At 40.0% G+C, this 270,885-nt stretch overlaps 6 protein-coding genes, 1 long non-coding RNA gene and 2 pseudogenes across 13 annotated transcripts; 3 read left to right on the plus strand and 6 right to left on the minus strand.

The window, feature by feature from the left end:
- Positions 1–36,300: 36,300 nt before the first annotated feature.
- Positions 36,301–77,284, minus strand: SQOR (sulfide quinone oxidoreductase). Of its 3 annotated transcripts, XM_033109101.1 has the most exons (11): positions 77,019–77,281; positions 71,216–71,284; positions 60,195–60,445; positions 57,685–57,855; positions 53,106–53,159; positions 49,708–49,902; positions 47,860–48,069; positions 42,513–42,696; positions 38,336–38,403; positions 37,862–38,040; positions 36,301–36,619 (listed from the first exon to the last, which is right to left on the minus strand). In XM_033109101.1, exons 3-11 carry the CDS (start codon positions 60,426–60,428, stop codon positions 36,562–36,564), a joined length of 1,353 nt encoding a protein of 450 aa, XP_032964992.1. In that variant the 5' UTR covers positions 60,429–60,445; positions 71,216–71,284; positions 77,019–77,281; the 3' UTR covers positions 36,301–36,561. The 3 variants fall into 3 exon arrangements, with proteins under 3 accessions (XP_032964992.1, XP_032964993.1, XP_032964994.1); XM_033109102.1 differs by lacking the exon at positions 71,216–71,284 and having other exon boundaries at positions 77,019–77,284; XM_033109103.1 differs by lacking the exons at positions 71,216–71,284; positions 77,019–77,281 and adding an exon at positions 71,350–71,467.
- Positions 77,285–79,522: 2,238 nt separating this feature from the next.
- LOC117024081 (60S ribosomal protein L23a-like) lies at positions 79,523–79,990 on the minus strand (annotated as a pseudogene).
- A 3,592-nt stretch (positions 79,991–83,582) lies between these two features.
- BLOC1S6 (biogenesis of lysosomal organelles complex 1 subunit 6) lies at positions 83,583–101,047 on the minus strand. Its single transcript, XM_033109283.1, has 5 exons — positions 100,851–101,047; positions 95,790–95,931; positions 89,520–89,607; positions 86,762–86,848; positions 83,583–86,355 (listed from the first exon to the last, which is right to left on the minus strand). Exons 1-5 carry the CDS (start codon positions 100,930–100,932, stop codon positions 86,236–86,238), a joined length of 519 nt encoding a protein of 172 aa, XP_032965174.1. The 5' UTR covers positions 100,933–101,047; the 3' UTR covers positions 83,583–86,235.
- Positions 101,048–116,550: 15,503 nt separating this feature from the next.
- LOC117023982 (39S ribosomal protein L3, mitochondrial-like) lies at positions 116,551–118,235 on the plus strand (annotated as a pseudogene).
- Positions 118,236–119,295: 1,060 nt separating this feature from the next.
- On the minus strand, positions 119,296–132,371 carry LOC117023984 (uncharacterized). Its single transcript, XR_004423297.1, has 5 exons — positions 132,245–132,371; positions 129,491–129,691; positions 129,023–129,088; positions 128,380–128,439; positions 119,296–119,930 (listed from the first exon to the last, which is right to left on the minus strand). It is a non-coding gene; the product is annotated as an uncharacterized LOC117023984 (long non-coding RNA).
- SLC30A4 (solute carrier family 30 member 4) lies at positions 131,533–155,661 on the plus strand. Of its 2 annotated transcripts, XM_033109281.1 has the most exons (8): positions 131,534–131,755; positions 131,887–132,391; positions 135,148–135,294; positions 147,354–147,507; positions 148,923–149,124; positions 149,816–149,921; positions 150,701–150,835; positions 151,456–155,661. In XM_033109281.1, exons 2-8 carry the CDS (start codon positions 132,001–132,003, stop codon positions 151,608–151,610), a joined length of 1,290 nt encoding a protein of 429 aa, XP_032965172.1. In that variant the 5' UTR covers positions 131,534–131,755; positions 131,887–132,000; the 3' UTR covers positions 151,611–155,661. The 2 variants fall into 2 exon arrangements, with proteins under 2 accessions (XP_032965173.1, XP_032965172.1); XM_033109282.1 differs by lacking the exons at positions 147,354–147,507; positions 149,816–149,921; positions 150,701–150,835; positions 151,456–155,661 and having other exon boundaries at positions 131,533–131,755; positions 148,923–149,090.
- Positions 155,662–174,558: 18,897 nt separating this feature from the next.
- On the minus strand, positions 174,559–178,437 carry C6H15orf48 (chromosome 6 C15orf48 homolog). The gene is made up of 5 exons (XM_033107044.1): positions 178,276–178,437; positions 178,070–178,131; positions 177,813–177,898; positions 176,819–176,879; positions 174,559–175,765 (listed from the first exon to the last, which is right to left on the minus strand). The coding sequence occupies exons 2-5, from the start codon at positions 178,103–178,105 to the stop codon at positions 175,697–175,699; spliced, it is 252 nt and encodes an 83-aa protein (XP_032962935.1). The 5' UTR covers positions 178,106–178,131; positions 178,276–178,437; the 3' UTR covers positions 174,559–175,696.
- Positions 178,438–182,717: 4,280 nt separating this feature from the next.
- On the minus strand, positions 182,718–199,876 carry SPATA5L1 (spermatogenesis associated 5 like 1). Of its 4 annotated transcripts, XR_004423313.1 has the most exons (9): positions 197,775–199,864; positions 196,584–196,769; positions 191,924–192,082; positions 189,000–189,209; positions 187,573–187,797; positions 186,103–186,237; positions 185,065–185,190; positions 183,294–183,883; positions 182,718–182,836 (listed from the first exon to the last, which is right to left on the minus strand). XR_004423313.1 is itself a non-coding variant. In XM_033109589.1 (8 exons), the coding sequence occupies exons 1-8, from the start codon at positions 198,867–198,869 to the stop codon at positions 183,716–183,718; spliced, it is 2,304 nt and encodes a 767-aa protein (XP_032965480.1). In that variant the 5' UTR covers positions 198,870–199,864; the 3' UTR covers positions 182,724–183,715. The 4 variants fall into 4 exon arrangements, 2 of the variants coding, with proteins under 2 accessions (XP_032965480.1, XP_032965481.1); XM_033109589.1 differs by having other exon boundaries at positions 182,724–183,883; XM_033109590.1 differs by lacking the exon at positions 182,718–182,836 and having other exon boundaries at positions 183,540–183,883; positions 186,103–186,233; positions 187,605–187,797; positions 197,775–199,868.
- A 16,694-nt stretch (positions 199,877–216,570) lies between these two features.
- On the plus strand, positions 216,571–232,034 carry GATM (glycine amidinotransferase). Its single transcript, XM_033109164.1, has 9 exons — positions 216,571–216,918; positions 218,328–218,546; positions 223,842–224,037; positions 225,044–225,234; positions 226,205–226,342; positions 226,482–226,646; positions 228,340–228,403; positions 228,861–228,977; positions 230,983–232,034. Exons 1-9 carry the CDS (start codon positions 216,850–216,852, stop codon positions 231,093–231,095), a joined length of 1,272 nt encoding a protein of 423 aa, XP_032965055.1. The 5' UTR covers positions 216,571–216,849; the 3' UTR covers positions 231,096–232,034.
- Positions 232,035–270,885: the final 38,851 nt, after the last annotated feature.

The following is a 270,885-nucleotide window of genomic DNA, read 5'->3' on the forward strand; positions in this document are numbered from 1 at the left end:
ACAGTTGAAAATGCAAAATGTTATCAGGAAAGGCCGTAGGAAAGATACTTGTTTTTCTTGTTGTGCCTTTCTCCTAATTCATACACACACACACACACACACACACACACACACACACACACTCCAAACCCACACATTCTCTATCTTTATAATTTTTCCTCCTCAACTTCCTCTATTCCTTTTCCTTCCCATGTCTCTCCTTCCTTTATAAACAAATAATCACAGATTATTTTATAAATAATCACAGACTTTAATAAAACTGAAGTATATACATCTTTATTAAGTAATTGGTGAGACACTTAAGATAATTAGTGTGGTCACTAAGGAAAAGAAAAACATTTAACTCTATCAGGGTCCATGATAGAGTTTTGTTTTGTTTTTTCTAAACAGACCTTATTGGTTGGAGCAGTTTTAGGTTCACAGCAAAATTGAGTGAAAGGTACAGAAAGTCCCCACATGCCCCCTCCCCAAACCCCCCCAACACACACACAGAGTTCCCACATACCCCCGACCCACACACATACAACATCCCCCACCAGAGGGGTACATTTGTACCAACTGGTAAACCTACACTGACACATCATTACCACCCAAAATCCATAGCTTACATTAGGATTCACTTTTGCTGTTACACATTCTACAGGTTTGAAAAAATGTATAATGACATACATCCACTATTATAGTACCATAACAGTATATGGTGTCATAACAGTTTCACTGCCCTAAAAATCCTCAGTGTTCCACCTATTCATCCTGCCCTCCCTATTCACCCCTGGCGACCATTCATCATTTTACTGTCTCCACAGTAAAGGCAAGTTTTGCCTTTTCCAGAATATCATCAAGTTGGAATCATGAGATACATAGCCTTTTCAGACTGTTTTCTCTCAGTTAGTAATATGCATTTAAGTTTTCTCCACGTCTTTTCACAGCTTGATAGCTCATTTCCCTTAACACTGAAAAATATTCCATTGTCTAGAGGTACCACAGTTTATTTATCCATTCACCAACTGAAGGACAGCTTGGTTGTTTCCAAGTTTGGCAATTAGGAATAAAGCTGTTATAAACATCCATGTGCAGGTTTTTGTGTGGACATAAGTTTTCAGTTCCTTTGGGTAAATACCAAGGATCACAACTGCTGAACTGTATGGTGAAAGTATGTTTACTTTTGTAAGAAACTAACAAACTGTCCTCCAAAGTGACTGTACCAATTTGCATTCCTACCAGCGAGAATGAAAGTTCCTGTTGGTCCACATCCTCGCCAACATTTGGTGTTGTCATTGTTCTGGAGCTTAGTCCTTCTCATAGGTTTGTAGTCGTATCTCCTTATTGTTTTAATTTAATTTGCATTTCCCTAATGGTATATGATATGAAGCATCTTTTCAAATGCTCATTTGTCATCTAGATATCTTCTTTGGTGATGTGTCTGTTCAGATCTCTGACCCATTTTCTAACCAGGTTGTTCATTTTCTTATTGTTGAGTTTTAAGAGTTCTTTGTATAATTTGAATAATAGTCCTTTATCAGATATGTCCTTTGCCAATATTTTCTACCAGTCTGTGATTTGTCTTTTCATTCTCTTGACAGTGTCATTCATAGAGCAGAAATTTTTAATTTTAATGAAGCCCAGTTTATCAGTTCTTCCCTTAATAGCTCATACCCTTCTTTATTCCTGATAACTTTCCTTGCTCTGAAGTCTGCTCTGTCATGGATCTACTCTTTAAAAAAGAACCATGGCCTGACAAGCAAGTCCCACCTTCGGCATTGTCACTTGAGTAGTGACCTGCTGAGTCCTGTAATCACAGAGAATGACCATGCCATAGCACCCCCATGGCATAGCATGAAGAGTCAGCTCCAGCTTGTAAACCATAGAGTATTATAAATGATAATTACTCACGGACAGATCTGAGTCTGTTAACCAACCCAGTCTATTCTCATCTGGGTGACTAGAGCAAGAATTTTGTGTTCCTTCACCTCCCCGTCTTACTTTATGAAACACGAAGGCAATCCCTCACGGCGACGTCCTGTGGTTCCTGCTCATGATACAGGTTTACCTGGAGTGGGCGACGTGATCTGTCTGCGCATGAGGAGTTCTGGGTGTTTGACTGTTCCTGGGAGATACTATCTGAGTGAACAAGCATGGACTTTAGAGTCCCAGTCACATTGTATAAACTTAGACTTGCCTCAGTTTTCTCATCCATAAGATGAGAGGACAGGGAAGGGGGAATACAAAAATAAGCTTCTTCATAGTTTGTTATGAGGATTAAATGAGATATAGTATGTAAAGTATCTAATACAGCCTAGCATTTAGTAAATGCTCAGAAAATGACAGGAAACTATCTCCCTAAAATTGCTCATTAATTACAAAGGGGAAAATAGTAACTTAGTGAAAAAACCTGAGAGATGTCACCTTAACCAAGTAATTAACATTAGTATCATAAATAATGAGACAATCTGACATGAAATGCCTCCTGATATGATGCACTTCTATTATATTCCTGTCAAAAATGCATAACCAAACCTAATTTAGAAGAAACATAGACAAATCCAAATGGAGGGACATTCTACAAAACAATTGGCCTGCACTCTTCAAAAACGTCAGTGTCATAAAAGACAAAGAAAGGCTGAGGGACTGTCCCAGATTAAAGGACTAAAGAGACATGACAACTAAATGCAATGCATGATCCTGTATTGAAATCTGAACCAGAGAAAACAATAGCCATAAAAGACATTATTGGGACAATTGCTGAAATTTGAGTAAGGGATGTGTATCAGATTATAGTATTATTGCAATGTGAAATTATCTGAATTGGATTATTGTGCTGTGGTTATGTAAAAGGAAGTCCTTGTTCTTAGGAATTCCATGCTGAAATATTTAGAGGTAAAGGGGCATCATGTCTGCAGCTTACTATCAAATGGTTCCGAGAATATAATCATTTTATATAGATAGTTAGATTAACAGAGAGAAAGGAAGCCACTGTAACAAAATACCAAAAACTGGTGAATCTGGCAGAGGTAAAAACAGGAGTTCTTTGTGCACCTTTCTGTTGTGTGCATTGCCATTTTTCTGTAGGTTTGAAAAATGAAAATTGAAAAAGGTTACCATCTATTTTCAAACCAAAACAAAAAGGTTTTAAATGGCAGGGAAGATTACTTTTCAGTGCTAATTGAAAACAGAAATCACTCTCCAAAAGGAGGAGGATCCCTTGGGGAAGGGTTTTCTAAACTCAGTGTAACCCTGTTCACAGACACAAACTATATGGTCAGTCCCACCCAAAGCAGTGCTCTGAGATTTGTGCTGCTGAAGCACTTCCCTGCGAAGCAGTGGCCCTCCTGGTACACACACACACACACACACACACACAGAAACACAAACGTAAACTAATATACACACACTCACAAACACACACAGAAACACAAGCATAAACTAATATACACACACACTCACACACACACACACACACACATAAACATAAACACACAGAGACAAATGAATGTGATTGGCAGTCGAATCTTAAAATCTGTCTTTCCCTTAAATTTCAGTTTATCTTTTGTATCTCCAACCTGGGGCCTTATAATGACATCCTAACTGGTCCCCTATCTTCAGTCTTTACCTCCAATTTATCCTTTATACTATCTCCAGAGTATCAGTAAAATATAAATGTGATCATATCTTATATAAAATATATAAAACATCTTATATAAAATATAAATGTGAGCACCTTCAATGCTCCCCAAATGCTGAATAAATCCCTTCTCCTTACTTTCCTCAAACCATCTCCAACATGAGGCAGCTGCACACAGATTTTTCCTAACAGACTGTAGGTAATTGGAGGGGCATTACATTGCATCATAGAAAACCATTTCAAATTGAAAAAGGTTACCATTTATTTTTCTTGAAGAAGAATAATTCAACTCTTTTTTCCTTAACAAGAACTACCTTGGAACACCCAAATGTAATTGATTCAGTGTTTCTGTCTTTGTGCAGTGATTGTCACCCTAGCTGTGCACCTGAATGACCTGGGGAGCTGAAACCATACCTCAACACCAGATTTAGAATCAGAACGTTCAGGGCTGGGAGGGGCCCCTTCCACATCCGCACACCCGACTAGTTCCTATAAATGCAAGGAAAACAACATAAAGATGCATCCTCCCCCAGAGCAAGCACCCCTGGGTCATGGTGGTTTTATTTATTTCCCTTTTGGCCTATCAACATCTGGAGAACCTGAGTTCTGTGTTGTGAGTCTTTGTCAGACACCATTAGGTAACTTAGGAGACTTATAGTAGAGCCTCAATAGGTAATATTAAGAGTACAATTTTTCGAGTAGCATATAGAGATTAGGCATTTTATATATTTCACCTTATTAAATAAATCATAACAATCCTTCTAGTTAGGTATTATTATCCCCATTTTATAGATGATGAAACTGAGGCCCAAGACTCTAAGTGATGTGCCCCAGGTCACATGCTAGTAAGTGATGAGGCCAAAATTTGAACTCAGACCCATCAAACTCCCAAATCTTTGGTATTTTTACTATCCTCTTCCTCAATGTCTCATGTTTGTTTAGCAGATAGACTCAAAGAAGGCAAAATCTTTGACATCTCTCTGGTTACATAATTCCAAACTCTTTTGAGCAATTAACAAGTTCTGATTGCAACTTGTACATTTCCTTAGACCCAATATCAGAAACAATCCTTGGGTGTGGACATTACTATGGATAACCCTGGTCACCAAGATTGAATGTCCCAATGCGTCGTCCCTGACTAGACCTGCACTTCCCATGACTGAACAAAGGCAGGAGTCTGAGACAAACTGCTTCCAAATGTTTAAGTGAATAGATCTCAGAAAGCAGGGGAGGGTGAGTGCCCAGAACCATGTGGAAATTCACGAGATCTCACATAGAACTTATATGTGCTCCCACCCTTAACTGCAAGTTGCAAAATAAGTAGGCCATGCTTGATGGTGAAGGTAACCTGTTAATGTTGGAAGCATTGGATAAAAATCATTATTCTCGATGTGCTTCAGGTGCTTGTCTGTAAACATTTTATCACCTCAGAACTCAAGCGACACAAGGCCACGGCTGATGCCACGAAGGTTGTTGACTATCAGAATCTCATGAGTGCTAACTGTCAAACAGTAAACCTGTCCAAGGATTAATTCACACCTGTGGCAAAGTATATCACTGCACTAGGAAGTAGCTAATAGTTCTAAAAACACTAACGCGGGGAGGCAAGATGGAACACTGCACGCTACTACATCCTTCTGACAACCACTCTTCCATGAAGGTGAGTAAGTGTGTCTGCATTAGCTAACTATTGCTGCATAACGAGTTCCCCAATTATTCATCAGTTTAAAAAAACACACACTTACTTTCTTACAGTTTCTGTGGGTCAGAAATCCTGAAGTGGCTTAGCTGGGTCCCCTGGCTCAGGGTCTCCCACAGGCTACAGTCATCTCAAGGCTCAGCTGGAGGAGGACCACTGCCAGGCTCCTTCACATGGCTGGCAGCAGGATTCAGTTCCTTGAGTGCCGTTGGACCAAGGGCCACAGTTCCTCAATGACTATTGACTGGAGACCTCCCTCTGCAATTTGCCATCTGAGCCTCTTCACATGGCAGCTGGCTTCCCTCAGAGTGAGCAAGCAACAGAGCAAGAAAGGGGGAGTAGGACGGAAGCCAGTTTTCTTGTACCTGATCACAGAAGTGATACCCCATCTCCCTTGCCATATTCTATTAGTTAGAAGCAAGTCACTGGATCCAGCCCATACTAAGGGGAGGGGATTGCCCAAGGGCCTGAATGCCAGGAGTTGGAGATCACTGGGAACCAACTTAGAGGCTGTCTACCCCAGTCCCACTGGACTTGGTACAACAGAAACATTCGGGTCAGAATGCATATGTTTTCTCAGGCAAGTTAATATCATTTCATTCAGCACTTAATAATTATTTTTTTCTCTTAATCTTTATATGTAATACCTTGCAATGTATCTCCAGGCCTTAGGATGACCCCTTCCCACTCTTGCTGCATAAACAGTAGCTCCCACTCGGGTACACCAACAGGACCTACTCCAGAGGAGGTGGGTTTCTGTGGGGTTGATTCTACTTTGTAATATCCCCTGATAATCTCTGCTTCATCCTTATAGAGTAATACTGCAGAAAAGCACACACGCCTTTGGAATGAGCAGACACACACACACACACACACACACACACACACACACACAAATGACAACTTTTCTCAATTTTTTGAATGCAGACTAAGTAAAATCCCTAAAGAATGAACCTCCAAAAGTGGTTTAAAAAAGAAAGAAAGAAATGACCCTTTAAATATCAGAAAAGAGACCTGAGTTCAAGTATTGCCTTCAACAGGAACTAATTCTATGACTTTGGGCACAATACTTAACCTTTCCTCACCTACCAAAATAAAAAAAGATGATTCTAATACAACACTTTTCAAAGGTCCCCATCCAACTCCTTTCCAAGAAGAATTCTCATAACCTCTCCCTTAGGAGAGGTCAAAAGAGGTCATTTGCCCTATGTTCATATACCCCCAGGGCACCCTGGAAACCTGATCAATTGGTCACCTCTGTCGGTGTATATAAATTCCCACAGTAGCCAAAGGCTTTTGTGTGTGCGTGTGTGCGCGTGTGTATATAATTTTAATTGTATTCATAATGAAGCTGAAACACTGAGTGATTCAATCCTTTGTAGGACCATGCAATAGCAGAGGCCAGGCTACCAATAAACGCAAGATTTGTGCTGTGAAGTGTCAAGCCTCTTATAAAATGACAGGGACAACGTAATTCTAAATGTGGAATCTCGTTATTAATGAATATTCTGAAATGTTTTCTAAAGAAGCTGGTCCTATTTTTTAAATTATATATACTGGGGGTGCCAAAACAATGTATACACACTTTAAGAGATTTTATCTTAAAATGTGTATACATTTTGTTGGTACCCTCTGTGTGTGTGTATGTGTGTGTACATATATACACACACAATCAGCACCATACCATTTAGCTTAAGTGTGACTAAATGGATAAGTTACTTAACTTACTGAGCCTCAGTTTGTTCCTGGTAAAATGTGGGAAAGAAATAACTCTTTGGCAATTTATTGTGAGTTTTAAATTAGATATAGTGTCTAAGGTGCCTGTCACATGTGGTTAAAACACTGGAGCTTTAATTATCATATATTAATATTTTATAATTATATTTTTATTATAATTATTCATTCTCTTGACTGGTTCAGAAAGAAAAATTCATGTCATGTGTTTAAGGTGGTGGTATTAAAGTTTAGGGTCATAATGGACAGACTTTAAATAATTTCTCTTTTCAGATGATCATCCATCTGTTCTTCTTTCAAGGACCAAAGAGTTAATATGGAAATGTTTGAGATTGGTCCCCAGGAACTTCCAAGGACTAATGAGACTGAGATCCCATTAAGTAGAGGGTTATCTCAGAACCTACAATTTATTTCCCATAGTATGCGCCATTTTCATAACCTTTGTATTCCTCTAAATTCTATGAGTTATCGCTCTCTTTTTTTTTTTTCCCTCAACAGGCTCCAAGATGTATATGTTTTCTTAGGCAAGTTAGTATCATTTCACTCAGCACTTAACAATTAACTTTTTCTTTTAATCTTTATATGTAATACCGAAGGATGTATCTCCAGGTCTTCCATATTATTTTTATTTTATGGCAAGGAACCCTCTTGAATATATGAAATGTGTTTGTTACAGTGGTTGGCTCAAAGTTTTCAATGAATGTTGGTATTAGTGTGGCTGAACCACTGACAGCTAGCTAATAGTTATTAAGAACTAACTCTGTGCCAGGCGCTGTTAGCCAAAGGCTTGTTTGTTGGCACCAGATTATCCAGGATCCATGCATTTATCAGGACATTTTTAAACCATGTAATTGGTATTCAAATTGATGGTCCAGATTCTTTCTCCCTCACAAAAACAGATGCTGGATGATGCACAGGACGCTGAAATATTCCTGTGGAGAGTACACTTTGAAAAAACTCTTACAATCTCATCATTCCCAGCAGTCTCACACATAAAATTTTTGATAGCTGACAATTTAACACCTCCAACCAGAAACAAATCATCATCGTTAAGCATCACTGATAAGGCCATCTACTAAGCAGATGTGTGAGAATTTGTGTTGTAATTACCTACAGGAGAGTTGCCAGCAGCTATTGCCCCAGAAAATTTTTTCAAGCACACAGGAATATTTTATGTCTATTGTCTAATATGCCAGGAATCAAAGGTACTTTAGCAGCAGTATTAGCAATCCAACTATCTGTAATAACCTCTTTGATGCCCTGAGTCTCAAACCAATATTCTTCCCAATTACTCTTGAGTCCTAAAATGCCACTGTTCATCTTTGATTGTAACTGTAGTTCTGATCCATCCAAATTTGGTAGTGGATGTTAAATGTCCCATTTCCCCGCCTCTACTTGTAGCATACTCCCCATAAAAAAATAGCAATAAATGCCCTGCCCTTGTATTACCAGTGTATGTAGAATCCTTCCGATCCATGTGAAAATCCTGGCACGGAATAAACTACACTAACTTGTCCAATGGCAAATAAACAAGCTCCTCTCAGTACTCCCCACATCATTCTCCTTCCCCCGGTACTATCCAGGCCTGCCTCTCCTTGCCGCAGCAAGTCACAATTACTATCCTAGACTCAAACACTGTGTTTCCCGAAAACAAGACCCAGCCGGACCATCAGCTCTAATGCATCTTTTGGAGCAAAACTTAATATAAGACCCGGTCTTATTTTAATATAATATAAAACTGAGTATAATATAATATAATATAATATAATGTAATGTAATGTAATGTAATGTAATATAATATAATATATATAATATAATATAATAATACCGGGTCTTATATTAATTTTTGCTCCAAAAGACGCATTAGCGCTGATGGTCTGGCTAGGTCTTATTTTTGGGGAAACACGGTAACTGTACATTTCCCTTTCAGACTCCTTTCAGCCCTATCCAACTCTACTCACCCGCCGCCCCAGGCTGAATCAAGCCTTCTCTTCTCTTCCACCATGTTCAAATCAGAAGAGAAATTCTTTGAGGACTCCATCTGTCTCTCATCCTCCACATCTTTCCCCTTCTACTCCCTCTCCTTGAAATATATTCTGCTCCTTCACCATCCTCTCCAAGAAAGATCACCGCTTCTCCAACTCACTCCAATTCTAGGACCCACATATTCCTCCTTCCTTAGTTCACTTCACCAACTCCACTCATATCCTCTTGAATCAATTATCCCTCCTTGTCCCCTTTTCCCGTCACTGCTGAATACTGGCTTTCAGAACTCTTCCCTGCCTTCCTCAGGGACTTTCCAACCTTGTTCCCATCCTGGTCACCAATACCCTCTTCCATCATCCTCAGAGATGTGAATATAATCCATGGTATTTAAACACCCAGTGGTCTTCCCACTCTCCTTCAAACACCCTCCTGTACTGTGTGAACATGAGCCTGTTTTACCTCCAAAATACCAAAGTAAGTGCTGTTGCTCTGAGTGTCCCACCTGTCTGCTACCTTTCTCCCCAAAGCTCCAGTCCCCTCTCTTACTGAGCCTACTCTTTGCCCTCATGCAAATTTTCAGTCCCATTCTCTACTCAACCAGTCGCTTCTGGCCTGGCTAGTCCCTAAGCTCAACCACTTAACACCGCTTCTACTAATACCCCAGGATTTGGCTGCTTTTGACCTTCCACCCACCTGCCTACCACACACCTGGGTGACCCCACATCGTAAGAGAATCAGTACGGAAGTGTGACATCACCAGGCAACATGAGGCAAAGTCAGACTGTCCAACCATAGCTGGACCCCGAGCTGGGGTGAAGTATTGAGTTACAGGGCTCTTCGCACCCCTCAGCTGTACCCAAACATTTTTACTCTACTCATCCTTGGTCCCACCCTCTCACTCTCAGAAGGTAACTTCAACTCCTATCTCACTGAGTAGAGCTACTTTAAAAAAAAAAATTCCAGCTTTATTGAGATTGATTGTTACATGTTGATAGACATGTAACATTATATTAGTTTTTGGTGTACAAAATGATGATGTGATAAATGTATGTATTGCAAAATGATTGCCACAATAAGTTTACTTCATATTCATCACCTCATATAGAATTTTTTTCTTGTGACAAGAACTTTTAAGATCTACTCTGTTAGCAACTTTCAAATATACAATATACTGTTAATTTTAGTCACCGTGCTGTACATTACATCCCCAGAACTTATTGTATAACTAGAAATTTGTACCTTTTGACTACCTTCGCCCATCCCCCCCACCCCCCACCTCTGGCCACCACCAATCTGTCCTCTGAATCTATGAGTTTGGTTTTTCTGGATTCCACATATAAGTGAGATCATACAGTATTTATCTTTCTCTGTCTGACTTATTTCACTTAGCATAATGCCCTCAAGGTCCATCCATGTTGTCACAAATGGCAGGATTTCTTTTTTATGGCTAAAGAATATTTACATGTATATAAATATTTATGTGTAATATATATTTATGTATATACATATATCTCACATTTGTGTTATATATTCATCCGTCGATGGGCACTTAGGTTGTTTCCATGTCTTGGCTACTGTAAATAATGTTCCAGTGAATAAGGGGGTACGGGTATCTCTTCAACATAGTGTTTTCATTTCCTTTGGATAAATACCCAGAAGTGGAATTGTTGGATCAAAATCCCACTTCCCTTGGGTAGTTCTATTTTTAATTTTTTGAGTAACCTCCATACTGTTTTCCATAGTGGCTGCACCAATTTATATTCCCACCAAAGTGCACAAGAGTTCCCATTTCTCCATATCCTCACCAACCCTTGTTTGTTTTTTGTTTTTTTATGATAGCCATTCTAACAGGTGTGAGGTGGTATCTCATTGCGGTTTTGATCTACATTTCCCTGATGATTAGTGATGTTGAGCACCTTTTCATGTGTCTGTTGGTCATTTGTATGTCTAAGCAGAGCTATTTTGAATTCTTCCTGTCATCCACTTCCATCTCTCCCCACCCCACCACCTATAGAATTATGTCCTCACGTGGTTTTTGCCCAAGATGTTTGCATAGTTTGGTCTGGCCACTGCTTGTGCCCCACCCCAACCACAGCTGGCTGAGTTACAAAGCAACCGCCATGTCATTGCTGCAAAAGAAAGCGCTGGAAAAATCAAAATAAACAAACAAAAAAAAAAGAAATAGACTCATAGAGACAGAGAACAAACTGATGGTTGCTAGATGGGAGAGATTTGGGGGACTGGGCAAAAAAGGTGAAGGGATTAAGAAATATAAATTTGTAGTTACAAAATTAGTCATGAGGATATAAAGAACAGCATATAGAATATAGCCATAATATTGTGATAACTGTGTACGGTGCCAGGTGGGTACTAGACTTATCAGGGGGGATCGCTTTGTAAGTTATATGAATGTCTAACCACTATGCTGAAACTAATATAATATTGAATGTTAACAGTAACTGAAAAAAAATTAAAATTAAAAAAAAAATTGTTGAAGGCAGAGAGTACAGGCTTCTAAGCAAAAAGGCATCTCATACCCGCCCTGCCTTTGCCATAAATGCTGCTGCTACCACAGGGAATTCTCCAGTGCAGGGACCCAGGCCCACCCTGGGAATCTGCAATAGATTTGTTTTTCTGGTTGTTGGATATTATCAGGGAAACATTCTGGGTTTATTACATAGAGTTATAGCTTTCTTTTTTTTTTAATTAGTTTCAGATGTATGGATTTTGTAGGGTGTCAGATGGGCACTTGTCTTATTAGGGAGACCACTTCATAGACTGTGTAGATGCCTGACCACTGCGCTGTACACCTGAAGCTGAGTTATAGCTTTTTTTCTTTGTTATTATTGCTGATAATTTTGTCTTGATTTATGCTAATTTAAATTTTCCTTTCCTTTACTCTTTATTATCTGTCTCTTTCAGTTCAAGCATTTATTTTTTTTTTTTTTGCTTTTTAAACTATTTTTCTCTTAATCCTCTTTGTTAAAGTATTAGCACTCAAAAGAGCATTCTTAATTCCTTAATCTTGTACTTAAGCTTCAAACCCATCTACTTTTATGTTTTTAACATTTTTTTATAGGTTTTAGTCTGTTATCCTCTTAATCTTTTATCTCTTTTACTTTGATGTGTTTAACCTTTTATCTTGTTGATTTATTATTGTCTCTTTTATCTTAAATCTTATTTATTTATCTTGAAATTACTTTTTGTTCTTAATTTTTACTTTTTTATTTTATTCATACAGTGCTTTAACTTTAATATGCTTTTAGCTTTATTTTTTTTACTCCTCTCACTTTCAATAATTCCGTTCTTCTTTTTCCTTTATCTTAAAACTTACTTATCTCTCACAATTATTTTAAGTCAGACTTTTACCTGTATTGGGCTGTTATTCTATTGCAATATTTATTCAACTCTTTTTCTTTCAAATTTCTCTTACCAAATCTCAATATTTTTATTTTAATATTCTCTTAGCCTTCTATCCTGCTTTTATTATTTTAACTTAAGTTTTCTCTTCTTTCTTCTCCCACATTTTTATTGATTTTATGACATAGTTTAAACTCACCTGCAGGAGTAATCATGTGAGAATAATCCCACCTCCCTTGGGCAGAGATTGGAAAGCTTCTCCCCTTGGAGTTCTTCTTGCAGTGGTCCCCTGTTACCCCACCTCCTGGATCCTCCAGCCCTTTAAGATTTGAGAGACCTTCACGGAACTTTCCAAGGCTAACATTCTCTGAGTGGTTGGGGGTGGGGCGGTGGGCACGATGGCTTTATTAAAGGGCATTACTTCCTGACAACTCATATATATTAATCCATGTTTGGATTTGGGCTGCTCCAAGCCGCAGCATATGTTGAAGCATTTTAAACAGGTCCTATGTAACCAAACAATGGGGGTTGATGAAGATGAGGCATATTAAATTTTTGAGGACCCATAAGAGGAACATTTTCCAAACTTGGCATCAGGAATAGAAATAGTGACATCAGTTCCTCTCTCTTATATGAATTGCTCATGTTTGCCTCGTTGCATTGGCCACTAGATGAATCAATGCCAAATGTGTGGCCTACCCCCCGCAAGTTCCAGAACCTGAGGGCAGACCCTGTGCACTAACCTCCAACCCCACTTCATCCTACCTATCTCTCAGCTCCAATTTCCTAACCTTCTTATTTTTTTCTATTTTATGGTATTATTTGTGTTTTTAAGCATTATGAATCCTTTCTGAAATAAGGCCAGTTAGAGTTACTACCTGAGTGTTCTCTGCATACAAAGGTCTGACAATCAAGTTCACGAACTTATTGCAATGATGTTACTAACCTTTTTTTGATATCAAAGGGATTATTAATTATGATATGAGTTTGTTCCAACTAGACAGTTAACCAAGTTTACTATTTGGAAATGCTGAAAAAGCTGCGTGAAAAAGTTAGACGACCTAAACTTTTCGCCAACAATTCATGGCTCTTGCATCACGACAACGCACCAGCTCAAACGGCACTGTCTGTGAGGGAGTTTTCACCCAGTAAACAAAAAACTGTGTTGGAACACCCTCCCTCACCTGATCTGGCCCACAATGACTTCTTTCTTTACCTAAAGATAAAGGAAATATTGAAAGGAAGACATTTGGATGACATTCAGGACATCAAGGGTAATATGACAACAGCTCTATGGCCATTCCAGAAAAAGAGTTCCAAAATGGCTTTGAAGGGCGGACTAGATGCTGGCATCTGGTTCCCTCAACCCTGTGCTGACCTCTGTCAATAGCCCCTTTAGTAAATTCTCCGCTGTTTCACCACTTCGGGTGTATCGTCTGTTACCAGCCAGAATCATGACTGATCCAGTTTCGTTTCAAACATTCAACCTCACTAGAACCTTTATATGAAACATATCCCTCAGTTAAGTCTAAAAAAATGTGGTCAGCATGGCCATGGTGGGCTTCCAGAAGAACTGACCACTGAGTTACCAACTTTACCACAGCTCTAAAACCCAGCATTCAAAGATAGATAAATGACCCCACTCATTACTGATCATGCATACAGATGATAAAAGAGGCTTCATTTTATTTATGTAACCCCAATTAGTTGGAAGAGGTTGCCTAGCGCCCTGTATTGAAAAGAATTGTAGGTCTACATCTGGACTCTGTAGGAATGAGTTCTCTGATCAATTAGTAATGTCTGATGTGAGCACAGGATTGGGAGCATCAGCCTGTGAAACACATATACGCCACTACAGGCCATGGTTTTAGTATCACTGCTACAGCACTGCATGCCATTGGTGTCTTCCCTAAATACCTTCTTTAAACATAAATTAATATATGAAAGCCCACTATAAGTAAATCTTGTACTTTGCACAAATCTATTTCCTTGAGTCAGAGATTTTTTTAAAGTCACCTAGAGGATCAAGGAACTGAGCTGAACTGAGGTCTATGATCTTGAACCCACTAATACAGAGCTCTGGCTGAATCAAACTATATTCAACAAATCTGCATTCCTTTGACGGTGAAACTATCACAGTAATTTTTAAAATATCTTAGCAAAGAACTCCTCATTTAAATTAAATTCCACACAGAACCCTAAACAGATTACAAATAGAGTTGCTTTGATTAAAGAGAAAAAAGCCAGAGTCCCTCCTTGCCTTTGACCCCCACCTCAGACCTGGAGGGCACAACTGAACACTAAGAGGAAACTGCTTAGGCCTCTTGGGGCTCTACATAATTGCAGCAGTATAATATTTTGATGTATTAACCAATTCTTTTCACCTCCATAGTCCTAGTAACCCTGTGAGTCAGCCGCATTCATGCATCCAGACATGAGGTATCCATACCCTCAAGGAGGATTCATCCATGGAACTGCAGAACCAAAGGGTTAGATGCTTAGCTTTTATTTTTCAAAAGGCAAAGTCCAGGTTGAATTAGCCTGCCTAGTTAATGTTAGGTTATCCTACAGCAAAAATTGAACCAGGAACACCAGTGGCTTGGCACAAGATCATTTGGGTTGGGCCTTCCTCCTCTATCTTTTAGCAACATCATCTGGCACACGTGGCCTTGAAGGTCAGTGCAGCACAGGAAGAGAGAGAACAGAGAGCTCACACTCAAATTTAAATTCCTCAGCCTGTGTATTAGTCTTCTCAGGCTGCCATAACAAAATATTACAGGCTGAGTGGCTCAAACAACAGAAATGTCTCACAGTTCTTGAGTCTAGAAGTCCAAAATCAAGGTGTTGTTAGGTTTGGTTGCTCCTGAGGCCTCTCTTGTTGGCTGACAGGTAGGTGCCTTCCATGTCCTCACATGGCCTTTCCTCTGTGCACACATCCTTGGTGTCTCTTCCTCTTCTTATAAGGACACCAATCATATTAGATTAGGGCCCCATAATTTTCAACATCATCTAACCTTAATTACCTGCTTAAAGGCCCTCTCTCCAAATACACACTGGGAATTAGGGCTTCAACATATGAATTTGGGGAGGTACACAATTTAGTCCATAACTGCCTAGAACCAGTAAGTGCCACTTCCATTCACATTTTATTGGTTAGAACAAATCACTTGGCCCCACCTAACTGCAAGAAGGGCTGGAAAGTTTCATCATCTTGGGCATGTGTCCAAGAAAGAAAGAAGAACCAGATATGAGTGAGCGCTAGCAATCGTACCTCACAAGGGTAAAACAAAAAGATTCAGAAGATATGTGATTGGACACAGTCTTCCCCATCCCCAGAATAAGTGATGAGGGGAAGGGGTGGAAAGGATGATGAAAAGGAAGTGATAAAGCGACTGGAGAGACCAGGTGGCCAGAAGTACAGACAGCATCCAGAGATATGCCCCACACCTGCCTGCATTCAAGCAACAACTCCAGTACTGGGAAGATAAACGGAAGTGAGTTCATGCTCACAGGTAGCCCTGCCTCCATTCCATTGGGGTCAGCACTCTATACCCCCAGAGCTGAGGAGCCACGCTAATCATCCTTTCCTCCGCCAGCGTACTCCTTACTGATCATCTGACTGCTGCCTACGTGCCCCAGACTTAGTCAGTATCTCACTGCTTCATCATCTGACGACGCCCACGGACAAGCCCCTTCCACGTACACTCACACACAACCTGAGGCTCTCGAAGATCCACATGCAGCAGATGGGGACACTGATGGGAGGGGAGGGGTTAGCGGGAAGAACCTTCATCCACCATTCTCTTCACCTGTGGGGCCGAACAAAACAGCTCAAAATTACCCACGGGCCAAAGCAAAAGTGAATTAACCTCCCACATTAAACAGCACCAAACTAATGGGTGTGAAATCAAGGAAAGCCACAGAGCCATCTACTGGTCCCAAGTAAAAAGAGAAGTCATCTGAAAACAATAAAAAGGAAAAAATTAAAATAATCAAATTCAACTTTAATAGCTTCATTATAGAAATGCAGTGGGAAGTGTTATCTCATTCCCTGCAATGCAAGAAAATATAAGAGACACCTGAAGTTAGACATGCCATTAGTAAATGTGTTTAGGAAATCAGAATTGTAATATACTAGAGGGTCATCTAGCTTACAGTTCTAAGGTATTGGACAATCTTCTCAGTTCTACATGTTCAAATTCTGTAAAAATAAGACATGGATTCATTTTATGAAACCTGAAACCTCCACATTTAATTGAGGAATTTGCGGTCCTGCAGCTTGGCTGACAAATGACACACTCGGCACACTGCTCTTAGGTGCTCTGCAGGACACAATCACAGAGCCCCCATAACGTCGTGAGACGGATCTCCTGAAGGATCATGAAGGTTTTTAACAAAAAAGACTTCCAAAGACTTGGCGACAGGGTGGGGTCAATAAAGGCCTCATTCAAGTAGGTGCCCACTTTAAAAGGCAATATGGGATTTAGAAATTGAGCTATGTCAGCTAAAACACCAAGCACTTTGCTGCTTACAAGAAAGCTGAAGAGTTATATTCAACCCAACTCTTCCACCCTCACACGCTTAGCGTGTGACTCTAATGTAGCCTTTGTGTCTAAGTACAAAGCCCACAAAAGACTCCCCAGGTAAAGGCTCGGAAGAAACACCGTAGGGTCATTTGCACAGCCTATGGACATAATTCCAAAGCCCAGCTCGGGACATGATCCAGCCTATAGTGAATGCTCCATTTGAGCACAGAACGGCTGACCTTCCGTTTAGGGTCGGAAATCGGCTAATCTGTTTCTCAGATTTGCACGACAGAAGCTGAGCAGATAGATCAAGTTTAACTGAAAAGATGCCAGACGCCATCTCTTTAAACCGAAATCTAGGCGACACGCTGACCTCCGTGTACTGAGTACACAGCGCCACCTACAGCACTGTTGGTGCAATTCGTGATAGCCCTCTTCAAAGCCAGCATTGGAACAGCAACAACAATTTCGGGGAACACTTCAGGTATCTGTGCAGGGCAGAAAGTATCGAACCTAAACTTTAAACTTAGCAGATATTATGTTTATCCGGATGTAGAAAAAAAGGAATGTTTTATAACAGGGAGGAGGTTGGGATGATTACTTATAGGCTTATCTATTTGTTTTCTTGCCTGCTTTAGGATAAGAGCATTGAATTCTGACATGGTGATTTTTTTTCCCCTAAGATCTGTTGCAAGAATTCTCCAGGGAGTGATATAAAACAGAAATAACCGTCAAGAGCAGTTGACATTGAAACCTGATATGAAACAGTCAGTCAGTCATCTGCCATCTCGAAATTTAGAAAATAAAACTCTCGCAGAAGGGCTTTAGACTACTTAAACTTACAGAAGCTGGAATGGGGTGTGATCATAGCTGAGGGCTATGGAAAGGGTTGCTACAGGCATCTCCCTACTAACTCCTGAAAGTCCACCATCTTTTCCCTCTCTCGAGTCCATCTTCACCGGTTCTTTATGTTTTCATTCAAACTGATCAGGCATCTCCTATTGTGGCACAGGAAGAGAGAGGATGGTAGAGGGAAAAACAAATATGAAGATGAGATTAGCACTTAATCTCAAAATCTTGTGCCATTTATACTGGCTAGCATAATTTTATTACTTTGATACAATGTACTCTAATATAATCAAGGAAGATTTCATGAAGAGGGGAAAAACCTTTCTCAGATTCAAGCTGAAATGTCAACAGGGAACTGCATGTCAAATAGAAGGAATGACATGAGCAAAGGCATGGAGGTCCTAGATGTGCCCTACGTAAAACAGTGCACACAGACAGGAAAAGAGACAGACACACCCTCACTCACACAAAACCCCACTCTTTCTCCTTATCTTGCTTTGTTCTTCCTCACAACAGTTATTATCACCTGATTTATATGTGTTCATGTCTCTCTCCATGACAAGCTACAAGATAGCAGGAACTTGGTTTCATTCACTGCTGTATTCTCAGTGCCTAGTTCAGTGTCTGGTACATTGTAGCTTCTAAATAAGTATGAAGGGAAGGAGGGAAATAAAAAAGGAAGAAAAGAAGGAAGGAAAGGAAGGAGGGAAGAAAGGAGGAAAGGAGAATGGGAGGGGGGAAGTGCTCAGGACATCCACTGAGAAACATATGAGGGAATCATGAGAAATTCTACGGCTGAGGAGGATGAGGACAGAGCGTGAGGTATCCTGAATGCCAGGTGAGAAGCTTGGATTTTTTTCTACCACTTCAAAGCTGCCAGCTTGATCAAAAGATAATGATAGCAGCTAAGCTAACATTTTAGAAGATGAATCTGGTGAAAGTATAGGATGAATTTGAGAGGAGTGAGATTGGAGTTGAAAGGAACATTTACTTCAAATAACGATCATGATGGGTCACCAGCATTAAATAAAATGAGAATCTATGATACATTAAAGATAAAAATAAGTAAATGATTATTACAGTGTTTCCCCGAAAATAAGACCTAGCCGGACAATCAGCTCTAATGTGTCTTTTGGAGCAAAAATTAATATAAGACCCGGTCTTATTTTACTATAATATAAAACTTGGTATAATATAATATAATATAAAATACCCGGTCTTATATAATATAAGACCGAGTAATATAATATAATATAATACCGTGTCTTATATTAATTTTTGCTCCAAAAGATGCATTAGAGCTAATTGTCTGGCTAGGTCTTATTTTCAGGGAAACAGGGTAGTACAAGATGAGTCTGGAATATCTTCTTGTGTCAGAAAGTAAGTGCTCAAAGGTTAGTGAGAACATGTCAAAAGGACTCAGGAGTCAACTTGAAGGGGGTCCCCCATTAGCCAAATTTGGAAATTTCAACTTTAAAATAACTGATAGTGATGGTTACAACCCACTGAATAAAATGAGAATCCATGAAACCTTAAAGATAGAAATAAACAAATATATAAATAAGTGAGGAAGAAGGGAAAGCTCTTCCTTACACTGGAATGACAACTAATAAATGTAGATGGAATGATAGAAATAGAAAAATCACCTCTTGACAGCCATCAGGGAGACATTCATCAATAATTGCTAAGGCTGGTGAGCAGAGGTTTGATGAGGAACAGGATATTGGTGTAATTTCAGAATATCTCCCCAAAGATGCTTACTAATCATAATGGGGGGAAATGGTGGCTTTATGATGGAGAAATGTGACAGAAACCAACTTGACAAGGTGGTCAAGGTTAACATCACCAGTGGTGGGAGGAGTTATCACCAGGTGCCTCCTAGTGTGATGCACCACGGACACAGCACCATTTCCGTGGAATGCCTACAAAGAATGCATGGCCGGAGTCTGGTCATGAGAACACATCAGACAGACCCAGACTGAAGGTCAGCCTTCAAAATGAAAAATCAATACTCTGCTATTCTTTCTAGGTCATGCAAGAAAAGGAAATACTGAGGACCTGTAACTATTCTAGACCGCAGGAGACTAAAGATATATTAGAACTAAATACAGTGTGATCCTGGGCTGGATCCTAGACCAGAAATGAAAAAATGGCATTGTTGGGACAGTTAAAAAAACAAATTTGAATCAGGTTTATAGATTGGATGGAAACATATCAATGTTGATTTTTTATATTTGGAAGAATGTATGGCTATTTAGCAAAGTGCCTTTTGGAGGGAAAGACCCATTGGAGTATTTAGAGGTGTAGGGATATCATCAGCTTGCTCTTAAATAGTTGAGAAAAAAGAGTAATAAAAATGACTATGAATAATAACAAGGTTTTTATTTTTAATTACACAAGATGGTATATGTAAAGCACCTGACATCTGGTCAGGCTTCTTTTACAAGTTAGTTGTCCCCCCAAAAAGGAGGGGAAAAAATGTTAAGGCTGTATCTACACACTCTGTCCCAAATAAAGACTGATATCACATAACTCTCACTTCGACATAAGAGGGTGAGGCCCACGTGCCGATAGCAGTGATCATAACAGGTTTTTAGCAACAAGCCAGTATAGACCTTTTTGATTACAAAGCAATTTGTATTCATTATCTCATTTTATCCTCACAGTACCCCAAGAAGACAGGCAATTATCATTATTGCTGTTTTTTTACATTATTATTACAGTTATTATTATAAAGAAATGGTGGTTCAGAGACCTCAGAGTAGGGCTAAGTAAATAATAAAGTGATGGTTCACCTTTTCAGGGAGAGAAGCATAACGCCGCACATACATAACCACAAGTTTAATATTCTCTGGACCCTAGAGGCATTTCTCAAGACCCAAAGGAAGATGCTATAATGTGCACTCAGCCTCAGTATGGAGCTGGTCCAGCCTGACCTTCACGTTCCTGAGCATGGGCTCTACAACCCTTGACATATATCTCCACATCTCTCTGGTTTCTACCTCTGCACCTTTGCTCACACCGTCCCTCTACAGGGACCCTTCTCCGACATAACACACTCACACAAAGCTGTTTGTTCTTGAGCAGAGGTTGGAAGAATGCATCTCCAGTGACCAAAAGGGGCACAAATTAAAGAATCAAGAAATTAAGTCAGATACTATATGATCTCATTTCGATGTGGAATCTTAAAAAGCTGAACTTGTGGAAACAGAGAATAGAATGGTGATTACCAGGGTGTGGGGGTGGGGGCAATAGGGAGATGTCGGTCAAAGGGTGCAAACTTCCTGTTAGAAGATGAATAAGTTCTGAGGACCTAATGTACAGCATTGTGATTATAGCTATTGGGTTGGTGCAAAAGTAATCGTGGTTTAAAAGGTTAAAAAATAATAGCAAAACCCTCAATTACTTTTGCACCAACCTAATAATAATATTATACTATATACTTGAAAGTTGCTAAGAGAGTAGATCTAAGTGTTCTCAGCCACACACACAAAAAAAGGTAAGTATGTGACTTGATGGAGGTGTTAGCTAATGCTACTGTAGTAATCATATTACAATATATAAGTGTATTAAATCAACATGTTCACCTTAAACTTATACAATGTTATGTCAATTATATCTCAATAAAGGTTTTTAAAAATGTCAATGTTACAAAAGACAAAGAAAGGCTTTGGAAATGTCCCAGGTTAAAGAAAGTTAAAGAGACATGACAATTAAATGTAATAATTGACCTTAGACTGGGTCTTATACTGGGGGGTGGGGAGGCAATGCTATAAAGGACATCATTAGATCAACTGATAAAATTGGAATATGAACAGTATATTAGATAAAATACTGTATCAGTGTAAACTGGTGAGGCTGTGTATACTGTGGTTGTATAAGAGACTATCGCTATTGTAGTATTTAGTACACCTAGTAGTAGTTTTGTGTTTAGTTTAAGGTAGTATTTAGGGTTAAAGGCTATGTATGATACCTATAACTTACTGTTAAATTATTCAGGGAGAAAATGTGTGTACACACATATACAGTATGTATAAATATATTTATATGAATACATGCATACAAATGTATGTAGGTGTATATAAATATGTACATACAAATATTCCATATATTTAAAGAGAGAGGAAGAAAGATAAAGAACACAAATGATAAAGTAAATGGGAGTAAAATGGTCTGATAGATAAATCTGAGTAAAGACTATAAGGTGCTACTTGAATTATTTTATGTTTGCAGCTTTTTGTAAGTTTGAAATTATTTCCAAATAAAAATGGGGGGAAAGAAAAAGAAAGAAATGGCAGTCCTGGCCCCCCACGGCTGGGTTCTGGAAGAACCAATGGACAGGAAGAATTCAAGTAAGTCTTTGGTCCTCATCAGTCCCTTTCCTGTGCCCCGACCTTGTTAACAATAACATAAAATTACAATTACATAAAATTAGCTGAAGCTTTAATAGCATTTTTGTGCTTATCAGTTACTGTTTTACATGCCTTATGTATATTAACTATTTAATACTGGTTTACCCACTGTGATCCCGTTTGATACCATGATCACAATTCTATAAATGAGAAAAGAGTCTACACAAGTAAGCCAGTAACCATCTGTGAAGAAAGGAGGTCACTTGGGGCAAGCAGTGGAGTCAGCACTCACACCTGCCTCTTACTGCGCCATGTTCCATCCTCTTCCCACCGCCATGTGGTTCCCAAACCCAGGAGAGCAACCAACTTACCTCAAAGTTTTTTAATAAACAGATTCCCAAGTCTTCCCTCAGATTCACTGGTCAGACCCGCCAGAGAGGGGATCTAGAGACCTGTTTCTGGGTTTTATTTAGGTGTTTGCATTCTCTTCTGCCCCCATAAGCTCTCCCATTGTCCCTGCTTCTAGACATCTCGTGTCCCACTGAACACACCCTCCCAGACCCATGCTCATACTCATCTGGCCTCTGTCCTGCTCTGTGGAAACATCAGTATCCAGAGCTGATTCCAGCTGAGGGGTAAAAGGCCCCATAGGCCATTGCAGCTTTCTATGAGCTCCGGGGTGATGTCGCATACGGTAGGCCCAGAGGATTCTGGGCTCACGTGCCCATTATCAAACCTTCTTCACTATAAATGAGGCCTCTGTCTGAAAAACTGTCATGGGGGATCTCGTGTCAGTAAGCAAGCACTCTGTGAACCCTTAGATGATACTAGCAGAGGCACAGGAAAGCAAATGGATCTCTGGTGGGATCAATTCCAAAAAGGATGTCCCCTGTAGGGTGAAAAGGGCCTGATGGAATCAACTTGCCAGCAAATGTCTAGGTGGACCCCTTGAGAAGTGGTAGTATATCATGGACTCATCTTTGGTCTCTGCCACCAACACTTTGGATATTCAGCAGTGACAGTAACTGGACCACCTTTGGTCAGAGGGAGCCCATGCACAGCCTCCATCCTTGCTACTATAGCTCCTCCGTCCATGGGCCCATTGTGTGAGCCCTGGGGCCACTAAGGGCAGAGGCTGACAGACACCAACCCGATGAGTCCTCTTGTCCACCTGACTGCTGAGTAATTCGCCTGCTGGGTATTGATAGCCTACACACAGATCTGTGTGCTTCGTGCACACTCCCATAGGTTCAGACACATGCCTCTTTCCCCAGACTCCTGGTCTCATAGCCTCCCCTCTTGCTCCTTCCAGACTCCTAACCAAATTATTCACCACTCCCCAGGAGTCCATGGAAACTACTTCAGGCCACCTCTCCCTCCATACAAAATGAACAAATGAGGGCACTGCTCACAGCCTTGCCCAGTGAAAGGATTTCCCTTCCACAGTCCTTAACACCACTCTTGGGAGGGGCAGTAGTGTAGTAGTAGTCCATTTTCAATTCCTGCCAACACACCCAAGCTCTTCTCCCAATGTCATAGGAAACCCTCCCGCCCCCACCCGAGGAAGCCATGATATGAGCTGTGGTAGGCATCAGCGCAACAGACGTACATGCCGTTGAAATGGGGGGCCACCAGTGCGTGTAACTCAGATTGCCAGGCTTTGGTCCAAACTGATCCAGACAAAATCCTCAGGCAAAAGCTTTTTTTTTTTTTGTCCCACCAGGTTTGGAACCACAGATATGCAGTGAGCAAGCATGGAGACCTAACACAGGTACATAATAAGGTTTCAGTGCCTGAAGTAGACAGGAACTTGGCCCTCCAGAAGCCTAACGTCTGGTGGTGGGAACCAGTGGATGCGAATGTCCCTAATAAAGATTTAAAAATGATCACTTTAAATCAATTGATAATGAGATAGAGTAATTACTTACAACCAAAAGTGGCCTGTTGAAATGGGGCAATCAGAAATGGCCTATTCTAATACTAATATTCTCCTCTGTAAAGAATAAGTAGAACCTAGACATGTGAAACCCTCAGCTGGACTAAGAGTTAGAAACAAGGGGAAACTGGGAGAGGGAAATGGAGAAAGAAGACTCGTGCCTCTAGCTTATCTTAGGCAGAGGAAAGCAGCTGCTCTAGACTTTAGAGCTAAGTGTCACCAGGCAAGGGAGAACCCAGGACTAACCTGAGAAAAAAACTCTAGGTAAGTGTGCAAGCTTGCATGCATACGCACACCATGTACCTTGCCAGCCATAACTCACGAAGGCCTCTCACAGCTTTACAGTTTCGGCCCATATGGTATTGATGACTAACATCCCAGATTGTACAAGACTCCTAAATTCAAAAATTCTGCCTACTGTCACACCAGATGTAGCACAATTTCCAGTTCCAGAAATGTGCTCATGCTACTTACAGCCCTTATTCTCAATGCTCTCCATATCCTCAAATAAATAAATACACATACACGTATGTACGTATGTACATGTATACATACATACATAAGGTGCCTATGTGAGTTTTTACATTTGTCAAAACATAATGTGTGTGTGTGGGAAGAGAGCGAGAGAGAGAGAGAGAGAGAGAGAGAGAGAGAGAGAGAGAGAGAAGGAAAGAGAAGGAAGGAGGGAAGGAAGGAAGGAAGGAAGGAAGGAAGGAAGGAAGGAAGGAAGGAAGGAAGGAAGGAAGGAAGGAAGGAAGGAAGGGAAAGAAGGAAGGAAGGAAGGAAGGAAGGAAGGAAGGAAGGAAGGAAGGAAGGAAGGAAAGGAAAGAAGGAAGGAAAGAAGGAAGGAAGGAAGGAAAAGAGAAAGAGAGAAAGGGAGAAAGGGAGAAAGGGAGAAAGATTGCCCTGCCAAGAGAAAAGTCTGAAAAGATACATGCCAGACTGTTAACACAGGTCACCTCAGGAAGGTTAGGATGGGGTAAAGGCCAACTGATAATCAACTTTGTCTTTGAGCAACTTCACTTGCTTCACTTCTGACAATAAACATTTTTTTGTAGCTTAAAAAAAAGAGCGTATGGCTCTAGAACATAAAGAAATGTTTGAAGAAGGGAAAGGGGATAACAGCATGCAAGATTCTGTATGGAGTAGTCAGTATCGCGAACCCCCCTACACTTCCTTTCCTTGAGCCCATGGTGGGAAACCAATCAAAAAGCCAACAACTTGGGTCACAGCCCTTAAATCGACATTGTTTGTATATGAATGGAACCAATTGGCTTTAAATGTTTAGTTCCCACGAAATTCCTATTTTAGGCCGATTGGTTACTATACAGGCTAGAGCTGCCTTCATTACGGATGGTCAAGAGAGGACATGCTGATGAACGGTTAGAGCAGGGTCTAAGGTCCAAGGTCCTCGTCTTTGCCCGACCGCAGACTCACGGTGAGCCCATCCAGAACTTACCCTCCTTAAACTTAATCCTGCCTTAAATAGGCAGGAGTGAAAAACATCTTTGCTGGAAACCAATGGGAAGTGACACTCATATTTTGTTATTGGGAGTGGGTGACATGGAAGGAATGGGAACGAGGGAGAGAGAGAGATTATAACATAAAGTGAATTTAAGAAAATATTGAATGTAGAAGGCTGTTGTTGATGTCAGTAATCAACTGGCAAAGGGGAAGTGACTATTTATCACTGCATCACCTCTGGGGATGGGACATGGGCAATTGTGACAACATGGATGGACCAGGGGGGTATTATACTAAGTGAAGTAAGGCAGACTGAAAAAAACAAATACCATGTAATCTCACTTATACATGGGATCTAAAGAACAAAATAAATGAACAAACAGACAGAGACTCATAGATACAGAAAAGAAACAGCTGATTACTAGATGGGAGGAGGGTTGGGCAGATGGGTGAGAAAGGTGACGGGATTAAGAAGTACAAAGTGGCACTTACAAAAGAGTCATGGGGATGGCGAGTACAGTATGGGGAATATAGTCCATAATATTGTGAAACCTATGTATAGTGTCAGATGGATACCAGACTTATTGGGAGATCACTTCATAAATTATATAAATGTCCAGCCACTACACTGTACACCTAAAACTAACATAAAATAATACTGAATGTCAACTATAATTTAAACAATAGTTGCAGGGATATAAAGTACAGCATGGGGAATATAGTCAATAATATTGTAACAACTATGTGCAGTGTCAGATTGGTAACAGACTTGTTGGGGTTATCACTTTGTGAGGTATATAAATGTCTAATCACTATTTTGTTTTGTACACCCGAAACTAATAAAAAGAAAAAATATATAATGTGGGTTTTCCCCCAGGAAAAGCGGGACCCATAGGACAATATAGAAAAAAGGAAGGCGCACCTTCTTGTGGCTGGGCCTGACTTTGTCCCTTTCTACCCCTGCAAGTTATTTCGGACTCTAAAAACACAGGCAAAATGCCCTCCCATACATGACCCTAAAGATTAAATAACAAATTGGATACAAGGCGCCTAGCCGGTGTCTGCCTCAAAGCACTCAAAATTTCAGCAATTCATATTATTTCTATTACGATTATGGCTGAGCTGACTCACCTGAGCAGAAACTGTTAAGGCAAGAGCGAGGCTCTGTCTCTTGCGGTGAGCTGGTAGGGAAGGTGGCTGGAAAGACCGGCAGGGGCTCCTCATGGGCTCCTTTACTCAGCGCTTACTGCGCTGTTGGTTAATAAGGCACAGGTGGTAACCCACAGCCTGGGTTACTTCAAACCCAGCGCTTCTAGGCCGGTTGTAACCGATCAGGAAGGGGGGAGATTCAGCAGGACCCGGCAGGTTTCCGCGGCACGCAGGCCCTCCAGTTCTCCCGCAGGGGGCGCCCGGCCAGGTGCACTAGGACCCAGCCAGGTGCGCTCTCCCCTTTCTTTCCCTGTCACTCTCTGGAGCCAATACATCACCCGTTCTGTCGGGGGAGCCCACTGAGAGGCCCTGTGAAGCTGAAAGGGCCCTTGTTGGCAGGTACTGGCAGGAATCCCTCGTGTCAACAGACATCCTGGAGGAGTTGCAGTTCCGCTTCCTAGTCAGGAGGACGCTTTGCAAGTGTCCAAAAGGACCCTCCCTGAGAACTCAGGCTTCTTTAGACTCTAAGCTCCTGCAAGGCAGGAACCCATCTTACTCACGTAAGGGCCCCCAGCAGCCAGCCAGGCCTCCTACATATATATTTGTAGAATAAATTAATAATTGCATTAACGTTGGTAATGAAGAAGATGGAATGTCTCTACCTTCTTATCCTTGTAGTTTTTAGATTTTTAACCCCAGCATCTCATTGGAGAATCACTGCCGCCCCCCATTTGCAGTCCATGTGGCTCACACAGGGGTGATCCAATCCTCTCCTCCAAGATTGAGCACATGATTGGTTCAAGAAAAGTCACAAACCCAGCTTGAACCATCAAATCTTTCCAGGTTTTTACCATTTTAACAATCAAAAAAGAGGGATTGTGGGCTCTAAGGACCCGGTAAGCCTGACCCTGCCTGGGGCCACTTTGTCAATATGTGAAGTGGTGTACCTGAGAAAGAAACCAACACAAAGAAAGGAAGAGCACAAACAAGAGAGAAAGAAATTGAGCCTCTGGATCCAGCCATACCTGATCTCCTTCCCAGACTTCTAGATTCATTAGTCTATGAATTGCTTATTTGCTACTTGGAAAATGGGAGAATTTGAACTAACACATTTCTCATTTTTCTTTTACTCCTGAACATAAATACATCACCGAACTATAAGAAGTCTTCCAAAGTAATCCTGATATCAACAATTTTCCCAAGACACTGTGAGATCGGACTGAGGTTCAAATCCCAGTTCTGCTCTTCGTGTGCTGTGTGATCTTGAAAATGTTTCAGGCCTTATGACAATGAACATATCATTCCTAGTCACAAATGACAGCCCTTTTCTAGATTTATGAATCGGATTCTAGAAAAGTTTCATCTTAACCACAACTATTCAAATTACCATATTGTTTTTACAGTTATTGATATTTAAGCACCTATAGTATTGCATTTGCACATAAAAACCATTAGAAGCCATTCCTCATTAAGAAGACAACTACTAATTAGTCTGAGATACGGCAGATTAGTAGGATGTAAGGATGGATTTACAATCTGGACTATTATAAGTTTGGAGGAAGTAAGCTAATGAAATCAACTTTGCTGGAGTGAAAATGCACACAATAGTGTTCCCTGAGTCTCACTGCATTCATTTGCTCAGATAAGGCAAAAGTAGGTTTGGGGAAATAGGGTGGCAGTAACAGCTTTCTGCCACAATCTTGTTAAATTTCAGAGCATGGCCCACAGTCAACAGTAGGGCATCTGCTCTGGGAAGAAGGGTCCTGACTGACCACTGAGATAGCAAACAAGGTAGGGGCAGAAGCCTAGAGCTGATGAGCAGTTGTCCCAATGCCCTTTTCCCACATCCTCCATTGCCCCCATATGGGGATTAGGGGACCTCTCACCTTTTTAATGAGGCCCATCCCCAGGTGCACCCCTTTCTCTCCTCTCCACCTCTGCCTCTCACCACCTCTCCCTCCAGTCGGCTCTTCTCGCTTTATTGTTCTGCCTCAGGCTTCTGTCTGCCATTCACAGGACTAAGTTGCCAACACAGCCCCTGGGCTAAAGGAATTGCCAGTGTTTTCCAATTCCTGGAAGGTCTCCTTTAAACCTACCAGAAGGAAGACTTATAACTGCTTTAGTCTGAAAGCAGAACATTCATCAGCCACAGAGAGATCTGTTCATCTCAGGCTTGGAATACCATACCAATTTTTTAATATCAAAAGTATCTTATGGTTTTACTCCATGAATATCACTGAAGTGAAGGAGTCTAGGTAAAACCCCATTCGGGCAGATGGCTGTGACTCCACAGCTGGCAGGGGTTTGGTAGTCTAAATTCCTGGCAGTGCTTCTCTTCCTGTCCAGAATCTTCCCTTCTGCTCCTCTCCCTCTCCATAGGTGGCGCTGTCACCCACCACAGTCGCCCAAGCTTGGGTGTTGTCCCCACCTCCAAAGCCCTCACCCCTTACTACTCATCCCAAAGCGCTGGGCTTGTGTATCCCTGTCCGTTCTACACCCACCTCTGTATCAAGGAAGAAAGCTGGGCAAAGACAAGTAGTTGCATTTAGGGCTTGCCAGTGAGGGAGGGACACTTGCACCAGATTGAAAGAGAAGCCCTCTCCCCTCTGGCAGTGGTGGGCACATATGTCTGTAGACCTGAGGCTTGCATGGGCTTGCAGGCAATCACCTGCTATGATATGGCAAATGACTGAGATCAATGGAGCCAGTATTCCTGAAATTTCTGCAGCCTCCTGAGCTCCTGAAAAGTGCACTTGTTTTCCATGTTTGTTCCCCAAGCCATTTCTAGAGTTCTGTATGTGCCTACTTCCCAATATTGCAGTTTGCACACTTTTTCTGCAAAGGGCCAGATAGTAAATATTTGGGGTTTTGAGGGCCACATGCAGTCTCTGTCACAACTGCTCAACTCTGCCATTGTAGTGCAAAGGCAGCCCTAAATAATATATAAATGGAGAAGCATGACTGTATTCCTCCATTATAAATAAAACTTTATTTATAAAAACAGGCAGTGGGCTGAATTTGGCTCACAGATCATAGTTTGCAGACCTCTGCAATATTTAATTCCTTTCTGCTTGAACTATTTACACAGTAGTTTCTTTCTTCCTGTCTGATACACTATCTTGAATATCCAAGAATTTTTCCCCTCCCCTCCTTCCTTAGTGACACTGTCTTAATTCAAGCCCTCATCATCTCTTACTGAAGCTAGTGGGCCCTGACCTTGGTCATTCCACCTGGAGTCTTCCCCACAATGGGTACCTCACACTGCTACAATCTCCTGTCTCTCCTGTGTAAAGTCCTTCAGTGGCTCTGCATCCCCTCTAGGTTACCTTGTGTCAGACAGGGTCTCAACTAGAAGCAGATGACACAGGCAATTTGGATCATTTAAAGTGAGTCTATTTACAAAGGTGGCCCAGGTTAGGGGAACCACAGGCACAATGTACTCACTCAGGGTCCACAGCTGTTCTCTTTCCATCCTTAGGCCCATCAAAATATGTGCAGGGAGCAGTCACCAGAACCCAAAAGGAGAGAGCTGTGAAGAGCAGAGCTTCTCCAATCAGCTGTGCTGAAGAATCAGCTTAGGGGTTTTTGCTTTTATTTTGTTTGAATTTTCTTAAATCTAATTCTTCTCAGACTAGTACTTTTGCAAAATAGAATTTAAAGTTGACTATCAGAAAAAATGAAATGAGAAAACACATAAAATACAAACTCAATTTTTTTTTTTACTATTAGATTCAACAAACATAAAATCTCCCTATCAAATTGCTATAAAAGTTTCTAAACTCTTACTCTCAATTTCTGTTCTTACCTCATCATGGGGCCAGGACAGACTGCAGGAAGGGAGCCAGAGGAATTAATGCTCCAACTTTATCTCCTCCCTCTCTCCCATCTCCTACCAACAACCCCCATTGGCCAAACCCAACCAGACACCAGACAGCAGGAAAGACCACCCACACTGCCCATGCCAGTCAGCCTCCCGGGGCAGAGAGCAGGTGCAGAAGGTGGAGGGTGGGGCTGGAGAAACAAAAAGCAACATAAGACATCCCAGCCCACTTCCCACCCTGTCTTCATGTGCTCCTATTTTCTCCCCACACTCGTCACCTACAGTTTCTGCATCCTCCTGCTTCCATCCCTTTACACATGCTCTTCCTGATGCCTCAGAAGCTCCCACTCTTTTGCTCCTGACCAAGTCTTGCTCATGTTTCAGGACCACAGAAGTGTTCATGGTTTGGGGGTGCTGAGACACTTTTCTACCAATGTCCTTCTTTGGGTAGCAAACCCTAGTTCCCTAGATATGGAGTAGGCACATGGGCAAAATTTAGCTGGTGAGTGATTGAAAACTTACTATGTGCTTGCTGTTCTAGAACATATGTGCTATTCTAGAACATACTGTTCTGGGTATGTCTAATACAGCATTGAACAAAAGACAAATTCCTGTCGTCACTCAGATAGGGGAATCACATTCATTCGTTTGTAATCATAATCCTTCCCCAGAATTGGTCTGTGGGCATTGAGAAGGCAAAGTTCCTTTCTCCCTCTAGAGAGTCCAAGCCAGGAGAACAGGCATGCAGCCCTCTTCCCTGACCTCAGTGAGAAAGCCTGTCTGCCACAGAAGACAGACTCAGAGGGAAGAACTGAGAAATCAAAATGAATAGAGAATACCTTGATTATACTGACTCCTGGATCTAACCAAGCCTGAAGGTGACACCTAAATTTCCCGGTTACATAAGCCAATAAGTTCCCCCTTTTTTGCATAGGCTTATTTGGGTTGGATTTCTGTCACGTGGAACCAAATGAGTCCTGACGAATATAGGGACTCAGCTCAAACGCTACCTTCTTCTAGGTACTGTCCAAATGCCTGGTATAAGTCAGTGACATAGTCTGAATACTATGAGCCCGTACAGGTGAGACGTCTGACTTGGCACTGCACATAGGCAAGTAAAGAGAGCTCCCTGAGAACAAGGACTCTCATCTCTGAATCCCCAGGGCCTTGTGTAGACTAGATGCCCCAAAAATATTTGTGTGAGTAATTGATAATGAATTCTTCTGGTCATTGAACCTCTATAATCAACAGTGTATCCCATAATAATGTCTATCGTATGTATTTATATATACTGAAGAGCAGGATTGATTGAAATCAAGAGAGACTGAACACAAAGGGTCTCTGTGATCTAAACTAACCAGAATCCACACACCTTGGGTTGGACCAGCTGCCCACAGGACGCCTCCAGTAAAGGAGCTCATCTTTTTCTGTGGGACACCGCCATACAAATCATAAGGAAGCAGTCTTTTGACTTGGAAGAAGAATTTTAATTGACTTGAGGCAATTAATAATGGCATATACCTAGAACAGTACCTGCTATTTGGTGAGCACTGCATCAGAATCCTCGTAATAACCCAGTAAGGTAAATGCTATATCATCTCCATTTTATAGACAAGAAAATTGGGGCCAAGAGAGTTTTAGTGACTTCCCCTAGGTCACACAGTCAGTGAGAGGCAAATCTGGGATAAAGGCAGGCTGGATCCAGACCTGTGCTCGTGGCCACTACCCCACTTTGGCTAATCTCTAACACGGGGAATTTCCCAACTCTGAAAGCCTGTTGAAATGAGGCAGGAATCCTGGTGGTGTCAGTGACAGAATCCACATGCCTTCCTGTTAGAACAAGGATGGTGGAGGCCTCTGTCGTGACCCCATTTCTCCCAAAGAATTTCCTAGGCAGGAAATTCTAGTCTAAGGGGAAGTTATATTGCTGAGTGCTTTGTCCAACTACTGAAGTTAACGACAGTAACTTAAAAGTCTATTTGCCAAACTGCTTAAGAATTATACCTGGATTCATTGAATACTTACATCAAGTCTGTGAAGTAGTTATTATTACCCACTTACAGGTGGGAAGGTGGTGGTTAAATTGTTTGAGTTGGAAGTTAGGAAGCAGTAGTCAGTGGGAAAGCCAAGACCTGAATCCAGGTCTGGGGCTCCACATCCTGTGGTGGATCGTGCTGTCCCTCAAGATCCAAACCCAGCTGTGTCAGTACAGCACCAGAGAGCCTGCCTTTCTGTACTTCGGTCCCACTGTGGACCTGGGAGTAGCCCTGAGATGTGCCTGCAGATACAATCATAGGAGTTTTACTGCATGCAAATTTCGAAAGGTTATAACTTAATTTAGGGTTGTTCATAGCATGTGCTCTACTCCTGGGAAGTTACTTTCTAAAAATCAATATTGAGGGAGGAAACTACGCAGTATTTCACCATCTGTCTTTCTCAACTGTCTCTTGTGACCTTTCTACCTATTTGTTGCAAAGTATTCACCTTGCCTTTTTTCAGCATATAGACAAGCAATCTCCATCGCTATTTTGTGGTTAACCTAGCCAGAGAGACCTGGTTTTCATTAAGCTTCATCGTATCCAAAGCATTTCTCTTGTTTCTTTCCCTCCCTGAAATGATCACAATAAGCCCATCCTGAGTAAAAGCTCCATCTATGTGGCATTAGGGCACAAAGCGGGCACACTTTGTTTTAAAATCAGCCTGGAGTTATCCAATGCTCTAAAACAATAAGAGGAGCTACTCTTAAATGTTGGATTACAAAAAGCCACCTTCCTCAACAAAAAAAATACTCCACATCTTTGATAATTCTATTCATAGGATTGTTGCAGGATCACGTGAGAAAAGTATCTAGTGCCGACTATATACCAATACCCTACTAGGCATAGGACACACATTTGTTACATTAATTAATTAATTAGTGATGGTCTCAGGCAGCTCAAATGATCTGGGCTTTGAGTAATTACTCACCAATCTCTTCCTCCCTACAACCAACCACTGGGTCTTCAATACATGTTAAAACACAAAAAATACTTACAGTGTGATCCTATTTGTTTTCAGGGACTGTATATGTAATAATATTAGGTCAATAGAGAAAGATACCAAGATATTATTAGTTGTTAAAAATGGGTGATGGATTTGGAGTGATTTTTATTCCTTTTGTTCCTCTGTTCTCTAAATTTTCTACAAAAGTTAGACATAAGAAAAAAACACTAAAAATATTTTTAATACCAGAAAAAAATCTACTAACTCTGAAACCCTGTGTACCCCTGCTGACTTAAGTCTTGCTTCCCTCCTTACATCCCAGTGGTCCCTAAGCTGCCACCACACAGTTTTAATTATACCCACAGCTCACTCAGGGCTGATGCCAAGGCAGGAATTTTCATTCCTGGAAGAAACTCCAGGGACAAGGGGCAGGAGCTAAAGAGGGATTTGCCAAGTCAGCAGTCCCGGCCAGTGTCACTTCTGGATGCTGGAGGCATTGGCCTCTGAGTCAGAGCCCTCCGCTAGGGGGGACCTTCAACCTCACCCCACCCCAAGGCACCATCTTTGGAGAAACTACCCACCCTTGTGCTTATCCTGGCCTTACTCCTCTTCCTGCTGCCGGATCCTAATAACTGGAGGCAGTGCCAAGGGAAGACCTCTCCTTTGGCCAACCCCACATTAGTGGTTAAGGAGATAATGTTTCAAAGTCCAAGCTGTTCTGATATTCAGCACATTTCTGATCTTTCCCAGATCAGAGGAATGAAAGCTGGCGACCAATGAATGTATGGCCAATAGTCACTACTGCTCCCTCCAGCCCTGGCAATAAGTTCTGCCCAGCATAATGTGAACCCGGAAGCAATCCCCAGATGCTTGGAGGTTCATTCAGAATGCACGATCATAAACAGACCCCGGAGGCTCCAGTTCACTCTCCAAAGGATTTCGAAGGGACTCAACCCAGAGCCTCAGCCATTCCCAGAATCACAGCCCATTCCATGAAAATGCAGGAACCGGCCTTGCCAGCACTTTGGTCCACATCCAGGAAGATAGTCCTGGCTGGTTATTCCTAGGACCTCTTGGACGTAGCAGAGGAAGATCACTTGAAGTGACTAGCCCCCAGCTCTCCCCGACTTGCACACCGGCTGGAGTAAGCAGCCCAACACGAGCCAGGCTGCAGCCCTCTCAGACAGGAACTCCGTAAGGGTGCCAGTTGCTTTGCCAGGATTCAAAGAACAGGACAGAATAATCTCACCCCTACTCATTTCATAAGCACTACAAAAAAAAAAAAAAAAAAAAAAAGGTGAGAAGCACCTTTTGTAGTACTGCTCTCGCACTCCAGGGCTGGATCGAAGGTGGAAGGGGGTGAATGTGATCACTAGCGTAGTCATATAATCTATTGACCAAATGGGACATTCTGGAGAATGAAAGGGGTGCTATTAATAGCTATACCAGGATAACAGGTGTTAAACAGGAATATCCCAGACAAACCAGGATGTGTGGTCACCCCAGAAAGTATCTTCCGCTCGTGTTACAGGTTAGGGGATCTGCTGCTAGGGTGGTGGTGCCCTGTCCTTTCCCAGAACATGTGCCAGTGAAGAAAGTCTACTTTCCAAATCAAATCAAGGCCTCATTCAGCAAACTCCCTGGTATCCCAGGAACAGAAGAGGAAACTAACACAGGAACCACAAAAATGTGGGCAGGGCCCTTATCTGCTGGTTCATTAGTACATCTCCCGGGCAAAGAATGTTGTTCGACAGGTAGCCGGTATTCAGTAAATGTTTGTTGAATTAATAAATGAATGCCTGAGCAGAGTTTCTAAAGTCATCAGAACTCCAGGATACCAGAGAGACTTGACAATCCTAGGTAACACATAAAAGGGTTTGAACTCTAAACTGTTGTTAAAAATCTAAGGCATTGCTTAGACTACTATGCATTTCCCTTTGGTGGAGTTCATAAATATGAAATGTACAAAGCTTTCAAACACCAGATTAAACAAACACTGTAAACTTCTACATATAAACTGATTGGAAACAAATGATTTTTAAGCCACTGCTGAATTCAAATAAACTGGAACTATTTCCTGCAATATTTCCAATGTGAACTTACTCAAAATTTTCTTGGCCAAAATTGGAACTGACACAAGCAAATGCCTACCACACACATCAGAACTCCTCTAATCCCACCCTCACTGTAAGTACTCTGGGGAGTATGTGCCTTGACAGAAGTAGATTTTCAAGAGATTTAGTGGGAGAAATACCTGTGAAGGCTAGAGGGCAAGGAACGGGAGAAGGCAGAGCAGGCTTTCAGATCATGATACAGGTGGGCCACCTGGGAAAGGAAGAGAGGGAAGGAAGGAGTGTGGGAGAAGGAGAACCTCAGACCTGACTAAGAAAGTTTCAGCCAGGCCAGTAGGGAATCATGGAGCCAAAGCTGCCAGTAGAGGAGTCCCACGTCCTCCAGGAATGGTGGGACTAGCACTAGCACACCAACTGAGTCCATCACTGGCTGAGAGAAGACATGGCCTCAGAACAAACATGGTGGTACAAGAGGGGCAGTGGCTAGGCTCTCAGGCCCCCTGCTCCCATAGTAGGAGTTCTAAGCAACACATGCTTAGGGCTTTCACACACACTATTTAAAGTAATGTTCTCCCTGGAATGACTCTTTTCTGTGAATCCAAACAGGCCCTAGTGAAATCATGGCAGCTATCAGCTGAAAACTCATAGTAGATAACAGATAATCTATCCTACCACCACCATCTTTTCCTCCCAAGTGCAATAACTTTTCATTCCAGTAGTCCAGATAAAATTTTCTCATGGAATCTCAATCAATGACAAGTTTTTAGTTAAAAAATAGACATCTATTCTTTCATTTTAATATTTCCAAAAAATCAGTGTCATCCTGGGCAGTCTGCATGGTGGCTGTGCAAAGGTTCTTGAAAAGGGAGGCATTTAGTCACCATCACCCATCATCCAGCAGTAAACTCTTTACAGGGTTAGATTTTGAGTTCTTCATGCTGCTCTTGGTCAATTATTGACTGTGCTTTGGGTCCAGAAGCCATCCAAGGAGAGCAAGGGTTGAACCATCCTTAACGCACACCCAAATGTAGCAACTTCCGCAGGAAGGCTGGTCCTCCCCAGTAACCCCTGTAAGAAATGACACGGAAAAGATATTTGCATTAGAAAAGATGGGGGTGACTTCAGCCGGAGGATATTGAAAGGAAAGCCATAGTGTTTAGCACATAAAGCAAGATTTGTGTAGTGAGGTAGAAAGATCCTATGACTAGGAGGGGACAACCTGCTTTGAGTCTTGGCTTTGCCATTGACTTGCTATGTGAGCCTGGACCTGCTGACTCCGTTCAGCACACCTGCATGAAGCCTCTACTACATGCAAACTGCAGTCCTCTCTATTGTCATTTGCTTATAAACTAAGTATACGTCAGGGGGTCTCAACCTCAGCCCTACTGACATTCTGGACCACATATTTCTTTGTTGTGGGGACTGTCCTATGCATTGTGGGGTGTTTAGCAGCATCCTTGGCCTCTGTTCACTAGATGCCACTAGCATGCCCTCCAATTTCAAAAAACAAGTATGTCTCCAGATATTGTCAAATTGTCCCCTGGGGGGGAAATGACCCTGGTTGAAAACCACTAATGTAGATATCCTGACTCACCTATCCTATAGGGGCTTGGACAGGTCAAATGAGATTGTCAGTTTTTGGAAGAAGATAAATTATTCACTTTTATTACTCTCTTTATTTATTGAATCCCTACTATGTAGCTATCTTTTAATGTGCTGTCTCATGAATCCCCATCCTGTGAGGTAGGCAATGTTATCTGCAAATGTTAAAGAAATTTAAACAGAGAGTTTAAGCAACTTGCCCTAGGACACACAGCTAGTAAATGGCAGATGCATGACTCAAACACAGGTGTGACTCTAAAACTTATGCTCTTAATCACTGTTTTATTTTTCCTATAACCTAATAAAAGCAAAAAGTAAGGCAGCAGATGAAAAAGTAATTACTGTATGAAAGTGATTTACTATGATTATTATTATTATTTGTCCAGCAGCAAGAGAGAGCCAGAACATGGAAGACAGAAGAGTTGGTCACTGCTAATAAAGAAGAGAAGAGCCTGCATCCCCTGTGAGTGGTGGATATGCTACAGCTCTCTTTCCTCACCCTGGGCAGCCTCTCTCCCTGGCTGAGGCTTCAGAATCCTTCACAGACTGCCATCATTAAACCACGAGAGATGGCACAGCAAGGTAGATCCCATTCACCAGTCCTGCTCTGGGTCATGATTTCTCCTGAAGCTGGAAGACCTTCTTGAAACAACCAAGAAGGTTGTTCCAAGTGAGTGCAATGTGCTCAAAGTCCAGCGATGCACTTACCTTAGCATCATATTCCAGTACAGGAAAGGCATCAGGTCAGCCTTCATGATGTACATGGAAAGTCTCTCTTTGCTCTGGTCAAAGGGGAAGGTTTCCAGGGGCTGAGAGTTGTAGTCAAACTCCGCAAGTATCACACGGTTGTAGCCAGTCACCAGAGGACATGACGTGTAGCCATCATACTAAAATTGTACATGAGATTGAGTTGGAAAGTGGCTTTTATCATGGTGTTATATAAACACTTTAGAATTTAGTATGTACTCTGAGCAGTTGCAATTTTTTCCTTTTTTGTGTATTCTAATTTTTGTACAGTGAAAAATGGAAATTATATAACCAAAAAATAGTACTACAGGCAAAAGCTGAAGTGCCCATATTGGAGAAACTAATTAAGAAAGTGGCAAAATTGTGGGAAAACACTGTTTTCACACAGAATGGAAGATGCTAATTGAGACACTGATTCTTGCAAAGCATACAAACCTTCTTTGTTGGTGTTTCATTCTTCATAATCAGAGAAATTGTTCTGTCAAGTATTCCTGACTGGGCAGCTATAAGAACAATGGAAAAGTCAGAAAAGTATAAGCATATAGGTTTTCCATCCTTCTAGGTTATAACTAGAACACGACTCTTACTATTTGAACTTCTGCCTACCAGAAGGGGTTGTTCAGTTCATCAAAGGCCCATACAGATGCCTCTATAAGTTTAAAACTGATGAGCCAGCAGTCTAACAGGCAATTTAAAAGGACTGCAAAGGTGACTGCACCCCAACCCCACTGCCCCTCCTCCTAGGATTCAATGGGTGTCAGCTTGGTCTGCGTGCCTTATGGGGTGTCCTTGTGTCCCAGCCTAGATTGGTGGCCCCAGGTATATTAATCAGGCAAAACAGTAAGCTTTCCTCTGTACTGGACTGCCCTCCCTGAGGTTGGACCAGATATAGACAGATAGACAGATAGAGATATGGATGTTTTTGTATTTTTAGTGGCAAGAATGGGAGACTGCATTTTTCATTACGAAAATTTTCAAACTCTGTCATTCTTCTTTCATCTATCCCATTGTATATGTTACTTTTCTTCCTATAGTATTTTTAAAGCATACATCATAACAATTCACACATAAATATTTCTGTGTATATCTCTGATAGATAAGAAATTTTTAAAATACAACACAACAGCATTTTTACACCCAAAGTACTAGCAATACTTCCTTAATATCATCTAGTCCTAGTCTGTGTTTAATTTTGAATAATTAAGACTGCCCTTTTAAAATGGTGGTAGCCAGATGGAAGGGGGTGAAAGGGGTGGGTGGGAAAGGTTAAAGGAATTAAGAAGTACAAATTATCAGTTACTAAAATAGTCACAGAGATGTGAAGTACAGCACAGGGAATATAGTCAATAATATTATAATAACTATGTATGGTGTCAGATGGGTACTAGACTTATCGGGGTGTTCACTTTGTAAGTATATAAATGTCTAATCACTATGTTGTACACCTGAAACTAATATAATATTGTACGTCAACTGTAATTGAAAAATAAATTTAAAAAATAAACTGCCTTTTAAAAAATACAAGCATTTTGTGTCTCTAGAGGTAGAAGACTAGATTTACTTTTGAGGAAAGATTTTTACCTATATATTGTAAAATTCTCATTAAAGTGATTATTTTGCAATTCTCAAAATCATGGGTCAGCAAACTTTTTTTGTAAAGAAAAATTTTAGACTTCGTGGGCCAAAAGGCAAAATCAAAGATATTATGTAATGAGAGAAAACAAAAGTTTATATTAACAAAATTCAAAATGTAATAATTTTTGTAACATGGATCTACTAATAAGAAGAATGGAATTCCTTTTTTTTAGAATAAGAAAAAGTTAGTGTTCCCTGTCAATAAATCAATTATGAACATTCATCTGTAGAAACCATTCTTAGCCAGCTGTACAAAAACAGGCTACATTGGCTACATTTGGCCAGCAAGCTGTAGTTTGCTGACGCCCAAATCAAAACAGCAATGAATTTTTTTACTGGAATGAGGGGGTTCAAAAAAATGAGAAATAAATAACTCTGTCTAAAAATATTAACTTGCTGTCTTCATTGTGGGCAAGGTATCATCTCTAAAGATCATATTTCCCTTTTGGAAAACTTTGTTCCTCTCTGAGGGCTACAAAGAGTGTAGAATCTGTACAGAGAAAACCCGAGGAGGCCCCCGCAGCAGGGTGTCAAGGCCCACAAGAAAGGAGAGAAGATGGCCGTGGGTGCCACCTGCAGAGAGGTGAGGCCTTCAGACCCAGGAAGCAGTCACACTGTCCAGGTTTAAGGTGCGCATGTGTGGAGGTATGTGCGAGTTGTGGTTTCTTTTCCTGTATTATAATCCCCTTCTGTTATACACAAGCCTTCAGTTAACTGTTAAATGCCTTGGTCTTGGCTGTGCTGTATGTAATTAAGGGAAAATCCTGGGGCAGAAAGAAGCAGAGGAAGAGGCATGAGCCGCAGGAAAGTCAAACTCAATGTGGCAAGACAGGATCTCGTTCGCGATAGCACAGTGGTCTTGATTGAGGCAAGACACCTGGCTGGTGGCAGGTAAAGCCAAGGACAGATTTGTGGAACAAGTGTAAGCATTGCTAGGAATACTCAGAGGACTTGGGGAGGGGAACCTAGTGAGAAATGCAGATCCACCCGGGAAAGTTAGGACTATTGTTATGTAGACACTAGAGAAGAGCAAATAGACTTTCACAGGTGTGAAATGACATATAAAGAAGAGCATGCACAGCAGCACTGTTTGAAATAAAAATGGGTTGGAAACAATACAACCATAAAATAGAATAAAAATTGTAAAAAAAAAATGTAAAAATAATAGGGATGTTCTCTATGTGGGGGGCGGGGTAGAGAATCTGGTAAGATGGAAGGCAGGGCTGGGAGCAAGACTTTTCACTTACAACTTTTTGTTTAATCACATTTAATAGCATATATGTGTAACATTGAATGAAATGTATGTTTGTTTGAAGGAGGCCGAAACCTGGGTCATCTGGGTCTCACATACGAGCACAGGTATTTTCAACATATAAATTCAGCAGGCTTACTTTAAGAGAAATGTAAATTCAAAGTAACGCCCCAAAGTCTACCTATAAATCACAAAAAGACACTTATACAGATGAGAGAAGCCAGTGATGAAATCCAACTTCATCAAGGACGAGACAAACTAACATGACGCCGGGCTCCCCAACTGATGCAGTGGGTGGCACACGGCCTCACACGTGGAGCGTCTTGCAAAAACATGGAACCTGAATCTAATCATAAGAAAACAACTAGCCGATTCTAAATTATGGCATACTCTACAAGATAACTGGCCTGGACTCTTCAAAAATGCCAGTCATAAAAGTAAAAAAACAAATGTCAGAAGGCCTATTCTAGATTAAAGGAAACCAGAGACATGACAACCACTGTAGTGTGTACTCGTGTATTTAAGGGGGGGGAGGGGGATTGGGGGGGCAATAAAGGACATTTTTTGGAAAACTGGAAAACTTCAAACTGGATTATTTATGACATGATTTTATAATACAATGTTCAATTTCTTGGACTATCATGATAAGAGCCTTGTGGATATAGAGGAGAAAGTCCTTTTTCTTAGGAGATGCATGTTGGAGTATTTGAGGGTGAAGGAAGTATCATGATGTCAAAACTTACTTTCAAATGACTCAGCAAAAAAAAAAATGTACGGAGAGTGATGAAGCAAACGTCACAAAATATTAATAATTGGTTGATACCTGAAGGTTATATGGGTCTTCATTGTACTTTCAAATTTGTCATAGGTTTGAGGGTTTTGCAATAAAGAGTTGAGGGGTAAATTACTATTAGTAATGAAAAAGACATTCAGTTAGTTTTCTAGAAAGTCGGCCTTAGGTTGAAGTAGCAAAAGTGACACAACATGTGCTGCAGGTGGGTAATTCACACAAACACTGCCACACCCATCGGCGGGGGGGGGGGGGGGGGGGGGGGTCTGTTTTTTAGAGCCATTAGAGAAGACAGCTCCTGTCTACAGAGGACAGAAGCTAAAAGGCAATTCTCCCCATCGCTGCTAGTGCAGAACATCGAGGTGAATTTCATTTTCCAGGCTGAAGGCCTTAATCCTGTACCAATCAGGCATGCTCCACTGTATTTGTCTTAGAACAATTTTCTGGTCTGCAAGCATTCACTGACTTGTATGTGTTTTCCTGGGAAACAAATGCTTCCCTAGCTTTACGGTGTTTCAGGCAGAAGAAAAACAGCAAACTTGCCTGGCATCATGGGCAAAGGAGGCCAGGGATGGAAGCGTGGCAGTAAGAGAAGCAACAGAATTGCAGAAAGCTGGAAAAGTGGTACCCTCTCGAATGCACCCTCCCCTAAAAACAACCCCTCTGACTTAGAAAAGGCACGTGAGGTCCTGCCACTCTGGTCCAAAGCCCTCAACAGATCCTTCCTTCTTTGCACAATACTAGGTTGTGACAACTTGCTTCTGGTTCACTGACAACTTGATTCTGTGTCAAAGAGACCGCTGTCATTTTTAGGCCACAAAAGTTTCTTCATTATTAATGGAATGCTATTTGTGCCAAAGTTTTGTTTCTGTTATGATGGTGCCTTGGGGGTGACATCATGTTGAGAGGGGAAGAAAGATAGCACGTTATCTTACCTACTGCAGCAGCAGTCTTTGATGTAGGAATGTTGGTGCAGTCCCCAATCCCAAACACATTTGGGTATTTCTTGTGCTGTAGAGTTTCTTTATCCACATCCACCCAGCCAGCAGCATCAGCCACAGGACTCGTCTTGAGGACATCTGGTGAGCTCATTGGTGGTGTAACATGAAGCATTTCATACTACAAAAAAAGGAAAGCATCCAAATCTGTGTTTTTTCCAATATTTCTATAGCCCCACACGCTGTCCCCACATCTCACTCACCCCTACACTGCTATGGATGCACAGAGCACTATACAATTAGTGCTTATACTGATCCACACCATCTCCAAGATCTTACATGTTCCCTTGGAGTCACGTGATAAAGTAACTAACCATTCCCTTGGCTGACATGGTCTCCCCATAGAGTCCACATGAACCCTTTGGCAGTAGACATAGGGGAATCCAAGATACTGGAGTGAACCTTACTAACATTCTGAAAGAACCCACTGATGTTTCTCTTATTACTAAAATTAAAACAAAGAGGTGGCATATTTCTTACTCACTCCCTGACCCTTAGCTGTTGGCTGGTAAAGTCAGTACTGCAAAGAGGTGTTCAGAGTCCCTGAAACTTGTAAAGGCCGTGTTAGGAGATGGTCTGTAAGCACCATTCCCAAATATGGGTCAATTCTCAAAATAAAGGAAGCCATAAAAATACCAATTTAAAATGAAATATAGGGTGGTAAGAATATTGCCTAGCACTTTGGAGAAAAAGAAGGGGTCTGATTCAGTATTAGGTTTACTGAACCGTGTAGAAGGCAGGATGGACTTTTTTCCCAAATACCTCTATCAAGGTTACCCTTGCCAATAGTACACTGAGCCATTCTGATGGCTCATTTAACTTTTTTGTTTGTTTATTTATCTTCCACTTTTTGTAGTTCATCCTTTTTATTCTCTTTACTTAGTTTTAATAAACTCTACCTAGCAGTTTCAAATTGACTCACATGCTCACAAAACATTTCATTAAGGGGAAAACTTTAGCATCTTAAGACAATCTCAACCTTGTGAGAGTTGATAGCCCCTAATTTCCCCAAGGAGGCCCAGGCCTTCATGGGGACTTGGAAAACACTGGTGGCACCGGGAGTTAGGAAGGTGCCTTGTATTTATTCCCACTCTTGGACAATTGTAAGCTTAATTAGCCTTCAGGAAGAAGAAGTGCTGCAAATGGTCAGTGCTCCTTTGCACGGTAATAATTTGGGGTGGCTCTTTAGGGGCACGAGTCCCTGAGCCTCGGTCTGTTATTGAACCTGAAGACTGAACACATGTCTGCAGGATAATGGATGGAACGCTCAACAGCCATCATCCACTAAATGATTCAGGCCATGTCAGTATTTCTTCAGTTAACTAGAACCACTTTTTTTTTGTAACTGTGGTCTAAATCTTACTAGAGTCATCTCTATCTGTTGGAGTTAACATGCTTGACTTTCACAAGTACATATGATTTCCAGACATCTTTTAGAAGGAAAGTTAAATATTTTCACATAATCATCATAAAGGCATGAAGTTTTACTTGAACTTATATCCTATATTAAAGAAATATTAGGATCTGTTTTATAGAATTATTAAAAATTAACATTAGTATTTAGCTGTAGCTTGTTCTTTATCCATTATTTCCATAAACTATATATGATAAATAATACCCCTCATTAACATAAATAATATATTAATATAACATAAATAATATATTAAATAATATATTAATATATCCCTCATTAACATAAATAATATATTCAGAACAGTGGTTTTCAAACTTTAGTGTTCATAATTAAGCAGCAGTCACAAGACTTGTGGAAAATGCAGGTCTCAGGTCCTACTACCCCCAAAATCCCGATTCAGTAGGTCTGAAGTGCAGGAATCTGCCCTTTAAGAAAATCCCCTTGTGATTTTAACACATGAAACCTGTGGATGACAGTCTAAGAAGCTCTTTCTTGAAGGAACCGGTTCATTTACAATGAAAAATAGAATGCTATACTCTGACAAGTCACTTCACCTTCCCTTTTCTTATCTATAAAGAAATGCATTAAATTAGATAATCTCCAGAATCCTTTCTAGTTCTAGGACTCTATGATGTAAAACAAGTTGAAATTTTTAAAATTTTAGGAAACTTGGACGAGTTCACAGGCTCTCTATTAAGAATCAGACTAGAGGCTTTTAGGTACATTGAATTCTTTACAGGAGTGGTCCTCAGTCCTGGTTGTACATTAGAATCATTCGGGCAATTTCTGAAATTCTTAATTCTCAGTCTATACCCCAGACTAATGAATCCAAATCTCTGGGGGTTAGGCCCAGGCATGAGCACATTTTAAAAGTTCCCCAGTGGTTCCAGTGGGCACCCAGGGATAAGAGCCTGTTTTAGAGCCTTTGGGTCGGGTTTTTGAAGTCCGGATTTTAAAAGTGGAATTGAGTCCAGAAAGAAAATCTGACCTAAAATCCTTCCAAAAGAACACAAATATCCTCTTTCTTTACAATCCCTTTCAAAGAACAATAACCATTTGTTTATCCAAATCCCTACCCCCAACCTCAACTATCCTTTTCCTTTGTTCCTTTAGTCTTCTCCTTTGTTCAGCTCCTCTTAGGATTTGCTCACCTGGATCTCACTATATGAAAGAACTTAGGTGGGGAAGAAGCTCCAAAGGGTGTGCAACCCGAAATTCTCATGACTTAGAGTGGCTTTTCTTAGAAACAGAAATGATGACTGAAACTGTTCCTTAATTCCCCACCCCCACAGGCTTGGTGCTGGTTTAAATGACTCGGTGAAGGCTTTCCCAGTGCCAGATTCCAAGAACATAGCTGAGAACCAAAGCAAAAAAGACCAAATAACAAAATGAAGTTCATGCACTCAAGCTCATATGCTTTACTCATAAAAATTTGTTTCAGGCCCTCATTCACAGCACATTAGTTTTTACTTTACATAAAATTTAACATTTGGCTATCATTTTTTTCCAGCCAATAAAAAATAAGAAGCAGCAATTTAAAAGAGCTGAAGCTGGAGGGACCTCCAAAGTCACTTACAACTTCTTGACAGCTAGGAAAGAAGAAAACAGGAAAGCTACAAAAAGGACACACACAAAATCAAAGAACAGAGTACTTTGAGATGCTTCTGTAAGGTGATAACTAGCCGTAAACCACCCAGAAGGTCCTAGGAGCTTAATTGTATAAGAGCTATTCAAAATTATGACCCTGAGCTGGGGCAGTTTATACTAGATCAGCCTGGGAATCCTGTGACACCAGAAAGTAAGAAAGTGCTCAAAAATACGATGGCAACAGGTCACAAGGACATAGGAATCATCTTGAAAGGGCTCCTACTGACCAAATCTGGTATGATTTGAGCACCAAAGTAATTAAGGACAGTAATGAATTATGAACCTTGGGTAAAAAATAGGTATTGATGAGTTCATACCAATAATGATTTAATTAAGAGAGAAGGGAGGGATTTTGCTGACAATGCAAGAGCCTACTGGTAAACATGGAGAAAATGCTGGAAAATCATCATTTTGCAACCACCGTAGTAGAGATTGGATTGAGCAAAAATCATCAATGGAGGGTAAATCTAGGGGGAAACTTTAATAAGGATTAAGGTGTTTGCATGATCTTAAAATGCCTCCCCATGGACTTCTCATTAGCAGCAAGGGAGAAAAAGAATAATATACAGTGGAGAAATCGGACCATATCTTGAGTGGTGATCACAATGAACATCATCAATGAACATCAATGAAAGCACTGTGTGCTTTCAGATGGGTTACCCTAGAAGAACACAACATCGCTTACACAGCATTGCAGTCTAAAAAGCATAGCCTGAAACTAATCACAAGAAAACACAGACAAACCCAAAATCAGGAACACTCTTTTAACAAATAAAAGTGGTGGGAGGGGGGTTGTATTAGTTCAAAATGCAAGTGTCACAGGAGACAAAGAAAAGCTGTGGAAATGTTCCAGATTGAAGGAGGCTAAAGAGACATCACAATTATCGGCAATACATGACTATAGATTGGGTCCTGTCCTGAAGGGCAAAGAGTGCTATAAATGCCATTGAAAACAAAACTGGAATACAAATGGTAGATGAAAATATTATATCTGTGCTAAATTTACTGAGTTGATAGCTGAACTGTGGTTATGTACAAGAATACCCCTATGTCTTAGGAAATTTACAGTGAAATATTTAGGGGTAAAGGGCTATGATATATACAACTTACCTTTAAATGCTTTGGGTAGAGGGAGATAAATGAAATGATAAAGCAAGGGGCTAAAACTCTATATTGAGTGAATCTAGGTAAAAGCTATATACAGTTTTCTGTATATATTTTTATACATGTACTATTTTTATTTTTGCAACTTTCTCAAAGTTGAGATTATTTCCAAATAAAAGTTTTTAAAAATTACGACCTTGAGTCATCAGTAATATTTTAAATGATAGTCAATTCATCCCATGTAAGAAAGGAAAAATGTCTGCAATATATTTAGAAAGAGCTTGAACTAAAAAGCTTAAAATGTGAAGTTTTGATGTTTAGAAGATTAATCTTTGGTTCACTTCAGAATTGCTTTTTATGGAACCCTTCATTCCTCTAAAAATGCTGAATGAATAAAATATGACTGTGCACTGTTTTTTCATTGCTAACAGTCCTTGCCAGAATGATACAAACAAATGATTCTTCCATGCATGCATCTCCAGATGCCTTTTCATCTTGTTCTTAATCCTCACACAGTCCTACAAAAGTACTATTCCCACTCTCAGAAGAAGAAACGGAGACACGTGGAGGCCACAGCTACGTACAAAGGCTAGATCTTTCCAAGGAGGGTGGAGCTAAGCCAGATTGCTCAAGGAATGTTAAGTGCTTCCTTTTATGCACAGGTGAAAGAAGTTTCAAGACAGCTTCTTCCAGAGGTGAAAGACTTCCCTGTCATTCTTGAACTATCCACAAGCAGAGCTGTGTCTCCTTTACCGTAAACTGAGACAATCACCAGATCCTGCAGTTAAGGAAACCCTTCCTGAACTCTAGGCAGTAACTGAAGTTGTGAAATATTTGGATGCTTGAAGTGACTCAGTGCCAAGCAAAGTAGACACACAAAACAGGTTGAAAATCCACTTGGTACCAGTAGATAAACACTCCTCACCTCCCATGGACACAGCCTCTTACCTCTTTCTCTTCCCCACCCACTTTGGTCCACCTTCTCCCCTATCACTGTCCTAATAGCTCATTGTCATCAGCTTCTCCCAGCACACAACGATGGTGGACAAGGAAGTAGAAGCTGGGGTGTCATCTGCATCTATGACACTGTTCAGCTGACAGTTTAACCTCGCCACTCACTGAAATCACTTGGGTCTCTCCAGGTTTGTCCACGTTCTCAAACACAGCCTCTTGTTTATCAGCTCGGACTTCAATGAGGTTTTGCTTGTAGTTAACAGTGAGGTTCCTCTCCTGGATGATCTCTTGCAGGGCATCAGCATACTTCTTAACCCCAAAAATCGCTCCAAGAGAAGTGTTGAAGATGATATTGGCCTTGGATCGCTTCCCTGTCTGAGAAAAGAGAAACAATAGAAACAATCAACATCAAAGCACTACTCCAGCCACCTTTTTTTTTTTAACCGAAGCCAGAATTAAAACCTTCAGAAGAGACCTCGCCAGCTTTGTCCATCGCTATACTCTGGTGGGGAGAGGTGTGGACCAATCCACTGCCTCCTTCTTATTTTCTGTCAGCAACACAACAAACTGCACACTTGACTCAGGGTGGAGGTGGGCACTGTTCAATCGAAAGCCAGAGGTGAGGTATGTTCCAGGTAGAAATGGAGCTGAATTTCTTATTCATATGTTCATCTGTTCATTCACTCAGTAACTATTCACTGAGGTCCCAGAGTTGGCCAGGTACTGTTCTAGGTGCTGAGAGGACAGCAGTGAATTAGACAAGGCTCCCGGGTCTCCTTGGCTCACACACTCTAGTCATTGTTCATGTTTCAGAGAGGCTCGGATTCATCCAAACAACTAAGATCTTATGGCACCTGAAATAGAAACTTCTCTCAGGCCATCCAAGAATTGGGAAAAAAGAGTTAAGCAAAGAGAATTTCCAGGAGGGAAGAAACAACTCGTCTCTTAACTCTTTTCCTTCGTTCAGCTGCTTTAGGATTTGCTCACCTGGATCTCACTATTTGAAAGAACTTAGGTGGGTAAGAACCTCCAAACTCTGTGCCAACCCAAAATTCTCATGCCTCAGAACGGCCTTTCTTAGAAACAGAAACGATGACTGAAACTGTTCCTTAATTCCCCACCCCACAGGCTTGGTGCTGGTTTAAATGACTCAGGTGAAGGCTTGCCCAGGGCCAGCTTCCAAGCGCACAGTCAGCATCTCTTCAGCCCCATCTTCCTCTCCCCTCCTCCCACCTGTCCCTTCACAAAATCACAGGCTGCTTTGAATCCTGACTGAAGCCAAACCTGCTTTGTTAAACCAGATGTGACATCCCACACAAAGGCAGGAGAGCAGCCGCAGCTTCCTCACAGCTTCACGCCACGTGTTCTTGAGCTGCGAACCACTGCTCTGACACAGAACGTGTCTGCGGGATGCTGAGAAAGTGTCCCCACTCAAATATCTCTTTCCACGAAGATTTGAAGTTCTACATGAACAGTTCTTTTTGCCTTTAGAACTGTCATATTGCCTATTATACTTGCTATATATCAAAAACCAGAAAATATTCATAACCTTGAACTTGAGTGGGGGCAGCTGAGGATACTATTATGTCTAAAGATGAACAACGAGCTAATTGTCTAACTATGTGGAAATATTGAAACCATCTCTATCATACCTCCCAGTGGACTTTTATACACACATGTAAAAGTATGTTACAATGACTATTTAACAACATGTAATACATTTAAATTTGTATGTACATATGATTGTAACATGTTTTGCATAGGCAAAAAGATGGAAGGTCATGTCAAATTGATGACAGCAGCTGTATTAAATCAATTGAATTATGAGTGACTTCTTCCTTTTTCTATTTTATAAACTTTGTAATATAATTACAAAAATATAACTTTGTACATATGTGATAAAATTTAGAAATAAAAAAAGGTATTTTGACGTGGATAAAAATGGAATTCCGACAATCACTGTATTAGCACCATCTGCGCCCCCTTGTCTCTGTCCCTGGAAAGGAAGCATACCTTCCTGAAATAGGCTTCCGATAAATACATGATTTTCTGTGGGGCTCCAGCACACTTTATCGGAGTATTTGGGAAGGTAAAGATGGCATTGCCTTCCTTGAAGTCCTGCAGAGCTTTCCATGTCTTCTCTACCGTGCTAACTGAATAATTAGACCCTATTTTGGGATGAGCAAAACCTTCAGGTAGACCTTTAATCTGTAACAAAACACACACAAAGAAAAAAAATTTTAACAGAAGTGCAAATGGCTTTAGAGTCCTTGTTCTTTGCCATGTCTACAACCTCAAAAGCATTTCAGTACAATTATAAACCACTAGTACTCACACACAATGGAGGAGGCAAGTGGGTGAGCGATCTGCTAAGACCAGCACTACAGCACCTGTCAAGCTGCAGACTGGGTTCAGCCCGGGGGAGCCCCTCCACCTCCCTGGCCTTAAGACCATGATTTGAATACATTTCTTCCAACCAACAGAGTGAGGACAAGAAGCCAGCCATACTTCCCTTTTGGAGAACCAGTTGTCTTACTGGGAAGAAGAGTGAGAGGCAGAACCAAGAGCTACGTTGTCAATAATAGCAAACGTAAATTACCCTTCAGCAGGTTGTACCAGATAAAACTCTGGGTAAAGACAGGTAATTAGAAACACGGACTTGGTAATCCCACAGACCTGGCTTGCGTCCTAGCTTTTCCACTTGTGAGTGTGATTACCCAGCGTCAATTACCTGATATGTCCAAGCCACTGGGTCTCCAACTGTGGTCTCCAGACACACCCAGAAACTTGCTGAAAATGCACATTCTCAGACCCCACCCCAGACCTACTGAATCAGACCTCCTGATTCCTCACAAGCCCAGAAATCTATTCTAATAGGCCTTCCAGGTGATTCTGATGCACACTTGAGAAGGCTTGAGAAGCTCATGCTGAGCATCTGTAAAATGGGGATAAAAGCACCTGCTTCTTAGGGTTGTTGGCAGAAGTAAATGAGACCATGTGTGTAAAATACATAATAAGTGTTCTGTGTTAGTGTATTCCTGCCAGTAAGATTAACCGGATACTTGTCTTAATGTTGAAAGGTTCACAGAGCGCAATGAAGATGGCACAGACTGAGTTAAGAGACTCAGGCACCAGCTCTTCCAGCAAGAGCAGGAAACTCAAAAAACAGTCACCAGAACCTCCCCAGCCTGTTCTCCAGAATGTAGGGCCACCACCTCTGGAGTCACTCGACACCTATCCCTCAGGTCTCAAGGAAACAGTTTTATGACCTCCTCCATGACACTCAATGTTATGCGCAACTATTCCTCTGATTACTGATCATATCTCCCGCTGCAGTTTAAGTGGTTGCAATATTAGCAGTTTCAACAATAATAATCATTCATTATTATCAAATTACTTTGTATTTTAATATTTCTGCAGTTTCACGTCTATGCTAACATTGTATATACACTATATTCCTCTGAGGGAAGGAGGGAAATATTATTTGATCATAAACACAGATGAGAAAACTGAAGTACAGCAAGATTGAGAGACCTAGCTAGAATCTTCCAGAACCAGACACTGAAGCCCCTGACCACTACGTAGAACTCTTACCACAGGACCTCTGTACTTCCTGGTTCCCAAAGCAAAACTCACTATCCAAGGATAAACAAATAGCTGATCGCTTATCACCTTCCTTGTTTTTCTCTAGTCTGAAGAAGTTTTTGTTAAGGGTAAAGGTGCCATAAGGTGGCAACCAACCACCTTTTAGGAAGACCTGGTCATAAAGGGTAGTTTATGATGCCTCATCTAATCCAAGTTGCTTCTCTGGGAAGCAGAGGGAGGCAGGGGGAGGCAGAGGAAGAAATGAGATCAGACCCCACTTTGGCTGCATAGTAATAGGCTATACGCTGGGAGCTGTGGAGTGTCCTATCACACTGATCAGGCCAGCGAGCAGGACTCCACACTGCAGAGACCTCATGCAGCTGGCAGGAGAAAGAGGCAGAGACAGCTGGGCAGACGGGGGCAGCCTGGGATCCAACAGAACCCAAATCAAAGATCCAGCCCTTCTGGAGGCCCAGCTACATTCCTGCCCTAGAGATCCATACACTTGGGTATGCTCATTATATAAATCCCGTTTTTGTTTACAATAATCTGAGTAGTTTTCTATTGTCTGCAATCAAAGAGTGCCAGGTAATAGAGTAGTTTCAGTTTCCTCGTCTCTTAAGTGGAAATAAAAATACTTACCTCACAAGTAGTTGTGAGGAATCAATATTAAATTCCTAGCATGGTCTCTGGTGCATAGTAGAGACTCCCTAATAATAGCTACTTTTAAATATTATTGTTTCCTGCAAGAGACTGCCAAGGACTCTCAATACTGGTTTCTTCAAACAGTCCTGCTCATACAACAATGGGACTGTCGGGGAGACGGTACCGTGGACTTAGCAAAGACGGCACATCTCAACACTTCTGGGGCTCTTCTGAGGGACGTGGACCTCCCAGAAGCTGTAATTGGCACCTCTGTCCATATTGTCTACTCCATAGCTTGTTACATGAGACTCGTGACCACGACACCATGATCAAATCCATCACAACCTTCACACCAACTCATGGCTCCTTTGAAACTTCACAGAACACATCCTAGGACATTGTCACTACCCTCACCCTGGACATGTCATGACTCTGGGTTTTTATACAAAAACACACTTCAAAGACTCTTACTGAGAAACAACTCAGATGAGGCCCTTGCCTGTATCACATTCCTGGAGTTTGTGACCTGGTTATCACGATGCTTTACGTGCTTCCACTCTTTATCCAGAGTCCCCAACAAACTTCTAGAAATCATAATTACTGACTCACTCCATGTTTTGGAAAACTAAACTTGAACCTCACAATTGTCAGACAGCATCTGGCTCCCTAGTTCACTGAACAGGGAGATCTAAGGAACTTCCAGGGTAGTATTTATATTGTGTCAGTCACTTCATACCAAAAACCCAGCTTCTACACAGCAAAACCCAGAACTCCTCCTAGCTTCTGATAAACTAATTGCTGGTATTTTACCCTTAAAGTCTGCTTAAGAATTCGTAATCTAAATCTTGCTTTCAAAGGAAAATTTCATCTGTAATGCAGTCAACTCAGTCTTATACAGAAAGGCAGTTTTCTTGTAAGTGTGGAAAAGGTTGCTCTTTTGCAAGAATTCCCATTAGAGCATGGACATGCTGAACCCTGATTAAAGCTTAGAGCTAGGTCATATTATCATTGACAGAATCTTAGATAAGACTTTTAAAACCATAAAAAGACTGCTAAGAAATAAAACTGGAAGAGGATTTCTTAGTAGTCTTTCTTGTCAAAATGAAGATAAAGCCACTAAATGCAGTGTTTAATCTTGGCATAAGTAGGTCAGTGAACACAGAAGTAGTTTAAAACTGTACCTTCTCATAGTCCAGCTGGATTCCGAGAGCAATAATAAGATATTTGTAGGAGATCTGCAACACAAAACAATGCCATTTTAGACCAGGACCCAAAAAGTGACAGTCCAAGCGATGACTCGGCCCCCAGACATGTGTGTGGCCAACACCATGTTTCCATTTCTTAATATGAATAACGTGGGTCTGTGGGTGGTGGGCAGGGCAGCAGGGAGGGACTCACGTCCCAGTGTGCTATCATGCCCACCATTCTCTGTTGCCCCACACCTCACTGCTTCACAAATATTATATAGCCTGCCTGACTTCTGAGAGCTAGAGACTCCTATATTTTTACACAGTGGAGAATGACAGCAAAGAGGCCACGTGTTTTGTGCAGTGCTTGTGTTAACACTTTTTCATGTGGAGGAGTGGGAGAATGACTTTCTTATTTTAAAAAAAATCAACTTTCTTTAAAAGCTGTGGGGTAATATGTGAATCTGAAGCAAATCTGACCTGTCATATAGATGGATCAATATCATAACAGAGGAACTGCTATTTTGAGGGTCATTGTAAAGGATGTAATATAATGTACCTGATCTTATTTAATGATCTGTTTGGAATTTAAAAGTCCCCTCTTTAAATAGAGGCATTGTGATTATTCATGCTGAGAAGAAAAGGCTCTATATTTATCATGACAGAAATGCGTGTTTAGGATCAGGAGGAAAACAAGTTGAAATAAAAAGTGTAAGCAAGAAGGACTTGCCTAGAAAACTAGTGATGGAGAATGATTGCAATGAAAGTCAGAAGCTTAGAAAAGCAACAGTTGGTGGTGACTGCCTCACTCTTGTACTAAATAGAGAAGCAAAGCACACAAGCTGAGCAGATCCCAGTTGGAGACAGGGGACTCCAAGATGCCAGAGTGCTTGGCCCAGGCTGGGAAGCCAAGAGGAGCAAGCCACTGAAGAGGTCCTGCCCTGGGATCCAGAAGATGCAACTCCATCGTCACTTCCACAGCGAGGCTTTCCTATGATTCAATCTTCCTCCTGACCCCTCCTGGGGGCTCCCTTAGCACAGTGTACCTGATGCTTTATGACACTTGTCATGTTATACAGCAGTATTGTTCTCCCCTACTACATCAAACATGCCCAGAGGATAAAGGTTATCTTATTCTTTATATTCCAAGAATCCAGCATAGTCACTAAATTAAAGTGAGAAACTCAGTAATGCTTGTTGAACGAATGATTTCAGTTGCTTGTGAAAAATACCATTTATCAAAGTGGATAGATAATATATACAGCATCATCCATATGATTTGCCTTTCCATAGACAACAGGTTCCCTGAAATTCCTTGTTCTGTAGGAAAGTGTACTGAGCCCATTAAGTGGATGACTGAATTCTGTTGAGTCTTCAGGGTATGTGAGGCCAGAGGTGGCATGGGGTCTGGGCTGATTATCTACAGGTAAAACACATGAACACTGTCAACAGGAAAAGGCTTTGGTTTGTGCGTGTCTCGATGGTTCTATTAGAGCATAATATTGATTTTTTTTACGGCTAGTGATAACAGATAAGCTTAAGATTATGAAAAAAATCATTAAGAGAGAATAAACCCTAAAGTAGCAAAGAATAAAAAGAAAGCTTCAAGCCTTTGAATGAATTCAAGTTTTGAGGCCAGATGATCTAAACTCGAAGGAATTGCAAAAACTTGTAAACAAGACTTTTGAGCAACTGCAGAGAACACTGCAGACCTCGCCAGAAGCCTAAATATGGGCAAATATTCTAATTTTATACAAGTGGTAGGGGAGGTAAATTCTGAAACTATGCATAACAACTTAATGAAAAGGATGTTTATCCATTTCATCTATTAAATAGGTATCCCTTAGTAATCTAGAAAAAGAAGAGCATCAACATGGGAGTGCAGATTGCAAACCTGCTTTCAGAGAGTCAGCAGTCAAGAACGATGCTGACACATAGTGGAGACTCAATAAATATCTCCTTTTCCTTTTTTTCATGTATCCTTTTAAAAATAATAATAGCAACATTTCTTGAGCATCCACTTGGTGCAACCAATAAGATGACATCTCCCATGACATGTATGTAATATGCAGATTTCTGATATCTGACTACGAAATACTTTTGCTTTAAAATTCTTGGAAGGAAGCCCCACCAGCTTGCACCAACTTCTTTCCCAGCCCTAAAACAAGACACTACAACTTTCATAAGGGTCTAAGCCTGGGAAGTCTAAGCAGGGCTCAGAAGTGAGAACAGCCCCCCACCCGTGCCTCTCATTCTCAAGAGATGAGATCCTAAGATGAGCACAAAGCCCACCACAAAGAGCTCTGAGCTAGTCCTGTAATGTAAAATAGTCCAGTCGAGGGGGGCAGGCACTGCTGTACCAAAAGGGCGATGTGGGTTATAAGATACAAGTCTCCTGGCCCTATGAGCAGGCAGCAAACTGGCAAGGGAAATGAGCCCCAGGGCTCAGTCTTGGGAACTGAGAACAATTTTGTGTTTAATTCAGTCTGCTCTCCTGGACTTTCGGGGGGAAAATAAGGAAGTTCATCAACAGGGGTAAAATAATATATAAAAACTTTAATTAAAATCAATATTAAATAATATATCAAATATTATTTATTTTAGGATGGGAAAGCCTGATTTGACAGTGGATCATGTGAAAAAAAGACCCAGAGATTTGAATGGACCTCAAAGCCAGCATGAATCAGCACTGTGGTAACTGTTACTAAAAAGGCAAATGCTAGCTTACGCTATATCCGACTGTGGGAGAGATGGTGCCACTCTCTTCTGGGCTGTTCTGTAGAGCCATTTACTCTTCCAGGTGCCTCTTTCATAGAGGCACAAACAAACCAGATGACGTCCAAAGCAGGGTAAGGAGGGTAGTGAAGGGACTGGAAACCATGAAATATGAGGAAGGGTCAAGGAAAATGGGAAGGAGCACAAGTCTATCAGAAGAGAAGACTGACACAGACTGTGAGAACCATCTTAGAATAGTTGAAGGGTTTCTCCACACAAAAGAGGGAAGATATCCTCTCCAACCCTACAGGAAGAACAAGGAACAAGAAAGGTATTGAGTCCAATAACACACTGGGGGCCCAAGAAAGAATAAGAAAGAGTTTACAGTTCTGACCCACTAAAGGCAGAACTTTCATATAATCTTAAAAAATGAAGAGGAATAACTCTTCATTGTTGTTAGAGAATTCCTTGACCCTGAGACATGTAAATACCAATTCATTTTCAATTCAATCCCCCACCCCGTGTCCCAATCCTAATTATGTGGCTCTATTATTTTTCATTAATAGTCATCACCTTCTAACACACTATATAATTTACTTATTATGTCTATTATTTATTGTACGTCCTCCTCCACTAGAACATAAAATCCGAGACAGTAAAGATTTTTGTCTGTTTTTGTTCACTCGTATATCCCTAAAACTGTACCTAGCTTATAGTAGATGTTTAATAAATATTTGTGGAAAGAAGGAAGGAAGGAAGGAAGGAAGGAAGGAAGGAAGGAAGGAAGGAAGGAAGGAAAGTAGGAAGGAAAGAAGAAAGGAAGGAAGAAAGGAAGGAGAGGAAGCCAGAGGCAGGCAGGTAATCTTGTTTAAGGAAAGGCTTCAAAGAATCTCTGAATTTGAAATCAAATGCAAAATTTGGTACATATGTGCATTCTTTTATCAGGTGCTCGAAAGATCTATGACCCAAGGAACGCTTAAGAATGCCTGTGGCCAATGAGTTCCTGCCTAGAGGAAGGGGTTGGACTTGAAAACGTTTCAGATTCCCACCAACTCTCAAATTCTACAATTCTCTTTAAATGCCAGTGTGCCCAATTTGGAGGGAGAGTGAGGAGGGTATTAAGGCCAATAATACCCTGGGGGCCCAAGAACCACAGAAGCCCAGAAGAGGCAGTGTGCAGCATGATGGCTGCTGCACAGTGTGCTGCTGTCATGGGCTCAGCAGCAGTGAGGGGACATGATGCTGCAAATGGCTTCTGAGCCTGTCATCCCACCATCCTGTTCTCATCCCCTCAATCAAAGGGGCAGCAATTGCTGAAAAGCTTTGATCCCTGGTAGTGGGCAGAGGGGAGAGACTTCTAAATGGTGCTGAGTAATTACGAGCCTCCAGCTCCAGCAACAGCAATTCTGGCACAAACCTTCCCTTACAACCCTGGCAGAGCTCTCCGTCGTGTAACTGGGATAGATATTTTCCAACACTCCCTTCCTCTGGGAGTCCATCCGTCAGGTAGAGAAGCTGGCTATTTCAAAGGAAAAAGGAGGAAGAACCTGCCATTTTAGCATGTAGCAGGAGTATTTGTTCAATAAACATTCAGGTGCAAAATACTGTGCCAAGCAACAGGGCAAACAGTGGGTGTTCACAAATACTTGTCTTAGTTGTTCATTTATTAATTTATCATCACTCAGTCCTTCCTTCGATCCCATCCTCCATTCACCACACAACCTCCTGTCTCATGCAGTATTCAACACACACACGCATATATACCACCCTCTGCTCATGAAGCTGACCAGTTTGCTAATGGCTGTGCATTTCATACAAGCCCTCAGATTAACAAAAGCCAAAGGACCCCAGTGGTTACCTCCTTGCCGTTGTCTGTGTGGACGCAGTTCTTGTCTGGGTTCAGCTCAACCACTCTAGCTTTGATCCATTCTACACCAGATGGAATCACACTTGCTGTGGGACGGCCAGATGAAGACAACTGTTTGGCACCAGCACCCACCAGTGTCCAGATTGGCTGGTAGAAGTGTCTCTGAGAAAGTATTCGGAGATTCATTTCAACTTGAGGCTGATAAAAAGGGTCATAACTAAAGGTACCTGAGCTAGACTCTCTCGGTTACTCCCCCCTGACCCTTGGAGTATCACATAGAAAGTCTCCAGGATATTCCCCACCCCTTCTCCCACTGGTGTCTCCTTTGATGCTAAGCTCTGAATGGCAGTCACCTACACAAGAATTCTGCCAAGATTTTGAAAAAAGCCACAAACTCTCTTTAGTGACCATTGTATTATTTACTGCTGGCAGTTGATTGGGTATTTAACATATGTATGTTGCACATACATGCATATATACACACATTATAGATACATTTATGTGCACAGATATAAAGAAAATTAAGCCCAGTAACCCAAATATGGTTCCTCAGAAGTTTGTAGGGACTATGGTAAGTCTGAAAAGTTTACAGCCACTCTGGGGATCCTCAAAACTTCATTAACTTCCAACTGTGTCCCAAGCCCGTGGAAGACACAGACATTCCCCAGCAGCTGTATTCACCCCCCTTCTCTTTTCTAAGAGGTTTTACACCCAAAGTGAGCAGGCACCAAATGCTACCCCATAATGCAACATGCCCAAACTTCCACTATTTTCTGGAGTTGTCTTGCTTCAGATGGTCCACTCTTGATCTGAGTTGGTTGTGAAAGTTCTTGACTCAGTGGCAAAGGTCAGATTGGTTTAATGGCCTCTGAAAACTCCAGTTCACTTATGGAGTGGATTGGGGGACCAAGAGCTCTCAACATTGCCAAAATGCCTCAAGCTAGTTGGACGGAATTGCCAACACCCACAGAGAAGTGAAGAGTACATGAGGAATGGCTTTGGAATCTCCTTATAGCCAATAATGGATGTGAGCCAAGAGGAGAAGAGGCAGAGATCTCCAATTGTGAGAGCTCAACAATTTCAAGTCCTTCGGTACCAGAAAAAGGAATGAAAATACAGGTTAGGACTTTTTTTAGACTATGAATAAGCATCAGTTCCAGCAATCACTAAACCAGAACCGGAAGGAAAGTGCCAACTGCCTGAGCCACTGGCAGCTCCTTGGAGAAACTCCTGTTCTGTACTTCCTCAAGGGGCAAGACAGAAGTGATTCTGGCCTCCTGAATTGTGTCCAGTGTCTCAGATTAGCCATCTTATTACAAAGAGTAGCCCCTGTTTAAGGGTTACATGCAATACACCATAAGCCACCTGACACAGCTCTCAAACCATTGTCATTTAAAATGTTGTCCCTGAATCACTTTGAAAAGGAAAGTGATAGAGAGCATCCTCTAGTCTCCTCTCAGTTCACAGCATACCAGTCAGAGATAACAACACAGCCTGTGCAGCCTCATTTGCTACTGGGGAGACTTTCTTGCCCTCCCTTCCCCACCAAACAGGTACCAAATCCATTTTGCTTTTCCCTCCCAAGGATACAGCTCCCAACTGGTACATGCCTGGTTCCTCAGGGAAAAGGCAAACCACCAAAAATTTCAAGTATTTTTCTAAAGATTTTAGACAATCTTAAAATAGTTTTCATGAAATAGTGCCTTACGAATAGTTTCTGACTTCCCTCCTGGTGCCTGCTCCCTTTTTCTGCCTTATAACATGATTATAATTCCTTGCACTTAAATTTCTGAAACCTACTGACACGTTCCCAGAGGCCTCCCTGCCCCTCAACTCATCACCCTTTCTCCAGACTGGAACAGAAGTAGGAAAGTATAATGACCATTGATTTTCCTGTGGACGTGATGTTGGAGGTGGAGGGTTTCCTGGGTAGAATTGTCTGTCCCAAAAAAGACAGATTGGAGTCCTAACCCTGGTACCTGTGAATGTGACCTTATTTGGAAATCGGGTCTTTGCAGGTGTAAGTTAAGGAAGTTAAAACGAGATTATACTGGATTAGAGTGGTCCCTATCCAGTTACGGGGGTCCTTATAAGAAGGTCAGGTGAAGACAAAGACAAGATTGGAGTGATGTAACTACAAGCCAAGGAACACCAAGGATGGGGGAGCTTGGCCCTGCTAACACCTTGGTTTAGGGCGTCTGGCCTCCAGAACTGTGAGCGAATAAATATCTACTGTTTTAAGCCCACTCGGTTTGTGGTAATTCGTTATGGCAGCCCTAAGAAATTAATACAGAGAAGAACATATAAAGCCAAGCGATCTGTCCTCTCTCTCTTCCTCTACCTTCTCCAATCCTTTTGGACTACCTGCTTTTTGTGCCCAGGAGAAGCACTCAGCCAGGGACACGACATCCAGTGCCTGACAGTCAGCCCCTCCCCACCCCTTAGTACATACGCACACACAGGCACATGTACACACACGCACTCAAAAGGGGGAGACTTACTTCACTGGGCTCAATGATGGCCACATTCTCTGCCTGCACTCTCCTCTTCATACGCGCGGCCATGGTGATCCCACCGCTGCCCCCACCCAGCACCAGCACCTCATAGTGGTTCTTGGCTGCTAGGCCGACCCCTGTGTGCAGCTGAAATGGGCTGGCCTGCTGAGCACCCAGCCTGAGGAAGCAGGCAAAGAGCCGGGCACGGGGGCTGGACACCATGGCGAACAGCGGGGTCATCTTCAGACTGGATCAGGCTAGAAAGGAACAGATGAAGCTGTGAGTAAGGAAGGAACCATTATGCAACCAAAACATTTTCTTTCTGGAGGAAGGGGAGGCTAGCACCTGGCCAGCTCCAGCTGGTGCCCACCATCTCCCTCAAGACCACCTTCCTGTCTAACTATGGTCCCAGAATCTCCTGAGAGCACCTGAATGGTAACTAACAATCGGCTCAGCTTTCCATTTCTCCCCTTCCTCTTTTCAGGACATCTCGGACTTTGAACCCAGGAAGCCTCATCTTTTAAGTTCTTTCTAATACGTAGTTTGTACCCATCCTTGTCTATCCAAAAATATCTAGGGCATCCTGTGGTTGGATCCAGCTGTCACCCATTCTCCTCTCAGCTACACATCTCAACTCTTTATTTGGCTTTTCAGTCCATCAAAGATGTAGGAGCCCACAGACAGGCACACCTGTACAATTCCTTGCCATAAAGACCTTGCTGAAACAGAAATATTCCAGCAAGAAACCCACCTTCTGAGACTCAGAGTTCAAACCAAGGTTTCAAATTCAGAGTTTAAACCTCCTGGTTCTGCTTGCCCAGGGACACACAACTTAAATCACGGGCTACAGACACACAAGCAAAGGACCTCCACACCTTTGGCAATTTCAACCGGATGATAAAAAAGCCATCAAAGGAGCCCTGCCTGGTATCATAAAGTTATGTTTTATGTAAAGCATCTACACATGTTCCCGACCAGTCTTTTATTACAGCCAATCAGTAAAGAATCTCCCCTTAATAGTTCCTCTGAGAGATGCACTTAACCTTTAGGAAAAGGTGTTTCTGCTCTGAGCAGTTAGTGCTTTGGCAGTGAGGAAATGACATCTTCTCAGAAACAGGCTTTTGGCTTCCCCCGTCCACAGAACCAGCTTTATGTCTTGGTTACCATCTACTTGTATAACTTGAAGGGCCCAGACTCAAAATGGCTCCCTCTCTGGGTATTACAGTGTCCCAAATTCCACTATCAAGTTCAGTCCTTTGAGTTCAACACTGTTCCAGGAACTCTTTTATTCAAATGGACCCATCTGCAGATAACACTTCTGACTGCACAAGTCACTAACTTCTTAATGGGAGCAATTTAATAATATCATTCACCCCCCAAGTGGAGAGGAGGAAGGCTACAACAAGGGGATTAGAGAAAGCTGACAGGGAAAAGAGCTCTGAAAGGAAGAAGAAAAGGTCCTGGAGGAGAGAGAAATGACTGGAAGTGGGAAGGAGGAAGCCTGAGGGCTGATTAATTCTATGCAATTAATCATAAGGAGCGACCCAGAGATTTGGGAACCACAGAAAGTGGGGGCAGGTTCATACATTGTTGCTGCAAGTTTAAAATCAGTATGACCCTTCTAGAAAACAACATTTATTATTTTTTGATCCTGCATTTCCATTTCTGGGACTAGGGTCTAAGGAAATAACCTCTAATACTGAAGAAGATAAACCTTTACAAAGATGTATCTCACGTACTCATTTATAATATGGTGAACACTCAGTTAACCGGGTCATAGATTGGATCTCATTAGGTCCTGTTTACAACAAAACAAAACAAAAAACTGTAGGTTCCACACTGGCCAGGGACCACTCACGTCCCAGACTGTTTCAGTGGGGGGGCAGGGATTGCAGTCTGAATATCAAAACTTTGGGGAAAGGGTAAGTAAAACATGGTTACATAAGATGTTATATAAAGACTATGTAAGTCCTTCAAAATTATGTTTAGAAAGAGCACATAAAATGCTTATGTTATGATCCATATACAAATTGGAAATACAATATGAACTCAACTATGCAAGAGAAAATGCACCAAAACCAAGATACCAAAATGTTAACACTGGGTTTTAGAATAATAGGTGATTTTGATTCTTCTGCTTTTCTGTATTTTATAAAATTTCTACTATATACATATGTTAATATACATATATTAATGTTGTAATGATAAAAATCTTTATTTTGATGATAATAACTAATATATATTAAGTCCTTTACATAAGCATGTAACTTCTGAGTTGGCTGCCATTATCATCCCCATTTTACAGATGATAAAACTGAGGTAGGGAGCAGTTAAGTGACTCTCAAGTTCATACAGCCCATAAGTGGTGGACAGTAATTTGAACCCAGGAACTCTGGTGCCAGAGTCTCTACCTTAAACCACAACACTCTCCTTTCTCTGTGATCTTTATCAACAACAAAACAATGCTAACATGACATGTTAAAAAAAGAAAAAGATATATTTTCCACACTTTCCAGAAAAGAGAAACCATTTTTCATGGTACAGACAGCTAAATATTAGCAATATTTTATATAACTATAATGATTTTTTTCTTCTGCTTTGTATGTGCTTTTCTCAAGTTTTCTTAAATGAACTCTACTGTTTTAAATTTTAAAAATCACTCAATCTGATTTTTTTTTTAAACGATTGAGGAGTGGAGGATATCACCAATTAGGATGTTGCTATTTGGTAGGGAAGGAAAATGATATTTTTTGGTGAATAGAAAGTCATCAAATCTTGCCTTTATAAATGTCTACAGAATGATAGAATCACAGCAAAACTCCTCACTACTCAGGAAAAGGGACACCATTTTTTTTCTTTTTTCTTTTTCTTTTTTGTGTGTCATACACTACATATTAACCCCATAACAAGAGTTAAAAAATAATGTTCTAGAAGGAAGCCTGGCTAAGTTTCTGGTTTCTAACCACTCTGAGATCTGAGGTTATTTAACCTCCACTTCCTTTGCAGCCTAACACCCTATGCTTCTTCCCTTGAAAGAGGAAGTGTTTATGCAACTATTTCCCTCATTTAGCCAAGAAGGTAAGTTTTATTTTATTTCAGCAGTTATCCGCAGCCTTTTTCTGGAATCAGTATTTATAAACACAAAGTCCTTCTGAACCAGTTTTGTCAACTTTATTATCATTACCAACTTCATTAGTAACAGCCATCAAGCAGAATGCCTGGCCTTTGCAGTCAAATTTCACATGTGAAGTATAAACAATTTCAAAACCACAAAATAATGTGTTAGAGGAAGTGTTTCAAATTTAATAAAACCTGAAAATCTTAGTAACACTCTAATTCTAACAGTGTAAAACCATCTAAACTTCCGGATCAGAACAATAACCTAATGCTGTTTGTGGAGAAGGTGGGGCATGATACTATGTCAAAGACTACAAACAGTACAGGGCAATAATGCATAGTCACAATTTCTTAATATCCCACTGTGGACCTGTGAGACATTTATTATAAACACACATATATATATATATATATATTATATATAGATTACAGATATAGATATAGATAGATATAGATACAGATATAGATATCTCTATATGTATGTCTATATATCTATCTATATCTATTTATCTATCTATATTTATATATATATTTGGTTTTTCTCCTTGATTCCCTACATAAAGCTCCTAAAAGCCTTGGAATTTCGGTAGTAAAAGGTTGTTATTCAATGACAAATAATAATAATAATGAGCCCCTCTTAACCATAACTGAGTTTGTGCTAACGAGATGACCTGAGGTGGGATCCCTAGGTAGCTTCAGGATGAAGGCTGATCACCAGAACGACCAAATATGTGATTAGAGGCTTCAAACTTTCAGCCCCACTCCCAGCCTCTGGAAGGAGGGGCTGGCTAGAGATTGAATACTATGAGAATTCTTGAACAACCAGATCTTGAGAGCTTCCAGGCTGATGAATATATTGATGTGCTGAGAGGGTGGCATCAAACACCCGGAGGGGACATGAAAACACTATACCACCCCATCTACCATGCCCTGCCCAGTGCATTTCTTCCATTTGACCATTCCTGAGTTGCATCCTTTATAATAAACTGGTTCATAAGTAAAGTGTTTTCCTGAGTTCTGTGTGATATTCTAGCAACTTATCAAACTTGAGGGGGCATCCTGGGAAACCCCAATTTTACAGTCAGCCAGGCAGAAGCATAGGTAGCCTGGGACCCCATTTGCAGCTGGTATCTATAGTGGGAGCAGTCTTGTGGGACGGAGCCCTTAACTTGTGGTGTCTCAGATAATTCTGGGAGTTAACATCAGAATTGAATTGAATTTTTGGACACCAAATTGGAGAACTGGTTGATGTGGAAAAAATCATACATTTGGTGTTAGACGCAGTGTCAGAAAACGTCACTCAGGAACCAACAGGCACTTCTGATATTGACCTAAACCAGGTCTACAGCAACAACCAAAAATAACAACAACAACAACAATAAATAACTGAAGGAAGCAACAGTTACACAATCTTAACCACAAATCAAAAAAAAGCTAAGAAAGGTCAAACTTGACTCTGAAGTCAGCGGAAAAGAAACAGAAAACCGCTGTCAACAAAATAACTAAGGAGCATAAATTTAATATGCCTTAGTCTCCCTGGAAGGTAGCTTGAAACATATCTACTTCTTAGGTTAAGAAATAATAATTAACTACCAATGATACAGAAGAATGTAGCCACTTTATCTCTACATTCCTACAAGGGGAAATATACATACACTTTATATCAATAAATAAGGAAAATATAATTTTCATTTAACAAGTGGCACATGCAATACAATTTATAAATAAATGTTATACTTTTAAGTTAGATTAAAAAAACATCAATTACTCCTAAATCAATTGAGTGCCCCCTTCAAAGGATTAAAATTAACATGTTGCTTTAACTGTAGTCTAACCGGAGAAGTAAAATCCCTGGTGACTGAAAAGACAGCCTGCTGGGCATCTTCTACTTACATCACTGGCCACTGGCTCCAGGCCCTGGTCTAGACAAGTCTTTTGGGGCTCCCCACCTTCCCACAGTCGGCCCTACCTGGACAAACAGCACAGATCCCTCGGGGTCAAAAGCTCCCTAATCTTACACCATGTTACATGCTACTCACCAGGTGTCAACTAGGACATCTGGCTTACTTCAAATAAAGCTGGCCTCTAAGCAAGGATTATTCAGAGCTTTCTTAATGAAAGATCCATCAGCCAGCAACACCTAAAGTCAACCTTTCAGCTATTTTTGCTTTTGAGGAAACAATGAATCTTTGTATAGTTCACAATTGTTTTATTTCAGTCCTACACCACGCTGGGCCCCCTTTGCTCTGTATTTCAATAACCATAGGCCAACCTTTAACACACAACCTTTGTAGAAAACTTCCAAAATCAAAGAGGAAAACAGACAATGAACAGTCTCCAGCTTTCCCCACCCACCCCATTCCTCCCACCCAACCTCTGGGCCACCGGCTCCTCTGGGCCAAACTTACTCTGTGCTGTTATGTCTTACTGGCCTGTATCCCTGTGGGTCTCTGTCTCTGAGACAGGAGTGAGCCTTGTCTACACAATATCGTCCAGCTTTCACCTTGTGCCCAGATGATGAGGCTCCCGGAAGTCTCCTCCTCCTCTAGTTCCTCCCCCTTGGGCTTTCCAGGCAATTTAATTAAATCATCCCTAAGGTTATAGTATCCATTACAGCTCTCAAGCAAATTACCTCCAGAAGACAGGATTTGTAGGAAAAACTAGGGAGAAACTGTCATAATAATAATAGCTAATAAGGGGATGTTAGTATCTTCATTTTACAGATTAGAAAATTAAGGTTTAGCGTAAGGTTAGAGAACTTGCCTAAGGTCACATCACTAATTTAAGCAGCAGAGTTTAACTCAAACTGACTCCTCAATTGAGATCTCATAGCGTTAGACCCCAGGGAAAATTCAGAGAAAATGCCTACCAGCTGAATTTTATTTCCATTTAAAGTAGCTTGATTAAGTCCCATGGGATGGGTGGGAGGAAGCATACAGTATTACATTTTAGCTTACTAAGTAAATCAAAAAGAAAATCTGGACTTTTTTTGTGGTGGAGAGGTACAATAATTACATTGATATAATTTTTAAGAGCCCTTATCTTTTATAAATACATGCTGGAATTCTAACAGTTGAAATGATTTGGAATTTGCTTGAAAATACAGGAGGTAGAAATAGGTTAGAGTATAGAAGACACAAAATTGGCCATGATAATAATTTGAAGCCAACTAATAGATATAGATGGGCATTTCTTTTGGTAGTCTATTTATGTATATACTGGAAAGTTTCCACAATAAAAAGTTTAAATGAATGAAACAGCAAAAAACAAAAATCAAAACAGTGAGTCAGAGTAGACACCGGCTTTGCTCTTTAGTCACTGAAATGTTAAGGTCTGGACATATTTCAAGTAATAGCAAGAAAATAGAAATACAAGTAATAGCAACACAATACAATCCGACTTCCCTCCCATGGGCATAGAGCTTTACAATTCACAGGGCCCACACCAGAGCCCACACTGGAGGTAGTGATACCACTTTACAAATGGGGAAACTAAGGCTCAGAGAGGCAAAGTGCTCTTCCAAAGGTCACACAATGAGTCAGCAACAAGGCCAGCCCTACGATGAGTCCTTTCTGTGAATAGCAACTTTTTCTGAATGCCATTTGGAGCAGCAATGCAAGCATTAGCAGGAGCTAACACTTCCAAGGTGGAGAGACTCCCAGTCTGACCTTCTCCTAGCTCCTGATCTTGGGACGGCCTTTTTGCTGGGCTGGGCACAGCAGGACAAGACAGCTGCTATCCCAAGAAGGGGGAGCCTCTAGGCAGAGGCAGATTCAGGTTTTCTGGGCATTGAAGCCTATACAATTTAGGGATTTGAAATTATAAATACGAAATTAGATACAACAGTTAATATTAATTTCGAATGAGAAAATACATCACAATAAATGTCTGAATCCTTGGAGATTCAAGACTCTTTCTTCTGAGATCTCTTTTAAAGGGCGATTTATCAGAAATAGAAGCATAGGAATGTTTCCCGGTTACAACCTGGCTACTCCTCCTCTTCTGGAACAAGTCAAACTCCCTGCACCCACAGGGGCCCTGAAGCAAACTTCATTTGCTTCTGCACAAATCCACCTCTGGTGCCTACAGCCCACCCCTCCAGGACTAACTGAACTAGCCAGTCCCTCCTTGCACCAGTCCCGAACGTTGCTAATCTGCCTTGCACCCCTTCACAGCATAGCATGGCTACTTTGAACAATCTGAAGCTAGGTCCTGATTCCTATTGTAAAACTGGCTTATCACGGCCATACGCCAGATTCCTAGGTGTCAGGCTCCATGCCAGACACTTGAGGAAGACATATCATCCCCATTTTACAACAAGAAAAATGAGGCTGCAGAGACTGGTTACATCCCTAAGGCCACACAGCCAATAAAGGACAAAACCAGGATTCAACTGGTGCAGATGGAAGAGAGGGAGGGAAGAAATCAAAGCAAACATCATCACTTTCCCTGTTACATGGGGGACACTCCTGGGAATGGACTCACACAGTTATGGAGGCTGACAAGTCTCAAGACCAGCAGTCAGCAAGCTAGAAAGTCAGGAGAGCCAGTGGTGTGGTTTCAGTCCAAAAGTCATCAGGCTCAAGTCCCAGGAAGAAGTGATATTTCAAGTACAAAGACAGGAGAAAACCAATGTCCCAGCTCAAGGCAGTCAGGCAGGAAGAATTCTCCCTTATTTGTGGGAGAATCAGTCTTTTTGTTCTATTCAGACCTTCAAATGATTGGATGAGGCTACCCACCTTGGGAAGGGCAATCTGCTTAGCTCAGGCTACAGCTTCTTCCAGAAACACTCTCATAGACATGCCCAGAATACTGTTTGACCAAATGTCTGAACACACCATGACCCAGTCAAGTTGACACAGAAAATTGACCGTCAGACCCTCTGACTTAAGCTATAGAAGGACAGATCCAAATCAGGAAAGAAACTTACTGTGACCAAATTAGTACCACTTTGGGTGCCAAGAAAATGCCAAATATTGCCCCATAAGTACTATGGTTCCTTAACATGATCGCATCTTAATCTGAAGTACATGAGAGTAACATACGCAGTTATATTCATGGCACTTATCAGTGGCACTGGATGAGACACTTCATGAAAATTTACTGGAGATACTGTGAGTCCCACCGTGTTAACCATGTTTTTAATTTTCTATGTTGTATGATTGACATTTTGGGGCTTCGTTAGTCCTAAAAGACTACACCAGGGATAGCTGACTCCTTGAAGACAGTAAACCACTTGTCTGGGAGCACATCTCTCTTAAGTAAATCAACCCACCCCAGACCCATACTTGAATCACCTCCTCCATCCGGCTTTTACATTCCGGAAGGCGTTATTCCTCTGTCCTAACCATCCCAGGTCAGATATCAGACAACCAGGGCAGCCCTTACCCTAGAGCCCACTAAAATTATTCAAAATAGCCAATCCCAAACGTGCTGAGCCTGTTCCCTGTGCCTCACAAACTTTCTCCTCAAATTTTCTGCCTCCTAACCAACCTGGTGGCTTCCCAGATGGCCCTGCGTGATACTATGCCTCCTGTTCCTAGGGAACTTCAGTAAAACCATCTTCCTTCCTGGCGTTCATCTCCCAGTGTGTTTACCTCCCCATACCTGATGTAAACAAAACCCAGGTACATTTTAATTCACCTACATTAAAATGCATTCACTGACTGTTCAGATGGAAGATTTTATATGTTTAACAAATTTTTATTCTGCTCCTTTTTACATATCCACTAAACTTTCCAGTGACATTTTAAAAGTAATTTAATTACATATTACTGTAGAATGTTATAATTATGGGTGAGTGGGCCAAATTCTTGCAACTAAATAACATAGTTACAGAATGAATTTTTAATGCAATAATTACTCTGGAAGAATATAGCATCTGGCCCTCCTTTCTTTTGTCACACTCTATCACCTGCTGTATTGAAACTTCAGATAGCTTCTCCACCAAGGAAAGTTTTCATATCTCTTTTACCCTTTAACCTAGATGAAGGGGAAGTATCATCAGCCAGAAGTGCTCAGAAAGGTGCTCAGAAAGGAATCTTCTACAGCACACAAATATATGTGCAAATTAAGATTTATACTTATACTGAACTGGTCTCAATCATACAGTGGCTAAATTTGCAGAACTAGAAATCAGGACACCAAATCGAAGCTATATTTTTATTTACATATTTCCTCTACAAATGCAAATTAAATTACATTTTGCAATGCTAAATGTTTTAAGTATATATTTACGGAAAGAATAGAGTGACATGCAATCTGCATGGTCACCATTCTGCTGTGTCTAAGAATGCTTCCCCAAGTATTCACTGAGTATCTACTACATACAAGGACCTGTGCGAATGGACAAATGTTCCCACCCCAGCCCTGGTCCCATCCCCAGTCTATCAGCTTTAGGTGCTAAGGGAAGAACAGCAGGGTTTGCCAGCTACTGATAATGTAGGCCAAGAATAAGGTGCGCCGAATTTCAGGGGCAAGTTTTTTTAACGTTAAAAGGTATAATTTAAATATTAGAATGGTAAGGATAGTTAGACGTGTACACCACTCTCTCTTTCCAGCTTGAATTGTATCTAGTGCTCTGTGTTTTCCTCCATACTCAATATAGTTTTTTTTAATGAATTAAGTTGCACCTTCATTCATGTGTATACATCTGACATGTAAAGGTAGTGCATAAATCCATCTATCTATTAATTCATTCAATGATCTGAATGATTGCATCTCCCAGATATTCATATGTTGAAATCGTAACCCCCAAAGGTGATGGTATTAGGAGGTGGGGCCTTTGGGAGGTGATTAGATCATGAGGGTGGAGCCCTCATGAATGGGATTAGTGACCTTATAAAAGAGACCCCAGAGAGATCCTGCACCCCTTCTATTGTGTGAGGATACAGGGGAAAGGCATTGACTATGAACTGGGAAGAGGGTCCTCGCCCAACCATGCTGGCACCTCGACCTTGGACTTCCCAGCCTCCAGAACTGTAAGAAATAAATTTCTACTGTTTATAAGCTACCCAGTCTGTTGTATTTTTTATAGCAGCTCAAACGGGCTACAGCGGTTATTGAGATCCTTCATTGTGCCAGGTGCTGTGCTAGGTGCTGGGGGGAAAAACAGTGAACACGTCACATCCCTGTGCTAACAGAGCTTACATCCTAATGGAATGGAGTACATGTGAGTCCCTCATCCCTCCTGAAATGCCCTTTCTTGTTTCCTGTCTTAGCCATGGCCCAAAGTCCAGCCCAAGTCACAGCTTCTCTAGTCTCTCCAGCCCAGGGTGATTCTACAAGTCCTATTACCTATCTTGCCCTTCTTGGAAATTTCTCGCGGTCACTGTTATTTGTTGGCATTTTGTTGCATCTATTTTCCCAAAGAGACTGAAACCTCTTGGTGGTTTCAGCCTCTAGTTCTAGACTCTGGTCCCATCTAGTCCCACTGACACGGCGTGGAGTATTTGGGCCCTTCTTGTCATCCCCTGGGGTGATCCAGAGAGTTGGCATAGCAGGCAGAAAACCTCTGCCATGTAGCTCTCTCTGGCCACCTCTTCAGGAACAGTAGCTTTATTTTCCAACACCTACATCATCTCTGGATTAGTGGAGGGAGAGTTGGGGTTGGCTTCCAAAAATCTGGGTTTATATTTCATCTTAAATTGAACTAGCAGGAGCAAAGCACAATGAAATTAACATCAGCTCAACACCTTAGGTGTTTTGATGAGAGAAGGAATAATCAATGAAAGCTTGGTGAAACAGACAGAGCAGGAAGTAAAGGACTGGTGGCATTTTGACAGCGGAAATGCTACGGAAGGTACACTAAGAGGAGAGAATAGCCGAAGTAAATGAATCAAAGAGATGGCGACTGCCCTCCAGATCTCTCTCCAGCCTTCTCTGCCCTGCTGTGAGCCCTGAGAGCTGACCTGTAAGGTGGGCATCCGCTGGTCCTCTGGCTTCCAGTTGGGGTCAACCAATGGGGAGGCACCAGTATACTGGAGAATGGAAAAAGAGTAAAATTAGGATATTTATTCCTCAGACACCCCCTGCTGAGCCTCACCTGTAGGCTGTATCCCAAAGGCCGTGGCTCCTGTGGGGTGGCCCTCTCTTCAGCTACAGCTCTTTCTCAGGGTTCTGGTAATCACTTCCTCTACTTGCCTCTCCAAGCCCCGAAGCAATACAATTGCTTCACCACTCTTGTTGGTTTGCCCTTTGTAAATAGTTATTTCATTAAACCTTTCTTAATAACATGTTCCAGTGTGTCAACTGTTTCCCAGAGATCCTGACTAAGGTGGGAAGGCCCAGAGTATGTTTGGGCAATGGAAGTTCAACCAGATTTGACTGATGTTGAGAAGAGTAGACAAGAAAAATACTATTATAGCCCAATTATAAAGAGCCATGCTAGGGAATTGAAAAAAATCAAGCTTTTGAGAAGATATAGAACAAAGGGGGTGGCTTTGAGACAATGAATCTAGTATCATGGAGCAAATTAAACTGGAGGAGAAACAAAAACATTTCTGGAAGTCAGTTAGGAGACGAGTGCAATGGTCCAGATGGTGCAGTGGTGATACGGGTCTGATTAGGTGCTAGCATTAGAAATACACATATTCAGATAAGACCCGAGGTAGGAGAAAGAGAATGATTGGATGAGAGATAGGAAGGGCCCCGGGAGAAAAAAAAAGTCATCCAGGCAGCTGAAGAGAGAGGAATTCCATGGGTAGAAACAGCAGTAAAGGCGAGCGCCCATCTAGAACAGTTTGGGACATTTGAGTTGTTTAAGGGTCGGAAAGTGGAATCACCTAGAATGAGCATCGCGTAACTGGTCGAGGAGGAGGGCAGCCTACAGCAGACGTCCACCGGGAAGAGCGTGCAATAAGATTGGACAGGCACGTGTAAGCAAAGTTTTGGTTTGGGAGCTTAATCCTAAACCATCATCACCCTACCTAGGGATCACAAAGCAGCCAGCGGCAGGACAAACGCAGACCAGAGCGGTGTTTTGTTTGGCTCATGCTATTTTCTTAAATTTTGAATTAGTGCCAACATGAAAACTTTGGGTGTCTCACCAAAAAAAGTCCAGATTGTTGGCCTCTTTGACAACCCTGGGCCCACCTTCTCAGAACATGTGAACACTTGGCTGGAACTAAGCAGTCACTGCCCATGTAAATCCTGCAGGAGCTTCCCGTTCCCCACAACCCCACTCGGCCTATACCACTCATTTATGTCACGTGCTGGGCCTTGGCCTGCATTTGAGCTCATGATCCCTGCTAATGGCAATGAGAGTCCTCAGAAGTTCTTCACAAAACTGATGTCTTTGAAGACCCCCCCCACCACCACCCCGGGGAAAGTTGAGAGGATGAATTGGAGCAATTCAGTTAAGTTCAGCATTTTTGAGTGTGTCCTATGTGTCGGGCCTTGTGTTAGGCACTACAGAGCCTGTGATGAATAAGAAGAAAGAGTCTGTCTATTGTGTAACAGGAACGATTAGGAATATGAAGACCCACTAAGTGGCTGTTTCAGAAATTCCGGCACCAGCGAGGGCTTAGAAGAAACAATGAGAACAGAAGTGGAGGCGTAAATGCACAACACAGGTTGAAGGAATCTCTGTGACAAATTAGCTATAGGGGATAAAGAAGGAAGACTGTGAATTGTGACCTTGTTCCAGTGGATATAAGGAAGAGAGGGTGTAACAGTACTGGATTACTCAAAGTGCAGTAAAGGTCCAAAGCAGGGTGAGAGAGAAGGAACTGAGAATAGAACGAGAGGTGTGCCATGGAGGGGTTGCGCAGGCTGCACCCTTCCTCTTGGCACACCTCCTCTTGCGTAATGGCAGTGCTGTCATTGCGGGTGTGTTCAGAAATTGGATTACTGTATCGTTAACAAATAAAGAAAATGGAACAACCTTCATTTAGTCCTGCAGGGCCCAGTTGGAACTCTTCCTCTGAACCTGTTTAAATATTATTAAATATTTGTTTAAATATTAAGCTGTGAAGCAACGCTTTGGTAGTGGACCAGGAGCAAATCATCCAGGAAACAGAAACACAATTGTACACAGCGCCTCGATGATTCAGGGTTTACAGCCACACCGGGGTTCTTTAGTTCCCTAACTGTCTGGGGCAGACTACAGGAATTTTCTTTAAAGAGTTACCGATTTAAGAGTTACTAATGAGGACTCTACAATGAAACGATGGCTCCCTTTGCTGCTGAGAAATTCCCTACCACTGTCCCGAGCCTACACTCATTTTACAATCAGAAAGCCTTACAGTAGAGAGGGTCTGACAATGTCACTAAGCCATACATTTGCTGAGCAAAAAAATAAGAATTATATTTACAGAATGAAAACTATCGTATTGTGGCTCCAGAAAAGGAAATAGTCAGTCCACTGAATTATTTCAACTGAAAGTTAAAGGTTTTGACTGAATTATATACATAGGGAAGTCCCTTGTTTTTCTGCTTGCTTTAATCAGTGGGATCTTGACCACTTATGTCCTAGCATATAAAGCATCACAATTCAGCTCCCTTTCAACTCCATGATTCACAGTTGGCCTGGAGTCAAGTATTTTGAAAGTGTCCTTTCTATGTCTGCATATGCTTATGTGTGCCGATCCCCAAGGTATAGAACACAACACACTGGAGAGGGAGGCCTGATGTGGAATTAATTTGTTCCCAGTCACACAGCAGGGATCAGCCTAGGCCTTGTCTCCTGAATCTGTTCAATGATCACAATGAAATTACTTACCAGCCTCAGGAGAGCTGGGATTCCCACTCAGAGTCTCACATGCAAAAGGACTCTGAAGGGTGGATGGGGTTTCATCATAAACAAGTACTGGCCAATTAGTCAGGCATAATGTTCCCTGAGGTCTTAATGCAATGAGAAAAGAATCTTTAATTACAAGTTATACATCTGTTGTTCGACAATAATTGAAGAGATGCCAAACTCAATCCTTTAGTGGTTAGGAACAGAATAAACAGGCAAGGTAACAGGTGTGCCAGGTTCCCTAAGGTCCTGTCTTCCCTATGTCTAACTAAATGACACAGTTCCCAGTCCTGCCGAAGCTTTGTCTGAGGGTGTGTTAGGAGTCAGAAGACCCAGGTCCACATCCCAGGTAGTGCCAGGTAGGGCTCGTCCTCAACCATTCTGAGGCATGCTTTCTTCAACAAAGGATAAAGAATTGGACCAGATGGCTTCAAAGGTCCCTTCCTTTTCTACAACTCTGTCATCCTCTAAATGAGGGGGAAAGGGAAGTGGGGGTTCACAAGCAGGTACTCAAATTGTTCTATTAACATCACAGACTGATCAGAACTAGAAATTATTGCAGTAAAGAATGACAAGTGTTTATATAACCAGGCCTCCTCCTCGTGTCTCTTCCTCTTCTTAGAAAGACACCAGTCAAATTGGATTACAGCTCCACCATTACGATCTCATTCACCCTTAATTACCTTTTAAAAGACCCTATCTCCAAATAGTCAGATTCTAAGGTACTGGGGGTTAGGGCTTCAAGATATGAATTTTGAGGGGACAAAATTTAGTTCTTAACACCAGTATTTGCCCTTCCCAAAATTAGAGGCATAGATAACCCCAGTTTGTTCTAAATTTCATGTTCTTTACAAAGTTCTCTCCCTATCTTCCTGTCTCAGTGCAGCACTTTGGGGGATCACAGAGACGGCTGGCTGAACATACTTTCCTTCTTCTTATTACCATCCACAGTTGTTGAATTACACAGACTTTTAAAGGCTGGGAATTTAAAAACCACAAATTGGCTTCAGTCCTAGCCTGGGCAGCTTCTAGCAATTTACCCCAACCACTCCTATGTACCAAATCTTCAGGGTCAAAGAGGAGTTATATCACAGTGGGTGGTAGGACAGGGAAAGCTAAAAAGAAAAGAGAAATGTGCATCTATGCCCAGACATGCTTCAACATGTGTCTGTCTCCATTCCCCCACTACATGACACTTCCTATGTTACAACTTAACAGATGAATAAGCCTGGACACAGGCAAGATGGAGAAACTGTTCAGCAAAGGAATCCTCACTTTCATTTTCTCTGGCAGAACACCAGCCACACAGACCCCAACACACAGAGCCATGGGCCATGATCAACATTTCAAGCACTCCAGCTCCAAATGTGTTTATATATTTGGCCAGCCAATTAAAAAAAAAAAAATCCCAAATTTTAAACAGAGTTATTTCTCAAAGCACCAGCTGTCTCTTTGATGACTTTTGTTTTTTTAGATGTAACCACAAGCAACCCAGTCCAATCCACTTATTCATTCAAAAAAATATTTATTGAGTCTATTCCATGCACCAGGATTGGAGGTACAACAGTGATGGCCATAAGCTTGCAGTCCAGTAAGAGAGACAAACAAGTTCTAATGAATGGTACTTATCTCACCCCTCTGTGCAAGACAGTGCTGGGGCACTTGAAATACATGGTAAAGCATAATTATCTCCTCTGTACAGTGAGGAAGCCAACACACAGAAGTTCAAAAGCCAAGCTCACACTGCTGGTCAATGGAAGTGTCAACACGGGAAGCCATGTCACCTGACTTCCTAGGCAGTGCCCTTTCCTCTCTGAGGAGATCTTAACCTGGGGCCCATGAACGGAGATGGAAAAACAGTTTTTCACATCTTTATTTTTCATTAACTTCTAACTGAAATTTAACACTTTCTTCATTGTTTATACAGACAACAAACCATGGCAGTATTTAGCAGTATCTAGTACTTTGTCACCAAGGAAATCACAGACATTTTCTTATATTACAGGTGTTGCCTATACCTTGAAATATTGTTTATGCTGTTACTACTTCAAAATTATGGCAGCTATTAGATCCACTGCTAGATCTTGTTATTTAATGCATTATTTTTAAAGGCATATATATTGCTTATAACTATACCATAAATTCTTTTAATATTTGACAAGTGTTTTGGAATTGGAATTTATAATACTGTGCCTTTTATTTTATATCTTTAAAAGTATTGTACTGAGAAGGGGTCCTTAGTCTTCCCAGAACTGCCAAAGGGGTACAAGGCACAAAAATGGGTCAGAATCCTACGTTATAGCAGCCCAGACAAATCCAAAGGTTCGGCTCAGTGTGTCTTTAAGCAAGAAGGTAGGTCGGGATTTTTAAAAAGACATAAAGAGGAAAGAAAAGGAGCCACAACTCCACCAGAGGACCCTTTCTTTCTCCCCTTTCCGCCGCTTCCTGTTTAGTACGTGCCCTAAAGGCTCTTCTCTGCTGATCGCAGCCGCAACTGACTCGAATGCACCTCTGAACCACGCGCACTGGCGGTGGATAAATGCGTCCCCGCTGTGGGCAGACAGACTGACGTCAACCTCTGACCCCGGAGGCTGAGCACCCCACCACGCCCGGGGACCGTGCTGAGTGGCACAGTCAACAAGTGAAAGGCGCCAGATATTCCCACCACCAAACCGGATACTGCGGCTTTTAACCGCCCCTCGCAGCTGGACCTCTCCGCGCCCGGGAGGCCCGACACTCGGAGAAGGAAGCAAGAATCCCAAGACCCAGGTTCCAGACAAGAGCAGCAAAGAGCTGCGGCGCGGGGTGGGGAAGGAAAGTGTGGAGCGGGATGGAAGCCGAGGCAAGGGGCCGCGGAGTCCCAGCTGCGGGAGCAGAGTTAAGCCAACTACCAACCTCAGGGGTACTCCGTGGCCGACCGGTCCTCCGCCCCCTAGCCGAGGGCCGGGGATCGGCCTCCCCCCGATGCCTCTTACCTAGCGGCGAGCGTAGCCTCCCGCCACAGCTGTGAGCCCCGCAAAACCTGCAGCTCCCAGCCGGGCTCCCGGCCTTCTCTGGGGCCCCGCCCGCCCGGCCCCCGGCGGAGGCTTGGAGGCGGGGAGAGCGAGGCTCACCCCAAGAAAGGTCCGGAAAGGTTCCGCCGCTGCCCCGCCCGGCGTCGCTGCCGGGGCACTAAAGGCCAAGTACAGGTTACACCCGGGCTTTATGAGCACACAGGGCGGAGCAGAGACGCGGGTCCAGCCGCCCCGAGCGCTGCCCACTGGTCAGACTCGCCCTGTGCTCCCAGCACACCCCGGAGAACGGCCGGCGCCCTGGGGCGCGACAGCGGAGGGCTAGGGGCCAACTGTCGCTGTCCCCTTCGCCCAGCGGGGTAGCAACAGCAATGAGTAACTGGGAGGGGCAAAGGTGGAGGCAGACCTGTGGATAGAAGCGCTACGATTAATAGTTTGTATCGGGTCCTCCAGAGCCGTCCTGTGCTTCTCACCTGGTTTCCACCACTGCCCAGGGAGATTGCTGTTCCCGTACTCATTTCACAGATAAGACAGCCAAGACTCCGAGAAGCCCAGTGACTCGCTTTGGTAAGCGCAGGGGTAAGGCCAGGGTCTGTTGGCTTTCAGCCACTGCCCTCCACACGGCCTACTTTAATGACGACATTTTTCAACTGGCTGCTCTTTCTAGGTGAGGGTAAGTAAATGGTTCTCCACAATATCAGATCCAACAGCCCCTTTCAATAATAAATACAGGCTGTCCCAAAAGTCTTACTGCAATTTTAAGCCTTATTAGTAACTTCACGTGTCACAAACTTTCCCCCAAAACAACCTTTGAAAGTATATTTACATTTCTTTTACATCTATTTTGTTTTGGTGATTTTTGAATGATTTAAAAAAATTTTTGTTACAAGCAACGTTTTCTATCTTCAATCAGAGGGACTGCCTGCACCTATGATAAAGTCACTATGAACACGGTACCTACAAATGCAGACTGTAGACTTTTGTTGGCACTCAGTTCCACCTGCAGCATTGCTTCTGTGACATGATTTTCTGAAATGGGGAACAACTCTGGTAAAAAAGCTCTGAACAAAATAATCCCTGTTTTTCCAACAGATGCATTCCTGGAAATTTCAGTATATTAAAGCCATGCAATGTTGCATATTTGTAATTATCTGAGCTAAGATCCAATTTATTTTACCAAAAAAAAAAAAGTTGTTTCATACTTAACTTGGGGCAAGAGCTGGGGAAACCAGGAATCATGCAGGACTCATGACAAGTACTTATCGTATGGAACTGTCCACACAGCACAGGATGTTGGCATCCCTGGCTCCCACCATCTCAAGGCCAATAGATTATGTTCCAATCATCCTGACAAACAAAAATGCCCCACCCCACATCCCAGTCCCATTACCCTCCCCAACCCAGTGAAGCAGCCCTGGTTTAGAAGGGAAGGCTGCAGGCAAGAAAGAATCACAGGAGACGTGCGGTTTGCTGGATGGTTTGAGGTTGGCGGGTGTGGAATCAGATTCAGTTAAGAAACGTGTCCTGAGCATATCTCACATACTGGGGACTTCTACATGTATTCATTCTATTATCTCACCTAAGACCCTTCCTTCTCCCGTGAAAAGTGGGGACTGTAACATCAGCCAGCCAGGAAGGGGGCTGAGAGTTTACTCACTCACGCAGTTGCTCTTTCACCTATCTGATGGATATTCCGAGTGCCCACCTGCTACGTGTCAAGCAAGCCCTGTGCCTGCTGCCTGGTCATACATATACTGTTGACAAAACCTACCCACCCATGTGGGGCTTGCAAAGTAGTGAAAGTGCGCACCTGGGGGGATGGGATTACTAGGAGACACATCATTAAAGAAAAGGTGGGGAAAGAAAGTGATAGGAGGGGCATTAAGGAACACACCCCAATTCACCATCCTAGGGAAGGAAAAGCAAATCAGCAGGGCTCTGGGAAGAAGGCATGCAGGCTCTGAGCAGGAAGGCCTGGCAACAGAAATGGGTGGGAATAGGGCATGGAACAGAGAAAGGGACCCTCTGAAGAACAGAGGGCAGGTGAAACCACAAGGTAAAGAGGCTGTTCCTGCAGGCATGCAACTTTCAATAGTACCCTCTGCTTTGCCCAATCCGCAAGCCCCCTCCCCCACCCCTCCCCTGTCGCGAATTCTTCCCTGGATGAGTGAGTAGGTAGAGAAGCAGTTCACCCCTGGCCACAGCAAACTATCCCTAGCTCAGAGAGCAGCCCAGCCAAGGTGACACCAGCTTCTGAGGAGCTGCAGTGAGACTTGTGGGTTGAGTTCCTACTATGCCCCTACTAAAGGGACCAAGCAGCACACACAGTGTTCAGCCTGCCAGACCACCAGGCAGTCTCAGAACCGGAGACGGGTGGGCAAATGGCATGATGATTGTGTATTATGCCAGGTTATTTTTTTCTTATAGTGAAAATTTTTTATACTTAGAATTAGCCAGCTGGACTTAGTTTAGATGATCCCAATTTTGTTGGCAACATCCAAAGCATCCTAGTCAGGAACCGGTCAAACACATGCCTTCTTCTCTCCATCAGGCCTGACCAGGGTGCTGACCTTGGCCTTGTCAATGTCACAGAGCTTCTTCCCAGCCTGTCTGATCTGGTGCGTGTTGGCCTTGACGTCCACAGTGAACACACGTGTATGTTGTCTTCTGTCTTCTTCATGGCTGAGTAAGTGGTCAGGGAGAACTTGATGATGGCAGAGTGGTCGAGCTTGTTCTCCTGGGGGTGCTCTTCCGAGGATATTTGGGCTGCCTTCCGAGCCGCAGTGTCTTGAGCCTTCGGAAGGTGGGTGACATGCGGATCTTCCTTTTTTGTGACTGTGAATGCCTTTCAGCTCTGCTTTCTTTGCCTTCAAAGCATTTGCTTTGGCTTCGGCTTTGGGAGGGACAGGGGTTTCCCTCTTCACTTTTGGCGCCATCTTCATGAAAAAGCTATGCCAGATTTTTTAAAGGCAGTCCAACACCTCCTAAATGTGCTGTTTTCCTCACAACCATCCTGCATATCAAATAATAACTAAAATCGCTATCAACCTATAGGGTAACTAGAATTTCCTCATCTGTTACATACTAGATCAAGTTGTTTTTCAGACCACAATCACTAACGTATATGGAAGGGCTTCACTACAAAGACTCTATCCCATCAGCATTCTTGGTTGCAAGCAAGAAACCGCTCTGGATAACTTACGTAGAAAAGGGATATTAAAGGCTCTCAGGGGTTCACAGAACCATCAAAATGATGGAGTAATGATGGCAGGAAAAGTGGACAGGAATCAGGACAGCTAGCTTTGCAGAATCAAAAAGCAGAAATCACACCACCATCTTTTAGCAGGAAAAGTCTGGCCAACCACAGAATACTCCCACTGCCTTCACAAATGACTTTAGAGAGCAACACAAATATAAAGGGAGTAAGAATTCAGGTCCTCAGGGGGCGTGTCCAGTGACCAAATCTATGCCAAAGGCCAGCATCATAGTGTTTATTCTTCTAGCATATCCTCGAGGTAGAAGGACAGATTTCATCTCTTTTATAGATGAGAAAATTTAGGCAAAAAGAATTGGCCAAACGGAGTTTGAAACTAAGTGTCTGAGAAAGAATTGATTCCAGATTCGGTATTTTTCCTGCACCCTAGGAGACCCCTCTGGATGGAGAGCCTGAGCCTGCCTGCGCCACACCCTTGCTCTACAGCACTAATATATACTATACCTGGCATAGAATAAGCATTCAGTAAATGGTAGGTAATAAATGGTGATTACTAAAGTACCTACAGGGTTATAGTTATTATTGTTATCCAATGTTATACTAGATCCTGAAGAGAAAAAAGTTCAATATGCCTGTCCTAAGATAAACACAACAGTATGAATATTGGAGCTGGCGTATGAATATTAGATCTAATTTCTCAAAAATAGGAGTTATTTGAGATGTAGAAAAGCTAACTATTTACTGCATAGGCAGATGTACTGCACTGCAAAGTGCCCCTTAGACATAAAAACAACCTGCGAGTGGGAGTGATATTCCCAAGAGATGAAGCAAACAGTGGGGGAGGCCCCAATATATCCTCCAGGGCAAATAAATGCTTGTCGGTGTTCCTCCTGCCTCAAAAGTACCACCAGGCTCCCCAGAAAAATGCTAAGTGCCCAGAACTTCAGCTGTGCAACTTCATCGCCTCCCAGAGCTCCCCTCTGGATGGACTTTTCCTATGTTTTCAAAACATGCATTGAAAAGAGACAGATGAATGAGTAGGAGAATTGCTACTTACTCCTTCGATCCTCATACTCTCCCCAACTCCTGAGTTTTTCATCGAATAGTAGCCCTCCAGGTGTTTATCAAATGTGAGTTATAAATTTACTGGATTTTTAAGTCTTTGAGGCAGCCTGTTCTAACTCTTTTTTGGTCTTACACCATTTTGTTGAACCATTCTGTTGAACCCAACACAATTTTATTGGGTGAAAGACATAATGCTAAGCGATAGGGACAAGAAGATGGAGAAGACACGTCCTGCCCTCATGATTTACAAAAATCCTGCCCTCAATGGGTTTGTATTTTTCTTGGAGAGACACAGTTTGTCACATTATACATCACTTTATGAAGGGGAGTAATAAGTAACCATGACATAAAGTGCCAAAGGAACGGAAACTGGGAATGATGGGGCTCGCTGCTGGTACTAAGGCAGTGTGGGGAGTATCTGAAAGGACCCCACACTGACAGCCAGCCAGCCGTCAGCTACAAAGGAGCCCCTCCCACTCACCAGCTCTTGCTCTGGATGGTGCAATACCTGACACAGCCGGGGGATCCCAGGGTCATGGCCCACTCCCTCACCTCTACTTGAAGTAGATCCCTGGTTGGATGCTCTGCTATGTGCGACTCCATACCAGTGAATCACACATTCATTAAGCCTCCAGTAGAAATGCTGGCTGAGGCTCTGTGGGCAGGAAAAATAGACAATACTCATTGTCTATGGCAGAGCATCGCAGCTGAGCCCTTGGTCAGCCGAGCCCTTGGTCCGTTGTGGTCCCTGCAGAGGTGTGGAGACATATTCTCATGGTCATGGTAGAAGTCCCAAAGATTCGGATGGGTGTGACACAGCCTGCTTTACATTGCCAGTCTGCATCTTGAATGACAGGTCTCACCTGTAATGTGGCACAAGCTGCTGCTCAGGATGACACCACTCCTGGCTAGGGCTGAGTCAGTAGAATAAGAGTCTCCAGGGCGGACTGCAAATGGGCAAGGTGACTCATGTACCTCACCTCCTTGCTCCTTGCCATTATACTTTCAATCCAGACAGGAAAGAAGCATCTGCCCTCATTCAGAAGCAATCTCTTTCCTGCTCCCTTATTCTGAAAGGATAACTTCACACAGAGTAAATTCATCTGAGGCCCAGGTTGTGAGGTAAAGGCCAGAAACATCTCATCTGAGATGAGTGGATCTGCCTGGGCACCACTGCCTCTGTGCCGGGCAGATGGACCGGTGCCATTATTAAGTGAAAACAACAGCCCATAAGCCAACGCTCCTGGAGAGGCACGGGATACAAGGTGTCTCTTAATGTTAATGCTGGAAGAGTCTTAGGGATCACCTCTTGTCTGCATGTTTACCCTGGAGGGAAACTGCATTGGGAAAATGTAGTTTCAAACCTTATCAAGTGTTCTACACATTTCAAACATCTCACTGTTTAAACAAAAGTTCAGGCCATACAGAAAATCCTGACTTACCTAAAAGACTATAGTAATTGAAAACGCTTATGCCAAACTTCAAACTAATTGAGACAATACCAGAATCTGTACAACTAGGGGAGCAAAGAGTACCACAAGATGGCAGCATTGTCCCATCTGTGCTCAGGCTATAAATCTAAGAGGCGCTCACCTGCTGAGCCTGCTCTAAAACTGCCACCTCTTCCTTTTTTTAATATGTACACAGTCGAGTTTGGAGTTTTAAAAATTAAGAGTCATTGCTTTGGAGGAATTTTATATATATACATATATAAATACGTATAAATACATATATATATATATATATATATATATATATATAGTGAATCTAATAAAATCTAGACTCAATCCTGGGAAACACAAACAAAATTCTTGAGAAATTTATGAGAGTTCATGTCTCCTCCAAAGGTCATCCACAGAAGTCCCTCTCCCAGGGGTCCCAGGACTCCTAGGTTACAAAAATAACAAACCTCACCTAAAATATTCTATTAGTTGGAAAGTTCCATTATTTATAGGCTAAACATCTAGGGATCCTGATGAAGCACTTTCTACCAAACCACTAAAAGTAGTACTACTATCTGAATTCTCAAATAGTAAACAACTTTATGTAGTTGGGTTATTTCAACTAGAATCTTTTCACATTTTCTATCACTGTTCTGAAAAAGAATTCATGAGTGGACCAGTCATTTTGTGACACAATCTACAGAGAATATTAAGAGGAAGGTGGTAGGAGAGGAAAGCAAAGGAGTAGAGTGTTTGAAATAATGTTCATAAAGGAAAGTATACAGTGCTATGTACACAATAGTGCTTGATCCACAACTTTGGATAATTCAGAGGCTTTTAATAACGTGTAAAAAGTAGTTCTCATTTTACAAGCTCAAAATCAGACAAATGTATGAGGGTGAATAACTGGTACATTTATAAACTGTACCTACCCAATAATTCACTGAGGACACAATCCATGTTACATTCCATATCTGCATATCTACATGATAACTTCTACCAAGTAAATACAAAACTCAGTTCAATACATATGTGATATAGTTTCAAAATAAAGGCAATTTTTTTCAAACAAAAAAACAAAAGCCACAGTTTTCAACCTTAGCACAAATTCATTCTTTTGTGCAAAAAATACAGTAAAACTAATTGTAAGGGTTCTGTTCAGGTTTAGTCAGTAAGATATGTTTCTATGCTACTAAAATATAGCTAAAGTTTTAGATTTTGATTACCAAAGTAACTACTTCAGATTTACAATTTACCTAAAAATAGTGAGTGCTAATATATATTCTTGACATTTTAAAAATCTTCAAAATTTAAATAATACAATTCAAAAGTATATGTTCCTTGCCATTCATTCAATAAACGTAATTTATTTTAAGATAGATCATAGAAGTTCAATTAATTAACTAGAATTCTTTGTATCTTTCCTGCCTGCCACCTATTTCAATCTTAAATCTGACTTTGTATCAAAACTGTAGTTCAGAACATATTTCATAAAATTAATCCCAAGAGTTACTGGGTGGCTTTTAAACTATTTCACTTCTGATAAATACAAACCACTAGGTAATCTAGACCAGTAGTAGTAGTTCCTTGCATCATAATTATCTGGGGAGCTCTTTAAATTCTGCATGGGCCCCACCTCAGAACTAATGAGTTAGAATCTTCCTGAATGTCTGGTTGTTGTTGTTTTTCAAGATCCCACGTGATAATGATATGCAGCCTAGTGTAGGAACCTCTGACTCAGACCACTAGACCAGTGGTTCTCAACTTTTAAGGTGCATCAGAATTACTTGGGGAAACTTTAAAAAAAAAAAAAAAGAAAAACAGACTTGCTTCAGCAGATGGAGAGAGGTATCCAAGAACCAACTTTTAAGTACTCATTGCAGTTGGTCCACAAACCACTCTAAGAAACAATGCAATGCCTTTGTCAGGTTATAAATGAGTCCATTCAGCAATTCAGGTGACATTGTCCTGCAAGCACTAATGAATCCTGCCATAGACAGTTTTAGCTGGTAACTGAAGGCAACGTGTAGCCCTTTAAAATAAAATATATTCTTAAATATAAGGTCAAAGTCAAGTGAATTGAGAGATCATAATTCATTCATTCTAAAGAAGGGAAAGGCTTTCAACAGACTAGTTCTTAGCACTCAAATCTAAAGCCTTCTCCATCATTAATTAGCGTGATATGTGATCAGAGGTAGGGATTCCAGCTTACCTAAAATGTAATGTAGATTATAAAAGATCACATTCTAATCAACATTTTTACAGGGTCTACATAGTCTCTATGTAATAGAGATTGGAGACTAGTTGGATATTAAATAATACTAAAACAGTGACTAAGATACTCTCAATCTTAAACAATGAAATTTCATAATATTTCCCTCACGTAAGTTTCTACTTAGGATATCGGGGAAGGGGGGGTCTAGTACACACTAAAGGTATCATGCTGCTTCTTTCGTGAAGAAGCTATTTACTAATTTTCCACAATTCTTGTCAATATCTATAAAATGGATAGTTGGTATATATCATTCTACTTTAAGAATTTTTTAAAAGCAAAGAAAAAGTAACCACATGTAAGGCCACGCAGCAAATCAGAGGATAGACAGAACTAGTGGTTGGATCTTCCATCTGGAAAGGTGGGCTCACTATCTTATCAACTTGACAACTCTATCTCAGTGTGTGACGAACCTTACAAAGTATTATAAATATTTAAGCATATTACAGTGTGTGAAAGCTCTATCTCCACCTCTGCCAAACTTTCGGAACAGATGTAATCTCCTTTGAACCCAGAAGCTACATAAGAGCTAAACAGCAACGACAATGCTAGGAAGAAGACAAAGTATATGGTTAGTGGAATCTATCTGGCATCTCGCTCACCCTATCCAATGTCTTAGATGCTATTATTTCCTGGGAACACATTTTTCTATCATGTTCTTCACAAAGGCTTATATACCACCGCTTTTCCAGTGGCTTATGTGATTAAACAGTTGGCATTCCTTCTTAACCAAACAATGAAAAAGCAACTGCCAGAAACCAGAATTGTACTGCCAGAAAGGCAAGTCATTTCATAAAATAAGAAACCAAAACTTTTAAATTCACACTTAAGAATCTAAAAAATTCATACTAATTTTTAAGCGCTTAGTCTAAACCGTTAAAACAATCAGACCATTTACCAGTTTATAAATGATTCAAGGCCAAAATAATGAATTTTAAAATGCAGCAAAACCGAAGTTGAAAAATTACATACAAATATCCAAACCAAGTGACATTAAGTCTTTTACTCAAAAAAATCAAAGCTTCTGGAATGGCTAAAATGAAGACAGAGACAGCATTCCTGGGGAAAGGATTTCAAACAGAACACAGTGGTGTAAGGCACAACCTTATCTTCAGTCTACACTTAGGTCATCTTAAATCCAAGAATATGCGACAGGGGAAGGAAGAACACACAAACACATTCAACTTTTCATGTCCTTTTGGCTGGTTTGGCTGTTAACTGCTTTTCTCTTTCAAATTCCTTCTCGCGTTGCTGCTCCCTTTCCAGCTCTTCTTTCTGCCTCTTCTGCTGCAGTTTAAGTGCTCTTTTCTAAGTCAAAAAATTCAAAAACCAAGAGAAAAATCAAGGCTAATGGGTTATGGCCTAATTTAAAAGTAACAGTGCTTTGATTTGAGGTAATCAATACTTATTAATAAATTTCCTATGTAATTCTTAAATTCATTCTGGGTAATTTAAGGCGCCCCGATACAAAAAATATTTGTTACTCCACACTCTTATTAAATGAGAATTGCAGCTACACATTCAGAGAATCTGAGCCAACTAGCCCAACAGTTAGTAGAAAAGCCCAGAGTGGGGCTGAAAAGAATACATTTTAAAAGAAAACAATGTACATGAACTATTTATTGTATAGGTATAAGAAGTCAGAAAATGAATACTGAAGAAAAATGGACAAACTTTCACTTTTACAAAGAGTGTGAAAGAATTTTCAACTTACTTTTAACTTTGACGTCTTTTCATGAAGCATCAGCATCTCTTTTCTTATATTCACCAACTTGGTATGATAGTGTTTGGCTTCAGTGAACTTAACATGAAAAAGTAATGGAAAGTCAAGTTAAAATACACTAAAACATCAAAATGGATAAATAAATAAATGCCCAAATTACAGTTCTTTCTTCCTAAATGGATTACATTTTTAAAGCCTTAATTATCTCCAAATTTTAATTCCAAAATTTAAATGTCTTTTAAACTATTAGTAGGATTTTGAAAACACTTCAGATCGATAAAAAGTTACTAAACATAAAATAGACATTTATATTGTGTACAGATAACATTCTGCTTTAAAAACATGCAACATAATCCTAAAATTCCAGTAAGACTATCCAACAATGCTATCAAAGCACTCCCTACTGCCTTTACAAGGGAGAGAACAAGCCAGCAGACATAGAACAGTTTCCCACCAGGAAAAGGTCAAGCTGTGTGTCTAGAGCCCTGAGAGGCTCAGACCACGCAGAACCTCTGTAAGGACACTTTTCTTCCCAAAGAGTGATAAATATAGACTTTCCATCCCAGAGATGGCAGAGAAGGGAAAAAGCACCTCCTTCTCAGGCAAGCTAACAGAAATGAGAGACGTGTCAGTAGAGGGATTAGCAATCTTCATGCTAAGTCATAGTCTGTTGAGTTCTAGAGTTTACAGACCCTCTTTCTCTCTCTCTGGACCTTCCAGTTTTCAGTTCATAAATGATAAAACCACTCTTGGGCTGAGAGAAGAAAAAAGAGGAAGACTTAGTTTCTGCCCCTTCAAACTAAAACAACTATCTTACATCTGCTTGGTTCATTCATTTATCATTCACTCATTCATCCAATATTCTTTGTGCTGCAACATGAACTCAGCGGGAAAGACAGAGCATGTCAATGTAGCTTTGTCCACCTCCTTCACAAAAAGTCAGGAACTTTGTGTTTGAGTAAAAGACTTTGTGTTTATTACCACAGGCCTCCGCCTAATGCTAGAGGAGATGGATCTTATTTTTGATTGTTATAAAAGGAAAACATTAGAATAAGCCACATTTGTCCAATGAAAAGTCCATTTATTGTGGTATGTGTCAAAGGCCACAAAACCATGCAAATCATGCTATTTGGAATGTTGAAGGTGAAGAAAGAGGTAGTAGCCCAAAGTTCCTCTTTTTTGTTAATTCCTGTTACTTGGAGTATCGGTTCCTCTCATCAAAAAGTCAAAGAACTTCTGATAAAATTCAGCTATTGTCATTTATACTGAAAGATATAACAGGTCCGTTTCAGCGTTAACTTGTTATAGCATTATGAAAATGCCACACAATTAAATAAAACGCAAATTTAAAAAAACATGTAATTCACAATATAGTCACAAAGATATGAAATACAGTATGGGGAATATAATCAATAATGTTGTAAAGTTTATGTAGGGTGCCAGATGGGTACTGGACTTATCAGGGAGATCATGTCATAGACTGTGTAGATGCCTGACCAATGAGCTATACACCTGAAGGTGAAGTAAAATAATATTGAATGTCAACTATAATTTTATACACACACATACACACGCACACACACATACACACGCACACACACACACACACAGAGGGTGCCAAAAAGATGTATACAAATTTTAAGAAAGGAAAAAACTGTATTAAATGTAATACTCAATATATACCAATAACAAAAGATGAATACAAGTCACGTTTGACTTCTGCAATTACACGAGGAGCTCAACGTGGTTACCATCAGCGTTCAGACACTTCTGATTACGGCAAACTACTACTTGAGCATAGATAACATCTCTTAAAATGTGTATACATTTTTTTTGGCACCCCCGGTATATATGGTCATGGGAATGTGGAGTACAGCATAGGGAATATAGTCAATGGTATTGTAACAGCTATATACGATGTCAGAGGGCTAGTAGATTGGGGGGGTGTATAATTTTGTGAGGTGTGTAAATGTCTAATTAGTACATTGCTTTGTACACCTGAAACTAATTAAAAAAAAAAAACCTGAAAAAAAATTATCAGGAGCAGAACTTCTTTGATTTTGGGAGATATAATTTCAAAAAATATTACATTATAATATAAATTTAAAAAAAAAAAAAACATGTAATTGATAAAAAGAGATGCACTTTCCTCGAAGGGAAAAATAATACCCCCAAAGTTCCTTACTTTTAGTTCTCTTTTATAGAAAGTTGTTAATTATGAGATCTATTCTAGACTTTCATAAATAAGTTCTATTTCCTATCATGAGTTCAACATTTGAAAGATAATGATTCCAGATGTCAACTAGACAAAATAATTCTCCAGGCAGTCCACCAAAAAAGGGTTTATTCAGGAAAAGAAAAAGAAACAAAACCACCACAGCAGAGTGAGGATGCACAACTCGGGCTGTACACCTCCGGCCGGCCGCCCACATGCAGAAAGCATCCTCTCCCGGAAGTTAGAACCGTAAGTTTTAACAGACAGTCAGGACAGAGAGTAACAGGGAGCCCAGCTCCATCCATACACCTCCCAGTTCTATGGTTAGTCATCTTAACGTGCCAGTTCACTTATATCACAGACAATGGAAATTCTAGTAAAGTACATCAAGATTTCCTGTTAAAAGACAAATTCTAAGCTTTGAAAATTAAAGGAAAAGGTCCCAAATGTACATTAAGTACAAAGTTTGGATGATAAACCTACCTATTTCCAAAGCAAGGTATCATTAAACTACGTCAACTAAATCATACTTACCAAAGCATTAATATCCAACATAGAATGACATTCTTTAAATTTTGAAATCTCTTGTTCCAGTGTGTCTAATAATACAACTTGGTTCTGTCTGAAACAGAAGCACACAGCCAAAATAAACATTACATACTGTAATGTTCATTAAAAGGAATCACATTCATCTTGGTTAATGTTAAAGGTAGAAATTAAGTTGGAAATCTATTGACTCTCCAAGGCTCATTTGATTTAGCATTAATCTTTTTCACAATAATATTCCAAAGCCACATTCTAATAACTGAATATGTCTTTTATTCTAGCTTCAATTTCAGATTCTAATTACTAAAATCACCAAATAATTTTACATTATTTTATTACTTGTTACTTCTAGCAACTGTCTGTACTATCCCCCCAAAATTTTTATACTATCTATCCAAGAAACTTGATGTTTTTGTATATATTAAAATTGCAATGTATCATAAAGGAAATGAAGAGCAGTGATTTTTCAGAGTAGAATTGGGGAAAATTTAGTAACAAGCAATAAGTCTAAAGGGATAAATAGGAAGTAAAATGAAAAAACAAAACTAGAAATCACAAGATTCTCCTACCAATAATCAGTTGTGTGATCTTAGAAATTTAGTTTACGTCTCTGGGCCTAAGTTTCTTCATTTATAAAATGAGAAGGTCAGACCAGGTAATTTCTAAGGTTCCTCACAAAAATTCTGTTTCAAAACCTTCTATTAAGAAAGAGAAGCCAACTTCCCTCACATACCTCTCCAGATCAATCAATGCTAGCATCATAGGAATAAGTGACACCGAAGGGTCACCTAATTAAATATTTTAAAGAATATCATAGTCAAAGAAAAATATGACATGATTTGCTTGCAAAACTATGCTAAACAGAGAACAATGATGAAAAAAGAAATAGCAATGAAGAGACTGAAGGGCAGTTACAATATCTCCACCATCCAAGCACTAAATTTGGCATACCCCACAGGTCATGGTTTGTCCCTTCAGCTCTGACTAGAGACCACAAAAGGTGAAATACAGAATGGATGAGAGGAGAAACCAACAAGTCAATGATCCGAAATAGGCAGAAAAGCAAAAACAGGCTGTTACAACTGGAAAATAATACAGAAAAAATCAACAAAACCAAAAGTTGGTTCTACAGAAGATCAATAAAATTGATAAACCTTTAGTCAAACTAACAAATTAAAAAATGAGAGAAGACAAACTACTGATGTAAGTCATGGAAAAGGGGTCATCACTACTGATCCCCTGGACATTAAAAGGATAATAAAGGAACACTTTCAACAACTCTGTATCTACAAATTTGATAACTTAAATGGAAATGACTAATTCCTTGATAGACACAAAAACTACCAAAACTCACACAAGGAGAAACAGATTATCTAAGTAGGCCTATATCTAATAGAGATATTCAATCAATAAGTAATAATCTTCCAGAAATGAAAGTACCAGGACCTGACGTTTTCACTGCTGACTTCTACCAAGCATTTAAGGAAGAAATTATACCAATTCTCTACAATCTCTTCCAGAAAACAGAAGTAGAGGGAGCACTTACTATGAGGCCAGCATTACCCTAAAACCAAAACCAGATACACATATTACAAAAAAGGAAATCTATAGGCCAATATCTTTCATTAACATAGATGAAAAAAATCATCAACAAGGTATTAGCAAATCAAATCCAACAATGTATAAAAAGAACTATGTACCACAACCAAGTGGGATTTATTCCAAGTATGCAAAGCTGTTTCAATATTTGAAAATCAATCAATGTAATCCATCACATCAACTGGGTAAAATAGAAAAATCATATGATCCTATTAGTTGATGCAGAACGAGCATTTGACAAAGTCCAACACCCATTCACGATTTAACATACTCTCAACAAAGTAGGAAAGGAGAGAAAAACTTCTTCAACTTGATAAAGAACGTCTTTAAAAACCTACAGCATCACACTTGTGAGAAACTAGATGTTTTCCCCGAAGATCAGGAGCAAGGAAAGGATGTCTGCTCTCACTAGTCCTATTCAACATCATACTAGAAGTCCTAGCTAAAGCAATAAGACAATAAAAGGAAATAAAAGGTATACAGACCGGAAAGAAAGAAATAAAACTGTCTTTATTCACAGATGACATGAATGCCTATGTGGAAAGTCCCAAAGAATCAATAAAAAAAAAAAAACCCTCCTGGAACTAATATGTCAGTATAACAAGGTTTCAGAATACAAGGTTAATAAACAAAAGTCAGTTGTTTTCCTATATATACCAGCAGTATACAATAAGTCCCCTCAGATGAAATACTTTGATATAAATCTAACAAAATATGTACAGGATCTATATGTAAAAACCGTAAAACCCTCAAAAAAGAAATTAAAAAAAAAGATAAAAAATGGAGAGATATTCCAAGGACGTGGAATAAAAAACCAACTTGACCTAAGATTCAATACAATCCCAATTTAATTCCCAGCAAATTGTCTTATAGATACAACATTCTAAAATTCACATGAAAAGACAAAGACCTAGAATAGCTCAACACATACTGAAGAATAATAAAGTTGGAAGACTTAACACTACTCAATTTCAAGACTATAAAACTATGGAAATCTGGACAGCATGGGAGTGGTGTCCTAAAGAACACACTGATCAATGGAACAGTACAGGAAGCTCTTAAATGGACCCACACAAATATAATCAACTGCTTTTTGACAAAACAACTAAGGCAATGCAGTGAAGAAAGGACAGTCTTTTCAACAAATGGTGAAGGAACAATTAGACGTTTATGTGCAAAGTAATTAACCTAGACATAGTTCTTATACCTTTCACAAGAAGTACGTCAAAATGGATCATATATCTAAATGTAAAACTCTAAAAACTTCTAAAAGAAAAGATAAGAGAACATCTATGGTGATGAATTTTTACATACAATACCAAAAGCATGACCCATTAAAAAATAAATTGATAACCCAGACTTTTAAAATTAAACACTTCTGCTCTGCATAAGTCACTGTTAAGATAATGAAAAGATAAGCCATGCACTTGGAGAAAATATTTGCAAAACACATAAAGACTTATATCAAAAGTATACAAAGTAGTCTTAAAACACAACAAGGAAATAAACAGCCTAATTTAGAAAATGGGCAAAATAGCTAAATAGACATCTGTTGTATAATCATGAATTTGTCTGACCTTGGTTTCAGGTTCCTGGCATATGGATTCTAAAACCCCTGGAATTTCTCAAATGATTGTTATTCATGAGCCCCTCAGATCACACCTGACTTTATGCTAATGAGGTGACCTATGGTGGGCCCCTAGAACTTCAGGATGGGGACTGGTCATGCCAGGAAGATCAACATGTGGTCTGAGGGTTGGGTCTTTGAGTCAAGTGATATCAGCCCAATCTCCCGAGAAGAGGGAGAGAGGGAGGTCTGGAGACTGAGTTCAATTATGTGGCCAATGATCCATCAATTATGCCTACATAATGAAACCCCAATAAAAACTCTGAACACCGAAACTCAATAGAGCTTCCTGCTTGGTGAACACATGTACAGGGAGAACGATGCACCCTAATTTCACTAGGAAAGGGCACAGTAGCTCTGTGTGTGGGATGCTCTCAAAACTTGCCCCATGTGACTCTTCACTTGGCTGGTCCTGATCTGTATCCTTTATAATAAAACTGTAATTATAAGTACAGTACTTTCATGATCCATAAGTCTAGACACTCTGGAAGAAGGTTCCAGAGAATATTTAGCTACAGTATAGTGGGGGCAGAAATGATTGAACTTCCTTTCCCTTGAAGTTTTGTATAATCTGTGATAAATATGCTGGGAGGAACTGTGAAGCCCTGATACAGGATCTAAGCAAAGATCCTCTGAGAAAAATGCTATTTCCATGGAAGGTCTATGCGGTATTATCTCAAAGGGAGCTCCAGTGAGGCTACTCACAATTGCACCTCTCTGGCTACTCTTACGGATCTGGATCCCAGAACCTCTTTTTTCTTTCTTTCTAATGTTCTTAAAATGACAAATACACATAAAGGAATATTAATAACCTTTCATATATACTGAGGGTGCCAAAAAAATGTATATACATTTTAAGAGACGTTAACTACTTTGGTCAGTGTTGCCCAAGCAGTAGTTCGCTGTAATCAGAAGTATCTGGACGCTGATGGTAACCACTTTGAGCACCTCGTGTAATTGCAGAAGTCAAACGTGACTTATACTCATCTTTTGTTATTGGTATACCATGTTTCCCCGAAAGTAAGACCTAGCCAGACAATCAGCTCTAATGCGTCTTTTGGAGCAAAAATTAATATAAGACCCAGTCTTATTTTACTATAATATAAGACCAGGTCTATAAATAATATAGTATAGTATAGTATAGTATAGTATGGTATAGTATAACATAACATAATACTAGGCCTTATATTAATTTTTGCTCCAAAAGACGCATTACAGATGATTGTCCAGCAAGGTCTTATTTTCAGGGAAACATGGTAAATTAATAGTTTTTTCCTTTCTTAAAATGTGTATATATTTTTTTGGCTCCCTCTGTATAAAGCTAAATTTTGTTCTTGGTCTTCCTTACCCATTGTTAGCTACAAAGTAGACTTAATTTCTGTCTACCACTATCATCTCCTTCACCTCTGTAGGCCTATTTCTATAATGGTAAAGTGGATTCATGAAGATTAAACAGTTTGATGACAGAGCCAGGACTAGGACCCAGGTGCCTCTCAGTCCAGTACTCTTTCCCCTGCATCTTTATAAATAGTGAAATTTGTCGGGAGATGGATGAAAGGGAAGATGGATGAAAGAGGCAGCTACTAGGAAACTTCTAGTTTTCCTTTCTCTGAAATTTGTTCATCTTTCCTTAACACTCAAGATGTATAATAACTGCTTATTCATCATATTCAATTGTTAATTCCACCACTACCTGTGTAATCTTTTTCAAGCTACTTACCTCTCTGAACCTCTGTTTCCTCAACTGTAAACAGGGATAATATTAGATACTTCATAAAGTAGGTGTCAGGATTAATTGAAATATGGTACATAAAGTGTCAGGCATGTAGTACATACAGTAATAAACAGTAGCTGATTTTACCATCCTCATCATCATCATAGTATGGGTGCCGAGGAAGGTAAGTGGAGATATTTAAAATACTAAATTTTAGCCAATGTCCTCATCAATTAAACTCTACAATTAAACCTTGACTCCAGCTTCCTGTAAGGTACTATCCAGATGTTTTGCTTACAGAATTTCTTAACCTTCCTTCAGTCTAGCATAATTCATCCAAACTCCCTCACAAAATCTTTAGGACTTTTATGCCACAAGGATTGACTGAGGTTAAAATACAAGACACACCACATACTAGGGATAAAAAAAAAAAAACAGCAGAAAACCAAGAATGTTGCCAACTCCCTAACTAGCACTATCCCACATGTAGTAGAAGACAATACCACTTTTATATTCATTTATCACCTTCAAATCCAAGAATCATAGCATTACTTACTAATGTTTATAAATGGACATAGTTGTTGATTATTCCTCTCCTTTTGTCCTAATAAAGTCTTGAGATAAGTGTTCAAAGGATCGGGTCTTAGAGCAGCAGCAGTACATAGCCAGTTTAAAGCTGAGCATCACAAAAAGAAACGATACGCCAGCCTGGGCAATCCAGAGGGGTCTGGACCCAAGAGGAAGCAGAAACTCAGTCGGCTGATTCTCGGTGGGAACTGATAAAGTTAAGTGTATCTTTGCATATTGACCCCACTCTCTGGGTTCCATTCTTCCTTATCCTGTTCCTCTCTTAACGTTTCTGCCAATCCTTTAGTAGAATTATCTACTAGGAGTGAAATGGGCCATCTCAAAGAAAGATACTTAAGGATTTCTGGCAACTCATGTGAACCAGTGATTGAATGCAAACGGGACTCCTATGGAGGCAATTTTGCAGCTCTACTCAGAAACAGGTGTATATTCATTCTGCAATATTCCCAACAGGCCACGCTTTCATAAAATGGTGAAACAGCAAAACTAATCAAAGAGTCTAGATAAGAGTAGGGGTACTTCTTAGAAGCCAAACACTCTACAAGTATTCATTTCATTTTTTACATTTAGATTACTATGAACTCCCCCACTCCCGTTTGTTATCACTGAAAATAAATACTCAATGGTATGAACTGTTACAAAATATTATCCTTTAATACAGTATGTATTTATCCAGTAAATGGTGACTCTGCCAGTGGAAACAGGGCCTCTGCAGTCTTTGTTAGCTCACGTGAGTTCCTGGAGGGCTTGTTTTGATCTCCGCAGGTCTGGCAGGTAGTGAGCAAGCAATCCTTCCGCCAGTTGCTCCACAGCTTTCTCTTCCACCGGGAAGTCCTCTATTAACCCTTCATCTGGAGAAGTGTCACTTAAACCTGTTCCCAAGCAAAAGTCAAATTTAAGAAGCGTTTCAATTGCCACAGGGATAAGAGAGTAGGGAGGCAGAGAAGGAGGCTAGCAGTGGGGTCAGCACGTACACAGAGGGTAGTACAGGTCCCTTTAGCTTTTATCTTCTGAGCATCCTCTAAAAAACAGATTATGAGCACTCAAAATGTGTTTTCAAGCTACCAGTATAAGGTACAATCTAGATTAAAAGAACGTTATATAAAATGCTGTATGTTTATGTATTTTTCATGGAAGAGGACTTACAGTTTTCAATGGATTATTAAAGGAGTCTGAGGCTGAAAAGTGGGAAACAATTACTGAAGGAAAGCAAGAATGTATTCTTTTCCAAAGCATACCGAAATTATATCTATTTTAAAAAACTCAATGCCTAAAAATAGTTTTTTTCATTTCTATGAAAGTAAAAATAAACGTCAATATTTATTTTACACATAGCTTGATATATTATTGACATGTAAAAGTGGGGCTGTTTTGCCATTTGCTAGGAGGAGAGATTTTCTAAGAATTTCTCCTTCCTTGAGATCAGCACCTTAATTTACCACAGAAAATAATGTATAGTAATTGTCGTGTTTGTAAATCTAGATATGATGTCAGGAACTATGCCTCATACTTTTCCTTTGAATAAGAGCAGAGTAAGCATTGTGCCAGGCATTCAAAAATGCCTAAAATGAATACCCATCAATGACTACTACTACCAACAAAAGTACAAAACAGCTTCTAAATAGGGTTCAATGATTGGTTTGTAAGATTTTAGAATCACTGATTGAGAAAAAAAATGAGATGGTCACATTACTAAAATTGTACTCTGAAAGCATTTTTAAACTAACATTAAACTCTGAAACATCTCTCTTTAATCATAATCTGGTAATAGTAACAGCAAATTAGATCATTATATAGAATACATTTATCATGATACAGTGATTTTAGCCCATTTCTAAGTATAATTTTACCACAGATTAAAACTTTGGCAAGATCAAAGAAAACAACATGTTTCATATTCAAAACATGCCTTTAGAGATCAAAATAAAACAATAGTATGGTTTTTATTCTGATCCTGAGAAACATGAACTTAGAAATTCTCAAAGTTGCAAAGCAATATTCAGAGAGGTAAGAGCTAACTAGAAACTGAAGCATTCCACAAGTGAAATAAAAATATAATGGGGAAAGTAGAACATTTACAGATACTGCCAGATGTACCATCAGGTGGGAAGTCAATAAAGCATATCTGAGAATTAATGCCACTGCTTAAGGCTTGATTACAAATATAGTGGAAACAATAGCATCTCTAAGAAAATATAGAAATCATAAGTATTATAGATAAACAAAAACACCCAAATAAGGACATTTCAACGATAAGGAATAACAATTAATACACCTCCCTTACAATATATATACATTTTAACTCACAGACCCCCTCCCTATCTTGCCCTAATTTTCTGATTATTGGAAGTGTGTTACTCATTTTTTTACATGAATTTAGTTACTAAGTTCAAGGTACTTTACAGCAGGAGATTAAAGAAAAAGGGACCTTACCCTATTCATACAAGAAACATTGGCTGCACGTCTATATTATGTACTAGTTTCTGAGTACAGCAATAAATTAGGTAAGTTCCCTTCCCTGAAAGGGCTCAATACAGGGAAATAATATGAACAGTGTCATTACAGAAACAGAAACTATTATGGTAATTCAGAGGAGAGAAGTATCACTTTCACCAGGGAAGTCTGGGAACAACTCGTAAAGAGGGTGTGCTGTGGCATTTGCACTGAAGCTTGAAGGATGTTTGGAATTCTCACTTCTTTTTCTTCTTTTAAAGTGTTGCTCTTGTAAAAACTTAAAACACAAAAGAGGGGGGCATAAAAGCTGAAAAGTACAAATATTCCTTTTCATGCCCTGAGAGTGTCACTCTGAAGTTTCTCACACAGCCTTCAAGAAATTGTCTGCATACCCGTGCATAAACCCTGTTTTTATCACAAATGAAACATTACTCGTATTGTTCTGCAACTTTTCTCTTACATATATATCTTTCCAAATTAACATATATGGATCTACTACATTTTTTTTCAGTGACTAGAATTCCACTATATTTTGTTTAACAGTTCTCTGTTGCTGTGGACTGAATGTTATGTCCCCACCAAAATTCATGTTGAAGTCCTAACTGCCAATGCAACGGTATTTGGAGGTCAGGCCTTTGGGAAATAATTAGGTTTAATCTCATCCCATGATGAGATTATTGTGCTTAAGAGAAAAAGAAGAGAGACCAGAATTCTCTCCCTCCATGTGAAGACACAGTGATAATGCAGTTGTCTGCAAGATCAGAAGAGGGTCCTTACCAGGAACCTGATCTGCCAGCACATAGATCTTGGACTTCGCAGCCTCCAGAACTGTGACGAATAAATGTCTGTTGTTTAAGACACCAGCCTATGAGTACTTTCTTATAGCAGCCCAAGTAGACTAACACTCATGGATAGCTTACTTGCTTTTCTTTGCGTACGCGTGTTCATGTCATTTTTTTTTTTTGTAGGACAAATTCTTAGAAGTAGACTAATGGGACAAAGTGTTAAACGCATTTTTTTAACAGACAGTGCAAAACTGCCTTCCTAAGGGATGGCACCAATTTACACCCACACCAACAATCTGAGGGCTACGATTTCCAAATGGTAAGAACTCTAAGACAGGAGTGGAAGGGATAGGAAAGGTGGGAATATAGGATTTCTCTGGACAGAGAAGGCAGCAGGAGCATGGGACATATGTAGTAGAGAGCTATTAAGAACCATATGGCCAGCCTATGAGGTCCCTGGAGTCCTAGCTAATGGGTTTGGCTCTTGGTTTAGTAAGTAGTTAGGAGCCATTAAAGGTTTCCAAGCAAGGAAATGACATGATTGGAGCTTTAAGTTGGGGCAGTGATATGACAGCAGTGGGATAGATGGAAGAGTAAGAGACTGGAGGTGCACTAGCATTACAACTGTTGTTGTAAAAGTGAAAATAGAAAGAGGAGTTGGAAATTGTATAGAATCCCCTAGACTAAATAGAGGTAGGAGGCAAGTGACAGCTGAGAATCAAGTGTATCAAAGTTTCAAGTGAGGCTGACTTGGAATCATTCATGGGATCAGATATCTACTTTTATTTACATACATGCTGTAAGTGAGCTTAGTGCAAAATCACCATGTCAAATTAACCAGCAAGCAGATGGAGGAGCAAGTAGAGAAGGACCCAAGCTGCACATACATACAATGAAGTTATATTTATATGATGGTGTAAAGAGAGGGAGGAAAAGTATGACCAAGAAAGGGCTGACAGCACTATTTTGAAATAACACCTCTATTTCTGAAACAGGAGGTAAAAGAAAAGGCATACCCAAAGCCCTGTAACCTTTCTTATTTAGGGTTCCTCATCTGAACTGCAGAACACAAAATTGCTTTGAGTGACTATTTTCTCAATTCTCCCAAGGATGGTACACAAATAGTACCACTCTGGGACACTTCTCCAAAGAGGACATACTTGTGGCCAATAGACATGAAAAGATACTCAATGTCACTAATCATCAGGGAAATGCAAATTGAAACCACAATCAGATATTACTCACACCTGTCGGAAAGGCTATCATCAATAAATCAACAAACAAGTGCTGGCGAGGATGTGAGGGGGAAAAGGAAACCATCATTGGTGGGATTGCAAACTGGTGCAACCACTATGGAAAACGCCTTGGAGCTTCCTCAAAAAATTATGACCCAGCAATTCCACTTCTGGGTATTTATCCAAAGAAATCTGAAAAAGCAATTTGAAAAGATATATGCACCCCTATGTTCTTTGCAGCACTATTTACAATAGCCAAGATAATGGAAGCAACCCAAGTGCCCAGCAGTAGACAACTGGATAAAGATGTGGTATATAGGCACAATGGAATATTACTCGGCCCTAAAAAAAGAATGAAATCTTACCATTTCTGACAACATGGATGGACCTAGAAGGTATCATGCCAAGTAAAACAAGTCAGACTGAGAAAGACAAACACCATATGATCTCACTTATATGTGGAATCTAAAGAACAAAATAAATGAAGAAAACAGAAACAGACTCACAGATACAGAGAACAAACTGATGGTTGCCAGAGGGGAGGAAGATTGGGGAGCAGGGTGAAAAAGCTGAAGGGATTAAGAAATACACATTGGTAGTTACAAAATAGTCATGGGGATGTAAAGTACAGCGTAGAGAATATAGCCAATAATGTTGCAACAGCTATGTATGGTGCCAAGTGGGTACTAGACTATTCAGAGTGATCACTGCATAAATTATATAAATGTCTGACCACTATGCTGTACACCTGAAATTAATATAACATAATATTGAATGTCAATTGTAATTGAAAAAAGTACTTTTTTTTTTTTTAAAGAAACAGTAATATTTCGGCTGCACAGCAAGTCAACTCATTCCATTCAACGGATGCCTTAGGGCATTAGAGCTTACATCTTCTCCTGTGACTCGGGTAGAGAAAGACTGCTGGAGGAATAGGAGTGCCAAAAAGGTAACCAGCAAGAGAGCATTTCATGAGTAAGCAATTAATAATACTGGATACAAGTATTACAAAGCCATCTGAATTACAAAGCCATCATCCTGACAGATTCATCCTCAGCCACTAACTTATAACAAACAGACAACAATGTGCTGGAGTCACGTATACGCAGAGTTACTTCACCATAAAACGCCTCCAACCGCACCCACACACCGCTCCTCCTTTCCCGCCCATTCACTGGGCAGGAGGACCTCATGATTCCCCACTTCCGCGCTGGGGTCCGAGCCCTGGGCCGCCGCCTGGAGCAGCCCACTCCCCGGAGGCGGCCGGGACGCCCCACCACTCGATCCTGGCTGCCCGCCCCGCCCCATAGCACGTACCCTGCGTCGGCTCCCCGGGCCCCAGGCCGAAGGGTGGTCCTGCCAGGACCCCATCCGGGGGCGGCGGCCCAGGGACACTCATGTCCCTGCCGCTGGGAACAGGGAAGGGGCACTTGTGTAGATGGTCAGGTGCAGGAAGGAGGGACCAAACGCTACAAGCGCCCAGTCGGACAGAATCAGCGGTGGCACCCGGAAGTGACGGAAGCTGAAGGCCAAGGGCTCGGGGCACGTGATCGTGGGTCCTCGCCAGCGGCCCCCCCCTCCCCCCCCCCCCCCCCCCCCCCCCCGCTTTCTGCCTCCACCACCCCCAGCCCTGACACTCCTGGGACTCCGCGGTGACGTAGTCGTTTGTAGGGCTCGGTGTCAGTAGTGCCAACTGGGCGGGACTGACATCCCAGCGACCCATTCTGGGGCGGTGCGGGGAGAAGAGGGTGGTGACGCGAAGGGGCTGCTGGCTGGTGAAGACGGGAAGAGCTTTGCTGAACCGGGGCGGGCAGTCAGGCTTTGTTCACGGAGGCCCGGTACTGCTTTTCAATTTTGTATTCGTGTTAAGGAAACACCTTAAGAACAATTCTCTGGAATTTGGATCATTAAAAAATTAAGTGCTGAGTTGGTAGCTTCGATCTTGCTGACTGGGGGGTTAGCCAGGATTCCAGTCTCCCCTGGTTGATTGTAGGTGAATGATTTCAGGCCTGGGTTGCAGCGTTTACTGAAAAAATTAAGCCGTATTACGTACTAGAAACTGCATTTGCTGAGATCCTGTGGGATGTCATGAATTTTGATGAAATGAAAAATACTTAGAAATAGGCAGAAGCAGCCTCAGACCAAATAAAACCATCAACTATGCCCTCCCTATCTTGGACCCTCTCACCTGAACTGTAATTGTGGCCTCCTAATGTTGCACCCCAAAATTGCCTGTCCAGATAATTTTCTGTGCTGCAGCCAAAGCTGTCTTCAAAACAATGAGAATTTATGTCAAGCCTCAGCAATGTGCACCTGCTCCCCAAAGCCCTTATCAGTGCATTCACATCCTTTCTTGTTTTGGCCTCCCTTCCTCTCAAGATTAGCTTCTCCTTACTACCTGAGGTAAGCAGAATAATGCCCTCCACCCGGAAGAAAAGGGTAATTAAGGTTGCTTGTCACCTGATCATAAAATAGGTTATCCTAGATTATTGAGTAATCAATACCCAATGTAATCACAAGGGCCTTCAAAATTAGAAGAGGAGTGTCAGAAGGGAGATACCACTATGAAGGATGATTAGAAAGTTGCAACCTTGCTGACTTTGAAAATAAAGAAGGGCCGCAGGTTAGCTCAGTTGTTTAGAGCAAGGTGCTACTAACACAAAGGTTGCCAGTTGGATCCCCACATGGGCCACTGGGACCTGCATGCGCCCTCCACAACTAGATTGAAACAACTACTTGACTTGGAGCTAATGGGTCCTGGAAAAACACACTTAAATAAATAAAAGTTAAAAAAGAAAGAAAGAAAGAAAAGAAAGTAGAGGAAGGGGGCCACCAGCTAGGATTGTAGTAACCTCTAGAAGCCGGAAAAGACAAGAAAATGGATTCACCCCTAGAATAGAACTCAGCCCTGCTGACATCTTAATTTTATCCCAGTGAAAACTGGGTTGGACTTCTGACCTACAGAACTATAAGAGAATACTTTCGTATTGCTTTAAGTTTGTGGTAATTGGTTACCACAATAGCAAAGTAATGCACTACCCTTCAAGCATCCTTTGTTCCACCCAAGCGTGGAATGTCTGCAGTGTTCTTGCTCGTGCTTCAGCCTGGGATATTCTATTCAAAGTCCTACTCATCTTTCAAGGCTTGGCCTAAAACCTTTCATTTAAAACCATTTGCAATCCCACCTCTCCTTTCAACTTTCAAAAGTTACCGTTAATAACCTTTTCTCAATTACAAAGCAACCTCCTGCTTTTTAGCACTTAATCCATTCTTATATTAGTCAGATATTTCCCTTGCCTTCCTCTATTAGATTGCAAGCTCCAAACAAACTCTTATTCACAGAGAACCATAATAGGTTCTCAATAAAAATTTGCTGAATGAAATATTGATTCTCCAGCCCCAAATTCCAAATGTCTATAATCTCCAAAGTCTGAATCACACAAGATGGCACTTGATATACTGCCTGGTAACCTTAGTTGATTGTTAGTATCACCTCCCAACTAGACACTAAGGCCCTTTAGAATAGACCCATGTCCAATGGGTTTGTCTGTAACCTCTTTATCTCTTAGCTTAGTATTAAGCGTATTACTTGGATTTTAAAATACTGGTTATTTGAATTTAATGGATGAAATTAAACTGTCACACCCTGCCTATTTTTATCATCTTTTATTCTTTTGTATTTTGCTTTAAGGAAAAATTCATGTTAGGAAGTTTGATGAATGTTCTTTTTCAGCATTTTAACTTAATGTAATAAAAATGAATCAGGTAAATAGATAAGGAGGACTTTCTACCAGATCTATCTTGTTTTTCTCTTTGTCCTTTTCCTTCTTTCCCCCACAGAATTCAGCTCAATGCATCAAGTACTTGTTAAAGACGCTCTGTGTTCCAGCCTACATTAAGTAAGTACTGTGTACCTAATACTATGTGACACAGAGTTCAAAAACAAAAGGTTGGAATTTTATGCCAAGGAATTAAACACAGTTTGTTGAGTCCTATATGTCTTTCAGTTTGCCCTTTATTTCCCCACTGGTGGTAGCCATTCTCTTTTACACACCAAAGTTATTATAATCCACTCCAAATAGCTGAGTACCTAAAGATTGGACTAGGCACTGTAGGGTGTAAAAAACGAGATAAAAATTCTGATTCCTGTCCACCAGGAATTTATATTATACCATTCATACACAGTGGGCTTAGAGAACATGACAATAAAGTGCTAAATTATGTGGAACAGACCTAGAGCGATTGTAAAGGATGTTAATAATGTCATATTAGTTTCCTATTGCTGCTATAACAAATTACCACAAACTTGGTAGCTTAAAACAACATAAATTTATTATCTTACAGTTTTGGAGTTCAGAAGTCCAAAAGCAGTTTCAGTGGGCTAAAAATCAAGGTATCAGCAGGGCTGGTTACTTCTGGAGGCTCTGAGGAAATCCGTTTCTTTGCTCTTGCCAGCTTCTAAAGGCTGCCCACATTACTTAGTTCATGCCCCCACATCTCATTGCCTTTTCTCCTTCAACTGCCATTGCTGCACTGCCTTCTCTCCTAGTCTGATCCTTTGGCCTCCCTCTTGTAGGACCCTTGTAATTACATTGAGCCCACCTGCATAACCCAGGACAATCTACCCATCCCAAGGTCCCAAATTTAACCACATCTGCAAAGTTCCTTTTGACATAGAAGGTAACATTCACAGATTCTGGAAAATTGAAAGTGGACACCTTTGTACAGGAACGTTATACAGGCAACCACAGATGTGCAGTTATGTAGTGCACAATTGGGAAGTAATGAGAAATACTTAAAACTTAATAGAGGAAATTCACTTAAGCTGTACCTTGAAAGACAGGTCAAATGTAATTAATATGCAGAGAAAAATTAGTAAAGCCTTCCAACGGGAAAACACATAAATAGCAAGAGTATACTTCAGACTCAAGGACCTCAGGTGCTAACTGTCTTTTTCTTTTTTCTTTTTTTTTTTGGTGGGGAATATTGGGGAACAGTGTGTTTTTCCACGACCCATCAGCTCCAAGTCATGTGGTTGTTTTCAATCTAGTTGTAAAAGGTGCAGCTCACTAGCCCATGTGGGAATCGAACTGGTGACGTTGGTATTATGAGCACTGAGCTCTAACCAACTGAGCCAACTGGCCACCCGCTAACTGTCTTTTGAGGTAGACAAAAGTAACAAAGATTAAGTGCTTAGTAAAAGAACCTAATAGAGAAAGATGTATAGACTTTTAGACCAAAAGAACTTAAGACAAAAGATAACACAAAATGTAGTCATATATCTCTGAAGAAGTTAGTCCAAACAAACAATATCCAGAAAGAGTTAAACACTGTGTGTGTTCATAGCAAGGTCCATTGGATTTCAAGGACCTTGAAATCTAAAAGGGAGAGCAAATATACAATAAATACACCAAAACCATTTATCCACCTTTCAATTTTACTGTTTTCCCTAAATTTTTCTATATCCTTTATTTTTGTTAACTGAAACAGAGTAGGTAGGTAGGTTGGTAGGAGATTCAAGTAAACAAACAAAAAAATGTTAATACATGAATATATTCCTGTTATTGATCAGGATGTCCTATATTTAGAATGTGCTCAGATCTGATAAAATCTACTCCCAGTTTGACGTACATCTCTTACAGGATTCACTTCCTTCCTCCCCTTTATCTCTCTCCATCCTTTTCCAAAACCAGAAGAAAGAATGGGAAGTGGGGGACAAAAATATTTGAGTGAGAAAGATGTAGGGACCAGGGGCTATAGGGAAAGGGATGGAAAAGGGGAAGATATACAGGAGAAAGATGTTATGCTTCTAGTGTATTAAAGTGTTGAAAATTTCAACACATTCATGTAGGATGATGTGTTTGCATAATAATAAAAAGGAAGAAAGGGAACTGAAGGTAGAAAATCTGAGAAGTTGGGGTACTAAAGAAAATCAGTTTACCATTTTGCCTATGGTTAACCAATCTGAAAATACTTCTCAAACAATTTTAACTACTTTTCTTATATTTACATGAGAAATATTCTTTCACATTAGCAAAGCGATAAAATACTTCCACCCAATGCAACTCTGCCACACTTCCCATCATTCCTTCCTTGTATTATGTAAGAAACACATTTTTAAGTGGAGTATTTCACCAACACATTCCCCTCAACTTTACTGCCAAAAAGTTTGTAAAAATATATGCAGAGGTCAAAAGCAATGGCTTTTGGAAACTTTTTAAAGACTTTATTTTTCAGAGCAGTTTTAGGTTCACAGCAAAATAGAGAAAGGTACATAGGTTTCCTATATATCTCTTACCCCACACATGCACAGCCTCGCCCATTATCAACATCCTTCATCAGAGGGTACATTTGTTATAATTGGTGAATCTATATTGACACATCATCATCACCCAATTACATAAGGTTCACTATTCATGTCATGTAAGCTAAGGGACTGGACAAATGTATAATCACATGTATCATAGAGTAATTTCAGCACCCTAAAAGTCCTCTGTGCACCACCTATATTCATCCCTCCCTACCCCCAATCCCTGGCAATCACTGATCTTTTTACTCCATAGTTATGCCTTTTCTAGAATGTCATTATTTGGAATCCTACAGTATGTAGCCTTTTCAGATTGGCTTCTTTCACTTAGTAATATGTATTCAAGTATCTTTCATGTTTTTCACAGCTCATTTCCTTTTGGCACAGAGTAATATTCCATTGTCTGGAGGTACCACAGTTTATCCTTTTACTACTGAAACATCTTATTTGCTTTCAAGTTTGGGAAGCTCTGAATAAAGCTGCTGAAAACATCCATATGCAAATTTTTGTGCTGAAATAATTTTTAAACTCCTTTGGGTAAATAAATACCAAGGAGCAAGATTGCTGGACCATATGGTAAGAATAGGTTTAGTTTTGTGAGAGATTGCCAAACTGTCTTCCAAAGTATCTGTACCATTTTGCATTCCCACCAGCAATGAATGAGAGTTCCGGTGGCTCCACATCCTCACCAGCATTTGGTGTTGTCAGTGTGCTGGATTTTGACCATATATTCTAATAGGAATGCAGTGGTATCTCATAGTTTCTGTAATTTGTATTTCCTGATGACGTGATGTGGCACATCTTTTCATACTCTATTTGCCATCTGTATATCTTCTGTGGTGAGATGTCTGTTCAGATCTTTTATCCATTTTTAATCAGGTTGTTTGTTTTCTTGTTGAGTTTTAAGAATTCTTTGTATATTTTGAATAATATCCCTTTATCAGATATATCTTTTGCAAACATTTTCTCCAAGTCTGTGGCTTGTCTTCTCATTCTCTCAACAAAAATTTTAAAATGAAACTTGAAGAGAACCTAGAATAGTGTCTCCATGAAAAGAGGGCAGGTTCTCAAATCTCCCACAAAGGTGCCTGATCAAGTTTTGATGTTTATACATAGGGGCACCTTTCTGAAGGATGCAGCAGTGGAAATAGCCAAGAATTTGATGTCAAAAGGCATGTTTCAATAATAGGTAAGTGTCATGCAGGGTGGCAGGCAGGGTCTCTGCTCCCGCTCCCCAAGTAAGAACGCAGGACATGGTCAGGCCAGAAAGGAACACCCACGGAGCCATAGATAGGGGAGTCATACCACTATAATCTCGCTGGCGGCTGGGTTGGAGACACAGGGAGCAGGAGCCCCACTATCCGCAATCCACTCTCCACCCTTGTTAACACCCATTTTCTGCTAGCATAGCCAAAGCAGTTAAATTAGTGGCCAATGGCTCACTGGTTACAGCTGATGGCCAACTAGCCACAGCTGATGGCCATCCAATCACAGTTGATGGCCATTTACTACCTGAGCCAGCACCTTTCCACGTGAGGCCGAGAGCTTGGAAACTGCACTCCTGGCTCTGTCCCCACAGTAAGGCACTTATTAGTTAGGATTTTTTGGTTGCAAGTAAAGAAGTCCAAACCTACCTAAGCAAAACAAGGAATTTACTGACTTACTGAACTTGAAAATCTAAGAAATAGCTATATCCATTTCCTCAAGTGAAATCAGAATGTCCTCTCTCTCTTTCTCTCGTTGTTCTCCACCAGACTTTCTTTTGTATTGGCTTTACTCTAGCAGTTCTCTCTTGAAAATAGCTCCAAGTTTTCATGGTCCTTACACCTCCCAAGTGAAGCCAACTCACTCCTAGAATTCATTTATTTCTATCTCTTTAACAAAACAAAATCAAATTACTTGGAGCACATGCCTACCTGAACACTAGTCTCTGCATCCAGGTGATATAAAAGGTTCTGATGGGCCAGTCTGGATCACATGTAAACCAGTGAGGTAGAGTCCCTTGACTGACAGTCCTGCTAGGAGATATGCAAAGGCACAGGGTAGTTCCTTAAAGGAAAATCAGAATCTTGTTACCAAAAGGAGGAAGGAAATTGCTCCAACCAAAGCAACAGATGTCAACTATATCAGTTACAAGATTTTAGTAAGGTCGCTTAACCAATCTGAGCCACTTTTTTTTTCCATCAGTAAAAGAGATAGGGATATGATAATACCAGACCCATTACCTGACATAGTTCTTGTAAGAACCAAATGCTCAACAGAACATATGAAAAGGATCTGTAAGCTGTAAAGCACTACTGCAAATAAGAGCAGCCCCTAACTTACTATGTGCCAGAAGAAATATTATTATTTCTATTATTAGTGCCGTGGTTACCTAGATTCACTAACCTCATTTGGATTTGAAGGGGTTTAAAACAGGCCTCCCCAAGACATGCCACTTTGGCATGTGAATTATTTTGAGCTGAAGGCAACTGAGATGAGGGCTCATGAAAAACTTTTGCCTCTCCCTTAACGAATTTAAATTAGAGACCTTGCACAAAATAAGAGTTATCACCAGAAATAACTTTATGACCTATCGATAGTGCAGGGAAAACTTCTAATTACTGCACATCTGCTCTCCCTATCATCCTGCAAATGAATCTTCCTCCCCTCTGAAGTCCCAAGGCATCTTACCTCATCCTTAACTCAGAATGTCATATATGCCTCATTTTCCTCTTCTGTCTCTGAACCTCTCGTGTATGTGGTATTCCCATGTGTACATATGTAGCTAAATTTGGTCATTTTCTCTTGTTAATCTGTCCCATGTCAATCTAATTATTAGAACAGTGTGTAAAACCTAAAAAAGTAAAGTTTATTCCCACCCCAGCTTCTTAAAGATGCTTTAGGTTTCTTAACTAACCTTTCAACCTTAATTTATTTCTTAAGTAGACTTTCATGGTGGGGTAAAATAGATTAAATGATTTAAATAAGTATCAGAGAGCTTGGCAATTATAAGTTTTATTACAAACTCACTTTTGTACAAATCAATGTCATACAACAGAGTTGCTTTTTAGGGGTAAATCTCCACTGTCTAAGCTGGCAACTGAAGTTCCAGACTTGTAGTTAGAAGATCAAGTCGTCCAGTATAGAGAACACCACCACCACCAAGGCTTTCTTCTTTACCATCAAGACCACTTTCAATATTTTGCTTTTAGGGGGGTGGGGGTGGGGGGGTGGAGAATGAGGTGTTTTACTTTCTTTTTTTTTTAGTATTATAAGTCTGACTCATGATGTTATCCATGAGTAAATGAACATTCATGATATTGAGTGATAATCATTTGAAATATCAGTGCTTTTGGACAATTAGTAAAACTAGTGGTGAAAATTTTATTCACTCAAAGAACTTTACATCTTAAAATTCTTTTTTCATATGCTTATAGTGGTTCAAAACAATGATTCTTCTACTTTGGGGTTTTCACAAAATTCATTTGTTAATCTCAGCGTATAGATATCAAAGAGGCCAGCAACCATTATTGCTTTATTGTCTTTCTGTGTGATGCAGAAAATGGGATTTTATTGACTATATGCAGCATAAATTATTCCAGTGCTCAGCTTTCCTTTTAGGATAAATTTATTTAAATGAGGTAGGCTATATTAACCATGCTCCATTCAAAAATGCTAAAAGTAGTACATGCATTAGCTTTCCAAAATAGTCCTTATTTCTTACTTGAAATATTCTCTTCAAAGTGTTTCTGTTGCTAAATGTGAATAATTTCCAAAGATTCTCCAGACCAGATGGTGAGATGATATATAGAAATTCAATTTCTTTGTAATGTGATGAGGTCAGTAGTACAGAGTTCAGTGTCTAATTCCTTTCTCAATTTAAAAATTCCAGTGTGTCAAGTTATTCTTAAATTATTGCCTTAGACTTTGGCTTTCCTACAAATTTCCCGTCAACATCTTTTGAATTCTTTTATGAAAGTGCTGTCTTTAAAATTATTAACGTATTAATCTTAAAGTATTTTTTATAAACTCATTTAATTTACTAGATGAAATAGCACATTTTAAAACATTAATTTTTATTAACAACTGTTAAAAACAACGCAACAGGCCCAAAAGGGAGTTGCTTATGCTAAGCTCCATGTTGCCAAACCCAGAACTTAATTACACTTTCAGCTCTCCCAGAAATGGAATCTTAAACCAGTCAATCAGGAATCACTTGATCAGCACCAGTTAGGTAATCTGTCTGATAGACCCCTGCCATCCCCTAAAGGAAAGTAACTTTGCAATTACCAACCCACTTTTTTGCTCAGTATAACTTCCTTGTTCCTGCTTTCTTCTTCCTATAAAAGTCTTTCATTTTGAACAGTTCCTCAGAGCTCATTTTCTATCTGCTAGACTGGATGCTGCCCAATTCAAATCAATTTTTGCTCAGATAAACTCTTAAAATTTTTAATATGCCTTTGAGGGAAACCAGTTTGCGATCCCATAATATGGCTTTTTTTTTAATGTTGATTATTTTAAGGTGGTTATTTTAAGAAACAAAAACCTCAGGAAAAATCTTCAACCTTCCCCCTAACTGCCTAAAACAATTGATAAAGAATATGCTCCAACAAGGGAGCTATCATCACAGATAACTACAGTTTAATATGAACTAGTGTGTGATAGATAGGGAGGAACCTAGCAAGGCCCATTTGATCAAAGTCCTCTCTGTCCCATTGTTAAAGATGGCCCAGCAAACGTTTGTTTACCAAATATTTGCTTTTCCATCCCCATGTGAATTGTTTTTCCTGCCCTTTGAAGTCCCAAACCATACCACCCCCACTTTCTCCTTAGTTCAAGATGGCATATAAACCTCCACTGCCAAATTTGTCCTAGGGTCCCCTATTCTTATGGTACCCTCATATGTACATATTTAATCAATTTGTTTCTTTTACCTTGTTAATCTGTCTCCTGTTAATTTGATTATTAAACTAGCCCAAAGAACTAGTAAGAGTATAAGGAAAATTATTTTTCCTCCCCCACACCTCAGTTTATCTTTTAACACAGCTAAAGATTTCAAAATGGCATTTTTCCTTTAAAGGTTTTAGAAAAGTCTCTATTATGTATTCCTGGGGAGGGGGGATGGAATCTAATTTAAAATACTTAAAGAGATGAATATAATCTGTCTATATTTCATCATAAATCTAGTAGAACTAATTGTTTACTGTCAGTGACTACTGCAGGCTTTTGCCAGTCCTGGTTACCCTCAAACCCATTCCTCACCTTTCCCTGTTATGCCCTGTATCACAGGGGCCTGTGTTCCCTGGTCCCTGTCAGCAGGCTGCCAGCTGGGTTTGGCTAGTGGTGAACCCTGGTAGAGATTGGAGGCTGGGAGATTGGAAGGGAAGAGTAAAAGAGGAGGAAGCCATCCATGTTACTCAGTAACTGCACTGGAATGTGGAACGTGCTGCCTCCAGAACCCAAAGAAGTCTATGAGGTGTGCTTCCTTCTTAGCAATGGAAGCTACAATTGCAATAACTTGTCCCTTACTTTAGAGGGGAATGTCCTGGTATACCCAGACCACTGGACCTCTAAAAACTTCACTGATGTCGTAGGCTGATGTTGAGCATTTTTCATTTGCTTCTTGGCTATTTGTATATCTTCTGTGAAGAAATGTCTATTTAATTCATTTGTCCATTTTTAATCGTGTTGTTGTTGTTGTTTTGTAGTTCTTTACATATTCTGATTATCAATCCCTTATCAGACAGATATGATTTGCAAATATTTTCTTCCATTCCATGGGTTTCTTTTTCACTCTGTTGATAGTGTGTTTTGATGCACAAGTTTTAAATTTTGATGAAATAGATATTACCTATTTTTATTTTTGTTGCCTGTGTTTTAGTATCATATCCAAGAAATTATTGCCAAATCCAGAATCATGAAGATTTTCCCGTATGATTTTTTCTATGAGTTTTATAGCTTTAGCTCTTATGTTTAAGTCTTTGATTCATACTGACTTAATTTTTTATATACGGTGTGTAAGGTAAGGGTCCAAATTCAGTTTTTGCACATGGATATCCGTTTTCCCAACACTACTTATTAAAAAGACTGCCCATTTCCCATTTAATAGTCGTGACACTCTTGTTGAAAATCATCTAACCATATGTGTGAAGGTTTATTTCTGGGCTCTCTATTCTATTCCATTGGTCTATGTCTGTCTTTATGCCAGAACCACGCTGTTTTGATTATTGTAGCTTTGTAGTAATTTTTGAAATGGGGAATTGTGAGACCTCCAACTTTGTTCTTTCTTTTCAAGATTGTTTTGTATATTCAGGGTCCCTTGAGGTTCCATATGCATTTTAGGATGGATTTTTCTATATCTGCAAAAATTGTTGCGAGTTTGATAGGGATCACATTGAATCTATACATCAGTGGGGTAGTGTTAAACATCTTAAAGAAGGAAACTTTTTGATGATGAACAAGTTCTATATCTTGATTGTGATGATACATGAGTGACTGCACTTTTCAAAATTCATAGAGCTATACACTTCAAATGAGTATATTTTATTGCATGTCAATTATACCTCAATAAATTGATTAAAAACTTTAAAAAGATATAGACTGGGTGCTGGAGAAGCCTGTGTCAACTGACAGGAAAAAAATGGGTGGGGGCAAGAAAAGCCTGTTTTATTTGGCCAAAAGATCTGGAAAGGAGTAGCCTAACAAGACAGAAAGCTGAACACTGGCTCACCAGCCACTAGGCCTCTCCGTACTGAACCAATATAACTTATATCATCTCTTGATTTTCTTAGATATTGTATTCTCTGAACTTCTATTAGCTTTTCAACTACCTCTTCTAAGTCTGTCCTAAACCTTATTGTCTTCTCTTAATTTTCAATAGGCTTCAGCCTCACTTAGATAATAACCTGGTGCCCCAAGTGACTATCCAACCATCTAAACCCACATCCAAACCACAAGCAAGCTGTGAAATATTCCTGCATCTTCAAGCCTCCTTGTATTTGCTCATTTAGTTCACTCAACCTGACCTTCTCCATCCATCGAAATCCTTGTTAATCTTCAAATCCAAGCTGAAGGGCTCTATTAAGCTCCCAGTCAGCATAAATGCTCCTTTCTCTGTTCTGTTTCATTCTGTCCCCTGCACTAAAGCCACGGTCCTTTGGCCTGAGAATTGAATCTTTTTCTTTTATATGTACTACCTGCCAATGCCGTAGATAAACTTGATGGGTGAATGAAATATTTGGTCTTCAAATTCTAGGAGATTCCTGTAATTTTATAAAACTCCTACAATTTTATAAAGCTCCGATAGCTTTATAGGAGACACATTAAACATGTGAGAAAAGTAGGGTCCGTAAATATGTACACAGGCCTGTGGGGGTGAGGGAAGCCCAAATGCAGTAGATATATCAGGTGTAGATCTAAATCTCCAGGTATGTTCACGGAAGGAAACCTCGAGCTGCTGGGGGGAGTGTTGGGGAGGTATGTTGGTGAGGGTGGTGGAGGATACGTGCGGATGAAAACAAAAGATTAGGAAGGGTTGGTACACCAGGAGATTGACAGGGAGATGTGGGACAATGAGAAGGAGGGACCATACCTGTGGGCAGTCCTGACCTTTTGAATAGGTGGTACTTTTCATTCCTATCCCTACCCCACCTCAACTCACACATTCCTTAGCTATTTTTATTTTATCATTGCTTCATCCCATTGGTTCTTGAAGATTTCTTCATAAAATGAAACTACCCCTGGCAAGCACTTAGCTCTAATCAGTTAACATTTTAGTTATGAATTAAGCCAGTTTGTAAAAGACAAATCCTAAAGGAAATGAGGTATAGTGGTTACTTTTATATGTCAACTTGGCCAGACTACGGTCCCCAGTACCATGTTTCTCCGAAAATACGACCGGATCCGATACCATATTTCCCCCCAAAATAAGACCAGGTCTTATATTAATTTTTGCTCCAAAAGACGCATTAGCGCGTATTTTCAGGGGATGTCTTATTTTTTCATGTACAACAAATCCAGTCATGTCATGTTCTTCTGGAACATTGTCATCATGCACTAAATATGTCCATCTGGCTGACGATCTTAAGTGGGGCTTATTTTGGGGGAACATGGTGTTCAATCGAACACTAATTCAGGTGTTATAGTGAAGGTGTCTTGTGGCTATGAATTAAGTCCATAATCAACTGACTTAAGTAAGGGAGATTATCCTAAATAATCTAGGTGGGACTGATTCAATCAGTTACAAAGTTTTAAGAGCAGAGCTGAAGATTCTCTGAAAAAGAAGAAATTCCTCTATGGATAACAGCTTCACCTGGTACCCAAGAGTCTCTATCTGCCCTTCCTGATGGCCTACCAGTCTGTCTTGCCAACTACCATAAACGTGTAAGCCTATTCTGTGCAATAAATCACCTAATATGTAACTCCTACTGGTTCTTCTTTAAGAGTTGGGGGCTAGGCAAGGAGAAGCTTGTATGAAGAAATAAAGGAAAAGGAACAGGCAGCAAAAGGAGCGCTGAAAAGGGAGTTAGTGTGGCAATTCTGTGCAAGGCTGACTTAATTTGGGAAAATAAAAGAAAGGCCAGAAAAGACAGGAGTCAGAGGACACTAAGAATTCAGACAAAGTAAGGAGAAATAGAAAAGATGGAGGCTGCACAAACTCACTCTTCAGCAGCTTTAGTTATTGGCAGCAGACAGTGTTGACTTTCTAATGGAACTGAGTATCTGCAGACTACATGGAAGTTATTCCTCAGAATAGCACAAGCTCACTTTGTGTATTTCTAGTCTTTCATGCAACCAGAGAGGCCAATGCATACCTTTGCAACTAATGCTTCCAGACTCACCTGCAAAGTCAAAGGCACCTGGAAGAAAAAAAAAGAACAGAAAGGGAAGTAGGTTCTTTCTATATCTAGCATGTTTTTCCAAATACCATGAATAATTCTGCCAGTTTTTCCAGAAACTAGTACGTATTCTAAACTGATTATTTGAATAACTCACCAGCAAGAATATGATCTGAGGTAGGAAAAAATAAGATGCTTGGATATACACTTAAATAAGCAAGTTAGTAAAAAGATGGCAATGTATATGAGCTTTGAAAGAAAGAAGGAAATGACCCTTGACAACTCTGAGAAGGTAACTACATGGGCACGATAAGAAAAAGGAATAAGCAAAAAGTTAGAGATCCAAAACTAGATAGACTGAAAACCGTACCTAAAATTAAAGTAATCATCAAGTGGATGAGAAATATAAAAAGTAAGCTAGTAGGCTAGAATTTTTCAAAGAGAAAGTACATGAAAAAGAAGTAAGTTCCATTAAATTAGAAACTCTTTGCAGTAAAAACTTCTGAAAGGAGCAAACTACTGATACACACAACGACATGGGTAAATCTCAAAAACATTATGCTGAGTAAAAGAAGCCTGCAGTAAAGAATGTATACTGTGTGATCACTTTTACATCAAGTTCTACAACAGAAAAAAACTGATCTATGGTGGAAACTAATCAAAACAGTGGTTAGTTCTAAGGGATAAGAAAAGAGACTGACTGGAATGGGCAAGATGGAACTTTCCAGGGTTTCCAATGTCAAGCACATGTTGACTGTATGAACGAATGAACTAATGAATGGTGGAAGCACTTGACTATGACCTCAGAGAACTTACTCGTATCTCTATTCTATACTAACTCTTAACTCACAGCACTATTTTTAAGACACATATTTATAATTCAAGGGGTTTTTTTTTACTTTACAGATAGACAAGTATAGAGCTTTAGTCTTGACAAGTGGGAAAACTGGACATCCACATGCAAAAGAATGAAATTGGACACTTATCTTACACCTTACAGAAAAATCAACTAAAACAAAGACTTAAAATGTAAGATCTGAAACTGTAAAACTCCTAGAAGAAAACACAGGGGAAAACCTTCATGAAATTGATCTTAGCAATGATTTCATTTGACACCAAAAATACAGGCTACAAAAACAAAAATAAACAAGTGGGAGTACATCAAACTAGAAATCTTCTGCACAGCCAAGGAAACCATCAAGAATCATAGGTTGAAAAGGCAACCTTTGGAATGGGAAAAAAAATATTTTCAAACCATAAATCTGATATGGGGTAATCACCAAAATATATGAGGAATTCCTTATAATAAAAAAGCCTAATAACACAATTTTAAAAGTGGGCTAAAGACTTGAATAAACATTTTTACAAAGAAGATATAAAAATGGCCAACAGATATATGAAAAAATGTTCAATGGCACTAATCATCACAGAAAGGCAAATCAAAACCACAATGAGATATCATCTCACACCTGTCAGGATGGCCACTGTCAAAAATATAAAAGGTAACAAGTGTTAGCAGGATTGTGGAGAAATTGGAACTCTTGCACAGTGTTGGTGGGAATGCAAAATGATACAACTGCTATGGAAAACAGTATGGAGGTTCCTCAAAAAATTAAAAATAAAACTACATGTGATCCAGAAATCCCACTTCTGGGTATTTATCTAAAAGAATTGAAATCAGGATCTCAAAGGTATTAGTATTTCTATGTTTATCGCAGCACTATCACAATAAGAAAGATGTAGAAACAATTTAAATGTCCAACAACAAATGGATGGATAAAGAAAATGTGGCATATACGTACGATGGAATGCCTTTGTAAAGAAGGAAATTCTGCAATATGCAGGATGGTTGAACCTTGAGGACATTATGTTAAGTAAAATAAGCCAGTCATAGAAAGACAAATACTGCATGATTCCACTTACATCAGGTATCTGAAACTGTCAAATTCATAGAATCAAAAAGTGGAATGGAGAGGGGAAATGGGGAGTTACTAATCAATGAGCACAAAGTTTCACTTAAGCAAGAGGACTGTTCTAATTGGCAGACAGCTGGCAGGCGGGCTCCCGGAGGCTGACACGTGGTGGTGGCATTGGAAAGCCCTGAAAGCAGAGTGGTGGGGCCCCCAGAAGTACCATAGGCCCTCCACTCCTGCCCCTGCCTGTCCATGCCAGGTGGGGGGCTGCTGGCACAGACTAACGCCCTGGTACTGGGTAGCAATGCAGACAGCCTGGGTGCTGTTCAGGGCTTGGGGAATAGGACAAACATCTGGCTTTTGGTTAGAAGTCTCCACAGCAAGAATGGTATTTAGTAGGATGACCATGCTTCTGAAGAAAATGTCCCACTTGTTAAGCAGTTAGTCTCTGATGGAAAAAAAAAAAGCCCAATTAGCAAGTAAACTATGTACTCTGAAAGACGAACCACGGCCTATACATCCTTGGGGATCAGGCTCCTCTAGAGTTGGCCTTATCGCACTGAAGCTGCTAATAATGCCTTCATGGACCAGGTCAAAAGTATATGGTCACATTACTTCAGATAAAAAACTGTCACATCCTAAAATATACTCCAAAGAAAAATAGTGGAAAAAATGACAGCTCTAACTGTAGGAGGAAAAACTGTATCATGTTTCCGTGTATCTATTAATTCTTCTATACTGGAATTTTGCTGAGAATGAATTGCCTCCGAAACAGAAAATTAAAATGGTTCATGTAACAGATAATGCTGCAATGAAGCCAGGCATTCCCTCTTTATGCTGCTTGCTTTCGACAATGGCAGTATGTGAATGTCACAGCAAAAACTATTGTAAAGGTTTTTAAGGAATCATGAAAAGATGGAATTTAAAGGCCAGCCCACTACTCATAGTCAAAAGAAAACCCACAGGAGACCTGGAACTATTTCAACCAGCGATGTTATCAGAGTCTAGCCTAAAACTAAAATGCCTGGACAAATGGGAAGCATATGGACTGAATGGATGGACACACAGGACAATATAACCTATGCAAATGGCTCTGTATTGGGACATAAAACTTGCTCCGTAACAGAGATTCTAAATTGCCTGCATAAAAGGATATCTGTGGAAATCTACTATTCTTTACACATTTTTCCTGATGGAGATGAAGCGGACCAACCAGAAGTTGTGTGATGAAAACGTATCAACCCAGCCCTCCTTCTATTACGTCTGCCTAAGCTCACTGGACTTGGCAGAACCTCCTATATTCTGTGAACTTGGATAAACCAGAACAATAAGATAACCAGGAACTCTATTCTACTTTCTTACTCACAATACCACACTTGTCATCTTTGTCAAGACCGTGACTATATCACTCATCCTCCAACTGAATTTTGTTAGTAAAATTACCACTTAAACATATCAGTTAAGTGGATTGAATATGCCAAACTTAGATGGACTGACAGTTTACATATCAGCAAAATTTCTATAATTTGTGGGATTCATTCTTTAATTTTACTACAAATTTCCCAACTTAGCTTAAGGTGTGTATAAATTTAACTTCTTTCATTTGGAAAAAAAGATGAATAAGTTCTAGAGATCTGCTGTGCAGCATTGTACCTACAGTCAACAATAATGCACACTTTAAAAATTGTCAGAGGGGTAAATCTCATGTTAAGTGTTCTTTCCACGATAAAATGAAATACAAAAATGACTGAATTGCTAAAAGGATTCTAAAAAATATGAGGGTTAGTCAGGACTCCAAAGTGTGGGATGGATAACCTTCTACAATCATCAGATACTGGATTTGGGGATTTAAATCCCACATACTCTTGGTGACATTTGCTCAAAACCAAGCAGAAGAAGGAAATCTAACAACGTTAAAAAGAAACATGAATCAGAGTTTTGGTCAGCTGTGTGGTAACATCACAAGAAAGAAGTGATTTAATTCATAAACTTCCCTTTTGTGACAATACTAGGGAGCCAAGAACCAGTGAATTTCCTCACTACAAGTCAGTGTAAGACCCTGACCCTCGTACATGACACAATACAATCACACTTGATTCTTCCATGGCAGAAAAGGACAGGGAAACACTCAGAATCACTTTAGCTTTGAACCTACAGAATATTTCATACACATTCATATTCAATGCATGCTCCTTGAAAAAAAATAAAACAGAATAGAGAAGTGTAGAAATATATAATAAATAATAAGTCTCTCTCCTCTCCACTTTGATATCACTTTGCTACGTATCCTCCCAGTTTGGTGTACACATATAACTGACCTACCTGCCTGCCTACCTAAAGACACACACACACACACACACACACACACACACACAATATTATCAAAACCATATCATTCTGCAATATGTTTTTCTTAAAATTTGTATAGATGTACCTCTTTTTTTTCTATTGGCTTCATAGTATAACATAATTATTTAAGCAATCTCTCATTGATGGATACTTTTTATTTATTTTTCTATTTTAAATTTTTTTTAATTTATAGAAGTTATACTTGCATGTTTTTAAAATTCAGACTCTACAGAAGTGTCTAAAATGACAAACAAAAATCTCCCACCACCCATCCCCATCCACCCCACCTCTCCCACGTCAATTACTCAGAGGTTTTACGTTCTACTGTTGATTGCCACTGAAACTGTATGTAATATATTTATACCTCTTTTTCTTGATTTGTCAACTGTAGATATTATATATTGACTCCTCCTGATAAAAAATTTGGAATTTCTGGTTTAAATTAATAAATTCAACATATGAATGAAAACAAAATATGGCATTTGGCTATTGAACGATCTCAATCTTCTGCTAATAATGAGTCACCTTTTGTGGTAACACAGTGTGGTTGCTACAAACAAGGTTTTAATTATAGAAATATAGTAGTTTAGTAATAACTTGGATTTAGATACAGATAAGCTCCTCCAGGAGACAGAATACCTCAGCTCATATCATGTCCTCCTGCCAATTAACTCTGACTACAAACACATTACTTACCCTCACAGTGCCCTAGTGTCTTATCTCTTCACATAGGAATAACAACTACCTTACAGATCTTTAAGAGGATCAAATTAAATCATGCCTTTGAAAAACAACTGGTAAATCATAGAGGTAGCATTAGTGCCTTTCCCTTTAGCTATCTTGGTCATTCCTGAAGCTGGTGCTAGCCAAACAGAGAGTTGAACAGACAGGTCAAACCACAGTCAGGAATCCTCTTCATGCTCTACTGCTTCTCAGGTTTCAACCCGGAAGAGATCTGACAGAATGGGGTTGCCGCAGGAGTGTTAGCTGAAGCAGCAGCTCAGAGGTCCTGAAGCAAAACTAGAAGAAGGAAGTAAAAGAAACTGACACCTGTTGCCATTGGTGGTAGCAATAGAGGCACCCACCCAGCCCCCACCCCAAGCTTGGAGCAGGATTTAAGTGCCTGACATGGGGACGAGGTGCGCGATGGGAGAAGCCCATGGGTGCAGGCATTAAATGGCTAAGTCTCTGAGACAGTGCCTGGAACTAGATCCTAGAACAGAAGAGCAGAAGGGGACAGAGGAGCTCCTAGCCACAGATGGGATCATGTCATTGCCCTGGGTGACTGCTACAGTCCCAGGGTACAGGAGTCACATGGGAGAGCTGACTGAGACCCAGGAGCCACCGGAGCCCTCACTCTGCGCTCTTGAAGTGAGCTTTCAGTCTCTAAAAACGATCTCTCAGGCACTAACTCATCAGTAGACACATGGGGAAAGTTCTTTCTGTCATTAACCTAAACATGTCGGTAAGAATACAGCTGCTAGAGGTCTCCTGTGGAGGGAGGCACCTCACAGTGCTGGAGGGTGCACCCCCTCATTGTAAGAACAGTAAGTTCTGGTGGCCTCAGGCTGATTAGGTTTTAACTGTGCTATGTACTGGATAATAGACAGCCCGTCCGAGACATGGCTGGGAAGGGGAGGGAACAAATGTGAGGTCCCCCTCAAGCTTTGCAATGAGAGAATTAGCCATCCTCTGAGAGCGATTCCAGCAAAAGTTAAATCCAAAGGAAGGAAGCAGTTATCTCTTAGAGTTAAAGCAGGAAACTGAGTAAATGAAGAGTTTGGGTGTGCTCAAAGATATTCTGGGAATATTCTTAGGGAGGTGAGAGTTTATTGGAGTCATAATTTAGTAAGCAGAGATCAAATCAATTGTTTTTGGAGAAAGACATGGTAACAGAAACAGATGTTTCACTCATTTTGTATGGTTAATAGAACAGTAATCTTTTGTATAACACATTGGTATATTAAAAATAATAATAATAAGTATAGCAATACAGAAGTGAGGTGATGCTCTGGATTTAGACACAGATAAAGTCCTACAAGAGCACTGGAAACAAAACAGAAAAACGAGCACTGGACTAGGAGCCACGATATCAAGCTTCTATCCATCCCAGGGCAGCTCAGGGAAAGCCAATGTCTCTCTAAAAAGTCTGATGGATCAGAGCCCTGCCCAGTGCCACAAGAAGTGGATCTCCTTGGTGGAAATGACCTTAGAGCATGGTACCATTAAGCTTGGATCCTAGGGCTAACTCCCCTTGTGAGTATTCTAGATGTATCCAGCAGTCTTAAATCAAATTAGCTTTCCATGTTGTATTCCTGCTTAAGGTAACATGAATATCCAGTCCACCTATTTTATTTATCTCTATAAATCTTATCATTTTCTTTATATTTTTAAATCTTATACTAAGAAAAATTTCAAACACACAGGAGTAGAGAAAGTAGTATAATGAATATCTATGACATATATTATGTATAATAAATGGTATAAAATATCCATGAACCAGATTCCATCATTATCAAGATTTTCCCAGACTTGCCTCACTAAAAACTAAAATATTTTAAAGCAAATGCTAGACCCAAGTCATTTCATCCCCACTTAACTTCAGTATGGATCTCTAAAACACGTGTGCATTTTCTTACATACCCCTAATATTTTGCTCTGTATTATTATTTTCTGGGAGCCAGGTCAATCGGAGATGAATGTATTCTCAGGATGCCAAAAAAATCAAGTTTCTGACTCTGATGCACAGTGAACTTACTGAGGTAAATGCCACTCTGAGGACGCTTCTGGTCACCAGGATCCCTCTGTCTGAACATGACTTTAATAATTGAACTACAATTCAGGTCCCCTCACTTCTCACACGAATAAGTCTATACACACTTGTGTACATATGCACACATGAACGCACATACATGCACACACAAAAAAACTAAGGGGAAAATAAAGTGAACCTCTTCTGCACCGTAAAACAGTCAGGCACTGTAGCAATTCCAGTAGGCTATCAAGATAAGTGGAGATGCTACCTATACAGAGAACACAAAAATGCAAAAGTAACATCTATGCTGACTTGGAAAAGAGTAAAATGAGAACATCAGAGAGCTAGGAAAGTACCAGCTTATTGAGAAGGGAACTGAAAACCACAAAGCACCAACAAAGGCTGTATTTCATGCCAAGGCAGAATTCTGCTGGTTCTACGTCATCACTTCTACCTCAGTATGAAAGAATCTCATGAATCTTCCCCTGCCTTCCCCAGCATACTCAGTGTCCTCCTCCTGACGATAGGGCCAGGACAGTGACTTTATGGGAAGTCCTTCTCTTTTTCTTCCTTTCTCTCCATTTTCCCTACCGCCACACCTCCTCCCCAAGGGCCTCCTCCACTAACACCCCAATGTCTTAATTTTAAAAACTAGGACACATTTCCTTGGCTTAAGGCATGCACAGTACATAGCACAGTGTCTGCTATACAGCCTTTGCTATGGTCGGAATGTTTGTCCCCTGCTCCCCAGCCCCAATTCCCATGTTGGAATCCTAACGCCCAATGTGAAGGTGTTTGAAGATGGAGTCGTTGGGAGGTGATTAGGTCATGAGGGTGCAGCCATCATAAATGGGATTAGCGCCTTATAAAGAAGACCGCAAAGAGTTTCCTAACCCCTTCTACCATGTGAGGACACAGTGAGAAGGCGCTGGCAATGAATAAGGAAGAGGGTTCTCACCAGAACATGACAATGGGGGTGCCTTGATCTTGGAACTTCTAAGCCTCCAGAACTGTGAGAAATAAATTTCTGTTATTTATGTATCATCTAGTCTGCGGTATTTTGTTATAGCAGCCCAAACAGACTAAGACAGCCTGTTAAATATTGGTAGTATGGAGAGATGGATGGTGAGTGGTTTAAATGAAAAGGTAATACTTCAAAACCTATCTCGAATTCTGATGGAACTCTACTTTGACATTGAGGGATCATTCACCAAAATGGCTATCCAGTCATAATAACTGGCTGCTTAGAAAAGTGAGAATGTGACACATCCTCTCTACCACCAACACCAACCACCAAGTATAAGAATGGAGGAAAATGCCAGAGTGGAAAAATGACAGGCTGGGACAAACCTGCACATCTTGACTCCACCATTTTCTATCTTTCCCTTCCTTCCTTCTCTCCTTCCTCTTTTCCTTCCTTTTTTTTCCTTCCTTTCTTCTTTCCTTCCTTCCTTCCTTCCTTTTTTGACTCCACATTTTCTAATTGTGTGACTTAGAACAAATTATTTTATAAATTTCATTTATCCCATGTACAAAATGGGAATAATAGTGTCTATTATGTAGGGTTGTTATAAGGATTAAATTAAATAATGTTGATAAGGATCCCAGCAAAATGCTTGACACATACTGGGCTCAAAATATTGCTATTTTTATTATACAATAATATTTATTATCATTAAGGTAAATATAAATCTGGAGGGAACCTGGGAAGTTATGGTTTACATGTGAAATAGGCAGATTAAACATTTAAACAAAATTAATTTCAGAGAAGGATGGCAGGATAGTATCTTTAAGGAGAAAACTTGACAAATTTAATTTTTGAGAAATAAATAGCACGTAGGTAAAAGGAAAATGCTTAATATTATCCACCTTGAGACCTTAATTAAACTTTTGACAGGTTTCCAAAGAGAGGCTGAAATAAAAGCTGCTTGAGATTGGAATGTTTTGTGAGGCAATAAGGAACTAGCCTAGAAGGAAACACAATAGGTGAGGCCTGTTGGATTCCAGTCGGGGGAGGGAACTAGGGCACCCAAGTGACAGTTCCTGGGAAGGCAGATGATTTATGCAGGGCATGGTAGTCACATTTCTAACTCTGGATTTCTCTGAGGAAACAGTGCAGTTCTCCTCAAGAAGGTGGAGTCCTGTGCGCTTATGGAATCTAGGCAAGGGGTAGGTAGGCGTCAGGCAACCATAGAGTTGACATCAATGACAGGAAGGGGGGAAGGGGACTAACATTAATCTAACTGACTGGAGCAAGCCATGAGCCAGGCACGTTATCACATTTAAGTCACCACAACCCAATTATAGTAGTTATTACCTCCATTCTACGGAGAAGGAAACTGAGGCTCTAGGAGATCTTGTAATTCATCCAAGGTCACACTGCTAGTAAGGGCAGGGGACTGGCATAGACAGTAATGTCCCAGCCAATAGACTGAGGTCTACTGTGGTTCTGATTCCTGTGATCAACAAATGCCTATTGAGCATCTACTATGTGCCAGGCGCAGGGCTAGGTGCAGGAGTGGCACACAAAGCCAGACAGTTCCCCACTCTCATGGAGTGTAAAGTCTAACAGGGGTGTTAGAGGCAGCCGTTAGTCCAATAATGCCACTAATGAAGATCAATTACAAAGCAAGACATGAGTGCCTATAACAAATGGACTTCTTGAGATCTGGTGCATGATGGGTGCCATGGGGATAGTGGTGCTGGCGCTACAGTTTACCTAGAATTAACTAGGTAAAGGAGTGGTGAACAAAAGTATTTCAAATGGAGCAACTGCACATACAATGGCTGTGCTCAGAGGCCCAAACAACGCAAGCTCAGTGTGGCTACAGCTCAGTTGGTGGAGAGGGTACAGACACAGTCAGATTTTCATTATGAAAATTTCAAGGTATTTTAGCAGGAGCCACTGGAAGGCTTGGGCAGCCACAAGCAGAGCCCTCTGATGCGTTGTGGGAGGCCAGCTACACCTCACCTCTCTGAGGACAGTTGGGCTAAATGTTGCTTCCTTAATGGTATGTTGGGAAGCAGAGATCCTGGAATCAAGTACAGAGCCTCAAGCATCTGTGCTAGGATGGGGCTCACTAAGACGTGTAAAGATCATCTGGAGGAGGAAGTATGTAGTAAAATCTGTAACGACACATCTAACCAGTGATGCGCCTAGATCAGGGTCGGCAAACTACAGTCCTTGAGCCAAAGCCAAATCCTATGCCTGTTTTTGTGCAGCCCGTGAGCTAAAAGTGGTTTTTACATTTTTAAATGGTTGAGGAAAAAAATGTAAAAGAGACTAACATTTTGTGACTCTTGAAAATTATATGAAATTCACACTTCAGTGTCCGTAACTGAAGTTTTATGGGAACACAGCCATCGCTATTCGTGTACTATCATCTATGGCTGCTTTCACAACACAACAGCAGAGTAACTGCGACTGACATTGGGGTATTGCGGCAAAGCTGAATTGTTTATTACCTGGTCCTTTATAGAAAAGCTTTGCCAATCCTTGGTTTAGTCAGAAGAGCCTATAAATCTGACCATGTGGTCAGACAATGGACAAACGAGCATTAGAGGAAACAAGTGTAAAGCAATGCACTTTGGGATAAAAATATCCAAATTATTTGTAAAATAAAGACAGGGCTCTGAGATGTCAGGTCACAACTTGGAACTTAGCACAACTGGGTTCAGAATTTGGGATATGTATATAGGACTACTGGAGCATGGGGTATCATCAGACTTAGTCTTATCCAACACTCTAGCTCCAGTGCCTAGTTTCATGACTGCATATGATAAGCATTCACATATTTGTTGAAGAAAGAAGGGAGAGAAGGATGGAGAGAGGGGAAAGGAGGGAAGAGAAAAGGAAAGAGGGAGACGGGGGAGGAAGGAGGCAGGAAGTGGGGAGTTGGGCAGAATCTACTGGGTTTGAAGGTTGAACAGGCAGGAGTTAGCCAGATGCCAAGGATGAGAAAGAGCCCCCCTAGCAGAGAAACAGGAGCACAGATGGCCAGGAGAGGCCATGAGGCTTGGAACAATGTCATTTAAATCTCCCAGTCACCTTTGCTCTAGTTCTAAAGTAACTTGGTTTCTCATACACTGGTCCTGTGAAGGAGGCATCCAGGGCAACAGGAAAGGTTTGTGTATCCCCCAGGATAATTAAGGATAATTAAGGTATTAACACAGTAATATACTCAGTCTCTCGGGGCAGTTTGGCAAACACTGATTTCCCCAGCCTGAACCTCAGGTGTAGTTTCCATACATGGAATGCTACAGAACTAGCTAGCCTGGGACCTCAGTGGCTCTCAACAGGGTCATGCTGCCTAGCGTGTGGCTGGCCTCCCTCTTGGACACCTCTGACCTCTTCCATTTCAGTGTAACAAAAGTCAGGTCCAGAGAACTCCCTGAGAACATCCAGTACAGTGTGCTGCAGAGCCTCAAAGGCTCAAATATAAATGTCTTTCCCAGCTAAGATTCTCTCCCTGCCCAGCAAAGACTCAGCCACTATCAAGGTTCCAGAATCTATTCCTGCTGAGAGGTAAACTCATCCCAGTAAACTGAAAGTCCCATGTCCTGGAAACCCCTCCGTCCCAAGTAAACGAGGCCAGTTGGTCAACTGCCAGACAAGTTCCTCATTTACAATGGGCCTCTTATCCTACTGTTCCCCAGGCCTCGCCTGAGTCTGCTTCAGAGTTTCTCCTCACACAGACCACTCAGAATATTCAGAGCAGCTCCTTCTGGGTCAAGGGAGGGGACAGTATGTGCTGGATGGGTCACTAGGGATAGGGTTAGGATCAAGGAGACCAGGAGACTGAGAAGGGGTTCCCACGGAACCTCAGCTATTGAAGAGCTGGATCAAAGGCTTCTGTCTTTTACCTGGTATCTGAGTGTGTTTCTGTGTATACAATGAGGATTAAACAGTAGCTGATATCAGGTAAAACTGAGAACATTTATAATGTTTGGAGATAACAGAGAACTACTAAAGAACTACTGCTTTAAACCCTATTTGCAAATGAGCAGAATGTGAGTTATTCAAATATAAATAACAAAAGCAAGTAAAACTTTGGTCAGTAAAAAGCCAGCTGTAATAATTACAGTAATTTATATCTAATTACCATGTGGCATAGTGATTATGCGGCATTATTGTGTCCTGTAAATCATACACTAAGATCTTTGTGATTAGGATACTAAGTTGTAGTCAGTCATGTGTGCTCTGTAGTCAGTTTAAAGCCATTAAAGGTAATTTAGGTTGGCCTAGTCTTGAGTTTTTTTGCTTCAGGGAAAATAGGGAGTTAAACAGGAGGTGAACTTGTTACATTTGGTTCTGAGGGGACCAATATAAAGATACTTTAAAAAAATTAATGTCATCTTTATTTATTAAGGGATTCTGAGGAAAAACTCAAAACACTGTAGATTTTAATCTAATTAAACCTCACAATAACCCCAGGAGGGCGTTCTTACACAATAGCCTTCATTGTTTAAAGCTACCAGTTGTTAGAGGCCACAAAAGAGTCACTTTGTCTGCAGTAGCTTCTCTGTCTTGGCTTAATTCGTAAGTGTTATAATATTCTTTGAAATAAGTCTGGTATAAATATAAACTATTAGTGTATTAATAAACTCCAATCATCATGAGACAGAATGATCTCACCATAAGGAATTTCTTAGAAATGACCTTACACACCAGCTTAAAGAAATAAAAAAGTTTGTTAGTGGAAAATTTAAAATTATGGATTAACTCTCTATGATAAAGATATTTTCTTATTTAATCCATGCGGACTTACAGGACTCCTGGTATGAGTATGATGTTAGGTGCTATGGACACAAAAACAGCTTAGGATAGAAATGAAGTAGTCATAACAGTAATGTGTGTGGCAATGATCAAGAGATCTAAATAAGTCAGAGCATGTCATTAATAAACCAAGGACTGGAGTTTAGCAATCCTAAGAAGGGATAGATACAAGTGGAGGAATCTTGATGACCAGCATTTTCCAGGTCCCTTGTTTTGCAGTTTGGTACAGATAGCATGGTCTTTAATAGCTCTCTCTAGAAAAGTAGGTAAGGGAATGCTTTCTTTCACATACAAAAATTTCATTGGATTCTTATAGTGTCCCTATGAAATAGGTAGGGCAAATATTATTTTCTACTTTTATGGACAAGAAAATGAGCTCAGCAATAGTACACTGCTAGGGATTGCAGTGAATGGATGGCAAAATTAGCAGCTGAACCAAGTTCTCCAAGTTCTCAGGTGGTGCTCTTATCTACAACGAAGCATTTCCAAAGTCAGGCTTCCACCCTTATCTTTAAGTTCTCCCAGCCCAGCTACCCTCTCCAGACTCCAGGGCTGGTGTGCTCAGTCCTTAAACCCCTGTCCCAGCTGGAATCTCTCATTTCTTCTCCTTTCAGCCAGACATGGTTAGAGGAATCCATAGGAATGTTTACTTTTAAAACTAAGGTAAGACAAAAACAAAGTATGAAAACAATGAATTTGATTGAGTAGGTTTCGGCTCACAGGTTTGCCTGACAGGAAAGATGGACTTTTGGCCAGAGATTCTTTCCTTTATCTCCTCCCTGTCCAAGAGGTAATTTGCCTGTCCTGGCATAATTCTCTTATCTATTTCGGGTCCTTCTTCTTCTCCTCTGGAGGAGGGGTTAAACTGAATCTCCAGCCACTCTGTTACTAGCGTTATCCATAGACGGAAGAAATGATTACACTCACCATAGTTGTGTATCACATCAGTAGCCCTTGTTCATATGCATCCAATAGCTTTCATCCGTCCTGGAAAAGATAAAAGAACACATTCCAAAAACATCCTATGAGAACCTACAGACTCCAATAGAGAGAGTTCTCAGGATGGGGAATATGCAGCATTTGAACCTGACAACTAAGCGGCACCTTTTCCCATATTTCAATTTAAAAACAAACAAACAACTTTTCCACTTTTTTTTTCATCTCCAAGAGGGATTTCACAAGAAAACTGAAGCACAAAGAGGTTAAATCATTTACCAAAGATTATATGACTGTTAATGGTAAAGCCAGGATTCAAATACAGTATGATTGCAAGACCCATGCTTTGAATCACTACGTTCTTCATAGTGATGTTCTAAGAATTAAATGAGCTAATATAAGTTAGGTCCCTTGCATAGTGCCTGGCACATAAACAAGCCTTAAGTAAATGTTGGCTGTAATATTATTTTTAGCATTGTCATTTCTTCCAAGAGATGTCTGGGCCAGAAAACAGATTTTAACATAGGATATTTTGCATCTACTGCAGTTAATTGCCCCATGGTATGTTCTGTGTCTTGCAATTGAACTGACAGGCCTCTGCTATTACCTAAACAATCTGTGTATTATGAGTTACCTGGTTAAGCGATGGGCCAAATGGTTGGCAACTTTTTCATTTTCCCATGCAAAAAAGCTCTTCATGCTGAAAGAAATATGAAGTATCTTATAAAAGAATGGTATACTGAGCAATAGCTAGCAGAACAACAGGCAGTACCCAGATTATAAATGGATTATGTTTCAAAAGTTCCTTTGTCAAGGTTGCAAATAGTGGTTACATTCCAAGACTATTCACAGAAGTCTTTTTATTTAGCACATTTTAAAGCTCAATGATAGAAATCATGCCACTAACCCAAGGGCAGACCTATGAACAAGAGCCTATATGATTAAAGAATAAGAAAAGTGTGTTTCCTGATACAAAGGAAAGTTGATATAGAGTGTATTAGTTATTTACTGCTGGGTAATAAATTACCCCAAAACTTACCATATTAAAATAATGCACATTTATTATCTCACAGTCTCTCTGGGTCATCTGGAAGTGGCTTACCTGGGTGTTTCTGCCCAGGATCTCTCATGAGGTTTCAGTGAACATGGCCAAGGCTGCTGTAATGGGAAGGCTTCACGAGGGCTGGAGGATCCACTTCCAATACGGCTCACTCACATGGCTGTTGACAGGAGGCCTCAGTTCTTCATCACTTGGGCTTTCCTCATGACCTGGTAGCTCTGGCTTCCCCCAGTACAAGTGATCCTAGAGCGAGAACAAGAAGGCAGCTGCAATGCCTTTTATGACCTAGTCTTGTAAGTCATACACTGTCACTTATGCCAGATTCTATTCATTATGGGCCACAAGCTATTCATTAAGAGCAGCCCACACTCAATTAGAGGAGGAATTAAGCTCCACCTCTTGATAGGAAGCATATCACAGAATTTTTGGACATATGTTAAAATCACCATAGTTTTTGTTGTCCTCCCAACATTTCTTCAGGTACCCAGTGATACAAAATAGTTAAAATAAATTGGGATGCAGAACTGCAATCCTTCCCAACAAAGTTTACTGTAAATACTCAAAAAAAAAAAAAAATTCATGCTCTGGCCTCAACTTTTCTTGAAAACATCTATCCCATTTCCTTAAATGGAATCTCAGTTGAAGAATTTCTACTAAAGAGATAGCTATCACACTCCTGAAATATTTGCTTTATTCATTTGTCTCTCTCATTAGAATGTCAGGCAGTATAATAAACAAATAAAAACCAAACAAATAATCTATTCCCAAACTGGGTGGATTAAGATATTTGGGGTTAGGCAAGCAACCTTCAGTAAGCTCTCTCCATTCTTCTGATAACGACCTCTGTGCCCTGATTATTGAATATTCTGGGTCTTGGGAACCATGGGATCTCTGATCCAGATATCCTAACCTGACTCCCACGGCTGCAGCTCTGTAGGAATATTGTGGGCAGTCAAAAGTGAGGGACCCTCCTTGAGTCCAAAAGTTCTTGCACCTGAGGCATGTAAGATTCTAAGTGTCATCGGAATCTTTGGAGGAAAATGATGTTTCATGTGACTTTTTATTGTACTTCTTGTTAACTTGAAATTTGGTAGTCCGTGTCAACTGTTGTCAAAAAACATTTATCGACACTGGATAAATAGGAGTGTGCACTACAATTCAGCTCCACGTAGAAGTTAGGGGCTTCATCTATAAGATTTCTCCTGGTAAGTGTTGTGTTGTTGCTGTTGTTTTAAATCTTATTTGAGTCTTAACCCCATTTGAGAATATGATGGTTAAGAAACTTACTGAAGAAAATACATATACTCACAAAATTTTGCACATAAGTTTAAGGCCTCCTAAATCCTCTAAAACCCACCCAGGGAATCACTAGGGATGGGGTAGTGATTGTGATTCATTTTGCCATTAAAATTTAGGTCTAAATTAGAAGCTACTACTTAGAACTTAATGATTTTGAATTATGTGTTCAGTTAAACAGAACCAAAGGCCAGAACAAATAACTTTTACTAGATTTTCTGTGCTTGGGTTTAGTCCATGTCGTGAATACTTGGAGGCAAAAGGAACGAGGAGTAAGCACACAGAGAACACCACATAATTTGCTGAAAAACAATATTAAATATATATTAAAACACAACTGCTTACGACCATAAGCCTTGCCCCTCTCCAAGTTGGCCTGACTGTGCAGCAAATTTTGCGAACTTGCCAGAGAGGCAGCAACTAGAGAGCGCTAAATTGGTTTTCTGCCGAGCCTCCGTAACCAAGATCTGACCGAGATTTTCCCAAGGCCCTCCTTGGGTGGAGCGACCTCCCGGCCACAACGCTCAGTCCTGGGCGGGACCGTTCGATTCTACCCACTGACCCTGCGGACCCCAGTTCCATCTGTCTCACAACAAGGAGAGTGGGAAGGGTCCGGCCGGAGACTGGGGCTTCGCCAGCGAGTGTCCCTCGGGCAGACAAGGACCAGCAGCGCCCGGCTGGGGTACGCGGAGTGCGCCCCTGCCCCGCCCTCGCGGGCGCCCCAGCCCTGCGCTAGGGCCTGCGTATCCCCGCGTCGACCCCTCTCTCGCGCGCTTCGCCTGCGGCTGCTGCGGCGCACGCGCGCGGCCTCGCTCAGGGCAGCGGGAGGCGGCGGTCACGGGCGCCGGGCTCCGAACCTGTCAGACCCGCGGAGCCGGCCTGGAGCTGCGGGCGCTGCAGGCGAGAGATCGGCCCCGCTCTCCCGCGGCTCCGGGCCGAGCTGTGCGAGCCGGCCTTACCAAGCCGGCCGAGGGCGGGGAGATGAACGGCGGCTCCGCGGCAGCGCCCCAGGTAGACGCGCCGCCCCTTCGCGGAGCCCCGGCGCCTTGGAGCCGGCCCTGTGTCCCCTGCCGCCCTGGGCTTCGGAACTTGTGAGCTCTGATGGGGCGCCTTTAATTTATAACGTGTTCCGTTTTCCACAGGATGGGGAGGAACGCGCGGCAGTGCCATCGAGAACTGGCGCTCCGGTGAAGTAGGAGCTGCCAGCCGTCCGCCAGCACCGAGCCGTTCCGCGCCGCGGCCGCACGGCCTCTGCGATGGCCGGATCCAGCGCGTGGAAGCGTCTGAAATCTCTGCTGAGGAAAGATGATGCGCCGCTGTTTTTAAATGACACCAGCGCCTTTGACTTCTCGGACGAGGTGGGGGACGAAGGGCTTTCTCGGTTTAACAAACTTCGAGTTGTGGTGGCGGATGATGGTTCCGAAACCCCGGAAAGGCCTATTAACGGGGCGCACCCGGCCCTTCAGGCCGATGATGATTCCTTACTGGATCAGGACTTACCTTTGAGCAACAGTCAGCTGAGTTTGAAGGTGGACCCCTGTGACAACTGCAACAAACGGAGAGAGTTGCTGAAGCAGAGAAAGGTGAAAACCAGATTGACCATTGCTGCCGTTCTGTACTTGCTTTTCATGATTGGAGAACTTGTAGGTGAGTTGTGTTGCCAACTCACTTGACATTTCCATTTGTCAAGCTTTAGTTACACGTGATTTGAGGTTTAAACTTTCTTTTTCAGGAAGCTCGTTATTTATTAAGATACTGATCTCTTGTGATGTGAAAAGGCCACAGTTCCAAAGTGCAGATCAACCTGAGCACAACACAAACTTATTGTATAATATCTTCATTGTATATCATGTAACTTCCTCTTTTTTAAAAAAAAAATTCTGATAAAACACCAGGTTAATTTTTGCAATGTTTAAAATAGCAAATGATGCTAAAATTACTTAGAATCATACATTTTTACAATATGAAGGGACCTTGCTGAACACCTGCTCCACCTTCTTTTTCTCATAAGGAATGTGAGGGCCCAGAGAGGTTCAGTTGTGAGGAAATTAGGTAGTAATGGAAGAGCCGCATCTGCAGTCCCAGCTGCCTGATTTTTTTTCCCTCTACATTTTACTAAAGTGGTCTCTTTATAGTATTTTCTTTTGGATTTATATCCAAGAGATTTGCAAAATTAAATACTACCAACTAACCTGAAAGCTTTTCTTTATAGGGAGGAACTGAAAGGAAGCAGAAAATGGCTCCCCCAGGGTTTATGAACTTGGTTTTATTTTTCATTTTTTAAATTGTGTTAAGTAATACATTCTCACTATAAAATACATTCTTTGTTTAGAAATTAATTTCACAGTCACATTACTGTGACTGCTAACTTCTCAGTGACTGTTTACAAAGTGACATTAAAGTAGGGAGAGCATTCTCCCATGTATGTTGTCTCTTAATGATGAACCATGATGAGAACAGAGGTGGCAGTCCAGATTTAAGGTGCTGGTTGGAGGTTAAATGTAGGAAAATTGTATATATTTCCTACCTCATTTCATACCACTCCTCCCAGTACTCACTTCAGCCAGGCTGGCTGCCTTTCTCTCTACGATTCACAAAGCTCTTTCTTGCCCATAAAGCCTTCATACTGGCTGGTCCCTCTACCTCAGTGGCTTTCAAAACAGCCTGGCATGTAATGGTCTTCCAGGGAACCACCAGACAGGTCAGATAATGACAGTTCTTTAAGAATGGGGCTTTTAAGGAGCTCCAGCCCCATTCTAACCCTTACAGGGGCTTCCAGGCTGAGATTTTCACTGTGATTGCTGCTTGTTGGTTTCAAGGCTACTGAAAAGCTGGAGAGGGGAGTTAGGTATAAGTCAAGTTAAAATGCCACAGAGCTCACTGTTCTTACCAAGATTCATCCATTTTCCTTGAATAAATGCTACTTGTAACAGCCTTTGGTTAATTTCCAGAGTTCTGAAAAATTGATTGGGACAATTTTTGCCCATGTTCATATTGCTTTTATGGAGGAGATGATTTGCAGAGGTCCTTACTCTGCTATTTTTGCTGATGATCACCAACATGTGACTCTGTAAATTTAGGTTAATTAAAATTAAATAAAAGCAATTCAGTTCCTCAGTTGCACTAGCCATATTTTAAATGCTCAACAGCCACATGTGAGCATTTCCTTCACCCCAGAAAGGTCTATTGAACAGTGTGGCTGAAAGGTGTTCTCACTTTATAGATAAATAAACTGAGGCTCAAAAATGTTAAGTAACTTGCTCAGAGTCTGTGAGATTTCAAAGCCTCATGTTCATAACCACCAAACTGTATTGTCTGTCAGTCATTTCTAGCTTTTTCACGTCAGGGAATACATAAAAAATGATATTTGTATAGAGCACACCAGAGTAAATGGATGTGACTACAAGATCACCAGCCTCAGTTCTCCTGCTATTTTTGGCTCTGCACACCCATCCCAGAAATAGGGAGATCGCAGTTCGTCACACTTAATGTTTCACAACACCCTGATCATGAAGTTCCACTATACATTCTAACAGTGATTCTCAAAGTGTGCTTCCAAGACCAGAAGTATCAGAATCACCTGGGAACATGTTAGAAATATAAACTCTCAGGCCCCATCCAAACCTACTTAATTAGAAATTCTAAGAGTGGATTCAGGCAATCTGTAGTTTAACAAACCTTCCAGATCATCCTGATACACATAAAAGTTTGAATATTCTGTATTATGTTATAAAAGCTTATTCATGAATGGTGCTAGGAAAATTAGTTGACCATATAGAATAACATGTATACATACACCGCACAAGTTTGTGTGTGTGCATATGTGTGTAGTCTGGAAAATCAATATAAAATTTTGTATTCTAAATACTACCCTATATCCCTCTATTAGGAAACATTGCTGTTTATAGAATCAATTTTTTTTTTAGAATCAATTCTTTTGTTTTAAACTAATGTACATTTTGAGTTTCTTCCATTTAATTTTGTATTCAAACCCTCCCAAGCAAGTGAATATCCTACCTTTTCTTCAGCTTTATTGTAATATTTAGATATTTTGTTTATTAAATTTACTGTCTGATAGTAGTAAAATTAGTAGGTTAAGTAAGTGCAATGCTAAAATGCAAAATTTTTCATTATGTGTTAGCCTCCAATGTAGTGGTTCTTAGCTTTTTTAAGGTTTTTGACTCCTCAGAGAATCTGTTAATAGAAATGGACATTCTCACTAGAAAAATAGATACATATTTAATGTTTTGCATAAAATTTCAGGTACCTTGATTTAATTGTATTAGGATAAAGATTTAGTTAGAAGTTCATGTTTTGTAGGATGTTATGTATTTTTGGCTTGATTAGTTATATTTATTATTTTAGTTAACTTATTCTTTCTTCCCTCTCACCCTTACTCTAAGGTGGATACATTGCAAATAGCCTAGCAATAATGACAGATGCGCTTCATATGTTAACTGACCTAAGTGCTATCATACTGACCCTGCTTGCTCTGTGGCTGTCTTCAAAATCACCAACCAAAAGATTCACCTTTGGATTTCATCGCTTAGGTAGGTAATTGGCAATTTATTTAGTTTATAAAATTTTATGGTAAAACCACAATGAACTATAACCTTTGATTAACTGATATCTTTCTGGTGATAAGCCTGTTGAAATAGATGAACAAAGCAAATGAAAATAGATGAACAGGATTTATTCAGATACATATCTTCCAGGGTATATTCAGCCCAGTCAGCTAAACAGTTTACACATATAAAATTATATGGGAATCATTAATTTTGAAAATCTGTTCCCTATGTCCTAAAGATGTTATCAGAAAAAAGTTTACCTTTAGTTTATTGAACCAAGCAAAACCACATGGGTTTAATTCATTTATGAGCATTAGCTTCTTTCTTTCACTTCAGGTATTCCAACCAAAGCTGCTATAGCCCAGAATTTAAGCCTTACTGTAATATATCCAACATATACTGTGTGGCTGACCTTCGTTGAGGCCATTGTATCAACGTAATTCTATAAATGTTGACAAAGACTCTTTGCTTGACCAAACTTTAGTCAGTCTCCTGAACCTTCTCCCAAGCCCATATGTGCACTTCCTTGTGAAATCTAGTTTTAGCAAGAACCTTGCTAAAGGGAACCCATACTCTCAATGTTTGATGGGTTATCCCCCAGGTGATGTGTCATCACCCTGGCCTGTCTTCAGCAAGAATTCTGTTAGGTCAGTTTAGCCAGAATCCTTCTTATTCCTAATGTTTCCTCTTAGTAATTTTCCATCCACTGACTCCCACCGCTTCTTGGCAGGCAAATTCCATTTGCCTATGCAGTATTCAAAGTTGAACCCAATCTCTCTACCCCACTGCAAAATTCCATTGCAGTGGTCCCTATACTTATTTTGATAGCTTCCCCCCCTTGAATAAAGTCTCCTTTACCATGTCTTAACATGTGTCATTGATTTTTTTTCTTTTTAGCAATGCACACATATTTTCCTTATTTTGAACAAATATTAATATTTAATTGAGAGGTTAAAATCATACATTATTATCCACAAAACTGTGCTTTTTGCTGTTACTGTTTTAAAATTTCTTGCTTATTTTTAATATTCATATAAAATAATTATCTGAACTATTACAAGAAATGCCATCGTGTAGGTTTTCTAAAATTTAGTCACTGCATCTTTTAGTGTGAAACTTGACATTGTAGCTGAACGATTATATTTCAAGTAGCTATCCACATCATCACGGTGGGAATTTTTCTGACATCCCCACCCTTCAGCACTCTCAACTGCTACATAAGAGAGTTCAAGTGCTGAGTGAGATTTTTCTGTTATGTTTTAAGCTACTGCATAATACGTTTGGATGTGTTCCAAAAAGAAACCCCTCTATTATCCAACATATTACACATTCATTTGTTTATTGACTGTCTTGGTGTTTTTAACAACTTTGAAATTATTTTCAAACTTTAATTTTTTTGTGATTTAAACACCTGCAATTTAAAATCTAAAACATAGCATCATAAAATGGGGATTTTCACCCTCTAGTACCATTTGAGAGTACCAGTTAAGAACCTGTGGTTCTTAACCTCTTTTAGGATTTAGCCCCCTTGGAACTCTAATGAAAACAGTGGCACTTTACCCCAGAAATACATAATGAGTTAAAAACTAATAATCATGAAAATTCCATTAAATATCAAAGAAGTACTTAGTATTTATGTAGGCAGTCATTTTGTTTCTTCATAGATAACAAGGACTACAAAAAGATGAGAGAAAATAGAACTGACTGTTCCTATTGTGTCTCTACAAATCTCTGTAGAAAGTTAGTCTTTCCCTTTTCTTAAAAGTACGGACGAAGTTCAAGATGGTGGACTAGGTATCAGCATTTGATTCCTGTCTCTCCTGAGAGTCCATTGTAATTTAAAAAAAGTACCAAAACAACAAAGAGAAGCAAACAGTTAGGTCAAGAAATTTCCAGTAAGTTATGGAAGTTGGAAAGTAGGTGGGAGTGGGTTGAAGGCAGAAACAAGTCAAGAAGCTACAGCCTAGAGTACGTACACTGAGCAAGGAACTGGATCAGTCCAACATATCTCCAAGGAAGACTCAGGACAGAGATGAAGTGAGAACTGGACCTGAAAACAGAAAAGATTAACTGAATGACTATACGTAGGAAACTGCTCCCACTAGTTGACTATGCCCCTACCTTCCATCCCATCCCCATCTCCACTCAGGCAGCCTGCATTCCCCACCCACCAACCCCCCTTTAAAACAACATAGTTCTTCAAGGAAGAAATTGAACAAAATGGGGAAAGCTGAGGCTTCTAGGCTTCTACCGTGTTTCCCCAAAAATAAAACCTAGCTGGACAGTCAGCCCTAATGCGTCTTTTGGAGCAAAAATTAACATGAGACCTGGTTTTATTTTATATTATGTTAGATAACACCCAGTCTTCTATTACAGTAAAATAAGACTGGGTCTTATATTAATTTTTGCTCCAAAAGACACATTAGAACTGATTGCCCGGCTAGGTCTTATTTTCAGGAAAACACGGTAGTTGATGCTCCAAAAGAAGTACATTTTTTAATACTCGGATTAGGGTTCTGCAGCCTCATAGCTTGGTTCCCCACCTACTCACCCTAAAGTAATACATTTGTCCTAGTCTACACTGCCCTTCCCTACACTGATTATTAGTAACCATTTTAGTTAGTTGATCACTTACCCTTCTGGCATTTCCTTCTTACAAAGGATAGTTTCCCTTTTCTTCTGTCCTAAATGTGAATGGACAACCAAGGATCTTTCTGCAAATGAGAAAAACCAGCAGCATGAAAGAAAATGAACAAAACTAAACTAACAGAAAAATTAGTTCCAGATAAAAGAGAAGTAACCTAAGGAACAAAAGAAAATGTTTTAAATTATCTTATTAACATACTCAGAATAATAAAACAGTAAAATATTTTGAAATAGAAACATAAGAAAAAGCTCTTTGAAACTGAAACATTGCTGAACTTTAAAAAATGTTTTTTTTTCAATAGAAGGATTAGAAAATATAATCAAGAAAGTCTCCCAGAATACAGAACAAAAAGATAAAAAACAGAAGGAAAAAGGTAAAAATTATAAAAGCACCATCTAGGACATCCAAAGTTGTACTATTAAGAACCTCAGGAAAAAAGAACTTGAAAAATAAAAGGGAGTGACTGCTTAAAGGATATAGGATTTATTTTGGGGTGATGAGCACATTCTGGAATTAGTGGTGATTGTTGTCCAACCTTGGGCATATAGTAAAAGTCACTGAATTATACACTTTAAAATTGTTTAAATGGTGAATTTTATGTTATGTGAATTTTATCTAAATTTTTAAGTCATTTAAAAAAATTAGATAGAGGACTCAAACCCTCACACTAGAAGGGCCTTTTGGGATCTTTGTATTCAAAAATCTTACGAAGATGTACCTAGATATGGAATTGATTTCACTTATTCTGTTCTTTGAAGTGGTGATAGTAATGGAAGAAAAACTACAGTGACTTGGGAAGGGTTAAAAAGAGAACAAAGATAGAATTGAATAAAGCTATAAACCAAAGCAGTGGCTGTCCACAAATACCACTGTTTCATGAGTAATTTAGAAGTTTTGTGGGGGAAAGTATGTTTATATTGGACACATTTAAATAGTGTGCCTCTTATGACATCTAATATCAAAACTTGGGAATTCGGGTCCTTAAGAACATTGCAGAAGGAATCCCCGTAAGAAATGTCTGCTTTGTTACTGTTGTTGAATTTTGTTTTGTTTTGATGGCATAGAGGGGTAGGACGGGTTGGTTTTTTATTTGTTGATTTATTTTGTAAATAAGTAAACCATGTTGCAAAAGTCAAAAATTATTTTTTAAAAGAAAAGATTTGTAGAGAAGTCTTCAGAGAAGACTTCAGAGAAGGCTTACTTTTATTCTGTCCCCTCCAACGCACCCTCCCACCCCACTCCTTATTAGTAGCTATTTTAATTCGTTTCTGGCCTATCCTTCCAGCATTTCCTTTTGAAAAGTATAAGCAAATACATGTATATGTTCATATCCTGCTCCCTGCCACCCTTTCTTATGAAAAAGGCAGCATACTGGATTGTCCAGTTCTAGACCTGGAGGTGTGTGTCTGAGTGATGGATAGCAGTAGTTATTTCCTAGATTTATTTTCTTTTTGTTTTCTCATAACACTTTATACATGTTTAACAGCATTTCTCACATTTTTGTAGCTGTTTTTTTATGAAACTGTGTCTCCTTCTAGACCGTGAATGAAGTAAAAACAGGAACAAATAATATTACACTCTGTCTCTGGCACTAATAAGTGCTATATGTATAAGAGATTATTAATTGAATTGTTGCATATTCAGGCTGAGTAAATAAGGATATGAAAACTGTGAAACAGATAATTTAGTGTAGTCCATGATCCTCAAATCATTTGCATTTGGGGTAAATTAAACTAATTTCCAAACCAGGAGTAGGGCTATTTTTGAAATTTTGGGATTAAAATATTTGGGACTTGAAAACATTTATTTATAATTTTGAAACTGTGGTCATGTTCACGAACTAGACAATACAAATTTATTTGACCCATAACATAGCTGGTGGCTCAGCCTGATTTATATGTCCTTTTGACTAATTAAAAAATTAGTCAGAAGGGAGTTTCTTCTTTTTTATCTCAGTCAAGGGCCCATCCTGTTTGTCTGTTTTGGTACTTAACCACTTTTAGAGTTTTGTGGTTAAACTGTCTTTGGTTCATATCTAAGATACGCAGTTTTACTAGCTATATGGAGAATGACCTTTTGGAGAATAATTGAATTTCTCTAAGTATGAGTTTCTTCTGTAAAATAGGGATGATAATACATATTTGTATTGAGAATTGTAAAAAATACGTAAGGTAAGATGGTAAGGTATAAGTACCTAAACGTGGTACCTGACACAGTAAATTCCCAGTAAAAGTTAGTTCCAGTCTTCTTTTCTTCCCCTCCCCCCTTTGTTTTCAAAATGCTGATGCCCAGGTCACACCGAGATCAATTAAATTTGAGTCTCTGTGGAGAGATCCACACATTAGATTTTTTTTCCCCTTCCCTCTTTTACCTGCCAGTATGTCATCTTACCCGGACTTTTTATCTCTCAAAATGATCCATGCTCCAAAATTGCCTGCCTTCCCTTTTCCCCTAATCAGAATTCTTATTCTCTCAGCATAACAGCCTCAGCTAGGAGAAAAGTAAGGTGATTCACCCTGATGATTAAATAACAATTTTAAAAGATGTGCTTTTTGACTCGGGTCTTTGGCAACACTTTTGGCAATATAACAAAATTTATTTTAGCAGAAGTCCTTCAGTCAAGGTGACAGAACGGTAATTTTAGACTTGAAGGGTAAGCCCAAGTGGCTGTCCCAGGAGTCAGTTCCATTCTGTTAGTACTTTCCTTTATGTGATCTCACAGATGTGTAAAATCATTCAGATTTTTCTTTTTTTTTATTTATTACTTTATAGTGAGCTACAATGGCAGCTTTCTTGTGGGAAGGGGGAGAGCAGGGAAGAAACCATATGTGAGTTATTTTTAAAATGCCTGGATTTATTTAACTGTGGGTATGCCATCTTAGAACTTAATGAAACCACACTGTGGGAGAAATCCCACAAATCTTTAGGAGGAATGGCACTATCTCCCAGACAAAGGAACATGCTATTCTAAAGTGAACAATCCCACCCCCTTGCTTGCTTTCCACTTTTATCCTTCTCTGTGGATTATGAGTGTAATTGCCTTTATTTATATATAGCTTCTTTCCAGTTCTTAGGCTGAAGAGGTGTATGGATTAGATAAAGATAGTGATCATCTGAAAGGACAGCAGTAAGCAAAGTTGTCTGTATGTGAAATAAAAAGCAAGATCCACACTTTGGTAATGCAAATCACCAGCCTAAGTTAATGGCAAAGTGACCATGCAGTACAGTAGTCTTTTGTAGCAATGTGTTCTCCAAGGCAAAGGCCGTGGCAGATCTGGTTAGATGACGGCTGTCCTGAGGTATGTATATGGTTATGATGCTAATTCTGCTTAGTTTTGTTATTTTATTCCCTGATGCTAAAGGAGCAGAAAGTATTCAACTAAAATAACCCTTCGCCCATAGATGCAGACAAAAAAAGGAGAAAAAAAAATCTCTTCTGTCTCATTAGTGATTCATTTGAACAACTTCTTCCCACCCCTGACAGGAGTCATGCCTATTCATTATTCACATCTTAGTGAGAATTAATTCATATTATATAACATCTGTAGGAAAAGAATAGGTACTTCCTAGAAATGGGAGTTTTTACTGTGGCACAAGGAAGGCATGAGTGAGGCAGTCAATGTTGGAGAGCCAAAAGTCAACTTGTAGTTCTGGCGCCTTGGGGTGGATAGAGGGAGTGGTAAGAAGGCAGGAAATAAATTATTCAGAATAGGAGGTGAGAATCCAAAGACAAACTGCAGTTTATCTTGGCATTCTAGTGGCAGGAGTGGGCCACTGAAAATCCTGTCAGATGTCTTTAGCCTGAGTGCTGTAGGGCTGTCTGTGACTGAGTTAAAATAAAAATATGAATTTGGAAGTCCTAGGCAAATATAGTACAGTGCACTGATTTTTCTTCTGTTTCCTTCCTGTCTTCTACTGGAAGAAGGTAGAAAAGAGAAATAGCACAAAAGGAAATAGAAGACTGTATCTCCACTCTCCTTCCCTACTGATTTTTATAGATCTCTGAAATCTGTCTTTAGATATGTACTATATATATAGTTCTTTGAGACAATAGAAAGACAAGTATTATATAATTTGAGGGAAACGTATTCATTATTGGCATCATAGCATTAGCAAAGTTAACAGTTTTGATAGGCCAATACATCTAGGCAGCGCTCACAAAAAGGCAAACACACTTGGGTTGTGTACACATAGGTGAAGCAGACTATTCTTCATTCACTGAACAGGCATTCAATGCTTATCTATTAAATGAATAAATAATAGTATAGAGTGGGGAGACAGGCAGTAAATATGTACATAAACAAAACATAATCATAAATTGTATTAAATACTACAAAGAAAAAGAATAAGGTTCTATGATGGAGAATAACAGGACAGAAGTACTCAGTGGTTTCATATGAACTTTGAAAACCTGTAGTTTTGGCAATTTATAAATGTGTTAAAATGTGCAGTTAACACTTTTTTAATGTTTTATAGTACTATCTAAGCTTGATAATTATATTCTCTTCCATTTAATTTTTTCTCTTACCATTTATTGGCCATTCAAGCCAAAACTATTTATTCTCTGTATGTGATTCAGGGTGTATTTTGGTCTTTATTAGATCATTTAGTATAACCATTTGTTTATATTTCAGCTGAACAAAAAGACCCAAGTGGTATTATAACAAAAAAATACATATTTGCTCATCTTACTCCCCACTCCAACGCTACAGTTCAGCCAGGTAGACTGATTTAATTATTTGTGTGTAAAGTAGCAAAATATGTTAAAACTACTATAATAATAGGTTTTCTAGAACCTCCATAAAAATCTCATTCAAGAGTTTTTCATTTTTGCCAAATTTCCATTTAGTCAAGTTTACCTAAAGCTAATGGGGTAGTTACTTTCACAGAAATCTAGGGTTTCAATTGTGAAATTCCTGGGTCTCCTTTAGAAAATGAAAACTCTAAATGTTATGCACTCCTTTTGTCTTGAAAAACTTTACTGTACATTATGTGACCGGATACCAACTCAGAGCATGAATGAGAAGATTGGAACAAGTCTTAATTTGGTTGTTGATTGAAAGCTTCCCTCTCTCTTAAACGTGGCGAGAAAAAACATTTTGCCTATATTTATCTACATTCCATCATGTTAAAAATACTAGGAAAAATTTTTAAACACTAATTAGCCCTATTCATGATATTTCACCAAAGTTTAATTTATTCACAATGAAAGAGCTTTTTGTTCACTTTTATCACTACTAGGATTTTTAACTATATAGTATTATCTGTGCTTTATATTTCTCAATTATAAATCTCAACCCTAAAAATCCACTGAAAAAAATTTTTTCACATTTGCATTTATCACTTTTCTGGCTAGAAGACATTTTGATGATTAAAATAAAAAATAACAGATGAATGTCTTTGCTTTTCACCAAGGGAACTAGATATGAGGCACATTCTTTATTAATTGCTGGAAAAAGGATGTCATTGATAGTAGTATCTTAATATGTCATTTGGGAATTTCTAGGAATCAGCTGAATTACTCTTAACTGTGTGGACAGGCATTGGGATCCCTTTTATGCTACTCAAACATGGGTGAAAACTGTTGTGGAAAACTGTGTGTACAGCTGCAGGAGCCTAATGGACCTTCTACGGGTAGAACACTCTTTGCCAAGGAACTCTGTTTATGCTTCAGTTTGACTTTCATTTTACTTTATTTTGAAGGTGGTTTTGCCTTGTCTAAGAGTTCACAAAAAGGTAATTTTAAATGTTTAGGAAAATTACCACTAGGATATGGACTTATCAGACTTAGCACATACATGCATGCATGTGCAGCCCTTACAGGTTGCCCAATATGTCCAAAATACTGCTTGGGACATACTTACATTAAAAAATTATCTGTTGTTTATCTGAAATGCAAATTTAACTAGGCATTTAGTATTTTATCTGGCAGACCTACTAGGGTAACTATATAACTTATCATCCAAACCAGGACACTTTTGATAGTAAAATGGGGCACTTTTAATAATTATACTAGGACAACAGGCATAAATTGGGACTGTCCTGGGAAAACTAGAAGGTATGATCAGCCTAATTATAGGGGGCTTTGAAAGAATTTTTAATTATTGGCTTTAGATTTTCATAAGCAGTCACATCTCTATGTCATTAACTTGTATAGCTATGAATATAAATGTAAAGTATATTGCTTTATATTTCATGTTTAAAAATTAGATTGTCACCTTAAAGTCTATGGTGTCCTAATTGCTAGCTTCAACCTTGACATATGATTAAAATTCTATCTTTTTTTGAAAGAGCTTGGGAAGGATTGGTATTTTTTTTAAACACCAATTTTAAAGAGAAAGTTCTTATTCTTTGTGAGTAAAATGAGGCTGCCACTAGTACATGAAATTTTACAGTTTAAAAAATTGTTAATTCTTTTCTTTACATTATTTATATATGTTTATTTTATCATCAGCAGGTATAACTTAGGAGAAGAAATTCCATGTTTTGGGTCTTGTATTTGGCTTAATTCTTCTATTTTAATCTATTTACTTTTTGTTTGGGCGGATTTAGTACACTAAATACACTTAGTACACTAAGCACTAAGTCCCCTCTTATCTGTAGGGGATACTTTCCAAGACCCCCAGTAGATGCCTGAAACTGTGGATAGTATTGAATCATGTATACGTGTATACTATGTTTTTCCAATATTTACATCCTATGATAAAGTTTAATTTATAAATTAGGCACAGTAAGAGATTAACAACAACTATAATAAAATAGAACAATTATAATGATATACTATAATAAAAGTTATGTGAATGTGATCTCTCTCTCTGATAACCGATCTGATAACTAAGAGGGCTACTGAGTGACTAACAGTTGGGGAGCATATATACCCTATGGATACATCAGACAAAAGGGATGATTCACCTCCTGGGTGGGACAGAGCAGAACAGCTTGAGATTTCATCATGCTGTTCAGAACGGTGTGTAATTTGAAACTTAGGAATTGTTTTTACCTGGAATTTTTCATTTAATATTTTCAGACCGAGGTTATCCATGGATAACTGAAACCGCGGAAAGCGAAACTGCAGATAAGGGGGGACTACAGTAACCTGTTGTTTATATTTAGCTTAACCTTCTTAATTGTATAGCCTTTTATCTTCCCTTGTTCAGCTTAACTTCACTCTAAAATTTATCCATAAATATTTGAATACCTGCTATATGCCAGCCACTCTGTTGAGTGCTACAGTAAATGTGACATGGAATGTAACTTGGTCATTTCCTCAAGGAGCTTAGAGTCTGAGCTTAATATGGTTGTCTCTCCACAGTTTTGTATATTTCAGCTGGTGTTTGCTCTGTTTTCTTCAGCCCTGTGTCTCTTTCAAGATGTGATTATTAGCATATCAGGAATAGGTGTACCACAGTTTTGAATAGTAACTGTGTTTTTTGTCTTACTCCAACATTTGCGATGCACAGGATTTTACTGGAGTTCTGTCTAAATTAATGAGATGTTTTCAGGAAACAGTTTATAGTTGCTAGATAATTTTTCTGTGTTGTAATTTATAGGTTGGAATTAAAGTGTATCAAAGTCCAGTATACTTGAATTGCCTGAAACCTTTGAGCAATGAGTCCATCCAGATATCAGTTTTCTAGATTCTTTTACCTTTTAACACTTAACAGGATTAATGTCTGGTTTCTCTAAAGGAAAAATTTTCTTTAAAAGTACTTTCTTGCATTTATTGTTTTGAGCGTCAACACTTATATAATGATGTTAGTTGATTATTTTAATATGTACTTCAAATTGCTCTATTTTTTGTTATTTTGAAAAGATATAAAATTATTTCTACTTTATATTCACATGGTATAAATTTCATATGGTACAAAAGCATAGATAGTGCAAAGTCATCCTTATCTCCCAGCTCCCCATTCTCCTCACCATCAGTTTTTTATCAGTATTTTGTACATCCTCCCACAGACTGCATATACAGATCATTATTTATATATTCTCTTTTTTCCTTTTCACACAAATGGTAACACCATGTACACTGTTTTGTACTTTGCTTTTGTCACATAACTATATTTTGGAGATTATTCCTTATCAGAACATAAAGAGCCTTGTTCTTTTTTTATAGCTTCATAGTATTCCATGTTACAAGTCCTCTACTAATCACTTTTTATTGTTTTCAATTATTTGCTGTTATATACAGTGCTTGATAAGTAGCTTCATAACATACCTCATTTTACACATGTGCAACTCAATTGGCATGAGCGTGTATATCATTCCTAGCAGAGGAATTCTTGGGTCAAAGTGCACTCATGAATACTTGCATGCATAAAAAATGTCTTTGTTTTTATTTAGTCTAAAAGTAGTAAGTGTTTGTGGTTAAAATCTTAAAATATTTCAAACATTACTGAAAAGAATAAAGTGAAAAGTAAATTCTCCAAGCTCCTACTCCCACTTCCCAGATGTCACACTTTCTTGTCTATCTTTATGATTATCAATTTGCCTAATTGTTTTCTTTTTTTATATAAATGGCTGTATAGTATCCCGTTATATGTATATACCATAGTTTATCCATTAAGTTTCAAACTCATTGGTGGACATTTAAGATCTCTCCAGATCTTTTTTGATACTACAGACAAACTTATAATGAAAAACCTTATAGATATCTTTGCATACATATGGATGTGTTTCTATCAGATAGATTCCTAAAATTAAGGAATACATGCATTTGAAATTTTAATTAGTTTTACTAACTGCTCTCCAAAAACATAGTTCCATTTGATCTTTCCACCAGAATATCCTTGTTAACTCTGGCTATTACCAGATTTTTTAATCTTTGCCAATTTAGTAAAGGCCAAAAAGGAATTTTATTCTTATTTGAATTTCTTCTATTATGATTAATTTTGAAAAATTAGCCATTTCTGTTTATTTATGTCCACCCATTTTTCTTATGATTTGCTCACTTTGTTATTGATTTGTAAGTGTACTCATCTATTAGGAAATTAGTCTGTGGGCATGTATGTTACAAATATTTTTTCTCAGTTTTTCATTTTTTACCATATGTATGGTCTATAAATACATAATTTGACCCTAAAGAGGGGAAGGTGGGGAGTATGAGGAGTGTTAGTGGAGAATCCAGACGAAACTACTAAACTCTTTTTAAATAAAAATATATATTTATGTTGTATACCTGAAACTAACATAAGATTATATGTCAGTTATACCACAATAAAAAGTTCTATATCAAACAATTAAAAATTTTTTAAAGAAAAATAACATGACAATGATATAGTGCTTTTATCTCTTAGAGGCAAGAAGATAAATAATAGATTGTACAGTGTTTAGTTTGTATAAAGTGTAATAACCATGCTGCAAATACATTTGTTTTTTATATTCTTCCCTCCAGAGGTTTTGTCAGCTATGATTAGTGTGCTGTTGGTGTATATACTTATGGGATTCCTCCTGTATGAAGCTGTCCAAAGGACTATCCATATGAAATATGAAATAAATGGAGATATAATGCTTATTACCGCAGCTGTTGGAGTTGCAGTTAACGTAATGTAAGCTCTGTTTTTCTTAATTTAATAGGCTTTATTTTTTAGAGAAGTTTTAGGTTCACAGCAAAATTGAGGGAAAAATGCAGAGACTTCCCATATACGTCCTACCCCCACTCCTGCAGAGGCCCCCCATCGTTAACATCTATCAGTAGAGTGATATACTTGTTACAAGATGAACCTACACTGACACATCATTATCACCCACGTCCATAGTTTACAGTAAGGTTCATTTTTGGTGTTGTACATCAGATAGGTTTGGATAAATGTGTAATGACATATATCTACCTTTACATTGACGTGTGTCATACACTCTATTATTTTCACATTAATATTTTAAAATACTGTCATTTTAGAAACTATTATACATGGATTCAGTAATGTGCAGTAATATTTTAATATAATTGTATAGCACGTAAATTTTTCTTATAAATGTTAATAAAACGCTGTTGGAATTACAAATTCCTCATTAGTTTGCTCAGGGACACTGAAGTTTGACTATCAGGAATTTAAGGACAAAGTTTTTTTTAATTTAATTTTTATAATACTTTTATGTTAAGATTTATTTTTAAGTACCAACTTTTTTTCCCTAAAAACTGAAATTTTTCAGTTTTATACTTAATCATTTGGATCAGAGCTCAGCAAACTTTTTCTGTAAAGGGCCAGATGGTAAATATTTAGGCTTTTAGAGCCATACAGTCTCTTTTGCATCTACTTAACTCAGTTGTTAGAGAACAAAAGCAGACACATTCAGTATGTAAACAAATAAGCATGGCTGTGTTCCAATAAAACTAGTTACAAAAACAGGCAGTGGGCCAGATGCGGTCTACAGACCATGGCTCGCTTCCATTCGTACTTCAGATAAAATCAGAAGTCCTTACCAAAGCCTTTTCAGTAAGATCCTGTGTACCACTCCAGCTCATCTCCTAGCGTTCTTGCTCACTTTATTTTTGCCGCAATGGCTGCTTCCCTTGTTTTAAGCACATGCAGCACATTTTCATCTCGGGGCCTTTGCCTTGGTATTCCTTCTGCCTAGAACACTCTTCCACCACAACTTGCTTCCTGACTTCATTCAAGTCTCTGGTCAGAGGGAATCTGAGAGAGGCCTTCTCTGGCACCTCTCCCCATTCCCTCCATCCCCTGGCAATGCTTTTCTTCACAGTGTTCTCATTGCTGGCAGCACATTAGGTATTTGTTTACTTCTCTGCCTTCCCAACTAGAACATAAGCTCCCCTGAGGGTAGGGGTATGTCTGTCTTATTCACTGTTTTGATGCCAGCATCTAAAACAGTACCTGATACATACGTGATAGGTGCTCATATATTTGTTAAATGAATGAGTTCCATGTTGCCTTAGTGTATGATTAGTGACAGATATTTTTATCAGTAATGTTAGGAAGAAAATTGTGTTCTCTTTTAACAGAATGGGGTTTCTGTTGAACCAGTCTGGTCACCATCATGCCCATTCCCACTCTCTGCCTTCAAATTCCCCTTCCACTGGTTCTGGGTGTGGACGCAGCCACGGGCAGGATAGCCTGGCAGTGAGAGCTGCGTTTGTACATGCTTTGGGCGATTTGGTACAGAGTGTTGGTGTGCTGATAGCTGCATACATCATACGATTCAAGGTAATATGATTGCTAATTTTTCTATTTTAAAAAATATATAATTTCAACATTAAAACTAAAGGTGATTGTGTTTTATCAGTATACTGGACACCAGTGCCAGTCCTTTTCATTTGCTTTTACGTAAGCCTAAATGAGCCACCAGGCTAGCTCTTTTGTTAGTACTAAACACAGGAGAAGCACATCACGAGGTAATTTATCTGTCGCTGCCTTTGGTCGTGCCTTCACTGGAGAACTCAGTTTTAAGCCTTGTCGCTGAACTGCCAGGTGTGGAATGGGCACTGCAGTGAAATCCAGAGATTTGGAGTCTAGTCTGGGCTCTGCCATTAATGCTTTGACCTTGAGCAAGTCCCTCAACTCTAAATTTGAGTTCCTTCCTCTTTAATATGAAGGGCTTAAATCAGATTGATGGCTGCTAAAACTCCTTCCAGCTCTGATATTCTGGGTGGAAGATTTAGAGAAGGTACAGAGGAAAACAGTAGAACAAACACTTAAACTTCTGGAAATAGGTCCCACGAGGAAAGGCATGTAAACAATCTAGGAAAGAGGGAAGACTCAATTGCAATATCCAAGTGGTAAAGGTATTCTCCAGTCCTGCTAAAGAACAGGATACAGGGTATGCCTTACTTTGCTTTACAGTCTGTTTTATGTCTGTCAGTATTTAATCACACAATTTTGATCAATCATCTTACAGCCAGAATACAAGATTGCTGATCCCATCTGTACATACGTATTTTCATTACTTGTGGCTTTTACAACATTCCGCATCATATGGGACACAGTAGTTATAATACTCGAAGGTAAGATCTCACTAATACCCTCACTGTGGATTTATTGCTTCCCTAAATCAGACTGGGGGTGGAGGAGGCAGGGCAGGAGCCTTGTCTTTTCCTTTCTTTCTGCTGATATTTACAAGGCTACAGTAACACCACCTTACATGTATATAACATACAAGAATCCACGTACTTCCCATCTGTTACCCATTTGATCCTTATAATAGCTAAGAAACATTGGTAAGGCACATGTTATTATACCCACTTACCAACAAGAAAATTGAGGTTCAGAGGGGTAGCCTAACTTGAATAAGGTGATGCTGCTAACACACTGTGGAGCTAGGACAAGAATGCAACTCTTTTCATTCTTAATGCAAGTATATTTAGGGGGTATTTATTGATTTCTTAATTTCCATTTAACTTGCTACTTTATTATATTTTTAGCATCCCTGCCTTACTTGTAAATACAAGTTCTCAACAATAAATTTATCATCATTGGATGTTTCTCATTTTTTGTTTGTTTGTTTTTTTGTCTATCCTAGTTTACTAGTTAAATGAAATACTCTGGTTTAATATTCCTTTTTAGTGAGAATGAACATTTTAAAAGTATTTATTAACCTCTTGTGCATATCCTGCTGTATGTGTGCATGGTTTATCTTAAAAATATTAGTATATTATAAAATGTTCGTTTAAAATGAATTTGGTAAAGCCGTTTGGTTTCTTTAAAAAACAAGGTCCTATCCATAATGTATAACTTTTTTCCCCAAATATATGTTACTTATAAATGATATATTCTGGACTAATAGGTGTACCAAGGCATCTGAATGTAGACTATATCAAAGAAGCCTTGATGAAAATAGAAGATGTACATTCTGTGGAGGATTTAAACATCTGGTCTCTCACTTCAGGAAAACCCACTGCCATAGTCCACATACAGCTAAGTATGTTACTGAGGGTAAATGCTGGGGTTGGTGGACTCCTATCTTGGGAGTTAAACATCTGTGTTATAATTAAGTAGGAAGACATTACTCCTGGAAAGATTTGTTTTAAGGGAGGTGTGGGCTCTTCAAAACGTGAGTTGCAGGTCAGTATTGATATCAGAGCAGTAATTTTTGATGTCTTTGAGATGAGACATTACAAATAGATTTTTGCCTTCAGATTAAAAGCATTAAGTATATTTACCATGCTTTTTCTACAAAAGAAAAGCTAGACCCTATGTTTTTATTTCTTTAAATCATTTCAGAGATTGATGCTCTTTATTTTTTATCTAAATAGTACATGCATGTGGTTTATAAAAGAAAAAGTACAAAAGATGAAAGACTTGTAATTGATTTATAGTATTCTTTCTCTACCTGATAGTGGACTAGAGAGATTGGGATACTGGCTATTCTGGCTTTATAAACCGACACACTTCTCTAACAGAATAGCTTCAAGAGGGTAGAACTCAAACTAATAAAAATATGTTCACAGTATACTAAGGTTGTTTTTTTCCCTGTGTCTTATTCACTAATGTGTAATTATGTACAATGAAAATATTAATGATATTTTCTTGACATTGCAGTTCCTGGAAGTTCATCTAAATGGGAGGAAGTGCAGTCCAAAGCAAAGCATTTGTTATTGAACACATTTGGCATGTATAAATGTACTATTCAGCTTCAGAGTTACAGGCAAGAAGTGGACAGAACTTGCGCAAATTGTCAGAGATCCAGCCCCTAATTTTAGTTGTTTGGGGGACTACTTTCTGCCTTATTTATCCTGCAGTCACAGACTTGAGAGCAATAAATGCACACCTACATGAGAAAATGGAATCCCTGACAGCTGTGTCCACATTGCACACCAGTCTTGCAGTCAGTCTGACAGTGCTAGTTTCTGTTTATGGTAAATGAGACTTTACCATGATTTTCAGATGAAGATGTTTCTAAAACATTGTTTACAGAATGAGACGTGACTCTACAGATACCTCATAGAAGACAATCCAAGACCATACTTCGTTAATTATGATAGAGTACATGTCTTAAAGGAAGCATCAAGAGTTCTCTATTTGCATTTAAAAATACTTTTCAAAGACCATTTTGTATCAAGCCAGTGCTGGAAAACTGAATTTTTTTTAATGTAATCTTGACACCCAGCTTCTAGAATTTGACACCTAGCTCTCTTTTTACAGAAATTATTTCTCAACAGATTTCAGAAAGTACTAGTAATTATCCACAGTGGAATAAGCATGTATTCCTAAGTGTTTCAGAGATGTTTTATTTCACAAATAAGTCTTAATGTTATTGGTATAGTTATACTTTATATAAACAACTTTTTCCAGATTTTACAGGGTTTTGAATCTCAAAGTTAACGTTTTTGGTTATTTGTAATCTTATCAGAACCAGATCTTTACATATTGTGGTCATAATATGGTCAGTGTCATTAAATTATTTAGGAAATATTTTCAATATTAATCTGAATGGCAGAAGTTAATCTTAAAGTCAAGTTACTATATGATAATTTAAACAAAATAAAGGAGTGAGGATGGGTTGTGGAGTTTTAGATTTAAGTCTTCCTGAAATCACTTTTATTGTTCATGGAATTTATCTTTACTTAAGAACAACAAGAGACTGCAAAGTGTAAACAATGATGCCCTGTCCTTGTAAGAACTGCCTTACGTTTTGTACAGAAAGTTTGCGTGGTTCTTTGCTTCCTGCCACCAGTTAATCGGTGTGTGCCCTTTCAGAATAGAACTCTAAAGGGCTAAGGTTCAGTTTGTAATCCCCACCTCTCACATATAGATTAACCACATTCTTCAAGAGAGAATTTCTGTTCCATGATATGGGTTAGGGATTCTCCAGGGACTCGAGAAACCCTAAGATACAATTTTGAGGTTTTCCAATAATACCATAACAGAAATGCTCAGAAGGATTGGGGTAAGATAGCACTCTGAGAAAACAAACATTTCAAGGGTTTTTGACTGTGTGTGTATGTGTGTGTGTTTGTGTGTGTGTGTTTTAAAACACTGGTATAGGATGGACATTAAATCTGTGTTGTAGGGAGGCTAAGCATAAACATTTCCAAACCAAAAGCAACCTAAAGTTTTTTTAAAGAGGCAACTGTGACTATTCATGTTTCATTTTGCAACTGTTGGTTTTGAGATTATGCACATGAAGAATTCATTTTCAACAGAGAATCAGAGTAAAGTAACAACGTACCAAACAGATTATTAGCTGAAACCCTAGACAGACATGCCAATGACTTAGAATATAAATGAAGAATAGGAAACAGTTTTCATCTTTTTACCAAGTACCGCAGTATAAGTAAACCTAAGATAAAACCTGAGTTCACCTAAAAGGTTGTTAAGAGTTGATGGTATCCAATAAAAGGGTTTATGAGGGTTCATGGTACCTAATAAAGCCCAGAATTTGTTGAATTGAATTGAAAAATGTATGGGATTCTTATTGTGAATCCATTTTAAATGATTAAGTTTTCAAAAAATTCACAAGCATATAAACTGTTTAAATCAAAATACTCTTAAATATAGAAAGCAAGTAAGAATAAATGAGAGGCATTTCAGTGCATATCTGGGCATTTATGGACTTTGGGTACTTAGCAAGAGAAAGGAAAAGAATATTCATTATATGTTAATGGGTTTTCTCATATTTGCAGATTTTTCCGTATCTACTGAACTTGTTTCTTATAAACTTTCCTTTATGTTAAGTAGGTATATATCTGAATATTCATGTCGAACTGTTCCTTGAAAACAATCTAAAATCCATTTAGGATTGAAAAGGATCGTTTTGTAAAATGCAGAAACACTGAAAACTTTTGTAAATCTTAATTGTCATGCTCTGTTTAAAGTGAGGTACATATGAAGTTTCTTGTGCTTTGCTTTTTGTAGCAAGAACTACAGATTTTGTACTTTACTGAGTCTGTGAGATTGGAGAATTGATAGATTGAACTTTCTGTAACTTGACAAAACCCACAGAGAAGGAAGGCTGTGGCCTTAGCAGATGTGAGCAGGCAGGCCCAGCTTCTGCCCCAGTGCTGGGTCTGCCCTTCACCAGCCCAGCAGCTGCCAGCAGCCACACCCCTTGGCCAGCTCTCGGACAGAGAGCTCCCCACTGTCCTGTGAAAAGCGGTGGCTGAGTGCGGATAAACCCGCGGGGTTCGTTTTGCACTGGAAAAACAGACCACAACATCAAAACTGGGCAGTTCTTCAGTGCAATGTGTTTTAATTAACATTTGCAAATAATCAGAGTTACTTGTATACAGAAACCTGTTTCCCAACTCTAGCCAGATGCAGCCTTTTGATTTATTTTAGGAAAAGGCCTATTGTTTCATTAACGACCGACCGTGCTGCCTTAGAAATACAACGTAGGGAATGTAGTTGAATAAGGCTTATTTCAGAGAACTTTGAAGTGCAGAACCAGAAGTGACTAATTCCTACCAACATTTCCATTAGCCACAGTCTCGGCTCTCATCAGTATTGTTTGCCAAGTCACTGGGTTTCTTATTTTGCTGTTTTTTTCCACCTTTTTTATGCTTTATTTCCATTTTCTAAAATGAAGTTTCCTGCTCTTAGGAGTGTCAGGGTTCTGGTTCTGTCTCTTGAACCCGGATGTCCTGACTGACAGACAGTGTTTGTCTTTAGTAGAATTTTCCCAGACTGGGCACAGGGAAAATCCGATACAGGAGCTTCCCTTTCATTTTAATGAGAAAAGACCTTTCAGAAACAAAGACCCACTTAGAAAAATGTTTCTAGGTGGGGAAGAACCTTTTTTTAAACAGCTGACTGTTCCTGATCCAGAGTCTCTGCACTGAACTTTATAGAATAAGTGACAGAAACAGACTGTACTCTGCAACCACAGTGCAGATCGTTGCTAAGACTCTGGGTGGTGGCTCAAACCACCATTCTCACTGCTTTAGAAGAGATAACCATTCACTTCTGAAACAAGCACAATTCGCCACATTTATTTTCTTTCTGTGCATGTACATTAATGGTTCATCATAACGAATAAGGTGTTCTTAGAGAATTTGAGCCCCTTTGGAATTAGGTGTTAGGCAATTTTCTGTTGACTGTACCTTCTATACAGTAAATTTGAAGTTACAAAATGTGTTCCTAGGTGTAAGATTAGTTCATTTGGTTCGGTTTGTTTTTGAACCAAGCTGAGCTCATGAGCCGGTTGGGTAGTAGTCACAAACGAACAGTGACGCCTCCATGTATGTATATGCTGTCTGCAAGGGAGGCAAGTTTGATCTTCAAGTCAGTAATCGATTAAAATACCATTTGCAAACCATAACTACAGATCTGTCATGTGAATCCCACCAGACAGAGCTTCAGACCTGTTTCACAGATCTCCAGTTAGGGAGAGTGTGATGTTGGTAGTAACATGCAAATTGCAGGAAAGAAGTTGTGGGAGTTTCTCAGTGTTGAATTCTATGTGTGCGTTCAGGCCAGTCTGTCACTGAATTCTCGCTTACAAAGGGCCTAACTTGTTTTTTCTAATCATATCGTGAGTACCAATAAACAGTTTCTGATTTGGGGTAATATTGGAAAACATTTATGGAGAGACTTGCACAGTTGAATCTCTGACAGTGTCAATTTAAATACTGCAATTAAGTATATTCTGAAATAACTGCAACACAAAATTGAAATGTGCCAGTAAGTCCGCTTTGCACCTGGAAGATACTGTACATCTGCAAAGCTTATGCTTCTCTAAGTAAATATGTTATTAAGTAAGCCATATTACAGTTTAAGAAATTGTATATACTTTTCCATATACCCCTTCAGAAACCAGATATTTTGCATATGATTGATTCTAGAAAGATGTTGAAGCTGGGGTTTGTCCATGTAATTTAAAATCAAAGTATATATATGTATATGTACTGTATTTGCAACTTTTAAATTGTAATTTCCTACACATTTATTAAATAAAGTATTGTTTTGCCATGTGGTTTATTAAAAAATGAAAATGTACAGTCCCTTAAATGTCTGGGGTAGTTTTAATTAAGTAATAGAAGGCCTTGAAACATAATCTTCTTAAAAAGAAAAGCATTAGAAAATAGATGATAGCCTATCTCATCTTACAATTTCAGATTGCAATGCCCTCTTAGATATTTAAAAAATAAGCCTGGAAAAAAATCTTCCAGATAGAGTACAAAGAGATATTAAAAGAACCTTTACCTTTTTATTTTATATCAGTCAAATTTTTAATGTCCCTCCAGCCCCAGCAACAATGGCAGAAAGGAAAGAAAGAAACCCCTGTGAAAGTAAGACTGGTGAGGACCATCGTGAAATGTAAGAGTAATGACGCTCCAAGAGTGTAGACCAGGGGTTAGCAAACTACGCCTCTTGGGCCCAAAAAGCTGAGAATGATTTTTATTTTTAAAGGTGTGTTTGTTTTTTTTAATCAGAATAATAGTTATAACATTTTGTGATGTGAAAATTATGTGAGCTTTAAATTTCAGTGTGTAAATAAAGTGTTTCTTGAACACAGTGACACTCATTTGATTATATGTTGTCTATGGCCACTTTCCTGCTGCAGTAGCAGAGTTGAGGAGTTACGACAGACATAACACATGTGCTGTCTGACCCTTTACGGGAAAAGTTTGCCGGCCCCATGTGCTCCTGCTGTACTGTGACAGCTGTCACAGCATACATGGATGCAGTCAGCCTTCCTGGAGCCCGCGTAGGAGTTGCTGTGACTGGTCCGTCTGAGGCTACCTGAGTCACCAAAGGTTCTTTTCCGCCCTTGACCTTTTCCCCTTGGAGTTGGGGCAGAAATATAGGAAAAGAGTAGCAGGATTTCAGATTTTATCGATGTACCATATATTCTATCTAACATTCACTAGCAAAGCAGATTTCTGCCCAGACCACCGTGATAACCAGAATCATTTAACTATTTTTCAACATAAAGCTTATTCACCTGACTTTTTAATTTTTCACTGAAATAAATGACAAAAATAAAGGAAATAAAAATGTATGTATGTTGAGTACCTTATGTAATTTGTGCCAACTAGGAGCTCACAAATGAAAAATAACATTTTATCTGCTAAATTAGATGAAAATGATTAGCAGGCTTTTAAAATAATATGTTCTTTACAGTTTTCCAGTTACCTAGGAAAAGACTCTAAGATTTTTGAAAATACTAATAAAATACAGTTTTAGATAAGTTATACTAATAAAGAGATGTTGCATATTATTTGATTATCTACCTAATTATATTTCTATTTTGATATGTCTTTTTTTTATGTCTAAATTAGATGCTAAAATCTAATTTGGGGTGACAGCCTTACAAGCTCTTGTTTATGGTAAACTTTCAGTTTTATTTAATGTACTAGTAGAATAATATTTTGGGTTATAATTCACTTCCAACCATGATCTGTTATAATTGCTATAAAATAGTCTATAATTGCTATAAAATAGACTAAATATAAATAGCAAGTATGAAGCCTTATGACTAAATATCATCTGTACATTGATCATGTGTTTAAGATTAGGAGGTTTTAAAATCCAGCCTTCGTGAATATCACCGAAGATCTCAGATCGTCAAGTAGGGTTCTGGTTTAAGGCACTCATGGGACTTTTACAGAACATAAACTGCAAAGTTTGGCCTATGGGTATTACCTAATAAACACAAATAGTATACTTTGTGAGTTACCAATAGCTTCTATGTCTCCTGTCCTGAACTTTTCTGATTTGACTTTCAAATTCCTTTGTGTTTCACTTGTCAGTTTCTGCATATTAGTTTTTGAGGTTTTGTTTTTAACATTTTTGTTCACTTTAACAAAATGCTGACACTATGGAAAAAAATGTGGGGGTTGGTTTTTCTCCAAAATATACTGAACTATTTCTTGGTAAGTAGGATTTTTTTTTTAAGTAGGAAATTTTTAGAGACCTAATAAAAGCAATAAAGACACACCTCTGTTCCCTTTACTTTTCTAGAATTAAAGATCTGACCCCACACTCTTATCGTCTTTGCCCCACTTCCTTTCCCAAGGAAAACTGCTAACAGGTAAATGGTTACAGGGATATTTGCCTCTGAACAGTGATACAATGAATGTTTGACCTTAGTCAAGTCATGAAGAAGAGGAGTAAAGAGAAGAGTTTCCTGGAGTAAAGAGATAGGCTTCTATTCATTAACCTATCATATTCACCTGTGAAAGCTACAAGGCAAATCCTAGAACAGGCTGTTAATCAGTTACAGCTTGACTGGAGTTTCAAAATTATCGGAACACAAGCGTTTTCCATCCTCTTTGCTTTTTTGTGTAAGAATATTTCCCAAAGGCCAGGATATTTTTTAAACCCCTAAGACAAAGTATTAATAGAATGTAAAGTGTTTAGCCATTGCTATATATTTGGTTTTAGAAGCATTCTCATCTTTCAGATATCTTGATATTGAGAGGTCTCAAAAAGTTGGTTCAATTGGTTGGACATGTTTTTTTCTAAAGTGTATTGAGACTATTTCCAAATGCCATCGATTTTATAGTCACTCAACGAAGAATTGATCTTTGAAGCCACCTCCCTTCCATTGAACATGTTATAGAATAAAACACAAAATTCCTATGTATTTTTAAAGTTATACCGAAAAGGAAACATTGTTTTTGGAGTGCATCTTGGGCCATACCCTCACCCTCTGTATGATAGAAGATCACACTCCCATTAGGGAAGGCCTGAGAAACTACGGCCTATAGATAAAGTCCATCCTCTTGGTAATGACAGAAAATCCTTCTGATCTGGTGACTGCTTGCTTCTCCACCCACAGTTCCATGCACCACCACTATCCTACCTCCCTGACTGGTATGTATCAGCCATACCAAACTACAGTCAATTTTTGGTTTACAGAGAACATAATTGCTAACATTTATTGAGCCCTTACTGCATTTCAGACACTGTGCTGTGCGCTTTATATGTATTATTTAATCCTCATGATGGTTCTTTGAAGAATATTATAATCTTCATTTTGCAAAGAAAGAAAATGAGACCAGGAGAAGTGACTTGCCTAAAGTCATATAGGTAGAGTTGTAATACAGGAATAGAAGATCACAGACAACTCTTAAATATAGTTATAATTAGTAAACATGTAATACCAACGGGATCCAGTGTAGACTAATGTAGTTAAAATCACAACCAAGTTTTAGATAATAGATGTATAAAAAGTAATGGAAGTATTAATAGTTTAGGAGCACTCAACTTTATATAATTACATGCATGCTTGGCAAAAAAAAATGCCAAAAGTTTACCCTGTTTCTTAATTTTGTTCTAGTTCTTTGAGGCACCAGGATGGTACTTTGGATCTCACTGCCTCCACTTGACCAAACTATCTCCTCAGAGGTCACCAGTGCTCTTCTAAAATCCACTGAACATATTTTAGTTCTTTATTACTTCCCAAGGAGATAATTCAAGAGGGAAAAAAAGTCCAAACAAAATGTTTGCATAGGGCAAGAATTCTCAGGGTGAAGAGAGACATGCAGATTCCCTAGGGGTAAGAATCTGAAATACATAGAGGTATTTTGCAACCTACACTTGATTTTCTCCTTTCTCAAGTTTCTATCTTCTTTCCATACTCTTGCCTATATTCTCCTGGTAAAGAATCCCACTCTACCATTCCACCTTTAACTTTTTTATTTTATAAATTTATAACTGGCATTACGTGTATTTTTAAGTGCTCAAATCGAAGGTAAATTATCATAAACATATAACCACCCACGTCAAGAAATACAACATCACCAAGCCCAGAAGGCCTTCTCGTGTTCAGTCCCAATCTCCGCCTGCAGATAATGCAGAACAATTTTTCAAAGTTGTATCAATTTGTACTCTCACCAGCAGTATGCCCCACATTTTTGTCAACTTGGCATTGTCAGTCTTTTAATTTTAATCATCCTGGAGGCTATGTGGCGGTACTGCATTGTGGTTTAACCTTGCATTTTCCTTAAGCAAATTAAAGTGAAGTGAAACAACTCCCCCTATTGGGTAAAATCTGAATTACCTGGGAGATTTTATTTTCCAGTTTGTATTTAAGCTTCCACTATATCTAGACTTTGTTCCACCTCTTTTCCTCCTGCGAGTCTCAAAGAAAAAAAAAGCTGACCATCTTTCATAAATGCATTGCCCATTGTATATCCTCTATTACAAAGTGCCCCTTTAAGCCTCCTTGCTCATTTTTCTATTGAGTTTTTTAATATTAACTTGTAAGAGTTCTTTGTGGATTCTGACACAAACCCTTTGTTAGTTACACGTGTTGTCTCACACACCTTGTCCATCTCTAACTTTAAAATCAACTCGTTTTCACCTGTAAAAACAGGAGGCTCAATGGGTTCAATTTTGTCATACTAGAAGCGACCAGTAGATGGCCCCCTAGCCTTGCTCCTGAGCCTTCCATGGGTTGTGCCTGAATTTCAGCTAAATCTCCCTAAATATTTTGCAAATGAGCAATGTTAAAAAATGAGAAATCAAACTTTAAACCATTACACATCTAGATGGAATACGACTAGAACTGGATTTACTAGTGGAAATAGCCTTTTTTTTTTTTGCTCAGAATGAAAAAATAAAAAAGTCTTGACCACAGTTTAGCGAGGCTGCCGGGAGGCGGGGCGCGGAACAAACCAGACCCCAGGAGACGTTCTCCCAGAGGGGTCACATGACTAACTCCCCCTTTCCTTTGTTCTGCTTCTTGTGTACCTATAAAACTCCTTGACCATTCTAGGAAGAGAGAAGGCGGCCTTTGATACAGTAGTCTGCCATCTTTCCAGAATGCTGGCATTTTGGATAAACCTACTCTTCTTTCCCCCGACCCTTGTCTCTCCATCATTGGCTCGCAAGCGGCAAGCAGCCCAACCTGAGTTCTGTAACAGGTTTTCACCCGTTAGTCACCATCTCTGATGTCCCTGGGACTTAGCACAAAGACTGGCACATGGAGAATGTACTGAATGAACTCACTTACACTTTTTATTCTCACTGAATGACCCTAGGTTCAGTTGCACCCCTGAAGCTTTCTTCTGTCTCACATCTGTTCAGACCCAGCACTACCTTCCTTGTAGTGCATGGAAATAAAGGTTCAGAAAGAGGATGTGTTCTCTTTTGGGTCCTTCATTGGAGATGATTAGGCAAGCCCACTTTCTGAGCAACGTGGAAGTTCCAACCCTCACCAGATTTCTCACCTCCAAAAGACAAGGACATTGCACCACCAACACTTGTTGGCTCTGGGGGGCTGCAGGGTAGATGTCCAGAGCCTGGGGCCTGATCAGGCACAGGAAAGTGCAAGTGTGCCAGGTGGGGGACGTGCACAGGGCCAGGCTCTGCTTCTCCTGGGTCTGACTATAAATGGGGACACTGAAGCCTGCTGCCCATCATCTGTCATCCATACTGAGTGCCCACGACCTGGGCAGGGAGAGGATGCCAGGCAAGAATGCACATCAGTCTTACCCTCCGGGCTTGGAAGTCTCCCCCTGTTCTCCTGGCCCAGGAGCATTCAGTGGTTTGCTGGAGGCAGCTCATACTGCTTGGAAGAGCTAAGTGTTGTTACGTTTTCAAGAATTTTGCAAATGAGTTGTGAAACAGCCATTATTTTACATTTTAAATTGTTAAACCTTACAAGACCATGTTATATTTTTAAAAAGTAATAAACACCGAAACTCGTCACGTCCCAGTTATTTCACTACATTTTGTAATTATGCTCTTGCGGCGATCCACGCCTACTGTGTCTGTATGAGGGAAATGTTATATGGGAGGGTGCTGCTGCACCTCTTCCCAATTCTGTGTTCAGTGACTCGCTGTTGGTCGTTTGAAATTGGTCACGGTGGGGATATTTACACCAGCAATAAATGCTACCAATCATGGCTGTTCACCCGAAGTGCCTGTTGTATGTGTGCGCACCACCGTACCCCACACCTCCACGCAACCTGGATGTGCAATGGCTGGGAGGACGGCCAGCCCTGGGTTTCCCACCGGCTGCTGCCAGCTCTGGACCTTTCTCCGCAGCCAGACCAGAGGGAGGAGAGGCCAGGGGAAGCAGGGAGGAAGTGGGAGGAAACTGGCAAGCACCTTCGACTCCCCCCAGGGCGCAGCCAGGACGGCTATCCTGAGGAATTCACGGGAGAAACCTCGGGGTGTGGAGGGCAACAAGGGTGAACAGCGGAAATGAAATGTTAAGTGACTGAGTTGAGGGGCAAGTGTAGCAAGCCAGGAGGCCAGCCTTGTGAAGACGGACGGGGAAACCACAGGATGTCGCATTTTGAGACCACAAAAGGGAGGTGAGCCAAGCATACACAAAAAAGAAGTTGAACCCTGTGAAGCTGGCTCTCAAAGCAGGCTCTGCAGGGCTGTGCCTCTCCCCAGCTATAATAATGGGACAATAATGAGAAGGGAACGGAGAGGAAGTCACATGCCTCCCAGTCTTGAGGATTCTCAGTCCTCCCTGGCCCACTCCTCTGCCTCCTCCTTACAAGTTCTGTTCTCTGGGGCGTCCCAGCCGTCCTCTCCACATCCTGCCACAGCTCACCTTACATCTTCTCACTCACACCTAAAAGTTTCCAGAACCTTCTACTGCTGTTGGACACACTAATTTCTATCTCCAGCTGGATGTCCTACAGGTTCCCAAACTCCTCACCTAGTTCTCCAAACCTGCTGCTCCCCACGGGCTCCCATCTCAGAGAGAGGCAGCGTCAAGCACTGCTTAGCAAACCCAGAAGGCCTCCTTTGGCCAGAGACCCGCACAGCTCAGAGGCGTCCCCTCCAACTCCTCCCTATGTCCCTCCCCCTCTTCTACTCCACCTACCGCCCAGGCCTCTGACCACTGCTTCCCAAACTCAATTGACTTCTTCTTTCATGTGACCCATGTTTTGAAAGATGTCAATGACACTGCATTTATTAATAACATCACCCACCCTGAAAGTTGCATATAAAATTTCCAACCAGAATTTCACCCCCTAAACACCTACTGAGCAGCTGCTATGTGCTGGGCACAAGGGAAGCAAAGGTCACTAGGACCCGGACCCAGCCCTCAGGGCTTACGCCTACTTAGGGGAGAGTCAGAGAGAGAGAATGAATCGGGACAGTGCACCGAGGTAAGGACAGTGACCCATGTGATGTGCATACGGTCCTACAGGACCTGGGTGGTAAACCTGCCAAACTAGAAGCCTGGGCACCCTCCTTGTGCCTCAGTTTCCCCTTGCTGCTTATGTCTAGTCACTCCCTGGACCCCAGGAGCACATCTCCCTCAAATCTGTGCGGTGCGCTCATCTCCACAGCCACAGCTTGAGGTTAGGTCACCTCCTCTGCTACCTGGACTCTGTCTCCAGCCACTCTCCACATCAAAGCCAAAAAGGGATTCCCAGAGCTCAAAACTGACTCAGTTGTTCCCTTACTTAACACCTTCAGGGGCTCCCTATTGTCCTTAGGATAACACCTAAACTCATTAGCATGGCTTCACAGCCTTTTCTGATCGAACGCACATTAACACAAGAATTATTTCTCACTTCCTTGCACACCCATTTAACTGAACACTTCCTATGTGCTAGGCATCGTGCTGGGTACTGGAATCCTACAGAGAACATAATGCACACCGTCCCCTTTCCTGGAGCTTGTGGTCTAGCTGGGGATACAGATATTAAGTGATACTTATGCAAATAATTGACTATAATTGTGATGAGTGCAGGAGAAAGAACATTTCCTTGTCAATCCCTGCTTCGACCACAATCAATTCCTCGCAGCACCGCCTTCTGACCCTGCCTAGACTGTTCCCGCCCCTGAGCTGCCCTCCAGGTCTCAGCTTGGGCTTCTCTTCTCCTGGCAGTGTCCCCTGAACCTCCCAGGTGATGCCATGAGATCTTGCGCTCACCCTTGTGGGAGCTCCGAGTACAGGCCCTTTGTCCTTGCACAGGACTCAGCACTGTAAACCCTCAGGACGCGTTCGCTGTGTGAATGACCGCTAGGTGCTCTTAATCCACATGTGATCCTTTTTTAAATTACAAAATTATTCACGTAGAGTTCACGGTGTGTGTGGAGGGGGGCACCTGGTGTGGCTGCCAAGGTGAGGTGCCTGCCATCTTTCCTCTGGGCTTTGGCCCAGAAGCCCCAGCTGACCTCCCACTCCCACCCACCACCCTGCCCCTTGGAGCCCAGTACCTGCCTCTGGACTTGGCTCCTGTGGGCGACACATTGCTGGGGGAGAGAGGGGTGGCTGGGGAAGGAGGAGCACCCCAAAGGGTCTGGAGCAGCCAGACCTTAGCTGCATCCTACGGCAGCTTTGCCAAGGTGTCTGGGCTCCTTTCTGCTGGGTCTCGAGGGAACTCCACTCCCCCACCTCCTGTGGTCCACAAATATCACCTGGGTAAGTAGTGGCTGCCTAGTCCTGGGGCTGTGGCCAGGTCTAGGAGCAAAAGTCAGGTACGGACGTGGCCTTATCACCCACCTCGTCTAAAAAGCCTCCTGTCCTGTCTAGAAGAGGCTTTGTTCCGCCTGGGAGACCTCACCCTCAGCAGCTTATCCACAAAAGCCCACACTGAGGCCCCGAGCTCCTTGCTTCCTTGGAATCAAGGAGTGGGAAGATCACCTGGTCCACCCCCTTCATTTCACAGCCGATGAAACTGGGGACCTGAGAGGGAATTAAGTGCCCAAGGTACCAGTCATGCTTTCAAACAAAGAGAAAAGGCAGGTCTCCTGACTCTCAGCCAGCTGGGAGGCTTTGCGCTAAGCTCTGCTGCCCACCTGTTTTTCTTAGGCTGCCTCAACTTTTCCAGTTGGTTTAAACAGGAAAGTACGCCTCCAAGAAATGCAACGCTCAGGAATCATCGCCACCCCCACCTACACCCTCCTCTGTACTCACTCTCGTTCATCTGCCCCAGAAGTGGAGGCAACCTGACAGTCTTCTCCCTGGCAGGTACCAGTAGGAGGACAGCAAAGGACTCACCCGGTTAAGGAGTTATTGCCAAAATGGCCTTAAAGAAGGAAATCAAGCACAGGTGCACTCTGTTTACTTTCCTGGTTCACAAACACGACTGGATTCCACTGACTGACAGGACCAGGCCTCCATCTCTTAGCCCAGGCCTCAAGCCTCTCCCATTCAGGCCACAACCAGCCGGCCCAGCCTTGTCTCCCACCACTCTGGACCCCACGCTCTTTCCTGCCAGTCATACCGTCCTCAGATTGTACCACATCCTCAGGGCCTCTTGGGTTTTGTAGGTGCTGTTCCCTCTGCCTCAAATGCCCTTCCCTGCTTCTCCATATGACAAGCTTCTCACTGTTAAGACCCAGGTCACAGGTCTTTTTCCATCCTGTGCAGATATTTTCCTCCTCCCTCTCTCCTCTCTTCTTCCTCCTTTGTGTGCCCACAGTGCTTCTGTGCCAACTTTATAGCATAATCAAGGAAACGCAAGCTCATGAATCTGTGTCCCCCCTAGACCCTCAACTCCTTAATGACAGCAACTGTGTCTTAGAGCCCAGCACATTGCAGACATTCAAAAAAAGGAATAAATGAACCAAAATCAATGTATGGGCTTTGGATTTCTTCCAGAGCTAAATTAGGAGCAGGTCTTAACATTACGCAAGGCTCTCCTTCCAACTCATTTATTCAACAAATATTTATTGAGTGCCACCATGCACAAGGCACGGTGCAGACAAAGCAGTGGGAACTTGAAGCTAAAGCAGACACAGGAGTCAGCATTTTGGAGGCAGAGACGAGGCAGCCCAGAGTACGAGTTATGAGGGAATGGCTAGCACTCACGGACCACCGCTGTTATAAGCAGATTATCAGGTTTAATCCCACACTGGCCCTACAAGGTAGGCACTTTCATTATTATTCTCACTTTACAGATGAGGAGATTGATGCTTTCAGAAATGGAAACACTTGCAATGGCACGACTACTAGCAAGTAATGGAGGCAGGGTTCGAACCCAGGCTGCCCCCAGGTCCCACATGCCCAAACAGAAAGAGCCTACAGGCATAGCTCATTTTATTGAGCTTCACAGATGTTGCGTTTTCTACAAATTGAAGGCAAGACCCCCACCAGCAATAAGATTATGGCTCCCTTTATTGCAATACTCACTTTCTTGTAGTGGCCTGGAACCGAACCTGTAATATAAAGTATGTCTGCATAAGTGTTGTATTTTCTTAATTAGTCACCCTCATCGTTGTCTGCTCACTGCAAACACCTGGAGAGCTTAAAAACCACTGATGCCCACGCTGGTCCCACCCCAGGTCCTAATGCAGTTAGTCTGGGGTGCAGCCTGAGTACCAGGGGTTCTAATGTGCAGCAAGGGCTGAGAACCCCTGTTCTAAATGGGGGAGTCTAGTGTCAAGTGTGAAAGGTGAGACCCACCTGCAGCCACGTCGCTCCCTGGTTGTATGTAAAGACTCGATGTTTTCCTGTCCCATGGGGGCTACAGACAGTGGCAGGGCTGGAGCTTCCTCCCTCGCATTCTGTCCGTGTCTCACCAGCTGTGACCGTTCTGTGGCCTTGCAGTTGCCAAAGACACCTAACTGGGGAAATTCCACATGGGGAAAATCCAACATGGTTTCCAGGCAAAGGGGCGTGGTTTCCCCAGGATGCCACCCAGCTTTCAGGGTGAAGGAGCCAAGCTCTCTGCACAGTGAAGACAGCTGATGTGAGGCCCTGGGTGGGTGCCTTGTGGGCAGCAGACCTGACACGGAAAGCACCACACCCCCCACAGATCGCAGTGGGCAGGCCCTGTGGGGCAGAGACAGCAGAGCAGGGAGAGAGCTCCTGGCTGCGCCATCTGGCTGCTGCCCTTGGCAGCCACTGACCCCATGCACTTGCAGGCTCTGAGGGACAGTGAGGCTCCCCAGAGCCCGCGGAGCCAGACTGTGCATCTGCAGCCAGCAAGGATGGGTTTTCCCCTTCTTAGGCCCAGGCAGTGACTCAGAGACAAGTGTAGAAAGCAAACAATGACCTCCCTTACCCCAGAACCCTCTCAGGAGCGGAGAGAGCCTGGGGCCCAGTGGGACGGAAGTTGGCAGCATGGAGTCCGTGTGTAGGGTACACAGCACACTTCCCTCATCAGCGGGGCGCCCTGAGCCTTCTGCGTCTCAGAGGTGTTGTATCATTTCATTGAATCCTCACCGCCATGCTTGAGGCAGGTGCCATCCCTCCCCAGCTTTTCCGATGCACAGAGCTTGGCGCTCCTCCCCATCACAGCCCCTCATTCAGCAGAGCTGGGTTTGTGTCTGGGCAACCAGGGTGAGCGGATGTGTTTGGCCATCTCCCAGATCTCTCCCGGGGCCCAAACTTCCTGCCTCTCGAGTTCTCAGTTTAGGTGATTCGCAAACCATCGCACCATGTGAGGCCGTCCTGTAGGATGGCTGTGTCTGTTCTTCTTGGGGCTAGGATGTGCCCTACGGCTTCGCCACACCATGAGAACGTGGGAAACGGCTTCCTTTACAGGGAGAACGACGGCGTCCGACACCAGAGTGGCCATAGCGGAGGGTGGGTCTCACCTCCAGCCTACGTTTATTTTTAAGGACAGAGACCCTCAGTCTGAGCCCCTTCCCCATGTTACATAGCGTAGTACATGGCACACGGCAGATGCTCCGTAAATGATTAAACCCAGGGACAAATCCTTTTGCAAAGACTCAGCCGTGATTGATCACTGGCATACCTAATTGCGAGGTTTTGAAGTATTCATTTATTCAACAAATATATAGATGTTTGCCTACTATACACCGGGCACATGCCAGCTGCTAGTGATCCAATGGTGAGCGAAAATAGCTCCTTATGGAGCTCCAGTGTTGTGGGAGAAGAAACTAATTTCCTGAACGCACATAAATGACACTGTGCTAAGGTTACCAAAGGACTACGGAAGTACCAGCAAGAGGGCCTGCCCGAGGGTCAGGGAAGGCTTCTGGAAGGAAGTTTGCACATCGCTCCACCCACCCACCTGTCCCACTATGGACCATGTCCCACAGTTCGTCTAGCAAGGAGCCCAGGGCACCTTGGCTGCTTGAGTGATTTCAGGTCCCTCAGAGCAGGAAGGAAACCCCCATCTCCTGACAATCCAGTCCTCAACACCAAGCCTAACAGACTTTGAGGTGTAAGTTTTCCAGTCAAGAGGAAAGAAGAGTTTTTGTTTTTTTATGCAAAGCCACTTAAACTGAAACTGACCTCACCCTGGGCTTCTGAGATGGTTTTCAGGAAGGGAGAGACTGAGCTGGCTCTCCAGGAACCTCAGGGACACACCCAGATTGCCCAACACCGCAGGGCCAGCCAGCCCGGGCACCTCCCTGGCCGCTTCCTTCCCTGGCCATTGGGACCCTGAGGGGACACCCCCTTCAGTGCCAGCTCCTCCACAGCCAGAGGTCCACAGGGGATGACCCCAAATGGAACCTTCCCCAGGATCAGTGCAGGGCGAGGTCAAGGGCAGACCTGGAGGAGGGGCTCAGACCAGCCAGATGAGGCATGCAGACCAAACTGTCAACAATCAGGAAGTGGGTGATGACTGTTCCCCAGGATGTTTTGCCTCTCAGCTGCCCTCACCCCTGTCAGGGCTCTTAGTTCATAATAATACTTCTGGCCCTGGACTTGGGTTGTCTTCCTGTCTGCTCAGTTCTCCTTTCTCTTCCCTACCTGGCTTCTTTACATCTTTACTCCCTCAGTAACTTGGGGTGCAAGTGGCCCTATGACTGCCTCTCTGCCCTGACTTTTCTCCTCGTTTGTGCCTCTGACTGTAACTCTTGTCTATCACTTCAAGCTCCTGAGAGAGTCTGGCCAAGCTACCAGTAGTAAAACCTTTTCAAGCAGCGCCTTCTGTGGGGTATTTGAGAAGGGACTGAAAACACTGCACATCCTCTAAGATCGAATCCCGTCCCCTCTCATCCTCTCTGCTTCCTGTTGATCAAACTGTTTTTTCTTTAGGATGCAGAGATGGCTACGACGGCATCACAAATTATTCCCAATTTCAAGGTTTAGAACATAAACTCTGTGCTCAGTTTCCCAAGCTTTGTCCTCCAAAGAAAAACCCTCTCTCTCCCAACATACTGCATACATATGCATACTGGCTTTCAGGTTATGATCTCAGCTAGGGATCTGAAGCCTCTATATTCAAACTTCTTTGCTCTAGACCAGAGCGTCTCAACCTTTAGCCATGCATAATAACCTGAAGAGGTTATGTGTAAAACAAACACACACAGAATCCTGGGCCTGCCCCCCAGAGACTAAGATTCAATAGGTCTGGGGTGTGGTCCCAGAATTTGCATCACCCTCTTGTGCTGCCAGTTCACCTAGCGGCAAGGAATGCTCCCGGCTTAAAGCTAGAAGGAAGAAGAGCAATGAGGAAATAATGCAGGAATGAAGTATCTCAGCGAGAACAATTCTAAATATTAACCTACCTCACAGGTAGGATGAATCCCCCTTGGCAAGGCGAGCTTCTGAGAAGTTAAGAAACTTGCCAAGGTCCCCCCAGTTCTTGACTGACAAAGCCTGGAGTCAGGCGCTGACCTGGCCGCTTGCTCCCGGCCCACTGTGTCAACTGTGAAGCTGAATTAATGTTAAGACTTGATTGTTACTGGCAGAACCACTGCCATCTGTCCTGATGTGGGTGGCAAGTAGTGTCATCTCTACAGGGAAATGAAGGTGCTTACAAACGTGTATGCATCTAGCCACACCAGGTGAACCCATCACTCCTCAGGTTAGGGGTCTGCGGTCAGCGTGACTGAACCGGCAGCCAGGGCGTTACCCCTCGCATCTTCCCCCTGGCCTGACCCTGCTCTCCAGACAGCAAGAGTTCTCCTGATGGCTCAGGACTGGTCTAGAGTATTCCTGACTAGGTGAGAACGCCCAGTGATGACCAACTGTGACGAGGAGCAGAGAGCTTCAGCGCTCCGGCTCTCCGAGTGTGGTCCCCGGAGCAGCAGCATTAGCCTCACCTGGGAACTCCTCAGAAACCCAAATACTGGGTCCCACGCCCGAGCCACCAAAGCAGAAGTTTGGGATTTGGGGTCCAGTGATCCACATTTGAACATACCTTCCAGGAGATTCTGATGCACAGCTAATGTTTGAGAACCACTGCTCTACTTCAAGAGTTAGCCGGATTCCTGGTGTGGTTTGGGAAGATTCGGTTTGGTGACGTGAAAGGTTCCCTGCTCTCTGGGCAGCCCTGACATACAACAGTGGAGGAGTTGCTGTAAAGTCACCTGAAGCCTCTCCTGCCTCACTTGGTTACAGCCTTGCCCTGGAGATGATTTATTGCCGGGACAGTCTTGTCGCTATGGGAACTCTGTACACTGCCTGGCAACTTCCTCTGTGGGTGGTAATAGTCACATCCCTTAGACACTAGGTAAACCCAGTGTCCCGACTCCGCTGCCGGCTCTCTCCGCGACAAGCATACTTGTCACCACAGGGACAGAATGAACTACAAGCCCTGGCCCCACTGGTTTTGTTATTGTGCTTCTTACAATCCTCAGCAACTTCCAAGTTACCTGTTTTGGGGAAAAAAACAAATCAAGTGTCATATATAGGGTAGGGGGTTACTTCATATGGTGGAAAAAAATCATGTTATTTCTTGAGTTGAGAAAGCAAATAAAGGTGGAACAGATTCTTTTTCTCTGCTGTCCTTTTTGTGATATAATTCACAAAATAAATTTCACCCCTTTTAAGTGTACAATTCAGTAGTTTTTTAACTTTTAAAAAGTACATGGTGCCACGAGAGAACTTTCTGGGGTGATAGAAATGTTTATTTTGCATGATGGTTTCATGGGTGCACATAGTAATTATCAAAACTCTCCTAACTGAACAATTAAGACCTGTTCATTTTATTATAACTAAACTTACCCCAATTGAAAATAATTTAAAAAGTAAATGGTGCCCCTTCAAAAAATTCCGAAACAATTAAAATTTGAGAAATGTTCAGTGGTTGACTCAAGTGGATTCGTCTCCAAAACAACAAGCAAGTAATAGGTCACACTTGCCGTGTGATATGAATCCATTTCTCATTTATGTTAATAGGGAGAATTCAGATAAGCAAAGACATTCTAAAATAATGTCAGGTTAACTTGCCTGAGGCAATCTAGTCTTAGCAAAGGCCAAGGAATAGTACGAACTTCATGATTATACACAACTAAGGAAAAATCCACATGTATTACTTGATGTAAACACAAAGAAGTAGAACTTAATTTTTTAAACGGTATGCCCATTCTTCAAATAAGTTGTACTTTATTATATACGCATTATAAGTCATACCAGGTAAATGAGCAAGAGTTATAAAATTGGGGGTTTTCCTTAATTTTATTCTAATTTACCTTTTAAAGCTAAGTAGTTCACACACAAATGATATAGTAAAACACTACTCACACAAACAAAAAAACCCTTACTTTCTAGAGAGAAATTATATAATTACCTGAGGCAACTTTCTAAGCATGGGGAAAAGATTTTATAAAGAAAAATCTCCAGAAAACTAATTCCGTTCCAATTGCAGCCTTAGGTACACGCATTCAACTGCACTCTCCTTCCACATGTCATCACTTCTGAATGTGAAAGTATATGTACTGTGCTTGTACGAATATAGTGATTATTATAATATGAACGTTTCCAAGGATATATTTTTGCATTATATATATATCAGATAATTATTTTTGTTTTGTCTTTTCCGGATTTGAGGTCATCTATGTAGGCATATCCGCAAGGGTTCTTATCTTTATCTAGGTATCTATGTAGGTGAGAGTGAAGGTAAGAGGCATATCTATGGGTGTGTTCGTGCTCTCAATTGGGGTGCTGTGAACCAAAGGTGGGCCCATCACCAGGAGGAAGTATGTGTGAGTTTCAAACAGGCAATGTTCCCATTCATGGAAGAAGACAATTTAAACACATGAAGCACTTTCTACTTTATAGTGATAATCAATTTCTAAAAGAGAAAAGGAAACACTTACTGAATAACTAGTTCAGCACCGTGTTACATCCTTTACAACTATTATCTCACAGTCTTCACAACTCACCTAAGCAGGTACAAACTAATCCAATTCTATAGATGAGGAACCTGAGGCTTGTCGAAAGAAACATAGGTAGTGAGAGCACAAAGCAAGAGCGGTCTGATTTCAGAGCCTGTAATTTCATCCTCTACCACAAAGTCTCAACTAAAATGTGATAGAATTTCCCATAGAAAATAGAAAATGATGATGAATGAGTAATTAATTAGACCTCACTCCAGTTTTTAGTGATATGGAATGTGATTTTAACTGTTTTATTAGGGAAGCTTATTTGAATTTTATTTAGGTGAGAATTACAGATGTTTGCTTAAGGTTCAAGGACACAGATTTGAAAGAACTCCGGGCTTTGGTTTAACTGCAAACCAGAACAATCTGTTGGCAGGGAAGAGCACTTCTTCCTGTCTGGGCTCCAGGATGTGTCTCTGGTTCTCCATCCCCAACCATTTCTCAGTGTCCCTCAGGGACCAGATCCTCTTCCTCTGCCCACGTCCTTCATGATGACATTCCTCTCTGTTCAGGCCTCATTTAGATGCCCTCTGTAGGCAATCTCACCTCCGCTCTGGGTTTACCACCCCTTGAAGTATCTCCAGTTTACATCTCTGCAGTTCTTCAGAAGTAATCAACCTAGATAGCTCTCCAATGCAACAATTCCAAAGTCTAACTCATTTTCTTCCTTATCCACACCCTTCCTTGAACATTCCATTTCCCGCCCCCCCCATTCTCTGTTTTGGCACCACCACTCACCCAGCTACCCAGGTGAAAAATCTGGGAGTCATTCTGGACACCTCCTAACTACATCCAATAAGCCTTGAGGTCTTCTCATCAATCTCTCTCAAATGCATCCTCTTTTTTTCTATTCCATCACTGCCTTGGTGACATCCCTCACCACCTGTGCCCTGGACCATTGGCAACAGCTGGCCTCTGGCCTCCAAAGTCCCTTCCAAAGTGCATCCCCCACCTCTAGCTGCTACAGCCAACACTCCATTACGTAAACTGTGTTATCTCCTTCCCAAACTTAAAACCCTTTTTGGTTCCTTCAGGCCTGCAGGATAATAGCATAAAAGGCCTTACACATTCTACTTATACCACTTTACACTCCAATATTAAATTCCAATATTAGACTCCTTTGAGTTTGCAGGAGATATGCTACTTTAGCCCTCTATGCCTTGGTAAATACATGCCTCTACTTCAGTTGCCTTGCTGACTTCTAATTATTGGTTTTCAAGAAAATAGAATGAGTAGTCCTATGTACCATGTGCTCATTTCTCTCCTTGCTTTATTGTCTTGCTCTGTATTGCTCTGATCTGTTTGTAGGTGTGTCTCCTGTTCCTGTGCCAGGTCCTGGGCGTGCACAATGCCTACCCACAGGGACTGCTCACTAACTGTAATTTAAATATTTACATTACATGAAATTGTTATTATTCTATCTCAGATGTGAAAAGTTCAAACTCCACATCCAAGAGAGTCTTATCCAGATCAAACTTGGTAGAGAGAGCCGTTCAACAGAAGCGTCTTTGCATTTTCATGACCACATGTTTGTCAGTACAACAACTAAACCAAATGCAACAAGTGAACCTCGGATTGGATTCTGGACTAAAAAATACGGTTTTAAAGGACACTACAATTAGAGAAAATGGAAATGGACTGTATGTTAGGTGATATTATTGAAATGTTCATCTTCTTAGAGATGATAATGGCATGACAGTCGGGTAGCATGGCCTTTCTCTAAGGCATGAAAATCTTTATGATGTCTCTAACTTATTTTCAAAGGGTTCATTTTACAAGAACATAGTATACAGAGAGATACAGCAAATGTGTCATAACGCTAATTGATAAAAACTGAGTTTTCTTTGTACTAATCTTTCAACTTCTCTGCATATTTAAATTTTTTCAAAATAAAACATTTGGGGAAAAAATGCTAAAAACACAACCAAAACCAAAATTAATAAATCTTTTAGAGTTTAAGTGTCAGTATTGCTCTTGGCCTTCCTCCCTCCCAAACCTGCTGCATCGTACCTTCTATTGCCATATTCACCCCTTAAGGCCACTGCAATTCAATCAGGTTTGTGTTTTAACACACTCATCCCTCACAAACACTACAAATTTGCTCTCCTAGCTGGCCAACCATCACAACTCTTCATTTTTATTTGCCTAAATGGTATCATATTGCACTTCAGAAGATTAAGCAAATAAAATTGTGCTTCATAAATGGTATGTGTAATTCCTTGAGATCCACGATTGGAGATTTTCATCTGGGAAAACTCGAGGTGATAATAAAGCAACAAAGGTTGGTGGAAGTAGTCTTGCTTCAATCCTTCCAGAATTGCCAAGTCTCTAGTAAGAGCTCGTTAATTTTTATTGCGGTGAAGGTGATAAGAATTTAGCCCTTCTCTTCAATTTCTATTACATTCGGATGGAAATGAAGAAAAAAGCATTTATCACCTTCATTTAAAAGAATTAATGAACCTAGGTATGTACCCAAAAGAACTAAAAATATATGGCTACACCAAAACTTGTACATGGCTGTTCACAGCAGCATTATTCCTAACAGCCAAAAGGTGTGACCATCAGATGTCCATCAACTGATGGACAAACAAAATGTGGTGTATCCATACCATGGAATATTAGTCATAAAAAGGAATTAAATACTGATACATGGCACAACATGAAGGAATCTTGAAAATATTATGCTAAGTTAAAGGAACCAGACACAAAGACCACATAATACACAATTCCATTTTTATGATATGTGCAGAATAGGCAAATCCATAAAGATAAAGTTTATTGGTGTTTGTCTGAGGCTGGGTGCAGAAGGGTCAGGAAAGAGGAATGGCTGCTAATGGGTACAGGGTTCTTTTCGGGGTGATGAAAGTGTTCTGCAATTATTACAGATGGTGCAGATGGTTGTAAAACTCGGGGAATACACTAAAAACCACTGAACTAGGTACTTTCAGTTCAGTTCAGTAAAACTCAGGGAATACACTAAAAACCACTGAACTGTGCAATTCACGGTATGTGAATTGTATCTCAATTTTTTAAAACAAGTTAAGGAAAAGCAATTTTCTAGAACAATTAAAGGGAAACTCAGGGGCATGTCACATTTGATTTCACCTTCAATCTCCAAGTCACCACTGGCCAGAGTGAAGAGGGACCCCAGATTGTGTAGGGTGCTCTCCACCTCCCTCACAGGAGCACGACTGTCAGCCCTGGCATCTGCAGAGCCAGCCTCAGCACGCCCCATATGCCTGTTCACCACCGCAATCAGCAAGTCTAGCACCCCATCTCTTCTTCACTGTCCTCACAGTACTTACCATCTTTCATTCATTCCCCTTCAAAATTTGGTTTTGTTTCATCTCACCTGTATCCGAACAGTGCCTACCTAACAACAGGTACTCACTAAATTTCTGGGGAATGAATACACTTGGAAGAAAAGTTTACACAGAAATTTGCACTGAGTATTAATTAAAATATGAAGCTCTGTGCTTTAAAATGTGTCTTTCTCCCATAAAAAGACTTTCTCCTCCATTTAAATATGAATCTAATCTTTAAGAAATCTTGCACAAATGGTAGTTTATTATAGATAATCTAATTTATAAATCTCTATGCACTTTAAGGAAAATAGTCAAGCATATAAACATAAACATTTCAATATGGAAAATTCAAATTACAACAACAAACTCATTTTTGGACCATGCGGTTATTGCTGTACTAACTTCATAATTCCTTATCCAGAACTAACTTCAGAATTCCTTATCCAGAGTCCAACAATGTAGGCAAGCCCTAAAAATGTAGCAGAAGCATTTCTGCACACTGGTATCCATAATCTAGTTTGTGCAGAATTGTTTCCACTAGATTCATAGAGCACTCTTGGGAAGAAAGAGGTGAGGACTGGTCATTTGGTTGCACTTCGGACTTTCTGCAATTCTTCAATTGGCTTCCATTCTTGGTTGACGGTTATAAGCTTAGATAAAAAAAAGAAAATAAAAACGTTTTTTTAGGATCTTTCCTTTATCCTCATGCCCTCGCGTTCCTGAGTATTCCAAGATCAGAGACATTTGCCCCACTTTCACTCAAAAGGATCTAGGTTTTTAACGTTCCCGTGGTTTTATGTGAACTCTAAGTTCAAAAACCAAATCTGCTCCCTGTGAGTAGATCTATAACGCTCCTAGCATAGGGTGTGGCATATAGTAGGCGCTTAACAAAATTTCCTCATTGTAATTACTCAAAGAAGGTACAAATGATCTAAGTTATACAATAAGGGAAAATGGACAGAGCTGTGGACAGTCCTTGACTTCCAAAGAACTCACATTCAAGGACCCTCATGTATCTTCACAAGTTTTCTATTACCCCAGGACCTAGATGTAGGTAGTTTAAAAAGATCCTAAATGTCCTCACTAGGTCAAACTGTGTTATTTGAAAGTTTTGTTTTTAAAAAAAAGCTTTCCTGACAGACCTAAGTAGTATTCATTCCAGACCAAATGTTTCTTACTTCCAAAATATTTAAAATGTAAAAAACCAATCTTTGCAATAGTCTTAAAAGATTAAGTGAATATTAGCTCCTTTTGCTTAAAGAGAATGCCACTCCTGTCTTCAGGAACTACTGTAATTTATCACAATAGACCTTATATTAATATTAACTTTAGATAAATAATGGACAAAATGAGATAATGTATTACATTGATAAAAGTTAATATTTGAGTGTTTACTATGAGCCAGGCACTGTGCTAAAATCAAGGATTCTATGTATAATAATTTATCTTCTTTAATCCTCTTAACCCTGAGGTAGAGCCCTATTATTGTGCCCATTTTATAGATTCTGAGAGCCTCAGAGATGCCAAATTGTCTAAAATCACCTGTGAATAATGGAGCCCTTGCTAGATCTCTACAACTCTATAGCACTCTCCTTAAGACTACACCAAATGGCACCTTAAAAGTGAAAGGTATTAAATCTATTTTGCTGACAATGATGCTAAGGCTTGGGCTAAATGTAAATCACTTTTTAATTCAGCAATACCTTTCGAGGTACATTAGGATCCACATTTTCCCAAGGTTCTGGATTTCTTTTTCGATCAATGCTAAAAAATAAAAGAAAACTGATTAAATGGTACAGTAAGTGAATTTTCAAACCCACGCTGATACTGGGTCTATAAACATGCTAGGGACAGACCCACACTGCATGCTAAGGCATTCATCTGTTAGTTAACTGAAAATGATGAAAGATTCCTTAAAGGAGCTTCATGATACGACCCAAACATTAGGGACCAATTCCTCTGTAAGAGGTCTGTATCAATATATCCTTTATTGGGCTAGATTGGAGAATGTTCTCATAAGCTGAATAGCAATGGGGGTGGAAGTGCCAGGCTAAGAGCAAGCAAAAATGTTCTTGCCCTGATTTCTGAGACCACCAGAAGGGTTGAACTTGAACTCTATAGGTGGTAAACCGCAGGGCGCTAGGCCCCTCTGCCAGAGCCTAGAATTACTGTCCTTTCCAGCCCTTTCAGGGGCAAGCTCGGGTTCAAGTTTCTCTCTTCCTCATTTTCCAGGATACATGGTATTTTACTTTTCATATCGAGAGCTGAGATTAGGTTCATTCTAGATAACTAAATCTATAAATTCTACCATATCAGGAAAGATCTTTTTAATAAACTGAAATTTTAAAATTTCATTAAAGCGATGACTTGTTTCATGATGTATATTCCAAACGACCATTTAAGAACTTCAAATTTCAAAACTTAAGTTTAAAAAATCAAATTTTACTTTGCTGCAGGAGAAGAAGAGGGGCGCTAATGGATGAAAGTAAATTTAGATACAAGGAACAAACTAATTTTATGACTATCATAATCTAATAGTCTTCTAATATCAGGATGCTTTCTAGCCCTGACTCCAAGTTCACGAGTTGACATTCTCATCCTGGGGTTAAAACTAGGAAACTGATATCATGCATTTTACAAACTTAAGGTCATCCTAACACTGCTAAAAATGTTTTTTTATAAATTATGCCTACTTACATCACATCAGTTTTTTTAAGGGAATATACAGCAAAAGACGAAGCTCCACTCGCTGCCACCGTCATGATCACCACCAAAGGAATAAGCTAACAGAGAACAGGTTGAGGGTCAATATTACGATGTTTCAAGGCAAAACATTTGAAATACAACAGAATAAGCTATGTATCACTTTATACTTTCCTGAAAATCTGTACCACCTGTTCATGTTTAAAAATTAATGTATTTAGTCAAGATTTTCAATTGCTTTCAAAACTTACTTCCTTCTTTTTCCTCAGTATTTGGAACAAGTTCATGATGACCTCCGTGTAGAATGCCAAATCTAGAATTAAAAAGTCCAAGATATTGATCAAGGCTTCAGCTTCAATCACTAGGACCCCTCCTGGCGAGCGTCAAAAGGGACAAAGTACTCGAAAAGCCACCGTGCTGGCCGGCTCAGCAGCGCCTTCGCCCGAGGGCGACTCACCTGGGGCGGGGCCGCGCGCGAGGACGATGCTAACACCCAAAGCCCAACGGGCCCCGACTTCACTCCTTATATAGGGACCAAAACTGCTCGAAAAGGCCGGGCGGGGGCGTCTGGTCACGCGGCCGCGGGGGAGGCGGGCGTGCGGGACCTGACTCGCCTTCCCTCCTCGGCGCCCGACGCCTGGGCGCCCCCTGCAGGACGCCGCGCGTGCCGACGCTGCGCAGCCGAGGGCGGGCGCCGGGGCCCTCTGCGGTTCGCGGCGGTCATCACCTGCTGCCCGGCGCGAGCAGGTGTCGGGCGTTGGTGCTGCAGGTGCGTCTTCAGCAACGGTTGGCGCCTGCACGGGGGTAGAACTAAGAACAAGGGGAGCTCTGAAAGCCAAGGCCTGGGTGAAAACCAACACCTCTAAAAGAGGGTCCGGAAAAACAGCTGCAGAGCCAGGGATTCCCCCGGGAGGCTCCCAGGTGCAGGGAGGTAAATTATAATTAATCCAATCACATTAAAAGCTCCAAAAGGTGATGTGCACATATGCAGATAATTAAAATTAAATCGTAAAGTTCCTTTCGGAATAACTCCATTGAAAAAGTCAAAGGGTGAGGAAGAACAATAAAAAAGAATCAGCTGGAAAAGTTTCCAGAATAAGGTCCATCTCTGAGACCTGATTGGCCGACTTCGTCTTGAGGTCCCCTTTGTCTCGCCCCTAAACTAGCAGCCTCGCCTTACACAGAGCATGCCAGTGGCTGAAAAAACAAGGAAATATGTTAACAACAATTCCATGAAACCGGGGGCTGTGTGCCAGACACTGTGCCAGAATCTTCTCAACATTTTTGCAAGGTGAGTATGTTATTTAGGCTCAGAGATGCTCAAGTCACGTAGCCAGTAAGCGGCAGAGTTGTCAGTACCAGATCTGTCTGGTACTCATCACCACTGCTCTTGCGGCATCCTGCTCTTAGCTATTGTGATTAAGCCAAGCAAATAAGCTCAGTTATTTAAAAAGTTTTTAAACACAATTATTTTAAAACTGAAGTTCAAGCTATGAGTTAACGTTAAAAATGGGAACATCTTAAGTTTTTCTGGAAAGGGCCAGACGCAGCTCTGTTTCAACTCCATCTTAGTTCTAGACATGGGCTTTGCGTTCAGACGGACCTGATTCAGAGCCGGTGCCTGCCATACTTTATTAGCTGACTGACTTCAGGAAACTACTTAACCTTATGAGTCTCAGTTTATATAGCTGTAAACTGAGGACAAACCTAACTCAGGAGGGAGTTGAAAAATAAGCTTAGAATGCATTAGAGCACACAGCATTCTGTCTTACTTATAATAGGCATTCAATGAAATAGTAATTATTAGTTGCAAAAATTTCTTTTACATAAGGCAGACCATAAATGTAGCTTCTCACCCACTTATTCTGACAAGGGTTCTTACTGTGTAACTCCAGAGCTTTAACTGGAGAATTTTGCCAATTGGCTGGATTAACATGAGATACTTCTGTAGGGAAAATAGAGCCAGTCAGGCTTTCCTGCCCGGGTCAGCTGGTGACCCCGACCAGCAGCCAGTTTTTCCAATAAGATGGAATGCTGCGCAGCCGCCATCCATCTCGATGGTGTCTACTGTAAATACTCATGTCAACACCTTGGCTGTGAGCCGCTTTTGTCTCCGACGGGCCATTTTATGAGGGGCTGCTGCTGCTGTGGGCTGATGAGTTATGAGACTGCTGCTGCTTGCCAGTTGTAACCTGAGAATGTCCAGCTGTATGCAGCAGTGAGAAACCCCTGGTTGTGTCCCAAAAAGCCTGTAAATAAAACATGTCTACTTTGCCTTTGGCTCCACACATCTTCCAGCTCCCAAGTCGCAGACAGCTTGCCCCTAAGTCTAGGATTTACTTTAAAATACTTTAGTTAAAAAACAAATGAAGGCCGGCCCGGTGGCTGAGGCGGTTAGAGCTCCACGCTCCTAACTCCGAAGGCTGCCGCTTCGATTCCCACATGGGCCAGTGGGCTCTCAACCACAAGGCTGCCAGTTCAATTCCTGGAGTCCCACAAGGGATGGTGGGCTGCGCCCCCTGCAACTAGCAACTAGCAACGGCAACTGGACCTGGAGATGAGCTGTGCCCTCCACAACTAAGATTGAAAGGACAACAACTTGACTTGGAAAAAAGTCCTGGAAGTACACACTGTTCCCCAATAAAGTCCTGTTCCCCTTCCCCAATTAAAAAAAAAAAAGTTAAGAAAAAAAACAAATAAAGCAAATTTAGTGAAATATTATTCAACCGAGATGTTAGGTATTCTATTTTTGTTTGAAAATGATCAGAGAACATTTTAAAAATTCACATATTGTACATGTATAGTTATAATGTGCCCATATAACCTTTAAGGTCTGCTTATTTTCATTGCAGCAATGAGACTTAGACTCAGAAAGCCACTTTCCCCTCTAAGTTAATGCCCAGATTCATTGAATTCGTGGAGATGCAAGGTCAGTATGTAGTCTGGTCTTTCCGAGCATAACTAGCAGGCACAACTTCCACCTTTCAAACCTGGCAGCCCCTCAACGACACTTCACCCTCTGTGGCGCTCCAAAGCCATAATCCTTTGGGGGAGCTTCCTCTCCCCACCCCAGTTGTCAGAAACTTATAGAATGTTCTCTAGCTGCTACAACCCAGGGTTGCAGGGACATAGAACCATGACTCTTTGGTTCCCACTCCAGGAATTTACTTAGATTTTAATCAGCCCAGCTCAGGCTTTATAAGAAAAAAATTTTATTAGGTATTTTTTGTTGAAATTCCTTCTGCCCATACAGTGGCTGCCACATTTAGCAAATACTGGATTTGCTAAGTTTTGTCAGGTCTGGGGGTGTAATAATATATCGTTCTGTGGCTCAAAAAGAAATTTGAGCTCAATGTATTAGGAAAGCTATTCATACTTCCTAAGTGCTTAGAAGCTGAAGTGTTTTAATTTTTCACCAATTATGAACAGCTTTTGGAAGTTACCCAGAGTCATCCTCAAATCACTTTAAAACTGAGTCAAAGCAACAAATTGGTGGTTACTAGAGGGGAAGTGGGGTGGATGAAGAGGGTAGAGGGTCAAATACATGGTGACAGAAGGAGACTAGGTTTCAGGTGGTGAGCACACAATAGAGTATACAGATATTGTATTATAAAGTTATACACTTGAAATTTATGTTATTAACCAGTTACCCCAACAAATCTAGTAACTAAAAAAAATAAATGAATGGAAAAAAAAGACTGAGTCAAAGAAATCCTTGATCTGATTTAATCATTTGTTGAGTATTTCAATGACAGGAAGCTCATGGCTTTTGTCCTCAGCAGGTTTCCAAAATTCTGTTGAGAAGTTGTAGTTACAATTTAAAAAGACATTTCCAAATCAAAATTCAGCCTCTAACCAAAGTATGGGTACTACATTTCCAGCCTGACCGCTAGAAACTTTTTCTAGGAAAAAACAAGGGTCCTACAGCTGGAATCTGAGTTAGGGGGTTCAAGCTAGAGTGCCTCAGGCCTAGGAATGGCAAAGGTATAAAGTTGCCTTGACCTATAAAATCAATGACTGATAAGAGAACATGAATGAAAGCTGTCAGAATTCTAATGAGTTTTCTAGGTATTTTCCCTACTAATAAACGAGGAGTTGGTTTGTTATAATAATTTTAGTTGAATTACATATTATACCTATAAGTAAGACAGGTCTTTTCCTTAATCCAAAAATAGTGATGTTTTGCTTAATGCTTACCAGGTATTATTAGGTGAGAAAAGTTACACAGTACCGTGTCTTATTTATACAAACATAAGGGACTGGTAGGTTAAATACCCAAGTGATTTCTTTATGTTATCTACATTTTCTAGCATTCTAATTACTTTTGTAACGAAGGAAAATAAAAACGCACATATAATTTATCTCCTTAAAAAATACTTATAATTACAAAAGGAAATAGTAGTAGCTATACAGTGGAGAAACTGGACAATACCATAAAGTGATTAAAATGAACATGACCAATGATATAGACATCACATGCCTTCTTCAGCTTGATTTCTGAGGACATGACAGCACTTACATCTTGCTCCACTGGTGATGCATAACCTGAATTTATCATGATACGCTATCAGACAAACACTAATCAGGAACCAATTGTTCTATAAAATTAGTCTGTACTTTTCAAAAATGTCAAGGTCAACAAAGATTGAGGGGGCGGCTGGATGGCTCAGTTGGTTAGAGCGCGAGCTCTGAATGACAGGGTTGCCGGTTTGATTCCCACATGGGCTGGTGAGCAGTGCCCTCCACAACTAGACTGAAAGATAACTAGCGGCAGCTGAGCTACCGGAGGGGCAGCCAGATGGCTCAGTTGGTTGGAGCCCGAGCTCTCAACAAGGTTGCTGGTTCAATTCCTGCATGGGATGGTGGGCTGCAATCCCATGATTGCAACTGAACTTGAAGGCACTTAGAGATTGAGAAGGCAACTGAACTTGAAGCTGGGCTGCGCCTTCCACGACTAGATTGAGGGGCAGCGACTTGGAGATGATAGGCCCTGGAGAAACGCACTGTTCCCCAATATTCTGCAATAAAAAAAAAGAATGCTTTAAAAAAAAGAAAGAACAAAAAAGACTGAAGAACTGTTTCAGAGGCTCCTTACTCTTTCCTGTTTCAGAGGAACTGTTAAAAGAGGTTCTTTAGAGTAAGGAGACAGAACAACTAAATGGAATGTAAGATCTTAGACTAGATTCTGTAATAGGAAAAAAATTCCTGTTGGCACAACGGATGAAAATCGTGAGACGATAAATTAAAATATTGTATCAATGTTCAATTTCCTGAATTTGATAAATGAACTGTGGTCATATAAGAAAATTAGCTTATTTTTAAGAAATATACATTAAATTATTAAGGGCATAAAGGGACATTAAGTATAACATCTGTTCTTAAATATAGGCAGACCTCAGAGGTATGATAGGTTCGGTTCCAGATCACTGTAATAAAGCAAGTATCATAATAAAGCGAACTGGTAGAGGGTCTTACCTTCAATTTGTGAAAAATGCAACAACTGTGAAGCACAATAAAGTGAAGCACAATAAAATGAGGTCCGTCTGTAGTTCAGCATACAGCAAAATATTAAAAATTGGTAAATCCAGGTTAAGAGCATAGTTCTTTGTACTGTTCTTGCAACTTTTCTGGAAGTATGAAATTATTTCAAAATAAAGCTTTAAAAAGTAATCAAACAAACAAAAATACCACCCACTACAAAATTAACACACATACATATACTTTCTTTCTAAATTATGGTATTTTTTAATAGACCTTTTAGAAATAAGATGAATCTTAGCTCATCAGGTACAGTGTTTTTATTTACAGGAAATAACATGCACACAAACTCTAAAAGTGTGAAGCTGCAAACTATAGCACATTTCAATTAATCCTTGAGCAGGTATGTAAAGTAATTTTTAAATATCCTCTAAGTTAGAAAATCCTTGGTTCTGAAATAAGTTTTTATATACAGTCAAATCTTTGTGACTTAAGGACGGTTTTACAGTCTTAAGTGATTTTAGAAAGTGCTCTTGTTTCACTGTGGTTGCTTCTAGTCCATTTTCTTGCAGAGCCAGCAAAGCTGCCTACGAGACACAAACAATAGGAAATAATTAATTTGCTTCATTCTTGCTTTATAATATATGGTAATACTTTAAAGCCTGAATACAAAAATCGCAGCCTCACTTCACAGAATTCCAATATTCATGACTCCAAAAACATTAGGCTAAAAAGTTAAAGTGTTTAAAAGTCCTCTTAATAGACCATCTTTTCTTGTACATTAAACTCCAGCCTTAAATGGGAAAACAGAAAAAGCAAATTGCAGAATAATATACACATTATGAGCCCATATATGTATTTTCAAGATGAGAGACTATCTTCCTAACCTCAAAGCAGGAGTTTCTAAACAGGACACAGCACTGATCATAGAGGAACAGATCAAACACTCACTCTGTGAAATTCTCTGTGTAGGTATATACATACACGAAATAGACATACATACATGTATACCAATGTACAAGGTTGTTCATACAGCATAATTCATAATAGCAAAAAAGTAGTAACCCAAATGTTCAGGAAAGTGGTTCCCTTTGGGACAGAGAGTAGGAAGGACCAAGGGAAGTTTCTGGGATGTTGAACGTTCTTTCTCAACCCAAGTGGTGGTTATACAAGTGTGTTCACTTTACATTAATTCAACAAGCTGTATCCTTATGTTTTATTTTTTAAAAGTTTATAGAAAATGGAAAAACCTACAACGGCTTCTTTTGCCCTCAAAATAAAGGCTAAATGCCTTAAAGTGACTTAAGGACTTGTGTGGTCTGGCCATTGTCCACCTCTTCAATATTGTCACGTCATTTCTTATTTCCAATCGTCTGCAAATTTTATTCCTTCTGCCTCAAACACTCCTCTTCCCTCCCTTAGCCTAACTCCCTCATCATCCTCCAATTTCAGTTTACACACAGCCTCTATTAGAAAGCCTTCTATGACACCCAAGTCTGGGTTGGTGTTCTTCCTAGGTTCTTCCACAGCACCCTAAAGTTCCCCAAATCACTGCATATTTTCAACTGCCAATTCAGTATTATGATTTGCGTCTCTGCACAACCCCATCAATCTGTAAGCTCTGTAAGGGAAGAGGCCACATCTGTCTGTTTCATCTCACGTGGTCCCTGCCACACAGACGTCTTTCAGTGAATACTGCCAAGTGAACAAAGATCTGAATAAATGAAGAAATGTTTTGAACCATAGGTTTCTTCACTAATTAACTTACTTCTTTACAGAGGTTTCCAAGATCAGCACCAGAGAAAAAACAGGTTTCTGCTGCTAGCTTTTCTAAAGAAACATCAGGCCCCACTGGCATGTTTTTTGTACAGACTTTCAAAATAGAAAGCCTGCCCTGGAACAAAATAAAAAATGTTTATAATCTTGTAACATTTATGTTTGACATAATGCTATATTAAAACATTTCAAGAGTTTCCTATCATAGAGAAAGTATATTTAAGACGCAAACAATAAGAATCACTTCTGAAGAAGTACCAAGAATTAACTCATTAATGGCTCATATGACAATAGTAAAAATAACATCATGATAAAATTTTAGTATTTTTTATTTAATTTTTAAAATAGCCAACCACAGATATATCTCTTTTACAGACATGATGAATCTCTCTTTTGGGTACAAACAATACCATCAGACATGTTTAAAAGTAAATACATGAGCTATCAGACACAATTTAAAAATAGACATTTAAAATTTTTTGTTTTTCCTTCAAAACTTGATAAAAGCCCAAGGAAGGAAAAAAATTCATTCTGTCTTTTACCACTCCTTGCCAGTGGCTCCGGATGTTAAGGGCAAAGAATTCACTGCTTCTTTGGCTGTGAATATATTGTGTAATCTCTATAATCTCAGATTTCTCCATTGTGAAATAAGGATGTGACCGAGATAATCTCTAAAACTCTTTAACCCCTTTTAATACTTTAGGATTGCTTCATTCTAGTTGCAAAAGTAAGGTAGTTATTTCAATGAGTTTACTGAGTTGTATCTACTCAACTCAGTAAACTCACTAAATAACTACCCTACTTTTAGGCTTATGTTTCTCTGAAAACAGGGCCAGAATACTCAGCAAAAGCAGAGCGAAATGATTTATGAAGGGCCACCAGGCAAGGGAAGAATGCAGAGCCCACTGTATGACACACACTATGTTCACTCACATCCACTTTGGGATTCAATTGTGCTGGGCTCCTTATAGCTCAAAAACCGATGTGTTACTACGAATGTTCACACAGAGTAAATGTATATACTGATTACCTTTTCATCTGGAGGTGGAATATAAATAATCTTATCTAATCTCCCAGGCCGTAACAAGGCATTATCTAACACATCAGGTCTATTTGTTGCCGCAACAATGATGACATTTCGATTAAAAATTTCTTGAAACTCTAACTGAGGGAAAACACACAACACAAAGTAATATCAATAAATTGTTAATTATTAAATATTTTTAAATTAAAAATCATAAGGTCCATTAGTTTTTAAATAGGGATACCTTTTTTGGGACTGGAATGCTTATACCTCGTATCCAGACTACCTTCTCAATATCAAGGTACCCCAGAAACAAATTAGTAATCAAAGAGCTACTGTGCACATGGTAAAGGGAGCAGCCAATCGTGCAAGACATCTCTTCACGTGATAACTGATGAAAAGCTTTACTTCACAGCAGAAAACATCTATCTGGTACCTGAGCCCCAGTGAAAGATTACAATTAAACTGAATGACTTGAAAAGACAGAAGCATATGACTAGCATGTAGAGATGTATGGCTGTGAAAAGTCGTGGCTCTCATGTAATTGAAGAGGGAGATTTACTTCACTTTTTATTTATTTTTCTTTCCTGAGGCAGAAATATGACAATAAACATAAGTTACAGGTATGCAAATCCTGGATGCAGAGAAGAAATATCTAAAAGCAACCAGGACAAGGCCTCACACACTAGGCATTCAAAATTGTTTGTTAAACTAAATAATCATAGTAGTTTTCCAGAAATGTGATCTCTCAAAGCAGTGAGTTCCCCATATCTGCAAGTATTTTTGGCAGAGGCTGGGTAAACACCTCTCAATGTTGTAGAAGGAATTTCTGCATTATGAGGAGATTTGATTAGAGAACTTCATGGGTCCTTTCGAATTCTAGTGGCACATGTTCCTAAGGAGTTATAAGAGTCTCCTTCCATGGAACAATTTTAAAATTGGGAAATAACTAATAACACGAAAGAAATTTAAAAAAAATATCATCTGTCAGGGATTATTTAAGGATACCAAACTCTATCTGAAGACTCAGAAAAGAGGAAGGGACTTCCAAAGGTCATTTTAACTTCATTTTAACCAAGGAAGTCCACTCCTCAAGGAAACTAGAAGTTTTCAGTTACTAAGATTACTGGAAATAATGTTTTGTTTAACATAAAAAATTTTAGAAAGGGATGAACACTAGTTTTTCATGATATAGAAATATAAAGAAATTCCCTTCCTCATTAGCAATATGTAAAGTTGTATTTCTAAATCTTAGGATAGATAAAATTCACATTCACATATAGCTAAGATATTAGAAAATTTACCTCTTCCTTCCCAGCTAAATCACAATTTCATCAGCTTTGTAAAAATCCTATCAGTCAAATTGAAATGAATATAATTCTTTCTATGAGATGAATCCAGCACAGAAAAAGCGAATGTAGATGCATTCTATTTAATGTTGACCTGGATTTTGGGTGTATGCTGGCTAATAAATACCTCTTCATTTTTTTTCAGCTCCTTGTATTTACCCTGTTGATCTGATTTACTTCCTCTTCTCTCTATAGTCTTCAGTCCAACACCATCTAATTCGTTCAGGAGAACAGAAAGAACACGCTCTTGAACATTACATCCCGTTTTGCTGATTGACCGTGAGCCCAAGATTGAATCAATTTCATCCAAAAACACAATTGCTGGAGTATTTGCTCTTGCTTGTCGAAAGACCTTTCATTAGGAAAATAAAAATATAAAAAGCTATACATTATGCCTTATTCATGTGAAGGTATGTTTTCTACATTACTATTTATAATTTTGAAAATGTGAAAAGAAAAATGTCTAAATGTTTAAGAATTGAGAAATTAATAAAACAAGTAACAATGGAGTATTATGTTGGGGTTAAAAATTGTATTTTCAAAGAATATTTAATATTATATAATTTTTTTTTTTTAAGATTTTATTGGGGAAGGAGAACAGGACTTTATTGGGGAACAGTGTGTACTTCCAGGACTTTATTCCAAGTCAAGTTGTTGTCCTTTCAATCTTAGTTGTGGAGGGTGCCATTCAGCTTCAAGTTGTCCTTTCAGTCTTAGTTGTGGAGGGCGCAGCTCGGCTCCAAGTCCAGTTGCCGTTGCTAGTTGCAGGGGGCACAGCCCACCATCCCTTGGGGGAGTCGAACTGGCAACCTTGTGGTTGAGAGCCCACTGGCCCATGTGGGAATCGAACCAGCAGCCTTCGGAGTTAGGAGTACGCAGCTCTAACCACCTGAGCCACCGGGCTGGCCCCCAATTTTATAGAATTTTTAAAGTGATAATGTTAAGTTAGAAAAAATCATGATGAAGATATGTCTCCTGGACCGGCCCAGTGGCTCAGGAGGTTGGAGCTTCGTGCTCCTAACTCCGAAGGCTGCCGGTTTGATTCCCATATGAGCCAGTGGGCTCTCAACCACAAGGTTGCCGGTTCAACTCCTCGAGTCCTGCAAGGGATGGTGGGCTGCGCCCCCTGCAACTAAGACCGAAAGGACAACAACTTGAAGCTGAATGGCGCCCTCCACAACTAAGATTGAAAGAACAATAACTTGACTTGGAAAAAGTCCTGGAAGTACATACTGTTCCCCAATAAAGTCCTGTTCCCCTTCCCCAATAAAATCTGAAAAAAAAAAAAAAAAGATATAACTCCTGCTCAAGGAAATAGACAAAAGAAATTCACCAAAATGTTAACATTCACCAAAATGTTAATGTAGGGTAGAGGGATTATGCAGGATTTATTTACATTTTTCTATATTTTCTAAATTTTCTATAAACAAATACATATAACTTTCTAATAAAAAAAAGCCAGTTACATTTTTAAAAATAACATTTATCCTTAAGGCGTGAAATGAAAATGCAAAAGTAAACTTAACTATACAGGGGAAAAATAAACAGACAAACCTGAGACAAGACTTTTTCTGAATCTCCAACAAAAGGTGAAAAGAGATCAGCTCCATTCACTGAAACAAAAGAGCAACGACAGCTTGTGGCCAGGGCCCTCACCAGGGTGGTTTTAGCACATCCAGGAGGACCATACAGGAGAACTCCCTTTGGTTGTGTCAGGCCCATCCTAACAAATTCCCGAGGGAATTTCAGAGGCCATTCAATGCTCTAAAAGTACACAAAAAGAAACAACTATTTTAGTACAACAATAAAACATTAAATAATTCAGTAAATTCATGTGTTCCTTCAAACAATTCTCAGGTACCTATTATGAACTGGAAATGCAGTCCATTCTCCACACAGCAGCCAAGATGTTAAGATGTTATAACCTAAGTCAGGTCACATTCACTTCCTGCTTAAAATCCTTCAATTACTTCCCATCAGAATTAGGATGAATTCCAAATCCAAAACCCTTACTGACCACTGCTTACAAGGCCTCACATAACCTGACTATTGCCCAAATACCCCAGTCCATTCCCATCTCGGTGCCTTTTCCTGCTGTTCTCTCTGCCTGAACACTCCCTCAAGACTTTGTGTGGCTCCCCTCATCATTCGGGTCTCGGCTCAAATGTCATTTCCTCAGAGAGATCTTCCCTAACAACTCTAATTAAAGCAGATCCTCCTCCTCCTAGGCACTCTATGTTACTCCCTGCCCATCTTTTTATTCTTGGAGCACTTATCCATTCGCTATCTGGAATTATTATTTTCCATGTTGGGTTTGTCATTCTGCTCCTGCTAGAATGTAAGCGAAGTTCACCTCTAAATCCCCGGCACCCAGAATAGTACCTTCACAAAGTAGGCATTCAAAAAAAGTTAACTGAATAGTAAATAAGTCTTCACTACCTCTGAGGTAGTTTTATTATCATAATTTTGCAGATGTTGAAACTCAGGCTTAGAAAGTTAGGTAACTTCCCCAAGTCTTATTCCCGTGAGGAAGCAGAACTAAGACTGACCCCAAGGCAGTGTAGATCAAGGGCACAAGTTCTCAACTATTGATATGCTGTCACTCACAAAACAGGAATAAGACAAGACCTCTGCACCTAGGGAACTCATATTTTAGTTGGGGAGACAGGCTTGTAAACTAACAACCAGGCCAGAGGAGGGCATTCCACAGACAGGGAACGTTATATACAGAGACACATGAAACCATCTAATTCGTTCTGCCAACAGTAAGAAAGAACAGAGGGGAGGATGGGGGAAGCAAGGAGCAATGAACTTGAAGTGGAGGGAGGAGTCAGATCACAATGGGCCTTGAACATTTTAGGCAATATGGAGGAAGCAGTATGGGCAACGGACTAGAAAGAAATGAAACTGGAAACAGGGAGACTGGAAGCAGTTAGAAGTCTCTTGCAATGATTGAGACTGCAAAAGTAATGAGGCTGGATGTGCCACAGGCAGTGGCAATGATGTGGAAAGGATAGATCTGAAACATAAAATATAACTAACTGTATTTTACACAGGGACTAGTTCTAGTAGGTTGGTGCAAAAGTAATTGTGGTTTAAAAGGTTAAAAATAATTGCAAAAACCGCAATTACTTTTGCACCAACCTAATAAATCCAGAGGGGATATTAACATGCACAAACGACATGACCCCATGAATTTAGAGGAGAGCTTTCTGACTTAGGGTATGGGGCAGCTGGCTGTACTCACTGACGTAGGGAATCTAGCTGTGGGGGTGGAACTGATTAGCTGAACGTTGAGATCCCTGGAAGTAGTGCAGTAGGCAGGCAGCTAGTTAGTTCTGATGATCATTAAGAGCTGTCTGAGCTGGATATAAAAATTTTGAGTTAACCAGTTTCAGGGGACAGATGAAGCCTTGGACTCTGAGATCATGGACTCACTCACAGAATGTAAAAAAAAAAGATGCCCAGGAGCTTGGAGCACTAACATTTAAGATACAGGAGAGGAGTGTTCAGAAAGGCAGGAAAGCTTAACATCTCAAAGTTAAAGTGTTTCCAATAGGAAGGTGTGGCTAATCTCTCACGAGTTTTGTGAAGATTAAATGAAGACAATGCATGTAGAAAATTAGGGCATATTATAAATGGGCTTATCCATGCACACAGGGAGGCCAGGATTCACCATAGATACAGCTCCCGGTTAAGATGAATAAATTACAATGGATACTCATAAATCAGTCTTTTGTGTGTGTGCTTAGAGAAACCTAGTTCCTTATGGCAGGATCACCCAAAGGTAAACTGGCAAAATCAATTTCTGAAACGGCAATGCAGGCAAGAGGATCTGGGGAGCTGTGTTCCCCAACATCCACTGTGAGAATCAGTATCAAGTAGCCATCCAGGCCATACTGACTGTTTAGTATATTACAATGTTGTGTTTTTACCAGTCCCGGGACAAACAAAGGCCCACCACCTGTACTTGTATAGCACCTGAACTAAGAATCATTTTTACATTTTTAAATGCTAAAAAAAAAAAGTCAAAAGAGTAATATTTTATCACGTGAAAATTATATGACTTCAGTGTCCATCAAGTTTCAAAAGAATACAAGTACTTGTTCCATATTGTCTGTGGCTGCTTTCATGCTATGACGGCAGAGGAAAGTGGCTGCAAGAGAGACTATATGGCCCACAAAGCCTAAAATATTTACTATCTGGCCCTTTGTAGAAGTTTGCTGACCCTTGTTCTAGATTATAAACTCTCTAAAGCAAAAGAAAAACAAAAAGGGTGAGATAGGAAAGTATGAAAAATAGTATGATGTCTATAGAAGTCCAATTAAGTAAGGACTGAAAAATACTCACTGGATTTAGATGTTAGGATCGAATTAGTGATGGCAGGAAGAGCAGTTGTGGTGTAGCTTGTTTTCATCATAAATGCATTACACTTGAACTGTAATATTCTACTGGCTTAAGCAGATTCTCTATCTCACCTGTTTTAACTTCAGTTTTACATCTTCAAGGCCACCAATCTGCTCCCAGCTAACAGGTTTGATGTCCATCAGTCCAATGACACTTCGAAAGGATGAAGGTTGAATCTTTTTAAAAGCTTCAAGGAAGTCTGTTTCATCAATCATCGGAGTGTCCTGGTTCTGAAGAAATACACCCAAAAAAGCAAACACAACCCCAAAATGAGGTGGGACTTTTTTGTGATACATAAGCACAATTACTTTTTTAACAATCCTCTTTTGAATTTGTAAATCTAGTTTGTTATTATAAAGAAATTTATATACATGGTACAAAAAATTAAATCTCTCCCCCAACCCCAACATTCATCCTCAGAGGACGTCAAGTTTCCTATGTATTCATTCTCCCAATATGTTTTATAATAATAAGCATATGTGTGTCCTTTCAAACAGATACACAAATGGGAGCATACTGTACATATTAATTTGTACTTTTTCCCACTTATCTTAGAAATCTTTTCATGTCAACTAATACAGCTCTACCTCACTCTTTCTGACAATGCATAACACACTACTCAGTAAGTGTACCATAATTTAACTACATCCTACTATTGAACATTAGGTTGTTTCCAGGTTTTTGCTATTAAAAACAAAGCTGAAACAACTGAAAGTGCTTGCGCACATGTCAAGTATTTTACATAATAATGTCCTCGAAATAGAATTACAGGGTTTAAGAGTATGCACATTTACAGTTGTGACAGCTATTATCAAAATGTCCTAAAATCTGCACCAATAATATGAAGCTGCTGTTGTTCCCCCACACCTCTCCAACATTGGACATTACCAAACTTTTAGACTTCTGCCACTGTAACAGAGGAAATGGTGCTCACTATTGTGTTGATAAAATTTCTTCAATCAAGAGTGATGCAGAGGGAATAAAGGAATTAGAAAATCACCTTTTTTGCAAACATCATAGTAAAGCTGTTTTGAGCAAGAATCCTCAATGAATGCTAATCTATAGGACGAAAGTTTGACAAAGAGCAGGATATCTGCATGATCTCAAGAAGCCTCCTCAAGGGCTTATTAGCTGCAAAGGGAAAAATAGCAGCCATACAGTGGAGAAACTAGACAAAACCTTGACTGGCTGATCAGGGCAGTCACCAATTAGGGGCATCATCACTGAGGAAGAGTGAACATCTTATGTCACCACATGTGAGACCCTAAGGACACACTATCACTTATGTAGTACTCCCAACAGGTATGCTTCCCCTGAATCTGTAAAGAAACATTAGACAAACCCAAATTGAGAGGCATTCTATAAAATCGCTGACCTGCATCTTTAAAAAAGGACAATGTCAAATGTCTCACACCCTGCTCCACCCCCCAAAAAAGGCCACAGAAGTGTTCAAGATTAAATGAAACTAAAAACTAAGTGTAATACATCACCCTGGATTAGAGCCTGTACTGGAGAGAAAAAAATGCTAAAAAGATTGAGACTATTACCAAAATCAGAACATGGACTGTCATACTGACAGCATTTTGTATCAGTGTCAAATTTCCTGAATATGACTATACCTAACCATATTGTGGTCGTGCACAAGAACATCCTTATTCTTAGGAAATAGACATTAAAATATTAAGGGATAATGGGTTATGATGTATGCAACCCATCATCAAATGATTCAGAAAAAATAATATGTATACAGAGAGAGAGAGAGAGAGAAACGATAAAGCTAATTAGGCAAAATATTAAAAATTGGTGAATCTGGATAAAAGATTTAGCAGGAGTTCTCTATCTTGCAACTCTTCTTGAAGTTTTAGTTATTTCAAAATACAAAGTTTAAAAAAAGAACAGAAAGAGACTAATCTTTAAAGAGAGTAAACGTGGGTTTGCCAGTTGGCTCAGTCGGTTAGAGCACAGTGCTCATGACACCCAGGTCATCAGTTCGATTCCCAAAAGGGCCAGTGAGCTGCGCCCTCCACAACTAAATTGAAAAAAAAACCAACAACTTGATTTGGAGTTGAGCTGCGCCCTCCACAACTAGATTGAAAACAATGACTTGACTTAGAGCCGATAGGTCCTGGAAAAACACACTGTTCCCCAATACTCCCCAAAAAATTTTTTTAAAAAAAGGAGAGTAAAAGTGAGAATTTTTCATGTTTATTGGCTGTCTGTAATGCTTTTACTGCCAAATACCTGTTCATACCTTATTATCCATTTTCTCTTGTATTGTTGGTCTTTTCTTATTGACATGTGAGAGTTCTTTCTATATCAAGGTAATTGGTCTTTGTCATGGGCTAAACGTATTTTTCCCAGTCTGTCTCATGTCTTATCTTTGCTCTTAGTTATTGTGTTGCCATTCCAAAATGGTCAAATTGGTAAATTATTTCCTTTTTGGCTATTAGGTTTTATGTCATGCTAAAAAAGGCAGTATTCACGCTAAGATTATATTTTGGAGAATGCTTCTTGCAATGTCCTTAATCATTCTAGTGAAGCAGGTTTTTTGTTACAGTTACAAACTTATATTTCTGTTTGTAATATCTGTGTTATATTTAAGTATTTGACCTCTTCTATCAAATTCTAAACATTTAGTTGTCCCCAAATTCCTATTTTCAGTAACAAACTATTTTATCCCATTTATGTAAGATTATATAAGTGAATCTGTATATATAGAGCTGTTCTGAACAGCATTTGTAAAAAATGTTAATGATTATAATCTCCAGGAGATGAGATTTCAGTCAATTATTACTTTTTTATAATTTTTTTTATCTTGTTTAATTTCTCACAAAGAACACTATTAATTTTTTTAAATAGCTTTTTTGTTTTGTTTGTTTTACTGGCTAACAGATGTTGGGTAACTGAATACTAATTAATTTTTAGGTAACACCTACTAACATCTGAAAATCCCATTTATATTTCAAGATCACTGTGTGTATATTATTTCACTTGATTCTCATAATCCTCTCAGGCAGATAAAATTCTTTCCCTTCTGTCTGTATATGTGTATGTGTTAAACTACATTTCTCATTCTTTAACAGGAATATTTCACGAAAAGTTAAACAAACTTTAATGTGTCCTTGTCTGCCCTGGCACAGAGAGAGGCAGCAGCAGCCCCTCAGCTGCCTAGAGGGGGAAAGAAGAAAAAAATGGAGCCAGTACCTCTCCAGATGCCTCTGTCCCTTCTTCCTTTTTGCCTTTCTTCCACTTCCTTCCCCTGGTTGTTTATGAACTCAGCCATCACCTGTGGTAACTGTGCCTGGGCAGGCCCCTCCTCAAGTAGCAGTGGGCTCCACCCTAGGATGGCAGCAGCTGGCTGGTCCACCTAAGCCAAAATGCTTAAGATCAAATCTGGAACTTCAAAGCAGAGGGCATCCTAAATGTAAAACTCCTTTACCGTTCCCTGGTACTCTCTTCATCCCCTCAAAAGGCGTATATTCTCAAACCTTTACACATGGGACTTATCATTAAATCTTCAAGCAGTTTTGATTCTAAACCCAGAAGATGAGGACTTAATAAGTTCATTATAACTCCTTCCCCATATTCAGTGTAAGAGTAAAAATAAAAGAAAATGAGGAAGGATACAAATTATCTAGGTAAAAACGTTTTCAAATATTATGATAAGTCATCCTTTTATAGTTTCAACAAACTTAAAGCTGGGTTTTAAAAATTATAAGCTCAAAGGACAATTTTAATGTTACAACAGATTAAAAACCTTGTCCCAGAATCCACAGCATGCTGAAATTAATTTTTTTCTGAAAGGGTTTAGAAATTCAGGGTTACTTACTACATACAAAGTGAACAGATTTTCCAATCCATAGTATTGAAAACTATTATATTTAAGTTAATATCCTACATATTTTTAAGAAAGGTAGTCATGAATTAAAGATTTGAATGTTAAAGCCAAATTTCAATAAAATTCCAGGCACCCAATCTTTTCCTGAGTTAGAAAAGGTTATTTTCCCCTACAAGATACTTATTAATAACTGAGCAAAATAGTATCTTGACAATGGAGAAATCTCAGAGATACCACCTTATCCAAGAAATCACAGTTAACTTCACCAGTAATAGAACAACGAGATATAATTTGCTATCTAATAGATGCAATAAGAACATAGTATCATTTCTGTGATATGCGATTTGCATAAAACCTGAATCAAATTATGAGGAAACATTAGTCAAACTCAAACTGGGGATTATTCTACAGAATAACTGACCTGTACTCTTAAAAAGTTAGTCATAAAAAAAGACTGAAGAATAGTGCTAGGTTAAAGATTAAGAAATCATGACAACTAAATGCAGTGTGTAATCCTGGATTAAAAATATTTTTTTTTCCTTTTTAAATTTTTGTGCTAAAGGAAATTAGTGGGATGAATGGTGAAATTTGGATAGGTCTACATAGATTAGGTAAAAGTATTGTGTCAGTGTTAATTTTCTTACCTTGATAATTGTACTCTGGTTAAAGTCCTTGTGTTTAGGAAATATACACTTAAGTTTCAAGGCTAAAGGGGGATCATGGCTGCAGTATATTCTCAAATGTTTCAGATGTAAAAATATCTGTAAAAAGCAGTTGTGGAAGGTATCTGAAGTGCCAAGAAAAAGTACTTACCACTTTTTTTAATCCCCCAAATTAATTTCTTACATTAATAAAAAAATTAACATCCATGGCCATAAATCAATGTTTCCTACCTTCTCACTATGAAGCAGAGCGTGCATGGCAGCCTCCCTACAGAGTGCAGTCAGGTCTGCGCCAACATAGCCAACTGTCATTTCTGCAAGGAGGCTCAAATCAACTTGACTGGAGATGGGCATCTTTGAGGTGATCACTAGTAGAATCTCCTTTCTCTGTTTAAGTGTGGGAGTTCCAATGACAACCTATATACAGAGCAAAAAAAAAGAAAAATTAAAGTTTACAGTTTAAAATATTTTTTATCTTCACAAAAGTGTGTAATAATTTAGTCAGCATATTTGGAACTATTATTCTGTACTCTTAAGCATAATTTAAGATTCTAAATATATGAAAATCCTAATTTTCCAGAAGAGTAACAATGGATAAAAAGCTGCACAGTGAAAATTACATGTCATTTAACAGATTTTTGTTATTTTTTTGATACTGTACCAAGTTCTAGGAGCCAAGGATACAACAGTAAACCAGACAGTCTAGGTCCTGGTGCTCATGGAGCTTATTCAGGAGAGTGGTACTAGACAGTGCAAGGAAGAAATTCACTCAAAATCAGAACAGATTAAGTCAAGTGTGCAATTATCATCTGTTCCTTTAGAATCTTACCACAAAGTCCAATTCAAAGTATTTAACAGAAATCAATTTAGGACTGAATCTTATAAAATAGGACAGCTTTTAATACTCAACCTTCCTGGCAACTCAGGGAGCAATTGTGGGTACTTTCTCAGCGGTGGGACAGGATGCTGGCATCCTGACAAGGAATGAATAAATCCAGGTAAGTTAATGTCTGCTGATTTGCTTCTTCCCTGCCTTCACCCTTTTATTTTAACACATTTATATCTCTAAGCTATCTTTCCACTTTAAATTCTCACTCCAAATTCCTAAGAGTTTAACACGCTTGTAGCAGACCTAGTTCCCTTAAAAATTAACGTTACTGATTACAGTACTCATCTTCAGGACCTGCACAACAAAACTAATCCCTAATGGCCACCTTGCTTGTCAGAACAATTTGACTCTGGGAAAAAACGGATCCTGGCTAACAGATCACACACGGATAGAGCGTTCTCTGCATTACAAAGAGTCCCACTCCAGCCTCGCGGAATTCCAAACCTAAATGGCAAACGCCTCGGGGAAGCCGACCAGGGCCACAAGAGGCCGAGGTTCCAGGGACAATGGGCTAACTGGCCTGGCCTATTTACCTCTCGGTCAAATCTCCCAGGTCTGCGCAGCGCTGGGTCTAGCGCGTCTGGCCGGTTGGTGGATCCTACAACCACCACCTCGCGGTCCCCACTGATGCCGTCTAGCAGCGTCAACACCTGGGCCACCACGCGGCTCTCGGGGGCTTGGTGTGGGCCGCCCCGCCGGGGACACAGGGCATCCACCTCGTCTAGGAAGAGGAGAGTGGGCCCACGGCTGGCCAGCTCCCGCGCGCGCTGAAAGACGCGTCGCACGTTCTCCTCGGTCTCCCCGGGCCGGCTGCCTTGCAGCGCCGGGGCGCTCACGGCCAGCAGCTCCGCGCCCGCCTCCCGGACCACGGCCCGCACTAGCTGGGTCTTGCCTACCCCGGGAGGGCCCGCCAGGAGCACCCCGCGGGGCACGGCTAGCCCCAGCGCGGCCAAGGTGCGGGGGTAGCGGAGTGGCAGGCAGAGGAGCTCCCGCAGCGAGTCCGCCACCTCGGAAAGGCCCCCCAAGGGCACCTCGGGCTGCGGCTGAGCTTCCGACGGAGGCACCCCGCTGAGACCGATGCTGGTATGAGGGGTGACCAGCCCGGCCGGATCCGGGACGGGCACCCCGCTGACGATGTGCAGGGCGGCCACCGGGCCGGGGGCGTCCGGCGGAGCGACCACCACGTGGCCCCGGGAGACCGGTCGGTTCCTCAGCAGCTCCTGCGCTGCCTCCAGCACCACGGCTGGACTCGGGGCACCGGGCGCGCCCGCGGGCTCCCGCAACTCCGGCCACACGGTGAGGCGCCGAAGGGGCGGGCAGGGCACCAGGCGGAGGCGGCTCAGGCTGAGATTCCCCCTGGACCCCGGCGCCCCCACTGCCGCCCCCGGGCTCGCGCACAGTGGGTCCAGTTGCAGAAAGCCGTCCGCTCCATCCCGCCGCGGCCAGGCGATGCAGAGGCAGGAGCCGCCCTCAGGCAGCGAGATCTCCACCGCTGAGCCCAAGTGCGCGCCCAAGGCTTGGAAGGCTGCCGGGCCCAGGCGACAGCGCTGGGTGCCCCGGTCCCTAGCGTCTAAGGGTAGGAGCTTTAAGAGCGGCCCTTCGGGAAAGGGAATTGAGTCCGGAGTCATTGCACACGGAGACACCGAGGCCGAGGAAAGTGGGGTTAGGAATTCCACCCGGGCCGGAAAGGCGGGTACACCTGGCGCCTCGGCCGGAAGCGGGTAACGCGCATGCGCCGGGAAAGACAGTTATGAGCTCCTGAAGGAGGCCAGTAGGACCAATCGGAAAGTTAGATGATGCTCCCGCCCAGAGCTCTAGTTTGCTGTGGCGTTTCGGGTTTGATGAAATCCACTCGCTGATGCCAGATCTTTTCGGACAAAGCCTTCGTTACAAGTGTCTGGGAGGCAGCATAAGCTAACTTCACTAGGTCTAATGACTGGTGGTTTGGAGAATCAAAGGCATAACATATTCTTTCCTTGGTTCTCGTACTCGAGCATCACCACCTGCCCTTTTGGAACGTCAGCCTAGAGACTATTTTGTGAAGAAACCTCTGCTGTCCCCATGGACACAGTATTTTAAAGTGTGCTGTTGCTAATGTCTTAGGTTGACTTATAGTAGCTAAGAAATACAATCTTGGCGCCTTCCATAACCTGGGTTCCAACCTGTTTGGAAGGTCCAGGCATGCCTTCGTATAGAAAAGCACCAGCATAGCAAGAAAGAAGCATCGAGTAGAATTGTAAATCCCCTGACGAGGGGAAAGAATGAAAACCAGGCCATCTTAAACGTATTTGTGGCACAACAATACGTTCTGTTTAGATTCCTGATTTACTCCTTTTAATGTTCTTAGACAACAACTTAATCATAGCCTCTTCTGTTCATGTGATAAGGGCTTATTGTCTATTTGGGTCCCAGTACTAAGTTCTGTATTAGAGGTGATGCCTGTCCACCATAAACTGCCTGCTATTCTCTTTGCACCTCTCCTCTCCTCTCCCACAGGGAATTACTCTTTTCTATCAGCGGGAATACATGTCCTATCCTTTTTAATTTTGCTCATCAAAAAGACCTACAGATATTCAAAGTAAAATATATATGTGCCTTGTTTTTATCCTACTCACATCTTTGTACCTCTTTGTACCCACGTTCACTGCAACCCAAATTTATGAGATGACAAGATTGAGAATGCAGATAGAGTGCTTAAGTCACTGGGGGTTGTTTTTTTTTTCCTACTTATGCAAATATAGTAGACCCTTGAACAACACACACCCCCAGTCAAAAATCTGCCTACAACTTTGGACTCCCCCAAAACTGAACTACTAATAGCCTATGTTTGGTGGGAAAACTTAACAATGACATAAACACTCAACACATATTTTTTATGTTGTATGTATTATACTGTTTGTGGGGACAGAGCCCCAGAGAGCAGTTTCCAGGCTCTCAGCCTCACATAGAAAGGTGCTGGCTCAGCTAGTAAATGGCCATCGACTGTGATTGGATGGCCATCAGCTGTGGCTAGTTGGCCGTTAGCTGTAACCAGTGAGCCATTGGCCACTAATATAACTGCTGTGGCTACGCTAGCAGCAAATGGGGGCTAGCAAGAAGATGGTGGCTGAGCCTGCAAGCAGTGCAGTGAGGGTTGCGAACAGTGTGGCTCCTGCTTCCTGTGTCTCCAACCCAGCCGCCAGCGAGAATATAGTAGTATGACTCCCCTACCTATGGCTCCGTGGGTGTTCCTTTTTGGCCTCACCATGTCCTGCGTTCTTATGTGGGGAGCTGGAGCAGAGACCCTGCAGGCCGCCCCGCCCGACACTGTTTGTATACTGTATGTATTATACTGTTTGTAGTATACTGTTTGTATACTGTATCTTTACATTAAAGTAAGCTAAAGAAAATAAAACGTTATTAGGAAAATAAAATATATATTTACAGTATAGTATGTAATTATTGAAAAAATTCACCATAGAAGTGGACTGAGGCAGTTCAAATCCATGTTGTTCAAGGGTCAACTGTAATCAACTGCCGACTCTGTAGTAATGTCTTCTCAGTAAAAAGAACTGTCAGATCTGGGATCTTGAGACTAATGCCAGTTCCTGACCTTACTCTACCCAAACCTCAGGGCAGACACTGTGACTGACTTCTGGGTTCCACAGTCATGCATCTGGCCTCTGCTGTCTATTTCTAGCTCCAGTGCTGGAACAACTTAAAAGGAATCAGAAAATAGCATACTCAGAAGAGGTCCTGAAATGGGTAAATCACCCATTACATCCTATTTTCTTCTTTTTCTGAATCTTATTGGCTTCTGTTCTCCTCAGAGAATAAAGACTCCAAACTCATACTTTTCAAGAACAGTTTTGTATTTTCTGAAATAAAAAGTCAATATTTTTACTGACCCCCAAAGGTGTGAATAAAATGCCCATCAAGTTATTCTGCAATGATGCCTGCACCTCACGGAGGTTCTTTTATTCTGGTTTCAAGAAGCTTTGAGGTTCCAAAAAAGGGGAAAGAAGACTTAGTGAAGACATGGTAACTGTCTTAAATATGTACAGGGGTATTATATAAAAGAGCTGGTACATGTATGTATATCTACAGTGTAGAACTGGCCAGAAAATGAAAGTTGAATGGAGTGAACCTAAGAGTCCTTCTCCTCCTCATATTTTGAGTATGGCCATGTGGAAGAGGTAGGAGACTTTTTATAACATATAGCCAAGGGGCATAACCAAAGCCAACACAGGGAGGCAAATAAAGTTAAATCAAACTTAGAGTTTTCTGCATTTGGTCTAAAACAGATGTAGAGGCTGTGATATTAGGGATATTATGTGGAGGAAACTACATGTTGCTTTGGGTTGGTCTGCAAGGTTGACTTTATACAAGGTCAAACTACAATGCTCTAACCTTATAGGACCCATATACCCAGGAAATATTCACTTCATCCTTTCCCTAAAAGGTCCAGTTCTTACCTTAGGTTGCAAACAAAAGCAACCAGGAATCCTGTTCCTGGACCTTCAGCTCTTATCCACACTCTCTCAGCAGAGCTATAATAGCAGTTTGTGTTTTTTTTGATTATTTGTTTTTAATATAAAAACCCCAAATTTGGTGATTCTGTGACCTGAAGCTTACCAATTAAAGCACCAAAAGGTTGAACCACTAGAGGGAGTCTAGAACCATATTATCTAAAGGCTAGAGGATTGAGTTTGAAGTGTTCTCAACTGTCGCTTCTACTAGATTTTCCCTAGATTTATACCCAGATGTATGGAACGGTCTGTTGTCTATATAGTTACTTATTTTCACATAATTTATACATGCCTCAGGCCATATAGAATTCACTTTCCAAGTTATAATTTAATTGCTGTATTAAATATCAAAATGAGACTCTCCCCAAATCCAAAATTTAGTGGTAGATCAAAATCCAAACAAACTGAATTTATCTTGCTATAGCCTAGAAGTAATTATAGCTTTGAGTTGTTTTAAATAGCCTTGCTCAACAATATTTTGTGAAATTTTCCTAAAGAGATGCATTTAACAAATAGTTTCTCTTGATTTCAGTTGCTACATTCAAGGTTACAATCTGTCTAGTATTAAATTAACTATAAACATTCTTAATTAACAATAAGCCTAAAATTCAAAAGAAATAGTTAGAACCTGTTTCTTTTTTAAAATAAAGATTATTCATTATTTGTGTGCCTCCAGCATCAATAATATTACATATTAAATATTATATTTTAGGATGTGAAATAAACCATAATTGTGAAAAATTTAAAGAAAATGGTTAAACCAGTAGCATGAGTCATCTGTAGATCCAAGAATGCTATTTCTTACGTTTCCATTTTCATGTTATATTCAACCCTAATATATTTGAACAGTAACAATGATTATGAGTTTTAATAGATAAGTATAGAGATTTATTTAATCATACTCGAAAAGGCATGATTTGCAAATGCTTTTATCTGAACACATTCATGCAGATATATCAAGTAATCTATTTCCACAGATACCTAATATGCCAAACGGGTTTTCTTATTTTAAAGTATATAATGAAAATCCCCTAAAATAGGACATCATTAAAATTGTTCTTTAAATTTTTCCATCTTTAGTTTTTCTCATATGTCAAGGCTAGAATTATTCTTTACAAGATACAGAATCCGGGAAGGTGGGGTGATTAGAGGCATCAGAAATCTTTGCTGGATTACAAATGACCATCAGATTATAATTCACAGAACACCATTCTGAAAGTCTGTTCTTGCAGATTTTCAGGAAACTTTTTGTTTCATCATTTTTCAGAAGTTAAATCTTTAAGAGAAGTATTCCCCATGATATTGGTTCAAACTGTTCAACTAGTAAAAGTAACAATATTCATGTATTTATTAAACAAATATCTACCTTGTGAATGTCTACCTTGTGCTACATACTGTACCAGAGGCTGAGTATATGGTGTTAAAAAAATGTAATTCTTTCCTTCATGAGGTTTATAGTCTAGTGAGGAAATCAGACATTAAAGGACTCAAGTGAATAAACCAAATAATTAAAGATGAAAATTGCTATGAAGAAAAATAAACAGAAAATGACTGCTTTACACAAGGAAGCAGGAAAGGCCTCTCTGAGGAAGTGACATTTAAGCTGAAACCTGAAGGATAAGAAGAAGCAAAGCAGAAGAACTGGGGGGTGGGTGTAGTGTATCAGTCAGAGGGTTGGGCTGTGCCAATGCGCTGAGGGTGGAATATGATTGCTGTGTTTAAGAAATGAAAAGAAGGCCAGTTTTGTTTCTACCATACCTTTGGCACTTACATTCTACTTTTTCTAAGTATTTTATATATCGATGGATATTTTGTTACTCTGTGTAGATAAAGGATGGAACTAACTTGAAAAATATGTATCTATAGTACACAGGAATCTAGCAATGTGCTGGAATATAGTTGTGCTCAATAAATACTTGTTGAATTGAATTTGATTGAAGGTAGGGAATAGAGTCGGGTGCCTCATGCTATGTGTCTTATTCTATCCAGACACATCAGACACTATGTTCAGGGCAGGCTCAGGTAAACCCCAGGGTAATCTTCAAAGAGGATGTCCCTGCTCCTGACTGAAGCCACCCTTCTGGCCACTTCTATCATGCATCTCTCCCTCTTTTGACTTTTTAAAAACTTTTCAGTTAAATCAATCATTATAAGAGTGCGTTAAAATCCAGGATTGTCACCATAATCATTGCTGACATTCAAATACTGTATCTTAAGGTTGAATATAGCATGCAATTGGAAACCCACGTGCTGCTAACTTACCTAAACATCCATCTTCCCTTTTCTCTTCCTACCATCAATAGGAATCCTTATCACTTGTATTAGATTATTCAACAGCCTCCTAACTAAACTCCATCCCTCCAGTCTCTCCTCACTTTGCCACCATATCAATCTAACCAGGAAACTACTGTACTTTGAATGACTGGGGGTTATACATATCTTAATAAATCCTAGATCTTTCAAACACTCAAACCTAAGAGTGGACGCAATATTACGTAAGATCTGATCTTGGAGACTGAGCCAGAAAGAAGTCCACAATATAGCACTATCCATGCATTTATATATCTAGTTGCATTTTGTTTGTGTTGTTAGGCAATTATCTAATGTGACTTTGTATTATCACTCCAATGAGATCTTTAAGGGATTTGGGAATTTGTACCACTCCTTTCTAATATTTTATAATTTTTGTTCCCCACCCCCAACATGGAGCAAAATACTAAGTGCTTAATAATTAAATATATCTGTTCTCTCAATTACTAGAGATTTGTTATGAATTTAGGAGAATGAGCTTGAAGAATCTCAGAGATATATTCGCTCTAATAATTCTAGTCTATCATAACGAATCCTAGAGCTTTCACACTCTCAAACTTGTCTAGGAGTTAACCTATTATACAAGATCTGGTCTTGGGGACTGAGCCAGAAATAAGGCCAGTCTACAGAAATAGGAAAGACACAATCTGAAAATGGTTTATTCATAGTAATTCACAGTATTTACTTCATCAAAGTTTCCTCTAGTCCTTTGCTACACCCCATCCAAGAGTGGGATGAAATCTTTAATTTCTGTTTTCCAAGGTACCAAGATCAGGCAGAGGAGATGGAAATATCTTTGCTGCACCATTTTATCTCACTGATGGGCAAGATCTTGCTGGAAGAGTACAAGTCCTGAGAGAGTTGAGAGAGAGAGATCTCATAAACTTCTGGCCTCAAAATGGGAAGACCAACTCCAAAAGAAATTGATTCATTGGGTTCCAAAGTAGCAAAACTGAAGATAAAGAGAGGAAGATACACATTCTAAATTCTCTCAAGTAGATAGGGGACTTTCTTTAGAATAATCACATTGTTCACTTTATTCTTGGTACTGAATATTTCATTTGTCTGTTGAAATGAAGGTCACTGTTTCCCTCCCACATCCAAAACTGTGTGGGAGTGGCCATGAATGTCTAGGCATTGTTCAAAGTTTCCTTTGTGCAACTTTTTTCTGTGTTGCTCAGCTACTCCCAGACCTTCAAACTTTTCTGACTTCAAGTAAACTCAATATGTTTCATTACTATGTTTTTGACCTGCTTTAGTGCTACTGGGATGGATTCTAGGCAAATATATTACCTCTAGACAGAATTCATCGATTCTTCCTCTGGTTTTCCTCAGCATGTACCCTGCACCCCTTTTAGCATATGGCTTCATTTTGCCTTAAATGAGCTAGTTGTTTTCCTGTCTTCTCTCTACTCCCTCCCAATTTTAAGAGTTGACTGTATGTGTTAGTCATCTTTAATCTTTCAATCTACCTTCTCCCAACAGGGGCTAGCTACTGACTAGCTGTGTGATTTAATCTGCTAAAACTTGGGAAGTGGGAATTATTTTTTTTAATTTATTTCTAATTCAGATGAAAGAATTGAGGCACAGAAGGGTTAAGTAACTTCCCCAAGGTCATACAGCTAGTAAGTGGCAGAACTAGGATTCAAAACTACGTAGTTTAGCTGGCTGCAAAGTTCCCACCCTGAACCACTACACTAAGCAATGCTAGATTCACGAATTACTTAATAACTATGTGACCTTCAGCAAAACTGAAAATTCTAAACCTAATTTTCATCATTTGTAAAATGGATAAAATTCCTACTTCATAGATTCAGTTACTCAACAAATATTTACTGAGCTCCTACTATTTGCTATACTGCAATATCACGATGATTAAATTCACATAAAACACTTGGCATGCTGTCAGGTACATAGTAAGTGGTCAATGTTAATTATTATTTAAGTTAATAATAAGCCAATAATTTCTCTGATACTTATTTCCTATTACTTGGCTAGAGATTATGTTCTACCATCGCCATATAGCCATTTTTTATGGGTCCCCTAATTCTCTTTGAACCATTTTTGTAGTACTGTTCTACAGGATATTGCCTGGTAATACAAGTATCTCTCAGAGCTAACAGAAAAAATGCCTTAAATGGCTACTTTCTGATACATAGCTAAGGCATGCAAAATATGCTTACTACCAAGGAACATGGAAGTACATTTGATGAATGTGAAGACACGAAGATCAAATATAATGCTTTCAGGAAATGTACGATGAGGTCATCTTGGGAAACAAAATAGCCCCATATCACATCCTTGGTGACTTATAAAAAGCCCAGCAACACTTTTCTGAACCAGCTAGGAACAGGTGGCCTGCTGTGCTTTGTTGCTCTCAGGACCCATCCTATGCTTGCCTTACCCACATTCTGTGAGATTCAGCAGTGTTTGCTAGGCTGCATACGAGATTTTACCTCCCTAGATGGCTGATAATCAAACGAGATGATATATCTGAAGTCACTTTGAAATACAACACACACACACACATACATACACACACACACAGTGAAGAGTTTTTATACGAGTGTTGAAGGCATGTACTACATAGAATACTCAATGTAGGAAGCAGGCATGGAGAGTACTTTCTTCCTCATTTCTGAACTTGCTCTCAGCACGTTTTTATTTCTTAATGTGACCAAGCTTGCCTTTCTGTCCTGACTAGTTCCTCTTCTCCCATTTCAGTTCCTAATTATAATAATAACAATAGCTAACTTGTAGTGAGTGATGTTTTAAGTGCTTTACATACATTCATTTAATCATAACTATGAGTTATGTACTAGTACGTATTGTCCCTATTACATTCAAGAAAGCTGAGATACAGAGGGGTTAAATAATTTTACAAGGTCATGCAGCTACTAAGTGGCAGAGTCAGGCTTCAAACCCGAAACGTAGCTCTAGAGCCCACACTCCTTACTATGTATGTGCAGTGCTGTATCTCACGCCCTATAGTGTCTGCCTCTGTCCTAGACACATATTTCCCACGCTAAAATTTTTCAGGCAGCAGCCAGCATTTTTGCTTTCTGCCTTTTAAAATCACCTCTAATATGCCTTTTAAAATCACCTCTAATATACCAGGGGTGCCAAAAAAATGATACAAGTGGACACTCTGGTCAAAGTTGCTCAAGCAGTAGTTTGCCGTAATCAGAAGTGTCTGGATGGATACTGATGGTAACCACTTTGAGCACCTCTTGTAATTGCAGAAGTCAGACATGACTTGTATTCATCTTCTGTTTTCGGTATATAATGAGTATTACAATTTTAATACAGTTTTCCTTTCTTAAAATGTGTACAGATTTTTTTTGGGACCCTTTGTATTTGTTACCGCCTTATGATAAATTCAGAATCTTACCAACTGTTAATAATTCATGCTATAAACTTTGATTTTTAGTCATTGTCTGGGGAAAAGAAGAACTTAACAATAACTGTGCCTAATATTAACTAAAGCACTACCTAGCTTACAACCACAAACATATCTATGCAAGAAATGAGGTCCAAATCCCAGCTATTTTTCCTCTGATGAATACTTGATATAAGATAACATTCAAGCTGCTACTTGCTCAAGGGTAGGCATAAAGGTGGCAGAATCAGCTTTCTTAACAGCATTATAAACAGGGATAAGCATTGTCTTGAAGTGTATACAAAATATCTTTCTGAGATATAAGAATGGAGTGGTGAAAAACTAGCTCTTGAAAGAAACCTTGAGATTAACTAGTTTGTACAGTTAGGCCTGGAGAGGTTAAGTGACTTGTTCAAGTAATTGTTATTCAGGTTATTACTGGAGGAGCAGGGACTAGAACTCAGGTCTCCAGACCAGCATGCATAGTGCTCTTTCCTCAGCACTGCATTTCTAGTAGAATTTCTAGAACTGTCATGCATGCAATGATGGGAAAGACTTCTCACAGTCAAGAAACTATTAGTTGCCCTATTGAAGACACTACGTTTCACTCAGGAATCACAGTTTCATCGTATATTTAAATAAGTAGATTCCATATATTTAAATAAGTATATTCATATTAACTTAATTAGAAAGCAGCTAAGGGTTTGGCTGCTGTCGCTTAGATCTTGAAGGACAGACAAACCCACCTTCTGTTTGTGAGCAAATAGTAGTAGAAACAGTCATATAAAATGAACATTAGTGCTGTCCTAAAATCCTCAAGTGTAATTTTAAAATAAGAAGCTTCAAGTTCTAGAAGTGGACCTTCTCTCCAATTCTTTACATAATCTAAAGATTATGTAAACTACTTTTTACATAAAGCTAGCTTATTGTCTTTTTGGTGTGGTCTGGATACTTGTTTTCAACATCAAAGGAACTATAGTATCAAGGGCATGTTTGCCTCAAAGTAGTTCTCTGAAGGAAGAGAATTATCTTTGCTTCCTCTGGCTTATATTAGAAGAATGAGGTATTTATTTTTGACATTTAGCTCCTTCTTTTTCTAAGCTTTGGCTGTACACTGTGAATGATCCATGTCTATTCAAAGATCTTTGCAGCATAAGAGAAAAGGTCTGCCCTGTCCCAGGAACTCCCTGACTGTCTGAAGCCTGTCAACAGCCAGACTATAAAGTCTGGTATATGGGGTTCCCTGGGTCCTTGCTACTCAAAGAGTGATCTATGGACCAGCAGCCCTGGCATCACCTGGGAGATTGTTAGAAATGCAGAATCTTGGGCATGAATCAGAATCGGCCTTTTTACATCCTCCCCAAGTGATATGTATGTGCTGTCCTGGATGCTTTTGTGTGAACACCTGTTGCTTCTCTCTGGTCTAGAAGTACAGCTGAGACCACTATACTCCCACCCCAAAGTAAGAACCATAGATTGAAAACAAGAAGGTTTTCATTATTTGGGAAATAGTTTCATTAATTTTTCACTAAACTTGGATTGGAAGAAACTTTAGAGGTCATTAAGTTCAACCATCATCATTGCTGTGAATTTCAGTAGAATGATCAATTTTTTTAAAAAAAAGTTAAATTGTCTTCAGCATATTTTGTACAAGAAGGTAAAAACCATAAGAATGGAAGAAATTTATATATTAAAAACTTTTGGGCCACGAAGGTCAGTGTGAGGGGGTGGCGGGGCAAAGTGACAGGACCCGGTAGGGGCCGGGCTGAGCGTGATCATGTCGCCCATGGGTGGCAAGAAGAAGCCCCTGAAGCAGCCCAAGAAGAAGGCTGAGGAGATGCACAAAGATGAAAAGGCATTCAAGCCGAAGCAAAAAGAGGAGCAGAAGAAACTCGAGGAATTAAAAGTGAAGGCCCTGGGGAAGGACCCCCTGGCCACAGGTGGCATTAAGAAATCTGGCAAAAAATGAGCTGTTCCTTGTGCCTGAGGCAATGGTGATCCCTAATTTCATTCCAGTTTTAACATCTGGATTTCCTGCCATAAGACTTGTTGCCACCTATAGCTAGAAGTGTTGTCTTGGAGTCTGTTGTACACTTAAGAATAAACTTTTGTAAAAAATAAAAAAGTTTTAAAAAAACTTTTAGTGATTAAAGGCATAAACTTCAGTTATCTAGAAAATTTATTGCTATGAAATGTTTCAGTCACGGTGGTGTCCCCAAAGAGGTGTTTATCTCTTAAATTCACATTCCAACACCATATGTTTATATTACATCTGCCAAAACCTACTGTCTTATACAACCGTGATTTTAGTTTAACTTCCCATAAATTCAAGAAATTGCTATTATCTATTAAAGTAGAATTTCTATAAAGGGAAAAGAGATAAATCCCCTTTACAAAAGAATCCCAAATAATATATAAAGATAAACCGCTCTCCCCTTCCAGACTGGTCTTAGTGACTCATGTCCAAAAAACAGAGAATGGAAAGAAGAAAGACAAACTTTACAGTGGGGATCAGGGCGATACCCTGGGGGTGTCACTGACCTGCTAATATAATGTGATGAGAAAGGCACTTCACACTTGTGGTATTCTTTCCAAACACCCATAACCTTAGTTTAATCCTGAGGAAAACATAAGACAAACCCAATTTGAGGGACAGCCTACAAAATACCCAAGCAGTACTCCTCAAAACTGTCATTGTCATGAAAAACAAAGACTAAGAAGCTGTCACAGACCAGAGGAGACTAGAAAAGACATGACAACTAAATGTAATGTAGGATCCTGGAATGGAAAAAGGACATTAGTGGGAAAACTGGTAAAATCTGAATAAAGTCTGGAGTTTAGTTAATAGTAATTCCCAGTGTTAGTTCCTCAGTTTTGACAAACATACCATGGTCATGTAAGATGATAACATGGTGGGAAATTGAAATTGGGTGACAGATATACAGGAATTCTGTACTATCTTTGTAACTTTTCTATAAATCTAAAACCTGTAATGAAAATAAAAATAAAACTTGCCACAAACTAATGAAAACAGTTTTAACATATTAAAGTAAGATTTCTCTTGACACATAACTTCCGTAGGTTTAGCGGGCAAAATGCCTGCCTCTAATATCTGTACTTAACACTCTCCTTGAGGCCTATAGCACCATTTTGCTAACACTGGAAGTTAAAGGTTTACAGATTTGAATTCCCAGAGCATAAAATCAAAGTCCATTTTCCTCAAGTTCATTTAACTCTTGAAAAGAGCATTGCACTGAGAAGTGATCTCAGCAATGTTTGATGAATTCAGACGGGTCATTTGGTCTTTCTGAGCCATGGTTTTCCCATCTATAAAATGAGGTCCCTCCCAGTTCTAAAATTCTATAAATATTCCTCTCTCAAATATTTAAATATTTTAAACATTCTTTTAAGGTGTGGTATCAATTCTGAGAAACAATATTAACATTTTGATTAAGTAGTTCCACAAACATTTATTAAGCAGCCATCACTGTGCTAGGTATAAATGCTTGCCCTCCAAGGGTCTCAGTCTGGTGAAAGAGACAGATCTGTAGGCAGGCTATTGCAGCCCCTGTCACAAGGGCCCTAAAAGAGGTGCACTGGTGCACAGGGAGGCATGGCTTCACTCTGCCTGTAGAGGCTAGAGAAGGCTTTGGACCTAAAAGACTAGGAAGACCATGAAATAGTACCATCTGATCTAACCAGAGTCAGTGAGCATCAGCTAGCGTTGTAAACACCTATGCTAATTGGCTGTGTCTGGAAATTTGGGATTACTGGATTTTCCCATCCATGAATTTCTGCTAAGTCACAAATTTGGTTGTTACAGAGCTGGGCCAGAAAAGCACAAGCATCTCGTATTATAGATGCACTTTCCTGGGAATACTGATATGCATGAAGTATGTCCCCTGAAGTGACTGAATTGGTGTCACATGAACAACATCACTTTCTAGAAAAGGCCATGTAGTGTCTGTCATGTTCTGTCATTTCTAAATCAAGCCTCATTAAACAAATTCCTTCCTCTGAGAGCATTCCATTTCCATCTCACAACTGAACATTTCTGGCTCAGGTCTTGCAATCTTCAGTCTTTAGTATACAGTTTTGCTTTTAAATTTTGAACAGCATGGTAGAAAACCAAAATTTAGGATTCTTAAGCAAACGTTCAAAATTGGCTCTTTCTTTGACCCTAAGCTTGCAAATTAGGAATAATTCTATTTGGGCAGAGCTTTCTTTAGATACAAGAACAAGACTGGTATTGGGGGTGGAGTTTTGCCACTTAAATGATGTGGGGTGGGAGGGGTGATGATTGCTTTCTCCTGGGATGTTGCCCAAACCAAGTAGGAATAATGGAGAGGGGTAGAGAAAACTGGCAGATGTTACTTCTCCATTTCCCAGAGCCCAACTAGAGAAGTGCCTTTTGCTGGGAGTGAAAATTCTGGAAAATTCTTCACCAGCAACAAATGAGACCGGCAGAAGTGAAATAGCAAGCACACACCTGAGAGAGCTGGGCAAAGTGCACGACAGACAGAAGTGCATTCCCACACTAATCTCCCCATTCTGCCAGATCACCACGTGTGTGGACATGAGAGGGAGCCAGGTGGCTGTGGGAGGTTTTCTCCCAGAACAGTGTCTACAGTTTTCTTGGGGCAGAGCTGCCCCGGAAAACATCTGTGACAATAAGAGCGTTCTTTCTAGGTATACAGAGAAACTTTGCTTCTTAAAAATAAAAAATAAAAAATTGGCATTTATGTTTCTTTTTCTGATTATAAATGTAACAATAGCTCATAGAGAAAACCTCACAAGTTGCAGAAAAGCAGACAGAAAAATATAAAGAACATCCATTATGTCTTTATCCAAAGATAGTCACTATTAAAATTTTAGTGAGTTTCTTTCCAGGATTTTATATGCATAGATATTCAACAGGGTTGAGAGAGTACTATATGTACAATTTCATATTCTGTTCTTTTTTCTTAATAGCATGACATAAGAATTATACTAAGTCATTAAAATGTTTTGTAAACATTCTTCTTAGTGGTTGCATGTTTTATCCTATGGTAAAATTTATTTAATCTAAATCCTAAAGTATTCATTTTGCTAAGAAATACTCATTTAAAAAAATGTATTTATTCACTTAAGAGCCAAATGCTGAATGTGTTCTAATTTCCTTAACTATTGTCTAGTTGTTGGTTATTCAATCGTTTCTTATTTCATAGCATTTTTTTTTTTTGGATGATCTAGGCCAGATATGAAAATAGGGAGTCAGACTGAAGAAGAGGATTGAAAAAACACCAGGAGAGGAATTTGGACTGAAAGAAGGAGACAAGGAAGAGGCTCCAATGATAGCTTGCCTTCCCACCACTGAGGCATCCGAAGGATATTTCCTGCAAAGCCAGGAGTTGTTCATGGGCAAAAGAATCTTTGTGGCACTGACATTTTGTAACGTAATGATGGTGATGCATAAACTTCTGCATCATTTCTGGAGTTGACCAGTACACCTTCCTCACTCTTGGGTGCTGACTAGATGTGACCCACTCCTGGCCAGCACTACCAGTGCCAGCAGCTGTTGTGTTAGGAAACGGAAGTGCCAGCTTAGCAGGAAATGCGAGGCACAGCTTTTTCAGCAAGGTGAGTAGAGCTATTTCAGCCCCTGCTAAACGTCTTAAGGTTGGACTTGAATGGTGATGAATATGTAGTCTATTTCCAGAACCATCCTCCTAATGGGATAGACCCTTTTGGAGCATGCTGCCCCTTCCTGGTGTTCTCCCTTCTTTGACTGTAGTGCAGGGGGCAACAGCTATCCCTATGCTGACATCCCTTCTCGTGCCTCTGTAGAGTTCTCACTAAAATGTCTAAGCCATTTCTGTGTTTGTTTAGAGGTCTCACATACTATGTTCTAGTCTTTCCCTATCTTCAGCATTCAGCTATAGCTGACCTACAGAAATTCAGTATGTCAAAGACTCATTACCACACCTTCTTATAGGTACAGTGTCATCCTAAGAAGGGCAATTAGCTGATAAATAGCTCCTGGAAGAAACACTCAAGAGTTATCCTGAAGGATAATGGGAGCCTATGACACAACACGAAGCTTACAGGAGAATAACTGATATTAGAAGTAATTGGACTACATACTCATATATACCTTGCATTATGCAATGGATATTGCCATGAGAATTTATAAAAAAACTCAAGAGGAATAGAAATGAAGGGCATAAAGACCTGGGTTTGATTTTGGCTCTGACAGCTAGGTACTTGGCAGCTGTTTAACTCTAGACAATTTATTTAAATTCTAAGGCTCAGTTTCTTCACCTATATGAGATTATTCAAGGAATACTTCATTATAAATGAGTAAATGAGATAACATATATGAAGTTTGTATCTGGCATATGGTAAGCATTCAGTAAATGGTGGCTATTATTGTTAAGCAGAGTGGAGGGGATTTTAACATTAATTAAATCAGCAAATATTAATTGAGGACTATTAGGGGAAGTGTGAACCCCCCCACACACACACACATATACTTTACCTTTTATGTAAACTGAGTTTTTCTGTATGCATTCATATATATTAAAATGATAACTTGACCTTTTTCAAAACAGTACACTTGTTACATTACCTACTAACTTCTAAACAAGTCTCAAAGGCTCCTCCAAAAGATAGGAATATTGGCGATAATGTTTTATGGGAGCCCATTACTTAATTCTTTAAGAGGGAATTTGTATTCACTACTTATTTATCTACCCTAAAAGAGAAGTTTCTCTCACTCATTTAACTCTGAGGTTACCTTTCATACTTTTTAAAGATAAAGGGTGTTTTTAACCTCAGAGTCCTATGCAATCTACTTAAAGAAGTATTCTCCCTTTGTATTTTTAAACAACTATTAATTTTGCCTCGCTTGAAAGAAGGATATCGGTTCCTGTAAATGGCATCAGTTCCTCCCTAAATAAAGGTATTTCCATTTGTACCTCTCCTACGACTGAGGTGACCCAAAGAAGATGTACAAATGGGCAATAAGCACATGAAAAAAATCATCAACATAATTAGTCACCAGGGAAATGCAAATTAAAACCACAATGATATACCGTGTCACAGCCACTAGGATGGATATAATTAAAAAGATGGGCATACAAGTGTTGGTGAGGATGTAGAAAAATTGGAGCCCTCACACATTGCTGTGAGAATGTAAAATGGTGCAGCTGCTCTGGAAAACAGTTTGCCAGCTCCTCTGAATGTTAAACATGGAGTTACCGTATGATGCAACAATTCCACTCCTAGGTATGTATCTAGGAGGAATGAAACCATACATCAACACAAAAACTAACCTATTGCCAATGAGGGAGAAGAAGCCAAGAGTTCACAGTCTATTTCATTTTATCTGAAAAAAAATTTAAAAAGTAGCAATTAAAGACCAAGGAGTTCCCAAGTATCACCATAGATACTTTGCAGAGTTAGCCCAGTATTAGACAAATAAACAGTCTGGAAGACTTGTGCTTCCAATTGATGAGGTCAATCTAAAAATTGTTACACAATTTTTTTCAAGAGCAAAAAATAAATAATAAATAAATAAATAAGAAAAGGGGGGTGAGGAAAGTGCCTTAATTTGCTTTTATAGCAGTTGGACTGGTTTGGATGGCTCTATCCACACCCTTTTCCCTGGATTCCAAGAGATAATGGTATGTCCTATGGTTATAATAAGAGTTTTTCTTTATGTAAAACTTGATGCCTTGGCCTCATTATTTCCAGGCACTCCCAATTCTTACATCTGCAAAATTAAATGACTGTCTTTACTAAGCAGCATAAGGAGTCCTCAGATCTCAGACAGAAATGGTATAATGTCAGTACTATTTGTTATGTATACTTACTGTACCCTAAAATTCCTTTATTGAGGAGGAGCACATCTCTGGCCACCTGAAGTACTCTAAGAGAATTAGACCTTAGAGGTGGCTGAGTTTAATTGTCGGGAGAAGGTACTTTGTAAATTTTGAGAAATGTTAGGGATTTACCAAAGACTTCACTGGAAAGGTGAAGGAATTTGGTTACAGATCAGACAGCAAGTTCGTAACAGCTAAGGTAGGAACCTAGACTTACTGACTCCTTTCAGCCTGTTATCACATTTGTCCTCCATAATTGTTGGAGCTGGTACAATATTACCTCATATTCATATAGCTCTAATGCCACACCAAGTTCTGCACATACGCTCTCTCCTTTTGGCCCTCCAAAGCCTGTGTGCTAGGGACAATAAATGCAATTGTTCTCCCTTCAAGGATAAGAAGATTGCCACTCAGGAAGACGCACGGTAGTCTATAACGGAGTCAAAACTAGAACCCAGTTCTCCCAATTTCATCTGCACAGATCTTTCCACCATGCCATCCTGTTTGGTGTCCTTTATCAGTGAACTTTGGAAAACAAGTTTGAGACACCAGAATTAAAAAGACAGCTCCTTAAAAATAAATACATACTTTGTAGGTACAAAAATGAAAGTTTCAAAAATCCCTCTGCCGCCTCTCCTGCTAGGAACTTAAACGTTAGCGTTTTCTAGTTTTGCACAAATCCACAGCAATGAACACTTTGCACTGTTCAGGGAACTACTTTTCTAACAAACATATCCTTATCAAATTGAAATAAAAATTTAAATACATGAAATGGAAGGGAAGAAACTGTGTAGTCCTCCCTTATTCTCCTAGCCCGCATTTATCTCTGTTTTCATGATTTAGTTTCTCAAGCCAGGGGCACATGGCCAACCACTATTTGAAATGGCAAACATTCCAAAGGACACCTAACAGATTAGTGGGTGGAAAGCGAAGCGCCCGGGGGAGCGGATGACCTGAATTCCAGACGGAGTCCGCTTCAGTCTCAATCCCTGTGTTGCCCTAAGCAGCCCCCTAAACTTTAGGTGCTTTCGCTTACTGTATTCTGAGTGGACTGGGTCATTGCACACAGAGGAATTCATATATGTGATTGTATTCACGCTTTGCATACTTACATCCACAAATGTAAATAAAAAACAACAGCTGCAGATACTATCACATTTACTTTGTCAGAAGTCGCGTTCTCCTCCCCTTCCCTAAGACACTCGTGGGCCTCCTTCGGCGGATCTGGGCGGGGCTTCTCCTAGCGCAGCAGAAGTCGGTGTGTGGATTGACTGGCTATAAAAATTGGGAGGCCCGCAGACTTGACCCTGCGCGTCCCTAACCGTTGCTAATTCGGGGCGGCCCCGCGCACCAGCCTGCGCTCCGCGGGCCCGGCCACCTGTTCTGGGCAGCCAATGGGCGCGCGGGGGGGCGACCCAGGCGGGGCGAGGCTACAAAAGGCGCGTGCCGCGCACCCAAACACCCCGCTGCGGGCGCACTCTTGGGAGGTCGGACAGACGCGGCCCAGCGCCAGGACCATTCGGCTCGGGGACCAGCCGGGCGCGGAGCGATGCTGCGGGTGCGGTGTCTGCGCGGTGGGAGCCGCGGCGCCGAGGCAGTGCACTACATCGGGTCTCGGGTGCGTGCGCCGCCAGCCTTCTTCCTTCGTTTTCCCCAGCCAGCATTGTTTGGCCACGTCTCTTCTAGTCTCCCTTAGAAGCTCGGCTTCAAGAGCCTTTGCTGGCGGCAGGGAGCTTGATGGTATCCCCGTTGGGGCCACACCCTGTGGACACAGTGGCTCTCTGCGTCTGGGACTGCGGTGGCCGTTAGCTCAGGGGGTGCCACCCTCCCCAACCGGACCTCGATTTGCTCCACGGATCTTGCGTCCCGGAGTGCGGGGGTGGGACGACAACTAACACATTTCAGTAAAAGGGTGGTGTTATTGGGGTTCTTTGTCTTGGGTGGGCGTAGGTTAGGCAAGCGTCTGGGTGGATGGACGGGAAAAGAGGCAACATGTGAATCGGGGACCGAGAGGGAGCAAGCAGGCCCACTCCCAAGTGTAACATGGAGTCCTGAGTTTCGAGAGGAGTTGGAGCGAGTTCGGTCTGCACGCAGAGTTTCTGCTGGGCCCGCCCTCGGCTTCCCTGGTTTGGGAGCGCGAGCCTGCAGACCCTTCCTACGTAGCTCCTAAAACAGGAATAGCAGGGCAGTTTGGCTCCCCCCAGCAAATGGTTCCATAACAGCTGTCACTCTCCCCACCCTGCCTTCCCCTCCTGCCTCCTTCCTAAGGCTTTTAACAGAGTGGGATAGAGATTTGGGCACTTGAGATTGGCTCTGTGAGTGAGGGACTCTCCCTGCTCTAGATTTTTATAGGCCCTGCATTTTCAAAAGGCTGTTTTGAAGTTCTTAGATCTCCTTTCTAGTTGTTTAAATTTGTGCCTGGGTTAATCATTATCTTGGCTATGGGACGTGGACCATCTGTAAAATGGAGCAGATGGCACTTGGTCATTCTCAGTATTGAAGTGCCAAAGAATGTGAAGTGTCAGCGATGAAAAAATTTTTCGTTTGAAGCTGATTATTCTGAAAGATAAGGTCCTTTACATATTTTCAATTGGGGAAAAAAATCTAATATTGGTAACCTTTGTTTGATACTGAAGGGGAAAAGAAATATGGAGCAGCTTTCCATGGTTTTCTGGGAAGAGGGTGACCCATCCCCTGCAGAAATGTTGCCTAAAGTTTGATTGCAGAAAACCATTCTGAGATATAAATGTGGGGTGTAGGGTCTTTGGGGACAAAATTTTCTAAGGGGTTTTAAAGAGTTATGCCACTTAGCATAACATATCAGACGATAACGTGTAAATAAATAGAAAGGTAAAACTCACCTGTAACCCCACTATCCACTTATAAACTAACATCTTGGTTTACACTCTCCAAAAGGATTTTAAATGTCTCACTGTGTTATCCTGGGTTTTCTTCCCACCTCCACTTCTCCCTCCCCATGAAGTACTCTATAAGACTACACAATAATCTTTTCTTTTTTCTTGGAAGCTTGGAAGAACCTTAACAGGATGGGTGCAGCGAACTTTCCAGAGCACCCAGGCAGCTACAGCTTCGTCCCGGAGTTCCTGTGCAGCTGATGACAAGGCCACAGATCCTCTGCCCAAGGACTGCCCTGTCTCCTCATACAACGAATGGGACCCCTTAGAGGAAGTGATAGTGGGCAGAGCAGAAAACGCCTGCGTTCCACCGTTCACCGTGGAGGTGAAGGTAAAACAAGGGTGTTCACGTGTCTGAAGCAGGTTGATGCCGCCTCTTCTGCCTTGGCTCCCACTTTCTCCTGTGTAACTGCTTTTGCATTAGCTTACTACAGAGGCACCACATCCAGTGGCTGATTTTAAGTTATCTCCCTTGGCATCTCTGCAGGATTCAGCACTATGTACACAAATGATAAATAACTCCTTCCTTTGGATTCTGAGAGACTCCTTTCTGGGGATTTTATATTAGTTCTCTAGCTATTCCTCACATCTGTCTTCACTGTCTGTGGTGTTGGAGTTGAACAGAATTTCACTTTTGGCCCTCTTCTATTACGTAGCTGTTCTCAAAGCTTCAAATCCCACCTCCACTCTGGTCCAGATTTCTCTCCTAAACTCTGTCCAGATCTACACATCAAACTCTTTACTACATATTGCCACAGGACCTCAGACTTGGCACACCTTGAATTCAACTGCCAGTCACTCTGCTAAACAGGACTGCCTTCATTTTTTCCTTTCAGTTTTTGGCATTCCTATTTACTCAAGCTGAAACACCAGAGTCATCTTTGATTTCTATTTCAGTCGCATCCTCCACATCCATTCTCCAGGATCTAACAAGCCTTGTGTCAAAATGAGCCTTGCCTCCAGGCCTCTGCTGCTGCTTTAGGACAGGGTCTAATGCCTGGACTAGTGCAGTTCATGCCTAACGGGTCTCCCCACATTGCTCTTCTTTCCATACCGTCTTCCAAAGTTTGATCATGTCACTCATCTTGCTCTTATCACTCCTCTATTTTCCACCTACACACACACACACACACACACACTCTTAGGATAAAGTCCTCGTGGTATTCAAGATCCTTCACAATCTGGCTCTTGTTTGCCTTTTCAGGATTCCCCATTGCACCCACTGATTCATTTAGAGATGTGTTAGTATGGCAGGTTAGCAGATGTTCATCCCTGTTTAGGTCTCTCTCACCTCTAATATTTCACTCTGGTTTTCAGCAGACTTTGTAAGATTACCATGTAAGCAGCCAAACTAGACTACAAACTGTTCCCCAAACGAGCCTCATGCCTTCACTCCTCTCTAGGTCTCTTCCACCCATCTTTCCCGCACTCCTCTAACTACCACCTAGTACCAATGGCACTTTCCACAAGGCCTTAGAGGATTTCCCTGTAACAAGTAATACCTCCCTTTTTAAAAACTCCTAGTGTCCTTCATTTGTAATATTCTGTGGCCAGGGCCTCCATGCTTTGGTGTTCAAGTTGTATACTGGTGTTCAAGTTGTATACTGTAAGGATCCCATATCTAAGGGACTGCCATTAACATTGTAGACACAGCCTTAGCTTCCATTAATAATGGGTTACAAATGTATCTTCAGTGTACTTAAGTTCTTCTGAAATATTTACATTTGTATTTATAATGTGGATGGAGGAAATAAGTTGTTGCATGATTGTCATCAGCATCAGTAAAGTTGCCTACCTTGTCGAAGGGCTCTAGAGGTATTAGCACAAAATAACCTAGCATTTAGAGAGATGCAATGTCACACAGAAACAAGTATCTTATGCTAACCAATTGACAAGGCAATTAAAATGAAGTGCCAGGAGAACTAAGGAAAAAACAATGACCAAGTGCTGAATAGTTAGGAAGTCTTCTTGAAGAAAATTATTCTTGAGTTAGACCTTGAAGACAGAATAACAGAAAAAGTAATAACTTCTAATTATTCTGAAACTACCTTTGGTTCTGGTATTTGAAATTTGATGAACAGGTTAATTTAGATGTTATCCACATGTTTTAAAAGGCATGATCTTTTTTAAGTTTTTCTTGGAAAGATGTCCCATCCCCTATCCATTTTAATTGGGTGAAATTAAATGTAAAATTCAGGCAATAGTTTATCTTCCTACTTGTCTTTAAAATTATTGAGTTTTATGCCATGTGATCTTATGGAATCGGAATTCTCAGACATTATTTTGAGTTTTTTTGTCCCTTGATTTATGACTTGAGACATTGTAATTTCATGGACTTATGGGAATTGTACATGTTGAAGTCAGGAGACCAGGATTGGATTAGGTACCATGTTTCCCCAAAAATAAGACCTAGCCGGACAATCAGCTCTCATGCATGTTTTGGAGCAAAAATTAATATAAGACCCAGTCTCATATTTTGGTAAAATAAGACAGTCTTATATTAATTTTTGCTCCAAAAGATGCATTAGAGCTGATTGTCCAGCTAGATCTTATTTTCGGGGAAACACGGTATTTGATAAAGCTTGTTAGCTAGTCTCAGTTAATCAGCTCTTTGACCTTGTGCAAAATTTCACAAATTTCTGGGCCTGAGTAAAATGAAGATATTAAAAAGTTTGCTACCTACCTATCAAGATTAAATATAAAGGTAAAAGTTTACATGTTAAGTATTTTAAAGGGCAAAACATAACTCATAGTTGTATGGAACCAGTTTGTTAATTACATTAAAAAGTACATTGGGGGTGTAATGGTTGTAGATAATAGTAGCATTAGCAGTATTGATTTCATTCGTTTGTGTGGTTATTTCTGCTTTATGCCACATACTGAACTAGATATTGAGGGAGAGGAAAGTAATTCTAAGATATGCATGGCCCCTGGAAGGCAAGGCCTTACCTTCTAGTTGGAGGAAAATGACACAGATGTATTAATCAGTTTTGGGAACAATGAAAGATAAAACAATATAGTGAACTGTTTATATTAAAGCATAAAATATGATGAAAGTGCTAGAGAAATTTTATGGGAATGAGGAACACATATCAGGAAGCACAATTTTTAAAAGCTACATGGCTGCTTTTTTCTGCAAAACATAGTAAATACTTTCCACCAAATATATGCCTTTTGTTCTGCTTTTGTCCTTTTTTTTTTTAAGGGGGCGTGTTGGGGAACACTGTGTTTCTCCAGGGCCCATCAGCTCCAAGTCGTTGTCCTTCAATCAATCTAGTTGTGGAGAGCGCAGCCCAGCTCCAAGTCCAGTCGCCATTTTCAGGCTTCAGTTGCAGGGCCCACAGCCCACCATCCCATGGGGGAATTGAACTGACAATGTTGTTGTTGAGAGCTCACCCTCTAACCAACTGAGCCCCTCCAGAAGCTCAGTGGCAACTCGGATGTCTTATCTAGTTGTGGAGGGCACAGCTCACTGGCCTATGTGGGAACTGAACTGGCAATCCTGTTGTTCAGAGCTCACGCTCTAACCAACTGAGCCATCAGGCCAGCTGCTTTTGTCTTTTTTAATAAAGCCCATGATAAAGGACCTTATATAAAATACAAAATCGATCTAAGTTAATGTAATATGTTTGCAGCTGGACAAATAAGAAATTTTACTGAGATTTCCTAGCCTTCCAAAAACAGTTTTGAAATCCATTTGGCAAAACACCCCCACCAAAGATTTTAGGTTCTGAAAGACTACAAAGTTTCTAGGAATGCAGCCACATCTCTGCAACATTATTTAAAACATCATATGCTAAGCATTTAACATAGTGTTTTTTATCTTGCAGACACTTGGTAAATAATTACTAACTCATTTAGCAGGGTTATAAAGGAAACGTAAATAGTTACCAAGTATCCCTTGGAAAATGTAATGTGCCCTGACCATTAAGGACTTTGTCCAACCTTAGAATATGAGCTATACAAGGAAACTCACACTTGTTCAAACAACTTTTTTCTCCCAGGGAAGTTTATATTTATCAAGGCATGCTGCACTCTGCACAGTCACACAGGATACTTTGGAATGTGCCCGGCAAGACACCATGGCTGTGTATCTGCTGTAACCCAGTGTTAAATTGTCAAAGGCTTCTTGTCCCTCCGTGGACTGTAAGAGATGTGCGTGGCATGAGAAGGAGGAAGTGGTGAATGGATGTAGTACCAGGATGTGTCTGAGAGGAATATAAAGAGTCATTATTATCCTCTCCGTGGGGTTGCTGCTGCAGGACTTCCGAGGCGTAGAAAACAGTGGAGGACTTTTGTTTTGTTTTTTAAAAGAGTGGACTGATCTTAAAAAGTACTCAAATTTTTTAAACAGATAACATTTTTCATGGGCCAGAAATTGTTTCCCTATAGGTCTTCAAAAGTAAAGCAACTCATAATTTAGACGGGTCAGCAAACTTTATCTGTTTGGGATCAGATAATAAATATTTCAGATTTTGCAGACCATAAGGTCTCTGTCACAGCTACTCAACTCTGCCATTGTAGTGCAAAAGCAACTATAATGATACAAGGAAATATTTTTTAAATACCTGCTTGAAACATTTTTTAGAAACTTAAAATATATAAATGTACATTGCTTTGCCACCTTTTAATGAAGGTCCAAGGCTTTTTCTTAGCATTTGGATCTTCTCATTGGAATTCTGCTTTATCTATCTTGATAAATTACATCCATATGCATCACCTACATTTCCCAGTGTATTTCTTTAAATTGAGAACTTAGCTACATGCAAAATAATATCAATGAAGAATCCTTCTAGATTTTTATACTTTTGGAAAATGGATATTTTACAGTTGTACCTGTCCTGATTCAACAGTAATTTTTAGCAAATTGAGCCTTTTTTAAAGCATTCCACTGTTGTCCATTCAGTTGTCTTTTAAAATGCATATAACTCTTGGTCACTTTCTAAATGTTAAGCTTTTTTTTAGCTACTAAATATTTGTGAATTCATCTGTCAGGTCACTTTCTTCTATGGCATAAGGACCTGCAGCAATATGAGAGCCTGGATGGATTGGGGAGAGGAAAGGTGTGGTGGGGTGAGACGCATTGGCAGGGGAGGGTAGGAAGCACCAAAGGCAGACTTGCACCACCGCACAATTCTGCCTCGTGGTAATTCTGTTGGATGGGGAAAATCAATAATGGGCTTTCAAGAAAAACAAAGCATGTATGAGAGCATATCCCTAACCTTTAAGGAGGCATGTCTTATTTTCCTACAAAATATCATAAAGTGCATTGAGACTAACAGGAGCACCCATCTCTTGTTTTGTCTATGAAGCATGTAAAAACTGGCCCAAGAGGATTCGAGGCCTCTTGGAGGGTAGACATGGTGCGAGTGGTAGAGCATGAGATCTCAGCCAGAAGAAACAAAAAGGTCTTAAAACATCAAGGGGATTTAGAGTTCTTCACTCAACAAATATTGAATGTCTGCCCAGAGGGGCACTGGGCTCAGTGCTGGGGATCAACACTGGACAAGACACGGTTTTAGTCTCAATTCTGTTAAGTTATATAAATCTTGGTTCACTGCCTATGAACCTATCATGAGTTATATTTTTCTCCTATAAGTTTTCATTTACTTTCTCCTGCTTCTAGGCCAACACATATGAAAAATACTGGCCATTTTACCAGAAGCATGGAGGCCATTCTTTTCCCAAAGATCATTTGAAAAAGGCTGTTGCTGAAATCGAAGAAATGTGCAATATTTTAAAAATGGAAGGAGTGACAGTGAGGCGGCCTGACACTATTGACTGGTCGTTAAAGTATAAAACTCCTGATTTTGAGTCTACGGGTAAGTGATATCAGATACCTAAGCTGCTAGTGTCTTAATTTTTAATTTCTTAATGTATAAGGAGAAAACTGTTAATTTCTCAGTGATTCCTTTGTTTTAATAATCCTTTAAAACTTTAAAGATTATTTAGGAACAGTTTGGTTCTTTTGATATGATTAAGATGTACACATTCAACACTCCATTGTAAACCTGAAATCTCTGCAAAAGAGGCAGTTTTTCTAAACTTTATGGTAATTTCCTCATATAAGAACAGCAGATTCTATCAAATTTTCCTCAAGAACAGAAGTTAAGAGAGGAACAGAAACATTTCCGTTTTTTTACCTGACACTGCTACAAGATTGTTCTTATGCCTGAGTTCAGTGTTCGAATTGTTCTAGAAGCGATCCTCAGCCCAATTTTTATCTGGTGGTACTGATGTTCCCTGAAGAACTCTGTTTCTGTGTAGCAATAAAAGTTTATAAAAGGTGAAAATTTGGTGGTTCAAGACCGTTTTGAACAAGGACCTTATTGTTTCATTTTCTTTTCTCTCTTTTTTTTTCTGTTTGGCTTCAGCATTCTCACACAGAATTCATGTTAACAATCTAGTACCATGTTTCCCTGAAAATAAGACCTAGCTGGACAATCAGCTCTAATGAACCTTTTGGAGCAAAAATTAATAGAAGACCCAGTGTTATTTTACTATAATATAAGACCCAGTATTACATTACATTGTGTTATGTTATATTATATTATATAAGACTGGGTCTTACAGTAAAATAAGACCGGGTCTTATATTAATTTTTGCTCCAAAAGATGCATTAGAGCTGATTGTCTGGCAAGGTCTTATTTTCGGGGAAACACAGTATGTATCATTAAATGTTTTTTCCATTTGCGCATAATTATGTATATTCACACATACAGATTTTCTGTAATTTTTTTTTTAACTGAAAAATGGGATCGTACTATATAGACATGTCTGTCTTGGAAATCAGCCTCACTGAGGTTGTGGAACTTTTTGGTCGGACAGGTTTATATGGTGCGATGCCTCGAGACATCCTGATAGTTGTGGGGAACGAGATTATCGAGGCTCCCATGGCGTGGCGCGCTCGCTTCTTTGAGTACCGCGCATACCGATCAATTATCAAAGACTACTTCCACCGTGGTGCCAAGTGGACAACAGCTCCTAAGCCCACAATGGCTGATGAACTTTATGACCAGGTAAGTCCCTAATTATAGGCAAGCATATTAGTAACTTTTCTAAATAATCCACAGAGAGTGAGATGAAGATTCTCAGATATCTTGTATTTGTTAATGCATTTCAGAAACTGAGAGCCTCACCTACTTTTTAAAAAAATGATGGTTCTATGATGAAGAATAAATGATACTGTGATACTAATAGTAATAGTAATAATAGCTAACACTTATTCGGTGCTTATTATGTGCCAGGTCTTGAGCTCAGTGCTTTCTTTACATCCTTAGTCCTGTTTATACATCATAATACCCCCATGAGGGAGTAGTATCATTCTATTACTGGGAGGAAAACTTGCCTAAAGGCACACAGCTATTCATTACTGGAGACAGAAAAATCTCTAGGCTGAACTCCATTCTCTTCTTTTAGAAAAAGAGTTTGGTCTGCAAGCCAAATTCACAGTAAACAGAAGTATATTAGTAGATCACTTACTATTTGATCATTTATAGAAAGAATCAAAAATCAAAATGTCTTCTAGGGGTTTAAAGACAGAAATAAGTAATAAATTCATTCCACCACACCCGATCAAATTTGGCAGGGGAAGCATGGCATCTCATTTTATGGTAAGAGTTAGGCTCAGAACCAAATGCCTTTTCTAAAAGAACAGACTGACTTCATCTTGTTGACTTTCAATATTGTAGGTAGTAGCTACATAAATCAGTGTATGGGGTCACGGAATATTTTCAGAATCATTACTGCCTCTGTACCGCTTGCTTCTAAGTATCAGGAAATTGCTGTCATGCCTAGTTTTTAAATTTTTTACTTTTTTGGTTTGGTTAGCATGGACCTACATTCTCCTCATGCATGTTTTGGTCGAGAACAGGGTAGCAATATTTTGGGAAATGATGACGTTAAGCTAATTTTCTTAGTAGTGAATGTCCTATAAATAATTTCCTCATGAACCAATGCACTGTGTGTGTTCATTCTTGTTCCAATTAGGATTACCCCATTTATTCTGTAGAAGACAGACACAAATTGGCTGCTCAGGGAAAATTTGTGACAACTGAGTTCGAGCCATGCTTTGATGCTGCTGACTTCATTCGAGCTGGAAGAGATATTTTTGCACAGAGAAGCCAGGTTGATAAAGGCTGCCTCTGAAATTTCACACTTTATTGCTATATTTTCAATTTCCAAATTAAAATTCTTTCATCCTATTTTTAGTTATCTAAAGATAGAACTAAATCTTTATAGCGTTACGTCTTCCTTTTATTTTCAGGTTACAAACCACCTGGGCATTGAATGGATGCGTAGGCATCTTGCTCCAGACTACAGAGTACATATCATCTCCTTTAAAGACCCCAATCCAATGCATATCGATGCTACCTTCAATATCATTGGACCTGGTCTTGTGCTTTCCAACCCTGACCGACCATGTCACCAGGTAAGGGAGTTCTTAGGACTCTGCAAAAGTAATAGAGTCTAGCAACTGAAGTAATTTCCCCTTTATTGTAAGCACTTCCGTGCTTCCTAATGTTTCTAAATGACAAAGTCAGCAACGTTCAACATTATTATGATCAAAAATTGGATTACTTATGCTATATTTACTACAAGATGTCCAACACTCAGAAATATAAAGTGTATCAGACTTTGGCTGCTTGCTGCTGCCAAAGCATCAAGTTTTTGCCGTTGTGTATGTTTTCTGTCAGAGTCATATTACAGTAGTTCCCCCTTATCTGTGGGGGAATATGTTGCAAGACCCCCTGTAGATGCCTAAAACCTATAGTACAGAACCTTATATATACTGTTTTTTCCTGTACATACTTGTATATACCTATAATAAAGCGTAATTTATAAATTGGGCACAGTAAGAGATTAACAACAATAACTAATAATAAAATAGAACAATTATAATGACATAAAAGTTAAGTGAATATGATCTCTCTCTCTCTCTCTCTCTCTCTCTCTCTCTCTCTCTCTCTCTCTCTCTCTATCTTTCTCTTGAAATACTTGGAATTTTCCATTTAATATTTTTGGACCCTGGTTGATCACAGGTAACTAAAACCATGGAAACGAATACTGTGGATAAGGGGAATTAGTGTATCTCATAATTTGCAGCCAAGGTTCCACAGCAGCTAAATTGCAAACAAGAAGACCCCTGCATGTCTAGGGCAATGCCAGTGGGAAGGGAGTGTCTTCTTCCCTCTCCAGTGGGTCAGTGGGTTAGGCCCACCCTGTGGGAGGAGCAGAGCCGCTGCACTGCAGCTGGTGTGTTCCCATCACTTCTACCTGCTGCCCTCTACATCCAGTTGGGTGATGAATGATTTTGTGTTATTTGCTAGGCTGCAGTACATCTTTTTAAAATCACTAATTTACCATGTGACTCTTTATTTTTAGCCCATATATTTAGACCCAGTGATCAAGATTACTTATTCATTTCATTTTAATATAATTCATTGATATAGGAAGTGGGTGTGTGAACATAGGGATGGCTAAATTACAATAAATAGGTCACTAAGGACAATTATGGTTCTTTGGGAATACAACCCTAACATACATCTTTATACCACGGTCATGGATATAAAATGATGGACTATGAAGTGGATGCACTATGGGTTTGACACAGTCACATGCAGGGAACATCTTGTTTACAGTTCAGCTGCAGTGGAACCTTGGCTGCAAGTTATGAGACATAGTAATTCCCCTTATACATGGTTTTCTTAATACTAAAATAGTTAAGAAATATTTTCATTTTCTTTATTGAGAAATTCTCAAGGAAAGTATCTTTGATATTTTATTTATTTATTTATTTATTTATTTATTTTATTAGTTTCAAGTGATCTTTGGTATTTTAAAATCTCTGACCTGAGAAAAGCCAAGAATATTTTTTAAAACTTTAACATTTCTGTTACTTTTTAACTTTAATCTGATAATCTGGGAATTTTATGTACATTTTTATTAGGATTCCGATAAAATTATCCAAATGTCTTAAAATTTTAATTTCTTTATTTTGACAGTTGAGAAAACAGCTTCTCAAAAAGAATTAATTATAAGGGCTATCAGAGACAAAGAGTAATAAAAATAATACATGTAGATTTAAGCCTCTTTGGTTTTTGTTTTCTTTTTTGGTCTTTCAGATTGATCTTTTCAAGAAAGCCGGATGGACCATAGTTACTCCTCCAAAACCAGTCATCCCAGATGGTATGTTTACTTTTAATATTCATAGATTAAAATGAGTACTTCAGTAACCCAGGATCTTTCCCCTATAAACAGCACCCAAATTTTAGTAATTTAAAGAAAATATTTCCCCGGTAAGGAGTAAACTGGTGCCGGGACTACGGATACTAGAACAAGACTGGACTCGTGTTCACAACCTCTCCTTCCATAGAAAATGAGAGTGAGAAGATGGGAAAAATCAGTATGTCACATAAAGCAAGAAATGACTTTTTAAAGAAAATGAGGTGAAATCCAAATGTGTAATGAGTATAGATTGATTCATAACATTTATAGATAAACTGTCTTAAGGTTAAAATAAAATTTCGCAGGGGAAGTGAACTACTGAAAGAATGAACTGTCACTTTAATATTCTTCACTTTCAAATCCTCGCTTTTAACAAAAGTGATAGCATACATGACTTAAAAATTGTGGCTATTTTTAGATCACCCACTCTGGATGTCATCCAAATGGCTTTCCATGAATGTCTTAATGCTAGATGAAAAGCGTGTTATGGTGGATGCCAATGAAGTCCCGATTCAAAAGATGTTTGAAAAGCTGGGTATGTACAATAAATGAAACATATTGTCATACGTGGAAATATTAAATGAGAAGAACTGAAGAAATGACACGCTAGGTCTGACGTATGCTTTATCTAATTCCTTTTCTGTTCCGTTTAGAGATATTATTTCACAGATGGACAATATTTTTGTTTTCAACAATCATACTCTGAAAAAGTTGGAGCTGCATCCCAGCTCCTCAGGCTCCCCTAGCAACCGTCTTGTACAACTTACCCAAGCTCCTGGTGCCCATGTGTGGAGAACTACCCCTTTGTAGATGAGCATATAGATTATTCAGCCCTTTCACAAACAAGAAATTGTTGAGGGTCCTTTAAAGTAATTTAATTGTCGTTACATATTTTAAAGGACTTATAAGGGTACAGATACAGAAGTGACTTATATGTGTGATAAGCACAGGGAACAAAGTGGAATGCAATAGAGGATGTTACTCAACTTTGAACTACAAAGCAGAACTGGTTTTTACTTGGGTGGGAGTATGCTTATCCTGATAGTCAAAATTTAGACCAGTTATTCTAATACTATTGAGCAAAGTGTTGAAAGAAAGGATTTTCATAGGACTGTTACATAGCGTACAGATGTATGATGATCACTCTTAATATACTTGCTGTATCCTAAGTGTCAAATAAAGCCTGTAGTACACTTGTAATTGAGTCATGCTTTCATTGACATCTTATATTTCAGGTGTACTGCCCAGAAAAAATTGTTTGACCCTTTGACACATCCCACTTTAATGTATTTTCAGTTCAAAAGGATTGGCCTTTCAGGTGTAGGTTGAGCCCAGTCTAATGATTTAACCCCTAATGCTGTACTACATTTTTTGTGGGGTTTTTTTTTTTTTTTTTTTGCTTTCATTAAATAACCTAATTGCTTAGATTCCATTTCTTTGTCCATTAAGTTTTATTGTTTCTCAACTTAAAATATTATTGAGTACCAAAGATCTAATTTATCATTTTGTTTATAACAAAGTCTTTTCAGGCACAGAGAACTTGTTAAAGCAAACATTTTCAAGCACCTGAATTCTCTCCAATTCAGCATTAATATGGATCTGACAATCTGAATAAGATAAATACATCTGTCTATCATGAAACATATGCTTGTGATTAAAAGTCCACTCCTTATCCCGCCCCACTCCTTACCTCTGTCCAATCCTTATTCTTACTCTTCAGAGCCCTGCTCAGTCTCACTTTCTCAGAAAAGTCTTTCTAGATGCTCCTACTGCCTTCCCCTCCCTCAGTATACCAAAGGACCCTTTAGTGATTCTGTAGCTTATCTTTCTCCTCCAAATAATGGGTTCCCTGAGGGAGGAAAATAGATTTTCTTTTAAAAACCCCATTATGCCAAACACAACAGATTTTTTCTAAATACTGTTGGATGACTGGACCATGCATGGCATAGCCACGTCAATACAAATAGTGCCAGATTAAACTAATTAATTGTCTGAGTAGCTTTGGCACCTAGATAACGATATAGCCCAGATATTAAAATATGAGCTCTGTTCCATTGTTTTCTTAAAGTGACCTGGTAAAGTTAATCATTTCAGATAAATTCTACTTATATGTGAGTAGGTAAAGTCAACTTTTCAGGTTGGCTGAATTATACTTTTCCTCCTAAATTAATGTGGTAGAATTAGAAACAGTGACAAAATAGTTAAAGCATAATTCTAAAAGGCCTTGAAATTTTAGTGCTTGATCATTTTTGAACATTTGACAGACGCATCTGCTCATCCTAACTATTGACTTGTGAATAGTCAATAGCACAAAATCGACTTCAGAGATTCTGCTGACTTCTTTGTGAAGGTTTCATATTAGCAGTGGAATAGATCAGATGAAATATAATTGATAAAAATAAAATTGAAAGACTGTCCTGGGTTGGGGTCGACTGAAGGATTCAAACCACAGGATTCCTACCCATCTTTAGGCTTACTGTCTATAGGAAAATCTTCATGTGAGTCTATCTAACTGGTCACGTCTCTCTCTTTGGATGTAGGTATCAGTACCATTAAGGTTAACATCCGTAACGCCAATTCTCTGGGAGGAGGCTTCCACTGCTGGACCTGCGATGTCCGTCGCCGAGGCACCCTACAGTCCTACTTTGACTGACCACCTACGATGGAGCTTGTGGCTTGGCCCAAATAAACCTAGGAAGCGTAGGGACAAGGTTCATTCACCTGCTTTAAAAAGTGCATGAACTGTAGGGCTTTAAAGAATCATATCCTTAACAGGGGTCTTACGCCTGGTTTATTTTTATTCCTTTGATATAAGGGAAATAACTTGTGGTAGGTCTCACTCTCTACTCCTGAATTTATTTGCTATTTGGCTTCAAGCATAAAAACTTGGTGAATGCGCACCAAGACAAAAATTAATCGTTTGGGTAAGTTGACCGCTAATATTTAACCATCTACCTCTGTTTTTTAATTTTCTTCCCAAAAGGCAGCTTGAACTATTGGTCCTAATCTTCATTTTTTTTTTCCTTTTTTTTACTTTTTCGCTAGTCTTGAAATGTTTGTATCACTCCTTTTTTTCTGAATGAGAGAAAGACTTGGGATGTATACAGATCTTAAGTAGAACTAGATAATTGTCTCTTTTTCTAATAAGTAATTTTGGTAATTTTTAATTTTTGTTTTTAAAAGAATAACCTAGATTATACAAATATTTAAGTGAATTTTCCATAAATTTTTTTAATATTCTCATATCAATACTGGTGGTATTTGCTACTAAAACATCTCTTCATTCAACTTACCTCATTTCAAGTGATTTATTTTAATCTTTTTCTTCTCTGGCTAAAATTTTACAGAAATAGTGCAATAGGATATAACTATCAGTTTCCATCTCTAAATTATGATGTTTGGTATCTAGTGGATACATTGCATCCATTGGTAATCTAAGACTTGTTTACAGATATGCAAATTATTTAAAGTGCAAACTTTAAAAGCATTAAAAAAACTAATGGAGGTAAAACCTACATGCGATGTGAAATAATTTTAATGTTGAATACTGTACATGTATTTTTATTCTAATAAACTTGTGTTATGGAATGGATTTTATCAGAGTTTGGTATCAATCTAAGTGTTTTGAGCATAGATAAATTAGAGGATGTAATGTAGCTCTTGAGACAGAATTCTGATGCTCTGAAATAATCAATATGTTTGTCCCTAGTAGATAAAAATTTAAACCTAACACTTGTATTTAGAAATATTTAGCAAAATCAAATTTTATTTATTAATTTACTCATTCAAAAATATCTGAATATAAGGGATTCATCCTAGGCCTCAGAAAAGAGTCTCCATTCTCAAGATGCTAAATGTTTTGACTCATGAAAAATCTGGGGGGCAGAGGAGATGTACTTAAAAGTGAGTCAAGGGTTTTGACCATGCCCTTGCCAACACCTTTAATTTGTTTGTATCCTGGTATCCTTTTTTGTCTGCCACAGAAACACCTACATTTGGACTGAATCCTGCTTAAGAAATCTATACAAACATGTGGATTGGTGCACACTTGGGGTATATAGTCCCAGACCAAAATACCACTTGGCAATTTTGTTATACACCCCTACACATTCTCCTCAGTGGCTATTCCAAACCTTCACTGTGTTCTCTTATCTGATCATATTATTTTATTTTTCACAGAGAAAATAGAGGCCATCAGGTTTCAGTTCCCTCAGCTTTTCTGCTCCAATCCCATAGAGATTTATCTGCACTTGCCTTCTCTGGTTAAAGTTCTTTCTCTCCTTGCTTGTACTAGGTAAGCTTTTAAAGATAAAAGTCTGAACTTCATCTCATCACTTGCCTTTAATTATCAACCCTCTACAAAGAGACACTTCCCTCATCCCGGCAGAAAAACAGTTAAACCTTCTGACCAGGTCTAATCCACACAACTGTCCTTTGATTCTAATCTTGCTTCTCTTTCAGGAAATTGCTATATTACTTACCATATTTTTTATAACTCCAGCCTATGTGTGTGTGTTTTCCCTCAGCAAATAATCACGCTCAAAATAATGTTCAAACAAAAACTATTCCTCTGGCAACTTCATTTTCCTTTCGAGCTAAGCTTTCTGAAAGAATACATCTACTAACTCCACTGTTCCACCTTTTATTTATTCCTTAGCCTCCTGCTGTCTGATTTCTACCTTCTCACTGCAAAATACTGATGATAACTTGGACTTGACCTGTCAAGAGTCATTTCCAGTGGATACTATTCAGGCCTTACTGATCATTCCTTTGCATGTCTTTCCTCTTTTGGGTTTCTGTGATATCACTTTCTCCCATCGTTTCTTAATTTTCAAACTCCTTCACTGGATTGTCTTCCTGCCCTTAAGAGGTAGCTGTCCACAGGATCCTATCAGTGGGCCTTTTCTCCTCTCCTAGATCCACTGGGTGGTCATATCTGCTCATTGGTCTTCCCCTCCCTCATATCCACTAAGAACTCACAGGCCACGTGAAAGGAGAGGCCATACGCCTAGCCCTTCTAGTCTTGATCTTATCCTAAGCTCCAGGGCCTGTTCTCAACTCTGTGGACATTGTCTGGCTGTGCAAAGGCATTGCAGGCTCAACACAGTAACACCATTGACTCTGTTGGCCAAGATATCCTGGATTCTTCCCTCTTCTTCATCTCATCTTGTCCCTACTGTTAGCCTTTTGCATTGTTATTTAACAAGACAATTATTTCAACAAAGATGGCTCAATTGAATGATTTTTATAAAGTCTCTACTTTTGGATCCTATGACACTACTCTTAGGTATTCTTTTTTGTCAAAGTTTTGGAGGAAAACAAAAGCAGCCTAGTGGCCACCACACAGCTGCTATTAGTTTTCTTTTCTATCCATCATCCCCCCACTCCTGAAGCCCAATTGCTTCTCTGTGCCCTGTAGCAGACAGAAAGCCCACCATTTGCTGCTACAGATGTCGGGTGTCCAGAGAACACGCCAACAACGTCAGATTACCACTCTTCCTGGGGAACACCAAATCTCTTTGTAATTCCCTGTCTAGAGGAAACAGCTAAGCACATGATGAACTTAATTTTAAATAAAATTAGAAAAAAATGAACTTAATTTTAAATACAGTGGTACCTCGGTTTTTGAACGTCTCCGTTGACGAACATTTCGGTTTACAAACACTGTAAATTTTATGGATTTATGGTATCATTAGATAGTAAAATTCATGCTAAATTTGCAGTTTTAGGGGTTGATTTTAAAGGTCTGGAATGGATTAATCCATTTTGCATTACTTTCTATGGGGAAACTGCACCTCGGTGTTTGAACGTTTCAAACTCCAATGGTATTCCAGAACGGATTATGTTAGAAAATCGAGGTACCACTGTACAAGTATCCAAGATTGACATTGTAGGGCAAGTCTAGTTCCCAGTAAAAAGCAAGATGCTCCCTTCAAAAATAGCCTTCAAAAATAAAGCTCATGGATCTGACCACTATAGTGTGTTAACTTGTAACTACATAGGAATACCATCCAATAGTTCAGGAGAATGTAAAAAGACACTACTTCAGATTTTTTTGGATACATAGGTTCTTTGCGAAATTAGAATAATATAAAAAAATACTCAGATTCCCATCACTTAGTGCACTAACAGTAACAGTTAAGTAAGGTTTGATGGCTAAAGATTCACAGGACCCAAAATGATAATCCTTATAAATCTACAGTTTATTGCCAGAAAAGGACACAATATAGCAATAGCATTAAAGTAAGGATATGCATCACAGCCAAAGCGCCTGCCTCACAACAAAGGGTCCAGGGCAGCCAAGCCCAAGCTCCATTTCACCTAATGCAATCCCCCAACCCACACAAGTTTTACAGTTTGTGCCAGGCCCTGGATTTTTTGGAGTTAATCAGTCATCCCCAATCAGTCAGTTGATTTATGGTCTTAGTAAGGTCACTTTTCGCTTGATCCTCATTTTCTGAGATAATCATAATGTCGATATAGTGTGTTAGAACATTACCCGATTGTACTAGATCTAGGTCCCACCTGACCAGACTGACAATACATGGGGAGTTCAAGTATCTTTGAGGTGATAGAGTAAATACGTAGTATAGACCATAACACATGAAGGCAAATTGTTGTTCCTCTCCCTGACAACTGATAATGAGAACAACACATTTTCTGTGGGATTCTGTGGGGTGAACTGACTCACTTCTCATTATCTGTCTCTGTAGATAGTATGTTTCTGCTTCCTTCCTATACCTTGCTATCTAGATCAGATATCACTCTGCTAGCTGTCTTGTCCTCCAGAAATTTGTGGACAGCTCTCACTGTTTTCTCTCTTCCCTGCCCTTAGTCCTTATGGATTTTCACCTTGTTATTCTGCCACTATCACTTCAGGGCAGTTTCCAGGGAAAGTCAAGATAAATGATTAATCCACTTCAGTCACTAATTATGTGGAAGTCTTTAGATGGTTAATTCTAAGTAGCATGATAAAGCAGGAAATTGAGAGTGCCCCCAAAAATCTCCATGAGATTTTATAGGAAGTTGGGAACCCACAGCTTTGTCTCGTCAAACTCAGGATGTAAAAACCCAAAGCAGCTGTAAAAATAACAAGGCTGGGAGTAGGGCAAGGTAAGTGAAGTACTCACCTTGGGTACAAAATTGAAGGGTTCCAAATACCTCAGTAATCCAGATAAAGAATGCTTTAATGCAGTCTTACTAATTAAAATTAATTAATAAAATTAACGAAAAACCCATGATGAACAAAATACTGAATTTTAAAGACAGGATCAGTAGTACTGGTGTTTCTTTTGCCTCGGGCTCCAATATGGCTGTGTAGGACACCATTGCACACGAGGTTTAAGGTGAAGTGGAAGTAAATCATCCCCTACACTCTCTGCAGCCCAGCTTCAAATCCTCTGGATAGCCCAGAAAAATCTCTAGCCTGAAATTGGATGAAGATGATACCTCACTGGGGATACTCCCAGGTGCCTGAAAAATCAAAATTCTTTGAAGAAAGATAACATCCATCTAGACTTCAAATTATTTCTAAAACTAAATTTTATGTACAAATCCTACACAACCAAAGATAGACGATGCAAGAGGAGAAAAGACCTCTTCAGCAAAACAACATTCAATAGAAACATATGCACAGGGACTCCCGATATCAAATTACCAGACACAGATGAGAGTGTCATTCCACAAAAAAACCCGATACCCATTAGCAGTCACTCCCCATTTCTCGTCCAGGCCGTAGGACTTCACTCATCTACTTTCCGTCTCTATAGATCTGTCTATTCTGGACATTTCACAGAAATGGAATCCTACAATATGTAGTCTTTTGTTACGGGCTTCTTTCACGCAGCAAAATATTTTCAAATTTCATTTATTTTGTAACTCTCATCACTACTTCATTCCTTTTATGGCTGAACAATATTCCATTGTATGGATATTCCACATTTTATTCGTGGGTTATTTCCAACATGTGGGTTATTTCCACATTTTGACAATTATGAATAATGCTGCTATGGACATTTGGGTACAAGTTTTTGTGTGGACACATGCTTTCATTTCTCTTGGGTACAGGAGTGGAATTGCGAGATCATATAGTAACTCCACATATGACTTACAGAAAAAAAGGATTACACTAAAAAAATACAAATAAAAATAAACCCACTAATATACCAAATCAGTGTATGATTTGTATGATTCATTTGTACAATCATCTGTATGATTGTATTATGGTTTAAAAAGACAATGAAAAAGATCTAAGTGAAAAGTAGCTCAAAAATAGGAAAAAATGTAGCGAATAAAAGAAACAAAGTAGCACACATGCAAAGACAAACTAAAGAGATTAGAATTCAGTCCTGAAGGAGGAAAGCTGAGGAAATCACAAAATCAAAATTTTCAGCAAAAAAACGACCAATCGATTAATTTCCGAATTACTTACTAATTTTCAAAACACTCCAATAAGAGTACAATCTTGATTTTAAATAAGATACTTTAAAAACCTAATAACAAGATAACATGGGAAGCATGAACTCTGTTGCTTTTACAAAAACACCAGTGAACATTTATGAATGTTAATACCTATTAGTGGGAAACTACCATATGCTAGGCATCATCCTAGGTAGAAAACATGCTTTATCTCATTTGACCTTTCTAACAAACTTCAAGATAGGTATTATTTTCCGTATTGAAAAAGAAAGAGAAAATAAAGGTTAAGTGCTCAGGCTCAAGCCTCTGCTATTTGAACAAAAATGTCTCTCTTCAATCACGTAATTCCCCAGCTACCTCTCATTTCTCACACCCCTATTTTCAGAGTGAAATTTCATGAAAGGTTTGCTTATATTTCCCATATCTATTTTCTTGCCATCTATTTCAATCCACTTATACCAGAAGTTTCCCCACAACATTGTCAGAAACATCAACAAACTCCAGAGTCCCAGTGGCCACTTTCTAGACTTTCTCTTGAAACACTCTTCCCTTGGTTCTTCATCCTCTAGGGCAGGGTTCAGCAAATTATGGCCTGAAAGCCAAATCTGAACTGCCACCTGTTTTTAACATCCTGTGGGCTAAAACTGATTTATGCATTCTTTAATAAAAAAAAATCCAAAGAAGTATATTTCATGACACATGAAGATTGCACGGAATTTATATTTCAGTGTCCATAGATAAGGTTTTACGGGGATACAGACACGTTTATACATTTACATGTTGTCTATGGTTGCTTTTGTGCTGGAATGGCAGAATTGAGTAGTTGTGACACAGACCTTATGTGGTGCTATCATTGCTTCACACCAATGTTCGCCACTGTGAATCACACTGTTGACAGTTATAACTTGACAGTGTTTCAAGTGCCTTATGTATCACTGTATCTGTGGTATTTTTTTTTATGTGTACCTATCATGTCAAAACAAGAAAAGTGGACTTCAAACATCATGCTTCTAAGGCACAGTAGAGAGTGGATTATTTTGATCAAATTAGATGGCAAAGCATTGTGTTTATTGTACAGTAACATTATATAGCTGTGCTAAAAAAAATACAATATATGTAAAAAAATACAAACTACGCACTGGTTGCAATATTCCCAGCTCACAGGAGCAAAATGGTCAGAAAACTTAGAAAAATGTAAAATGGGACATCTTATCACAGCAAAATTTATTCACAAAAATAAAATAATGGCAATAAGACTGCAATTAAAGTAAATTTTCTACTGGCTTATTTGTTAGCCAAGCAAGGAAAGCTACTGACTGATCGTGATTTAATTAAATCATGTCTAATTGCAGTAGCTGAAGAAACGTGTCCAGAGAAAACAAACTTGTGGGTAGTAGACTTATTGGGGTTATCACTTTGTGAGGGGTATAAATGTCTAATCATTATGTTGTTTTGTACACCTGAAACTGAAAAAAAAAATCCCAAACTTGTTAAAAACTATTAGCCCTTTGGTGCGAAGAGTTGCTCTAAGAGTTGAGGATATTGGGACATCAATTAAGCAAGAAGCAAATTATTTTGAGTGGTTTTCCTTAGCTCTTGATGGGTCAACAGATGTTAACTGATACTGTTCAGTTACTGATTATTCTAGGAATCAATACTGAGTTTAAAATGACTGAAGAATTGTATGAATATTCCAATTTGCCCTCCCACAAAGCAGTTCAATGTCTTAGCAATGGTAAAGTTTTTATTGAAATTTATTGAGCTCAGGCTGAGACTGAAATTTTTCTGAAGGAGAACTGCCTTCAACTACTATTATCTAACACTAAATAAATTGATACTGTTTCTTGATAAATTCAACCTAAAATTACAGGGCAAAAACAGTGCTTATGTGCAAAACTCATAGCATGGTAAAGTCCTTTCGATGACAACAAATGCTGTTTTAATCCCAAGTCATATCAAGTTGCTTTATACACAGATATGTTTTCTGAGCTTGAACTCCAGTTCCAGCAGCTTTTTAAACTTGATGCAAGTACAAAGGAATTTCCATTTCAAAATCCATATAACTGTGCAACTTTGGAGTTTCTACCTAATTTTCAATCTAAAGTGATTAATCTGCAATGTAATGACATGCTAATAGTCAACTATGAAGGGAAGAGTACATTCTCTCTTGCTGGTCACTTAAATCATAGAAAGTCATAAAATTTTCCTGACTTTCTTCTCTATTTTTTCTAATTCCTTTATGCTGTAATTGACACCTTTCTTCTTATATTATCCCAGAAAATGTTTAAACATATAAAACACTTTAATATGCATGAGAACCACCTAGGAGACTTGCTAAAATGCAGATTCTTGAGCCCTATGACCAGAGATTCTGATTTAGTAGGTGGTCCCAGACCATTTTAAAAGAAGTACTGACATAGAACATACCACATTGCAATTTGTATTGTAATTTTTATGCACAGGTTGTATCTTTTTCGTGAACTTCCTGAAGTCAGGGACAATTTTTAAAAATTAATTTCCGAGTCCTCCTTGCCACCTCACACTTAGTAGGTACTCCAAAGATGTTATATAGTTATACAAAGGAAAGGAGAGAAGGAGGGAGGGAGGAAGTGGAGCATGTCATGCCAGTTTTATCCTGATAAACAGCATTGCCAGCCATAGAGTTTCATGAGGTGGTCTCGCTATACTTATTTTTTTCATAATAAGTGCCAGATGAGTACTAGACTAGTCAGGGGGATCACTTCTTAAATTATATAAATATCTAACCACTATGCTGTACACCTGAAATTAATATAAAATAATATTGACTGTCAACTATAATTGAAAAATTTAAAAGAAGGGATTAAAAACTATTTGTGTTATAAAAAAAGAAAATAGTTATTGATATTCAGGCAATGTTCCCAAGGATAAATTAGACTGGACCAAAAGAAGGCCATATTTAGGGTATTTGTGTTCTAAGAATTCAAAGGAAAATTCCCTTGGGGTTCTCATTCTTTTACCTTAGCCTTCCCTAAAGGACGAAAGCGCTTATTAAAACTAGTAAGGAAATGCCTACATACATATTCTAGATCCAATACTCAAATAAATAACCATATTACATGTCTAATAGGCAATATTAAAAGCTTGCATTTCCTCAGTGGATCAGTGTCTGGGGCTCTGGCTTTTGCCAAAGGCTTAACAAAAGACATGTAGACACACATCACAATTCTTGCAATGTCACCAGTCATTAAGGTACAGATTTTAGAGAGCAACAGTCTGCAATGTATGGACAAATTTGTAGAAGTGTCTGTCTAGAAACAAGGAAGATAATCAAGATCGAGATGTGGGTAGCCACAAATTAAACACTCGATACTCTGCTCATGAAACAACTCCAGAAGTGGAAGTAGGAACTTATTTTAGTGTGGGAACCTGAATTTGGAGAATTAGGTAGTCAGGAAGGCATTAAGTGAAATGAACAGTAGGGAGGAGTTTCTATTATTGTGGAAAGTTCTTACAAGAAAATTATTGAAAACCCTTCTATACCCAGCAGAGCTTTGGGGACTCTGAAATGTGTTTATGCAAATATCAGCGGTCACCTAATGAAAAAGATATGTACTACTTACCTCACCCACAGTTGTTTCCTGCTATGGTGTTTCCGTGGCTGATGTGTCCAAAGCAACCTGCAAGAAAGATGGCAAAATAAACACAATAAAAATGTATTCTCCTTTCTAATTAAATGAATCCCCAGAACTATACACTGGTACAACATGGGTCAGTTTACTGGTGGGCACTCGTTTGCCTTGGCTTCAGTCAATCTCCCGGGAATTTACTTTACATAGGGTTCCACCCCCAGGTCCTTCCCCAGTGCAGAGATGGCTACTTGAACGAGCTCAGGGAAAACGGCTTCATTGCTACTAACACATAGAGATAACTCAATTTTCCACTCACAGATGGTCAACCTGGGGTCATTTATAAACTTAATTGTCTCATCATATAGAATTTTTATCCAACCACAGAAAGTGAATTAGTTTTTTTCTAAATTAATATAATTATTCCTCTATTGTAAATTCCCTGTATGGTAGATAGGGATTATTAGCCTAGATTTAAAGACAAGACTGAGGCTCAATGAGATTAACTGACCTGCTCGAGGTCACACGATCCAAGGTGATAAAGACAAGAATCCAGGTCTTCTAACATCCAGTCCAATGCATGTGACACTACACCATTCTGTCTCTCATGAAATGAGCTCTGAGCTGCTAAACTTACCTTTAGGACTAGCCACTGCAGGAGGTCTGTATTATAGAGGATAGCTATCACACAGCTGAAGAAAATAATTATTGGCAAAACCGGTGGGAAGAACTAGAAACAGTTTTATAGTTTTCTCAGCGGGTTATTTCTTTAAAAAAAATAAAAAGAGTTGCCGTTATGCTTAGTATAGTAAAATTTTAAATTACTCTAGCACCCCTTCTCTTTTTCCTGTGACCTCATTCTTTTTCTCCATCAGTTCTGAGGCTGAACTTGCAGTTCTGAGTAAAATTAGCCAGTTTGGATGGGTATGTTTATACCTTGCTATTCAAAGTATGGTGCATGGGTGGTGGATGGATAGATAGCATGGGTATCATTTGGGAGCTTGTAAGAAATGCAGACTTGTGGGCCAGTTTCTCACCCCAGATTTGTTGACTCAGAATCTACATTTTAGCAAGATTTCCCAAGTGATTGTGCACGCTTAATTTTGAGAAACACTATGTCAGGACATATTTGCTGATGTGTGTGAATATCATTCTGAAAAGGGGTGTCATCCTAGTATGTTCATTAACAACCCAAAAAATACAAAGTCTGCTTCAGTAAATGAATAGTGTGAAATGACAGAGATGATCAGTAGGTGAAAAGATATGTGAAAGTCAAAATATTGGACTTAGGTCCATGTTAAATCAGCTAGTCCAAATGATTGTGATATTGAAATCATGCAGGTTATCACATTAAAACATACAACTTTCAATTCAAATCACTTTCTCAGCAGCATAAGCAAAAAATATGGGCAAACTTTCCATTTTCGTATCTCCTTTATAATCACAGAACAAGAGAATTTTATCGTCTGTAAAGGAGCCTAAAATCACCTAATCACACATTTCTCTGCCCTGGCTATATATTAAAATTATCTGAGGAGCTTTTAAAACTTGTGGGAGCCCCACCTCCAGATGTTCTGATTTAGTTGTCTAGAATAGGGGCCTGAGCTCTCTATGATTTAAATATGTAGCCATGGTTGAGAACCACTGAGGATCCAAACCCCTCATTCTTTAGATCAGGAAATTGGGGGTTTAATTAAAATGGTACCAATATAGCATATTTAAGTATTCATAAATAAGTAATGATTTCTAAAAGGAAATCTATTGACCAAGTGAGGCTTACCTAGACAATTGTTTCTCTCTCTCTCTCTCTCTCTCTCTCTCTCTCTCTCTCTCTCTCTCTCTCGGAACTAAAGGTCTTAATTGCTCCTGGCATTAACTCTGTGAACATAGGTTAACCTTTGGGTTAACCTTTCTAACCTTTCTTTGAAAGAATGACCAGCCAACTATTTACCTACAGGAGCTGACTCATGTGCACTCATGTGTGTTTATTCAAAAGAGTAAAACTTGAGGTAATATAGTTGACTCCCATTTTTTAACTTTATCAGAACTTTCGTATACATTCAAATAGTTGGAAGAGCTACTCTAAGGAGCTTACAAAATTAAAGACCAAACAAGGATTAAAATCTGAGAAGCAAACAGGTGCTAAGGTGATTTTTTTAAATGGCCACGCCTTCTTTGACACACCTCCCACCAAGACTGGGGTCTATTCCCTCCCATTGACACTAAGCAGGCTTGTGCTTGCTCTAATCAACAGAGCAGAGCTCAGCAAACCTTTTCTATAGAGCCAAATAGTAAATATTTCAGGCTTTGCAGACGATATATTCTCTGTGACAAATACTCAACTCTGCATCATAGCACGAAAGCAGCCTTGATGATTCCAATGGACATGGCTGTGTTCCATTAACGTTTTATTTACAAAGACAAGGGCAGGATGGGTTTGGCATGAGGCCATAGTTTACTGATCCCTGCAATAGAGTATGGAAGAAGTGACACTGTGTGATTTCTGAGACTAGATCATAAAAAGCCTCACCCATAGCTTCCAGCTGGGGCTCCTGGAACACGCTCTCAGGAAGCTCCCTCTTGGAACTTCCTTAGCCATCACCCTGTGGGAAGCCCAGGCCACAGAGAGAGGCCCCATTCGGTGCCCTGGTCAACAACCCCTACTGAGCCCAGCCTTCTTGTCATTCCAGCCCGGGTGCCAGCGTGAGTGAAGAAGCTTCCCGATGATTCCAGTTTCTAGCCTCCAAGTCAGCCCTCAGCACTGAGTCTTCCTGGCTAAGGCTGTGGACATGGTGGAGCAGAGAGAAAACATTCCCACCATGTTCTATCCGAATTCTGTGAGAATAAAGGAACTATTGTTGTTTTCACATTGCTTAGTTTGGAGGTGGTTTATTATGCAGCAATAGATAACTAGAACGGAGGCTGATTAAAAAAACTCCAAGAGCACATGTGAAAGGCTAAAAATCTCAGCAAAGGAAGCACGAGTTAAAGAATTCCAATGAAAATATTTATGCTTTTTTTTGCAAAACAATTTATGCGCATAAGTCATAAATTTAAAGAAACTTGTAATGTCTTATTCATATGAATAATATGAACATTCTAGAGTAATACATGAAACATAGTAGCCAATCAATTTGGGATTGTTCTATTACAACGGCTTTATGGTTGCTTGATATAATAAATCTAGTCATTAAATATTTATTTAATTGAAAAAAGTAAGCAATTCGGATGAGCTAATTTAGTCTAACTGGCCAAACCAGTTTCTGTGTATGTGTAGAGCGCCACATGCTCAACTGTGCTATGATTTCAGACACCTTATCGGGAAGAGTAAACAAAATTTTTGAAGCTAGTCTATACGAGAAAAGCTTTCCAACTCAAGATGTGATCTATGCTATTAGTTATGTGTAAGTTATTATAAAATCTAATCTACTAGATATTCACTAATGCTGAACTTCAGGAATATATTGGTCAACAATTTGGCTATGTGTTTAACTTCCCTCCTGAACAAGCAACCATACCCATGCTGGGTTTCTGGGAGGCTGTGCTGATAGGGGACTGTATCAGGAATGTCCTAAGAGGCACAGAGTTCAGGTTGAAGCAAATCAGGTACTCTGAGACACAAATAAAATAAAATCCAGCACAAAAGAGACAAAAACCAGGCATGAGATAAGGGTACCATCTTAACCCACCAACACTAGAATGAGTATTTGTAAGAGAGACTAAAAATTCATCGGACATATTTCAAGAGTTACTGGAGCATACCTGCAAGGACTTTTTCTAAAGAAGTAAAAGGGTTCTGAGATCAATGCCAACGAGTGTGTGGAGGTTTTACACACACACACACACACACACACACACCCAACACCACCACCACCACCAAGCAATGCTTGGGACACCAGCTGGATGTCCTATGATTCAACTCAATTCTGGCACTACCTGGATGGAGATAGCAACAGATTCCAAAGGTAAAGGGCTTAATTCCACAAGACCATCCTCTACTTCAGAAGCCAATTGCAAGGCCAGGTTAATACCTGTGATTCTGACCAAATAGCTATAGCTTGGAGGTGCCACAGTCCCCTCCTTGGACTTCAGGTGCTAGTCGCATATCGAGGTTGTTACCTGTACTTCTGACCGACTGGCTATAAATCAGGTTCCCATAATCACCCACCCCTTTGGATTTGATTAATTTGCTAGAGTGACTCACAGAACTCTGGGAAACATTTACTTATGCTCACCGGTTTATTCTAAATGGATGTGATAAAGGATACAGACGCACATCCAGATGGAAGAGATGCACGGGGCAAGGCATGTGGGAAGGCGGAACTTCCATGCCCTGCGTGGGCACACCACTCCCGCAGCACCTCTGTGTGTTCACCAACCTGGCAGCTCTCTGAACCCTGTCCTTTTGGGTTTTTATGAAGACTTCATTACACAGGCATGATTGTTAAATCATTGGCCGTTGGTTACCAGTTCAACCTCCACCCCTCTCCTCCAGTCCCTCCTGTAGGGGCTTCCTACAGGTAATTCATAAACTATCAAAAATACCTAAGAGAATGTTTAAAAATAAGATTTGTCATATATTTAATATTTAGAAGAAAAGCTTAAGGTGTATACAGGCCACTTAATCACTGAGTATCTTTGCCGACAGGCCTCTGATGAATACATTTGCCATTGATAATCTACTTGTTTAAACCACCACTGTTTTAATGCTCACACTTTGAAGAGTTCTGTTCTTCCAGAAGATAGTATTGTAAGTGCCACATTTAGTTTCCATGTAATCTTTTGGTACTGGCACTCTTGAATCGTTTAAAGTCATTTTAGACAGAATTTATTATCACTTGGGATCCAATTGTACTGAGTTACAAGTTCTTTGAAGGAATAAATTTTGGGGAGGTGTGGGAGAAAGGAATACATTTTATAAAATGTTGCAATGAATCTCACAACTGGCCTTCGACTAGTTGGCGCTTTAAGTATACTTTTTAAATTTTGTACTGTCCATCTTGGAGGTTGGCTACTAGAGCTAAGTCTTCCTTTATAACTCACTCTTTTTTCCTTCCTTTCCTGATCAATTTCACGTAATCACTTTATCAGTTGAACTGAAGATCAGGTCATGTTACAAAAAAAAGTGTTATAGTTTTTGTTTAGTTTTTGTTGAAATTTCATTAAATCCATAGATCAATGCATGAAAAATGGATATAGAATATAGTATTATAGTATGACATCTTTTGATCAAGCCTTTATACATCTTCTGTTAAGTTTTATATTTTTCTTTATATTCCACTTCCTGTTGGGATTTGCTGTTATTATTGTTTTGACTCGTGATTGTAATAATATTACCTACGATGTTTTGAACCGGTTTTGGTTGGAATATAACAATACTATTGATTTTTATACATTTTGTAACGGCTGTTTTATTGAATGCTCCCATTATTTCTAATAACTTTTAAGTTTATTCCCTTAGGTTTTCCATGTGTATTATAATGTCATCTGCACATAATTATAATTTTGCTACCTCTTTTTTTTAAATATTTAGACCTTTTATTTTGTTCCTTCGACTGATTATACTGTCCATCAAACAGTTATCATTTTTACGAGAATAACCTGTAACTAAGAAGAGTCCTCTGAATTGGCAGAAAATAATATATAGGAAAACTATTTTACACATTTTATTATTTAGACTGAGGTGTAAATGTTGTATGATGTTTTCAAACTATCTGCCCCAAATGCTTTGAACCAAAACTTGCTACATAGAAAGCTTCCCAGAATTTTAGTTTGTTTAAATACCCCGTATCCACATTGCTCTGAAAGAACTTACAACAGAGTCTGACTTTTGGATGGCAGCCCGACTTTTTCCTTAATTACCATTTCAGGCAAAGGTTCAAGGCAGACTTTTCATGGGACTTTAGACATACCATTTTCCCAAGGAGTTTATTACATAATAAATGTTGGATCAGAAAAACAAGAATCACACATGTAAAGATAAATAAGAACACAGCCTCTGAAAATCCAGAATACAGACCACGATACAAAAACAACTTACTGGGAGGAGGAGAAGGAAAGACAAGGAGTAGGAGACAGCTGTCAGAGGAATGCTACATCCTTTGTCAGGCATCGGCTCCCATTGTTTAACCACAGTTGTTGAGCCTTGACTCTCGAACACTCCGTCAGATTTTTTGGATAGGAAATGCTTACGAGTAGCAATCTGGTGGGAAGGGTAAGCTAGACTTGTCCTAACTAAGTGCTGCTTCTGCGTAGTAAGCACACTGTTTACTTAGATTGCATGTTGCACAATAATAAAAATAACATGTTTTCTAAAAGTGGTTTTATTTATAATTTATAAACCTTTTTCTTGTATATATGAATTATGATTCTGGAGGGTGATTAGGTGGTTTATGAAAACGGGTGGGGGGAGCTAACACTCTCCTAGGCCATTCTTTCGTGTTGCTCATCAATAAAGCTCTGTCCTAAATTGTATGAAAGTATAAAATTTAAAAGATACAATTCTTACCCTCAAAAATGCACAGTCCAAAAGTGCAAATGAGTGAGTGCAAAGAGTGAATCAAAGAAGGTGACTGAGGTAACTGCTGATTATGGGCACAGCACAAAACGACTAACTTCTAGTTTACAAATGGAAACACTGAAAAACTTTGACCTGTTCTCTTTAACTCTCAAAGGGCCACCTCAGGAAGAAACACTGCAAATTTAAGCTGACTTTGCTATTGCTCTGTAGGAGACTGAGTTAACAGCAATTTTTACCTCAATGCCAAATGTGAGCCAATTTCAACTAAATGTGTCAGACAAAGCGACTGCACGGAGCAGCAGATCAGAGCAAACCCCATCGTAGCCTGGATCAGTGACATCCACAAGAACCCAAATGCCTGGAGAGAAAGACCCATTTTAATTAACGTTCCTCACCGAATTCTTGATTCGACCCACCATCCCCTCCTCAAAACCACTTTCTCTCCCCATCTTCTCCACCTAAGAAAATGGCAACCCATCCACCCAGCCACTTGCTCAATCCGGAGACGTTAATGCATTTGCTCTGTCACCTCCCAGATCCAGACAATGACCAAGTCCTGTCGATTCCACCTCCAGTATATCTTGAATTCATCTACTTCTCTTTCCCTTAGCATTGCCCTAATCCAAGTCATCTTTATCTCCCTCCTGGACAACTGCAAAGCTTCCTAACACGTCTGCTTACTCCCACCCTGCCCTCTATCAAATTCCTCAGATATATATGTCATTTAACTTGTTTAGTCGATATATCTCCCATCAGAATGTGAGCTTCGTGAAGACAAAGACCATGTCTGACGTTTTTGCTGGGGTATTCCGCGCGCCTAGCACAGCACCTGCCATATAATAGGCATCGATAGAATGAAGGAAGGAATGCTTCGTAAAATCCCTGCATGCTGGAATTCATGTCCACAGCAAACAATTATAGCTCAGAGTCCATGCCCTTAAAAGTCTTTTTTTTCCCCCTCAGAGCCACATGAGCCCATCTTCAATGAGAATGGGGTCTTTTTTCTTCTTGCAGGCTGATTGTATGGTGACCTTTTAGCAGAGACTCTTAGGAAAAAAATCAGAGTGAGAGCTCTGATAAAGCATGACTAGATGGAAAGAATCCAAACCGAGCCTACCCCTTTCTAACACTTCGGAAAGACATGAAGAAATTTTATGTGAAAACAAACCTTAGAAATAGAGCATATGAGGCATTGCTACCACCTAGTGGCAATCATCTTAATCTGCAGGCAACCAAGAACTTTTCCCTGTCTTCTGTATGTCTCAGTTTTTCTGAAATGTTGCCGTTTCAACCTTGGTATGTTTCCTTTGATCCATCATGCCTTCTATTCTAGAAATGTATGTCCTTCAGCTCTAGGAAATTTTCTTGAATATTTCTTTCATATTTTCTCTGTTCTTTTTGGAATGCCTGTCATTTGTATGTTAGAGCTCCTGAATTGATCTTTTAATTTTCTTATCCCTTTATTTCCCCCCACCCCTGTTTGTTTTGTTTTGTTTTCCCTTTGGTACTACATTTTGAGAGGTGACTATTTTGGCTCCACCAAAAAAATCACCAAAAAACCTGTTGATAAAACACAGCTTCATTTATTCTTACCCACATAAGGGAGAGCACGAACTTTGGGCCTTCTCAGTAATCTCTTAGAGGGGAAAAGGCAAAGTTGAGGTATTTATGAGTGTTTGAAATCTTATTTAAGGAAGGTATTCCAATGCGAGAGCTCAATTAGGACTGGACAAGGATAACTATTTAGGGTTGGTGGACACAGCAAGCAAGAATTTTGAGACGAGGGGTTCAGAGTCTTGAGGAACAAACTTTTGCTCAATGCGATCTATTGGTAAGCTGAACAGTTTGATGTTTATTGAAATGGGTTTTATGGGGGAGGAAATTCCTGAAAAAAACAAAAGTATTTGCATATATTACTGTTTCGTGAAAGAGTTCCCTATAACAGTAATGTTATATTGGTGACACAAGTAAATAGTAAACATCTTGTAAACGTAACAGTAAGCTTTATGGATATAGACGGTTTCAGTTCTCAGGCGTCTCATCACCTTATTTTCCTTCCTATTTTTCATTTCTACTATAGTATTTTCAATTTCTAAGGGTCCTTTCTTCTTCTGAATGTTGCTTTTTAAAGGCTGCTTTCTTCTGGGGACAAGTTGTCTGCAAAGATAGACAATAGGGTTTTTTAAGACAAGTTTTCTTGCAACTTCATTGCCTCTATTTTTTTCTGAGTTCTCTTTTGTTCATTTTGGTCTGCCTTTCATGCTAGTCTCTCCTTGATTGAGGATGAAACTTGTCTGTCCATTTAAGAGCAATGAGAGTAAAGGTAGGGAGGGGTGAGGCAGGGTAGATGGGGCTGGTCAGTGTAGGGTGATCTTTTTTAGATGCAGGGTTTTTGCCCCTTTGGGGCTGGAAAGTTTCCTCAATGAGGAATTATCCAATCACAGGTGGCTTGAGGAAGAGATGGAGTAAGTCTGCCTGGTTGCTAGAGTTTTCAAAGCTGAGCTGGAGTAGGGGACCGAGAAGTCACCATCTAATACTGACTTTCACTCAATTCCCATCTTCAGTTCATTATCCCTGTCCTCAGCAATGCCTTTTTTTTTTTTTTGTCTCACACTCCCATTTTTTTTGTGTGTCACACTCCCCCTTTCACAGATATCTAGTACCTCCAACGCCGAAGCTTTCCTGGGGGTTCTGAGAATTGGCTTGCTCTGGCTTGCCCCACCTCCCCGCCACCCCACTAATAGCTCAAGTGAGTTACTATGCAGAGCTAGTTCCATCTGCTTTACAATTTCCAAAATGTGGTTGCTATAGTCTGCTCACCCAGGTTTTTTGTCCTTGGAGGTTTATGCATTTTGAATTTCCTGTCCTTTCACAGGACTTTGGATAGGCAGCATAGATAAAAGAATGCGTTCATTCAACCACACTAAACTAGGAGTCTCCATTATATTCCTAAGTTCCCCTCCAACTCTAAAATCTGTGATTTTTAAGTGCATTTTAATTAAAGCAAGAATGAACATAGTTGGAAATGATATTGAAGCGAGTATAATTTAGGAATGTCATGCCCAAATACATTAGGAAAGGCAATTAGCTTTTTCTTTTCAATAACCAATCTGGGGAGGCTTCATGGAAGAGGCAAAATGTGAGGAGCTATTTATATGATAAGAAATGTACATCTTGACACAGAGCAGATGAAAAACACCTTTTAATAACTGAACCCAAGACTTTATTTATTTATGCATTTTAAAAGCAGCAGGTGTGGAATAAAGAAGTTGAGTGATCCTGCAGCAACCTTATTCTTGAGCCAGAGTGCAACAGGAACCTACAATCAGGCTTTAGGTAGTGAGATGGTATGAACCAAAGGAGTGAAAGTAAAGATAATGTAGAAAACTTTCATATCAGCTATAAGGATAAACTGAGAGAAGACCAGACAATACTGAAAAAAAAAAAAGTGTTTTTTTAAAAAAAGTGGAAAAGCCAGTCTTCTAAAATTCATAGGGAATTGCAAAGGGCCTTGATTAGCCAAAACAATACTGAGTAAGAAGAACAAAGTTAGAGAACACTCTCCTCAATTTGAAAACCTACTACATTGCTAAAATAATCCAAAAACAGTGTGGTATTGGTAAAAGGATAGACACATAGACCAATGGAATATAATTGAGAGTCTAGAAATAAACCTATACATCTATGGCCAATTGATTTTCAATAAAGATGCCAAGACCATTCAATGAGGAAAGAATAGTCTTTTTAATAAATGGTACAGGGACAAGTGGATATGCATACTCCTACAACACACAATATACAAAAATAAACTTAATATGGATCAGCAACCTTAATATAAGCGCTAAAACTATAAAACTCTTGGAAGAAAACATACGGGTAAGTCTCCATGACTTTGAATTCAGAATGAGTTCTCAGATATGACACCAAAAGCATAAACAACAAAAGACAAAAAGATAAATAAGACTTCATCAAAATTAAAAACTTTTGTCTGTAAAAGGATATGATCAAAAAGATGAAAAGAGGAATGACATCATAAAAATGGCAGCGTGAGGTGAGCCTCTTGAAATCTCCCTTGGAATTTACAACAAATTGAACAACTACAACTCCACAAAGGACTCCCTGCACAGCAGACAGGCAACACTAAGAAGTGCACTACTGAAATAATCTAAAGGTGGGCAAATCGAGTGAGCGGGCAGGAGGGAAGGGAGAAGTGTGGAGATGGGGCCACAGGGGCGCAGGACATAGACCTAGCTCAGTGCTCCGAGCTCGCTGCATCCCAGAACTACCACAGCTGTGGAAGAGGGAAGAACTCGGACTGCTAGGGCTCCGCTTATGGTCCACAGGGCTGAGGGGACAGCATATAACACGGCTGAACCCAACGCTCACAGCAGAGACCTTGGAGCAAAGACTGAGGGAAGAAGGCTGAAAACGATGGTTTAAGCCCTCACTGCCAAGCAGAAAAGGAAGCCTTAGGCACTAAGACTAGCTGCCTTCTACACAGCTCGCCCCACCCCCACCTGCGCAGTGCTAGAAGAGGAACAGTAGCAGTGTCAGATCAAAAGGACAGAATTTTTACAGTTCTGAGAACTGTGGTTCGCAGACATGGACTCACATCCCAACTACATCTGGCAAAGTGGAGGGACCATGGAAGCAGGACTGGCTGTGGTGGTGGTCGTAGCCATTGCTCCTGGCCACCTCTCACAACCCACCCCACTCCTGTCCCCACCTATCTGGGTGGATCCCTGCAGGAGTAAACAGAGCTGCTGAAACACACAGGCTCTGAATCTGGTGCAGGAAGAGCTTTGGAACTTCAGAAACTCTCCACATCCCCCCACGGAGGTGGCACCATATGACCCAGGAGAACTGTTCACAGAGGAGAAGCCCGCCTTCCAGGGAATCCCCCCATTGTGTGAGAAGCTGCAATTGTACAGAGAAAACATAACACTACAGTGTAAGAGAATAAAAGGCTGCAGTTAGAGAGAAAATAAAACATTCTACCAAAACCTACTGGAAAACAAAAGAAAGACCTCTTTCTATCAGCCTGTTGCAGAACCCACTCCTATAGATGTCTACGAAGAGAAATAATAAATAATTAATTGCCATGATAGCCAAGGTAAAAAGAAAGCTCAGGAAGAAAATGAAAAGTCTCCAGAAAATGAACTTAAAGTCCTGGAAATATGTGACTTAAATGAAAGAATTCAAGATTGCAGTTCTTAAAAAATTCAACGAGATGCAAAAAAACACAGACAGGCAGTTTAATGAACTCAGAAACACAATCAAACAACAAAATGAATATTTTACTAAAGAGATTGAAATTTTTAAAAAGAAGCAAATGGAAGCAATTTCTGGAGATTAAAAACTCAGTAAAAGAAATGAAGAATGAAACAGCCAGCTTAGGTAGTAGAGTTGACCAGATGGAAGAGAGAATCAATGACATTGAAGATAGAAATCAGGAAATGAAATGGATGGAAGAAGAAAGAGACTTGAGATTTAAAAGAAATGAAAGAACTCTACAAGAACTTTCTGACTCCATCTGAAAGAGCAGTGTAAGAATAATGGGCATACCAGAAAGAGAAGAAAGAGAGAAGGGAACAGAGAGTACATTCAAACAAATAGTCAACAAGAACTTCCCAAACTTGTGGAAAGAACTGGATCCACGAATCCAAGAAGCAAATAGAACACCTAATTACCTCAACCCCAATAGGCCTTCTCCAAGGAACATTGAATTGAAGCTGTCAAAAATCAACAACAAAGAAAGAATCCTCAAGGCAGCCAGGGAAAAGAAGATGGTAACCTACAAAGGAAAACCCATTAGATTATCATCAGGTTTTTCAGCAGAAACTCTACAAGCCAGGAGGGAGTGGAATCAAATATTCAAACTATTGAAAGAGAGAAATTATTAGCCAAGAATAATATATCCAGCAAAGATATCCTTTAGATATGAAGGAGGAATAAAGACCTTTCCAGACATACATAAGCTGAGGGAATTTTCTAACACATAACCTGCACTACAAGGAATACTGAAATAGGCTATTCGACAAGCATAAATAGGGATAATTTGTGACAACCAAAACTTAAAAGGGGGGAGAGTAAAGGCCTAAACCGGAATATGGGAATGGAGAAAGTAAGCATGCTGAAGAAAATGAAATTTTCTTTTACATAAACTTAATGGTAACCACTCAAAAAAAAAAAAAAACCCACAACTGAATTACACAACATAATAAAAGAAGAAACAGAGGGAAAAATCATAGAATACCACCACACAGAAATAACAGACAACAAAAAGGCAAAGAAACAATGGAGACACAGTCATACCAGAAAACCAAAGATAGAATAATAGGAGATCCTCACATATCAATAGTCATCCTAAATATAAATGGACTGAACTCACCAATAAAAAGGCACAGAGTAGCTGATTGGATCAAAAAACTAAACCCAACCATATGCTGCCTCCAAGAGACATATCTCAGCTACAAGGACAAACGTAGACTCAAAGTGAAAGGGTAGAAATTGACACTCCAAGCAAATGATACCCAGAGAAAATCAGGTGTATTCGTACTAATATCAGATGAAACAGACCTCAGGATAAAAAAGTTCACGAGACAAAGATGGATATTTCATAACAATAAAAGGGACTATACAACAAGAAGACATAACAGTCATCAATATTTATGCCCCCAATCAGGGAGCATCGAAATATACCAAGCAATTACTAATAGAACTAAAGGGAGAAATTGACCAAAATTCAATTATAGTAGGGGAACTAAACACATCATTGACAGCTATGGATGAATCATCCAAACAGAAAATAAATAAAGAAGTAGCAGCCCTAAATGACACATTAGACAAAATGGAAATAATTGACATTTATAGAGCTCTCCATCCTAGAACATCAGACTATACATTTTTTCCTAGTGTACATGGAACATCCTCAAGGATAGACCATATATTGGGACAAAAAACTAGCCTCAGCAAATTTAAGAAGATTGAAATCATACCAAGAATATTCTCTGATCACAAGGCTTTGAGATTGGATATCAACTGCAAAAAGAAAACAGGAAAAAAATCACAAATATGTGGAGATTAAACAACATCCTTTTAAAGAACGACTGGGTCAAAGAAGAAATAAGAGGAGAGATCAAAAGATACATAGAAACAAATGAAAATGAAAATACACCCTACCAAAATTTTTGGGATGCAGCGAAATCAGTTTTAAAAGGGAAATTTATGTCATTACAGGCCTATCTCAAGAAACAAGAAAAATCCCAGATAAATAATCTTACGTTACACCTAAAAGAACTAGAAAAAGAAGAACAAATGAAACCCAAAGTCAGCAGAAGAAAGGAAATAATAAAAACCAGAGCAGAACTAAATGAAATAGAAAACAAAAAGACAATAGAAAAAAATTAATGTGACAAAAAGATGGTTCTTGAAAAGATTAACAAAATTGACAAACCTTTCGCTAGACTCACTAAGATAAAAAGAGAAAAGACACTAATAAACAAAATCAGAAATGAAAGAGGGAAAGTTATCACAGATGCCACAGAAATACAAGGATCATCCAAGAACACTATGAAGGACTATATGCCACCAAATTCAATAACCTAGAAAAAATGGACAAGTTCTTAGAAACATATAGCCTTCCTCGGCTGAATCACGAAGAACTGGAAAATGTAAATAGACCAATCACCAGTAAGGAAACTGAATCAGTCATCCGAAACCTTCCCAAAAAGCTTCCCAAAAAAGCAAAAGTCTGGGACCAGATGGCTTCACTAGTGAATTCTAGCAAACCATCAAAGAGGATCTAATACCTGTCCTACTCAAACTCTTCCAAAAAATTGAAGAAGAGGCAATACTCCTTAACTCATTTTATGAGGTCAACATTACCCTGATACCAAAACCTGGTAAGGATAACACAAAAAAAGAAAACTACAGACCAATATCTCTGATGAATACAGATGCAAAAATCCTAAACAAAATTCTAGCAAATTGAATGCAACAATGCACTAAAAAGATTATTCATCACGACCAAGTAGGGTTCACCCAGGGACACAAGGATGGTTCAAAACATGCAAATCCATCAATGTGACACATCACATAAACAAAATAAAGGACAAAAATCATATCAATTGATGCAGAAAAAGCCCATCAGATGTAACATCCATTTATGATTAAAACATTTAATACAATAGGTATAGAAGGAAAATACCTTAACATAATAAAGGCCATATATGACAAACCCTCAGCTAATATCATAATTAATGGTGAAAAACTGAAGCCCTTTGCTCTATGTTCAGGAACTTAACAGGGCTGTCCCCTATCGCCTCTGCTCTTCAACATAGTGTTCTGTCACGTCCAGCACGACGTGGGTTGTGGGGAAGGAGAAGGGCAGCGCAGGGTTAAGAAAAGACAGTAGCCACAAATAGAGTATAAGCATGGGCCAAGGGGAACAGCCTCAGGGACTGAACCCTAAATCGGGCCAACGCGTAGTTTTTATTGGTAAACTTCTAAAGAGGTAATGATTGTTAATCTCAAAATCTGTGTGTTACGTAGCCTGCTGGCTGTCTCTCCGAAAGTTCCCAGTGTGTTCCAGCCTGAACTTTGCCTTCACACACATGCACGTCTCCAAGGAATCCATTGAAGGGGAGGGACCGATATAATTCCATTGGTTCTCAGTTTGCTGAGACTTCCCCTCATAGGAGCTTTTCCGATATCTCTCCATCGGGCCTCAGTTTGCTGAGGCACTCTCTTGTGAAATCCTGGGAAGAGTGCGGGGGAACAAACAGCTTGGCAGCTGTGAGGCAACAGTGTTGGAAATCCTCACCACAGCAATTGCGCAAGACAAAGAAATAAAAGGCATCCAAATTGGGAATGAAGAAGTTAAATTATCACTCTTTGCAGATGACATGATGCTATATATAGAAAACCTAAAGACTCCACCAAAAGGCTATTATAAATAATAATCGAATACAGTAAAGTTGCTGGCTACAAAATCAATGTACTAAAGTCCATTGCATTCCTATATACTAATAATGAATCTCAGGAAAAGAAATTTTTTAAAAATTCCTTTGTAATTGCAACATAAAGAATAAAATACCTAGGAATAAACTTAACCAAGGATGTGAAAGACCTATGCTGAAAACTGTAAGACATTTTTAAAAGAAATCATAGAAGACACAAAGAAATGGGAAGACATTCCGTGCTCATGGATGGGAAGAATCAACATAGTTAAAATGGCCGTATTGCCCAAAGCAATATACAGATTTAATGCAATCCCCATCAAAATCCCAATGGCATTTTTTAAAGAAATAGCACAAAAAATCATCAGATTTGTTTGGAACCATAAAAGACCCTGAATAGCCAAAGCAATCCTAAGAAAAAAGAACAATGTTGGAGGTATCACACTTCCTGACTTCAGCTTGTACTACAGGGCAACAATAAGCAAAACAGCATGGTATTGGAAGAAAAACGGACACACAGACCAATGGAATAAAATTGAGAACCCAGAAATAAACCCATATAAATATGGACAGATAAACTTTGACAAAGAAGCCAAAAACATACAATGGAGAAAAGACAGCCTCTTCAATAAATAGTGCCGGAGAAATTGGAAAGCCATGTGTAAAAGAATGAAACTGGACTGCTATCTCTCAAAATTGTACCAAAATTAATTCAAAATGGATCAAAGACCTAAGCATAAGACCCAAAACAATAAAATGCATAGAAGAAAACATAGGTACTAAACTTATGGGTCTTGGGTTCAAAGAGCATTTTATGAATTTGACTCCAAAGGCAAGAGAAGTGAAAGCTAAAATAAATGAATGGGACTATATCAAACTAAAAAGCTTCTGCACAGCAAAAGAAACCATCTACAAAATAAAGAGGCAACAAACTGTCTGGGAGAAGATTTTTGCAAACAACACCTCCGATAAGGAGGTAATATCCAAAATATACAAGGAACTCATACAACTCAACAACAAAAAAACAACCGAATTGAAAAATGGGCAGAGGACCTAAAGAGTCATTTCTCCAAAGAGAACATACATATGGCAAATAGACATATGAAAAAATGCTCAACATCACTAATCATCAGAGAAATGCAAATAAAAACCACAATGAGATATCACCTCACCCCAGTCAGAATGGCTATCATCAACAAGACAAATAGTAACAAGTGTTGGAGAGGCTGTGGAGAAAAAGGAACCCTCATACACTGTTGGTGGGAATGCAGACTGGTGCAGCTGCTATGGAAGGTAGTGTGGAGGTTCCTCAAATAATTAGGAATAGAATTACCATATGATCCAGCAATCCCTCTCCCGAATATCTACCCAAAAAGTCTGAAAACATTTATCCATAAAGACATGTGTGCTCCAATGTTCAGTGCAGCTTTATTTTCAGTGGCCAAGATATGGAAACAACAAAACTGTCCTTCAATAGAAGAATGGATAAAGAAGTTGTGGTATATATACACAATGGAATACTATTTGGCAGTAAGAAAAGATGAAATAGTACCATTTGTGACAACATGGATGCATCTTGAGATTATAATGCTAAGCAAAATAAGTCAGACAGAAAAAGCAGAGAACCATATGATTTCACTGATATGTGGTATATAAAACTGAAAACAACAAAAGGTCAAGACAAACAAATGAGGGAACAAAAACTCATAGACATAGACGATAGTTTAGTGTTTACCAGAGGGTAAGCAGGGAGGTGTTATGTCCTGCACGACAAGAACTGTGGGAAGCGAGAAGGGCAGCGCAGGGTTAAGAAATACAGTAGCCAAGAATGGAGTGCAAGTGGGGCCAAGGGACTCTAGCCTCAAGGACTGAGCCCCGAATCGGGCCAACGCATAGCTTTTATCGATTAACAAATGAGGAAGTAAAGCTTGTTAATCTCAAGATCTGTGAATTTCACACATTATACCAGGAAACTGATTCAAACCAATCATACTTGCCTGCAGGCAGCTGGAACCAAAAGTCACAGGATGCTTAGTAATTGTTGTTTGTACCTCCCCAAGGGACAAAACCTTTATGCTGGAACTTACTAATATGAACAGATGGAGAACTGATGTTATCACATCATTGAATCTCTTCCCAAGCAGGATGTGGGAAGGAATGTAGCCACAGAGGCAGAAGCTCTCCTTAGCCGGGGGAAGGTGGGGGGCTATGCCCACCTCTATCAATCCTGTGAGTTCTCCAGATGGCCCCTATGCTACTGTGCCTGTCTTAGGTTGTTCCGCCCTTGAGGAAACTTACCCGTCATTGACTAACCAGCCATCATTTGGGGCCAAACAGGGAGACATAAGGTGTAGGCACAAAGGTGAAGCAAAGTCCCTGAAAGGATCAGTCTCACAGACACTCCTTTCTTTAGGGGCAGGTACAAGGAGACAGACGGGTGGGCTGCTGCGTGGCTACACGGAGGGGGGCTCCAGAACAGGGTAAACGGGGTCTAATGTATGATGATGGAAAGAGAACCGACTTTGGATGGTGAACACACAATGTGAGATATAGATAATGTATGACAGAATTGTACACTAGAAATCTATGTAACTTTACTAACAATTGTCAGCCTAATAAACTTTAATTTAAAAAAAAGAAAAGAAAATGAAAAGACTCACCCAAATCATGTGTCTGACAAAGGATTGAGTATTCAGAATATATAAAGAACTCAACATAATAAGCAAACCAAATAAGAAGTGGGCAAAGAATTTGAATAGACGTTTCTCCAAAGAACTTATACCAATGGCCAACAAGCAAATGCAAAGATGCTCAACATCATTAGGCATTAGGGAAACGCAAATGAAAACCACAATAAGAAACTGCTTTAAGCCTACTAGGATGACTATTTTAAAAATGGAAAATACGAGGTGTTGGTGAGGATCTGGAGAAACTGGAACCCTTGTGCATTGCTGGTGGAAATGTAAAGTGACACAGCTGCTGTGAAAAAGTTTGGTGGTTCCTCAAAAGTTAAACATAGAATTACCATGTGACCCATAATTTTATAGTTTGTAGGTATCTACCCAAAAGAATTGAAAACAGGGACTCACACAACTACATGTACATGGATATGTTCACAGCAGCACTATTCACAATAGCCAAAAGGTGGAAACAGTCCAAATGTCCATTAACAGATGAACAGACAAATTGTGGTATATACATATAATGGAATTCCATTCAACCATACAAAAGAAGGAAGTACTGATACATGCAACATGGAGGAACCTCAAAAATACTATGCTTAGTGGAAGAAGCCAGATACCGAAGGTCACTTATTGCATAATTTTACTTACATGAAATATCCAGAATAGGAAAATCCATAGAGACAGAAAGCAATTTGGTGGTTGCCAAGGACTTGGGAGAGGAAAGAGTGAGGAGTGACTATGGGTATGGGGATTTCGTTTGGGGTAATGAAAATGTTTGGGAACTTGATACAGGTGGTGATTTAACAACACTGTAAATGTTCTAAACGCTACGGAATTGTATACTTTAAAATGGTTAATTTTATGTTATGTAAATCTCACCTTAATATAAAAAAAAAAAAAAGAATGGAGGAGATGCTAGAGAAGGACCCACCAAAAAAAGCCTTAGGAGTACACATAGGGCAAAAAAAGCATAGTGAAACAAACACAAAGCAAAAATAAAACAAGGAGATATAAAACTAGCAACAATGATAGATATGAACATTCTTAGCAGAGTGTACATAATCACACACACAAAAACAAAAAAGCAAAGAGGGGGTGGCTGGATGGCTCAGTTGGTTAGAGCGTGAGCACTTAACAACAAGGTTGCTGGTTCGATTCCCACATGGGCCAGTGAAATGCACCCTCCACAACTAGATTGGGGGGAAAAAAAACAACTTGACTTGGAGCTGAGCTGCACCCACTACAACTAGATTGAAGAGAATAAAAAAGGAAAGGATTTTCTAATTAGCAAAGCTCTGAGAATGCTGGTTGAATAGGGGAGACAAGTGATTATCATTTTTTGTTCCACTAAGATACTAAAGGGCAATAAGTCTAGATGGAATAGAGGCAGAGAAGAACCCTGCTTTTCTGAGAACCTAGGGAATTTGAAAGAGATATCTCAGATTGGTTTGATAGTGGATACACTGCAGACTAGAAAAGAAAAACCATTATCCTAAGGATCAGGACCTACAGATAGAATCTAAGCAGAGATAGAAATATGATTAATACCTAACAGAGATGAGTAAAACTTTAAAGCTTAAACCAGTGTAAGTAATTTGAGAGTAAACCTGAATTGTATTACCATATATTGTGTATATACTGTACCGTATATACAGATACTGTAGTACATGTACATTTGAGCTCTACGAGTTAAACTATAATGGACAGATAGGAAAACATGAGAATTTATGAAGCCGTAATCTAACATTTTATTTACCACTTTTCACCTTTCTGTGTCTCAGGGGTTTTTTTAACCTACAAATGAATGGTCCCTACTAGATTATCTCAAAAGCCCCATTCCTGCTTTCCCAGTCTATATAAGTCTACAGATCAAGCCTAGGTGGAGGTGGGGTTGGAGGATGTACTACTACATAAAACCGTCTAACGTGAAAGTCAATGAAAGAAAAATCGTCAGGAAGGTGGCAGTAAATCATGCTTCATACGTAACTGCTCCTGCTGGGAAACTCATTCCCCACGGTTTCTGCAATTCAGTCCATGCTTTGCCAAGTAATTTCTTCGGTGGGCTTCCATCCTAAACATTGAGTTAGGTATATGCCGTTCTCTCTACTGTTGAGGATAGAGACTGAAGCTTAATATCTAATATTAAGTGATTGGGTAAAAGTAATCTTTCCTTCACATCTGCATGCTATGGCCTGCATTATGCAGCCTGAGACAAACAGTTACTTCTGGCTCTGAAAGAAGTAAGTAAGAAACACTCCTGTGTTCTGTTCATTTGGGCATAATATACATCAGCAATGTGACCACAACTCATTATGAACAAAAGTTGGTTGTTTTTATATTATTCTTTTGCTACATTTGGCCCTAATGATGACATAGACCCACAATAGGAACAAAAGATTTTTTTGTATAAAGGCCATGCCATTATCTACCTCAGAATTCTAACAATGGACCAAAAGGACTAAACTGGAGAACGAGGTTGCCTTCCCTGATGTTAACCTGCAAACTCAACAGGACAGCATCCTATAACTTTCCCTGTATGGAGACAGGACTGTGAGCATAATACCTCTGTTGTCACTGTCATGTATTTGCTGTTGACTCCCAAATCTACAGCTCCAGTTCTGATTTCCTGTTTCGAACACTGAATTCCAACTGCCTTTTTCAACTCTACCTGGATGTCCTGGGCATCCCACAGGCATCTCCAACTCAGCACATCCAAAACTGAATTAACTTATCTCCTCCTCCATCCCCCACCCCCAAGAACAATACTTCCATATTTTAGTGAATGAATAGTAAGTATCCTTTTAGACTCAAGCCAAAATCACAGAATATTCCAGGTCCCTTCCTCCCTTTACTCTCTCTTCTCACTCACCTAATTAATGGTCAATTGCACTAATTCAACTTAGTTCAGTGTATCAGGCATCTCCATCCTCAAAAACAGGTACCACTGGTTGTCTTGAGTCAGCGTCCCTAGAAGTAGAGTGTAAAGAGTATTTTTGATGCACACGCTCTATTAAGGCAGTGAGTTTCAAGAGAAACCTACAAGGGAGGGAGAGAAGCAGACTAGGAAAAGGAAAAGAGCCAGCAAGGCTGTGGTCTCAGTTAAGTCTAGCATGGCCTGACCCACACGTAAGGAATCCAAAGCACTAATCACACAGCAGAATGATTTCCCTTTGAGGCAAGGGAGCCAATCTCTTGTAGTATTCCCCCCGAAATAGACATTGAGTGAGGGCAGTGGTTGGAGGAGGGGGTGTCATAATTTCCTGGATGAGGTGGCTGTGTCAGGGGCAGGTAATTCTCTGGAGGAAGGGGCAGCTGTGAGCTGTTAGCCTCCACAGTCACTGCTGGGGGCGGCGGGGAGGGGGCTCCAGCCAGGGGAAAGGTGGTCTGGGCAGGGCACCAGAGTGTCTACCCCACCAGCCCTCACCATCTCTCATGTGAACTACTGCAGTAGATTTCTTGTTGGAATCTCTACCTCTAGACTCAACCATCTCTAATTCACCATCCACCCTGCAACCAATATGATCTTTCCAAAAAGAAAATCTGATAATGCAGCTCTTCAAAATAAAGAGAAAAGCTAAATTCCTTAACATTTCACAACCCTTCATATGCCCTTATACTGCCTTCCTAGCCTTATTTCCTAAAATTCTCTTCACGCACCTATACTTCATGTTACACTCACACACACATATATACATGCATGACGTGTGCACGTGCACAGACTTCTGCTCTAGCAATATCAAACTCACACTCATAGTCTCTCGTGTTGCCATGCTTTTATTCTGCGCTTGAACTGCCTTGAATTTCTCACTCCCTGCTCCCACTTACCTACCTGAGAAATTCCTATTCCTTCTCCAATAGTATGTGAAGCATCACCCATAAAGCCTTCCCTGATTTCTTGAGCCAAACTCACCCAACGCTCTCATAGTACCAAATGACAGCACATGTCACATTGTGCTGTAATTGTGTACTTAAGCACATGACTCTCCAATAAAACAGTAAGCTCTTCATTTTATCTCCTGGGAATCTCCTGGAGTCAATGCTCAGTAACTGTCTGTTGTTGATCTTCCAACTTTATCTCCCCTGAACACCAAGTTCCATTAGTTGACCAATCACCGTTTCATGTGCCCCCCCCTTTATATGCCCCCAAACTGTCTTTCTGAAACTCCATGACATAGCCCCTTTTTTTAATATTGTAGAACATGGTAAACAAGTCCATGTTCACTCATGATTTTACTAACTTCAATGTTATTCCTACTGAGTCCTGCAGTTCTAACTTACATAATAATTTATATTTGAACTGAGTGAACTTTAATAGGTGAGATTTCCACAGGTGAGGAATGAGAGAGTGTCCTTTCAGGAAATAGCATGGACAAGGGTGAAAGAATGAAAGCGTTAGTGAGTCAGAGCACTACTAACTAGCAGTCTCAGGAGGTTAGAGGGATGTGGTGGGAGAAGAGACCAGAAACCAGTGAGTGTGGAGCCTTGACTGCCTCGATGATTGAGGTGTAGGGAACTACCTGTAGAATCAGAGTATGTAGGTCCTGGCTCTGCCGTGCCCTCGCTGGGTGATCTTAGGTAAGCATCCTAACCTTTCTGAGCATCACTTTCCTCATTTGTAAAATGAGAATGCTAGGAACATTTAAAAAAAAAAAAAAGACCTAGTTAAAATATGCTGACTGAATGCTAGTGGGGAGATGGCTGGCAGAAGGGAAAAGGAAAAGGAAGAAGACCAATTCCAAGGAAGGGGAAGAGCTGGCTGGGATCTGGGAGGACTCCCCTCCTAGCTATTCGTGGCCCAGTGTGAACAGATGAGAAAAGGAAGATGGAACTGACTCCCTGGTCAGACTGAAATATCCAAAAATGACTCAGGAGCTGCAGTAGACTAAGGCCCAAGTATAGGTGAGTAGACTAACTTTCCAGGAGAGGTTTCACATGTAGGCTAAGAAATAGGACAGAAGTTGGCCTTCCCAGGGTGGGAATTGGGTTGGGGGAGATGATCGGGTGGTTCTGACTCCATACCATGTTTCCCCAAAAATAAGACCTAGCCAGACAATCAGCTCTACTGTGTCTTTTGGAACAAAAATTAATATAAGACCTGGTATTATATTATATTATATTACATTATATTATATTATATTACATTATATGACCCGATCTTAAATTATAGTAATATAAGACCGGGTCTTATTTAATTTTTGCTCCAAAAAACACATTAGAGCTGATTGTCCGGCTAGGTCTTATTTTCGGGGAAACATGGTACCTGGTGCAGAATTGCTAGACTGAGAGTTGGCAGCATGTGCAGGTAGGAGAGAAGCAGCAGAAACTGCAAGAACATGGTAAGAAGCATGTTCTTACCATGCAAGGCATGGTAAGAGCAACATATTTGGTCTCAGTTTGTGGTAGGACTGCAGCAGAGGAATTCCCAGGCAACTGCATGGCTCAGTGCCCCCCAAGAATTAAAATGCCCCTAGAGCAACCCACCAACACCTGAACAGCAGGAGGCTCCTCAAAACAAGACTTGAGGGATAACACTTATGTTCAATCTTGGTCTAAGTAGAGAGAATTCAGCTAGAAAGAGGTTCCCTCCCTCACTCCTCCTTGGGTATTATGTTTGAGATGTGCTGGGAGCAGACTCATCTGAGTGGTGCATTTGAGAGAAGGGACAAGGCATGTAAGGCTCAGCCTCTAACCTCCTCCTCTTTGGGACCCAGCTTGTTTTCGGGATGCAAATATTTTAGTCTGTATAGTAAAAAGACTGTTCCTGCAGGTATAGGCTTCAGGTTGTCCTCAGCTATTTGTCCTTCCTAGGTGGGAAAATGCTGTATGTTCTCCAACTTAGCTTTCGTCAGTTAAAAAAAAGAAAAAGAAAAAAGCTGACATTCTCTTTTAATTAATTTTTTTAATTTTTTTGAAATTGATAAATTACTAACTTTATTTACTGAAAATAAATTTGAATTTGTTTTCAAACTTTCAAAAAAAAATTACAAGTACAGTACAAAGAACATCCATATTCCCCTCACCCAGATTCCTAATTAAACATTTTCTCACTTTTTAAAAATCTCTAACCAACTCCTGTGTCTTTCACTTGATCCTCAACTTGGGCAGGGAAGAAGGATGTTTCTTATTGCCATCCTCCCTCCACTGTGTGCAAAACATCAACAATGGAATTTAATTCCCTGGGAAGCAAAGATTTATTTATTTTATATGTGGCTATTTCCCAGAGAGGTCTGTTGTGTTTTCACAAACTGAAATTCAAACAGTCTAAATTTCTTCATTCTGCTGCTCGCTGTCGTTCAGTTCCTCCCCTCAGAAAACACTATCTATCCTCATCAAACTAGTAGCCAAATTATGTCCTGATAACCTGGATGGCCCTTGGAAAAATATCTTGAAGTGAGCAAACTGCTGCAATTACTTTGCTGTGGCATCACATTCCTCTGAGGGATTTTCTTTTGAACCCAAATTGTGTCCTAGTGTTTGGTGCACTACCTCCTAAGAAAACTATAAAGGAGGTGGGAATTTAAAATCAGCCCACAGACCTGTTTAGACATAAAAGTTTTAAAGTGTTTATTTGAGCTGAAGCAACATCCCTGACAGACAGGACTGGGTTGGTCAAGAGGCCAAATGGGAAATGTAAAACCAGGAAAAGCAGGGGAGAGGCGTAGAGGGTGGGCATGGGCCAACAGCAGCTGGTCTGAACTAAATCTGGAGATACTGGGTGCAGCTGGAGGTGAAGATCACCAGGTGGGGCTGTGAGTGAGGAGGAAGCCTAAGCTGCAGCCAGGAACTGTGTGCATGGCGGTGATGCTCACAAAGGACATCCAGGCGTCTGCACACGCAGAACTCACCTCTCTACTTAATGCTTGTCAGCCTCTTGCAAACTTCCGTCGTTGAAAGCTAGCAGTGGGGTACTGCCAGAGGTCCACAAAGGCCAGAAGGACTTCTGGTGGTGGGCCTCTCAGCAGCCCTTTAGCTCACCTCACCTCCTCTCTGCAAGAACAGCACTGCCCCTGCCTCTCCAAGTTAGGGAGTGGTGATGGAGTCAGCCAGGGAGTTTTGCCACTTGTTTTCGAGATAAGTTGTCCTCCCTCAACTCAGTCCCCACTGGCTCTTTTCAAGCCCATCATTATTGCTATAAGAAATTTCTCTAGGCTTTCAATTTATAGGTGATTCCAACCTTAGTTTTCAGTAGGGATAAATTAGTTCCCCTATATCCGTATCCTATTGGTTATTTCAATGAACTTTTGGGAAGGAGTCACCAGGCTTCCATACTCACCACCTTGCTCAGAAGAGTCATATAGAAGAGACTCAGAAGGAGCAATCAGAGAAGTAGGAGTAGTACTGAGTTACAGGACCAGAAGAGAGAGAAGTTAGGGCCAGATGACTTTCCCAGATGAAATACAGGATGCCCAGTTAAATTTGAGTTTCAGATAAACTGCAAATAATTTATTAATATAAGTACATACTGTATATGACATATTTATACAAAAAAAAATTTTGTTTTTCATCTAAAATTCACAAGTAACTGGGCCCCCTGTAATTTTATTTGCTAACTCTGGCAACCATAGGACCAGATTGTGGAAGCTTTTATTATATACTAAGGAATTTAGACTTTATGCCATAGCTAATAAGGACCCATTGAGCATTTTGACACAAAGGAGCGAGACTGATAAAGTAGTATTTGAGACCAGCCAAAAGACAATTGTCTAGGTATAAAATTCTGAAATATAAGACTAGAATGGTGGAAGACGGAAATGTAAAGGGCAGGATCTAGTAGCTGGTTAAATATGGGCAGATGAAGAATGAAGAGAAATCTAATATGACGGCTTTGCAGCCTGGGTGGATGCCAGAGCTACTGATGGAAAGAGATGTGTCTGGAGGAAGAATTACTTTGGAAAGAAAAAAATGACTTTGAGATGACGCTTATATGTCTACCGTGTTTCCCTGAAAATAAAACTTGCTGGACCATCAGCTCTAATGTGTCTTTTGGAACAAAAATTAATATAAGAACCGGTCTTATTTTACTGTAATATAAGACCGGGTCTAATATAATATAATATAATATAATATAATATAATATAATATAATATAATATAATATAATATAATATAATATAATATCAGGTCTTTCAGGTAAGTGGCTTTCACAACAGGAAAATAACTGTCACCCTTTCTTTGGCACCTTGTCCGGTGCTGCAGAGATGGCATGTTACTACTTCTCATCCTCACAGCCAGCCTGCCAGATAGGTATTATTACCGCAATTTTCTGATGGGCAAAACCAAGGCCACCAATAGGTGGCAGAATCAGGATAGAAAGTCCCAGGCCGCCTGACTGAAGTCTGGGCTTATTTCCAATACTCCACACTGCCTTCACTTACAGAAACAGAAACAGAACTCCAGAAGTTGTGGCTGACGCTGTGGCTGCTGAGAGTTGAGAAGAGGGAGCTGAAAAGGAAGAAAAGTTTGCCAAGAGGACACGGAGAAGGAGGGTCAGAGAGAGCTTTGGAATATCTGGCAGAGAAAACAGCATGGGAAACGGCTAGGAAGCTTGAGTGAACCTAGCATTTTGGAAACAACAGCTAATGTGATATTTCTAGAAAACAGGGAATAGTGAAAGAAAATACTGGAAAGATATACAGATACCATGTCATGAAGAGCCTCATATGCCATGTCCAGAAGATTAATTATCCTACAGGCAATCTATGACTGTGAATGAGCCAATTGTCCCTCAGCTACATGGCTATAATTTGTAGAACAAAGAACAATACCAACTGAGTGGGGGCCAGATGGCAGCAGAGGCTGTGGCTGTGGCTTTACGACTGTAGGATACCTCCTAGGGTTTTTGTGAAGACTCTGTCCAGTAGTACTCACCTCAGTACCTGGCGTTGTACTCAGCAAATGTCAGCTCTTACTATTAACAGTAATAAAGTGAAATTTTCGTGTGTGATTGTTATGACTGTAAGGAACATTTCCCCACCCCTTCTAAGCCTTTGTTAAGCACCACTGGACTCAGTCAGCGCTCCCATACAGAGCCAGACACAGCTGAGTAGCTCAACAATGCCATGGGCTGTGGTCCACGGCAGCCAGGGGCAGCCAGGCAGCCAAATGGATTTGCAACGAATTCCTAACAGTGGTGGCCACCAGCCAGGCAGCGTACAGCTATGCAGTGAACCTGAATATTTTGCCTTTATAAAACTATGACTAGTGATAATGCCTTGCATTGTCTAACCACCTTAAAAATTCTTTTAAACATTTAACTTATCTCTGAAATCCACTACGGAAATACGTTGGTATTGGTTTTTTGTCCTACAAATTATAGCCATGGAGCTGAGGAATAATTAGCTCATTCACAGTCGTAGAGTTGCTTCTGAAACCATGAACACAGCACTCTCGAACGTCAAATAGCTGAAGGATAATATTTTCTTTGGGAAATTTGCTACATCATCCTCTGAGTTAGGTTAATCATAAATAAATAGCCTCCATTTAATGAATAATTCAAATCTTAGTCTTGTCACCATGGAAAAGAGGGCTCTCTCCTCCAATTTTTCTTTAAAGAGATACTCAGTGCCACAGACATAATGTTTACTTCCCTTGAGGGAAAACAGCTCTTGACAAGTGGAAATACGATTTCGGCAAAGAAATTGATGTTCTGTGTGATAAAAATGGCTTCAATATTCTGTTTTGATTCCTGCTTAAAATATATGGAAAAGCTTTTATAGTCAAGGTAAATCTGTGTTCTGATAAATGTGATAGACATGAGCCTTGAGACAGTAAAAAACTGAATTTGAGGGCTTTCAAAAAATATGTCTTTTGCTTTTCTGGAAGCAAGAGTTAAGTTTTTAAAAATAAAACTGATAGAAGTTATTCAGCCTAATGAAGACTATAAGCTGTAATATGGGTGGTTTCTAATAAATTTCCCAAATCATGCTTTCCTGGTTGATGACAAATGTTTATCATGAGTGCCTGGTTATTTGTGTTGAAACCATGTGATGACCTAGTTGGCCCTGTTCCCAGATCTACATCATCCACATTACCTAGGAACAGATTTGGCTCCATCAGTTCTGATCTTTGGCCTTGTACCTTAAATGTGGTACGGGGCTCCTATCTGGATGCTTTGGGCCACTCCCAGCTGGACCTACCCCAGCCCCTACCCCACCCTTCTGAGACTACCCTTAGCCTCAAGGAGAGGAAATGAACCAGGTGTTGTCAAAGCTGCAGAGAAATTTAAGAAATATATGGTACAGTTATATAGAAAGTATTCCATTTTAAATTGGGATATATGAAAGAGAAAGCAAGCCAAGGAACAAAGGAAAGAAGAGAACGTTCCTTAAGCATCTGTGTTCCAAGTACTTTAAACTTAAGACATTTGATCTCCACAACAACCTGTTAATGAAGCCATTATTTTCTTCATTTGTATAATGTGAGAATAGAGACTCCAAGAGGTTAGGTACCTTTTTCAAAGTTACTTAGGCATAGATTTTCTTAGGAAAGTCAGTAGTGCTACGTGGTAATTATATACATGGATGCGGGGCATGACACAGTGGGAAGAAAGATATCGGAATGCTGGATTTCACCCAGATAATGGAAAGCCTTATTAAACGATGTCCTTTTCACTACACTAGGCTGGCCTGTTAGCTCTGTAACCAAGGGCAAGTATACTTAACCTCTCTCTGCCTAACTTCCTTGTCTTTAAAATGGAGAAGGGCAAAGTGATGCCATCATACCTACCACAAAAAGTTTTGTTAGTTCCAATGAGTTAATGTAAAGAAAAGACATTCATGCACAGAAAAAATGTCACACACATTCAACTCATTTCTCGTCATTTCTAGTTGCAAAAACTTACAGTCCAGCTGGACATGACATAAACCCAATTAAATAGAATAACCACAGAAGTGTAACTCAAGATGTAGCTGTCTTGATGTCCCCCAAAGTCCTCCAGCCTACTGGAGAATCCACCATTCGTTAAGACTTAATGGAAATGGTCTTGAACCCCCATCCTATATAAATGAAAAAAACCACCACTGTTCCCAAATATTTCTGAGGTTTCTTGGACACCTTACCTCTCTCCGTACAATCTATGGCTCCGTTTTATTCCTTCTGCTGACTGCTCTGTCTGCTGACTGGACTACCAGCACCATACCATCTACATTGGACACCATCTGGATTTTTTAATTCTTCAAAATAACACTAGCAACAGACCATATATAGAAGAGACTTTTACTGAAGATTTGGCTGCAAAGCTGGTGGAGTTACAGCAGGGTAAATATTAGGTATCCCCGTTCTTAAATGCCCTTTGCCCATTTCTGCCTTTGAGAAGTCCTCACTGGCCATCTCTGCACAAACAGTTCTAGCCCAGCCTCATTTTGCTCCATTTCTTCTTTCTTTCACCTTCCCATTTTGTACCTGCTACTCATAAGCCACATTCCATTTCTATTATACTTATGTAATAATAACTAATACTGATTAAAGCTTACTTTGTACCAGGTAGTATAAGTGCTTTATGTATGTTCTTTCATTTACCAGACATTATCTCTCCCTTCAGTTTGCCCCAGGTATTCAGGCCCAAACCCTTGGAGCTTTTTAATTCCTCAACCAATATTAAACACTATTCTTTTTTATTTTTATTTTTTTGCTAGGCGATGCGAGCTCCTGGGCTTTGATAACAAAACAGATTTGGTCTCTTCCCTCATGGAGGCCCATATTCAAAGAGCTGATAAAAGTAACGTGTTAAATAAAGATAATTCAATCTCTGAGGAAATTACCAGATATTATAGCAACCATTTTTTTACTTGCTGCAATAGACAGATATCAAAATGAGAAAAATATACCAGATACCACACAGCAGGGACAGGATTGGTACCCAAGTAGTTCAGAAAGTATAACTATGTTAGAAGTTGATGAGATCCCTTGCGTTAAACCAGTAGACTTTGAGGCATTGGACTGCAGCAAGCACAAGAAAGGCAGGGAGGGCTGGGATGTATAACAACAGACATAGTGGTTAAGGGCAAGGCCTTTGGAGTCAGACCCAGGGCTCAAATCCCAGCTTTGTCACTATGTGACTTTAAGGGAGCAACTTAATCTCTCTAAGCCTATCTTTCCACCTTTGGAAAATTGGGATAGTAATAGTACCACACTCAAAGAGTTGTTGTATGGATTAAATGTGGGAAAGAAAACAAACATGTATATCTCATTAAGTAATGTCAGGAGTGTGATAAGTGCCAAGCAAATGTTCACATATAAAGGAGCAAAAGCTCTCG

Source organism: Rhinolophus ferrumequinum, chromosome 6, assembly GCF_004115265.2.
Source record: "Rhinolophus ferrumequinum isolate MPI-CBG mRhiFer1 chromosome 6, mRhiFer1_v1.p, whole genome shotgun sequence".
Taxonomy (NCBI): Eukaryota; Metazoa; Chordata; class Mammalia; order Chiroptera; family Rhinolophidae; genus Rhinolophus; species Rhinolophus ferrumequinum.

Coding starts and splice junctions, on each gene's coding strand:
- SQOR (XM_033109102.1), bottom strand. CDS start 60,428: ATGACCCCGCTGTTCGCCATGGTGTCCAGCCCCCGTGCCCGGCTCTTT. Junction 49,903..53,105: donor TCCAGCTGGACTATGAGAAG/GTACAGTTTTAA, acceptor GTTTTGTTACAG/ATTAAAGGTCTACCTGAAGG. Junction 42,697..47,859: donor GAGAGACCCAAGTGATTTCA/GTGAGTGGCGAG, acceptor CTTTTTTTGTAG/TATGAAATGCTTCATGTTAC.
- SPATA5L1 (XM_033109589.1), bottom strand. CDS start 198,869: ATGACTCCGGACTCAATTCCCTTTCCCGAAGGGCCGCTCTTAAAGCTC. Junction 187,798..188,999: donor CAGAAAAAGTCTTGTCTCAG/GTTTGTCTGTTT, acceptor TCCTAATGAAAG/GTCTTTCGACAAGCAAGAGC. Junction 185,191..186,102: donor TTCCACCTCCAGATGAAAAG/GTAATCAGTATA, acceptor ATTTTGTTCCAG/GGCAGGCTTTCTATTTTGAA.
- BLOC1S6 (XM_033109283.1), bottom strand. CDS start 100,932: ATGAGTGTCCCTGGGCCGCCGCCCCCGGATGGGGTCCTGGCAGGACCA. Junction 95,932..100,850: donor GCCCGGGGAGCCGACGCAGG/GTACGTGCTATG, acceptor GCTTGGGAACAG/GTTTAAGTGACACTTCTCCA. Junction 86,356..86,761: donor AAAAGACGTCAAAGTTAAAA/GTAAGTTGAAAA, acceptor TTTTTGACTTAG/AAAAGAGCACTTAAACTGCA.
- C6H15orf48 (XM_033107044.1), bottom strand. CDS start 178,105: ATGAACTTGTTCCAAATACTGAGGAAAAAGAAGGAA. Junction 177,899..178,069: donor TACTGAGGAAAAAGAAGGAA/GTAAGTTTTGAA, acceptor GTTCTCTGTTAG/CTTATTCCTTTGGTGGTGAT. Junction 176,880..177,812: donor CTTAAAAAAACTGATGTGAT/GTAAGTAGGCAT, acceptor TTTATTTTTTAG/CATTGATCGAAAAAGAAATC.
- GATM (XM_033109164.1), top strand. CDS start 216,850: ATGCTGCGGGTGCGGTGTCTGCGCGGTGGGAGCCGCGGCGCCGAGGCA. Junction 225,235..226,204: donor CTGATGAACTTTATGACCAG/GTAAGTCCCTAA, acceptor TGTTCCAATTAG/GATTACCCCATTTATTCTGT. Junction 226,647..228,339: donor CTGACCGACCATGTCACCAG/GTAAGGGAGTTC, acceptor TTGGTCTTTCAG/ATTGATCTTTTCAAGAAAGC.
- SLC30A4 (XM_033109281.1), top strand. CDS start 132,001: ATGGCCGGATCCAGCGCGTGGAAGCGTCTGAAATCTCTGCTGAGGAAA. Junction 132,392..135,147: donor CATGATTGGAGAACTTGTAG/GTGAGTTGTGTT, acceptor CCTTACTCTAAG/GTGGATACATTGCAAATAGC. Junction 135,295..147,353: donor CTTTGGATTTCATCGCTTAG/GTAGGTAATTGG, acceptor TCTTCCCTCCAG/AGGTTTTGTCAGCTATGATT.